At 52.1% G+C, this 282,709-nt stretch overlaps 8 protein-coding genes, 3 long non-coding RNA genes and 3 other non-coding genes across 15 annotated transcripts; 8 read left to right on the top strand and 6 right to left on the bottom strand.

Annotated features, from left to right (window-relative positions):
• Positions 1 to 20,446: 20,446 nt before the first annotated feature.
• LOC134562063 (uncharacterized) lies at positions 20,447 to 26,954 on the bottom strand. Of its 2 annotated transcripts, none has more exons than XM_063419525.1 (2): positions 25,649 to 26,954; positions 20,447 to 22,292 (listed from the first exon to the last, which is right to left on the bottom strand). In XM_063419525.1, exons 1-2 carry the CDS (start codon positions 25,791 to 25,793, stop codon positions 21,523 to 21,525), a joined length of 915 nt encoding a protein of 304 aa, XP_063275595.1. In that variant the 5' UTR covers positions 25,794 to 26,954; the 3' UTR covers positions 20,447 to 21,522. Both variants share the same exon structure in this region; 1 of them encodes a protein (XP_063275595.1).
• Positions 26,955 to 32,685: 5,731 nt separating this feature from the next.
• Positions 32,686 to 36,464, bottom strand: LOC134562075 (zinc finger protein 239-like). Its single transcript, XM_063419529.1, has one exon. It carries the CDS (start codon positions 36,403 to 36,405, stop codon positions 35,557 to 35,559), a length of 849 nt encoding a protein of 282 aa, XP_063275599.1. The 5' UTR covers positions 36,406 to 36,464; the 3' UTR covers positions 32,686 to 35,556.
• A 1,148-nt stretch (positions 36,465 to 37,612) lies between these two features.
• LOC134562104 (gastrula zinc finger protein XlCGF67.1-like) lies at positions 37,613 to 38,967 on the top strand. The gene has a single exon (XM_063419562.1). The coding sequence runs from the start codon at positions 37,773 to 37,775 to the stop codon at positions 38,451 to 38,453; it is 681 nt and encodes a 226-aa protein (XP_063275632.1). The 5' UTR covers positions 37,613 to 37,772; the 3' UTR covers positions 38,454 to 38,967.
• Positions 38,968 to 46,285: 7,318 nt separating this feature from the next.
• Positions 46,286 to 46,369, bottom strand: LOC134562257 (small nucleolar RNA SNORD45). The gene has a single exon (XR_010083127.1). It is a non-coding gene; the product is annotated as a small nucleolar RNA SNORD45 (small nucleolar RNA).
• Positions 46,370 to 61,896: 15,527 nt separating this feature from the next.
• On the bottom strand, positions 61,897 to 262,283 carry LOC134562084 (zinc finger protein 239-like). Its single transcript, XM_063419542.1, has 3 exons — positions 262,149 to 262,283; positions 64,387 to 64,468; positions 61,897 to 64,201 (listed from the first exon to the last, which is right to left on the bottom strand). The coding sequence occupies exons 2-3, from the start codon at positions 64,439 to 64,441 to the stop codon at positions 63,453 to 63,455; spliced, it is 804 nt and encodes a 267-aa protein (XP_063275612.1). The 5' UTR covers positions 64,442 to 64,468; positions 262,149 to 262,283; the 3' UTR covers positions 61,897 to 63,452.
• Positions 65,766 to 67,667, top strand: LOC134562116 (zinc finger protein 239-like). Its single transcript, XM_063419571.1, has 3 exons — positions 65,766 to 65,896; positions 66,644 to 66,725; positions 66,911 to 67,667. The coding sequence occupies exons 2-3, from the start codon at positions 66,671 to 66,673 to the stop codon at positions 67,657 to 67,659; spliced, it is 804 nt and encodes a 267-aa protein (XP_063275641.1). The 5' UTR covers positions 65,766 to 65,896; positions 66,644 to 66,670; the 3' UTR covers positions 67,660 to 67,667.
• On the top strand, positions 97,841 to 99,194 carry LOC134562136 (uncharacterized). The gene is made up of 4 exons (XR_010083089.1): positions 97,841 to 97,878; positions 98,002 to 98,040; positions 98,744 to 98,818; positions 98,957 to 99,194. It is a non-coding gene; the product is annotated as an uncharacterized LOC134562136 (long non-coding RNA).
• Positions 108,198 to 110,166, top strand: LOC134562130 (uncharacterized). Its single transcript, XR_010083083.1, has 3 exons — positions 108,198 to 108,679; positions 109,154 to 109,270; positions 109,634 to 110,166. It is a non-coding gene; the product is annotated as an uncharacterized LOC134562130 (long non-coding RNA).
• On the top strand, positions 168,888 to 168,971 carry LOC134562238 (small nucleolar RNA SNORD45). Its single transcript, XR_010083109.1, has one exon. It is a non-coding gene; the product is annotated as a small nucleolar RNA SNORD45 (small nucleolar RNA).
• LOC134562144 (uncharacterized) lies at positions 176,566 to 176,945 on the bottom strand. Its single transcript, XR_010083097.1, has 3 exons — positions 176,915 to 176,945; positions 176,764 to 176,799; positions 176,566 to 176,614 (listed from the first exon to the last, which is right to left on the bottom strand). It is a non-coding gene; the product is annotated as an uncharacterized LOC134562144 (long non-coding RNA).
• On the top strand, positions 233,315 to 239,025 carry LOC134562152 (serine/threonine-protein kinase pim-1-like). The gene is made up of 7 exons (XM_063419577.1): positions 233,315 to 233,331; positions 233,813 to 233,930; positions 236,498 to 237,115; positions 237,245 to 237,295; positions 237,500 to 237,866; positions 238,503 to 238,682; positions 238,919 to 239,025. Exons 1-7 carry the CDS (start codon positions 233,315 to 233,317, stop codon positions 239,023 to 239,025), a joined length of 1,458 nt encoding a protein of 485 aa, XP_063275647.1.
• LOC134562100 (gastrula zinc finger protein XlCGF67.1-like) lies at positions 259,774 to 262,265 on the bottom strand. The gene is made up of 2 exons (XM_063419557.1): positions 262,149 to 262,265; positions 259,774 to 261,411 (listed from the first exon to the last, which is right to left on the bottom strand). Exon 2 carries the CDS (start codon positions 261,074 to 261,076, stop codon positions 260,396 to 260,398), a length of 681 nt encoding a protein of 226 aa, XP_063275627.1. The 5' UTR covers positions 261,077 to 261,411; positions 262,149 to 262,265; the 3' UTR covers positions 259,774 to 260,395.
• Positions 262,284 to 263,580: 1,297 nt separating the features above from the next.
• On the top strand, positions 263,581 to 265,224 carry LOC134562081 (zinc finger protein 397-like). Its single transcript, XM_063419541.1, has 2 exons — positions 263,581 to 263,659; positions 263,845 to 265,224. The coding sequence occupies exons 1-2, from the start codon at positions 263,605 to 263,607 to the stop codon at positions 264,597 to 264,599; spliced, it is 810 nt and encodes a 269-aa protein (XP_063275611.1). The 5' UTR covers positions 263,581 to 263,604; the 3' UTR covers positions 264,600 to 265,224.
• Positions 265,225 to 270,534: 5,310 nt separating this feature from the next.
• Positions 270,535 to 270,618, top strand: LOC134562246 (small nucleolar RNA SNORD45). Its single transcript, XR_010083116.1, has one exon. It is a non-coding gene; the product is annotated as a small nucleolar RNA SNORD45 (small nucleolar RNA).
• Positions 270,619 to 282,709: the final 12,091 nt, after the last annotated feature.

Below are 282,709 nucleotides of genomic sequence, written 5' to 3'. Positions count from 1 at the left end.
ATGAGGACACAATTTCATGAATATGGAGAAAGAGTGAAAAAAGGACAAAGAAGTATGAAGCAATGCGCTGTCCGGCCAAAACTGTATATAACCTGACCCTGCTGGGACAGGAATTGTGAACAGGGGAGCTCTGGTGCGATAGAGGCCGGGGCTGGGTTCACCCAGGGCTGACCCTGGGCTCGACACTGACTTTGTTTGTGGCTTTTTCAGTTTTTTGCAAATTTTGTTTCCAAATTTTATTTTTGTTAATTGTTAATTAAATTGTTTATCAAATTCATTTTTATGAATTGGATTGGCTACGTATTTATAACACCAGGGCTCTTCACGCTGCCAAAGACAGGGCACGGCACGGGCACTGGAACAGCACGGTGAGAATCAGGGCAAAGCCCTCAGCACAGGAAGATTTCACAGCAAAGCCACAGCAGGACAGGGTTCCTTTCCAGGCTTCACCCTGCAGCTCACCCAGTGCTTAAGGCACAGGCAGGAAAAAGAACAATCCAAAATGCAGAGTCAGGCAATCCAAAATGCAACAAAATGAGAACTGTCTGTCTCTGGCAGTGTGTGTGTGTGAAGGTGATCTCAAGAGAAAGGATCAAAAGGACCTGGCCCAAAGGCTGCAGAGCTCTTCACTTAAGGCTGAGGCTGCAGCAGCATCTCATCCTGAGATGAAAACATCTGTTCGGGTGTGGGGCTGCAGTGCAACAGCACAGAAAGGAAAATTTTGAGCGGGAGAAATGATTGGACACAAAGAACTCAATCCCAATTTTCAGTGGCAGAAACGATTCCACCCTGTGTTGGAGGCTGCACACCAACGGGACAGGAGCACTGGGAGACGTTCCTTGAATTTCATTGCAGCATCAGTCTCATAACCAAGGCTGAGACAATTAAAGATGGCAACAGTTCACGTGCTGCCAGCAGCAGCAAAGATCTCTTTGTTCCAGGGCATCTTGAAAACATTCAAGCCCAGAGCATATTGCTAAAGCTTCCAGACAATTGTTCTAGCCACTCACTGACAGCACACGTACACCTGCTTCAAACAATGCTAACTTGGATGCTTTCTATTGACAATAAACAATATCCCATTATTCAGTTCAAAACTTTCTACTGTCTTGCTAAGCATATTTTTCTGCGGTCTTAAGATCTATCCTAGCCAAACCTAACACTCAGACTATGGTTTCATGTCCTTGCTTGCTGTACTGGTGCAACTTTTCCTTCTTTCCAGCTTTGCAGTTGCAGATAATTCTAAATTCTGCTGCTCCTTCTGTTTCTGAGGCCTCCTTTTACAGCTTCTACCTTGATAAGGCTGAAGGCACAGGCAGGAAAAGCAACAATCCAAAATGCAGAGTCAGGCAATCCAAAATGCAACCAAATGAGAACTGTCTGTCTCTGGCAGTGTGTGTGTGTGTGAAGGTGATGTCAAGAGAAAGGACCAAAAGGACCTGGCCCAAAGGCTGCAGAGCTCTTCACTTAACAGCACCTCAGCTCAGCAGCAATGGAACTGAGGAGTTCAACTGAACCATTCAGTGGTGCAATAACACCTCGGAGCTTTTCAACTTAACCAGGCTCCAGCTCCACAAGACTTCACTTAGAACTGAACTCAAACCCAGCATCCCAGAAAAGGACTCCTAAAGGAGTGACCATCTCTGCAGAGGAACTTTCCCTCCAGGCAGAACTGAGTGACAATTGGAAAGGACTCCAGACTCCAGGAGAGCAGCCCCTCTCCCACATCCCAGCCAGGACAGGCACAGCTGCACCCAGTGTTTGCCATTCAGACAAAAACAATCTTCCCAAGGCCGGGAAAATGAAAAACAAAACCAGGAGGAGATGAGGCAGCAGCCCTGGCAGGGAGCAGCCAGTGTTTGTGCTAAGCCCCAGCAGAGCTGGGCCAAGCTGCAGCTCCTCAAGGCCGAGGCCTCAGCAGCATTTCTCCCGTCCTGGTGGGGCTGAGCAAGGGGAGGCGAGGGCCCTGCAGCCCCACGAGGCAGGAGATGCCAGCTGAGCACAGCCCCTCCACGCTGGCACCCCGTGCCAGCCCAGGGCTCCTCATCCTCCAGAGCCCCCGCAGCTGGCGGGCACTGACAGCCACAGCAGAGGGGTCTCTGTGTGCCACGCAGCCCCCTGGGCTCAGGCACTCCCTGGCCTTCCAGAAAGATCTCCCAGCGCTCTCCGTGCCCCTCAGGAACACCGAGGGCAGGGTCAACGCCAGAGGCTCCACGGGGACGTGCCAGGGCTCTGCCAGCTGCCAAAGCACCCCCAGCTCCCTGCCAGGCTGGAACTGGGTGTCACTTGGCACAGCAGGGCTGTCCCCAGGCTGCTGAGGGGCCCTGATGTCCCAGCATCTGCCAGGGGCTCTGTGCTGACACCCCAGGGCCCTCCAGGCTGGCAAAGAGCTGTCCTGTCACCCATGGTCACACAGGGGCCACTGCCACACCCCAGTGCTGTCCGTGCTCCGAGGAACACTGAGCTCCCCAGCAATCCCAGGGGCTCCACGGGGACACCCCAGACCTCTCCAATGTCTTTGAGCACACTGAGCTCAGAGGCTGCAAGAGGATGAGCATCGTGACATCAGTTCTGTCTCTAAGCTACTGATATTTACAGGGAAAGGGATTGTCTGGAAGGCAGCCTTGTCCAGGGCACTTCAGCAGCTCATCTGTGAAACATTTGGGTCACTTTTGGGTCTTTGGGTCACTTTTAGGTCAGCTCTTTCATTCTGGGGCAGCAGCCATAAGGAGATGCAGAAGAAGTCAAATCTAAAAGATCACACTGTGCCCCTCTCAATACAACTGAGAGCTTTGTAAATGGGACATTTTCCTACTGCCTTGACCCCATTCCAAGGCAAAGCAGCCAGCCCAAAGCATCCTGCCCCGACCTTCCAGGGGTCTCCAGACTGCTCCAGGGCAGGGACAGTAAAGGCACTGTCAGGGCTTCCATCCTTATGCAGCAGAATTTCTTAGAGAACATGAACATGAGGTATTTTGGAATGAGATCTGAGCTATCCCAAAATGGGGCCCAGGCTCAGGCCTGTGTGGAAGTAAATAAGCCTGTGGTGCCACTAAAATTTAGATTAAGGTGGGTTTATGCATTAGACAGGATAGTTATAGTGAAATTATGGTAGCTACCTTAAATTGAGATTGTTTGCATTCCTTTTTATGCTGAATAACAATTAGAAAACACCTGTAACTGTAAATTATCTGTATTTAACCGGCCATTTCAGGAATAAGAGAACGTATCATTTCACCATAGTGGTTGTGCTCTGCGTTGCTCAGCCCAGCTTCCATGTAATTAATGGGGACCCTGTCTCCATCCTTACACCCTGGGTGGTTACAGGTTTCCTAAGATGCCTGAGCTCACCTGCGTCCGCAGGGCTCCCATGGGAACATCCCAGAGCTGTGTGGGGATGATGAAGAGCCGCTGTTCTCAGAGGCTCTCACAGCCCTTCAGTGGGCACATCCCAGGTGACTTTAGTGAGCTACGGCACTGCTGTGTCACAGCCCCTCACTGGGATTCCAGGAGCACATCCTGTAATAAACGGGGAGCTTGACTCAGCCAAGATACCAAGCAACAATCAATTTATTAATTCATTAGTTCAAATGATAAAGTGTGAGCAAAGCAGCGCGGCGCTGGGTACAGTGGATGGGGTCTCCCCTCCAGCTGCACACCCACTGTTAATTCTTGCTGGGATTTATTGAGCATGTTCATAAGCATTTCTCAGCAGGGTTTATTTTTGTGGTTTCCTCCTAGTTTCTATTTGTGACGTTGGATTTCTACACCTTAGGGTTGGAAATTTCACAATCCCAGCAGTCTCTGTGTGATGGTGATGGAAGAGACAGGACTGATTGCTTGGATGCAAAAAAATCAGTTTATTGATCACAAAGCTTTAGTATCTTTACCTTTTCAGCTGTAACTCAAAATAGCTGCTTGCTTAAGGAGTAATAACTATAGCAACCATATCTTATGTTTCTTGATAACGTGAAATGTGGGGTTGTGTTTCGTGTCAGGTAGATAAAGGTGGCCTGTGCAGTTGAATGTGGCCATGGGACAGTTATAAAAACCAGCTTTAATAAACAGCCAGAAGAGACATAGAAAGAAGCTTTTGAATAAAAGTTTTGCTTGTTTATAGATGAATAATGTAAGCTTTAAAGATTTCACAATATAAGTTTTAGGGGGTTTAGTTAATATGAGTTTTATAGGCCTTTACCATACAGGATAGAAGAATGTGGAAGTATTATGATTATTTTCTTTTGAAAATAAAATTATGATAAGCTTTAAGCTGCATTGTAATAAGAGGTTTTGAACTAGAGCTTTAGAAAATACAGAAGGATTTGTAATCACCTAAACAAAGGAGGGAAGCAAGTTTATCCCAAGCTACAATCCTGGAAAGGGAAACTGGACATCATCACCATTTATTTACAATGCTGGAAAAAGCAGCTGGACATCGCCGTCACAGGTGTATGACTGAGAAGGGAAGATGAACATGACCATGACTGATTCACAACCTTGGGGTATAGAAACTCGACATCACAAATAAGAACTGATCAGAATGGAGTACAGAAATAAGACTTATTTTCAAACCTAAAGTATAGAAATCCGACTTCACAAACAGAAACTAGGAAAAAACCACAAAAATAAAACGTGCTGAGAAATGCTAATGAACCTGCTCAATAAATCCCAGCAAGAATTAACAGTGGGTGTGCAGCTGGAGGGGAGACCCCATCCACTGTACCCAGCGCCGCGCTGCTTTGCTCACACATTTTTTCATTTGAACTAATAAATTAATAAATTGATTGTTGCTTGATGTACTGGCTGAGTCAAGCTCCCCGTTTATTACAAGGCCCTGCCGGATTTTTTTTTTTTTAAGATATTTTTGTTTTCCCTGCCGCCCCCACGGCAGCCCCGCCGCTCTCCCGCCGAGCCGCCTCCCCTCGCCCCGCCCCGCCGCCCCCCGCAGCCCCACACGCGGCCCGGCTGAGGGGATCGCGGCCCGGCGGCACCGCCCGGCCCGCAGCCACCGGCCCGGCCGAGCTCCCCCGCCCGCCGCCGCAGCGCAGGGCCCGGCGCCCTCGGCCGCCTTTCGGTTTCGGTTCCGCGCTGCGAGAGGAGGTAATTTTGCTTTTTTTGCTGGTTTATTTTTCGGTGCGGCTACGAGCAGGGAGCCGTAGAGCGGGGCTGCGCTAGCTGTTCGTTTCCCTTTCCCAGCCCGCTCTCCACGCCGCTTTTTCCTGGCGATTTCTCTTTTTCCCCGCTGTTTTCCCCTCGCTGCCCGCGCCGCCTTTCGGGGCCGGCCCGCGCTCCGCGCTGAGGGCGGGCGGTGGCGCGGGGCACCACGGGAAGGGCTTTTCCCGCCGCCCGGGCCGGGAGAGGAGGAGGCGGCGCGGGGGCAGCGAGCGCGTCGGGCGAGCGGGGCAGCGGCGCACGGGTGAGGCCGGGCACGGGCTGCGGGTGGCGGCGGGCGGTGCGTGGTGTCTCTTCGCGAGGGAGATTGCTGCGTGGGTCGCCTGGAGTCTTGTCGCTGTTCCGCGGCGTTTTTCCGACCCCTCTCCCGCTTCTTCGGCCCGCGGCGAGGGCGAGCGGGAGCGCAGCGGGGCGAGGGAGTGAAGCAGAAATGAAGGCGGGAGGCGAAGCAGGGGCAGGGCGGGTTTAGAGAGCCGCTTCCCGGGTTTAGAGATCTCACCTGCTGCCTGTCCGTGGATGGGACGGGGAAGGGAGAGAAGGGACAGTAATTGTGGCGGCTCCTAAAGGCTCGCTCCTTCCCTCCGCGGGCGCAGTGCGGCGTGGTGAGGCGCAGGGGAGGGACAGTGGCGGCGGTGAGGGTGACTGAGAGGGGAGGAAGGTTAAAGAGCCTTGGGATGTCACCGTGGCATACCTGTGACTGCTCCTGACCTCTCTTTAGCGGCCCACAGCCTTCTAGGATGTGACCATGGAGTGCCTGTCACTGCCAGTGACCTCCTGGCTGCTTAGAAGCCTCAGAGAGCTCTGCGATGTCACTGTGGAAGCCCTGTGAATGCAGGTGAGCTCAGGGTTCTTTAGAAACCTGTGTCTCTCTGGGATGAGAGGATGGAAGCCTTGGGAGGGCCTTTGACCTGACTGCCCTTCAGCAGTTCAGAGAAACCTGGGATGTCACCATGGAGCTGTTGTCAGTGCCGGTGACATCCGAGTTCTTTGGCAGGCTAGAGACAGATGGGATGTCAGCACAGAGCTGCTGTCATTGCCTGTGACCTCACTGTTCTTTAGGAGCACAGGGGCTGCAGGCATGTCACTATGGAAGCCCTCAGAGTGGCAGTAACAAAGTGGTTCTTTAGCAGCCTGGAGACCCCTGGGATGTCCCTCTGGGGTCCCTGTAACAGCGTGTGACCTCATGGTTCTTTTGCAGCCTTCGACACCCTTGGAGAATGTCGCTGTAGATCCTGTAAGTGCCTGTGACATTGCAGCTTTTTAACAGCATGGAGACTTCTAGGATGTCACCGTGGAACCCCTGTGAGTGCCAGTGACCTCACGGCTGCTTAGCAGCCTGGACACACTTGTGATGCTGCCATTGAGACCCTGTGACAGTCTGTGAGGTCAGTGTGGTTTGGCAAAGGGGAGACTCCTGGGATGTTCCCATGGAACCCCTGGGATTGCCCATGCCCTCAGTGTTCCTTAGGAGCTTGGAGACCTCTGGGATGTGACCCCAGAACCTCAGTGAGTGCCTGTGCCAAATGGGCTCCTTAACATGTAGAGACATCTCTGTTGTCCTCATGGACGCTGGTGACTGCCTGGGACCTCTCAAGTCTTTGGAAGATGAAGGAGCTGTGGCGTGTCACCATGGAGTCACTGTGCCTGTTTGTGATCTCTCTGCTTCTGAGCAGGCTGGAGACAACTGTGATGTCACTAGGGACTGGAGTGGGGGTGTGGTGGTTGAGGGAGGTGAGGGTGAGGGGAGGAACGTGTGGCAGGACTCGCTGGGAGCCCCTCAGGCACTGAGTGGGCAGGAACAGCACCAGAACCCAGGCCTGGGAAACACTCTCTCTGTAGTGTGTAATGCAGGCATTGCTAATGGTGTCATTCTCAAAGTGTGCTATTCCTCGGCCTTGGGATGCAAGCTGTTTCCAGTTTTGAAATTCTTTGTTTCTCCAGTCACATGGTTTTGGATATTTAAATTTTGGGGTTGGCCTTTTCCATTCACACAATTCCCCCCTTTCTGGTACTTGTAATGTGACTGTTGGCTTAGCAGTCCATACTGACAGGATTTGCTTTTGTGTGCTCTGGCTCTTATCCATAACTTGGCATACTTAGCTTCTACACCATCCTTTCTTAGGACCTCTTTGATTATCCCATCCAAAGGTTTTGCTGGTCTGTGCAATCTCCTAGCTTGAATGCCAGGGATGAGTCCCACCAATCTAATCAATGCTAAGCCTCTGTGTTTAGTGCTAGAGTAAAACAAGGTGTCACAAGTGTCCCCCACTGGCCAGGTCTGGTCACAGGAAGCAGGTCTGCTCTCTGCTGGGATGGGAGGCCACCTCACCCCACTGGAGCAGGGGACCAGCTGTACCCCGTGTCCCCAGCATGCCAAGCCTGGTCACAGAAGGCCAGGTCTATGCACTGGGGTCTCAGATACGGTCTGCCTGCAGCTGGCATGGGAGGCCTTCCCTCCTCTACCCTGGAGGCCAGGTCTGCTCACCAAAATGATCAGAGTATTGGTATTTTACCAACAGCTGGGACACCAGCAGGGGGTCATCCCACACTGTTGAGAGTGCACCAGGCTTGACAGGGTCTGCTTTCCTTGCTGATTCTGCCAAGGCCCTTCTCTTGTCTGTGGTTTCACTGGATAGTGGGTAGGGACTGTGGGAATCTCATTCATTCATTTGTTCATTCCTTCACACCACTAATTAGATGATGAGGCATTTGGCAATTTATTGAACATATATTTTCATCTATGTTCTTTTTCTGGGCTAAGTATAGGTGGCCCATCCACCTTGGTCCAAATCAGTAGAATCTAGTCTCAAATGTGGGTGAAATGCAACGCTACATCCTTGGAAGAAATCTGTCGTTCCCACTGTCCTTATGTACCATCCAGCTTTTAACTTTCCTTCTTTGTTTATAATTTGCATAAACAATAATGACTCTACATATCTGAGCCAGCCTTGCCTAATATAAACAGTATCAACTGAGGTAAAGAGCACTCTGGAGGCCAGGGCTGGGGAAGTTTCCCCCTGCCTTGTTTTGGAGAGACCTACGAGCTCATTGTTTCCATAGAGCTACTTTGCCAGCACTCCAATGGGAAAGCTCACAAACTTGATACCTCCTACACTGCTGAAGTTGTGAATTTGTGAAAATGTTGGTATTATCCTCGCTGTAGTGGGTTGACCTTGTCTGGGTGCCTAGTGCTCACTCAGTCACTCCATCACTCCCTTTCCCAATGGGACAGGGCAGAGAATAAGATGGAGCACAGCCAGCAGGATAAGATAAATCAATTTTATCACTTTAAAGAAATTCGTAAAAGAAAGAAATAAGCAGAGATTTGCGCGCACAAGAGCTAAAGAGAAAAAGAAGTCTGTCTCTACTTCCCATCAGCAGCCATGTTCAGATACTTCCTGGGTAGCAGGCCTTCAGCACGTTGTAAGAGTTCTTCCAGACAGCAAACACCTAAAACTCACAAATATCCCCCTTTGTCCTCTGTCTCTTAGCTTATATATCTGAGCTGATGTCATATGGTATGTGTTATAAATGCCAGGACAATTTATTTCCAAATTCAATAATTTGGTTTATTAAAAATTCAAATCACAAAATTTGGATCGGAATCAAATCACAGAATTTTAGGCAACAAAACCTCTAGAAACAGCGATACCTACTTGACAGAGTTTTTGCCGGGAAAATAGCCAAGGGTGACCTCTGAGACACAGAGCCTGGCAATCTGCTGTCTCTAGCTGGGTACACAAATTTGCCCGCTTAGGGACTCAGTTTAAATATGCTTTATTTCCCCTTTGGCAATATTCTCCCCATAGTTTCTGTTAAGCACCGGCAATTAAGAGTGTTTTCATTAGGCCCTGAAAGAGTCCCTCGCTCTGTATTCAAGTGCTAATGTCCAGATTCAGTCCTTGCTTTGAGGTGAATAATGGCCGTAGCAGCGTGGATGGCTTGCCACAGTCAGGGTGTAGGTTGGCGATGTTAATTGTCTTCTCAGGAATCTCTTCTGACAGCGTTTTTGCCTTGTATTTTTCACCTTCTATTTCTGGACCGGGAAAATCAGGAGAGGTGCTCAACGGGAATCTGTGAGGCACGCGGGTGGAGCATGTACACATCTATCATACATTTATACAGTATGTTACAGTTTCCAGTTTATAATTATCCATAAAACATGAATTAAATAACCCTATTTTTCACAAACTTAACAAGGAGAAAAAAAAGGGGGTTTGGAGAATTTGATTAAGTTCTGCGAGGCAGATCAGGCAGACCTCGCAACTGGCAGTGTTCACAGTTTGACTCACAGCATTTGTTGTTGTCTTACAAACAGAATGCTGGCTCGTTCTAAGCGTGTTTGAACAAATGAGACCAGCTTGTTTAGCAGGCACGGTCTAAAGGTGAGAGCTAAAAGCAGCATTGCCAGTGGACCTATCAGGGTGGGAATTAGGGTGGTGAGCCATGGCGATTGATTGAACCAGGACTCAAACTAGCTCTGTTGGGCTTCTTTGTCTCTCTTTTTCTGGGCTAGTCTGTCTCGGAGTTCTATCATGGAGTCTCTAGCGACTCCTGTATGATCGGCATAAAAACAACATTCTTCTTTTAAGGCGGCACACAAGCTTCTTTGTTGCATGAACAGGAGGTCTAATTCCCCCCTGTTCTGCAGGATGACTTCTGAAAGCGAGGAAACTGATTTCTCTAGGAAGGAGATGGATTTCTCGATCCTCTGCAAGTCCTTGTCGATGGTCATTTGTAATTGAGAAAGTCCTTGGTGTCGGGTCATGAGGGCTGAGACACCTGTGGCTGTGCCGGCTGCTCCCAGGCCGAGCAGCATCACGATGGTTACACCTGTTATTATTTCTCGTTTGTGGAGCCGGCCAGGTTCCTCGAAAAGTTGGTACACCTCCTCGTTTGAGTAGTACATGACCCTAGGAACAATCAGAACTTGAACACAGAAATCATCAGTCTCATTGAATTTGGCTAGAGACACACAAGGGCTCACCCTAGACTGCTGACAAACCCACATCCCGGATGCAGATGGGATCACTTATTGATCTTCTTGTCAGGTTTGACAACTTTGGTGCAAACATTTTTTTTCTGCTTGACTAAGGTGGCATTGCCAAAGCATTTTCCCTGACTTGTGACTTGACTCAGGGTGATTCCTCTGTGGGGAGTGTCCCACCTGCACTGGTGGGGGACATCAGCTGTGGAATAATGGGATGTTTAGAGCAACTCTTTCATAGAAAAGAGGTTTAACATTGTAACAGAGCCAGCATGAATCGGTTAGGTTTGCGTTGGATTCATTCAGAGATGAAAAGGTAGCTTCTAACATGCGGAAAATGGGGTTCGGGTCAGACACAGCTAAGCGGTCTATCTGAAAGACATCTGCATAGCCAGTTGGGGTATTGGTGACTTTTGTGGGCAAAGATTTGGGGCAGGTTGTGTTTTTCCTTTTTAGTGAGTCTCTAATAACTTCATTGGGTCCAACCGCTCGGGGCACTGGCGGCTGGAGCCTGATAATTTGTACATTCACCCACTCTTTTGATGACTGGAGGACTACTGTCTGCGTCTTGCTTGTGGCCCAGCTAGGGTGATCTGGCTGCAAAACGGTCATGTTATAATCAGTGCATGTCCGACGTACAGGGTCTCTATAAGGGTTTCGATAAAACCCTGTCCTGAAGAAGGGTTTGTTACAGCCGGTGGGTGCCTAGGTGAACTGTAAGAATTTATCGGGTTCTTGTGGGTCCCACCCGTATCCTGATGGTCTGGCATCTGTAACAATGGTTTCACAGCCTCAGTAGCTACAGTACTCTCACCCTGGGTAGTTGCAGTACCTTTTCCCTGGGTTGGAGGCTGGGCACCAGTAGGCCATATACATGTGCATGAGGTGTGGGGCGTGGCAGTCTATTTTTGGTCGCTCTGGGAACAGATCAGTGATGTGAAACACAAAGGATGGGGTGCCCGGTGTGGTGATTTCTTTGAGCACCTTGTCACTTGAAAGGTGTTGCATGACCCACCTGAATGGCTGATGGGGGTAATAGTCTGGGCTGGCTTGCATTCTGGCAACAAGCCTTAATAGCAAAATCATGCAAAAGCACTGTTGTTGTCTGGGTCTCACTGGTGCGTGACTCTTGGGTGCTCTCGGTTCGTCCTTTTCTTCTGGAACTGGAGTGCACACTTTACGGGGGCGTCTCACAGGCATGTCTTGTAAACAGAAACTCACAATTTTCATTAGTCTCATTTTGAAGATCAGGCTTGATTGACTTAAGTGGACACCACCTGATTTTTCTTTCCTTTTTGACAGCTGTGTACCCTCTCCCCATGAGTACTAACCTCTAGCCCTGTTCTTATTTACCTAGCTCATTTTTGATTACAACTTGCGGGCTCTCTTCTAATGCTCGGGTGGCTTAATGCTTTTGAGCGGGGCTGTTTGTTTTATCTCCCCTGGGGAATTGGTTCAGTGCTAGCAGGGCAGTTGCCAGCAGCCGTGCCTGGTCTTTTGAGGGAATGGCATTGGCGAAACCCTCTGACTTCGCCAGCACCTCTTTTCTGGTTTTGAGGGTTTGGTTGGCTCGCTCTACCATGGCTTGACTTGTAGGGTTGTATGGAATGCCCTGCACTAAAGTGATGCCCCACTTTGAGGCAAATTCTTGCAGAGGTTTGGAGGTAAAATTTGAGCTATTGTCAGTTTTAATTTGCTTGGGGATACCAAGCCATGCCATGGCGGTTAGCCAGTGCTGAATCGTGGCCTTAGAGTTAGTTTTGGAGTGCTGTGTGGCTACAATCACTCCGCTGTAAGTGTCCACTGTCACTGCCAACCATGCTCGAGGCTTCAGCAGTTGACATAAAGTGAAGTCCGACTGCCAGATTTCTGAGGCCTTGAGACCTCTTGGGTTGACCCCACTGGTCTACAGGGCTGACTTCTGGCAATGAGGGCAGGTGGTCACTACATGTTTCGTGTCTGCTGTCGAGATCCTGCACCTCTTTGCCAGTGCTTTAGCTCCGATGTGGAGCGACTCATGCAGTTGACGAGCTTCCTGCAATGTCCACACTCCCTTTGCTGCAGCGTCCGCTTTGTCGTTGCTGGTCTGGAAGAAACCCTTGACTGGGTTGTGGCTGTTGACGTGGATGACAGACACGGTGCCCTGTCGTGAGGAGAGGGCTTCTTCCAGCATTGTGGCTGCTGCAGATGTTGACACGCCTGGTCCCGACATGGCCAGGCAGAGCCTTGCCACGAATATAGAATCCGCCACGATGTTAAGGTGTTCATCTCGGAAGAGTCCGCACGCCAAGACCACAGCTGCTGCTTTCAGTTGTTGCACTGACAGTGTGGGGTCACATGCTTTGACACAATGCCATTGTTCTCCTGCCTGCCACACTGCCGCCGCGGTGGAAGTCGTGGAGGAGGTGTCTGTGAAGACCATCGGTCCTGGCAGCGGTCGGTCCATGACCTTTGGTGGCAGGTCTATGTCGACAATGGTCAGTAGCTGAGTCCAAGGTGGTCTGGTGGCGTAGCAGATTTCTCCTCCGAAGCCAGTGAGGGCAAGGGCCAGGTGCTCCGACATTGCGGTTGACTCCATGGTCAGCTGCTTGCGGAAGGGGAGGTGGATTCTTGTCAGTTCAGTTCTCAGATGTTTCAGGGCGAGTTTCCTGCCTTTCATGATGATGTTGGCGATGCATTCAACTCCCGGGGAAAATGCACGAGCTGGTCTTCTGAGGACCACCCATTGGATCGGCTGGGACTTCTCGGAAGGTCCTTGGGCCAGCGCTCCCACTCTTCCCTTCTGTGTGAAATGGACGTACAGATCGAGGGGCACGCCTGGGTTCCACCTGGCAAGTGTGCCAGTAGACATCTGATGTTCAATGAAGTTGAGGGAGCTCGCTGCTTGTGGCGTCAGCTCCTTGGGTTCCCAGGGGTGCTTTCCTTTCAGGAGGTCATATAAGGGGTCCATGACCTCGGGAGGGATCAGGATGATGTTGCGGAGCCACTGCAGAGATCACTGCATGTCATGGAGTGTCTTGATGTCTCGGCAGACCTTCACCTTGGGAGGGGTCACGTAGGAGTCTGTGATCCCCACTCCCAGGAAGGTCACGCAAGGTCCTCTTTTGATCTTTGCGCTCGCAATCTCAAAGCCGTTTGCTTGGAGAGTTTCCATGATTGTGGACACTAAGTGATCCACTTGGCTGGCTGATGGTGCAGCTATGAGGACGTCATCTATGTACTGAATAATGGTTGCAGCAGGGTAGGAGTGTCGGACTGGCATCAGTGCTCTGTCCACGGTGATTTGGCATACCGTAGGGCTGTCCACAAAACCCTGTGGTAGCATGCGCCATTGGAAATGGAGGCTGGGTCGCTCGCCATTTGGGAACACAACAGAAAAGGCAAACTGTTCTTTGTCTTTGGGGTGCAGAGGTATTGAAAAAAACAGTCTTTGATGTCCAGCACTGCGCATGGCTGGCCTTTGGGGATGGCTGAGTTCATGGGCAGCAGTGTCTGGACAGGACCCATAGGTTTGGTTGTCTTATTCACTTCTCTCAGGTCATGGATGAGGCGATAACTTTCTCCAGACCTTTTGGGGTTCACGAACACGGGGGTGTTCCATGGGCTGGTGGAGGGTTCTATGTGACTCTTTTGCAGCTCACGGTCGACCAGTTCCAGCAAGGCTGCCATTCGAGGCTTTGACAGGGGCCACTGCTCACCTTATACAGGGTCTGATGATTTTTAAGTCAGTTTGATTGGCAGTGGTGGGTGCACGGCAGTGTCCCTCAGGATAAACTTGTGATCTTGACTCTTAACATGGCAAGGACATCTCTTCTTATCAAGGTTGGTGAATTTTGCAAAATGTAGGGGTAGATTGCTACTGTCTGTTCTGGTCTTTTTTCTGTGTGGAGTGTTATAGCTACTAACTGGGTGTTTCTCCATGCCTGGGTTTGCCCTCCCACTCCTCTCAATGGGGGTACTTCTTTAAATTGCCAATGCCGGGGCCAGTATGCTTGGGGAAGTATAGAACAATCAGACCCCGTGTCTCCCCAAAACTGAAGCCCTATGATGTGGGGGTCCCGGCTGCCATAAAGGCAGCATGTTCCCCAAATCATCAGGGGCTCCTTCCCGATTTTCATGGCCAGGGCCACCCAGGGGTCCCGCTCTGGGGTGACCCCTGCTGGCCCTGTGCCACAGGTGCGGCTTGCGGCGGTGGTGGACACGAGGGCACCGCTGGTGATGTTGTGAAACTTTGCCATTGTGTCGCTGTGGGAGGTGCAAAACCGGCTGTCCCCTGTGCGGGCAGGGGGTATGAGGGTTCCCCGCCCCACTGGGGGTTGGCATAGATGGGCCGCTTTGCATTCGCAGCGGGAGGAGGCTGGGTGCGGCCCACATGCTCCCTCCCTTTCCCGTTTCCCTGAGGCTGGGACGTGCAGTCTTTGACGAGGTGCCCTTTCTTCCCACAGCCCCAGCAGGGCCCTCTCGCACGCGATTGGAGCGGGGGCACTGCAGAGGATGGCTGTGCTGGCTGGGGACAGCTCACTGCGATGTGGCCTGCCTGGCCACATTTGAAACATGCCATTGCACTGGTTAGGGTGGGAACAGCTGCTTGGATGGGTGTCAGGTGCTCCTCTTTTACTACATGTTTGATCATGTCAGCCAGGCTGGCTCCGGCCGGCAAGGAACGCAAAATGTCCTTGGTAACAGAATTGCACTGCTGCCGCAGGCAATCAGCTACTACAGGGCCCCTTGCCTCTGCAGGCAGGGTAGACAAATCCACTGCTGCTTGCAGGTGATCCACAAACTGTGTGAAGCTTTCACTCTCTGCCTGCTTTATGGTGGACCATGGAGAGGGCCTGGCCACCACACGAGAAGCAGCTCGAATGGCCTCCCGGGCAGCCTGGGTGGTGGCCCTAACTTCCTCAGCTCGCATGTTCGCAGCTTGTTGCTGAGGGGTAATCATGTCATCATGTTTTCCCATCAACCTGGATAAACTGGAGCCGTGCAGGGGCTGCCCTGCTCCAGAAGCCTGGGCTAGTAAGTTTGTGCAATTATCCTTCCATTCTTGTTTGAAAACAATCATTCCCGCTCCATCAAATATCATGCAACCTATTTGTTTAATATCAAAAGGGAGTAGATCATAGTTGCCAAAGAGGCCATCCACGAGAGTGGAAACCATGGCTGAATTCATGCCTTTCTCTGAGATGGCTTTTACAATTGTCTGTACATCTTTGGGGTTTACCGGCGTATATGTTCTTTGCTGGTTACCCTCCGGTCCGGTAACCCTTACCGGGAAGGCTTTCACTGCAGCCGCCGGTGCCCATTTGGCGCAAGCTATTTTTATTTTTCCCCAGTCAGTGAACTGGGCCGGCTCGCAATGTAAACCCCTTTCGGAGTGGCTTAGGGTTTTATTAGGTTTCGCTCTAAACCGTGTTACCTCTGCTCTTTCTGTTTCTGAGTCCCAATCAGTGTCCGACAGCTCTCCCGAACTGCTGCCGCTGGTGGTGTCCGACTGAGAGTCAGAAGCTGAATGCCAGCGCACTTCCGGGCTCCCGTGCCGTTTTGTGCGGCTCCAGCCCCGCCTCTCCCTTCGGGGGTGGTGCTGCTCCCGCCCCCTGGGCTTGCCCTGCCTCCCGGGGTGGAGGTCTCTCCCTTAAATGGAAGCAGCACTGAGCGCGGCTCCCGATTGGGCATGCGCTCTCTGCCGCTCTCCCGTGCATACGCGTTAGCGAAAGCCCGCCGCTCCGGGCTGGGCGCGCGCTGTCTGCCGCTCTCCCGTGCATACGCGCCCGTGGAGAGCCGCGGCGCCGCTTTGAGCATGCACTCTCTCCCTTCCAGCCACGCGTACGCGTCAGCAGGAGTCTGCGGTTCCTGTCCGAGCGTGCGCTCTTCTCCCTCTTCCCCGTCTTTTTCCCGCACATGCGCATCCGCAAACACCCGCCACTCCGGGCTCTCCCCGCCGAGGGTATCCAGGCCCCGCCCCTCCCTTCGGCCAGCGCCATTTTCAAACGCGTATGGCGGGGGTGCTACCTGCGTCTCCTCCTGCACCACGTTTTGGCGTCTCTGGCTTCACCCCTCAGTTCCTCCCAAAAAGCCCGCGCACGCTGCCGCGTCTCGGGCACCGAAACGCTGGCTGGCGGCAAAGAGACAAATTGGGAACCTGCGGATTTTCGGGAAGGTTCCGCGGGCGAGGGGCGACCCGACGAGTTCGGCGGAGGGGCCCGGGGGTTTTCTGACGCCACCGGGGGGTTTGAGCTCGGGATCAGGGAGCGGGGAAACGCGTCTGGCTCCTGTGGATCCCCACCCTCGGACAAATTGCGTTCAGACGCTGTTTGCATTGTGGCTCCTATCCCCAGCTTGGGGGTAGCTAGCAGACACACGTGTGCGGCGCTCCAGAACTCCTGTTCCTCAAGTGCCTTGCATAGGGTTTGCTCGACCTTTCCCTATGCTTTGAGGCTTTTGCCACTGCCCGAAGATTTTGTATCTTCGGCTAGTGCAGCCATGCATCTCCCCCCCCCACCTCCGAATGGAGGATTTCAACTGGGCACTCAATCACTCCAAGCTCTAATAATCCTGCAACAGCAACTTGAAAATCCCTGAGCTTGCACTTAATTCCCCACTGTTTATAAATCATACTCACGACCTTTGCCATGGCTTCCATTGGCTGGTCCGACAGCGTCCCGTCCGCTAGGGCTAGCTGTTTTCCAAATATAGTCGGTGAGCACTTAAATCCCTGCAGTAAAACTGACCAGGTAAGTTGACTTTTTCTTCCTATCTGAGGGTTTTCCCACTCAAAAGCAAAAAGCTCTTGGCTGTTTTTGTGCACAGGAATGCAAAAAACGGCATCCTTCAGGTCCACCACAGTAAACCACCCTAACTCGTCTGTCAGCGTAGTCAAAAGGGTATAAGGATTGGGTACTACTATGTGTATGTCCTCTGTAATTTTATTAATTGCTCTTAGATCTTGTACTAATCGGTAGCTCTTACCATCTGCTTTCCTAATAGCTAAAATGGGAGTGTTAAATTTAGACTCACATTGCACTAATAAACCACGTTCTAAGAATTTTTCAATTATAGGCATTAGTCCCTTATGGCTCTCTAATTTCAAAGGGTATTGCTTTTGCCTTACTGGTGTAGCTCCCGGTTTGAGTGTAACGCTCACTGGTTCTACTGGTTCTTTGGATCTTCCTGGGATATCACCGGCCCACACTATTGTATTTACCTCCTTCTCAACTTCAGCAGGGATTTCATTATGTTTTTCCTGTACAAAAAGTGCAGCAACTTCAACAAGTTTAGATTCAGGGATTATAACTTGTACACCTGTAACGATCCAAACAGGAATCGTGATAGGTTCGTGTGATCTCAGAGTGCAAAAAGTACTCGAGGGGACAACAGTTTAATCATACAACAAATGCACCTTTATTGAGTGCCAACAACACTTGTGATAGAGGGAATGAGAAAGGAAAAGTAGGATACAGAGCGAGGAAAGGGGGGCAGGGGGATATAGCTACCAACGGCAGAGCGACGTCCTTGTGGCGTGGCGTCCGGCCAATGGATCCATCTTCTGTCTGTGGGGAGATCTCCAAGTGTGAGTCACGGGGGGAAGCTTTTATTGTCATTTCAGAAGCGGGCAGCACCTGGCCAACACAGACAAAAGTGGGGGGCACCTGGCCAATGTGGGGGGAGCACCCAAGAGTCATTGTGAGGAGCCCCGTTGCTCTGGGAATCAGGTGCAGCCGTTCAGATCAGGCAGGTCTGGGCCAAGCAGGTCTGGGCCTGGCCGCTGGTAAGCACAGGCTGTCCAGCCGTCCATTGTCTTTGTACAAGTTCCCATGGGAACCAGCTCCAGTCCAGTGGACACACCTGCAGTTCAGTGCTTGGTACACACACACCGTGGCTCAGGCCCGAGCCCCTTGCACACAGTCCCTTCCTTGACAGAGGACCTTGACGAAGGTCGTGAGGCAAAACCAGGGACCCTCGGGCCCCGACTCTCACAACACCCTTTCCCTTCTTAAATTTAATTTCTACTTCCAATCTTTCTAGTAAGTCCCTCTTTGTCAGTGGTCTAGGGGAGGTAGGCATATAGAGGAATTGGTGGTTTACCCAATGTTTTCCCAATTTAAAGTCTATATGTTGGAAGAAAGGCCGTTTCGCTTACCCCAGTTGCTCCGATAACATGTGCAGTATCGTGACTCGGTTTCCCTTTTAAAGTATTTAACACAGAGTAGGCAGCTCCAGTATCTACCAGAAACTCAAGATCTTCATTCCCCAGCTTAGCTATAACCGAGGGCTCTGCTGGGGGTTAACCCTCGGTCCCCATCACTCAGATCCGTAGCCGCTTGAGGTTTGTACTACTGGGAGTTGGGGGACTGAGGATTTTCCTTTCAACACTGGGCAGTCCTTTTTCCAATGCCCCAAATTGCTACAATATGCACACTGGTCTTTCTCTGTAGGGGAAGCTTTCTTGGATGGCTTTTCCTGAGTTGCCTTCTTACCAGGTTGGAATTTGCCTCTTTCATTTGGACCTCTATCTTGAAACACCTTCCAGGCCACTTCTAGAAGTTTATCTAGATCTCAAACTCCCTCTATCTTTTGCAGTTTTCTTCTTATATCATTTGAAGCTTGACCCATAAACAGGAAAACCAGATGTGCTTTCCCATCACCTGATTCAGGGTCTAGATCAGTATATTTAATGGCAGTTTCTCTTCACCTGTTTAAAAAATCAGTAGGTGATTCATCATAATTTTGCCTCACTTCATAAAGTTTTGACCAATTTATAGCTTTAGGGACACCATGTTTCGACCCATATACCACAAGGTTTTGGTATCATTTTAACCTTGCCATTTGTTCTGGTACATTTGGATCCCACTCTGGGTTTTCAAGCGGAAATATCTGAGTGACAGTGCCTTGAAGCAGTCCACGATCTATGCGCCTTCCACGAAAGTGGTAATGGCCTTACTGACCATTTGTTTCTCAGTAGGATCAAGTAATGTGTCTAGCATAGAATTCAAATCAACCCAATCAGGATTTTGGGAACTGACAGCTCACTCTACTAGTTGTGCTACTTTATCTGGGTTCTCCTTATACTTCCCCACAGTGGTTTTCCACTGTTCTAACTCTATGAGGGAGTATGGGACCTTCACATATACTGGCCCTTGATTACCGACAGCTTGTCTCAGTGGAGCTTGCAGAACTGGCTCTCTTTCTTTTTCTTTTTTCCTAGTATGTCGGGCAATTGGGCTACGCTCTCTAATCGCTCTTCTTGCTATCTTTCCCCTCCTTCACCTATTTGGGGCAGCACTGATCTCATCAGTTTCGTCCTCAGTTTCTTCCCCCTCAGAGCTGTCAGACTCTGTTGTATCCGGATGTCTAGCTCGGCTAGTCCCAACTCTAGAAGGCATCACACAAGACTTGCTGCGGCAAACCTTCTGTGCTGCGTGTCTGCTGTCCTTGAAAATACCTTCCCCGGTGGCAGCTCCCTGGCCTTCGGGGTTGCTCTGGTAACTCACAGGCCTGAAGATGGGGGAGGCACCCCTCTCCCTTTGGGAAGTTCCCTCCCTGCCCTCAAGATGAAAGGCTCTATCCCTCCACCCCCCTTCCCAGGGCGGCTGCACAGCCCTACTGTCTCTTCCCCCCTTTCCCGCCCCTTGGGGCAGCGAAGGAGGTGGCGACAGGGATGGTGCCCGTTGCTGCTGGTCCGCGCCTTCCTCCTTCTTCACTGACCAGGGCCTGGCCCGAGCCGTGCTCCCCCCGCCGCCCCCCTTCGCGACGGTGACTGAGGGGACGGAGGGGAAGGGGCCACCCCCCCGCCCGAGCCCGCGCCTGCTGCAAGCGTGGCTGGGACCGGCCCCGCCCTCATGGTGGGTGCAATTAGATCTGTCTCTGCCTCTTGTGAGTTCTTATACATATTGCTAATGGTCAGCTTTTTCTTTTCACCTTCCAAGACCAATATATTTTCTTTCTTATTACCCAAGTTCCATTCACAGGCCAATACCATAAAGAGCCGAGCATACTTCAACTCCTCAAAAGCCCTGTCCCAGCGTAGGCAGCACATCAAATTTGATATCAATTTTCAGTCCACACTCTCGAATCTAGGCTGTGTTTCTCCATTATTGTCGCGGTGCCTACAAGGGTCAGCGGACCCTGTCCCCGGCAGGCCCAGACACTGGGACAAGCGTCATTGAGGGTCAGCCTGCGAGCGACACAAGCAGGGCTGACTCCTGTGGGTTCTTATCCTGTGGGACTCTTGTGAGTGATGGAGAAGCGACAGGCAGTGGAATAAAAGGAGGAGACAGTTCTGAGTGAACAGAGGGTTTATTGGAAACACCTCTTTAGACCAGAAGTGTCCGAGGAGAGGAGGGTACAGTGGGGTTTTGTCAGGGGCTAGCTGGGGGGACCAAAGGGAGTGGTCGGCTACCACTAGCCAACCAGGGCCAGTTGCTGAGGGACCCAGGGGTAGGGAAACATAACGTGGACTAATCAGAAGAGGGTAGGAGGGGATTTACAAAGGCGGGAAGGGTGACAGACACTTAACTGAAAGTCACATAACAGGTGCAGGTGCAGGCTAAAATAACTCATGTGAGGGAGACAAAGGAATATTAATTAGGGGGGGTAGGGTACATAGAACCAAACCAGTACAGAAAACATATGAAGTATAACTGATTAAATTAACACACTGCCACATCTCCCCCTTTTATTTTTACTAAAATGAACGAAACTGAGGGGGGTCTGGCAGATGCTCGGAGTCTGGGTAGCATTCGGCGAACTAAGTCTGTTGAGTTGGCCACTGATCGTATGGGAGGTTTTCGCCGTCACCTTCTTCCTCAAGCTCCTCTTCGAACTCCTCCAACTCTTCTTCAGGAGCCGTGGCCATGGCGACCCGAGCAGCAGCCGGAGAGGGGACAGATGTGGAACTTAAAACTAACTTAAACAGCAATCTCCTGATCAGTCCAAAAGCAATACAAACAATTAAAATAATAAACAAAATCAGCAGGCATGTTCTCAAAATGGACCCGACCCATCCTGAAAGGCCCCAACTCTTAAAAATGTTGCCCATCCAATCATCTGTCTCTCTTTTTATTTCACCGATCATATTTTGCATCTGCTCAATTAGTTTTCGTGTGCTCTTAGCCCGAGTTGACAGATTAAAACAACACAGACCCTCAAACTCCTCACATGTGTGACCGTGGAGAAGTAAGAGATAGTCTATGGCCGCCCGATTTTGGAGGGTGGCTTGCCTCGTTATGTCCTCGTCCTGCAGGATGTTGAATAGCGTTCTGGAAGATAAATTTGCTTGTTTCACCACCCAACATTCTAAATGTCCCAATTCCCCTATGGCCTTAGCAATGGAGACCCATGGGGCAAAAATCGTGATTGCAACCCCTTTATTTTTTGCTCCAATGAATAATTTCCGAGTCGCAATCCGGGTCCAATTTTTTAAGGTCTCTTTTGGAGACTGCCAATCCGTGTGCACCACTTTGTTTCTTTTGCTTTTTTTTCCAACCCATAATTTGCGTTTTGTTGGGTGTGAATAGCTCCACCTTTCCTAGGGTGCACGGACCTCCGGAAAGACGAGAGGGGATACCTGCCCAAGCCTGATCTCCGCAGATCAGAAAAACTCCCTTAGGTAACCTTTTGGGGTGGTTGTAAATTGGAGAGGGAAGAACTCCCTTGGCCATCCTCTCACACCACAAGTGGGCTCTGTCCAGCACATTAGATTGGACAACATGCTTGGTGCGGTGGTCTAAAGCGTTGGCCGAGTTGGTAATGTGAATGCAGGCTGGAGCTTTAGCCGCTCCGAGGAGCTCCAGCTCTCGGGGTTCCTCTCTCATATTTTCCAGGGAAAACATAAAATTCCTCCAGCTAATAAAAGGATTGACCCGGGGGATCTTACTGATACGGTGGGCATAATCGAGCAGTTTTTCGGGCATTTCTAGCTGTTTAAAAGGGATCCCCACGAGGCACGTGGACATCGGGTCTGAGGCCGATGCTTTATTGAGACAGATGTGATCTTGTCCCATGGATTTCGCGAGCAGAGCCCACACGTTGGCTCGCGGCTGTGGGACGATCCAAGCTTGACTGATTGTTAGCAGCTTGGTCAGGAAGAGCACGGTCGGGAGGCTTAGCATCCTGGGTCCGGGTCTGAAAAACAAAACTGGGGGGCCAAAGATTATTAATCTGGGTTACAAAAATAAGTAAAGGGCAGGTCATGGTCCCATTCCCACAGGATGGGAAGAGGGGGTCTGGAGGAGACTCGCCTTTGACGGCGGAATGCCGCCAAGGCCACCTGCGGCACACTGTCATCACGCTCCCTCTTCCTTTTAACAAACGGTTTCACCCATTTGGCAGGCACCCATTTGATCCCGGTAGGCGTGAGGACACAGGCGTACCCACGCCCCCACGTCACCAAGTCAAATGGGCCCTCCACCTTCCCTGACTCAGGTGATCTCACCAGCACTGGGGGTTTGGGATCGAATTTCCACTCCTTGTTGCACCCAAAGTGTGTTGTTATAGGTGGATGGGGACTTTCAAAAGAGCAATTTAAAAAGTTGATAACGTAAAGTGCTCTGGCCAATCTAATTGCCGGCGGTTCCACCTTCAATACCTGCTGTTGTTGCTTGAGGACCCTCTTGATCTCTTGGTGGGTCCTTTCTACGATTGCTTGGCCTGTGGGGGAGTGGGGGATGCCTGTCTTGTGCTCCACTCCCCATTGCTGCAGGAAGCCGGCAAATTCCCTGGACTTGTACGCAGGGCTGTTGTCTGTTTTGATCCCCTTGGGGATGCCCATGAATGAGAAGGCCTGAACAAGGTGTTGGATGGCATGTTGGGCCCTCTCGCCTGCGTGCGCAGAGGTATTGACAGCGCCAGAGAAGGTGTCGACGGAGACGTGAACGTACTTCAGTCTCCCAAATGATGGAATGTGGATGACATCCGTCTGCCAGAGTTCACAGCTCTCCAACCCGCGAGGGTTGACTCCGGCATGCAGGGTAGGCACAGCGTGGGACTGACAGGAAGGACACAAGCTGACAATCGCCTTAGCTTGTTGACGTGTGAGGTTAAAACGTCTAACCAAGCTAGGCGCGTTCTGGTGGAACAACTGATGGCTGAGCTTGGCCTGCTCAAAAACGTCAGGCAACGGGGCTATCGCTACAGGGGCAGCAAGAGCGTCAGCCCTCCTGTTACCCTCAGCAATAAACTCAGGCAAATCGGTATGCGACCTAGTATGCATCACATAAAATGGTTGCTCTCGGTGGGAGACAAGTTTAACTAATTTCGAGAGCTGCTCATACAGAGCTGTGTTAGACACCTCTTGTAAAATTGCCTGATCTGCTCTAGATACCACCCCTGCTATGTATGCGGAGTCGGTTACAATATTGAGAGGTCCAGGGAATCTCTCAAGTGCCCTGACGACAGCGGCCAACTCGGCTATTTGAGGTGAACCCTCAACCACTTTAATATCTGCCTCCCACTGCCGAGTTTCAGGGTCCTCCCAAGTCATTACCGACTTGTGACAACTCCCGGACGCGTCAGTAAAAACTGTCAGCACATCGAGAGGTCTCCTGCTCTGGACACTCTTTAAAGCCAATTTAAATGTTACTTCCAAATTAAATAATTTGTGGGCCGGCCGATGAATTGAAATTTGGCCCGTAAAGGAATCTAGAGCGAATTCAAGTGCTTCATTTTCCTGAAGCAGGTGCTCCAACATGGGTTTCGTCATCTGGCCCGTTGACAGTCCGATTGGCATATGAATACATTCAAAGTCGCATCCTGCCAAATCTTTCATCCGCGTTCTTGCTTTGCGGATGAGCTCAGCCATAAGCTCTTGTGGCTGTGTCATTCTTTTGGGCCGCTGGTGGCTGAGAAAGACCCATTCTATAATAAGAAGAGGGTCCTTTCTGCCTTGGCCCTTGGTGTTGTGTGCTGATGTTTTTGTGCCTGTGTCCCATTGAAAAATGATCCCATGTAGATGTGGCAGCTTACCCAGGATGATGAAACGAAAGGGAAGCTCGGGATCACATCTATGTGCCTGTTGCGATGTCATTGCCTGCTGGACCTTCTCCAACGCTGCTTTTGCCTCTGCGGTAAGCACCCTAGGAGAACTGAGCTCCTCTCCCCCTTTCAATAAATTGAAAAGAGGGGCTAGATCCTCGGTGGTTAGACCTAGCCAGGGTCTTACCCTATTTAAAGCACTGCAAAGCTGATGGGCGTCCGCAAGGGTACGGACATCTGTCCGAATTTCCAATTTTTGAGGCACAATGGTCCTCTTACCAATCTCCAGGCCCAGGTACTTCCAGGGTGGCATCCTTTGGATCTTATCCTGTTGCAGCTCGAACCCTTCAGCAACTAACGAATTTGTTACAAGGTCAAGCGCTCGCGTAAGTTCATCTTCGGTCGTCGCGCAAACGAGGATGTCATCCATATAGTGGTGGATGACAACCCCCTCCGTGGCTGCGCGCACAGGGGACAGCAAGGAAGAGACGTACTGTTGACACATCACCGGGGAGTTCTTCATCCCTTGAGGGAGCACCCTCCAGTGGTACCTCTTCCTTGGGGCCCCTCGGTTGATGGAAGGAACCGAAAAGGCGAAACGTGGGGCATCGTCCGGATGTAGAGGAATTTGGAAAAAACAATCTTTAATGTCAATTACAGCCAGATTCCAGTTTTGTGGCAGCATGGTTGGGGAAGGCATCCCAGGCTGGAGAGACCCCATATCTTCAATTACCTCATTAATTTGCCGGAGGTCGTGGAGGAGGCGCCATCGTTTTTTGTCACTCTTTCGAATGACAAAAACGGGCGAGTTCCATGGAGAATTGGTCTCCACGATGTGACCTTTAGCTAATTGCTCCTTCACGAGCTCCTCAAGCGCCTGTAATTTCTCTTTTGTTAGCGGCCACTGCTCGACCCAGACTGGTTTATCAGTCGTCCAATTCAGCTTCAGGGTCGGGCGCTTTTCAGCAGCCGCTGCCCAAAACTTTTGCGAGGGGTCAGGAATGTCAATTGTGACCCCCCACTGGGGGTCTCTTCCAAGCAGGGGTTCCTGGTAATCTAAACCAAAAGGACGGATGGCAGCCAATTGTCCTTTTGGCCCCTTAATTTTTACCACGCTTTTTGACTGTTTTGCCGATTGGAACCCTCCTACACCCCGAATCTGTCCGACCACATCGTTCAGGGCCCAATGCGACGGCCATTCTGCGGTCGGAATAATTGTCACATCTGCCCCTGTGTCAAAAACCAGATCTTTATCTATTGACTCATCTCCCACAGTGAGCGTACATCGCACCAAGCGCTTTCGGGTGGAAATGTGATGTACAGCATTGACAGTGAAGGTAAGATGTTGTGGGTCACCATATGGGATTGCTTGTGCGATGACCTGGCCCTTGGGTAAAAATGTGGGTGGATGAGTGCAGCGCAGCCAGAGAATGAGGGCCCTGGGGTTGTTGTGAAGTGTCCCCGGGACTACCTCAATCTCCTGCAGAGTATATTTGCAATCACCGATGACGATGAACTTACCTTCACCGGTCATTGGCCACCGATGCAACTTCCTTGGGTCTATGGTGACGAAATGAAATTCCCTATCCGTCAGGTGCAATGGTCTGGTGAGATGCAACCTGTAGGGTTCAAAAAAGGAAGAGGTGGTGAGAATTGGTTTTGCCATGTCGAGTTCAGGTGATGTCGAGTCCGGTATAAAATGTCCATCCAATTGACCCCCTTTGGAGTTCCCTGCCCGGTCCACCCAATTGGGGTTGTCACGCTGGGTGGACCCGCGCTCCCCCTTCAGTGTTTTTTGCTGTGCCTGGGAAGGCACCGGCGTTCCCGGAGGTGTAGCTGGAGAACGCTGTTTTGAAGGTCTCCTAGGGCAGTTGGCAGTCCAGTGTCCTTGCCGAAGGAGGGTCGCCGCTGAGGCAGACGATGTCGAGGCTGTTGGGATGTGTCTGCAGCACGCACTGTCTTGGGCGGAAAAGTTGCCTGGGAGGGTGGTGGTGGGTTCCGCCGGGCAAGGAAGGGCACCTTTATCTGGCACACCTGGAGCATGGACTGGAGAGTGCGGGGCGGATCTAGGGGAAGACTTAAGATTGCCTGTTTACACAGGTCGTTAGCATTAACGAAAACAAGCTCCCCTATAATACCTTCCCGTGCACTCTCTGTCTTAACCTGAATCTCCACTGCTCTGGTGAGCCGCTCTACGAAAGCAACGAAGGATTCAGAAGGTCCCTGCCTAATGGTGGTATAGGGCGGTGATGGTGCGTCTGGCTGCAAACAAAAGAAAGCCTTGCAGGCTATATCTTTTATAATGGAGAGGACTGCCGAGGGTATTAGGGCTGCCTGGGACTCAGGAGAAACATAGGTACCTTCACCAGCAAGCAACTCAAGGGAAAGGGGATTGCCCTGTTCATCGATAGCTGGGAAGGGCAACTGAGGCATTGCCTCTCGCAGGGCTTGTTTGAATGCTGCATCCCAGAGCTTAAACTCTGTGCCATTCATTAGGCAAGAGAAAAGCTGCCGGAGGTCAGCAGGAACAACATGAACACCTGCGAGATCAGCAGTGAGGAGGCCACGGAAGTAGGGACTCTCTCTGCCGTAATCTTTGTGCGCCTTGCATAAATCCCGAATGATGCTTTGGGAAAAAGCATGCCAGTTAGGTTTTGGTGTGTCACCACCACATATTCTGCAGTAGGTGACAGGTGCAGCAGAAAGAGTAACTTCCGGTTCACCCTCACTCATTTCTTCTGGTTCCCAACCTAGTTAGCGATGAAGATACAACAGGCAGTGGAACGAAAGGAGGAGACAATTCCAGACGAACAGGGGGTTTATTAGAAACACCTCCTCAGCCCGGGATTGTCCGGGGGAGGAGGGTGCAATGGGTTTTTGTCAAGGACTAGCTGGGGGGGGGCAAAGGGAGTGGTCAACCATCGCTAGCCAACCAGGGCCAGTTGCTAGGGGACCCAGGGGTAGAAGAACATAACTTGGACTAATAGGGAGAGAGTAGGAGGGAGTTTACAAAGGCAGGAAAAATAACAGACACTTAACCGAATGTCGCATAACAGGTGCAGGTGCAGACAGAAATCATGTGAGTTAGACAAAGGAATAATAATTAGGGGAAGTAGGGTACATAGAACCAGACAAGTACAAAAATATATAAAGTATAACCGATTAAATTAACACACTGCCACAATCATAGTTGCCAAAGAGGCCATCCACGAGAGTGGAAACCATGGCTGAATTCATGCCTTTCTCTGAGATGGCTTTTACAATTGTCTGTACATCTTTGGGGTTTACCGGTGTATATGTTCTTTGCTGGTTACCCTCCGCTCCAGTAACCCATACGGGGAAGGCTTTCACTGCAGCCACCGGTGCCCATTTGGCGCAAGCTATTTTTATTTTTCCCCAGTCAGTGAACTGGGCCGGCTCGCAATGTAAACCCCTTTCGGAGTGGCTTAGGGTTTTATTAGGTTTCGCTCTAAACCGTGTTAGCTCCGCTCTTTCTGTTTCTGAGTCCCAATCAGTGTCCAACAGCTCTCCCGAACTGCTGCCGCTGGTGGTGTCCGACTGAGAGTCAGAAGCTGAATGCCAGTGCAATTCCGGGCTCCTGTGCCGTTTTGTGCAGCTCCAGCCCCGCCCCTCCCTTCGGGGGTGGCGCCGCTCCCACCCCCTGGGCTTGCTTCTCCTCCCGTGGGGGGAGGTCTCTCCCTTAAATGGAAGCAGCACAGAGCGCGGCTCCCGATTGGGCATGCGCTCTCTGCTGCTCTCCTGTGCATACGTGTTAGCGAAAGCCCGCCGCTCCGTGCTGGGCGCGCGCTGTCTGCCGCTCTCCCGTGCATACGCGCCCGTGGAGAGCCGCGGCGCCGCTTTGAGCATGCACTCTCTCCCTTCCAGCCGCGCGTACGCGTCAGCAGGAGTCCGCGGTTCCTGTCTGAGCGTGCGCTCTTCTCCCTCTTCCCCGTCTTTTTCCCGCACATGCGCATCAGCAGACACCCGCCCCTCCGGGCTCTCCCCGCCAAGGGTATCCAGGCCCTGCCCCTCCCTTCGGCCAGCGCCATTTTCAAACGCGTATGGCGGGGGTGCTACCCGTGTGTCTTCTCGCGCCGCGTTTTCGGCATCTCTGGCTTCACCCGCCAATTCCTCCCAAAAAACCCGTGCGCGCTGCCACGCCTCAAGCCCCAAAACGCTGGCTGGCGGTGAAGAGACGGATGGGGAACCCGCGGATTTTCAGGAAGGTTCCGCGGACAAGGGGGGACCCGAAGAGTTCGGCGGGGGGGCCCGGGGGTTTTTTGACGGCACCGGGGGGGTTGGGCTCGGGATCAGGGAGCGGGGAAACGCGTCTGGCTCCTGTGGATCCCCACCCTCGGACAAATCGCGTTCAGACGCTGTTTGCATTGTGGCTCCTATCCCCAGCTTGGGGGTAGCTAGCAAACACACGCATGCGGCGCTCCAGAACTCTTGTTCCTCAAGTGCCTTGCATAGGGTTTGCTCGACCTTTCCCTACGCTTTGAGACTTTTGCCGCTGCCCGAGGATTTCGTATCCTCGGCTAGCGTGACCGTGCATCTCCCCCACACCTCCGAATGTAATATTTCTACTGGGCGTTCAATCACCCAATCTCTAATAATCTTGCAATAGCAAGGTGAAGATCCCTGAGCTTGCACTTAATTCCCCACTGTTTATGAATCAAACTTACGACCTTCGCCATGGCGTCCATTGGCTGGTCCGAGGGCGTCCTGTCCGCTAGGGTCAGGTTCTCTTTCCCGCCCTAGCCGCTGCTTCTGTCCAGGCGAAAACCCCGATTCCCGAGGGTTTTTTCTTCCTGGGTTTCGGCACGAAGGAGGAGAGCTGTTCTCAAAACAAACTTGGCGCTGCTTCTTTCCCTGCTTTGCTCTCAGAGCCAGCGTTAAAGGCACAGAACTCAATATACAGCACAAACAGAACAGACGGTTGGGGGATACCAGCATCATAAAGTCACCCTAGGACAGCACTTGGAGTGCATTTTCTTAAAATTAAAGCTTAAACCTCTACTTTATGTATACGTGGCTTAATATATTCTAATTTCTCTAAAGGCTTTAATTCAACGCCTGTACTTTTCTCTCTCTGTGGAGAATCCATGGAAACATGGGCTCCAACATTTGTCTACACTACTGTGGAGTTAGTAGGCAACTGTACAAGACTGATTTTTGGTAAGATTTTGAGAATTCTTCATAACTTTATTTCTCACATTTGTTTTTTGGATGATAAAGGTTTCTTTGATGGTTTTGTTTATTATCTGTTGTACACCCTGAAGTATATAAGGTACTACTACTAATACTACTATTAAAATAACTAATATATATGTAAACTTATTTTACAACATTCTTTTCATTAAGGTCTAAAGTTCTATCTTTCAAACAAATTGTCTAACTATGACTCACTGTCTTTTTTGATTAGAGTTGTTTTTGTATGTTTTGTATGAGAGTAGCTTTTGTGTGTTTTTGTGGATGGATTTGGAATGGTTAGATAGGTTTAATATAGCATAATTTTTAAATTCTTTACAAGTATGTTTAGGTGCTAGTAAAACAAAATTAATTGCTGCTTTATTTTGTAGGGTGGTATGTGTAATACTGCTGACATTTGTCAGCATATTACTGATTGTAATGGATGTGGTATGAGTTCGTAATTGTTGTGGATATTGGTCAGCTCTGGAAAGATTACTCCAACAGTGAATAATTATAATAAAAACTTGAGTTTCTATATGCAAAGTAATGGGGAGTATATTGAGGAACTGCTTTCTTGCTAATTACTAGCTGAAAACGTAAGGCAGAAATCTATTGTTAGAGAACTAAGAATTTCGAATTCTTGGGGTTTGGATATTGTTTTGGGAAGTTATTTGGTTTAAATGTCTTAGTTACTCACGGGATTGTTCTCATTAGTAACTTTGGTTTATTATTAAGCTGCTTTTTGGTTAAAGGGTCAGAATGTATAGGTATTGGTCAATCTTTTACTGGCATACCCCTTTTTTTAAGTGTAAATAGGTAATTGTAAAATCCTGACTTGCTAAGGGTAATAATCTTCTTTTGGCTCTGATTATAAATTGTGATTGCAATAAACTGTTTATAATAACTACAACTTATAATAAATAACTATATGATATATATTATAATACATTAACTCTGAATATAATAAATTTTTTTCATATTTGTAAAAGTTGTTTTGGGGACCTATAAGAAAGCATCATTGTTAAACTTTTCTATTATCTTGCTTAACATATTTTTCTACTTGCTAAGGCCTTACTCTACTCAGCACAAAAAGGACAGTCTTATTGTTCTGTGTCCTCATTCTTGTATTTTTTAACTTTATGCCTACATCTGCACTGCTATGAAAGCTTTCTGCTTTTTCTATTTCCCACACTAAGGAAGCATTAGGTGGAACACAACTTATTATTCACAGATGTGGGGAGTTCACACCACACTGATCTCTGGCATTTGTACTGAGCCCTGTAGCTACAAAACCACCAGGGCCCCTCACTCACCCATCTGCAGGGGCTGCACCTTGGGGGGTTTATTTCTTCTGTATCCTGCAGAAGAAATAAAAGGGCTGGAAGTGGAGAAGGGGGAAATGGGAATCTTTGGGGGAAAACCTCAGCACCAGGGGGATGCTGAGGAAGCAGGGAAGGTCTCAAGCTTTTGAGCAGAGACTCCTCACCACTCTGAATGCTCCACTGCTTCCAGCACTGCTCCACTGGGGACCCTTCCTGAGGCCTTCAGGGCACCCCAAGTCCCTCTGCACAAGCACCCCTGGACTGGGGGTTCCCCCTGGGCTCTGCAGTTCCAGTGGTGCTGGTCCCAGTAGCCCGAGGAGCTCTGCCTTGTGCTCTGATGGTGCTGAACAGAAAGTCTGTGCTGAACCTGGAAAACCTCGTGAAGTTTGGTGTCATTTTAAAGTGTGCTAACCATGGAGTTTCTTCATGTTTCCTGGATTTCTGAGTACACCTTGTCAGGAAAATCCACAAATGCCAGAGGTTTATATTCAAAAGGAGACAGAGGAGTCCTTCAACTTTATTCGAATAAAGGGAGAGAGCCCACTAGGTCACAAGTCCATGGGGCTTTTCATTCTCCAGCTTTCAGAGGATGCAGCCTCCTTTTATCCTAAACTCCCAGCAGCACTCTGTCCTTTTCCCATTGTCTGGAGGAAGGTACAGCCTTCCCGAGCCATCCACCACAAATTCCCGCTTGAACCTGTCCTTTTACCCCAAAGTTCAGCAGTCCAGGCTGGTGCAGACCCTTGTCTGCTTCTGTCTGGGTCTTCAACTGAACCTGCTACCCAACGTCAGTGGAGACATTAAGGTTCCAAAGACCTTAACACCCATACCTTCACCCGTCAAATTATTTTGTAAAGACACTGATGTAAAGACATTAGCACACATCTTTCCTCTCATTCCTGTGTGGCTGCTGGGGGAGTTCCTGGGGCACTTCCTGAGAAAATCTGCAGGTGGGTTCCCAGATGGGTCCCAGACAGCTCCCGGGTGGGTTCCTGGTGCTGGAGGGGCAGCAGAGACAAAAAAAGCTGGTTCCAAAGGGGCTTCACTGCTCCTTGTGAAAAACAAAGCTCACTCTTTAGAATTTTTAAGAAGTTTAGTAACAGGGTAAAAGAAGGGCAGTATTTCCAGTGCTGGGGGCTTTTGACGAACGGCCAAAGAGCAACAAAAAACCCCTTAAAATCATGTTCTCCATATACTGTTATATTGCTGGGGTTATATGCATATCCATTAGCTTATACATCATTTAAACAATCCCCAGAGCTTTGGACGTTGCAGGGGCTCTTCGTGTTCAGGTTTCCCAACCTGACTTACCTGTGTGACATCCTGAGATCAAGTGAATCAATTTGATTCCTTCCCGTGATTTCATCCTTGGTGTTTCACACTTTTCTGATCACAGGAGTTAACGAGCTCTCCCCCAGTCTCCTCCGGTGCTCTGTCTTGTGTCACTGTTATCCCTTGGGCAGGGCAGGCAGTGCATGGCCTCACACTCTTCTTCCTACTCACACAAAAGCCTTTGCACAGCTTCTGTTTTGCTAAGGTCTAGAGTACAATCCGTTCATCACAGCATTATTTGTGTAAGCAATACATAGACATTATATTTATTACACTACTATTTCTATGAGCAATACAGTTCCTACTAATACTGATCGATTATATTATAGTACATTATAGTACATTACAATATAATACACTATATTACATTACATTACATTACAGTATAGTATAGTATATTGTAGTATATTATAGTATATTATATTGTATTATCAAGGAGATAAAAAGACGTACAATTTGTACCATATTTAAATATTTAGGATTAATAACAACATGCAAAAGCTAATACATAAATGCAGATGCCAATGTTATTTTTATAAAATAATGTCATTTGTAACAGGTGGAAGTGGGGAGCACTGGGTGCTGCGGCTCTGCCCGGCAGCTGCGCAGTCCCAGCCAGAGGAATTTCTATTTCTTTTCCTCTTTGACACCTCTTTCCTATTTCTCTTCCTCACATTTCTTGTTCAGGGTTAAAAATGAAGTACACTCCTCTGAAAATTTTTAAGCGTTTTAATAAAGGATAATAAGGGATACAACAGAAAGCAAAAGACACAGGTGCCTGGCATAGCCAGTACACACCCACTTCTGCAGTCTGCAGTCTTTTATACCGTTGCAGATATATTATTTCCTCAAGTGATTTAGCAGATTTAGTTTGAGCTGGTTGACCACAATCTTAATTCACATTTTCTGCAACTTCGCACAATTCAAGAGTTGAACACTTTGGAGGTCCAGGGTGGTCTTCTGATGCCACTTTAAGGGGTTTTGCTATTTCTTCTTTTATGCTCTTCTGCTCTCCGTTTATGCTATCTTGGACATATATATTGCAATAATAATTATATCTTAAAACACATCCTTTGCAAGCCCAATTACATCTTGTGAAAGCCTCTCCCCCTTTTACATTGATCACAAGAATTTACAAATTTCTCCTACTTCAAAGCACTTTAGAAGGCACCATATTTATTTACAAGCAATTACAATTTTGCAATTAAAGCAAATAAATTATAGTGAAATCCAACTACTACAAGATTGTTTATTCAATTATTCAATAAAATAAATCTGCAATAAAATCCATAGGCTGTATTGCTATGGTCTTATTTGCACCTCACTGGGGTAGAGGCGTCTCTCCCTCCTGGCACTGCAGCCCACGGCCAGGGGCCCTTCCCACTGCAATGGTTCTGGGATTCTGTCAGGGACTCACTTTCCTTTTCTTCTTCCCTCTGCTTGGAGCTGGCAATGGGCTGGAAAATGTCCAGCAAACCAACCTTTGCTGTCTGCTTTGTCAGCCTACACAGCTTCAGGACCTTGTCACCTGCCCCTTGGGCACAGCTCCCCTGGGCAGCAGGGCAGAACCGGCACCCTGGGAGCCTTGGGAATTCCCCTCTGGGATCCACGGCACACGCTGGGATGATCTGGAATTTCAGTTTCATGACACAGCACCCCACGGCCCTCCCAAGAGCCCTCAGTTCACTCAAACCCATCATCCCCCACATTCCCTGGAAGTTCACCCCATGTCCCCACCCATGTCCGTGTGCCCTGATGTCCCCACCCATGCCCGTATCCCCACCATGCCCCCAATCTTGGCCCTCCATGTCCCCAACCGTGTCCATGTCACCCCCATGTCTCCAGCCATGTCCATGTCACCATCCATGGCCACGTCCCCTTGGGGTCCTGTTGCATCCAGGTGCCCACAGGGGGCCAGGAAGATGTGCAGACCACCAGCCAGCTCTCTTCCTGTCTTGGTTTGACAGACAGGAATCTGCTAGGGAGGGGCAGGACCTCCCTAGGGGTGGAGAATTCAAATCCTCTCCCTCCAAACGATGATGATGTAGAAAATTAGGGGGGCTTTCAGGCAGAAGGATGGGGCCAGGAAGAACAGTTCTTCACTGGTATGTTGTGGATGCATGGCTGGAAAAGCAGGGACATGTGCACAATCCTGCTCTTGGCTTAAGGGATGAGTAGAAGATGAAACGTCCTTGAACCATTCCTTAGATGGGATAAGGAGGAAGTAAAGCTTGGAACAGTAGCTGTAACAGGATGCTAGACAGGATGCATTGACCATAAGTTAGGGAAGATTTGCCGCATTTCGCCTCGTGGACAGAGCTTCTGAACCAATTATGTATACTGCAAGGACGTGTGAAAACTATGGTTTAACCAATGATGTTCAGAGTTAGGTGCATGATATGCTTAGCACAGTATAAATGTAAGCCAAATAGCTGAATAAACGAGCAAGATTTTTAACTCATATTGAGTGCTGTCTTGACTCTGGCTGATTCCCCGGCCAACTGTATGTATGACAAAGCAAACAAACAACAACTACAGAATTAATAATAAACAGAACCAGGAATCTCGAGGGCTTTCTTTCACAAAGCCCAGGGCAGTTTGATCCCGGTGGCCCAGCAGGACTCCAAGAGACCAGGCTGGAAGGGTGGAAAGTCCCGGGCTGATGGATGAGCTCAGAAGTTCTGCGCTGGTAGCTGGAGCGGCAGGGATGTCCCGGCAGGGCAGGGCAGGGCAGGGCAGGGCTACAGAGTAGCAGAAAGCCTCAAAGCAGCCCCGAATAGGCCGCGATGGCGAGACGGCGGGCCCAGCAGGGCAGGGGGAGGCGAGCTCAGAATCCCTGGGCACACGAGCACATGAGCAGATGATGGCAATTTCCCAGGGCAAGACGCAGTGATGACCGCGAGCTCTTCCCGCAGAGAGCACCAGCCCGACCATCCTCTCTCCCATGCCCAGAGCAAGAGCGAGCAGCTGCCCCCAGCTCTGTCCTTTACCTCCCCCAAAACTCCACTTATCTCCCCCCTCTGAGGGAAACTGTCAGAGACCCAAAAACAACAGGTGTAGCCCGGTGCTGCCATCTCCTTTAGACACTTCTTTCTTTAAATCAAGCACACAGTCGTTAGACTTCTAGCAACTTATGGGAAAAAAATTCTGTAAGTGAAAAAGAAACAAATGTAATCCCCAACACTTGCACACATGGATCACCAGGACCGTGGATCCCCAAGGCTCTGCCCAATGGGGCCCACTGGGGATCATCCAATGGGCTCCTCCAATGGGGGATGGAGTTGGAGCAGCGCACAAAGCTCTTCCCGCATGCGGGGCACTTGTAGGGCTTCCCTTCCTGCTGCCTCCACTGCTCATGGGTCACGGCACAGCTCTGGGACAAGCTCTTCCCACACTCAGGACACTGTTAGGGCCTCTCTCCGCTGTGCATCTGCCGGTGGACAAGCAGCTTGCAGTGCTAGATGAAGCTCTTCCCACATTCTGAGCACGTGTACGGGCATTCCCCAGTGTGCACTGTCTGCTGCATGATCAGGCCAGAGCTGTCATGGAAGCTCTTCCCGCACTGCCCCCACACACACAGGGTCATTCCCCAGTGTGGAGCATCTGGTGACTTTTGACGTGGGAGCTCTTCGTGAAGCCCTTCCCACACTCCCCACACTCATAGGGCCGTTCCCCAGGGTGGATCCTCTTGTGGCGGATCAGGTGGGAGCTGACAGTGAAGCTCTTCCCACACTCCCCACACTCATAGGGCCGTTCCCCAGTGTGGACTCTCTGGTGGATCATCAGGCCAGAGGTGTCTCTGAAGCGCTTCCCACATTTCCCACACTCACAGCGCCGTTCTCCAGTGTGGATCTTCTGGTGGATGATCAGGCTAGCGCTGGTAGTGAAGCTCTTCCCACATTCCCCACACTCATAGGGCCGTTCCCCAGTGTGGATCCTCTTGTGGGAGATCAGGCTGGACCTGTCAGCAAAGCTCTTCCCACACTCCCCACACTCATAGGGCCGTTCCCCAGTGTGGATCCTCTTGTGGGAGATCAGGCTGGACCTGTCAGCAAAGCTCTTCCCACACTCCCCACACTCATAGGGCTGTTCCCCAGTGTGGACTCTCAGGTGGATCATCAGGCCAGAGGTGTCTCTGAAGCGCTTCCCACATTTCCCACACTCACAGCGCCGTTCCCCAGTGTGGATCTTCTGGTGCCGGACCAGGCTGGACTTTGCACAGAAACTCTTCCCACATTCCGAGCACTGGTGCCGCTTCTTGCCATTGTGAAGCTGTTCATGCACCACCAGCTCAGAGCTCTGGCCACATCTCCGGCTGCCTTCCTGGCACAAGGTGGGTCCTTCCTCCTTGGAGCACCATGGCATGGGTTTGGAGCCCCTCCTCGGGCAGGATCTCCGCGGCTTTTCCTCCCCGTTGCATTCCTGTGCCATGGAGCCGCTCAAAACAGCCTCTTCCACGAGGTTCTGCTGAGGGGATTTGTCCTCCCTGGCCTCCTTGTCTGGTGAAGGAAGGACAAGGACAGGATGGGATTTGCCTCCGTGCCAGAGGGAAGGCCAAGGAGATCCCCCCAGTGCATCCCCGGCAGGACGGCGTTGGCAGCGGGGTTGTCCTGCAGCCGGGGCCAGGCTGGGCTGGGAGATGGAGCAGGAGAGAGGGGCAAATGGGCACTGACTTCCTCCTCACCTGCCTGGGGATCCGCAGGAATCCTCCTCTTCCTCACAGCTTTCTCCTCCTCTACCCAGCCAAAGTCTGGCACTGGGAATTCCTGGTGTGGGAAAGACATTCTGTGAGTGCATTGGCTTTGAAGGTCCTGCTGTCCAAATCATCTCCAGAAGTTACCGTCTGTCTGGTGTCCATAAAATCCTCCAAATCAAGAAGGACTCCAAAAACACTCTCCCAGGGCTTCCCTGTTTCCAGTGTCCTTCCTTTGGGGTTATGGGTGTCCCTCTTCTCAGAGCTGCTGGGGGGCCTGTGGGTCCTGGGCATCCCCCCTCTCCCGGACCCTGCTTCGGCTCGCTCAGGGGGTTTTGGGGCTGCCAGGGCTCATCCCCCTGAGGGGGGTCCGGGCCCCCCGAGCGTGAAAGTGTTGTCGGGGAGTGGGGGAAGAAGCGCTGAGTGGCTGGAGTGGGGGAATGCTGAGGAAGGGGACCCTGGGACAGCAGGGAGCCGAGTCAGAATCAGGGCAGGATGATCCCTGGCAGCCCCAAAACCCCCTGAGCGAGCTGAAGCAGGAGCCGGGAGAGGGGGGATCCCCAGGACCCACGGGCCCCCCAGCATCTCTGAGAAGAGGGACCCCCTTAAACCCCAGAGTAAGGACACTGGAAACAGGGAAGCCCTGCGAGAGTGTTTTTGGACTCCTTCTCGATTTTTAGAGGATTTTATGGACACCAGACATGCGGTGACTTCTGGAGAAGCAGGAACTTCAAAGCCAATGCACTCACAGAATGTCTTTCCCACACCAGGAATTCCCAGTGCCAGACTTTGGCTGGGTAGAGGAGGAGAAGGCTGTGAGGAAGAGGAGGATTCCTGCGGATCCCCAGGCAGGTGAGGAGGAAGTCAGTGCCCCTTTGCCCCTCTCTCCTGCTCCATCTCCCAGCCCAGCCTGGTCCCGGCTGCAGGACAACCCCGCTGCCAACGCCGTCCTGCCGGGGATGCACTGGGGGGATCTCCTTGGCCTTCCCTCTGGCACGGAGGCAAATCCCATCCTGTCCTTGTCCTTCCTCCCCCAGACAAGGAGGCCAGGGAGGACAAATCCCCTCAGCAGAATCTCGTGGAAGAGGCTGTTTTGAGCGGCTCCATGGCACAGGAATGCAATGGGGAGGAAAAGGTGCTGAGATCCCGCCCGAGGAGGGGCTCCAAACCCATGCCAGGGTGCTCCGAGGAGGAAGGACCCACCCTGTGCCAGGAAGGCAGCCAGAGATGTGGCCAGAGCTCTGAGCTGGTGGTGCATGAACAGCTTCACAATGGCAAGAAGCGGCACCAGTGCTCGGAATGTGGGAAGAGTTTCTGTGCAAAGTCCAGGCTGCTCCGGCACCAGAAGATCCACACTGGGGAACGGCTCTACGAGTGTGGGAAATGTGGGAAGCGCTTCAGAGACACCTCTCACCTGATGATCCACCTGAGAGTCCACACTGGGGAACGGCCCTATGAGTGTGGGCAGTGTGGGAAGAGCTTCACTCAAAGCTCCAGCCTGATCTCCCACAAGAGGATCCACACTGGGGAACGGCCCTATGAGTGTGGGGAGTGTGGCAAGAGCTTCACTACGAGCTCCAGACTGATTGTCCATCAGAGGATCCACACTGGGGAACGGCCCTATGAGTGTGGGGAATGTGGGAAGAGCTTCACTCAGAGCTCCAGCCTGATTGTCCACAAGAGGATCCACACCGGTGAATGGCCCTATAAATGTGGAGAATGTGGGAAAGGCTTCAGAAAGAGCTTTCACCTGAAAGGCCACCAGATGCTCTGCACTGGAATCTGACCCTGTGTGTGTGGGGAGAGCGGGAACAGCTTCTGTGACAGCTCTGGCCTGATCATGCAGCAGACAGTGCACACTGGGGAATGCCCCTACACGTGCTCAGAATGTGGGAAGAGCTTCATCCAGCACTGCAAGCTGCTTGTCCACCGGCAGATGCACAGCGGAGAGAGGTCCTAACAGTGCCCTGCATGCGGGAAGAGCTTTGTGCACTGCTTCAACTCCATCCCCCGTTGGAGGAGCCCATTGGATGATCCCCAGTGAGCCCCATTGGGCAGAGCCTTGGAGATCCATGGTCCTGGTGATCCATGGTGGGAAGAGAGCTGGCTGGTGGTCTCCACATCTTCCTGGGCCCCTGTGGGCACCTGGATGCAAAAGGAGCTCAAGGGGACATGGCCATGGATGGTGACATGGACATGGATGGAGACATGAGGGTGACATGGACACGGGTGGGGACATAGAGAGCCAAGACTGGGGGCATGGTGGGGATACGGGCATGGGTGGGGACATCAGGGCACACGGACATGGGTGGGGACATGGGCTGAACTTCCAGGGAATGTGGGGGATGATGGGTTTGAGTGAACTCAGGGCTCTTGGGAGGGGCATGGGGTGCTGTGTCATGAAACTGAAATTCCAGATCATCCCAGTGTGTGCCAGGGATCCCAGAGGGGAATTCCCAAGGCTCCCAGGGTGCCGGTTCTGCCCTGCTGCCCAGGGAGCTGTGCCCAGGGGGCAGGTGACAAGGTCCTGAAGCTGTGTAGGCTGACAAAGCAGACAGCAAAGGTTGGTTTGCTGGACATTTTCCAGCCCATTGCCAGCTCAGAGCAGAGGGAAGAAGAAAAGGAAAGTGAGTCCCTGACAGAATCCCAGAACCATTGCAGTGGGAAGGGCCCCTGGCCATGGGCTGCAGTGCCAGGAGGGAGAGACGCCTCTACCCCAGTGAGGTGCACATGAGACCACAGCAGCACAGCCTATGGATTTTTTTGCAGATTTATTTTATTGAATAATTGAATAAACAATCTTGTAGTAGTTGGATTTCACTATAATTTATTTGCTTTAATTGCAAAATTGTAATTGCTTGTAAATAAATATGATGCCTTCTAAAGTGCTTTGAAGTAGGAGAAATTTGTAAGTTCTTGTGATCAGTGTAAAAGGGGAAGCAAGGCTTTCACAAGAGTAAGTGGGCTTGCAAAGGATGTATTTTAAGATATAATTATTATTCCAATATATATGTCCAAGACAGCAGAAACGGAGAGCAGAAGAGCATAAAAGGAGAAATAGCAAAACCCCTTAAAGTGGCATCAGAAGACCACCCTGGACCTCCAAAGTGTTCAACTATTGAAGTGTGCAAGGTTGCAGAAAATCTGAATTAAGATTGTGGTCAACCAGCTCAAACTAAATCTGCTAAATCACTTGAGGAAATAATACATCTGCAACGGTATAAAAGACTGCAGACTGAAGCAGTGGGTGTGTACTGGCTTTGCAGGCACCTGTGTCTTTTGCTTTCTGTTTTATCTCTCATTATGCTTTATTAAAATGCTTAGAATTTTTCAGAGGAGTGTGCTTCATTTGTCACACTGAACAAGAAATGTGACGTAGAGAAATAGGAAGGAGGTGTCAGAGAGGAAAAGAAATAGAAATTCCTCTGGCTGGGACTGTGCAGCTGCTGGGCAGACCCACAGAGCCCAGTGCTCCCCACTTCCACCTTTTAAAAATGACATTATTTTATAAAAATAACATTGGGTTCTGCATTTATGTATTAGCTTTTGCATGTTATTATTGATCGTAAGTATTTAAATATGGTACAAATTGTAACTCTTTTGAACTGATTGTTAATATAATATAATCTATCAGTTTTAGTAGGAACTGTATTGCTCATAGAAATAGTAGTGTAATAAATATAATGTCTGTGTATTGCTTATAGAAATAACGGTGTGATGAACAGATTGTACTCTAGACCTTAGCAAAACAGAAGCTGTGCAAAGGCTTTTGTGTGAGTAGGAAGAAGAGTGTGAGGCCATGCACTGCCTGCCCTGCCCAAGGGATAACAGTGACACAAGACAGAGCACCGGAGGAGACTGGGGGAGAGCTCGTTAACTCCTGTGATCAGAAAAGTGTGAAACACCAAGGATGAAATAACGGGAAGGAATCAAATTGATTCACTTGATCTCAGGATGTCACACTGGTGAGTCAGCATGGGAAACCTGAACACGAAGAGTCCCTGACATATCCAAGGCTCTGGGGAATGTTTAAACAGTGTATAAGCTAATGGATATGCATGTAACCCCAGCAATATAACAGTATATGGAGAACATGATTTTAAGGGGTTTTTAGTGCCATTTGTCAAATGCCCCCCAGAGCTGGAAATACTGCCCTTCTTTTACCCTGTTATTAAACTTAAAATATTCTAAAGAGTGAGCTTTGTTTTTCACAAGGAGCAGTGAAGCCCCTTTGGAACCAGCTTTTTTTGTCTCTGCTGCCCCTCCAGCACCAGGAACCCACCCGGGAGCTGCCTGGGACCCATCTGGGAACCCTCCTGCAGATTTTACCAGGAACTGCCCCAGGAGCTCCTCCAGCAGCCACACAGCAATGAGAGGAAAGATGTGTGCTAATGTCTTTACATCGATGTCTTTACAAAATAATTTGACGGGTGAAGGTATGGGTGTTGAGGTCTTTGGAACCTTAATGTCTCCACTGACATTGGGCAGCAGGTTCAGTCGAAGAGCCCAGACAGAAGCAGACAAGGGTCTGCACCAGCCTGGACTGCTGAACTTTGGGGTAAAAGGACAGGTTCAAGGGGGAATTTGTGGTTGGTGGCTCGGGAAGGCTGTACCTTCCTTCAGACAATGGGAAAAGGAAGAGGGCAACGTGCTGCTGGCAGTTTAGGATAAAAGGAGGCTGCACCCTCTGACAGCTGGAGAATGAAAAACCCCATGGACTTGTGTCCTGGTCGACTCTCTCCCTTTATTCAAATAAAGTTGAAGGACTCCTCTGTCTCCTTTTTGAACACAAACCTCTGGCGTTTGTGGATTTTCCTGACAAGGTCTACCCAGAAATCCAGGAAACACAAAGAAACTCCACGGTTAGCACACTTTAAAATGACACCAAACTTGACGAGGTTTTCCAGGTTCAGCACAGACTTTCTGTTCAGCACCATCAGAGCACAAGGCAGAGCTCCTCGGGCTACTGGGACCAGCACCACTGGAACTGCAGAGCCCAGGGGGAACCCCCAGTCCAGGGGTGCTTGTGCAGAGGGACTTGGGGTGCCCTGAAGGCCTCAGGAAGGGTCCCCAGTGGAGCAGTGCTGGAAGCAGTGGAGCATTCAGAGTGGAGAAGGGGCTGTGGTTGTAAGAGGCTGTTCACCATCATGGTCCCAGAGCAGAAATGAGTGAAAACCAGCGAGAGGGGAATCTCCTTTGCTGGGAGCTGCCAGATCCAGAAAGGGCAAACTCAGTGGAAGAAGTTCCATTTCCTTTGTCCTCTTTTCTGCACCAGCTCTTCTGATGGTGCGAGGCAGAGAAGAGCTGAGGTGCCAACCCCAGGGATTTCTGTTAGGCTTGAGCAAATATCACCCGTGTCGTGTTGTCGGGGCTCTGCGGGGCATTGACAGGGACATCCTGGGGCACACGGGGGTGTGTGAGCACAGGGCTCTGGGGCGTGCTGGAGGGCACCAGGGACATCCCAAGGGGACAGGAGGGCAAAGGGGGCCTGGAGGTCCTTCGGGAGCACCCGTGTGCCCAGCAGTGAGCTGTCCTCATGCCCCTCAGGGACACCCAGAGCCTCCCTGCCTGGGCAGTGGTCACTGGGGAGGTTCCATGTAAACAATCGCTGGGAGCTGTTGCTGGGGACAGGGGCTGTGTCACAGTGGGGACAGGGGCTGTGTCACAGAGGAGCCCTTTGTGACACCCCACTGCAGCCCCTGTGCTCAGTGTCCAGCAGGACAGGACAGGAACACAGAGCTGGCGAGGAGTCTCTGCTCAAAAGCTTGAGACCTTCCCTGCTTCCTCAGCATCCCCCTGGTGCTGAGGTTTTTCCCCAAAGATTCCCATTTCCCCCTTCTCCACTTCCAGCCCTTTTATTTCTTCTGCAGGATACAGAAGAAATAAACCCCGCAAGGTGCAGCCCCTGCAGATGGGTGAGTGAGGGGCCCTGGTGGTTTTGTAGCTACAGGGCTCAGTACAAATGCCAGAGATCAGTGTGGTGTGAACTCCCCACATCTGTGAATAATAAGTCGTGTTCCCCCTAATGCTTCCTTGGTGTGGGAAATAGAAAAAGCAGAAAACTTTCATAGCAGTGCAGATGTAGGCATAAATTAAAAAAGATACAAGAATGAGGACATAGAACAATAAGACTGTCCTTTTTGTGCTGAGTAGAGTAAGGCCTTAGCAAGTAGAAAAATATGTTAAGCAAGATAATAGAAAAGTTTAACAATGACGCTTTCTTATAGGTCCCCAAAACAACTTGTACAAATATGAAAAAGAAATTTATTATATTCAGAGTTAATATAAGTATTATAATATATATCATATAGTTATTGACTATAAGTTATAGTTATTATAAACAGTTTATTGCAATCACAATTTATAATCAGAGCCAAAAGAAGATTATTACCCTTAGCAAGTCAGGATTTTACAATTACCTATTTACACTTAAAAAAAGGGGTAAGCCAGTAAAAGATTGACCAATACCTATACATTCTGACCCTTTAACCAAAAAGCAGCTTAATAATAAACCAAAGTTACTAATGAGAACAATCCCATGAGTAACTAAGACATTTAAACCAAATAACTTCCCAAAACAATATCCAAACCCCAAGAATTTGAAATTCTTAGTTCTCTAACAATAGATTTCTGCCTGTCGTGGTTTGAAGGGAAGTGAGGTTTTTTTGGAAGTAGTGGTCAAACCAATCAGTCCTTAGGTCTGAGTATTGGCACCTTTGTTGGCCACTAAGAGGTTGGACACGCCTCTGAGGACACCAGGGGTTAAAAGCCGGATTTCCCAGCAGGACTCTCTCTTTCCCTGCTCTGCTTTCGGAGAGGGAGCGTCTTCTCCTCTCCCCTGCCCAGGCCTGGCCAGGCCGGGTGGGGGAGGGGAGCAAGGTGGGCCTCGGGGTGGGGAACAGAGGGAGCTGGAGTGGAGCCGGTCCAGCTTCCATCTAGAATGGAGGGGTGGAGGGAGAACTTTGGAGGTGCCTTCCGTCCCCCTCCCTGTCCCATCCCGTTCCCCCCCCCTTTCCCCCCCGGTCCCGTCTCTCTCCTCCCCCCACAGAGAGAAGGTGCCGAGTTGGAGCTGCTTGTGAGAACTGCAGTGTCTGCGATCGCCTGTGCCTGACCTTGGTGGTGGGAGATAAAAGCTTTTAACTCTTTCTAAGGCAGAAGAGAGTTATCCCTGGACGCTGTATTCTCATAGTTGGTGGTTTTAGAAGAGAGAGGACAGCCTGGGACCGAGAGGGTAATGTGAGATGGAAAGAAGCCCCTTTGATTGCCGGAATGAAGAGGAGTGGCTTATGAGGCTGGACTTTTCTTGCATAATGATAGCCATAGACGGACCCTGGACCCTCCTGACTATAAATAAGACTGTGTTTGGGTGGATGTTTTTGGCTCAAACCCAGAAACGTTCTGGCCTGCTTCTTGGAGCCCCCGGCCCCAGGGGTAAATGGGGGGGACCTGAGTCCCAAAATGAGAAGATGGCTGGTTTTTGGTACTTGGCCAAAACATCCTTAAAAAGAGCCCTGTTGCAGTTCAGGTCCATGGACGGCAGTGAGAGTGCTGGACATGGAAAGGAGGGTGTCACCCTGGCAGACTCTTCGAGGCAGTGCCATGGGTGACGTGGGAACACGGGATGGTGGACCTGTGTTTCCTGTGGGGGAGGGTCTGTGGTGCGAGAGAGACTCCTCTCGTCCTGGACGGAATGTGGATTGTCTGAATTTTAAAGGATGATGATTTGGATTAGGAACCCAGGGTTGTTGAGGGATTAAGCAAGTAGATGAAGGTAATGTGCTGGAGACAACTGAGTGAGCATGTATGGAATGGAAATTGGGGGGGAGGAGAAGCAGTGTTTTTGGGAGGTTTTCTCTTCTGCTTTTGGGTGGCTGGGTTTTTCTTTCCTTGTCTATTGTCCATTGTTATGTGGTGTAATAAATTGTCTGTCTGTTTCAAGCATTAGGCCTGCTCTGCTCTGTTCTTGACCACATCTCACAGCAGTTCATTAGGTAAAATATACCCTCATGGGTGCATTGGCATTTTGTCTAATGTCAACCCATGACACTAGGAAAGGCAGAGCTGAAATTGCAGGGCCACGGGCTGAAAGGCAAAGAGGAGCAGCTGGCAAGGGCCAGGGAGGAGGCGTGGCAGGAGCTGGGGCTGCAGGAGAAGGAGCCACGCGGCTCCTGGGGCAGCAGGAGGAGGAGATGCCAAGGGTGCCCAAGGGCACTGGAGCAGCTGCACTGCAATTCCCAGCTGCAGCAGGCAGGCAGCACAGCTGGGGCTCCTCATCCCTTCCAAATCCCAATCCTGGCCCAAGAGGGGGACAAGGGGAGCCCAAAGGAGCAGCGCTGGCCCTGATCCCCCTTCCCAGTGGCTCTTGCACAGCGCTGATCCCATGGCATGGCCATTGGCAGATCCCACGGAGCAGGATCCAGGAAAGAGCAGCTCCACCTGCTTCCCTCAGCCCCTGCACCTGATGCTCTGGTGCCAGGGCCCAGCTTCCCCATGGAATGGCCAAGCTGTTTCCCCCCTGGAAGGCTCCTACTGCTCTCCTGCACCATCAGCCCTTTGCTAAGAGCCCTCCCAGCTTTCTGGCACAGCCACACAAGCTTCTGCTCCCCATTTCTCACTGGGGGCTCCTTCCCCAAGCCCCCTCTGCTTTCCTGCTGTCCCCAGCACAAGCCAGGGCACCCCAGAGCCCCTGAGGGTGCAGGTGGATAACAAAGCACCCCAAGGTGCAGGTGAAACACACAGGAAGAACAAATCCCCAAAATTAGGGGGGGCTGACTGCAAGGGAAAGCTTCCCAGGGGTGCAGGGTGGATCCAAGAGCTGCCAGGATCAGAGGGATTTGAGCCATGGCACAGCTTGTCCCTGGAGCAAGAGCAATGCCCAGTTCTGCCCTGGGGACTCATCTGGCAGCTCCCCAGCAGTGGGTGACACCCTGTGCTGTGCATTCCCAGCTCCCCAGCAGTGGGTGACACCCCGTGCTGTGCATTCCCAGCTCCCCAGCAGTGGGTGACACCCTGTGCTGTGCATTCCCAGCTCCCCAGGAAGCTGCAGACAAGGTTTATGGGGAAGCCACTTCTGTTGGGTCATGGGGTGCAGGAGGGATGCCCCGGCTTTCCAAATGCCTGAGAGGAGCCTGGCAGCAGCTGGATCCAAGGGCAGCCCCAGGCAGGATCAGGCGCTGTGTCTGGATCCCAGCTCTGGGCTGCTGGAATGTCCTGGGTTGAAGCGCAGACCTGCGAGAAGCACAAAACATTGCAGGCTCAGGGCCAGGCTGAGCAGAGGTGCAGTTCCCTCCTGCACACTCACTGCCACCTGCAGCTGCAGCAGCCCCGCTGCACACGGGGAACCTGCCCAGCTCTGCAGCACACGGGGCTCAGGGACAGCCCCGAGCCAACATTCCCACATGCACCTGGCCACCAACTCCCACAGCAGGCAACTGGGGCCACCTGAGAGCCCCTCATGGCCACAAACCCCACGCCTCGGCCACAGCTGCACCTGCCCCGCCTGGCAATGGGGCACAGCCCAACCGGGGACCCCTCTCCTCCAGCCGCCTCAAACTCGGCCATGGGGACTCGATCCCACCCTTGGGAAAAGCTCCACTGCCGCAGGGATCGGCGGCTTGCCGGGCCTCAGAGGAATTCTAGAGCTAAAGCGGTGAGAGACATCAGCTGGGCTCAGATAATACATGCCAGCGCTCATCCCGGGCCCGGCAAGCGCCTCCTCCTCCTCCTCGTGCCCGTCCCCGTCCGGCGCGGCGCTCCCAGCCCCGAGCCGCTGTTCCCAGCGCGGTTCGCTCCCTCCGGCTGCAGCTGGGCCCCGGGGCGCAGCCCTTGGCACGGCGCTGGAGCCAGCGGGACAAAACCCCCCCGGGGCCGCCCCGGCACGGTCCTTCCCGCGGCCCCGGCTCGGCGGCACCGCCATCGGCCTGAGCGGCCTCCCTGGGCCGCCCGGCCCGGCCCGGCCGCTCCGCCCTGGGCCGCGCCGTTCCGGCCTGGCCGCGCTCGGGGCAGCGCCTGCGGCACCGCGCCCTTGGAGCGGCCCCTGCCACAGCCCCGGCACCGCCACCCTCGGGGGCTCTGCCCGGGGGTTCCGTGCCCGGGGGGCTCCGTGCCCGCGGCTCCCGCCGCTCCCCGCCCGGGGCCCCTGCCGGCAACGAGACGCCCCGCGACCCTCCCGGGATCCCGTCCTGTCCCGGGGATCCCCACCTGGCCCCGGGATCCCCTCCTGTCCCCGGGATCCCCACATAGCCCCGGTGTGAAAAAGGCATATTGGGTGTGTGGCTCTACGCAGATATTTACTATATGTAATATGCTAGGTAGAAAAGTTATGCAATATTAACATTTTAAATAATGTAGCAAATGTAGTTTTTAACATTGAATCTAAGTAAGAATTGTGTGTAAGGTATTGTCCTTAGCTCAAGAGCAAAGAGAAGATAACCCAGAGGTTTCTACACAGAGAGAACAATTACAACAAGCCAGACTAAAAACCCCTCTTGGATGTTTCAGAGGGAAAGATACATATCTCCTCGAAACCACCCTGACCACTCCAGACCCTGCATATCTCCTTAAATCTACCCTGGTCAAGCGAAGACCATTGTATATCTCCTTAAATCCACAAAGCCACCTGGTTAAGCCAGACTCCAAGACGCCAGGGGTTTTGCAAAAGGCTCTTGGCAAACGGGCTTTTCTTAGATAAAGTATGCATAATCATCAAAGTTTGTCCTCAAAAATAGAGATGCTTCTCTCTAACGGGGCCCTTCTTTCTCGCAGCTTTGGTCTGAGAGGAGAGGGGACGGTAGACCCGGGCTACCTTTCTTTGCTCTTATTGCCTCATTATTTGTCCTGTCTCTGAAAACTTTTTAAACTTTTATTATTGTATTAATTTTTTTGTAACCAATTTTTATTCTTTATTAAATTTTCATAAATTTCAAAAAGCGAGTTATTGGCATATATCACAATTTGGTAGCAGAGGATGGTTAAAATACCCCACTGTGGGTGCTGTGAGAAGATTAGAGACCAAGAAGACGCGTCCCGCCTGCATTAGGCGGCCTCGGCTCTAGTCCTCGCTAAGTACCCCAGAAAGGGGTAAGATCCAAGGACAAAAGGAGACAATAAGGCAAAGAGAAGGGAAAGAATTCCCTAAAAACCGCGGTAACCAGCTCCTAACATCAAAGTGTGCACGAAGAATAAAGACCCAAGGACAACGGAGTAGTAAGAATTGCTGGGCTTGGGAGTGGCAGCGTTTTGCGCGGAACGGGGGCTGAAAGTGTGTGTCTGAGAAGCGGGCTGGGGTAAAACCCAGACCTTCCAAGCGAGAGCGGAGTCCCCTACACTGCGGTTCCGTTGTCCCGCGAGAGACGCGGCCAGCACCGGGACGAAAGTGAATGGTAAAAAGGAGTGAAAGAAACCCCCCCCGGGAAGAAGTGTGTGAAAAGGGGACCCTAAAAGCTTTTGCTGGGTTGAGGAAAATTATTCCAAGAACACCCAGGTTATTTTAATAATCGGCTGGGTTGAAGAAATATTCCAAGAACACCCAGAATTTAGCTGGGTTGAGGAAAATTCTGAGAGCACCCAGGGTTGATAACCAGCTGGATTGGAGAGAAATTCTGAGACATCCAGGGTTATGTTAAATTCTGCAGAATCTATGAAATAAACCCAAGACATCTGGGGTTGGGAAGAGAAATCCCAACATTGCCAGATTGAAGGTTTGTGAAGTACATTATCTGGCCAGGGACTCTTTAAAGAGTGTAAAAGTTGTGTAAAAAAAAAAAAAGGTACCTTGTTGTTGTCATGATTGTTGGTTGTGTGTGAGAATAAGTGGAAAATAGGGTGGAGTGAATGTGGATGAATGAAAGTATAGAAAGTGTAGATTTTTATTTTAAACTTTATTATAGTTCCTCAGAGAAAGTAAACTGTATTAAGAAATAGTGTGAGAGAAAGGAAAAAAGTAGCTTTTGTGGGGGTAAAGGGAAGTTGAACAGAGACAAGGGGGGTTGGAGTAGAGAGAATATTGAAAAATGGGACAGAAATCCAGTAAAGAGAAGATAGGGAAGAAAAGAAAAAGTAAAAAACCATCCACAGAAATTCCTCCAGACAGTCCACTGGGAATCATGTTAAATAATTGGGAAAAAAACCCTTGTACAAGGACAAAGGATAAAATAAAGATGATACAATTCTGTATGCTAGAATGGCCAAGAGAGAAAATAAGATCTGATCACGTTTATTGGCCTAGATATGGTTCCTTCGAAAAATGGATTTGTCAGGCTTTAAATGAATTTATAAATTCAAAGAAACAGAGTGATTTAGAAGAAAGAAATTATGCGGCCTGTTGGACTGGAGATTATAGGAGAATCAAGATTTTTAAAGTAGCAGAAACCCCTAGAACAAAGCAAGGGAGGAAAACAGGGAAAGGGAAGGAAGGGGAACAGGAAAAAGGGGAACAGGAGAAAAAGAGAGAAAAAGAATGGGACCCTCTGCAGTTTCTACCCCCTCCTTTTCAAAGCACGCCTGCATTACCAGAGTCAGGACCCAGCGGGAGGTCTCCCTCGGCCCCAATGTCGGAGTTCGTCCCTGCCCCCGCGTATACCACGGGTCCCGGCTTGTCGTGTGGTCTCGCCCCGGTTCCCGTCCCGGGCGTGGGTCCGCTTGGGGCGGCAGCCCCGGTAGCACCGGGCCCCCTCCCCCGCCCGCCCCCAGTAGTGGCTCCCTGTCTGCCTGGGGCAGCAGGAGCGGGCTTTCTGACCCCTTCCTCCATAGTTGTAGGTCCGCACGCCTTTTCGCCCGCCGCAGTGGCGGCGGCGGGAAGTCTCCCCTCCCTTTCTCCGCCGGTGGCGGCGGCGGGTTCGCCCGCGGCGGCGGCGGCGGGGGAGGCTTTCCCTTCCCTTTCTCCGCCAGTAATTGCAGCAGACCCTCTCCCGCTCGCGGAAGCCGCCCGTTTCTTGCCCCTTTCCCCCGCGACCCCAGGTCCCCAAGCTTTTCCGCCAGCCGCAAGAATAGTATCGCCAGAAACGGCGGCAGCAGCGGCCCGACCCTTGCACGCCTCTCCTGTGGCTATGAGATCGCCAGCCCTCCCGTCCGCCGCGGTGATGGCGCCGCAGGCATCTGCGGCTCCTAGCCCTCCTGGGACGGCGAGTCCCTCGCTGCCAGCGTGTGGCGGGTCTCCGCCGGTCCCGTCTCCGAGGACCGTGGCGACGACCCCGGCCCCGGCGATGCCGGGCGCTGCTGCCGCGGCCCCGTTTGTGCCGGAGACGGCAGGCCCAGCCGCCATGGGCCGCGTGGGCAGCCCAGCCACATGGAGTAGACAGGAAATGACTTCCCCTTCGGAAATTCCGGTAGCAGACCCCGCCCATGCCCCTCCTCTGGAGGACTCAAACTCTATAGTTACTTAGGAGGACCAAAATTCTATGGTGAGTCCTCCAGGAATTCCACTTCCTGTTAGGGGAATCGTCTCTATAGAAACCGCTGCCGCTACGGTTAAAAAGAGTTCTTTGTCTCTGCCAGATGCCCCTTACAAAAATACTAGAAATGCAGTTAGGAAGCAACTTTCTCCTGATTATTACTCACCACATGAAAACAAAACTAAAGAAAAGGAATGGGAAAAAGAAATTGAGCTATTTCCCCTAAGAGAGGTACCCATGGGAGGGGGAGGAACGGGTTTCGTGAATGCTCCCCTAACCTCCTCTGAGGTCAGGAGTTTTAAAAAGGAAATAAGAGGGATTCTGGAAGACCCCATAGGCACAGCTGAACAGCTTGACCAGTTCCTGGGACCAAATATCTATACTTGGGAGGAATTGCAATCCATAATTAAGATATTATTTTCTCATGAGGAAAGGGAGATGATTAGAGCAGCAGGAGTAAAAATATGGAATAGAGAGCATCCCCAGGGACCCTCTGGAGAAGACATAATGCCGACAGAACCTCCAAAATGGGGTCAGAATAATGAGGAAGAGAAGAAATGTATGAATGATTATCGCAATACCATAATCAAGGGGATAAAAGAGGCAGCCCCTCGAAGAGTAAATGCTAAAAAAGCTTTTGAAATACAACAGGGAAAAGAAGAAACCCCAACTGAATGGTTAGATCGACTTAAGAGAAATATAAAACAATATTCTAGAATAGATCCTGAAACTGAAGTGGGAAAAGCTTTATTGAGAGTAAATTTTGTTACAAATGCTTGGCCAGATATTAGAAAAAAATTAGAGAAGATTGAAGATTGGCATGAAAAACCCTTAGATGATTTATTGAAGGAAGCTCAAAAAGTCTATGTTCGAAGAGATGAAGAACAAACTAAGCTACAGGCAAAAATTATGGCAGTTACTATGAGGGGAAGCAATTTCCAGAAAAATCAGAGATACACAGGCACTGCTTCTAAATATGATGGTCATAAAGACAGGAGAATGGAAAAAAATCAAAACCCAACACCAACAAAGCCACAGAGGCATTCCAAAAATGTCTGTTTTTTCTGTCAAGGTAAAGGGCATTATAGAAAAGACTGCCCTAAACGGGCAAAAGATCTGAAAATCTTCAAAGAGATAAATACAGAAAGTGACTAGGGAAGTCTCAGGCTCTATTTTTTAGGAGACAAATACCATCTAGAGCCTGTGATAACCCTAAAAGTGAGTCCCCAAGGAGAGGAAGTGAAATTTGTAGCAGACACTGGCGCAGAAAAAACTTGTCTCATAGATATTCCCAAAGGTTATAAAGTAAGTAAAGAGACTGTAAAAGTAGTAGGTGCAAAAGGAGAAAGTTTTTCTGCTCCAGTCATCAAAAATGTATTAATAGAAAGAGAAACTAGATTTTGGGTAGGAGATGTTTTGCTGGTCCCGGGGGCAGGCAGTAATTTATTGGGACGAGACTTCCAAATAAAATTAAGAATAGGAGTTATACCAGAAAATGGGAAGATGACAGCTAAAATACTGAAACTAGAACAGGAGGATGAAAAGAAAATTAAAAAGGAGGTATGGGCTGCTGAAGGAAATAGAAGAGGATTGAATATTGACCCCATAAAAGTTAAAATTGAAAGAGAAGATTGTCCCATACGGGTGCGTCAGTATCCTATCTCATTAGAGGGACAGGAAGGGTTGAAGCCAGTAATAGAAAGACTGATAAGGGATGGTACACTAGAACCCTGTATGTCTCCTCATAATACCCCCATTCTTCCAGTAAAGAAACCTGATGGGAGTTACAGACTGGTACAAGACTTAAGGGAGGTGAACAAGAGAACTCGGACCAGATATCCAGTAGTTCCCAACCCGTATACTCTCCTAAGTAAGGTCCCTCCCCAGCATCAGTGGTTTAGTGTAGTGGATCTTAAAGACGCCTTTTGGGCTTGCCCATTAGCCGAGGAGAGCCAAGATATCTTTGCCTTTGAATAGGAGAACCCACAAACCGGGAGAAAGCAGCAATTAAGATAGACAAAATTGCCGCAAAGTTTTACTGAATCTCCAAACTTATTTAGACAAGCTTTAGAAACCATATTACAAACTTTCCCCACTCCCTCTGGGATACAAGTTATCCAATATGTAGATGATCTCTTGCTATCAGGAGAAGTAAAAGCTGAAGTCAGAGAGGCTACTATAAAGCTTTTAAATTTTCTTGGAGAAAAAAGATTGAGAGTATCAAAAAGGAAATTACAATTTGTGGAACCAGAGGTAAAATATCTTGGACACTTAATAAGTAAGGGCAACCGGAAGCTCAGCCCAGAAAGGATTGCAGGAATATTATCCCTTCCCTCTCCCTCTTCCAAAAGGGAAATCAGAAAACTACTCGGCTTATTGGGATATTGTAGATTATAGATTGAAGGATACACACAGGCAGTAAAATTTTTATACAAAAAGTTGACAGAGGGAGATGATATAAGATGGAACAAGGAAGATGAGGATAAATTAGGAAAACTGAAGTCAAAACTGGCTTCAATCCCAGCATTAAGTTTACCCTCACTATCAAAACCCTTCTATTTATATGTGAATACAGAAAAGGGAGTGGCTCATGGAGTTCTAGCTCAGGAGTGGGGAAGAGTAAAGAAACCAGTGGCTTATCTATCAAAAATGTTGGATCCAGTGAGCCATGGCTGGCCAGTGTGTATTCAAGCTATAGCAGCTACTGCAATCCTAGTTGAAGAAAGCCGTAAACTGACTTTTGGAGGTAAACTAATAGTGTGCACACCTCATGCAGTTCGAAATGTGTTAAACCAAAAGGCTGAAAAATAGTTGACAGACTCTCGGATGCTAAAATATGAGGCGATCTTGATAGACAGTGATGATTTGACATTAGAAGTAAATAAAAGCCTGAACCCAGCTCAATTTTTATATGGGGAACCAACAGATAACTTAATACATGATTGTCTAGAAATTATCCAATACCAGACAAAGATTCGAGAAGACCTTGAAGACCAAGCCCTTTTAGAAGGGGAAATAATTTATGTAGATGGTTCTTCCAGATGCCTACAAAGAAAAAGAATGTCCGGATATGCAGTAGTTGATGGGAAAAACATGCAAACTATTAAAAAAAGGAAATTACCCTCAAACTGGTCAGCTCAAACCTGTGAATTATATGCTCTAAAAAGGGCACTAGAACACTTAGCACATAAAAAGGGTACAGTTTACACTGACAGCATGTATTGCTTCGGAGTAGTACATACCTTTAGAAAAATTTGAGAAGAAAGAGAGTTGCTTAATTCAAGAAGAAAAGGATTAGTACATGAAGGGCTCATTTTAGAGGTCTTAGAAGCATTAAAATTACCTGAAGAGATAGCTGTAGTACATATTAGAGGTCACCAAAAGAGAGTAACTCCAGAAGTAAGGAGAAATAATTTGGCAGACCAAGAAGCAAAGGACGCAGCAGAGAATGGAGTAGAAAGAGTAATGTTAATATTAACTACAAACGAGGAGGAATTAGAAATTCCAAAATTCAGTGAAACTGAAAAAAAAGAGTTAAAGGAGATAGGAAGTGAACAAGATGAATCAGAGAAATGGAAACTTCCTGATGGAAGGCAATTACTCAATAAAATACTTACTAGAAAGATATTAGAAGACATACATCAAAAAACTCACTGGGGTACCCAAGCTTTGTGTGATCATTTCTTAAGAAACTATGGGTGCATTGAGATTTATGGAGTAGCAAAAAGGGTAACTGAAAAATGTATAACTTGTCAAAGGATAAATAAGAAAGTAATGAGGAAAACCACCCGGGGAGGTCGAGAATTAGCCCTTAGACCATTTCAAAGTATCCAAGTAGATTTTACAGAACTTCCTCAAGTTCAGCGATGGAAATATATATTAGTAATAACAGACCATTTAACTCATTGGGTAGAGGCAGTTCCCACTGCCAAGGCTACTGCTAATGTGGTAAGTAAAACCCTTTTGGAACAAATTATTCCAAGATATGGGATGGTTAATAGAATAGATTCAGACAGAGGAACACACTTTACATCAAAAGTGTTACAACAATTAATTCAAGTCTTGGAGATAAAATGGGAATTACACACCCCATGGCACCCACAAAGTTCAGGCAGAGTAGAGAAGATGAACCAAACTTTAAAAAGAACTTTAACCAAATTAATAGTTGAAACCCGAATGTCATGGGTACAATGCTTGCCTTTAGCATTACTGAGAATTCGAACACAACCCAGATCAGATCTGGGAGTGTCACCTTATGAAATGATGTTTGGGTTACCTTTTCTGACCACTAAACATGAAAATGCTACTTATGAAGTAGGGGAAAGGAGTGTTAAGGGATATATTAACACAATTGCAAAAACCCTTGAGAATTTAAGACTAAAAGGAATAATCCCTCAAACCACCCCTTTAGACTTTAAAATCCATAATATTCATCCAGGGGAGTGGGTATTAGTAAAAACATAGAAAGAACAATCTTTAACTCCACAATGGGAAGGTCCTTTTCAGGTATTGCTGACGACCGAGGCGGCGGTCCAGACCAGAGAACGAAGGTAGATCCATGCCAGCAGAATCAAAGGACCTGTGGAAAAGCCTAAGGAGTAGACAATATCATCGGAACCGGGTGAAACGAAATTAACCCTAAAACGGAAATGAGAGGTGATGAACTAGGGAGATCCGCATGATCCAGGAAACATACACAAGATCACACCAGACTGGGAAGCTAGACCGAGTTTGCACCAGTGGTTTCAAATACCACCTGAGAAAACTTTGAGACACCTCCGGTACCCTCCCTGGGGAGGAATACTTCCACCACAGACAGGAGGATCGGGATTGTTTCGGACAGAAAACCCCTGTGTTTTTGCCTTAGCCTGTGATTTATATAAAGAGGAGGAGGAATTACCTCATACATTGCCAAGCCAAATACCCTGTTTGATTCACCCAAATACTAGACATGCTAGTTGGTGTAAATGTAAGTGTTTGAGCTGTGGGAAAAATTGGTACTGTAGTTCACACAAACGACGCTCTCGTTGCATGAAGTGTAGAGTGTCACCTGAGCCCCCTATCCAAGCAGAACTTGAAGCTACTGAAATAATAACTTGGTTGTGTGGTTGGGAATTATTAGTGCCTGTTGAATGGGAGATAGCTGAAGAAGAGTGGGAGACCACGGTCAAGAAGTGTCAAAAACGATTTGCCTGGAAATTAGCTAAGAGAAAGTGACAATAGAGGAGAGGGCAAGACCAAATTGGCCTCTGTAATCGCCACCGAGAAGATCACATACACCTGCTGTGGGCTGCAACCCCATAGGCATGGGAGGTGAAAGTATAAGCCATACTGGACCTCTGCTGGTTCTGTCACTCATTTTCTGGCTCTTCCCTTTTGGGATGCCGACCAGGCCATGCTACAGGTGTTACCAAAAACTGTATATGGAAAGACACCGAAGCTCCTTCTTTATTTCTCACACTCATATCAACAGTCACTGTTATAACCCTTCCAAATTGGGAAACTGCATACACAATGAGAAAAAGTACTGGATGGCGGAAAATGTGAGGGGAAGTGAATGTGCAAAAGAAGAGAAATAGATGTGTTTCACCCACATTACTGGGAGTAAAACAAAGGATTTAGTAAAGGAAGAATTGATAAGCAAAAAAGCTAGGCCTGCACCACCACCAAAGCCTGTACCAATCTCGCTGGATGGTTTGTATAAGAAATTGGAACAACAACTAGAGAAAGAAATAGATATTTCACAGATGGGTAAAAATCTGTTTGTGGAATTAGGAGAAAGAATAAGTAAAGAACTCAACGTAACCAATTGTTGGGTCTGTGGAGGGGCTTTGATGTCAGAAGAATGGCCATAGAAAGGCAGCAGCTTAGGCCCAATCGAGCTCCTTAAGTAGAACCAAACAAGTATAAAGGGAGAAAATCGGCCAGGGGGATGGATTTTAAGTTCAGTAGTCATAGGGGAGGAATGTCTTTGGCGTGAAAGAAAAAAGTTCCTCCGTGAAGTAGGAAAAACTCCCTGTAAAAGATACAAGGTTAGTAATGGAACCTCTGTATGGTAGATCCCAGAAGAACCTACCATGTACTAGACCCAGAAAAAAGAAAAAAACGGAAATTGTGAATATAATAATAAAATCAGGCTTTTTCAATGTAATGATACAGGAAAGAATCCTTATGTTGGCATCCCAGAGATTTCTAAATTTTGAGAGAATATGGATGAGCAAAAATTAGACTATTAGAAAGCTCCAGACGGTTTGTTCTAGATATGTGAGAAAAGGGCGTATCCAAAACTCCCTCCCAAGTAGAAAAGGAGCTGTACTCTGGGTGTCATACAACCAGGATTTTTTCTTTTGCCCGGACCTGAAGGGGATCACTTAGGGATACCAGTTTATGAAGATCTAAAAAGAAGCAAGAGAGATGTAATTAGAAGATTCCAAAAATGGAGAGAGGATGAGTGGCCCCCTGCACGCATACTGGAAACATACAGACCAGCCACCTGGGCACAGGACGGGAGTTAGGGATATCGAACTCCCATTTATATGTTAAACCGTATCATAAGGCTTCAAGCAGTCGTAGAGATAATAACAAACAAAACTGGTAGTGCAATAGAATTAATATCCAGGCAACAAACTCAAATCAGAGCCGCTGTGTACCAAAACAGGTTAGCACTAGATTACCTATTAGCTGAAGAAGGGGGCGTTTGTAGAAAATTCAATACATCAGATTGTTGTTTAAAAATAGATGATAATGGAGAAGCTGTCCTGGATATAGTCAATGATATCAGAAAAATCGCCCATGTACCAGTCCAGAAGTGAGAATCCATGCTAAGTACCAGCTAGTGGGATAATGTGCTAGGAATAGAATGGTAGAAGAAACTAGGTTTTTTCCTCTTATGTGCTACAGCTAGTTTAATATTCCTCCCTTGTTTGATCCCTTGTTTTATCAGATTAATCACTAGTGTAGTTCAAGGTATGCAATTAGTGACCTTGGATCAAAAGATGAATACAACAAAAACGGTACAAAAGATAATAGTATTAAGGAAACAAAACAGAGTAGCAGACCCCCTCCAGGAAGCCAGACTGATTTATGAAGAAAATGAACATAGAAAGGATGCAAGAGAGCAGTAAATATCGCTCGAGCCAATTTTATTATAAAAAGAAAGAGGAGGGATTGTGAAAAAGGCATATTGGGTGTGTGGCTCTACGCAGATATTTACTATATGTAATATGCTAGGTAGAAAAGTTATGCAATATTAACATTTTAAATAATGTAGCAAATGTAGTTTTTAACATTGAATCTAAGTAAGAATTGTGTGTAAGGTATTGTCCTTAGCTCAAGAGCAAAGAGAAGATAACCCAGAGGTTTCTACACAGAGAGAACAATTACAACAAGCCAGACTAAAAACCCCTCTTGGATGTTTCAGAGGGAAAGATACATATCTCCTCGAAACCACCCTGACCACTCCAGACCCTGCATATCTCCTTAAATCTACCCTGGTCAAGCGAAGACCATTGTATATCTCCTTAAATCCACAAAGCCACCTGGTTAAGCCAGACTCCAAGACGCCAGGGGTTTTGCAAAAGGCTCTTGGCAAACGGGCTTTTCTTAGATAAAGTATGCATAATCATCAAAGTTTGTCCTCAAAAATAGAGATGCTTCTCTCTAACGGGGCCCTTCTTTCTCGCAGCTTTGGTCTGAGAGGAGAGGGGACGGTAGACCCGGGCTACCTTTCTTTGCTCTTATTACCTCATTATTTGTCCTGTCTCTGAAAACTTTTTAAACTTTTATTATTGTATTAATTTTTTTGTAACCAATTTTTATTCTTTATTAAATTTTCATAAATTTCAAAAAGCGAGTTATTGGCATATATCACACCCGGGATCCCCTCCCTTCCCCGGGATCCCCTCCCTTCCCCGGGATCCCCTCCCTTCCCCGGGATCCCGTCCTGTCCCCGGGATCCCCAGCTGTCTCCGGGATCCCCTCCCTTCCCCGGGATCCCCTCCCTTCCCCGGGATCCCGTCCTGTCCCCGGGATCCCCTCCCGTCCCCGGGATCCCCTCCCGTCCCCGGGATCCCCTCCCGTCCCCGGGATCCCCTCCCGTCCCCGGGATCCCCTCCCGTCCCCGGGATCCCCTCCCGTCCCCGGGATCCCCTCCCGTCCCCGGGATCCCCACCTGTCCCCGGGCCCGTCCCGCACCACGCGGCCGCTCCCGCCGCCGGTTCCGCTCCCAGGGCCATCCGCCCGCCTCCGCCTCCGCCTCCCTCCTCCCCAGCCCGTCCCATCGCTCCTCCCTCGCCCTCCATCCCTGCAGGGTGGCTCCTTCCACAGCCCCGCCATCGGCACCTGCGGGGGCCGTGCCCGCTGGGGCCGTACCCGAGCGCTCCGGGAAATGTTTCCTTCTCAGCTTTTTCTCCTCCCTGCAGCTCTCCAGGCACGGGGGATCCCCTTGGGGCAGCACCAAGGCTTTTCCACCTGCCTCCCTCACCTCGCCCTGGTCTCCCTGCCATCCCCAAACCATCGGGAAAAGCTTTCCAACCCTCTCATTCCGATATTAAAGGCAGGCCTTGCTTTGTTTTGGCGCTGGGATCACACAGCCCCAGCTATTTCACACACCAGCTCCTCTCTGTGTCACTAATACAAATCCATCCCTTTTCCCAAACTCACACGGATTTGCTGAACGTTCCCACAACTTCATGTACATATTTAATGACTTCTGAGAACTCATTTACATCAGAGGAAGGGATCTCCCAAGGGTCTCTGGGGGTTGTTTGGGGAACATCCCATTCCTCAAATGATCCTATTATGGTCATGAGCCTCCTAAACCCAGTTTGTCCCCTTTGAAGGCGTCCCAGCTCCGGGATGTGGCCAAGACACACCTTTGCCCCAGCACTGCTCAGAGCCCAGGCTGTATTTTCATGGCTCAGACACCACTTGCACAAGGAGATGGCTGAAGGCAGGAGTGAGCACTGGCTGGGAATGTTCAGGGAATTCACAGCTCTAAACACTGTTTGTCAGCGTTCCAGATGTTCCCAGCGTTTGTTGAAGATTGCCCCAGCTCTGTGCTGGTTTTCTCCCTGGAGCCCCAGCGCCGGTGGCCAACATGCCTGGATGTGGGTCAGCTCCGTGCCTGGCGGTGCCTCCAGCACTGAGCGCCCTCAGGGGCAGCCTGAGGAGCTGGGAATGCCAGGCCAGGTGGGAGAAGCTGATGCTGCCCGGTGTGTGCACAGAAATGAGGCCGTGTCTCCTTGCAGGGCATTTGCAGGGCAAGGCCCAGCTCAGCCCACACTGCCATGTCCAAACCCAGCCCATTTCCTGCACGCTTTTCCACAGGATCAGTTCATTCCCGTTCCCATTGCCCCATCCCTCTCCTTTCCTGCCAGCACATACGTAGCCTCCCTCACACACTGTCATTACCACGGACCCGTAACAAGGAATTCTGGCTCAAGGCATGAGAAATAAGGATTCACTTTAGTCTTTCTTGAGATCTGGCTGTTGAAAGGCTCCAAACCTACAGTGTTTCCTGTGGATCTTGGGAACTGGGGCCCTGGAGCCTAAGTGCCACAGCCAGCTGGGCCCTTCCACAGGAGGAAAAGTCAGGGGTTTTTAAGTTCCCTGAGGCTGATCCAGTTGCCATCACCCAAGCCCCAGGAATAATCAAAGCGAGTGGATCAGTGCCATTAAAAACATGGAAAGAGCCCAAATCCGACCATCAGGTTTGCTCATCCAGGTTTGCTGGGGAAGGGTTTTGTCTCCTTGGCTGCTGAAAGCCAAAGGGAGATTTGGAAGGAGCGCTAAGATCCCTGTGGGGTTTAGGGATGTTTGGGATGATCAGTCAGTGGGATGAGCTCAGGGCATGGATGGGGTCCCAGAGCCTGTGCTGGGTCAGGCACAAGAACAGGAGTTGGATGGAAAAGGGGTTTTCCCATGTTCTTCTGATGGAGAAATGCAGCACAATCCCTTTCCCTGGAATAGCAGGCCTGGAGCTGGGGCATCCCTCAGGCCTTGTACCTGCCCAGGTGCTCACGGGCAATGATCACTCACTGGATCTGTGCTGTGCCCTCCTAGATCTGCAGGGAAAACCAGAGACAGGTGAGCCAGCAGCTGGGAAAGGTGTTTGACCAGAGTCTGCACACCTGTGACCCCTCCCTGAGCCAAGCCAGGGGGCAGGAAGAGGCAAAGCTTGGAAAAATTAGTGTGACAATGACCCATAAGAGGCAATAAGCACATCCAGGTGTGTGTTCAGTGCAGGAGGGATCCAGGGATCCCCCAGGCAGAGCCCAGGGTGCCTCCAGGACAGCAGAATTTGGGGATTTTAGTATTTCAGCTCCCAATCCTGCCTGAAGTTGCTTTGGCAAATCACTCCCATACCTGCAAATCCACTTTCTCTGAAGTCACAAAATCAGGATAATATTCCCTGTGGTCAATATGGTGCGTGAATTCATGTTCTTATCACAGAATCACAGAATCACAGAATAATGAGGTTGGAAGAGACCTCTAAGATCATCAAGTCCAACCTATGCCTTAACTCCTCAACTAGACTATAGCACTAAGTGCCATGTCCAGTCTTTTTTTAAACACATCCAGAGATGGTGACTCCACCACCTCCCTGGGAAGACAATTCCAGTCCTTTATTATTCTTTCAGTGAAAAATTTTTTCCTAATATCTAACCTGTACCTTCCCTGACGTAGCTTGAGACTGTGTCCCCTTGTTCTGTCAGTTGCTGCCCGGTGGAATGGATATTATGGATTATAGTATGTTAAATCATAAACACAAACTGTAAATATGTCATGTGAAATGTAACCTTAGTTCCAGCCAGCCACGGAATTGACAAATTCCGAGGCAGGCAACTCCCAGAAACCACCTTTTAGGAGGAGACAATGAAATGTTGGGAACCCAGGGCACTGTCATTGGCATCAGAAAGGAGGAACATTAGAATAAGCAATCAGTTCTTCCTCCCAAAGGCAGCAGAGTCATCAGAGTTCCACCATCTCGCTGATCACTGGAGAACATCTGTCCATTCAAAATTTCGGCTCCCATTCACTCACGGGAGGACCCAAATTGACACTTCTCCCTCCCATAGGAGACCCCATTCAGCAGACCAGTGACACCGATAAATTCGAATAACTATTCCAGGGAAACAAAGAATTGTGGGGAAATCTTATGCCAGGGCAAAATAAAGTGTATAAAACCGGGACCCCAGACGGGGCCAATTGGTGAACACTGGGGGACTGCAGTGCGACAGAGGCTGCTTTCCGTTCACCCTTTGACGATCCCGGGTCATCGTCACCGTAACTCCGCTTGTTGGTTTTACTGAAATTCTGTAATTTGACTTTTTTAATAAATCAAATTATATTCCAATTGGCACAGTTAATTGGCATTCATATGATACGATAGGATATGATGATATGATATATATTACATTACATTGTGTTATGTTATATATTACATTATGTTATATATCATATATCATTATCATAACATATCTTATATAAACAAGGGAATAAAAATAGGTATAATTTGCACCATATTTAAAACATATGATAATAATACCATGCTAATACATAAATGAAGAACCCAATGTTATTTTTATAAAATAATGTCATTTTTAACACGTGGAAGTGGGGAGTGCTGGGTGCTGCGGCTCTGCCTGGCAGCTGCGGAGCCCGAGCCAGAGGAATTTCCTGTTTCATTTCCTCTCTGACATCTCTTTCCTAATTCTCTACCTCACATTCCTTGTACAGTGTGAGAAATGAAGCACGCTCCGCTGAAAATTTTTAAGAGATTTAATGAAGGATAACAAGGGATAAAACAGAAAGCAAAAGACACAGGTGCCTGCAAAGCCAGTACACACCCACTGCTTCAGTCTGCAGTCTTTTATACCGTTGCAGATGTATTATTTCCTCAAGTGACTGAGCAGATTTAGTTTGAGCTGGTTGACCACAATCTTAATTCAGATTTTCTGCAACTTCGCACACTTCAAGAGTTGAACACGTGGGAGGTCTAGGGTGGTCCTCTGATGCCACTTTAAGGGGTTTACTATTTCTCCTTTTATGCTCTTCTGCTCTCCATTTATACTATCTTGGACATACATACTGCAATAATAATTATATCTTAAAATACACCCTTTGCAAGCGCACTTACATCTTGTGAAAGCCTTGCTTCCCCTTTAAAACAGCTCACAAGAATTAACAAATATTATCCTACTTCAAAGCAGTGTGGAACTTACCATATTTATTCACAGCAAAATACTAATTTATAATTAAAGGAAATAAATTATAGAAAATCCAACTACTACATGACTGTTTATAACATTCAATTAAACACATGTTCAATAAAATCCATAGGCTGTGCTGCTGTGGTCTCATGTGCACCTCACTGGGGTAGAGGCGTCTCTCCCTCCTGGCACTGCAGCCCACGGCCAGGGGCCCTTCCCACTGCAATGGTTCTGGGATTCTGTCAGGGACTCACTTTCCTTTTCTTCTTCCCTCTGCTTGGAGCTGGCAATGGGCTGGAAAATGTCCAGCAAACCAACCTTTGCTGTCTGCTTTGTCAGCCTACACAGCTTCAGGACCTTGTCACCTGCCCCTTGGGCACAGCTCCCCTGGGCAGCAGGGCAGAACTGGCACCCTGGGAGCCTTGGGAATTCCCCTCTGGGATCCACGGCACACGCTGGGATGATCTGGAATTTCAGTGTCCATGACACAGCACCCCATGCCCCTCCCAAGAGCCCTGAGTTCACTTAAACCCATCATCCCCCACATTCCCTGGAAGTTCACCCCATGTCCCCACCCATGTCCGTGTGCCCTGATGTCCCCACCCATGCCCAGTATCCCCACCATGCCCCCAATCTTGGCCCTCCATGTCCCCAACCGTGTCCATGTCACCCCCATGTCTCCAGCCATGTCCATGTCACCATCCATGGCCACATCCCCTTGAGCTCCTTTTTTATCCAGGTGCCCACAGGGGGCCAGGAAGATGTGAAGACCACCAGCCAGCTGTCTTCCCACCATGGATCACCAGGACTGTGGATCTCCAAGGCTCTGCCCAATGGGGCTCACTGGGGATCATCCAATGGGCTCCTCCAACGGGGGATGGAGTTGGAGCAGCGCACAAAGCTCTTCCCGCACGCGGGGCACTTGTAGGGCTTCCCTTCCTGCTGCCTCCATTGCTCTTGGGTCATGGCACAGCTCTGGGACAAGCTCTTCCCACACTCAGGACATTGTTAGGACCTCTCTCCACTGTGCATCTGCCGGTGGACAAACAGCTTGGAGTGCTGGATGAAGCTCTTCCCACATTCTGAGCACGTGTAGGGGCATTCCCCAGTGTGCACTGTCTGCTGCATGATCAGGCCAGAGCTGTCACGGAAGCTCTTCCCACACTCCTCATACACACAGGGTCATACCCCAGTGTGGAGCATCTGGTGACTTTTGAGGTGGGAGCTCTTTGTGAAGCCTTTTCCACATTCTGCACATTTATAGGGCTGTTGACCAGTGTGGATCCTCTTGTGGACTATCAGGTGGGAGCTCTGAGTGAAGCTCTTCCCACATTCCCCACACTCATAGGGCCGTTCCCCAGTGTGGATCCTCTTGTGGACAATCAGGTTGGAGCTCTGAGTGAAGCTCTTCCCACATTCCCCACACTCATAGGGCCGTTCCCCAGTGTGGATCCTCTGGTGGACAATCAATTTGCAGCTCGTAGTGAAGCTCTTCCCACACTCCCCACACTCATAGGGCCGTTCCCCAGTGTGGACTCTCAGGTGGATCATCAGGCGAGAGGTGTCTCTGAAGTGCTTCCCACATTTCCCACACTCATAGTGCCGTTCCCCAGTGTGGATCTTCTGGTGCCGGAGCAGCCTGGACTTTGCACAGAAACTCTTCCCACATTCCGAGCACTGGTGCAGCTTCTTGCCATTGTGAAGCTGTTCATGCACCACCAGCTCAGAGCTCTGGCCACATCTCTGGCTGCCTTCCTGGCACAGGGTGGGTCCTTCCTCCTCGGAGCACCCTGGCATGGGTTTGGAGCCCCTCCTCGGGTGGGATCTCCGCGCCTTTTCCTCCCCGTTGCATTCCTGTGCCATGGGGCCTCTCAAAACAGCCTCTTCCACGAGGTTCTGCTGAGGGGATTTGTCCTCCCTGGGCTCCTTGTCTGGGGGAGGAAGGACAAGGACAGGTTGGGATTTGCCTCCGTGCCAGAGGGAAGGGCAAGGAGATCCCCCCAGTGCATCCCCGGCAGGACGGCGTCGGCAGCGGGGTTGTCCTGCAGCCGGGGCCAGGCTGGGCTGGGAGATGGAGCAGGAGAGAGGGGCAAAGGGGCACTGACTTCCTCCTCACCTCCCTGGGGGTCCCGTGACAACTTCCTCTTCCTCACAGCCTTCTCTTCCTCCATCCAGCCAAAGTCTGGCACTGGGAATTCCTGGTGTGGGAAAAGACATTCTGTGAGTGCATTGGCTTTGAAGGTCCTGCTGTCCCAATCATCTCCAGAAGTCACCGCCTGTCTGGTGTCCATAAAATCCTCCAAAAAATCAAGGAGTCCAAAAACACTGTCCCAGGGCTTCCCTCTTTCCACTGTCCTTCCTTTGGGGTTATGGGGGTCCCTCTTCTCAGAGCTGCTGGGGGCCCGTGGGTCCTGGGCATCCCCCCTCTCCCGCCTCCTGCTTCGGCTCGCTCAGGGGGTTTTGGGGCTGCCAGGGCTCATCCTGCCCTGATTCTGACTCGGCTCCCTGCTGTCCCAGGGTCCTCTTCCTCAGCATTCCCCCACTCCAGCCACTCAGCTCTTCTTCCCCCACTCCTCGACAACACTTTCACGCTCGAGGGGCCCGGACCCCCCTCATCTCCAGCCTCCACCACCCCTCCACAAACACTCCACTCTGCAATCTGCGAGTTCCAAACCCCACATTCCTTCCCCTCTTCCCCTCCCCCCCAAAAAATAAAAAGCCAAAACCCCCCAACCGTACCGGGGATCCCGGGATAGATTTGGGGCGAGCTTCCCCTCCCCGTCACCTGCGGGCTGCCGGGCAATGCGATGCGGTCGCGCCCAGCGGAGCTGCGGCCTCAGCGGGCTCGCCGTGGAACACCGACCCTCTCCCGCTGTCCCTCCTCTCGGCGCTCCTCGTGTTGCTGCTCCTCCCCTTCGTCTCTCCCTCCTCTTCCTCCCGCCCCTCCTCCGCCCCCAGCCCGGGCCCCCCTTTCCCGCCCGCTCTGCCCCGCGGTCGCCGCAGCGCCGCTGTTGGGTAGGGGGGAGCCCCCGGGAGCCCCCGGGGATGGGCGGGGGGCTCGGGGCTCCCCCCAGGGCAGACCCGGCCGTGCCGTCCCCCTGCCCCCCGAGCCCAAACTCCGCTCCCGGGGGTGCCTGGCTGCCAGGGGTGGCACAGGGGGGTGGGAGTGGGGAGCGCTGGGCGCTGCGGGGGCAGCTGCAAGCCAGAGGTGTTTCCCATTGCTTTTTCTCTCTGACACCGCTTTCCTATTTCTCTACCACACACTTCTTGTTCAATGAGAGAAACGAAGCACACTCCTCTTAAACTGTTAAGCGTTTTAATAAATGATAATAAGGATGCACACTGTCCCCAAGCCCCCTACCCATCCCTGGCGGGGTCTCCCCACCCAAACGCCGGTGCTGCAGCGGCCGCGCTCCGGGGAAATGGGGGGAAGGGGGGTCGTGCTGGTGGTGGAGGAGGAGGAGGAGGAAGAGGAGGGAGAAAGGAGGAGGAGGAGCCGGAACAGGAAAAGAGCGACGGAGTTCGACGAGCGGCCCGCAGAGCCCACCGCACCTCCGGCCCCCGCAGCATTGCCGGTGACCAGGGAGAGGGAGCTCACCCCAAATCTCTCCGGGGGTCCCCGAGAGGTTTGCGGGGTTTTTTTTGGAATGGCGTTGGGAGCTAAGAGATTCCAGAATCGCGCCGCAAATATCTTTGCATGTGCCTGGGAGGTTTTTTGGGGAGGAGATGGGGATATTTTCAGATCTTGCAGGAGTGCAAAGCTGAGCCGTAGTTGCCCCTGGGGGGATTTTGGGGTCCCACGAAGCGATCGCGCGGTGCCGGCGGGGCGGGACGTTGGTTTTGGGGATCCCGGGAGAGGCGGGGATGAAGGGCGGGAGGCCCGGAGTGGGGAGCGGGGCGATGGCAGAGCTGGGGCAGCTCCGGCAGCCTGGAGGGGTGGTGGAGGCTGGAGATGAGGGGGCTCCGGGTCCCCCGAGCGTGAAAGTGTTGTCGGGGAGTGGGGGAAGAAGCGCTGAGTGGCTGGAGTGGGGGAATGCTGAGGAAGGGGACCCTGGGACAGCTGGGAGCCGAGTCAGAATCAGGGCAGGATGATCCCTGGCAGCCCCAAAACCCCCTGAGCGAGCCGAAGCAGGAGGCGGGAGAGGGGGGATCCCCAGGACCCACAGGCACCCCAGCAGCTCTGAGAAGAGGGACACCCATAACCCCAAAGGAAGGACACTGGAAACAGGGAACCCCTGGGACAGTGTTTTTGGACTCCTTCTCGATTTTTGGAGGATTTTATGGACACCAGACAGGCGGTGACTTCTGGAGATGGATTTGGACAGTGGGACCTTCAAAGCCAATGCACTCACAGAATGTCTTTCCCACACCAGGAATTCCCAGTGCAAGACTTTGGCTGGATGGAGGAAGAGAAGGCTGTGAGGAGGAGGAAGTTGTCACAGGACCCCCAGGCAGGTGAGGAGGAAGTCAGTGCCCCTTTGCCCCTCTCTCTTGCTCCATCTCCCAGCCCAGCCTGGCCCCGGCTGCAGGACAACCCCGCTGCCGACGCCGTCCTGCCGGGGATGCACTGGGGGGATCTCCTTGCCCTTCCCTCTGGCACGGAGGCAAATCCCATCCTGTCCTTGTCCTTCCTCCCCCAGACAAGGAGCCCAGGGAGGACAAATCCTCTCAGCATAACCTCATAGAAGAGGCTGTTTTGAGCAGCCCCATGGCACAGGAATGCAACGGGGAGGAAAAGCCGTGGAGATCCCGCCCGAGGAGGGGCTCCAAACCCATGCCAGGGTGCTCCGAGGAGGAAGGACCCACCCTGTGCCAGGAAGGCAGCCAGAGGTGTGGCCAGAGCTCTGAGCTGGTGGTGCATGAACAGCTTCACAATGGCAAGAAGCTGCACCAGTGCTTGGAATGTGGGAAGAGTTTCTGTGCAAAGTCCAGCCTGGTCCGGCACCAGAAGATCCACACTGGGGAACGGCGCTACGAGTGTGGGAAATGTGGGAAGCGCTTCAGGGACACCTCTGACCTGATGATCCACCTGAGAGTCCACACTGGGGAACGGCCCTATGAGTGTGGGGAGTGTGGGAAGAGCTTCAGTGCCAGCTCCAGCCTGATCTCCCACAAGAGGATCCACACTGGGGAACGGCCCTATGAGTGTGGGGAGTGTGGGAAGAGCTTCACTCAAAGCTCCAGCCTGATTGCCCACAAGAGAAGCCACACTCGGGAACGGCCCTATGAGTGTGGGGAGTGTGGGAAGAGCTTCACTGCCAGCTCCAGCCTGATTGTCCACCAGAGGATACACACTGGGGAATGGCCCTATAAATGTGGAGAATGTGGGAAAGGCTTCAGAAAGAGCTTCCACCTCAAACACCACCAGATGCTCTGCACTGGGATATGACCCTGTGTGTGTGGGGAGAGGAAGATCAGCTTCCTTGACAGCTCTGGCTTGATCATGCAGCAGACAGTGCACACTGGGAAATGCCCCTACACGTGCTCAGAATGTGGGAAGAGCTTCATGCAGCACTCCAAGCTGCTTGTCCACCGGCAGATGCACAGCAGAGAGAGGCCCTAACAGTCCTGAGTGTGGGACGAGCTTGTCCCAGAGTTGTGCCGTGACCCAAGAGCAATGGAGGCACCAGGAAGAGAAGCCCTACAAGTGCCCCGCGTGCGGGAAGAGCTTTGTGCGCTGCTCCAACTCCATCCCCTGTTGGAGGAGCCCATTGGATGATCCCCAGTGAGCCGGGTTGGGCAGAGCCTTGGAGATCCATGGTCCTGGTGATCCATGTTGGGAAGTGTTGGGGGTTAGATTTGTTTCTTTTTCACTTATAGGATTTTTTTCCTATAAGCTTCCCATAGCTAGAAGACTACAGACTGTGTGCTTGATTTAAAGAAAGAAGAGTCCAAATGAGATGGCAGCACCGGGCTACACCTGTTGTTTTTGGGTCTCTGGGAGTTTCCCTCAGAGTGGGGAGATAACTGGAGTTTTGGGGGAGGTAAAGGACAGAGCTGGGGGCAGCTGCTTACTCTTGCTCTCTGCATGGGAGAGAGGACGGTCGGGCTGGTGCTCTCTGCGGGAAGAGCTCACGGTCATCACTGCGTCTTGCCCTGGGAAATTGCCGACATCTGCTCATGTGCTCGTGTGCCCAGGGATTCTGAGCTCACCTCCTCCTGCCCTGCTGGGCCCGCCGTCTCGCCATCGCGGCCTATTCGGGGCTGCTTTGAGGCTTTCTGCTACTCTGTAGCCCTGCCCTGCCCTGCCGGGACATCCCTGCCGCTCCAGCTACCAGCGGAGAGCTTCTGAGCTCATCCACCAGCCCGGGGCTTTCCACCCTTCCAGCTTGGCCTCTCGGAGTCCTGCTGGGCCACCGGGATCAAACTGCCCCAGGCTTTGTGAAAGAAAGCCCTCGAGGTTCCTGGTTCTGTTTATTATTAATGTTGTAGTTGTTGTTTGTTTGCTTTGTCATACCTACAGTTAGCCGGGGAATCAGCCAGAGTCAAGACAGCACTCAATATGAGTTAAAAATCTTGCTCGTTTATTCAGCTATTTGGCTTACATTTATACTATGCTAAGCATATCATGCACCTAACTCTGAACATCATTGGTTAAACCATAGTGTTCACGCGTCCTTGCAGTAGACATAATTGGTTCAGAAGCTCTGTCCACGAGGCTAAATGCTGCAAATCTTCCCTAACTTATGGTCAATGCATCCTGTCTAGCATCCTGTTACAGCTACTGTTCCAAGTTTTACTTCCTCCTTATCCCATCTAAGGAATGGTTCAAGGACGTTTCATCCTCTACTCATCCCTTAAGCTAAGAGCAGGATTTTGCACATGTCCCTGCTTTTCCAGCCATGCATCCACAACATACCAGTGAAGAACTGTTCTTCCTGGCCCCATCCTTCTGCCTGAAAGCCCCCCTTAATTTTCTACATCATCATCGTTTGGAGGGAGAGGATTTGAATTCTCCACCCCTAGGGAGGTCCTGCCCTTCCCTAGCAGATTCCTGTCTGTCAAACCAAGACAGGAAGAGAGCTGGCTGGTGGTCTGCACATCTTCCTGGCCACCTGTGGGCACCTGGATACAACAGGACCCCAAGGGAATGTGGCCATGGATGGTGACATGGACATGGCTGGAGACATGGGGGTGACATGGACACGAGTGGGGACATGGAGAGCCAAGACTGGGGGCATGGTGGGGATACGGGCATGGGTGGGGACATCAGGGCACACGGACATGGGTGGGGACATGGGGTGAACTTCCAGGGAATGTGGGGGATGATGGGTTTGAGTGAACTCAGGGCTCTTGGGAGGGCCGTGGGGTGCTGTGTCATGAAACTGAAATTCCAGATCATCCCAGCGTGTGCCGTGGATCCCAGAGGGGAATTCCCAAGGCTCCCAGGGTGCCGGTTCTGCCCTGCTGCCCAGGGGAGCTGTGCCCAAGGGCCAGGTGACAAGGTCCTGAAGCTGTGTAGGCTGACAAAGCAGACAGCAAAGGTTGGTTTGCTGGACATTTTCCAGCCCATTGCCAGCTCCAAGCAGAGGGAAGAAGAAAAGGAAAGTGAGTCCCTGACAGAATCCCAGAACCATTGCAGTGGGAAGGGCCCCTGGCCGTGGGCTGCAGTGCCAGGAGGGAGAGACGCCTCTACCCCAGTGAGGTGCAAATGAGACCACAGCAGCACAACCTATGGATTTTATTGCAGATTTATTTTATTGAATAATTGAATAAACAGTCTTGTAGTAGTTGGATTTCACTATAATTTATTTGCTTTAATTGCAAAATTGTAATTGCTTGTAAATAAATATGATGCCTTCTAAAGTGCTTTGAAGTAAGAGAAATTTGTAAATTCTTGTGATCAATGTAAAAGGGGAAGCAAGGCTTTCACAAGATGTAAGTGGGCTTGCAAAGGATGTATTTTAAGATACAATTATTATTGCAATATATATGTCCAAGATAGCATAAACGGAGAGCAGAAGAGCATAAAAGGAGAAATAGCAAAACCCCTTAAAGTGGCATCAGGAGACCACCCTGGAGCTCCAAAGTGTTCAACTACTGAAGTGTGCGAAGTTGCAGAAAATCTGAATTAAGATTGTGGTCAACCAGCTCAAACTAAATCTGCTAAATCATTAGAGGAAATAATACATCTGCAACGGTATAAAAGACTGCAGACTGAAGCAGTGGGTGTGTACTGGCTTTGCCAGGCCCCTGCGTCTTTTGCTTTCTGTTTTATCCCTTATTATCCTTTATTAAAATGCTTAAAAATGCTTCATTTTTAACCCTGAACAAGAAATGTGAGGTAGAGAAATAGAAAAGAGGTGTCAAAGAGGAAAAGAAATAGAAATTCCTCTGGCTGGGACTGCGCAGCTGCCGGGCAGAGCTGCAGCACCCAGTGCTCCCCACTTCCACCTGTTACAAACGACATTATTTTATAAAAATAACATTGGCATCTCATTTATGTATTAGCTTTTGCATGTTGTTATTGATCATAAGTATTTAGATATGGTACAAATTGTACGTCTTTTTATCTCCTTGATAATACAATGTAATATATCACTTTAAGTAGGAACTGTATTGCTCACAGAAATAGTAGTGTAATAAATATAATGTCTATGTATTGCTGTCGTAGTTGGGGGGGGGAGGTGAATTCCTCCAGGGGGATGTGGGCAGTCCAATCAGTGATCAGCTTTTCTGCTGGCACCTGGGTTGGTCACTCGGAGGTTTAGACACGCCTCTGAGGACACAAAGAGTTAAAAGCAGGAGTCTGAGGGGCTCGGCCTCTTTTGGGTTCCGGTTTCAGCAGTGGAAACATCTCTTCTCCCCTGCTCAGCTCTGGGCTGAGTGGGGGAGGGGGAAGCCACGTGGCCAGGCTCGAGACAACTACGCGGTAGAACTAAAGTAAGCTGGGGCCCGGGGGGGAGAAGAGAAGGGACAGAACTGGAACTGAGCTGCCCCATCCAGGATGGAGGGGTGGAAAACTGTAGAAGTGCCTGCTGTGTGTGCTCACCCCCTCCTCCCCCCCAAACTCCGGGAGAAGGTGCCCAACCACGTGGGAGTTGCTGAGCTTGGGAGTGCCTCCGCCTGCAGCACCCTGCTGAGAAGAAACTGTTAACCCTTGCTTGGCAGAAAGAAACTTTTCTTAGACATTGATTCTCATGACTAGTGGTTTTCGGAGAGAGGGAAGCGGCCTGGGACCGAGATGATAAAGCATGATTGGAAGGAACCCAATGGAAGAATGAGAGGAGTAGCCTTCTGAGCTGGAATTCTCTTGCATAATGTCAGCCATGGACTAAACTTGAGTCTCTTTTGAACATAAACTGCATTTTTGGGTAGATGCAGCTGCCCCTTGCTTTTGCTACAGTGACTGGCACTTGAAGAATTGGAGCGAGCAGAGAAAAGAGGGAGAGGGTGAGGTGGTGCCCTCTGCCCTCAGGGCAGACCTGCTCCTGAAACCCCGGCCCCTGGGTGAAAAGAAGAGAGCTCGGCATGCAGCATCCTTAAAAAGCCCTGTATGTAGTTTTAGCCTATGAGACAGCAGTGAGAGCGCTAGACATAGGAAAAAAGAGAGTGTCACCTTAGCAGACTTCTCCGAGCGGTGCTATAGGTGACATGGAAACACATAAGGGGTGGACCCGTGTTTTCTGAGGAACAGTCTGTAGTGCGAGAGAGACTCCTCTCTCCCTTGCTGAATTGAAGATTAGTTTGTTTTTTTTGAGTGGTGACTGTTTGATCTAAAACCCAGGGGTTAGTCTGTGAAGAGTGATGGGTGGAGAGGTAGAAACTGGGAGAAGAAATGTTCTAAGAAGTTTTTATTTCTGTCTCTGTGTGTGTTTAAGAGTATTTTGTCCCTGTTCTTATGTAATTAATAAAGTTTTGGTGGGTTTTTTTTTTTGTTTTCAAGATTTAAGCCTGCTCTGCTCTGTTCCTGATCACATCCCACAGGAGTTGTTAGAGAAAAAACATATATTCATGAGTGCACTAACATCTAGCCAGTGCTAACCCATGACAATTGCTTACACAAATAATGCTGTGATGAACGGCTTATACTCTAGACCTTAGCAAAACAGAAGCTGTGCAAAGGCTTTTGTGTGAGTAGGAAGAAGAGTGTGAGGCCATGCACTGCCTGCCCTGCCCAAGGGATAACAGTGACACAAGACAGAGCACCGGAGGAGACTGGGGGAGAGCTCGTTAACTCCTGTGATCAGAAAAGTGTGAAACACCAAGGATGAAATCACGGGAAGGAATCAAATTGATTCACTTGATCTCAGGATGTCACACCGGTGAGTCAGCATGGGAAACCTGAACATGAAGAGCCCCTGCAACATCCAAAGCTCTGGGGACTGTTTAAATGATGTATAAGCTAACAGATATGCATGTAAGCCCAGCTATGGTACTGTATATATAGAACATGATTTTAAGGTTTTTTTGTTGCTCTTTGGCCGTTTGTCAAAAGCCCCCCAGCGCTGGAAATACTGCTCTTCTTTTACCCTGTTACTAAACTTTTAAAAATTCTGAAGAGTGAGCTTTGTTTTCCACAAGGAGCAGTGAAGCTCCTTTGGAACAAGCTTTTTTTGTCTCTGCTGCCCCTTCGGCATCAGGAACCCACCCGGGAGCTGCCTGGGATCCATCTGGGAACCCTCCTGCAGATTTTCCCAGGAAGTGCCCCAGGAACTCCCCCAGCAGCCACACAGGAATGAGAGGAAAGATGTGTGCTAATGTCTTTACATCAGTGTCTTTACAAAATAATTTGACAGGTGAAGGTATGGGTGTTAAGGTCTTTGGAACCTTAATGTCTCCACTGACTTCGGGCAGCAGGTTCAGTTGAAGAGCCCAGACAGAAGCAGACAAGGGTCTGCACCAGCCTGGACTGCTGAACTTTGGGGTAAAAGGACAGGTTCAAGGAGGAATTTGTGGTTGGTGGCTTGGGAAGGCTGTACCTTCCTCCAGACAATGGGAAAAGGAAGAGGGCAACGTGCTGCTGGCAGTTTAGGATAAAAGGAGGCTGCGTCCTCTGAAAGCTGGAGAATGAAAAACCCCATGGACTTGTGCCCTGGTGGGCTCTCTCCCTTTATTCGAATAAAGTTGAAGGACTCCTCTGTCTCCTTTTTGAACACAAACCTCTGGCATTTGTGGATTTTCCTGACAAGGTCTACCCAGAAATCCAGGAAACACGAAGAAACTCCATGGTTAGCACACTTTAAAATGACACCAAACTTGACGAGGTTTTTCAGATTGAGCACAGACTTTCTGTTCAGCACTATCAGAGCACAAGGCAGAGCTCCTCGGGCTACTGGGACCAGCACCACTGGAACTGCAGAGCCCAGGGGGAACCCCCTGTCCAGGGCTGCTTCTGCAGAGGGACTTGGGGTGCCCTGAAGGCCTCAGGAAGGGTCCCCAGTGGAGCAGTGCTGGAAGCAGTGGAGCATTCAGAGTGGAGAAGGGGCTGTGGTTGTAAGAGGCTGTTCACCATCATGGTCCCAGAGCAGAAATGAGTGAAAACCAGCGAGAGGGGAATCTCCCCTGCTGGGAGCTGCCAGATCCAGAAAGGGCAAACTCAGTGGAAGAAGTTCCATTTCCTTTGTCCTCTTTTCTGCACCAGCTCTTCTGATGGTGCGAGGCAGAGAAGAGCTGAGGTGCCAACCCCGGGGATTTCTGTTAGGCTTGAGCAAATCTCACCCGGGTCGTGTTGTCAGGGCTCTGCGGGGCACTGACAGGGACATCCTGGGGCACACGGGGGTGTGTGAGCACAGGGCTCTGGGGCGTGCTGGAGGGCACCAGGGACATCCCAAGGGGACAGGAGGGCAAAGGGGGCCTGGAGGTCCTTCGTGAGCACCCGTGTGCTCAGCAGTGAGCTGTCCCCATGCCCCTCAGGGACACCCAGAGCCTCTGTGCCCAGGCAGTGGTCACTGGGGAGGTTCCACGTAAACAATCGCTGGGAGCTGTTGCTGGGGACAGTGGCTGTGTCACAGTGGGGACAGGGGCTGTGTCACAGAGGAGCCCTTTGTGACACCCCACTGCAGCCCCTGTGCTCAGTGTCCAGCAGGACAGGACAGGAACACAGAGCTGGTGAGGAGTCTCTGCTCAAAAGCTTGAGACCTTCCCTGCTTTCTCAGCATCCCCCTGGTGCTGAGGTTTTTCCCCAAAGATTCCCATTTCCCCCTTCTCCACTTCCAGCCCTTTTATTTCTTCTGCAGGATACAGAAAAAATAAACCCCCCAAGGTGCAGCCCCTGCAGATGGGTAAGTGAGGGGCCCTGGTGGTTTTGTAGCTACAGGGCTCAGTAAAAATGCCAGAGATCAGTGTGGTGTGAACTCCCCACATCTGTGAATAATAAGTCGTGTTCCACCTAATGCTTCCTTGGTGTGGGAAACAGAAAAAGCAGAAAGTCTTCATAGCAGTGCAGATGTAGGCATAAATTTAAAAAGATACAAGAATGAGGACATAGAACAATAAGACTGTCCTTTTTGTGCTGAGTAGAGTAAGGCCTTAGCAAGTAGAAAAATATGTTAAGCAAGATAATAGAAAAGTTTAACAATGATGCTTTCTTATAGGTCCCCAAAACAACTTTTACAAATATGAAAAAGAAATTTATTATATTCAGAGTTAATATAAGTATTATAATATATATCATATAGTTATTTATTATAAGTTGTAGTTATTATAAACAGTTTATTGCAATCACAATTTATAATCAGAGCCAAAAGAAGATTATTACCCTTAGCAAGTCAGGATTTTACAATTACCTATTTACACTTAAAAAAAGGGGTATGCCAGTAAAAGATTGACCAATACCTATACATTCTGACCCTTTAACCAAAAAGCAGCTTAATAATAAACCAAAGTTACTAATGAGAACAATCCCGTGAGTAACTAAGACATTTAAACCAAATAACTTCCCAATACAATATCCAAACCCCAAGAATTCGAAATTCTTAGTTCTCTAACAATAGATTTCTGCCTTATGTTTTCAGCTAGTAATTAGCAAGAAAGCAGTTCCTCAATATATTCCCCATTACTTTGCATAAAAAACCTCAAGTTTTTATTATAATTATTCACTGTTGGAGTAATCTTTCCAGAGCTGACCAATATCCACAACAATTACCAACTAATGCCACATCCATTACAATCAGTAATATGCTGACAAATGTCAGCAGTATTACACATACCACCCTACAAAATAAAGCAGCAATTAATTTTGTTTTACTAGCACCTAAACATACTTGTAAAGAATTTAAAGAATTGTGCTATATAAACCTATCTAACCATTCCAAATCCATCCAAAAAAACATACAAAAGCTAAAAGATTTAACAACTCAAATCAAAGAAGACAATGAGTCAGAGTTAGACAATTTGTTTGAAAGATAGAACTTTAGACCTTAATTAAAAGAATGCTGTAAAATAAGTTTACATATATATTAGTTATTTTAATAGTAGTATTAGTAGTAGTACCTGATATACTTCAGGGTGTACAACAGATAATAAACAAAACCATCAAAGAAACCTTTATCATCCAAAAAACAAATGTGAGAAATAAAGTTATGAAGAATTCTCAAAATCTTACCAAAAATCAGTCTTGTACAGTTGCCTACTAACTCCACAGTAGTGTAGACAAATGTTGGAGCCCATGTTTCCATGGATTCTCAACAGAGAGAGAAAAGTACAGGCGCTGAATTAAAGCCTTTAGAGAAATTAGAATATATTAAGCCACGTATACATAAAGTAGAGGTTTTAGCTTTAATTTTAAGAAAATACACTCCAAGTGCTGTCCTAGGGTGACTTTTTGATGCTGGTATCCCCGCTCATCTGTTCTGTTTGTGCTGTATATTGAGTTCTGTGCCTTTAACGCTGGCTCTGAGAGCAAAGCAGGGAAAGAAGCACCGCCAAGTTTATTTTGAGAACAGCTCTCCTCCTTCATGCTGAAACCCAGGAAGAAAAAACCCTCAGGAATCGGGGTTTTCGCCTGGACAGAAGCAGCGGCCAGGGCGGGAAAGAGAACCTGACCCTAGCGGACGGGAAGCCGTCGGACCAGCCAATGGATGCCATGGCGAAGGTCGTGAGTTTGATTCATAAACAGTGGGGAATTAAGTGCAAGCTCAGGGATTTTCACCTTGCTATTGCAAGATTATTAGCGATTGGGGTGATTGAATGCCCAGTAGAAATATTACATTCGGAGGTGGGGGGGAGATGCATGGTCGCGCTAGCCGAAGATACAAAATCCTCGGGCAGCGGCAAAAGTCTCAAAGCATAGGGAAAGGTCGAGCAAGCCCTACGCAAGGCGCATGAGGAACAGGAGTTCTGGAGCGCCGCATGCGTGTGTTTGCTAGCTACCCCAAGCTGGGGATAGGAGCCACAATGCAAACAGCGTCTGAACGCGATTTGTCCGAGGGTGGGGATCCACAGGAGCCAGACGCATTTCCCCGCTCCCTGATCCCGAGCCCAAAGCCCCCGGTGCCGTCAGAAAACCCCCGGACCCCTCCGCCAAACTCGTCGGGTCCCCCCTCGCCCGCGGAACCTTCCTGAAAATCCAGAGGTTCCCCATCCGTCTCTTCGCCACCAGCCAGCGTTTCGGTGCCCGAGGCGCGGCAGCGTGCGTGGGTTTTTTGGGAGGAACTGAGGGGTGAAGCCAGAGACGCCAAAACGTGGCACGGGAGGAGACGCAGGTAGCACCCCCGCCATACGCGTTTGAAAATGGCGCTGGCCGAAGGGAGGGGCAGGGCCTGGATACCCTCGGCGAGGAGAGCCTGGTGTGGCGGGTGTCTGCTGATGCGCATGTGCGGGAAAAAGACGGGGAAGAGGGAGAAGAGCGCATGCTCGGACAGGAGCCGCGGATTCCTGCTGACGCGTACGCGCGGCTGGAAGGGAGAGAGTGCATGCTCAAAGCGGCGCCGCGGCTCTCCACGGGCGCGTATGCACGGGAGAGCGGCAGACAGCGCGCGCCCAGCCCGGAGCGGCGGGCTTTCGCTAACACGTATGCACGGGAGAGCGGCAGAGAGCGCATGCCCAATCGGGAGCCACGCTCAGTGCTGCTTCCATTTAAGGGAGAGACCTCCCCCCACGGGAGGCAGGGCAAGCCCAGGGGGCGGGAGCAGCGCCACCCCCGAAGGGAGGGGCAGGGCCGGAGCTGCACAAAACAGCACGGGAGCCCGGAAGTGCGCTGGCAGTCCACTTCCGACTCTCAGTCGGACACCACCAGCGGCAGCAGTTCAGGAGAGCTGTCGGACACTGATTGGGACTCAGAAACAGAAAGAGCGGAGCTAACACGGTTTAGAGAGAAACCTAATAAAACCCTAAGCCACTCCGAAAGGGGTTTACAATGCGAGCTGGCCCGGTTCACTGACTGGGGAAAGATAAAAATAGCTTGCGCCAAATGGGCACCGGCGGCTGCAGTGAAAGCCTTCCCAGTAAGGGTTACCGGACCGGAGGGTAACCAGCAAAGAACATATACGCCGGTAAACCCCAAAGATGTACAGACAATTGTAAAAGCCATCTCAGAGAAAGGCATGAATTCAGCCATGGTTTCCACTCTCGTGGATGGCCTTTTTGGCAATTATGATTGTGGCAGTGTGTTAATTTAATCAGTTATACTTTATATATTTTTGTACCTGTCTGGTTCTATGTACCCTACCTCCTCTAATTATTATTCCTTTGTCTAACTCACATGATTTCTGTCTGCACCTGCACCTGTTATGCGACATTCGGTTAAGTGTCTGTTATTTTTCCCGCCTTTGTAAACTCCCTCCTACTCTCTCCTGATTAGTCCAAGTTATGTTCTTCTACCCCCGGGTCCCCTAGCAACTAGGCCTGGTTGGCTAGCGATGGTTGACCACTCCCTTTGCCCCCCCCAGCTAGTCCTTGACAAAAACCCATTGCACCCTCCTCCCCCTGGACAATCCCGGGCTGAGGAGGTGTTTCTAATAAACCCTCTGTTCATCTGGAATAGTCTCCTCCTTTCGTTCCACTGCCTGTTGTATCTCCATCGCTCACTAGAGCCCTTTTAGGGAAAGAACCCACAGGAGTCAGCTCTGCTTGCGCTGCTTGCAGACTGACCCTTGCCGACACCTGTCGCTGTGTCTGGGCTAGTCGGTGACAGAGTCCGTCGACTCTTAGTGAGCACCACGACAGCGTCTCGGCGCCCACCGTGCGGCCCTAAAAAGGGGCTCTCGGCGCCTCTAAGGACCCCACGGAGAGGATTGGTGGACATCAGCGAAGAGTTGAGCCCATCTGATATAATCCCTGGACGTCGCGCTGCCTCGGGTCCGAGCAGCCTCCGCGGAGGAGCGCTCCCCAGGGAGGGGAGGGTAGCTGTCTCCGCCGCGCTCCGAAGACGGTCCTCCTCCTGGCAGTGGATTTCTGGAGCAGTTCTGCAGCACCCACGCCAGGGGTCTTTACGTAAGTAGACCCCCCTTGACCGCGGGGCGGGTTGGTGAGGACGGAGTTCCCCTTGTGGCAGCCTGTGTGGGAAAGACCCCCAGGCTGCGGTCGCGCGACCCCCGAGGATCGGGTTTTTTGGCCCCCTGCCCCAGTTTCGTTCCCCCTGGTGTTTTTTCGTTCCCTCGGTTGTTTTAAAATTTTTATTTGTGTGCGAGCGCTGGCTCGCGGGACTGCCGGCTGGTGTGAGTTTTTGCTGGCCAGTCCGCTTCGTTTAAGCGCCGCGCGCCGGCTTTTTACAGCGGCGGTCGAGAGCGTGGTTCCACCAGTTTAAAAGCGCGCGGCGGCATTTTTTTTTCTTCGTTGTGATTTTACGTTCGCTGGCTCCAGAAACGATACAGGCAGGATGGGTGCCTCCCTGTCTGCTTCCCAGAAAGGGGTTTATTACGTTTGTGCTGAATTGCTAGAAGCTAGTAAGGTTAGGTTTATTAAGGATTGTTTAAAAAGGCTGATCAGATGGGTTTTCCTGCACTACCCAAGGGTGTCCCAGGCAATGGTCCACAGCTCCCAATTTTGGGAGCTGGTGGAAAAGAAACTATTACAATTAGGAAACGCCGGGGACCAGGACACACAGAAATTAGCTTTTTTAGTTTTACAATTAAAGATGACAGCAACGAATAAGGGAGTGCAGAAAAGCTCTCTGGAAACTCAGCCTGCCCTGGTTTCCCCTCACCCCAGTCCCAGTCCCTCTGCCCCGAGAAGGGGAATTTTAAAGAGAGCAGCGACCCAGAGGGTTGCTAGCCCAAGCTCTCTGAAAAACTCCCGGTCCCCCAGCCTCAGTAGTCTTGGACGGACTGCTGAGGACTCCTCGAGAAGCCCTGGCCAGGCAGATCGAGGACCTCACCTCCCCCCTGCTTCCCCGAGTTGCAAACCCAAGGTTCAGTTTAATTTAAGTGCGTCACACCAACCACCAAATGGCGGCTGTGATAAACCTAATGGCGTCCACTCCACCACGTGGCCGTCACCCTTCCCCCCTCCCCAGAACCCTTTCCTTTTCTCCAACCCCTTCCTTCCCTCAGCTCCTCCCCCAGCCCCTCCCATAACCCCTCCCCAGTCCCCTCCCTCCTCCCCAAAGGTCCCGCCCACTCGCCCTGCCCCTCAACACGCCCCTAAGGAAGAGCCGAGTCCCTCTCCCCGCCCCAGAAGGACACCATCTTGCCAGCAATTTTCCCACGCCCTCTCTTCTGATTCCCACGGCTGGGAACCAGAAGAAATGAGCGAGGGTGAACCGGAAGTTACTCTTTCTGCTGCACCTGTCACCTACCGCAGAATACGTGGTGGTGACACACCAAAACCTAACTGGCATGCTTTTTCCCAAAGCATCATTCGGGATTTATGCAAGGCGCACAAAGATTATGGCAGAGAGTCCCTACTTCTGTGGCCTCCTCACTGCTGATCTCGCAGGTGTTCGTGTTGTTCCTGCTGACCTCCGGCAGCTTTTCTCTTGCCTAATGAATGGCACAGAGTTTAAGCTCTGGGACACAGCATTCAAACAAGCCCTGCGAGAGGCAATGCCTCAGTTGCCCTTCCCAGCTATCGATGAACAGGGCAATCCCCTTTACCTTGAGTTGCTTGCTGGTGAAGGTACCTATGTTTCTCCTGAGTCCCAGGCAGCCCTAATACCCTCGGCAGTCCTCTCCATTATAAAAGATATAGCCTGCAAGGCTTTCTTTTGTTTGCAGCCAGACGCACCATCACTGCCCTATACCACCATTAGGCAGAGACCTTCTGAATCCTTCGTTGCTTTTGTAGAGCAGCTCACCAGAGCAGTGGAGATTCAGGTTAAGACAGAGAGTGCACGGGAAGGTATTATAGGGGAGCTTGTTTTCGTTAATGCTAACGACCTGTGTAAACAGGCAATCTTAAGTCTTCCCCTAGATCCGCCCCGCACTCTCCAGTCCATGCTCCAGGTGTGCCAAATGAAGGTGCCCTTCCTTGCCCGGCGGAACCCACCACCACCCTCCCAGGTAACTTTTCCGCCCAAGACAGTGCGTGCTGCAGACACATCCCAACAGCCTCGACATTGTCTGCCTCAGCGGCGACCCTCCTTTGGCAAGGACACTGGACTGCCAACTGCCCTAGGAGACCTTCAAAACAGCGTTCTCCAGCTACACCTCCGGGAACGCCGGTGCCTTCCCAGGCACAGCAAAAAACACTGAAGGGGGAGCGCGGGTCCACCCAGCGTGACAACCCCAATCGGGTGGACCGGGCAGGGAACTCCAAAGGGGGTCAATTGGATGGACATTTTATACCGGACTCGACATCACCTGAACTCGACATGGCAAAACCAATTCTCACCACCTCTTCCTTTTTTGAACCCTACAGGTTGCATCTCACCAGACCATTGCACCTGACGGATAGGGAATTTCATTTCGTCACCATAGACCCAAGGAAGTTGCATCGGTGGCCAATGACCGGTGAAGGTAAGTTCATCGTCATCGGTGATTGCAAATATACTCTGCAGGAGATTGAGGTAGTCCCGGGGACACTTCACAACAACCCCAGGGCCCTCATTCTCTGGCTGCGCTGCACTCATCCGCCCACATTTTTACCCAAGGGCCAGGTCATCGCACAAGCAAGCCCATATGGTGACCCACAACATCTTACCTTCACTGTCAATGCTGTACATCACATTTCCACCCAAAAGCCCTTGGTGCGATGTACGCTCACTGTGGGAGATGAGTCAATAGATAAAGATCTGGTTTTTGACACAAGGGCAGATGTGACAATTATTCCGACCGCGGATCGGCCGTCTCATTGGGCCCTGAACGATGTGATCGGACAGATTCGGGGTGTAGGAGGGTTCCAATCGGCAAAACAGTCAAAAAGCGTGGTAAAAATTAAGGGGCCAAAAGGACAATTGGCTGCCATCCGTCCTTTTGGTTTAGATTACCAGGAACCCCTGCTTGGAAGAGATCTCATGGCCCAGTGGGGGGTCACAATTGACATTCCCGACCCCTCGCAAAATTTTTGGGCAGCAGCTGCTGAAAAGCGCCCGACCCTGAAGCTGAATTGGACGACAGATAAACCAGTCTGGGTCGAGCAGTGGCCGCTAACAAAAGAGAAATTACAGGCGCTTGAGGAGCTCGTGGAGGAGCAATTAGCTAAAGGTCACATCGTGGAGACAAATTCTCCATGGAACTCGCCCGTTTTTGTCATTCGAAAGAGTGACAAGAAACGATGGCGCCTCCTCCACGACCTCCGGCAAATTAATGAGGTAATTGAAGATATGGGGTCTCTCCAGCCTGGGATGCCTTCCCCAACCATGCTGCCACGAAACTGGAATCTGGCTGTAATTGACATTAAAGATTGTTTTTTCCAAATTCCTCTACATCCGGACACAGCCCCACGTTTCGCCTTTTCGGTTCCTTCCATCAACCGAGCGGCCCCAAGGAAGAGGTACCACTGGAGGGTGCTCTCTCAAGGGATGAAGAACTCCCCGGTGATGTGTCAACAGTACGTCTCTTCCTTGCTGTCCCCTGTGCGCGCAGCCACGGAGGGGGTTGTCATCCACCACTATATGGATGACATCCTCGTTTGCGCGACGACCGAAGATGAACTTACGCGAGCACTTGACCTTGTAACAAATTCGTTAGTTGCTGCAGGGTTCTAGCTGCAACAGGATAAGATCCAAAGGATGCCACCCTGGAAGTACCTGGGCCTGGAGATTGGTAAGAGGACCATTGTGCCTCAAAAATTGGAAATTTCGACAGATGTCCGTACCCTTGCGGACGCCCATCAGCTTTGCGGTGCTTTAAATAGGGTAAGGCCCTTGCTAGGTCTAACCACCGAGGATCTAGCCCCTCTTTTCAATTTATTGAAAGGGGGAGAGGAGCTCAGTTCTCCTAGGGTGCTTACCGCAGAGGCAAAAGCAGCATTGGAGAAGGTCCAGCAGGCAATGACATCGCAACAGGCACACAGATGTGATCCCGAGCTTCCCTTTCGTTTCATCATCCTGGGTAAGCTGCCACATCTACATGGGATCATTTTTCAATGGGACACAGGCACAATACGTCAGTACACAACACCAAGGGCCAAGGCAGAAAGGACCCTCTTCTTATTATAGAATGGGTCTTTCTCAGCCACCAGCGGCCCAAAAGAATGACACAGCCACAAGAGCTTATGGCTGAGCTCATCCGCAAAGCAAGAACGCGGATGAAAGATTTGGCAGGATGCGACTTTGAATGTATTCACATGCCAATCGGACTGTCAACGGGCCAGATGACGAAACCCATGTTGGAGCACCTGCTTCAGGAAAATGAAGCACTTGAATTCGCTCTAGATTCCTTTACGGGCCAAATTTCAATTCATCGGCCGGCCCACAAATTATTTAATTTGGAAGTAACATTTAAATTGGCTTTAAAGAGTGTCCAGAGCAGGAGACCTCTCGATGCGCTGACAGTTTTTACTGACGCGTCCGGGAGTTGTCACAAGTCGGTAATGACTTGGGAGGACCCTGAAACTCGGCAGTGGGAGGCAGATATTAAAGTGGTTGAGGGTTCACCTCAAATAGCCGAGTTGGCCGCTGTCGTCAGGGCACTTGAGAGATTCCCTGGACCTCTCAATATTGTAACCGACTCCGCATACGTAGCAGGGGTGGTATCTAGAGCAGATCAGGCAATTTTACAAGAGGTGTCTAACACAGCTCTGTATGAGCAGCTCTCGAAATTAGTTAAACTTGTCTCCCACCGAGAGCAATCATTTTATGTGATGCATACTAGGTCGCATACCAATTTGCCTGGGTTTATTGCTGAGGGTAACAGGAGGGCTGACGCTCTTGCTGCCCCTGTAGCGATAGCCCCGTTGCCTGACGTTTTTGAACAGGCCAAGCTCAGCCATCAGTTGTTCCACCAGAACGCGCCTAGCTTGGTTAGACGTTTTAACCTCACACGTCAACAAGCTAAGGCGATTGTCAGCTCGTGTCCTTCCTGTCAGTCCCACGCTGTGCCTACCCTGCATGCCGGAGTCAACCCTCGCGGGTTGGAGAACTGTGAACTCTGGCAGATGGATGTCACCCACATTCCATCATTTGGGAGACTGAAGTACGTTCACGTCTCCGTCGACACCTTCTCTGGCGCTGTCAATGCCTCTGCGCACGCAGGCGAGAGGGCCCAACATGCCATCCAACACCTTGTTCAGGCCTTCTCATTCATGGGCATCCCCAAGGGGATCAAAACAGACAACGGCCCTGCGTACAAGTCCAGGGAATTTGCCAGCTTCCTGCAGCAATGGGGAGTGGAGCACAAGACAGGCATCCCCCACTCCCCCACAGGCCAAGCAATCGTAGAAAGGACCCACCAAGAGATCAAGAGGGTCCTCAAGCAACAACAGCAGGTATTGAAGGTGGAACCGCCGGCAATTAGATTGGCCAGAGCACTTTACGTTATCAACTTTTTAAATTGCTCTTTTGAAAGTCCCCATCCACCTATAACAACACACTTTGGGTGCAACAAGGAGTGGAAATTCGATCCCAAACCCCCAGTGCTGGTGAGATCACCTGAGTCAGGGAAGGTGGAGGGCCCATTTGACTTGGTGACGTGGGGGCGTGGGTACGCCTGTGTCCTCACGCCTACCGGGATCAAATGGGTGCCTGCCAAATGGGTGAAACCGTTTGTTAAAAGGAAGAGGGAGCATGATGACAGTGTGCCGCAGGTGGCCTCGGCGGCATTCCGCCGTCGAAGGCGAGTCTCCTCCAGACCCCCTCTTCCCATCCTGTGGGAATGGGACCATGACCTGCCCTTTACTTGTTTTTGTAACCCAGATTAATAATCTTTGGCCCCCCAGTTTTGTTTTTCAGACCCGGACCCAGGATGCTAAGCCTCCCGACCGTGCTCTTCCTGACCAAGCTGCTAACAATCAGTCAAGCTTGGATCGTCCCACAGCCGTGAGCCAACGTGTGGGCTCTGCTCGCGAAATCCATGGGACAAGATCACATCTGTCTCAATAAAGCATCGGCCTCAGACCCGATGTCCACGTGCCTCGTGGGGATCCCTTTTAAACAGCTAGAAATGCCCGAAAAACTGCTCAATTATGCCCGCCGTATCAGTAAGATCCCCCGGGTCAATCCTTTTATTAGCTGGAGGAATTTTATGTTTTCCCTGGAAAATATGAGAGAGGAACCCCGAGAACTGGAGCTCCTCGGAGCGGCTAAAGCTCCAGCCTGCATTCACATTACCAACTCGGCCAACGCTTTAGACCACCGCACCAAGCATGTTGTCCAATCTAATGTGCTGGACAGAGCCCACTTGTGGTGCGAGAGGATGGCCAAGGGAGTTCTTCCCTCTCCAATTTACAACCACCCCAAAAGGTTACCTAAGGGAGTTTTTCTGATCTGCGGAGATCAGGCTTGGGCAGGTATCCCCTCTTGTCTTTCCGGAGGTCCATGCACCCTAGGAAAGGTGGGGCTATTCACACCCAACAAAACGCAAATTATGAGTTGGAAAGAAAAGCAAAAGAAACAAAGTGGTGCACACGGATTGGCAGTCTCCAAAAGAGACCTTAAAAAATTGGACCCGGATTGCGACTCGGAAATTATTCATTGGAGCAAAACTAAAGGGGTTGCAATCATGATTTTTGCCCCATGGGTCTCCATTGCTAAGGCCATAGGGGAATTGGGACATTTAGAATGTTGGGTGGCGAAACAAGCAAATTTAACTTCCAGAACGCTATTCAACCTCCTGCAGGACGAGGACATAACGAGGCAAGCCACCCTCCAAAATCGGGCGGCCATAGACTATCTCTTACTTCTCCACGGTCACACGTGTGAGGAGTTTGAGGGTCTGTGTTGTTTTAATCTGTCAACTCGGGCTAAGAGCACACGAAAACTAATTGAGCAGATGCAAAATATGATCGGTGACATAAAAAGAGAGACAGATGATTGGATGGGCAACATTTTTAAGAGTTGGGGCCTTTCAGGATGGGTCGGGTCCATTTTGAGAACATGCCTGCTGATTTTGTTTATTATTTTGTTTGTATTGCTTTTGGACTGATCAGGAGATTGTTGTTTTAGTTAAAGTTCCACATCTGTCCCCTCTCCGGCTGCTGCTCGGGTCGCCATGGCCACGGCTCCTGAAGAAGAGTTGGAGGAGTTCGAAGAGGAGCTTGAGGAAGAAGGCGACGGCGAAAACCTCCCATATGATCAGTGGCCAACTCAACAGACTTAGTTCACCGAATGCTACCCAGACTCCGAGCATCTGCCGGACCCCCCTCAGTTTTGTTCATTTTAGTAAAAAGAAAAGGGGGAGATGTGGCAGTGTGTTAATTTAATCAGTTATACTTCATATGTTTTCTGTACTGGTTTGGTTCTATGTACCCTACCCCCCCTAATTAATATTCCTTTGTCTCCCTCACATGAGTTATTTTAGCCTGCACCTGCACCTGTTATGTGACTTTCAGTTAAGTGTCTGTCACCCTTCCCGCCTTTGTAAATCCCCTCCTACCCTCTCCGGATTAGTCCACATTATGTTTCCCTACCCCTGGGTCCCTCAGCAACTGGCCCTGGTTGGCTAGTGGTAGCCAACCACTCCCTTTGCTCCCCCCAGCTAGCCCCTGACAAAACCCCACTGTACCCTCCTCTCCTCGGACACTTCTGGTCTAAAGAGGTGTTTCCAATAAACCCTCTGTTCACTCAGAACTGTCTCCTCCTTTCGTTCCGCTGCCTGTCGCTTCTCCATCACTCACAAGAGTCCCACAGGATATGAACCCACAGGAGTCAGCCCTGCTTGCGTCGCTCGCAGGCTGACCCTCAATGACGCTTGTCCCAGTGTCTGGGCTCGCCGGGGACAGGGTCCGCTGACCCTTGTAGGCACCGCGACAATAATGGAGAAACACGGCCTAGATTCGAGAGTGTGGACTGAAAATTGATATCAAATTTGATGTGCTGCCTACGCTGGGACAGGGCTTTTGAGGAATTGAAGTATGCTCGGCTCTTTATGGTATTGGCCTGTGAATGGAACTTGGGTAATAAGAAAGAAAATATATTGGTCTTGGAAGGTGAAAAGAAAAAGCTGACCATTAGCAATATGTATAAGAACTCAGAAGAGGCAGAGACAGATCTAATTGCACCCGCCATGAGGGCGGGGCCGGTCCCAGCCACGCTTGCAGCAGGCGCGGGCTCGGGCGGGGGGGTGGCCCCTTCCCCTCCGTCCCCTCAGTCACTGTCGTGAAGGGGGGCGGCGGGGGGAGCGCGGCTCGGGCCAGGCCCCAGTCAGTGAAGAAGGAGGAAGGCGCGGACCAGCAGCAACGGGCACCGTCCCTGTCGCCACCTCCTTCGCCGCCCCAAGGGGCGGGAAAGGGGGGAAGAGACAGTAGGGCTGTGCAGCCGCCCTGCGAAGGGGGGTGGAGGGATAGAGCCTTTCACCGAGAGGGCAGGGAGGGAACTTCCCAAAGGGAGAGGGGTGCCTCCCCCGTCTTCAGGCCTGTGAGTTACCATAGCAACCCCAAAGGCCAGGGAGCTGCCACCGGGGAAGGTATTTTCAAGGACAGCAGACACGCAGCACAGAAGGTTTGCCGCAGCAAGTCTTGTGTGATGCTTTCTAGAGTTGGGACTAGCCGAGCTAGACATCCGGCTACAACGGAGTCTGACAGCTCTGAGGGGGAAGAAACTGAGGACGAAAGTGATGAGATCAGTGCTGCCCCAAATAGGTGAAGGAGGGGAAAGATAGCAAGAAGAGCGATTAGAGAGCATAGCCCAATTGCCCGACGTACTAGGAAAAAAGAAAGAGAGCCAGTTCTGCAAGCTCCCCTGAGACAAGCTGTCGGTAATCAAGGGCCAGTATATGTGAAGGTCCCATACTCCCTCATAGAGTTAGAACAGTGGAAAATCACTGTGGGGAAGTATAAGGAAAACCCAGATAAAGTAGCACAACTAGTAGAGTGAGCTGTCAATTCCCAAAATCCTGATTGGGTTGATTTGAATTCTATGCTAGACACATTACTTGATCCTATTGAGAAACGAATGGTCAATAAGGCCATTACCACTTTCGTGGAAGGCGCATAGCTAGTGGACTGCTTCAAGGCACTGGCACTCAGATATTTCCGCTTGAAAACTCAGAGTGGGATCCAAATGTACCAGAACAAATGGCAAGGTTAAAATGATACCAAAACCTTGTGGTATATGGGTCGAAACATGGTGTCCCTAAAGCTATAAATTGGTCAAAACTTTATGAAGTGAGGCAAAATTATGATGAATCACCTACTGATTTTTTAAACAGGTGAAGAGAAACTGCCATCAAATATACTGATCTAGACCCTGAATCAGGTGATGGGAAAGCACATCTGGTTTTGCTGTTTATGGGTCAAGCTTCAAATGATCTAAGAAGAAAACTGCAAAAGATAGAGGGAGTTTGAGATCTAGATAAACTTCTAGAAGTGGCCTGGAAGGTGTTTCAAAATAGAGGTCCAAATGAAAGAGGCAAATTCCAACCTGGTAAGAAGGCAACTCAGGAAAAGACATCCAAGAAAGCTTCCCCTACAGAGAAAGACCAGTGTGCATTTAGGAATTTGGGGCATTGGAAAAAGGACTGCCCAGTGTTGAAAGGAAAATCCTCAGTCCCCCAACTCCCAGTAGTACAAACCTCAAGCGGCTATGGATCTGAGTGATGGGGACCGAGGGTTAACCCCCAGCAGAGCCCTCGGTTATAGCTAAGCTGGCGAATGAAGATCTTGAGTTTCTGGTAGATACTGGAGCGGCCTACTCTGCGTTAAATACTTTAAAAGGGAAACCGAGTCACGATACTGCACATGTTATCGGAGCAACTGGGGTAAGCGAAACACGGCCTTTCTTCCAACCTTTAGACTTTAAATTGGGAAAGCATTGGGTAAACCACCAATTCCTCTATATGCCTACCTCCCCTAGACCACTGACGGAGAGGGACTTACTAGAAAGATTGGAAGTAGAAATTAAATTTAAAAAGGGAAAGGGTGTTGTGAGAGTCGGGGCCCGAGGGTCCCTGGTTTTGCCTCACGACCTTCGTCAAGGTCCTCTGTCAAGGAAGGGACTGTGTGCAAGGGGCTCGGGCCTGAGCCACGGTGTGTGTGTACCAAGCACTGAACTGCAGGTGTGTCCACTGGACTGGAGCTGGCTCCCATGGGAACTTGTACAAAGACAATGGACAGCTGGACAGCCTGTGCTTACCAGCGGCCAGGCCCAGACCTGCTTGGCCCAGACCTGCTTGGCCCAGACCTGCCTGATCTGAATGGTTGCACCTGATTCCCAGAGCAACGGGGCTCCTCACAATGACTCTCGGGTGCTCCCCCTGTGTTGGCCAGGTGCCCCCTGCTTTTGCCTGTGTTGGCCAGGTGCCCCCTGCTTCAGCAATGACAATAAAAGCTTCCCCCTGTGACTCACACTTGGAGATCTCCCCATGGACAGAAGACGGATCCATTGGCCGGACGCCACGCCACGAGGACGTCGCTCTGCCATTGGTAGCTATATCCCCCTGGCCCCCTTTCCTCGCTCTGTATCCTACTTTTCCTTTCTCATTCCCTCTATCACAAGTGTTGTTGGCACTCAATAAAGGTGCATTTGTTGTATGATTAAATCGTTGTCCCCTCGAGTACTTTTTGCACTCTGAGATCACACGAACCTATCACGATTCCTGCTTGGATCGTGACACAGGGCCACCCTCTGCGGCCGGCCGGACATGGGCACCCAGGAAGGCCCCGGTCAGGGAGAGCGGGCACCGTCCTTCCAGCCCAGAGCCAGGGACAGCCACAGCCCCGTTCCACCACGGGGCCGGGGACACGCAGCAGCCCCTCCCAGCCCAGGAACCAGATTGCAGCACCAACAGATACTGGTGACACAAAGAGACCGGTTTATAAAAAATAGCTGCTGGTTTCTTATCTCCTTTTCTTCGTGTTAGAGCCGGGATTAATGCACAGGATTAATACAGGCAGTTCTGTGATCAGACTCAGAGTTTATTAATTCTTACCTGGAATTCAGTCTCACAAGGCACGAGCTCGAGCCAGAAAATCAGAAAATGGAGGTGCCTCTAACTCTTCCCATGGTTAATTAAACACTAATGACCCAATACCGAGATGACACCTGTATTATTTATACTTTTAACCGAATAATTGTCCAACCCAGGCCCGCAATGCGGACCTTTTTCATCCATTTACAAAAAACCACCCAAAATCATGAGGAAGAAGGTGAAGAAGAAGGACTTAGACAACACCCTAAATCCTCCCTATTGCCCCATGGACATCACCATCCACTAAAATCCCAAACCCTGAGTTTTTCACCCTCTGAGATCACACAATGGCCTTCAAACTGCACACCCACAACCCCAGTGCCTCTGTGTCCCTCGGGCGAGGGGAGCCCTGCCGAGGGTCCAGGGGGCAGGGGGGCTGCCGGGGCTGTCGGCAGGGCTGCGCTGGCCCGTGCTGGCACACGCCGGCACGGCCTGGCCGCGGTGGCCGCGCAGGGCGAGGCTCTGGCGGCGGCGCAGCTCCTGGTACCCACCACGGTCGGCTCCGGGATCTCGACCTTGCCCAAGTCCAGCTGCAGAGAGAGCAGGAGACCCGGCCGGTCACTGGGGAGTCCCCGGTGCCAGCAGGGCAGGGGGGACACGGGCGCCCCCCGAGCCCCACAGGGGACGCCCTCCAACCCCAGCCCCTCACTCACCTCCCTCAGATCATCCTGGGTTCCTTCCAGGAGTGCCTGGGAAGGAGAACAAAGGCTGGGGCTGCGCTGGGCCTGGGGGGCCGGGGGGGACAGGAGACAGGGGGCAGGGCGGGGGCAGAGGGAGGGGAACTCAGGGCCCCCAGGGAGATCTGCTGGAGCTGGGGGAGAGCCAGAGACACCGAGCTGGGGAAAAGGGAGAGCCCGAGGGGCTGGGCTGGGGCTGTGGAACAGGCACGGGGGGGGGAGGCACGGGGCAGGAGAAAGGAATTGGGGTGTGGGGACATGGGAGAGGCAGGGAGGGGCTGGGTGGGGACAGAAGGACCAGGCCAGGTAGGGACAGAAGGGACAGGACTGAGAGCAGGTCTGTGAGGCATGGGGTGGATCAGGGAATGGGACAGGGGGACCCCGCTGCAGTGGCCAGGATGAAAGGCAAAGGACGGAGGGGGGACAAGGAAGGAAAGGCCTCGGGAATGGGGGGTGGGAGGGGGTTTGGGGGCCTGGACAGGACACAGGGGAGGGAGCAGGGAGGAAATGAGTGAAGGGACCAAAAGGGTGGGCTGGGAGGGCAGAGAGGGCAGGATGTGGGGCCAGCATTGGGCTGGTGCCTCACCTTGGCCTGTGCCGGGGTGCACAGCAGCATGGAGAAGAGCAGGGCCACGCCGAGCACAGCCACCTTCATCTTCCTCTGGCACTGGGCAGCGCTGCCTGAGGCTGCAGCAGGGCACCGGCACCTTTATCCCTGCCAGGACTCCTCCCTGCACCCTCCCCAACAGCCCCCAGGCCAAAGCCCAGCTTGGCACAGCCCCCAGCCCTGGCCACAAGCCCAGCCCTGCCCAGAGTCCATCCCAGCTGCGGCACGGATCCAGTCCCCCTGCCCGCATCTCTGCAGCTTCCCGCACGGGGCAGCTGCCCTGCAAGGGCCCAGGAAACCCGGGGGGGCCAAGGGGGTCAAGGGGATCCAAAGGCAGCTGGGGACCCTGTGGGGACAAGCCCCGCTCCAACACCATCCATCCTCCAGCAGCCCCCAGTGCCACATCCCCCATCTCCCGTTGTCCCTGCCCTGCCAGAGCGTTCCTTGTAGCACAGCCCGGAGCTGAGCCCGGCCCCAAACCCCACATGTGAGAGAACAGGGGGAGCCAGGGCCGAGTGCTCAGGGCAGGGACTGGGATCTGCACTCCCTGTGGGCACTGGGAGCACTGGGCAGTGCGGGTCCCCTGCAGACAGGGCTGAGGGCTGGGCAATGCCTCAGCTGTGCCAAATCCCAGCGTCACAACACCCCACAGGTCCCCAGTGAGTTCAATTTGCAGCCCCATGGCAGAGCCCAGAGGGGAATGTCCCCTGCCCCGACCCCTGCCCTGTCCCCCCACAGCCACCGTGCCCACCCACAGCCCCTGGGCCCCGCTCTGTGCAGCTGCCCCACGCGCAGGGGCCCAGGGACCCCAGCCCCAACCAGGCTCCCACCCCAGCCCTGCCCCTGCCTGGGCCGTGCCCACAGCCCCCCATGGCCCTTGTCCCCACAGAGGGGCTCTGCAGTGCCCTGGCCCCGGCCCAGCCCAGCGCTGGCCCTGGCACCGATGCTGGGCCCAGGGTGTGCCCGTCCCCAGGGACGTGGACAAGGGGACTTTTGTCCCCAGGCAGCCACGGGGAGCTGATTGGGCAAACAGAGGAGCCCAGGGAGCAGGGGGGGCCTGGGTGCCCTGCCAGCAGCTCTGATGAGCCCTGTCTGCCCAGCGCCCCAGGCACCAGCAATGCCTTCATCAACCAGGGACTTCCCCAGGGCTGCGGCTCCTTGGGGAGGCTCCAGAGCAAACAATCAAGGCAGTGACCTGAAAGGTTTTCCCAGCTGGGCCAAGATTTCTGCAGGATCCCCGGGGAAAGAGAGGAGCAGAACCCTTCACTAATGCCCTGGAATGTCAAACAGGAATCTCAGCCAGGGACAGCTTCCAGCAACCACTGCTCGGTGCATTTTTCCTTCTTGGAAGCGCACCTGGATCCACCTGGGAACTAAACCTGGGGCCCCTGGGATTCTCTGAGGCTCAGGAAAACCTCCCATGGGCCTCGGACCCCAAACCAGGTTTTCAGCCCTTTGATGCCCAGCTTGGATCTCCTCCAAAGACTTCTCCTCCCTCCCCTGCAGGCAGAGCAGCAAAGCAGAGCAGGATTTTCCTGGGTGGATTTGGGAATGGAGGGGTTTGGGAAGCACAGCTGGGGCCCTGGACCGGGGGTTGTCTCCTGCTACCCTTCCATGGACACAGACACTCTCCAATGCCTCACTGCAGGGTCCCAAATCTCCAGGGAGGGGAAGGAAACCCAAAGACCGAGAGATTCTGTGTGGCTGTGCGACCCTTGGGTGGCTCAGAGCGATCAGAGGGATGGCTCCATGCTTGGAGAGCAGTTGGGAATTCTCAGGGTTGATTTTCCCTGAGATACCTGAGTTTTGGTTTTTTCTTCCCAAAAACCCTGCGCCCAAACCAGAAAAGAAGGACGGAGTCTGCGAGCTGAGGTTTCTAACTTTGTTTATTCTTCCTGATCCCTCTGTTCTCTCTCTGCCCTGCTCAGTGTCCTCCTGCAGAGCAGAGCATCAGCAGACTCCCCCAGGGCAGGAGGTCCCAGACCTTTTCCTATCACTTCTCTGACCCAACCACCTTCCACAACGTATTTTTATTTACAATTGTATACCAATTAATTCATTTCACTATTCTAAACACGTCAGTGCCACCTAAACCAATCTTGTGTGCCCTGTCACAGCCCAAGATTGAGTCTGAGGAAGAGGAAGAAGAGGAAGAAGAGGAAGAAGAGGAAGAAGAAGAAGAAGAAGAATAACAAGAAGAAGAAGAAGAAGAAGAAGAAGAAGAAGAAGAAGAAGAAGAAGAAGAAGAAGAAGAAGAATAACAAGAAGAAGAAGAAGAAGAAGAAGAAGAAGAAGAAGAAGAAGAAGAAGAACGAGAACGAGGACAAGAACAAGAACAAGAACAAGAACAAGAACAAGAACAAGAACAAGAACAAGAACAAGAACAAGAACAAGAACAAGAACAAGAATTCCCCAAGGTGCCTGAGTTTTGGGTTTTTCTCCCTGAAAACCTCGTGCAGCCATGGGGAGCTGATTGGGCAAACAGAGGTGCCCAGGGGGCAGGGGGTCCCTGCCTGCAGCTCTGATGAGCCCTGTCTGCCCAGCGCCCCAGGCTCCAGGAGGATGCTCAGCCCTCCTGTTCCTGCTGGCAGTGCCTGCCGTGGGGCAGAGGGAGCTTCGGGCAGGGCTGGGGGCGCTGGCTGGGGGCTCCCCACACCCTTGGTGCCCCCCTGCTGCCACCAGCAGAGGCTGCAGCCCCGAGCTGGGGGTGGTGGGCAAAGCCTGCCCAGCTCCAGGCTCGGAAATTCCGCTCCCTTCATCCATGCCAGGCGCTGTCGGATCAGGGAAGGAACTCCTGGTGGCCAACAATCCTTTGGTCAGCCCGTGCTGACCGCTGCTGGCCACCTGCCTGGTGTCCCTGTGGCCAGGTGGGCTCCAGGATGAGCCCAGGGCAGGGGGGGAGGGGACCCTGCCTGGCCTGGGGTGCCTTGGGATCACAGGAGGCCATTATTTTTATATTTAGTATATATATTTATTATAGTGTAATGTAATGTAATGTAATGTAATGTAATGTAATGTAATATAATATAAATGTGTAGCCATATAATAATATATATTACATTTAATTATTATCTTTATTATATACCTGTGTATACGTTGGGGTTTCTTTTTATTTTATTATATTATTGTATTTTTCTATATTATATATTTAGCTTTTTTTCTTTTTTTCATATATTTGTAAGCCACTTTTTAGCGTCTAACTCTAAACTCCACACACAGTGTTAGCTACTCTCTTCTTATTTTGGTCAGACAAAACAATTCCTCTCCAGGCCTGGGATCAGAGCAAACCACACTGTCCCAGGGAGCGAGGAATGAAAACAAAAATCAGTCATGAGGGAGCAAACTGGGGGGAAATTACTTCATTACCTGAAGCTGTAATTAGAAAATTAACCCCCAATATATAAACGAACCAAAATTATAGAAGTATGAAAACCCGTGACCTGTCGTCCATTTTGGGTGCAGCCCACCTGCCCTAAATGTACCTGAGGGCTGCTCAATAGACACACCTGCTTTTTATTCCCTTGATTCTTCTGGCCTCTGTTCTCAGGTGAGCCTGAGCAGGCGTCACCTGCCCCTCCCCGCCTCTTTGGGAGCACTGGGGTGGCCCTGGCTGCCTCCTGCCCCTCTCCTGGCAGCCACAGCCTGGCACAGATTGTCACAGGGGGCCTGGCTGGGTGTCCCCGGCTCCCCCAGCGCTCCCCAACGCCTCTGCCAGTGCCCTGGGAGTTTGGGATGCTGAGTTTGCCCGGGGATCTCTGACCAAACCCACAAGGGGTGAGGGAAGGTCCTTTTCCCCCCCATTCCTTGTTGCTGCTCTCCTGAGGCAAACGTTGCTGAGGGCTGCTCTTGTCCTACAGAAAGGACAACTCCACCACTGCCTTATCTGTCCTGCTTTTTCCAAAACCCCTGGAGCCATTCCCTGTTGGAGTCCGGGGCATCTTCCTGCCTGCCCTGAGGGGTCCGGGACCCTGGCACACAGCCCAAAACGACACTGTCTAGGATCTCAGCCCATGGGAAAGATTATCAATGTTGCACGAAGAATTAAAAGCCACAAGAGTTTGATATAAATTGTTGTTTAGTTTGTCACAGGGTGAAAATGTAGAATTTGGGATTTTTAGAATGGAGGTTGGGAGGCCAAGATGGAGGAATCAGGGCATTGTCCTCTTCTTCCTCTTCTTCCTCAGACTTGATCTTGGGCTGTGACAGGGCACACAAGATTGGTTTAGGTGGCACTGACGTGTTTAGAATAGTGAAATGAATTAATTGGTATACAATTGTAAATAAAAATACATTGTGGAAGGTGGTTGGATCAGAGAAGTGATAGGAAAAGGTCTGGGACCTCCTGCCCTGGGGAGTCTGCTGATGCTCTGCTCTGCAGCAGGACACTGAGCAGGGCAGAGAGAGAACAGAGGGATCAGGAAGAATAAACAAAGTTAGAAACCTCAGCTCGCAGACTCCGTTCTTCTTTTCTGGTTTGGGCGCGGGGTTTTTGGGAAGAAAAAACCAAACCTCAGGTATCTCGGGGAAAATCAACCCCGAGAATTCCCAACTGCTCTCCAAGCATGGAGCCATCCCTCTGATCGCTCTGGGCCACCCAAGGGTCGCACAGTTGCACAGAATCTCTCGGTCTTTGGGTTTCCTTCCCCTCCCTGGAGATTTGGGACCCTGCAGTGAGGCATTGGAGAGTGTCTGTGTCCATGGAAGGGTGCCAGGAGACACTCCCCAGTCCAGGGCCCCAGCTGTGCTTCCCAAACCCCTCCACTCCCAAATCCACCCAGGAAAATCCTGCTCTGCTTTGCTGCTCTGCCTGCAGGGGAGGGAGGAGAATCTTTGGAGGAGATCCAAGCTGGGCATCAAAGGGCTGAAAACCTGGTTTGGGGTCCGAGGCCCACGGGACGTTTTCCTGAGCCTCAGAGAATCCCAGGGGCCCCGGATTTAGTTCCCAGGTGGATCCAGGTGCGCTTCCAAGAAGGAAAAATGCACCGAGCAGTGGTTGCTGGAAGCTGTCCCTGGCTGAGATTCCTGTTTGACATTCCAGGGCATTAGTGAAGGGTCCTGCTCCTCTCTTTCCCTGGGGATCCAGCAGAAATCTTGGCCCAGCTGGGAAAACCTTTCAGGTCACTGCCTTGATTGTTTGCTCTGGAGCCTCCCCAAGGAGCCGCAGGCCTGGGGAAGTCCCTGGTTGATGAAGGCATTGCTGGTGCCTGGGGCGCTGGGCAGACAGGGCTCATCAGAGCTGCTGGCAGGGCACCCACACCCCCCCTGCTCCCTGGGCACCTCTGTTTGCCCAATCAGCTCCCCGTGGCTGCCTGGGGACAAAAGTCCCCTTGTCCACGTCCCTGGGGACGGGCACACCCTGGGCCCAGCATCGGCGCCGGGGCCAGCGCTGGGCTGGGCCGGGGCCAGGGCACTGCAGAGCCCCTCTGTGGGGACAAGGGCCATGGGGGGCTGCGGGCAGGGCCCAGGCAGGGGCAGGGCTGGATTGGGAGCCTGGTTGGGGCTGGGGTCCCTGGGCCCCTGCGCGTGGGGCAGCTGCACAGAGCGAGGCCCAGGGGCTGTGGGTGGGCACGGTGGCTGTGGGGGGACAGGGCAGGGGTCGGGGCAGGGGACATTCCCCTCTGGGCTCTGCCATGGGGCTGCAAATTGAACTCACTGGGGACCTGTGGGGTGTTGTGGAGCTGGGATTTGGCACAGCTGAGGCATTGCCCAGCCCTCAGCCCTGTCTGCAGGGGACCCGCACTGCCCAGTGCTCCCAGTGCCCACAGGGAGTGCAGATCCCAGTCCCTGCCCTGAGCACTCGGCCCTGGCTCCCCCTGTTCTCTCACATGTGGGGTTTGGGGCCGGGCTCAGCTCCGGGCTGTGCTGCAAGGAACGCTCTGGCAGGGCAGGGACAACGGGAGATGGGGGCTGTGGCACTGGGGGCTGCTGGAGGATGGATGGTGTTGGAGCAGGGCTTGTCTCCACAGGGTCCCCAGCTGCCTTTGGATCCCCTTGGCCCCCCTTGGCCCCCCCGGGTTTCCCGGGCCCTTGCAGGGGCAGCTGCCCCGTGCGGGAAGCTGCAGGGATGCGGGCAGGGGGACTGGATCCGTGCCACAGCTGGGATGGACTCTGGGCAGGGCTGGGCTTGTGGCCAGGGCTGGGGGCTGTGCCAAGCCGGGCTTTGGCCTGGGGGCTGTTGGGGAGGGCGCAGGGAGGAGTCCCGGCAGGGATAAAGGTGCCGGTGCCCTGCTGCAGCCTCAGGCAGCGCTGCCCAGTGCCAGAGGAAGATGAAGGTGGCTGTGCTCGGCGTGGCCCTGCTCTTCTCCGTGCTGCTGTGCACCCCGGCACAGGCCAAGGTGAGGCACCAGCCCAATGCTGGCCCCACAACTTGCCCTCTCTGCCCTCCCAGCCCACCCTTTTGGTCCCTTCACTCATTTCCTCCCTGCTCCCTCCCCTGTGTCCTGTCCAGGCCCCCAAACCCCTCCCACCCCCCATTCCCGAGGCCTTTCCTTCCGTGTCCCCCCTTTGTCCTTTGCCTTTCATCCTGGCCACTGCAGCGGGGTCCCCCTGTCCCATTCCCTGATCCACCCCGTGCCTCACAGACCTGCTCTCAGTCCTGTCCCTTCTGTCCTCACCCGGTCTGCTCCTTCTGCCCCCACCCAGCCCCTCCCTGGCTCTCCCGTGTCCCCATACCCCAATTCCTTTCTCCTGCCCCGTGCCTCCCCCCGTGCCTGTTCCACAGCCCCAGCCCAGCCCCTCGGGCTCTCCCTTTTCCCCAGCTCGGTGTCTCTGGCTCTCCCCCAGCTCCAGCAGATCTCCCTGGGGGCCCTGAGTTCCCCTCCCTCTGCCCCCGCCCTGCCCCCTGTCCCCTGTCCCCCCCAGCCCCCCAGGCCCAGCGCAGCCCCAGCCTTTGTTCTCCTTCCCAGGCACTCCTGGAAGGAACCCAGGATGATCTGAGGGAGGTGAGTGAGGGGCTGGGGCTGGAGGGCCTCCCCTGTGGGGATTGGGGGGCACCCGTGTCCCCCCTGCCCTGCTGGCACCGGGGACACCCCAGTGACCGGCCGGGTCTCCTGCTCTCTCCGCAGCTGGACTTGGGCAAGGTCGAGATCCCGGAGCCGACCGTGGTGGGTACCAGGAGCTGCGCCGCCGCCAGAGCCTCGCCCTGCGCGGCCACCGCGGCCAGGCTGTGCCGGCGTGTGCCAGCACGGGCCAGCGCAGCCCTGCCGACAGCCCCGGCAGCACCCCTGCCCCCCGGACCCTCGGCAGGGCTCCCCTCACCCGGGGACACAGAGGCACTGGGGTTGTGGGTGTGCAGTTTTAAGGGCATTGCGTGGTCTCACAGGACGAAAAAATCGGGGTTTGGGATTTTAGTGGATGGTGATGTCCGTGGGGCAATAGGGAGGATTTAGGGTGTTGTCTAAGTCCTTCTTCTTCACCTTCTTCCTCATGATTTTGGGTGTTTTTTTTGTAATTGGGTGGAAAAGGTCTGCATTGTGGGCCTTGGGTGACCAATTATTCGGTTAAAAGTATAAATAATACAGGTGTCATCTCGGTACTGGGTGATTAGTGTTTAATTAACCATGGGAAGAGTTAGAGGCACCTCCATTTTCTGATTTTCTGGCTAGAGCTCACACCTCGTGAGACTGAATTACAGATAAGAATTAATAAACCCTTGGCCAGGACCCCACGCCTCAGGGCAGGAGTGCAGCAGCTCCTGTACCCCACTACTGCCGCGGGGCCCTTCCCCATGGGCCCCCCTCCTTTCCCCTGTCCCCCCAGTCCATCCCAGTGCCCCCAGCGTGTCCCTGACGCTGTCCTTGTTCCTAGGTCGCGCTTGGTCAAAACCTGCGGGTGCGCCAGCTCCTGCGGCAGAAGCGCCTGGCGGCCTCTCTGGATGCCTAGGTGAGCAGAGCCTGCAGGGACAGGGCTGGGGACAGGCCCCCCCGGTGTCCCAGTGCCAGCAGGGACAGGGCTGGGGACAGGGCCCCTCCGGTGTCCCAGTGCCAGCAGGGCGGTGACGTTCCGGCCTTGGTGTTTTAGGGTCGGCAGCATCGGTGCCGTCCGTGTCCTGTCCACCTCCGGCGGCACGAGGAGATGATCGTCCCTGGAGGAGCCCCCCGATCCCCTTTGAGCCCGGGGCCGTTTCCCCTCAATAATCAATAAACCCTTTCAGCAGAGCTGCCCTCTCTGTCTGTCTGTCCCTCTGGGTGAGTCTGTCCGTGTGTCCGGGTTTCCGCTCTGCCGCTGTGCAGGGCAGCTCGCCCGGGGCTCTGCTCCCTTCCTGCCGGGCTCTGCCGCCCCCACGGCGCGCCCCACACCGCGGCTGTGGGCTGTGGGTGCTGTGGGGTGCACTGGGGGCAGTTTGGGGGGGTGGGTGGGTGCGCAGGGAGAGCCAGGAGCAGGTGCTGGCTGTGATCACCATGGGGCTGTTGTGGCTCCAATATAGAAACAGTTTAAAAAATACAGTTTATTTCCAAATGAGTTTCTTTCTTCAACAAAAAAATACACCTCTTTTTTGGAATTCTGGAAGCTGAAAATGTCAGGGTTTCTGTGCTAAGAGGCGCTGACCCTCAGGCAGGCTCTGCATTTGACCCGAGGCGGTGGAACTGGCCTCCTAAGTTGAGCGGTGGCACTGGGGTTCTGGGTGTGCAGTTTGAAGGGCATTGCGAGGTCTCACAGGATGAAAAACTTGGGGTTCGGGATTTTAGTGAATGGTGATGTCCATGGGGCAATAGGGAGGATTTAGGGCGTGGTCTAAGTCCTTCTTCTTCACCTTCTTCCTCATGATTTTGGGTGGTTTTTTGTAAATGGATGAAAAAGGTCTGCATTGCGGGCCTGGGGTGGCCAATTATTCGGTTAAAAGTATAAATAATACAGGTGTCATCTTGGTATTGGGTGATTAGTGTTTAATTAACCCTGGGAAGAGTTAGAGGCACCTCCATTTTCTGATTTTCTGGCTCAAGCTTGTGCCTTGTGAGACTGAATTCCAGGTAAGAATTAATAAACTCTGAGTCTGATCACGGAATTGCCTGTATTAATCCCGTGCATTAATCCCGGCTCTAACATGAAGAAAAGGAGATAAGAAACCAGCAGCTATTTTTTATAAACCGGTCTCTTTGTGTCACCAGTATCTGTTGGTGCTGCAATCTGGTTCCTGGGCTGGGAGGGGCTGCTGCGTGTCCCCGGCCCCGTGGTGGAACGGGGCTGTGGCTGTCCCCGGCTCTGGGCTGGAAGGACGGTGCCCGCTCTCCCTGACCGGGGCCTTCCTGGGTGCCCATGTCCGGCCGGCCGCAGAGGGTGGCCCTGTGTCACGATCCAAGCAGGAATCGTGATAGGTTCGTGTGATCTCAGAGTGCAAAGAGTACTCGAGGGTACAAGAGTTTAATCATACAACAAATGCACCTTTATTGAATGCCAACAACACTTGCGATAGAGGGAATGAGAAAGGAAAAATAGGATACAGAGCGAGGAAAGGGGGCCAGGGGGATATAGCTGCCAACACCAGAGGCGTCCTTGTGGCGTGGTGTCCGGCCAATGGATCCATCTTGTGTCCATGGGGAGATCTCCAAGTGTGAGTCACAGGGGGAAGCTTTTATTGTCATTTCAGAAGCGGGCAGCACCTGGCCAACACAGGGGGAGCCCCCAAGAGTCATTGTGAGGAGCCCCGTTGCTCTGGGAATCAGGTGCAGCCGTTCAGATCAGGCAGGTCTGGGACAAGCAGGTCTGGGCCAAGCAGGTCTGGGCCTGGCCGCTGGTAAGCACAGGCTGTCCAGCCGTCCATTGTCTTCGTACAAGTTCCCATGGGAGCCAGCTCCGGTCCGGTGGACACACCTGCAGTTCAGTGCTTGGTACACACACACCGTGGCTCAGGCCCCAGCCCCTTGCACACAGTCCCTTCCTTGACGGAGGGCCTTGACGAGGGTCGTGAGGCAAAACCAGGGACCCTCGGGCCCCGACTCTCACACCCTGGCCAGCTGTGGGGTTTCCCTGGGGCCCTGGGAAGGCCCCAGCACTGCCCAGAGATGTCGGGGCTGCCCCGGCGCGGCGCGGGGAGAAAATGAGAACGGGCGAGCGCGGCCGCGGCACCGGGACCATCCCAGGGTGGACGGGGAGAGCGGGGGGGCGGGCGCTGCCGACACTCCCCGAGGGCTCGCTGGATCTCTCTGGGTGAAAAACGAGGGTCGTTCTCCTGGTACAGTTTATAGGTTTGATAAAAAGACAATTTGGAGGTGGAAATAAAGCAAATATTTAATCAAAAATTATGGCTGTGTGACTTGGCATTCAGACGCGCCAAGGGAAAGGCTCATTCCTTCAAAGCACCAGCTCGTTGCGTATTCATAACTGCACATGCATCTGCCCTCTTCCCACCCTAGAGTTACAAGAGATAAAGAACAATATCTCCCAACCAGTTTCATCAGATGAAAATAGAATATGCATTTGTAGTTCCATTTTTCAACCCAAGACACCTGGCTGTGAGCAGCAGAGCAGAGAGAAAGGCGCTGGCCCGGGCAGCTGCTGCCCTGCAGGCACCGGCTCTGCTGCCCAGCAGGGTCCCGGAGTGACCACAGGGGTTTGCAGATGGACACGGAGCGGCCACAGCACACGATGGGCAGGAGGCAATGACCTGTCCCAAGGAAAAAAGAGAGAAAAACGACCTGTGCAGTGTTGCCCTGGTTTTTCTGAGGTTTCTTAAAGCCTTCTACTTGTTCATAAGATGGAGTCAGTTCTTTAGTTTCTGTACAATATTAAGGGTCAGCTTTTCACTTTCTTATGCTTTAGACCATAGATAACCTTTCTTGGTTTTGTTCACTGTCCTTTGTTTCCATATTTCTAGCCTGAAAATAATGTTGGTTGACAGCTGGTCTGGCCAGTGGGGTGAAGGGGTAGTAACCCCAGAAGCCAATCCACAACCAGACCCACAAATGCATAAAAATGAAAGAAATAAACAGGCTCGTTCTCTTTTTGGGGAGCAGCTTTTCCCTGCAGACCTCCTGCCTCCGTGTCGCTGTTTGCGTGCCGCTCTCACAGTGCAGCACATCCCCCTCAGGAGATGTCCCCGGTGGCCCAGAGGGGACTGGCCGTGGCTTTAGGGACAGGGATGGAGCCCTGGCGGAGCAGGGGGGGCTGAGCAGGAAGAAGCCCCTGGGGTGTGCAGGGGGTGGCCGCAGGCTGTGGGGGGATGTTGAGGCTGTGGCCCAGGGGGGCAGCCAGGGATGCACCCGGGGAGAGCCACAAGTGCAGGGGCTGCAGCTCTGGAGAGGCCAGGGGGAGGAACGGGGTGCTGGAGCTGCTGGGGGACACCTGGAGCCTCTGGGCACAGGGGTGTGTGAGACACACAGTGAGAGGTGAGGCTGGGCTCTGCAGAGGGAAACCTGGTTTGTTTTTGGTGAGCTGCCTGCCCTGGCTGTGCGCCCTTGGCTCCCTCTGCCCGGAGCTGTGCCTGGCACGGGCTGAGGCTGCCAGCAGAGCCAAGGGGGATGCACTGGGACAGCCCCGAGGGACTGACGGGCAGGCAGAGCCCCCAGCTCACCTGAGCAGCTCCTCTGCCCAACTGGGAGCACCAGCAGCGCCTTCGCTCAGGGCCAGCAGGCACCGGGAGTTCCAGCACAATCCAACACCCAAACAACACAGGCTGGGCATGGCAAAGGCAACTGCAGACATTTGCGAGTTGGACATTGTCTAATGCAGCAAAATGGGGATGAACTGTGTCTCTGTGTGTGTGTGTGTGTGTGTGTGGGTTCGTGTGGGTTTGTGAAGATGATGGGCAGAAATGAATAATTATTCTAAAATACTCCAGACTCCAGGAGAGCAGCCCCTCTCCCATATCCCAGCCAGGACAGGCACAGCTGCACCCCGTGTTTGCCACTCAGACAAAAACAATCTTCCCAAGCCTTGGAAAATGAAAAAAAAACAACAGGTAGAGATGAGGCAGCAGCCCTGGCAGGGAGCAGCCAGTGTTTGTGATAAGCCCCAGCAGAGCTGGGCCCAGCTGCAGCTCCTCAAGGCCGAGGCCTCAGCAGCATTTCTCCCAAGCAAGGCATGCCTTGGGATGGAAATGCCAGGCACCCAGATTTGTGTAACTTTTGCTTTTTTAAATGTCTCTAATAGTCTATTTTTTTTAAAATTTATTATATTTATTTATTCATGAAGTTTTTTGTTAAACTTTAAACACCTTAACAAAAGTGAGCTGTGCTTTTCACCCAGGCCCCTCCGTGCTCTGAAAGACCCCTCAGGGCACACCCAGCCTGGAACAGGCTCTCCCTGCTGACATCCCCGGGGCTCCGGGCTGCCCAGGGCTCTGCGGGTGCCCCGCGCTGTCACAGGAGCTCCGTGGGGACACGCCAGAGCTCTCCCTGTCCCCAAAGAACACAGACACTGTCCCCACTCTCCCTGTCCCCAAAGGACACGCCAGAGCTCTGCCTGTCCCCAAAGAACACAGACACTGTCCCCACTCTCCCTGTCCCCAGAGGACATGCCAGAGCTCTCCCTGTCCCCAAAGAACACAGACACTGTCCCCACTCTCCCTGTCCCCAAAGGACATGCCAGAGCTCTCCCTGTCCCCAAAGAACACCGAGCCCCCCCTGGGGGCTCCCAGCAGAGTCGTGGGCACATCTCAGGGGGCTGCAGCTGCTGAGGAGCCCTGGGGGCACAGGCACTGCCAGGGCCTCAGGGCTGGCAGCCCAGTGGAATATATGATGTAATTCGTGTTCATGCAATATAAATGTATAATCATCCATGTTCATGAAATATCGATGATATAAATACAGCTGCATTTAGGGGGAATACAGCAGCAGTCACCCGTGATTGGAAATAAAGTAAAAGGATTAAGAATTGAAAAACGCCCTTGCTGGAAACTTGGGTAAGGACCATGATTTACAGCAGAAAGGAGGGTGGCCATGAGAAGAGATGGATCTTGACTTCATCATCCGGGGTGTGCATCCCAATACAAGATTCCCTGCAATCGAATCAAATGTTCATCTCTCCATGGAAATCCAATCAACCATCCTGTAATGAGGACACAATTTCATTAATATGGAGAAAGAGTGAAAAAAGGACAAAGAAGTATGAAGCAATGCCCTCTCCGGCAAAAACTGTATATAACCTGACCCTGCAGGGATAGAAATTGTGAACAGGGGAGCTCCTGTGCGATAGAGGCCGGGGCTGGATTCACCAAGGCTGAGACAATTAAATATGGCAACAGTTCACGTGCTGCCAGCAGCAGGCAAAGATCTCTTTGTTCCAGGGCATCTTGAAAACATTCAAGCCCAGAGCATATTGCTAAAGCTTCCAGACAATTGTTCTAGCCACTCACTGACAGCACACGTACACCTGCTTCAAACAATGCTAACTTGGATGCTTTCTATTGACAATAAACAATATCCCATTATTCAGTTCAAAACTTTCTACTGTCTTGCTAAGCATATTTTTCTGCGGTCTTAAGATCTGTCCTAGCCAAACCTAACACTCAGACTATGGTTTCATGTCCTTGCTTGCTGTACTGGTGCAACTTTTCCTTCTTTCCAGCTTTGCAGTTGCAGATAATTCTAAATTCTGCTGCTCCTTCTGTTTCTGAGGCCTCCTTTTACAGCTTCTACCTTGATAAGGCTGAAGGCACAGGCAGGAAAAGCAACAATCCAAAATGCAGAGTCAGGCAATCCAAAATGCAACCAAATGAGAACTGTCTGTCTCTGGCAGTGTGTGTGTCTGTGTGAAGGTGATGTCAAGAGAAAGGATCAAAAGGACCTGGCCCAAAGGCTGCAGAGCTCTTCACTTAACAGCACTTCAGCTCAGCAGCAATGGAACTGAGGAGTTCAACTGAACCATTCAGTGGTGCAATAACACCTCGGAGCTTTTCAACTTAACCAGGCTCCAGCTCCACAAGACTTCACTTAGAACTGAACTCAAACCCAGCATCCCAGAAAAGGACTCCTAAAGGAGTGACCACCTCTGCAGAGGAACTTTCCCTCCAGGCAGAACTGAGTGACAATTGGAAAGGACTCCAGACTCCAGGAGAGCAGCCCCTCTCCCACATCCCAGCCAGGACAGGCACAGCTGCACCCAGTGTTTGCCATTCAGACATAAACAATCTTCCCAAGGCTGGGAAAATGAAAAACAAAACCAGCAGGAGATGAGGCAGCAGCCCTGGCAGGGAGCAGCCAGTGTTTGTGCTAAGCCCCAGCAGAGCTGGGCCCAGCTGCAGCTCCTCAAGACCGAGGCCTCAGCAGCATTTCTCCCATCCCGGTGGGGCTGAGCGAGGGGAGGCGAGGGCCCTGCAGCCCCACGAGGCAGGAGATGCCAGCTGAGCACAGCCCCTCCACGCTGGCACCCCGTGCCAGCCCAGGGCTCCTCATCCTCCAGAGCCCCTGCAGCTGGCGGGCACTGACAGCCACAGCAGAGGGGTCTCTGTGTGCCACGCAGCCCCCTGGGCTCAGGCACTCCCTGCCCTTCCAGAAAGATCTCCCAGCACTCTCCGTGCCCCTCAGGAACACCGAGGGCAGGGGCAACGCCAGAGGCTCCACGGGGACGTGCCAGGGCTCTGCCAGCTGCCAAAGCACCCCCAGCTCCCTGCCAGGCTGGAACTGGGTGTCACTTGTCACAGCAGGGCTGTCCCCAGGCTGCTGAGGGGCCCTGATGTCCCAGCATCTGCCAGGGGCTCCGTGCTGACACCCCAGGGCCCTCCAGGCTGGCAAAGAGCTGTCCTGTCACCCATGGTCACACAGGGGCCACTGCCACACCCCAGTGCTGTCCGTGCTCCGAGGAACACTGAGCTCCCCAGCAATCCCAGGGGCTCCACGGGGACACCCCAGGGCTCTCCAATGTCTTTGAGCACACTGAGCTCAGAGGCTGCAAGAGGATGAGCATCGTGACATCAGTTCTGTCTCTAAGCTACTGATATTTACAGGGAAAGGGATTGTCTGGAAGGCAGCCTTGTCCAGGGCACTTCAGCAGCTCATCTGTGAAACCTTTGGGTCAATTTTGGGTCTTTGGGTCACTTTTAGGTCAGCTCTTTCATTCCGGGGCAGCAGCCATAAGGAGATGCACAAGAAGTCAAATCTAAAAGATCACACTGTGCCCCTCTCAATACAACTGAGAGCTTTGTAAATGGGACATTTTCCTACTGCCTTGACCCCATTCCAAGGCAAAGCAGCCAGCCCAAAGCATCCTGCCCCGACCTTCCAGGGGTCTCCAGACTGCTCCAGGGCAGGGACAGCAAAGGCACGGTCAGGGCTTCCATCCTTATGTAACAGAATTTCTTAGAGAACATGAACATGAGGTATTTTGGAATGAGATCTGAGCTATCCCAAAATGGGGCCCAGGCTCAGGCCTGTGTGGAAGTAAATAAGCCTGTGGTGCCGTTAAAATTTAGATTAAGGTGGGTTTATGCATTAGACAGGATAGTTATAGTGAAATTATGGTAGCTACCTTAAATTGAGATTGTTTGCATTCCTTTTTATGCTGAATAACAATTAGAAAACACCTGTAACTGTAAATTATCTGTATTTAACCAGCCATTTCAGGAATAAGAGAACGTATCATTTCACCATAGTGGTTGTGCTCTGCGTTGCTCAGCCCAGCTTCCATGTAATTAATGGGGACCCTGTCTCCATCCTTACACCCTGGGTGGTTACAGGTTTCCTAAGATGCCTGAGCTCACCTGCGTCCGCAGGGCTCCCATGGGAACATCCCAGAGCTGTGTGGGGATGATGAAGAGCCGCTGTTCTCAGAGGCTCTCACAGCCCTTCAGTGGGCACATCCCAGGTGACTTTAGTGAGCTACGGCACTGCTGTGTCACAGCCCCTCACTGGGATTCCAGGAGCACATCCTGTAATAAACGGGGAGCTTGACTGAGCCAAGATACCAAGCAACAATCAATTTATTAATTTATTAGTTCAAATGATAAAGTGTGAGCAAAGCAGCGCGGTGCTGGGTACAGTGGATGGGGTCTCCCCTCCAGCTGCACACCCACTGTTAATTCTTGCTGGGATTTATTGAGCGTGTTCATAAGCATTTCTCAGCAGGGTTTATTTTTGTGGTTTCCTCCTAGTTTCTATTTGTGACGTCGGATTTCTACACCTTAGGGTTGGAAATTTCACAATCCCAGCAGTCTCTGTGTGATGGTGATGGAAGAGACAGGACTGATTGCTTGGATGCAAAAAAATCAGTTTATTGATCACAAAGCTTTAGTATCTTTACCTTTTCAGCTGTAACTCAAAATAGCTGCTTGCTTAAGGAGTAATAACTATAGCAACCACATCTTATGTTTCTTGATAACGTGAAATGTGGGGTTGTGTTTCGTGTCAGGTAGATAAAGGTGGCCTGTGCAGTTGAATGTGGCCATGGGACAGTTATAAAAACCAGCTTTAATAAACAGCCAGAAGAGACATAGAAAGAAGCTTTTGAATAAAAGTTTTGCGTGTTTATAGATGAATAATGTAAGCTTTAAAGATTTCACAATATAAGTTTTAGGGGGTTTAGTTAATATGAGTTTTATAGGCCTTTACCATACAGGATAGAAGAATGTGAAAGTATTATGATTATTTTCTTTTGAAAATAAAATTATGATAAGCTTTAAGCTGCATTGTAATAAGAGGTTTTGAACTAGAGCTTTAGAAAATACAGAAGGATTTGTAATCACCTAAAGAAAGGAGGGAAGCAAGTTTATCCCAAGCTACAATCCTGGAAAGGGAAGCTGGACATCAGCATCACTGATTTATGGTCCTGCAAAAGGAAGCTGGATATCATCATCACTGATTTACAATGCTGGAAAAGGAAGCTGGACATCGCCGTCACAGGTGTATGACTGAGAAGGGAAGATGAACATGACCATGACTGATTCACAACCCCGGGGTATAGAAACTCGACATCACAAATAAGAACTGATCAGAATGGAGTACAGAAATAAGACTTATTTTCAAACCTAAAGTATAGAAATCCGACTTCACAAATAGAAACTAGGAGGAAACCACAAAAATAAACCCTGCTGAGAAATGCTTATGAACACGCTCAATAAATCCCAGCAAGAATTAACAGTGGGTGTGCAGCTGGAGGGGAGACCCCATCCACTGTACCCAGCGCCGCGCTGCTTTGCTCACACATTTTTTCATTTGAACTAATAAATTAATAAATTGATTGTTGCTTGATATACTGGGTGAGTCAAGCTCCCCGTTTATTACAAGGCCCTGTCGGATTTTTTTTTTTTTTAAGATATTTTTGTTTTCCCTGCCGCCCCCACGGCAGCCCCGCCGCTCTCCCGCCGAGCCGCCTCCCCTCGCCCCGCCCCGCCGCCCCCCGCAGCCCCACACGCGGCCCGGCTGAGGGGATCGCGGCCCGGCGGCACCGCCCGGCCCGCAGCCACCGGCCCGGCCGAGCTCCCCCGCCCGCCGCCGCAGCGCAGGGCCCGGCGCCCTCGGCCGCCTTTCGGTTTCGGTTCCGCGCTGCGAGAGGAGGTAATTTTGCTTTTCTTCGCTGGTTTATTTTTCGGCGCGGCTACGAGCAGGAGCCGTAGGGCGGGGCTGCGGTAGCTGTTCGTTTCCCTTTCCCAGCCCGCTCTCCACGCCGCTTTTTCCTGGCGATTTCTCTTTTTCCCCGCTGTTTTCCCCTCGCTGCCCGCGCCGCCTTTCGGGGCCGGCCCGCGCTCCGCGCTGAGGGCGGGCGGTGGCGCGGGGCACCACGGGAAGGGCTTTTCCCGCCGCCCGGGCCGGGAGAGGAGGAGGCGGCGCGGGGGCAGCGAGCGCGTCGGGCGAGCGGGGCAGCGGCGCACGGGTGAGGCCGGGCACGGGCTGCGGGTGGCGGCGGGCGGTGCGTGGTGTCTCTTCGCGAGGGAGATTGCTGCGTGGGCCGGTTGGACTCTTGCCGCTGTTCCGCGGCGTTTTTCCGACGCCTCTCCCGCTCCTTCGGCCCGAGGCGGGGGCGAGCGGGAGCGCAGCGGGGCGAGGGAGTGAAGCAGAAATGAAGGCGGGAGGCGAGGCAGGGGCAGGGCGGGTTTAGAGAGCCGCTTCCCGGGTTTAGAGATCTCACCTGCTGCCTGCCCGTGGATGGGACGGGGAAGGGAGAGAGGGGACAGTAATTGTGGCGGCTCCTAAAGGCTCGCTCCTTCCCTCCGCGGGCGCAGTGCGGCGTGGTGAGGCGCAGGGGAGGGACAGTGGCGGCGGTGAGGGTGACTGAGAGGGGAGGAAGGTTAAAGAGCCTTGGGATGTCACCGTGGCATACCTGTGACTGCTCCTGACCTCTCTTTAGCGGCCCAGAGCCTTCTAGGATGTGACCATGGAGTGCCTGTCACTGCCAGTGACCTCCTGGCTGCTTAGAAGCCCCAGAGAGCTCTGCGATGTCACCGTGGAAGCCCTGTGAGTGCAGGTGAGCTCAGGGTTCTTTAGAAACCTGTGTCCCTCTGGGATGAGAGGATGGAAGCTTTGGGAGGGCCTTTGACCTGACTGCCCTTCAGCAGTTCAGAGAAACCTGGGATGTCACCATGGAGCTGTTGTCAGTGCCGGTGACATCTGAGTTCTTTGGCAGCCTAGAGACAGATGGGATGTCAGCACAGAGCTGCTGTCATTGCCTGTGACCTCACAGTTCTTTAGGAGCACAGGGGCTGCTGGCATGTCACGATGGAAGCCCTCAGGGTGGCAGTGACAAAGTGGTTCTTCAGCAGCCTGGAGAGCCCTGGGATGTCCCTCTGGGGTCCCTGTAACAGCGTGTGACCTCATGGTTCTTTTGCAGCCTTTGACACCCTTGGAGAATGTCGCTGTAGATCCTGTGAGTGCCTGTGACATTGCAGCTTTTTAACAGCATGGAGACTTCTAGGATGTCACCGTGGAACCCCTGTGAGTGCCAGTGACCTCACGGCTGCTTAGCAGCCTGGACACACTTGTGATGCTGCTGTTGAGACCCTGTGACAGTCTGTGAAGTCAGTGTGGTTTGGCAAAGGGGAGACTCCTGGGATGTCCCCATGGAACCCCTGGGATTGCCCATGCCCTCAGTGTTCCTTAGGAGCTTGGAGACCTCTGGGATGTGACCACAGAACCTCAGTGAGTGCCTGTGCCAAATGGGCTCCTTAACATGTAGAGACATCTCTGTTGTCCTCATGGACGCTGGTGACTGCCTGGGACCTCGCAAGTCTTTGGAAGATGAAGGAGCTGTGGCGTGTCACCATGGAGTCACTGTGCCTGTTTGTGATCTCTCTGCTTCTGAGCAGGCTGGAGACAACTGTGATGTGACCAGGGACTGGAGTGGGGGTGTGGTGGTTGAGGGAGGTGAGGGGAGGAACGTGTGGCAGGACTCGCCGGGAGCTGCTCAGGCACTGCGTGAGCAGGGATGGCACCAGAACCCAGGCCTGGGAAACACTCTCTCTGTAGTGTGTAATGCAGGCATTGCTAATGGTGTCATTCTCAAAGTGTGCTATTGGGCCTTGGGATACAAGGTGTTTCCAGTTTTAAAATTCTTTGTTTCTCCAGTCACATGGTTTTGGATATTTAAATTTTGGGGTTGGCCTTTTCCATTCAGACAATTCCTCCCTTGCTGGTACTTGTAAAGTGACTTTTGGCTTAGCAGTCCATATTGAGAGGATTTGCTTTTGTCTGCTCTGGCTGTTATCCATAACTTGACATACTTAGCTTCTACACCACTCTTTCTTAGGAACTCTTTGATTATCCCCTCCAAAGGTTTTGCTGGTCTGTGCAATCTCCTAGCTTGAATGCCAGGGATGAGTCCCACCAATCTAATCAATGCTAAGCCTCTGTGTTTAGTGCTAGAGTAAAATAAGGTGTCCCAAGTGTCCCCCACTGGCCAGGTCTGGTCACAGGAAGCAGGTCTGCTCTCTGCTGGGATGGGAGGCCACCTCACCCCACTGGAGCAGGGGACCAGCTGTACCCCGTGTCCCCAGCATGCCAAGCCTGGTCACAGAAGGCCAGGTCTATGCACTGGGGTCTCAGACATGGTCTGGCTGCTGCTGGCATGGGAGGCCTTCCCTCCTCTACTCTGGAGGCCAGGTCTGCTCACCAAAATGATCAGAGTAGTGGTATTTTACCGACGGCTGGGACACCAGCAGGGGGTCATCCCACACTGTTGAGAGTGCACCAGGCTTGACAGGGTCTGCTTTCCCTGCTGATTCTGCCAAGGCCTTGCCCTTGTCTGTGGTTTCACTGGATAGTGGGTAGGGACTGTGGGAATCTCATTCATTCATTGATTCATTCCTTCACACCACTAATTAGATGATGAGGCATTTGGCAATTTATTGAACATATATTTTCATCTATGTTCCTGTTCTGGGCTAAGTATAGGTGGCCCATCCACCTTGGTCCAAATCAGTAGAATTTAGTCTCAAATGTGGGTGAAATGCAACGCTACATCCTTGGAAGAAATCTGTCATTCCCACTGTCCTTATGTACCCATCCAGCTTTTAACTTTCCTTCTTTGTTTTTAATTTGCATAAACAATAATAACTCTACATATCTGAGCCAGCCTTGCTTGATATGAACAGTATCAACTGAGGTAAAGAGCGCTCTGGAGGCCAGGGCTGGGGCAGTTTCCCCCTGCCTTGTGTTGGAGAGACCTATGAGCTCATTGTTTCTGTAGAACTACTTGGCCCGCACTTGGCTTTTATATCTGAGCTTATGTCATATGGTATGGAATATTCTTTTGGCTAATTTGGGTCAGCTGACCTGGTTGTTTCCCCTCCCAGGATCTTGCCCACTCCCATGGCCTTTGATGTGGAGAGGAATGTCAGAGGAGCAGTGCTGCTCGGTAGTAGTCAAAAGACTGGTCTGTTATCAACACCCGTCCAGCTACCAATGCAAAGCACAGCACTGTAAAGAGTATGAACTTTACCTTGGTCAGACCCAGTACAATCTCCACCCCTTATTCCATACCATTTGTGTCATGCTGGGATCCCATATAGTCTATATACTCTCATTACTAGAATCCTTAAGCCTTCTCTAGACCAATCATACTTTTTATTAACTACTATCGCCTGTCCTTTCACATCCCTCTGGGTGATCTCCATTCCAGCAGGAGGTGGGGTCAGGACAGGAGAAATAGTACACTTGATGGTTGGGCAGTGGCGTCATCCCTGTTCAACATTGCCTTTTTCTTGCTCCTTGCCAGAATTCATTCTTTGTCAGTTCGTGTCCCTCCTGCTACTTTACCTCCTGTAACATACAACTTACACTATAAGTTATTCTTACCTCAAGGTTAAATCTCCTTGAGGTACACACCGGGTCTCCCCATCCTCCCGAATCACACACCAAGCACCCCCAGGTCCTTGAGCAAAGACAATCCCATGAATGGGTTTGCCTTTTCCCATGGGGGAAGAAATCCACACTGACTTCCCCACCCACTTCCCTATGTGTAATGCAGAAACCCTGTTTCCTTCCATGGTGTCTAAGGGCTTAGTTTGGGTGGGACCAGGGCAGTTAGAGATTCCCTAGTATTGACTAGCCAAGCGGCTTCTGCCAAGTTTGCATCCCAGTGCTTCCATGTCCCATTACCTAATGCCCTGAACATAGTTTTTAGCAGCCCATTATATCTTTTAATCTTCCCAGGGGCTTGTGGATGGTAGGGAATGGGATATATCTATAGCCAGGGTGCTATTAATGGGGGCTGGACAGAGCAACGCACAGTACAACCAATATGGCCAGATCATACATTCTCCTCTTTATTCTCGAAAATGGCTGGTTTTATACAGTGTGAAATAATTTACAATTGCAGGTGCAGTCTACTTGGCATTCAGCGTGAACAAAAATGTAAACAATCTTAGTTTAAAGCAGCTACCGTGATTCTACTCTTAAGTGTCCTATCTAATGCATGCACACACCTTAACCTAATTTCTAGCTGTGCCACAAGCTTATCTACTTCTACACAGGCCCAAATCTGAGGCCCAGTTTGGGATAGCTCAAATCTCTTCCCACAGCACATCATGCCCGTGATCTCGAAGAAATCCAGTTACAATTCCCTCTTTTTTTTTTTTGAGCTATCCAAACTGCCCTTAAGGAACGGCTGACTAATTTTTGCATACATCATAACAAGCAAGGCACGATAATTAAGATGACTATAATAGCAATGAGAATCACTATAGCAAAACTGATCAAATCTTTGATCCACCTGGTAAAACCCCATGATGCGAGCCATTTGTCAAACGGAGTGTCTACCACTACAAGTTTTCTCATATTATCTTTCAGCTGTGACAGCTGCTTGTAAATCGATTGAGAATAAATTCATGCAGCACATGCCCTCAAATTCTTCACTTCCATGCCCTTGTGCTACAAGGAGGAAGTCGATTCCTGCTCTGTTTTGGAGGACTGCATGACAAATGTCATGAACATCTTTGGCAAGCTCACTTAGTAGATTAGATGTTATATTAATTTGTTTTCCTGTCCAGCTGGCTAAGTTTTTCAATTGCGTGAGAGCTTGTGCTGAAGCAACTCCTGGGGCAAAGAATGATGCCGATATTACAGCTGCAGGTTGCCATAAGTCAACTCGATCTTTACAGTTGGGGCTTAATTGAGACATACTGCGTTTGACTTGTCGGGTCTTTCTAGACAACCCTAAAACTTGATGAATGCTAGGAGCAAACAATGGTAATTTACCAAAATAACATGGACCTCCTATAGCTTCTTGAGGCACTGCAGACCAGGCTCTATCTCCACAAATGAGAAAAATCCCTGGCGGTCATTTTCTTGCAACACCTTTCAGTGGCATCACAGACTCAGTCCAATTATTGCAGTACTCGGTATAATTATAGTACAATGCGGACTGGCGGGACAACCAAGTGTTGCCATTTTTCAGTTGCCATTTGTCTACAATTAACAAACTTGAATTCATGATAAGATGTGCAAAGATCAAACAGTAATTCCCTGGCACAGAACCCAATAGATTGAGTTCTTGGGGCTCAGTACTAGCAACTTTAAGATTCTGTGCAATGGCAACAGCTTGCATTCCCAAAACACTCTTTGGATTAATTTTGATTTGAGACCAGGTTCTGAACTCTGTCATGGAGTCTACTGGGACTCCAGTCAAGCAAGTCTGAAAAGGATTTGATGGTGTAAAATGCAAAATGAATCTTGTTTGCACCGATTGGCCCCAGTGACCCACATATTTTTTCTTGGGTCAATCTCAAGCATTCCTGATCCTCTTTCTATTAAGGCACTAACTAAAACAAACATTTCAATACTTAACATTCTATTCATAGTTTTGATTGTCTCTCATAGAAAAGCAAAACAAACAGCACCTGCTTATTACTTAATCTTAAATACTAAAAATGACTTATCACTAAACTTAATCTTATAACTGTAACTGTATAACTATCTTTTCTAATTCAAAAGTCAATTTTCAACAGTCTCAGGGTCTTCACATCGTGCTCCAGGTAAGACACTGCTGTCACTGTGGTTATCACTGTTAGCTGATATCTCTGACTGTGGACATGCATGGGTAAATTGGCTCGGCACCCAAACAGGTCCTGCTTCTCCTGTGGAAACACACAGATAACCACAGCCATTAAACAACACAGGACTCCGTCCCTGCCATTCGCCTGTTGGCATATTTTTGTGATATACATAAAGCCCTGGAATCGCTTGTGGTCTTCCTTCTTTCACTGCATGGTCATGTGTGACAACTGCAGGCTCTTCTCTTCTGCTAGGCACAAATAGTTTAAAGTGAACAGTACCTTGGATAATCAACTAGTTACGTCAGACTCATCATTCTGTTTTTTCTTTGCTAGATATTCTTTCAGCATCCGATTAGCTCTTTCTACAATGGCTTGACCAGTGGGAGAGTGAGGGATTCTGGTGGTACGCTTGACTCCCCACTTTTGCATAAATCTAGCAACTTGCTGACCAACATAGGCTGGCCCATTGTCGGTCTTAATTTCTACAGGCACTCCCATCACTGCAAAACAGTCAGGTGTCTTTCAGCAAAGACACTCAAAGCTCTCTCGCCGGACTGCGCTGTGGCCCAGATAAATTTAGAATAGGTATCAGCAGTGACATGGACATATTTCAGTCTTCCAAATTCTGGAACATGAGTTACATCCATCTGCCACAATTCTAAAGCTTTCATTCCCCTTGGGTTGGGGGCCCAGGCCAAGGCCAGGCCCATGATGACTACATTGAAGGCAGGTAAGCACAATCCCTTGTGCATCATTCAGGGAAATCTGGAATTGTCAGCGCAAAGCTCTAGCATTTTGATGAAAATTCTCATAATTGTCACAAGCCCTCACAAATTTGTTTTCTGGAGGGATATGGGCAATGTAACTGACTGCAGCATCTGCTCGTGCATTGCCTTCTCCTAAACCGCTGTCGCACTGATGGCTGCGAATGTGCATGACACAAAAGGCATGCTGATGCTGTTTCAGTACACTTCTTAATTGCAAAAGCAGTTCTCCACGGCGCTGATTCTGGGTGGTCCTGATGAGTGCATCCTCAATTCTTTGCACGACTCCAACCACATATAAAGAGTCCGAAACAACATTGAGTGGATTTTTGTTCCAGGTTTGCAAAGCTCAACACACTGGCCTCAGTTGAAGGGTTTGCAGACTGTCTCCTGCTTCACTCTTAAGTAAATGTTGCATCCCTTCTCCTTGCTGTTGGCACACACACAGAGCCCTTCTTGTTTTTCGGCCAGCATCAGTAACAACTGTTCTTCCTTTAACTGGTGTCAAGGAACACAAAGGACTCTCTAGCCACTGGTAGTGCGTGACTAGAGTCCACATTGGGCTTTTTGGCTGCTGATTGTGAACCACACCTGTAAAACCCAACAATGCTTTTTGCATTGCGACAGAATGTCTCAGCTTCCACTCTAAATCTTCACTTCTCACAGGAACGCTGGTATCTGCTGGTTCCTTTCCATTTATCTCTACAATTCCACCTCTGCCCTTTTTTATCAATGCAGCAAGAGCATCTGTTCTGGTCATGACACGGCTCTTTGGTTGCACAGGTAAAAACACCCATTCCAGCACGCTTGCTGTTGAACCAAACCTAGATTGGTGTTGCCCCTTTTTCTTTTGCCATTGAAAGACAATGGCAAATGGACAGGCATCAGCGTTGGAAAGTGAAAGTGATAGTGGAAGATGCTCTATATGGTGACAACTCCAACCACGTTGTAACTTTTCTGATACCTGAACCAAAGCTCTTTGCTGTTCGGGGGTGCACTTTCTGGGGCTGCTGGCATCACCACCATGAAGCCACAGTAAAAATGGTTGTAAGTCATCATTGGTGATTCCTACAATGGTATGAACCCACTGCAGGTCTCCAAAAAGTCTCTGGGCATCATGCAGGGTGGCAATGCTGGTGTGTAAAGTGATGTTCTGTGGGTGAATTTGTGCATTTGTGATCAGCCAGCCTAAATATTTCCAAGGATCTGACCGATGTATTTTTTCTGGGGCTACAGTCAGTCTACGATGTTTCAATTGTGCAATCAACCAGTTTAAATCTGTTTCTGCCAATGGTTGTTTGGTGGCAATAAGAATGTCATCGACATAATGATAAATCATTCACTGGAAAAATGCTGGCGAATTGGTTGCAAGGCCAAATCAACAAACAACTGACACACGGTCGGTGATTTTCTCCCTGCCTGGGGCAATACGGTCCATTCATATCGTTGTGCTGGGGCTGCTCTGTTGACAGATGGCACGGTGAAGGCAAAACGTTGAGTGTCTTGCGGATGAAGCGGGATGGTGAAGAAGCAGTCTTTTAAATTGATGATAAGATGTTCCACCCTTGAGGTATCATGGTTGGTGCTGGCAGGCCAGGCTGCAAAGCGCCCATTGCCTGACTTTGTTCATTGACTTTGCGGAGATAATGTAACAATCTCAGTTTTCCTGATTTTTTAGGGATAACAAAAATTGGTGTGTTCCACGGACTCACTGAGGGTCGAATGTGAGCAGCTTCAAGTTGGTCTTGTACCAATTGTTTAGTAATTTGCAGCCTTTCTTCTGTCATTGGCCACTGCTCGACCCATACAGAAGTTTCAGTCAACCAGGTGATTTTCAGAATGAGTGGCTGCTCTGCAGTGGCCATCAAAGAAAATGCTGGTCAGTGGTTAGAACCATGTCCAGTTGAGAAAGCACGTCTCTGCCTAGCAATCCTCGATGTTTTTTGGGCAAAAGCATAACGTGGAGTTGAGTTACGATGACTTGATTGTCTTTAAAGATAATGCTGATAGGGTCTGCGCTCATTGAGGGAACACTCATTCCACCCACTCCTACAACATGGATGTAGAGAGATTGCAAAGGCAAATTTGATGGCCAGTACATTTGATTGATGATGGAAATGTCTGCCTGTGTTGAGAATTGGTGATAGAGTGATGATCTGGTTACCGTGATGTAACTTCACTGTGATGCGCGGGTGATCTTTCAGGCTTATTGTAAGAAGGACATCGTGGCCAGTTGATTCAAAGCTTCCATCTCCTCTCTCTTTTTCAGCTGGTTCTCTTGGCTGTTGACAATGTGGCAAAATGTTTTCAGATGGGATAATTTGAGCAATTCTGCTCCCTTTTGGAATGGTCACAGGTGGCTGCAAGGCATAAGCCATTATTTTCACTTGTCTGTTGTAATCTGCATCGATGTCTCCTGGAATCACAATCACACCCTGTTTGCCTGTGGAGGATCTTCCCAGCAACAAACCTCCAGCTAAAGAGATTGTGCTGTACGTTAGTCCATATACATTGGTGGGAATCAGGGTTACTTCTTTGTCTTGTAAGGTAACTTTTCCTGCTGTTGTTACATGCACACCAAGACTTCCTATGTGGCAGGCCTGTTCTTAACTCGGAAACCACTTTCGGGGTCTTGTGAGTCAAGGCGTTGATTTGTGTCTTGGTGCGCTGCCTTAGCGCGCTGGTTTTGAAGTTTCCCTGCTTCCTACAAGCTTCAGTGGCATGAGTGTCTGCATTACATTTGTGACACCACACAGTCTTTTGACAGGCTCGTTTGAAATGGCCTGTATCACCACAGCGGAAGCAAACAACGCCAGATGCTGGTCTTCTGTTGTTGCTGGAATGGCTGATATTTCTTCCGGTCAATGCAGCTGCAATGATATGTCCCTGTTGCTGCATTGCATTCTGCACAGCTGCTGTGAATGCTGCTGTTTGGTTGTTCTGTTCCGCTCTGGTTGCTCTTACTAACATCTCATCAACTGCACAGCCTTGAGGAAGGGAAGCTAACACAGTCCTGGTGCGTGCGTTGGCATTTTCAAAAGCAAGGGAACGAAATAGATGTTCCTGCACTTCTGCGGGTAAATCTTGGGCATCTTTTAAAGCTGCAGACAAGCGATCGATGAACTGACCGTATGCCTCGGTGACTCCTTGCTTAACATTTGCATATGATGCAGGTTTTTTCTTGTCTGGAACCAGTAGCAAAGCCTTGTGGGCCAATGCCTGAGACAGCTGGTGGATTTCAATTGGAAATGTCAGTTGTACATTGGTTGTAGCGTATGGTCCTTGCCCTGTTAACATAGCTGGTTGGATTCCATAAAATGGATCTTCCAGTATTTGATGTCTGTTTGCTTCTTTGGTGGCTAAATATCTCCATTCCCTCTCAAAAATAAGAAACTGAGGGTGTCAATAGTAAAGATGCAATGCTGGAACAGTGTGCTGGCCAAAGGAGATCGGCAGTAAAAATGTATTGTATTATAGTCTTGGCTGCTTCGGACCTAATACCTGTTTGCTTGGCTGAATTTAACACTTTCCACTCGTGGGGTTCCCACCTAGCCTGGTTTTGTTTGATGGTGACTGGGCAAACAATGGAATTGGCAGCTTTAAAATCACCATCTAAAACAGCTTCTTGTAGAACACCAGGCCAGCACTTTTGAGTCGGATCTTGTTGGGTGGCAGGCAGCGCCATCTGCTGTGCAGCAGGTGGCAATGCCTGGTCAGGTTGTCAGGAAGACAAAGCTGATAGATTTTGCATTTTTTGCGGAGAAATTCTGGATGCCACAACTGCTTGCTGCTCAAGCTGGCTCTGGTGATTAGAAAGCTCGGCGAGTTTAGTTATTTTTGTTGTAATTCATCTGAATGCCGTACTTTTTCTTGCGGCTGTGGTGCACGATGAACATCAGGTTCAGAACTCTCTCCGTCTGAGTCAGATTCTGGCAGGGGGCTGCCTGTGTATGGGTGGCGGGCTGCACCGTTGCCAGCTGTGACAGTGTGGGAACGTCGGACTGGACCGGGTCCAAGTTTCCAGAAGTGGCAGTGGAAGTTGCCATGTGGCCGGTTTGGATATTCCGTCCAAACTTTGCACACGGTGCAGACACAAGTGCAGAGTTTTCACCATATTCAAGCAAAATCCGTATTTAAATGAAAAATAAAAATTCAAAACTCTGCATCTAAGCAAAAAACCCCAAACAATCTGTATTCAAGCGTAATAAAATTCTGCATCTAAGCAAATGGCATCTAAGCAAAACAAGAGAGTCCCTGGATCCGGGCGCCATGGTATTGCCAGGGCTCTATTAATGGAGGCTGGACACAGCAACGCAGAGTACAACCAATATGGTCAGATCATATATTCTCTTTATTCTTGAAATGCCCGATTATATACGGTTTGAAATAATTTACAATTGCAGGTGCATTCTACTTGGCATTCAGCGTGAACAAAAACGTGAACGATCTCAGCTTAAGGTAGCTCCCATACTTCTGCTCTAACTGTCCTATCTAATGCATGCACACACCTTAACCTAAATTCTAACTGTGCCACAAGCTCATCTGCTTCAACACAGGCCTGGAACTGAGGCCCAGCAGGCCCAAACCTTAGGCCCAGTTTGGGATAGCTCAGACTTCATTCCATAATACGTTATCCTGCTACACCTGTCCTTCTGGTTTTTAAAGTCCTCAAACTCCTTCTTGAGTGGACAGTCAGACATCCAGTGTCCGGACTGTCCACACAGCATGCAGGGTTTGTCTGGAGGACGCCAAAAGGATGTCCGGCAAGGCAACGGAACGTTGGCAGGCCAAGAAGATAAATCTGTGGTGATGGTGTTAGCAGCTGCAGCCTTCAGGGGATGATTCTGGGGCATTTGTCTCAGATGATGTCTTGGCGGAGGGGCCATGAAAGGAACCTTCACTTGGCAGACCTGTAACATACTCCTTTAAGGTCCAAGGGGGGTCTAGAGGGAGACTGAGGATTGCAGCACGGCAGGAATCATTTGCATTAATAAAGGCAATCTCCTCTAGTATGCCCTCCCTGGCATGTTCTAACTTGAGTTTCAATGAAGCTTGTGTGAGCCTCTCTACAAAGTCTACGAAGGATTCCAAAGGCCCTTGTTGAATTTGTGTGGAAGGTGGAAGGGGGCCATGTGGCTGCAGACTGAAAAAAGCCTTGCCTGCTAATTCTTTAAGGATTCCTAGGGCTGGGACAGGAATGGCAGAAGCCTGCACTGGTACCCATTGTCCCTCACCACAGAGAATGTTCTAGGGTCAGGGCATAGCCCTGTTCATCCACTGCTGTGTCAGGGTTCAGGAGCAGATCTCAGTCAACTGGGAAAACTTAGGGTCTATTTTAGTAAGATAACCCAAACTAATCCCATCTGGCCCCGGAGCGGAGGTTTTACGTCTCTCACTCATGTTCTTACCACTCTATTTATCCGTAATCAGGTCTTGAAACCTGGTGTTATTCTCATCCCTATACACAGGGAAGGTTTCAAGACCCTTAAACGATGTTTCCCATCTCACTTTAAACGCACTGTGGACAATGCCAGATGGTATTTGGCATTGCAGGGCTTCCGTGTTATCCAAGATGACATGTGCCAACCGTCCTCTCTGTAATTGAAACAGACTCTGATAATGATGATATATCCCACGTTTTCTAGCCCGTTTTTGCATCCAGTTAGTTATTGCTCTGGATGCGTCTCAGCCACTGGGAATTTTAAGGCCAAGCCTATTCAGGCTCTCTCAAAACTTCTCATATACCTCGTTCACCACCGCCTGTGGATCTTGCCCATCTCATATTCTCATGAAGGCCTCCTGGCAACTGGTGAATCTGCCAGCTGATAGCCTCTGTCTGATGGCATCAGAATACTGGAGCTGTAAGCGTCCCTCCCTTGGCCCTTCAGCAGACTGGGGAGGGTCTTTTCTCCCTGTTTCTTCGCCTTCTACTAGCTGGACTTTCTTGGAGGGGCCTTTTCCCAGAAGGCATCTGTTATATCACTAATCTGCTTGGCATTTTTGATGGTATATGCTCCATAATTAACTGGTTGATGTTCCTGCTGCTAGCAAACCTCACCACCAGTTGACTCAGGAAAGCCTCTTCCTCTTCAGTTCACACTTTTTTGTGGGTCCCTCTCAAAGATGACCCTGTAGGGCAGGAGTCCTAAATCCATTCCTCATTGCGCGCAAGAGGATGTTTCAGTTTCTTGTGCTGGCCCAGGCCCACCTTGGATGTAAAACCACGAGAGCATACCTCACAGACCCACTCGCCTGTGGAACCACACACACCTGACCTTTGCACCGAGGGACATGACAGGCAATACTGTGGTATTTAAGATTTTGCTTACCACACTTAGAGCATCTAAAAAAGATCTTTCTTTGCCCATGGGCTCTCTTTAGATGATCAGTCAACTGCAGCATCCTAGTAAACGGGGTCAAATAGGGTGGACAAGTGAAGCTGAGCTCTGGTAAGACCGGGGACTAGAGCTACGTGAGACCAACCAGTATGGTTTCCAGCACGTACTCTGGTTTATTCCGCGAGATGGCGGGTTAAATACAGAGCGAGTCGTTTACATTTAGCAGGTGCACTGATAGGCAGTGGACATACAGAAGTATGTAAACAATCCAGGGTTAAGGTAGCTACGGAGACTTAGTGCCATTACCTCTATGCTGCGAGTGTCCATACCTTAACACATTCCTAGTAGCAGATAAGTTTATCTGCTACTACGTATGCTGAACGTTCTGCGGCCTACTAGACCCAGGCCTGAGGCCTAGTTTGGCCTAGTTTGGAATAGCTCAAACCGTATCCATGAGCATATCATGCCCACGATACCTGAGAAACTCGGCCACAGTTCCCCCTTTTTCTTTTTGGGCTATCCAAACCGACGTTAAGGCACGGTGGGCTAATTTGCGCATACATTGTATTAAGCAAGGCACTATTATTAAAACCACTATGACAGCAATAAAAATCATTATACCAAAACGAATCAAGTCCACAATCCACCCGGTGAGATTCCAAGATTTCAGCCAATTGTCAAACGGAGTGTTTTCAACTACAAGGTGTTTCATGTTGTCCCTCAACTGCGCTAACTGCTGATGTATCGACCGTGAGTGGTCTGATAAATTCATGCAGCACATGCCTTCAAACTCTTCGCATCCATGCCCCTGAGCCAAAAGAAGGAAGTCAATCGCAGCTCGGTTTTGGAGCACCGAATGGCGAATGCCACTAACATCTTCAGCAAGCTCGCTCAACAACTTCGTCGTTATATTAATCTGTTTTCCTGTCCAGCAGGCTAAATGTTTCAATTCTGTGAGGGCTTGTGCTGAAGCAACTCCTGGGGCAAAAATGGATGCTGAGATCACGGCTGCAGGCTGCCATAACTTAGCTTGATCTCTGCAGTTGGGACCTAGTTGAGACATACCGCGTTTGACTCGTCGAGCCTTTTGCGGCAAGCCTAGAACCTGATGAATACTAGGTGCGAACAGGGTTAGTTTACCAAAATAACACGGTCCTCCTACACTGTTTGGAGGTACTGTGGACCATGCTCTGTCTCCACAAACTAGAAAGATTCCTGGTGGCAATCTCTTAGCAGCTGTTGTCAATTGTGTGACAGATCTGACCCAATTATTACAATACTCAGTGTAATTGTAATACAGTGGTGAATGAGGGGATAGCCACGTAGCGTGGCCTTTCAATTGCTGCTCGTCTATGATTAATAGACTTGAGTTTACTGTAAAACGCCCAAAGACAAGACAATAGTTTCCTGGCACAGAACCTAAAAGATCAAACTCCTGAGGCTCTGGACCAGCAGTTCTAAGGTTTCGCGCTATGGCAGCAGCTTGTGGCCCTAAAGCACCTTTTGGGTCAATGCTGACAGGGGTCAAAAACTTGAACTCTACCATGGAGGTCAGTGGAACTCCAATCAAGCAAGTTCTAAAAGGATTGGATGGCGAAGATAGAGATAAACAGAAGGAATCCTGTTTAGTTTGCTTGGCCCAAGTAACCCACATGTTCTCCCTTGTGTCAATGTTAAACATCCCTGTTCTTGTTTCTACTACCACGCTGATTAAAACAAACACCCTCATGCTTAACATTTCACCCATTGTGAAAAGCAAACAGTGTAGCAAACAAGCTATTAACTTAAAACCTTAACCAATAACTTATCGTGTCTCTAAGTATGAAGCTATAGCAGTGCAATGATATAGTATTATTAAAACAGTCAATTTTCAGCACTCTCTGCGTCTTCTTGAGGTGCTTCAGGTAAGTCACTGCTGTCTCTGTGAGTGTCACTGTGACTGTCACCGCCGGTTGGTATTTTTTCTTGCGGACACGCATGGGTAAAGTGACTCGGCACCCAGACAGGTCCTGCTTCTCCTGCGGAAACACACATATAACCGCGACCATTAAACAATACTGGACTGGGTCCCTGCCATTCACCCGTTCGCATGTCCTTATAATATACGTAAAGCCCTGGGATTGCTTGAGGTCTTCCTTCTTTTACAGCCTGGTGGTGGATGATAACTGCAGGCTCTTCTCGTCCTTCTGCTAAACATAAATAATTTAAGGTGAATAGTACTTTTGACAGACGACTAGCCACATCTAGGTCATTATTTTGTTTCTGCTTTGCCAGATACTCTTTCAGCGTCCGATGAGCCCGTTCCACAATGGCTTGGCCAGTAGGAGAGTGAGGAATTCCGGTGGTATGCTTAACTCCCCACTTCTGCAGAAACCTAGTGACTTGTTGACCGGCATAAGCTGGACCATTGTCGGTCTTAATTTCTGCAGGCACTCCCATCACTGAAAAGCAAACAGTTAAATGTCTTTCAACATGCAGAGCTCTTTCCCCTGATTGTGCTGCGGCCCAGATGAACTTAGAGTAAGTGTCAATAGTAACATGAACATATTTCAACCTTCCAAACTCTGGGACGTGCATTACATCCATCTGCCACAGTTCTAGGGCTTTAATTCCCCGTGGATTCGTGCCTAGACCAAGGCCTGGCCCATGATGACTACATTGAGGGCAGGCACGCACGATCCCCTGTGCATCATTCATAGATATTTGAAATTGACGATGCAAAGCTCTAGCATTCTGATGGAAATTCTCGTGGCTGTTGCGAGCTCTTATAAATTTACTTTCAGGAGGGACATGAGCAACACAACTGACTGCAGCATCTGCCCGTGCATTGCCTTCTCCTAAACCATTGCTGCACTGATGACTACGAATGTGCATCATGCAAAAGGCATGTTGACGCTGTCTCAGTATACTTCTCAGTTGTAGAAATAATTCTCCAAGGCGCTGATTTTGGGTTGTCTTGATGAGTGCATCTTCGATCCTTTGTACCACTCCAACCACATATAAAGAGTCTGAAACCACATTGAGAGGCTCCTTATTCCAGGTTTGCAGAGCCCAGCACACTGCTCCCAGTTCCAGGGTTTGCAAGGTGTCTCCTGATTCGCTGTGGATTAAATGCTGCTTCCATTCTCCTTGTTGTTTCCACACACACACAGCTCTTTGTGTCTTTCGACCAGCATCTGTAAAAACTGTTCTATCTTCCACAGGTGTCATGGAACACAGAGGCTTCTCCAGCCACTGATGGCGTACAATCAGAGTCCACATCGGACCTTTTGGCTGTTGACTATGAACCACACCTGTAAAACCTAACAATGCTTCTTGCAGTTCTACAGAATGTCTCAGCTTCCAGTCCAGATCTTCATTTTTAATAGGAACGCTGATATCTGCTGGTTCTTCCCCATCTATCTCTAAAATCCTGTCTCTCCCCTTTCTGATGAGCACGGCAAGGGCTTCTGTTCTTGCCATGACACGACTCTTCGGCTGCACAGGTAAGAACACCCATTCAATCACACCTGCTTCGACTTTAACTTAGACTGGCGTTCCCCCTTTTTCTTTTGCCATTGAAAAATGATGGCAAACGGACAGGCATCTGCGTTGGAGAGGAAGAGTGACAGTGGGAGGTGTTCTATACGACGAACACTCCAACCACGTTGTAGTTTCTCTGATACCTTGATTAAGGCTTTTCGTTGTTCAGGGGTGCATTGTCGAGGACTGTTGGCGTCAGCACCATGCAGCCATGGTAGAAATGGTTGCAAGTCATCATTGGTAATTCCTACAATGGTACGAACCCATTGCAGGTCTCCAAAAAGTCTCTGAGCATCATATAAGGTAGAGATGTTGGTATGTAAGGTAATTTTCTGCGGGCGAATCTGTGCACTTGTGATCAACCATCCTAAGTATTTCCACTGAGCTGATCGTTGTCTTTTTTCTGGGGCTACAGTCAGTCCACGGTGTTTTAATTGTGTGACTAGTCAGTTTAATTCTTCTTTGGGCAATGGCTCTTTGGTGGCAACAAGGATGTCATCAACATAGTGATAAATTATTGTGTGGGAAAAATGTTGACGAATTGGCTGCAAGGCCCAACTGACGAATATTTGGCACATAGTAGGTGAGGTGCGACTTCCCTGGGGAAGGGTCACCCATTCATATCGTTGTGCTGGAGCTGCTCTGTTGATGGAATGTACAGTGAAAGCGAAGCGTTGAGTGTCCTGAGGATGGAGTGGGATAGTGAAAAAACAGTCTTTCAAATCGATGATCACAATGTCCCATCCTTGAGGAATCATAGTTGGTGCTGGCAAGCCTGGTTGTAGGGCACCCATTGCTTGCATTTGCTCATTGACCTTGGCTCCTTGCTTGATGTTAGCATATGATGGAGGCTTCTTCTTGTCTGGCACCAACAGCAAAGCCTTTTGGGCCAGTGCCTGGGACAACTGATGAATTTCAATGGGAAAAGTTAGCTGTACATTTGTTGTAGCATAGGCTCCTTGGCCCGTCAGCATATCTGGTTGGATCCCATAAAGTGGATCTCCTACTGTTTGATGCTTGTTGGCTTCCTCGGTTGCCAGGCATCTCCATTCTCTCTCGAAGATGAGAAATTGAGACTGCGTGAGCAGAAGCGCTGCGATATTTGAACTATCAGCCGGGCACAAGAGGTCGGCTGTAAAGATGTATTGTATAATATTTTTTGCAGCTTCTGAACGAATTCCGTGTTGGGAGACCGTCTGTTTGGCTGACTGTAATACCTTCGATTTGTGCGGTTGCCATTTAGCGACGTTCTGTTCAATTACCACAGGGCAAGCTATAAGATTTGCTGCTTCAAAATTCTGATCCAGGACGGCGTTCTTCTTTGCTTCAGACCAGCGATTCAGAAGTGGATCAGTTTGGTTGGCAGGCAGCGCCATCTGCTGGGCAGTGGACGGCAGTGTCTGCTTGTTGTGCATAGTTGACAGAGTTTGCAAGTCATGTGTTTTTTGTGGGAAAGTTTTAGATAATTTGATTGTTCTTTGCTCTAATTGATTTTGTCGGTTCGATAGCTTAGCAAGTTCGGCTATAATTTGCTGTAATTCCGTTGATCTCTGCAGCTTTCTCAGTGATCGAGCCGCACAACGGCCGTCAGGTTCTAAAACTTCTTCATCGGAATCAGATTTTGGCAGGGGACAGTGGGACGATTGTGAATGCGTGGCGGGTCCCACTGATGCAGACTGCAGGAATGCGGGGGTCTCGGATGAATTTAAGTCCGTGGCATCAGAGCCGGGCATAGGCACTGCCATGTTTGTTTTGGTCAGGTGATCTGATGAACTCAATTCCTGTTCCGGCCAGGGGGGTGTCAACGCTGCTCTGCTGGTGGAACTGCCCTGGAGTCCGCCTCCTTGCTGCGTCACCCGCGCCCGCTCCGCTCCGCCTGCCTCCTCATCTTTCACCACGCCCCTGGGGTCTGGCGGCTGACCCGTCACCTCCCCCGCGTCTCTCGCCGAACCGTGGCAAGGACATTTCCGGTTTCTCGACCGCATGATCGGCCACATCTACTACATCACGGAGGGACGAACAAAGAGGGGCCGCATTCCCTTTCACAGGATGCGTGGAATTGATTCCAAAAAATCTCACTACCTTAGATACTTTTTTCTGTTCTTTTGTTTGGGGAGGAACGACTCCCGAATCAGGAGAACAAGGAGTCGTTCTCTCCAGTGCGGAAATCCCAGCCTGGGCGGCTCTGCGTTCGGCAGCAAAAGTTTGCAAGGTATTTATAATTTTCTTCTAAATTACACCTAATTCCGAACAGATTCTCGCGTCTTTACCTTGCGAAACCACAGAGTCCCAAAGTAAGTCACCAATTTCCTTCTACTCTGTTTTGCTAAACAAAAGTGAGGGCTGATGTAATTTCCCTTTCTTCTGAGCCCATTGGGTCAACTGATTTATATCAGAGTCTTTGATTTTTTCGCCTCGTTTCGAGGCAATGGACGCCAAGAGCTGCACGGCAGCTATAAAATCTCGGTCCATTTGTTTGTAAACTTGTGTATCCATCCGCGTCCGCCATTCTTACCTTCTCGGTGCTGACAGTGGGTGGCACTGTATCCTTTCCGAACAATCTAATCGGCAGACGCTCCCCGGCCTGCCGCGCGAATTTCAGGATAGGGGCCCGCAAACAACGCACTCATATCCTAAAACCAAACGAGGGCTTCCCGCATTTAAGCTAGTCGCATTTAAGCTGATCGCATTTAAGCTAGTAAACCAGGCTCAGTCCCTGTTTGGGCGCCATATGATGCTGAGGCCTGGTAGACCAGGGGCTAGAGTAACAAGAGTCCGACCACTATGGTTGTAAGCACGCACTCCGGTTTATTTCCCGAGATGGCGGGTTATATACAGAGAGAGTAGTTTACAGTTAGCAGGTGCAAGCTATTGGCAGAGCGTGTCATAAAATATGCAAGCAATTCTGAATAAAAGCGGCCATAGTAGTGTCAGTGCAATCGCTCCATTCTCCAAATGCCTGTGTTTTAACACATTCCTAACATGAGATAACGTTATCTGCTGCTGCGTACGTGGAACATTTGAGGCCTACTAGGCCCAGCCCTGAGGCCTACTTCAGCCTAGTTTGGAATAGCTCAAATCCCATCTTCCAGCATATCATGCCCACGGCTTCTGAGAAACTCAGCTACAGGTAGCGATGTCTTTCCATTCTTCAGCAGCCCAAATTGGTTTTCCTCTGTGCTGCCAGTTCACCTCCTTCCATCTCTTCAGCCATCCCCACAGAGCATTGGCTACCATCCAGGAATCAGTATAAAGGTAAAGTTTTGGCCACTTCTCTGCTTCAGCAATGTTCAGGGCCAATTGAACGGCTTTGAGCTCCGCGAGTTGACTCGATCCACCTTCTCCTTCGATAGCTTGTGCAACTTGTCGTGTGGGGCTCCATACGGCTGCTTTCCATTCTGGTTCATCCCCACAAGGCGACAGGAACCATCAGTAAAAAGAGCGTAGCGTGTGTCTTCTGCCGGCAGTTGGTTATATGGTGGAGCTTCTTCAGCACGGGTCACTTGCTCTTCTCCCTCTTCACCAGTGAGACTGAAACTTTCACCCTCAGGCCAATTTGTAATTACCTCCAAAATCCCAGGACGATTTAGTTTCCCAATTTGGGCGTGCTGTGTAATGAGGGCAATCCACTTGCTCCATGTAGCATTGGTGGCATGGTGGGTGGAGGGAACCTTTCCTCTAAACATCCACCCCAGCACGAGTAGTTGAGGTGCCAGGAAGAGTTGTACCTCGGTACCAATCACTTCTGAAGCGGCTTGGACTCCTTCATATGCGGCCGAGATTTCTTTCTCTGTTGGGGTGTAGTTGGCTTCAGACCCTCTGTAGCTCCGACTCCAGAATTCCAGTGGTTGGCCTTGGGTCTCACCAGGCACCTTCTGCCAAAGGCTCCAGGACAGGCCATGGTTCCCGGCTGCAGAGTAGAGCACGTTCTTCACCTCTGGTCCTGTCCTGACTGGGCCAAGGGCTACCACATGAGCGATCTCCTGCTTCATCTGGGCAAAGGCTTGCTGCTGTTCAGGGCCCCAATAGAAATCATTCTTCTTACGGGTAACCAAGTAAAGAGGGCTCACAATCTGACTATATTCAGGAATGTGCATCCTCCAGAAACCTATAGCACCTAAGAAAGCTTGTGTTTCCTTCTTGTTGGTTGGTGGGGACATAGCTGTGATTTTGTTGATGACATCAGTAGGAATCTGGCGCCGTCCATCTTGCCACTTCACTCGCAGGAACTGGATCTCCCAAGCAGGTCCCTTAACTTTACTTTTCCTAATGGCAAAGCCAGCTTCCAGGAGAATTTGGATGATTTTCTCTCCTTTCTCAAACACTTCTGCTGCTGTGTTTCCCCACACAATGATATCATCAATGTATTGTAAATGTGCTGGAGCCTCACCCTTTTCTAGCGTAGTCTGGATCAGTCCATGACAGATGGTGGGACTGTGCTTCCACCCCTGGGGCAGTCGGTTCCAGGTGTACTGCACGCCCCTCCAGGTGAAAGCAAACTGAGGCCTGCATTCTGCAGCCAGAGGAATGGAGAAAAATGCATTAGCGATGTCGATTGTGGCGTACCACTTTGCTGCCTTGGACTCCAGCTTGTACTGGAGTTCCAGCATGTCCGGCACAGCGGCGCTCAGTGGTGGAGTCACTTCATTCAAAGCACGGTAATCCACGGTCAATCTCCATTCTCCTTCAGATTTACGCACAGGCCAGATGGGACTGTTGAAGGGTGAGTGGGTTTTACTAACCACCCCTTGGCTCTCTAACTTTCGAATCATCTTGTGGATGGGGATCACAGCATCTCGATTCATTCGATACTGCCAGCGATGCACTATCGAGGTGGCAACAGGTACTTGTTGCTCTTCTACCTTCAGGAGTCCTACTGCAGATGGGTTCTCTGACAGTCCAGGCAAGGTGTTCAATTTCTTAATGCCCTCTGCCTCCACGGCAACTATTCCAAAAGCCCACCTGAGTCCCTTAGGGTCTTTGTAATAGCCATTCCTGAGATAATCTATGCCCAGAATACACGGAGCCTCTGGACCAGTCAAAATCGGATGTTTCTGCCACTCCTTCCCAGTCAGGCTCACCTTGGCTTCTAACTGAGTCAATTCTTGTGATCCCTCTGTCACCCCGGCAATGGAAATAGGTTCTGTTCCCTCATGTTCTGATGGCATTAGGGTACACTGAGAACCGGTATCAACCAAAGCTTTATATTTCTGTGGCTCTGATGTGCCAGGCCATAGAACCCACACTGTCCAAAAAACTCGGTTTTCCCTAACCTCTACCTGGCTAGAGGCAGGGCCCCTCTAAGCCTGGTTATCCTTCTTTCCTGAGACATATGTCTTGGAGGTTCCTTCAAGGGGATCGGACAAGTCATCGTCATCATTATGCCTGGCAGTTCGAGTACGGGCAACTGGAGCTGCTTCCCTTTTCTTACCTTCCTTCAATTCATGCACCCGTTGTGCCAGAGCAGCAGTAGGCTTCCCATCCCATCTCCTCATGTTTTCTCCAGACTCATGTAGGAAGAACCACAACTCAGCTCGTGGGGTGTACCTTCTCTCCCCAACAAGGGAACGTCTGCGTTGGATAGCAGGGCCTCTAATTTGTACAGCTGAGATTTGGAGGAGGTCCTCCTTAATCTCTTCTTTGAGTTTCTTGCGACTTTCCTCTATTTTGTCTTCTAATTTCTGCAGTCGTGTTTCCACAGCTGCAATTCTGGCATGAGTTGGGCCATGTACAGCATCTGCATATGCCCGAAGCTTCTTTGCCATATCAAGCACAGTCTCATATACCTCATCCCGCTTCATTATTGCTAGAGCAGAAGCGTATTCAGGTGGCCCAAGTTGCACAAGTTTCCTCCACATTACAGGTGTACATGGTATGAAGTCCTGATTCCTAGTTGTTGTGTCATCTGAAAAAATTATCTCTACCACTGCCATCTTCCTCAGGCGTTGGATCCCCTGTTCTATGGTCTTCCACCGTGTCTGCTGAATATAGAGGTCATCTGTACACAGGTATCTTTGTACTACGCTGTCCAGGATCCATTCCCAGAGTCTGTGAGGGCTAGCCCTCCTCATCATGCCTTGGTCGATGACAGGATCATGTGACAGGGATCCTAAATGCCTCGCTTCAGTGCCATCCAAAATTGTAGCCTCGCCTGCAGCATCCCAAAGGTGGACTAGCCAACTAATTATAGATTCATCGGGCTGTCGCCTATAATCCTTCCTAAGGCCTCGAAGGTCCTTCAGGGAGGAGGAATCGATATTGGCTTCGGAATCTGTGCCACTTGGTGTGGTCTCTGATGTTGGTGATGGTCCTTCTCTTGGATCATCATCATCCTCCACCCTTCGGTCAGTCTTGCTTTTACACTTTCCACCTCTTGTATTAGCAGCAACAGCCATTGGTTGGGGCTTACTCTCTGATTTACCGACTGGCCTGGAGCCTTGGATGTTGGCTGCAGCCTGAGTGACTGGGACAGTGACTAATTTATCTCCCTGTTCCCTTTCCTCTATCTGCTGCCCTACAGTGTTTAGCAGGGTGCGATAAGCATGTGCCAGGGCTCAGCTCACTGCAATGATCCTTTTCTCCTTAGTGTTACCATGGCACGTCTCTTTCAGATACTTTACCACCTCAGCTGGGTTCTGAATTTGTTCAGATGGAAAGTCCCAGACTATAGGATCAGAAAATTCCTTTAAAATTCGGCCCATATCCTCCCATTTCCCACACCACTCAGAATTCCTCACCCTTGGTTTTACTCCTAAATCAGGAGTCTCACCAGCCCCTCTAGAAATCTCAGCCTTCATCTTACATAAACTGCAGACAGTATAAAGAAAGCTTACTAAATTAAATGCCAGAAAGATGGTGTCCTTGGCAGTCAGGGAGAACCGAACATTTTCTAATAGAGATGTAAACAATTCAGAGGAGAAGAAGGAAAGCAAAGGCTGAAAAGCCTCCTCCCCTGCTTCTCCCCTAACAAACTGATTACACAGCCACAACCACAAACTATACATTCCTGGAACTTATCACCGTGGAGGCCTAACCAGGAAAACAGACTGGAGACACAGATCTGGGTGCAACAACAGCAGCAGGGCAGAAGACCCGGTTTATTTACAAAAACCTACTCTTATACTTTTACTATGAGGCCTGTGGATTGGAGGAAGGAATTCCCACCTCCACATCACATTGGTGAAGGGGACTGTCACACAGTCTTGTTTGTCCTGGCAAGGAATGTAAAAACAATGGCTATGTTTATAGAACATAGCCGATGTTTACATTAAAAGAGCGTGAGAAGGTACGAACTTCTCCTTTAATATGAACGCTCAACAAAACCGGGAAAAACTCATGGCAACAGGAACTGATAACAACATTTTTATAAACCTCTTGCAAATCATCACAACCAAGCCCAGCCTGAAGAATATTCTGGTTAGTGCCCCTCTGCTACAAAAGCTACGCATTAGGGACAATACCGGAGCTATTTCTGGATAAGAAAATAAACCTAGGGACCACAAAGGTATTAAAACTTCAAAGAACCCTAATGACCAGAAATACAGGCAGGCTTTCACTCCAAATGACATTATAACTTCAAAAAGAGACATACCAATATGCCCACAAAACAATTGAGACCAAAATATTAGAATAAAATTTTTTCCACTTTGTATGGTCAACTTCCCCGTACGGGCCACCAAAAATAATTGTCCTGGTTTAGGACAAATTAAGGGAAAAATCTCCAAAGAAGCTCCTTAAAGGAAACAAACCTCCACAACTCCTCCCCGCCCCTGACACCGGGTTAGGGAGAAATTTCCTCGGAGGAAAAGTGGAAAAAACTTGTTTATTAAGAAACCACAAAAAACACTCCCCAACACAAGAAAAACAGCCCAAGATGACAACAAAAGTTTTCACCAGTCCAAGAGAGGCTGAATGGCTTGGGCAGTCTGCTGGGGAGGGTGCCAAAGCTTCTGTCAGATGCAAACTCCGGGGGAGTCCTTTGACATTCCTGAATCAAGGTCCGAAGCAGGTCCGATGTCTTCAGGGAAGGGGAGGAAGGAAAGAAGGGGAAAAACAAAAAGAGAAAAATAGCAAAAAGCAAGAGAGCAAAGCCAGCAAAGTGAGCCTAAAGCTAGCAGTAAGTAAGCCACAGCAAGCAGCTGGGGGAGGGGCACGGCTATAGACAAAATAAACTGAGAGCACGGGAATAGAAAAAACCACGATTGGGATACAAAGTATGAAAATGCCCTGTCACCCCAGGACAGTTTCCAAGGTTGTTTATTCTTTCATTATCTCTCAGTTCTTTCCCAGCTCTGCAAGGCGTCCCCAACAGAGCGGGACACGCGGCCGATGGGGGCGGATCAGAGGGTCCCAGACCTTATGTGCAGTCCCTTGACCCAACCACCATCCAAAACGTACTTTTTATGTACAAAATTTTACCAATACCTACTCCCTATGTTAACATGTCATTTCTACTCTAAACCAATCCTTGAAATCCAACTCAGTAGAAGATGGGGGACGAGAGCAAGAACAAGGAGGACAGGGGCCACTTCCCAGTTCCTCCATCTTGTCTCCTCAGACCCATATACTAAAAATCCTAGCTTCTACATTTAAATTCTATGATAAACTAGCTACTACTTATTTTGAATTCTTTCGGCTTGTGATTCTTCATACAATGTGACTATTTACTCCCATGGCCAGGGATCAAGAGCAGTGTCCTGCAGGGCTCTGTGTGAGGCTGGCTGACCCCCTTGTACAGATCCCAAATCCACCTGTCCAGTCTCCAAACCCTTCAGAGTGGCCAGAGGGATGTCCTGAACTCTGACATCTTCCCCTCCTGTTTGCACTAAAAACACTTCTCTGGCAACTCTTCTCATGGCCCACCGTATGCCTTGAAGCAAGCACGACACAAACATCAGAAGAATCACAAGCCGTAACAAAAAATATATCAAAACTTTCAAAAGTTCCCTCCACCATGATGAAAAATGAAACCAATTGAACAACCCATCCAGCCATGATCCAGTGACCTCTCCAAGTTTGTTAACAGTTTCTCGCAATTGCTTTATGTTCTCATGGATGGATTTGGAATGGTCTGACAAATTCATACATTCCCTCAAATTCCTCACACCCGTGTCCATATGTCAGCAATAGATAATCAATCGCTGCTCTGTTTTGAAGAGTTGTTCGTCTCACACTGTCAGTGTCAGTTAACATCTCATTCAGTGCGAGAGAGATGGATCGGACATTTTTGCTCAAGCAACAGCCCATCTGATCCAATCGTTTCAGGGTGGCTGCTGCTGCTGCATGCACTGAAAATATAGGTACCAAAACTCTTTGAGCCTTTTTCCAGGTGTGAACATTGTCATCACAATTTGGATCATATTGTTTGATGCCTCTTTTTCCTCTATATTTTTGCTCTCTCAACCACGTCATGTTGGGTGTTAACAATGAAAGTCTCCCAATACTGCATGGACCACCTGTCACCTGTGCAGGGATCGCGGGCCAAATCCTGTCCCCGCAAATTAAAAAGATCCCTTTTGGCAATTGCGCTGGACCAGCATGGCTGAATGGTTTGTTCCGCACCCTTGTGTAATTGCACCAAGAGGATGCATTCTTATACATTATTTGATTTGGTTTGACATTTATTGCTTTGTTTTCTGTCACCCCAAAAGGACCGAATTTTACACAAAATCCCATTCTGACCGATCCAAGAATTTCCAGTTCCTGAGGTTCAAAGGGGGCCTAAGGAAGGGATTCTACCCAAGCATCCCATTCATCTGCTGTTGGGATCGGCCATTCATTCACTGGCAAGCCCACTAAACATGTTGAGAAGGGTTTCTTTGGCTTTAAGTGTGTCAAACAGATGGTGTCCAACCCTGACGCATTGGCCAGAGTTTCCCAAACATTTTCTCCTGGTTGTATCATTGGCAGATCTGCCACACTGCCTAAGGCAATCGGTGAGAGAATGAGGCACAGGAATAACACCTGATCAAACTCCATATTTAAAAACCTCATTCTTCCTGGGAATTTTTGAGATCCAACACCACCCAAGTCCCAAAAGAGCCCCAAGTCCCAAAGTCTTTTGCACACCAGGCGAGGAGATGTTCACAGCTTTGTCACCAGCTCACGTCTTGCTTGCTTCTCCATTTCCAGGACTCGCATCTGCTTGCTTCTGGACCCGATAGGGTTTCACGTGTCTTGCCGACATCCACTTTGGTCCAGCTCCTGTGGAGACACAAGCATAACCCTTGCCCCAAGTTATTAATTTGAACGGACCTTCAATTTTTCCTGACTCTGGGTTTTTGACCAGGACCAGAGGATTCTCTTTCAATTTCACCTGAGAGCTTTTTGAAAAGTGTCTAATGATTGGTGGAGTGGGCTCTGTAAAAGAGCTGTTCAGGAAATTCAACACACATAAAGCTTTGTTCAAGCGCATGTGAGGTGTTGCGTCCCCCTCCCCCATTTTTTGTTTGTCCAAAAGGGACTTCAACGTATGATGTGTTCTTTCAATGATTGCCTGACCTGTTGGAGAATGTGGGATGCCAAAGGTGTGACGGACACCCCATCTTTTCAAAAATTTGTCAAGCACCTTTCCTGTATATGTTGGACTGTTGTCTGTTTTAATTTCCTGCGGTACACCTAGTGATGCGAATGCTTGTAAAAAATGTCTGCATGTGTGTTGTGCTGTTTCACCTGTGTGCAGAGATGCAAAAATTTTGCCTGAAAATGTGTCGATTGAAACATGAGTATTTTTAAGTTTTCCAAAAGATGGGTATTTTGTTACATCAGTCTGCCACAACTGCAGACTCTGCAATCCTCTTGGATTGACTGCTCCCATGGATGTGGGGGGTTGCACAAGCTGACAATCCGGACATGCACTTTTGATTTCCTTAGCCTCATTTTTAGAGATGCGAAAGTTTTCCATCAGTGCTTGTGCATTCTGATGAAAAAATGCATGACTCAGCCTTGCCTGTTCAAAGATATTTGGCAGAGTCTTTGAAATTGGCATTGTCAGTTTGTCTGCGTGTGCATTCCCTTCTCCTAAAAATCCTGGAAGAGAGGAGTGTGCCCTGATATGTGAAACAAAATATTCATGTTTCCTTTCCTGCAACAGTGACCTCATGCAAAGTAAGAATGTGTATAAATCTCATTGTCGACTGTCACGGTGCCGCTTGAGACCTCTGCGTCTCTGCACCTCGGACTAGCCCAGACACCGTGTACAGTGACGGAAGATCAGCCAGCAAGCAACGCAGGCTGGGCTGATTCTTGTAGGGGGTTCTTGGTTTCCGAGAGAATCTTCTCAGCAGCGATGGATAAAGTGACGCAGACAGAGACAGGGAGGGAGGAGACCGTTGAGGTAGTGACAGGATTTATTGCACCTGGTCACTGACTCCCAATTCTGGCGGGAGAACTCGGCGACCCGGGATTTTATCCGGATAGGAGAAAGGGAGTGGTGAAGTTACAGCAACCAATGGAAAGTGTCTTCGGGGCGGTTACACAGGTGGGAAAATCAAATTGGACCAACTAGGGATAACTGGGATGAGTTTCACAACAGCGGGAAAAATGATGGACAAATAACGGACTGTTACATAACAGCAGCAGGTGCATGCATTAACACAACTGAGGGAGACAAAGGAATGCCCATGAGGCTGAACAGGGTATATAAAACTAACTATTACAATAAACTTAATAAACTTAATTTGCTCACTGCCACAGTCGACTTCTCTCAAAAGTGACCCCTCAATTCTCCTGACCACATTTGCAACATATGCTGAATCTGTGATCATATTGAAGGGTTGTTGGAACAATTCAAAAGTCCTCACTACTGCTGCCAATTCTACAATTTGGGGCGAGCCCTGCACTGTTTATACATTTGATTCCCACTTTCCTGTGGTTTCATTCTGCCACGTGATTACTGATTTGTGAGTTTTTACTGACCTGTCAGTAAACACCGTTATGGTGTCCAATGGCACCTCACTTATTTTTGGTTTTTCCCTTAGACTTATTTTTACTTTCAGCAATCTGTGGCTTGGAAAGTGAATTGCACAATTACCTGGATAATCTAACAATGCAATTTGTAAATCTTCTGATTTCTGCAATGCCCAATCGAGATACTCTTTTTTCAGAGGCAGGTAAATTGTTGCAAATTCTTTGCCTGCCATGGACAACAGTCTCGCCTAGCTTTCATTATAATTTGAGCTATCTTTTCTAAATTCGTGAGGATTGTTTTGGAGGATCTGTGGGGTAAGAAAGTCCATTCGATGATCAACAACGGGTCTTTTTGTGACACGTCCCACTGGAAAATCAGCCCATACAACTGTATTTCTTCTCCTAATATTGCAAGAAAGAATGGTAATGATGTAACGATACGATGTGCTTGTCTTTGTTCGAGAATCTTCGCCATTTTCTCAAGGGCTTCTTGAGCTTCAAGTGTGAGAGCTCTGGGAGATTTGATGCTGCAGTCCCCTCTCAAAAGATTGAACAATGGTGCAAGTTCATCATTCGTGATTCCCAAGATTGGCCTCATCCAGCTGATTTTTCCTAAAAGTTGTTGCAGATCTTGTAGAGTGTGGATTTCTGTTCTGATCTGTATCTTCTGCTGCCTGATTGTTTGCTCTGGATGGATCTTCCATCCTAAATATTTCCATGGCGCAATCTCCTGAATTTTTGAGGTGGAGATTTCCAATCCTGCGCCTTGCACTTCTGCAATCACTCTGTCACGAGCTTTTTGCAGTTCTTGTTGTGTTTGTGCTGTGATGAGCAGATCATCCATGTAATGAACAATCCTTGCTTCTGGATGTTTCTCTCGCACTGGGGACAAGGCTCGCACCACAAACCATTGGCATATTGTTGGTGAGTTCTTGAGGCCTTGCAGAAGGACCACCCAATGATATCTTTGCAGGGGCTCCTCCCTGTTGATGCTCGGGATGGAAAATGCGAATCGAGGAGCATCATCTGGATGAAGTGGGATATTAAAAAAGCAGTCCTTGAGATCAGTGATCACAAGTGGCCAATCTCTCGGGATCATTGAGTTGAGAGTCCGAGTTGCAATGGACCCATTTTTTCAATGACCTCGTTGATTTTTAAGAGATCATGAAGCAGTCTCCATGAGCCTGAGGTTTTCTTGCAAATCACGAACACTGGAGAGTTCTAGGGGCTGTTCATTGGCTTGAGGTGTCCTTTTTCCAGCTGTTCTTGAACTAAGTTTTTCAGTGCACTCAGTGTTTTCCGTTCAAGGGGCCACTGATCCACCCAGACAGGGTTGTCTGTTTTCCAGTTCAGTTTCAAAGTGGCGAGTGCCACAGTGACCCCTACTGAAAATCCATTTCTAACTTCACGCCCCATTGTTCCAAAACATCTCTCCCCCACACCGTGATGGGCTTTTGCACAATGAATGGGCGGATAATTGCAGTCCTTCCACCAGGTCCTGAAACAACAATTGCGTTCTCACTCTGCAGACACAGGGAGCTTCCCCCTATGCCTGAGTGAGAACTCAGAGGTGCAATCAAATTCCATTCTCTGAGCCAAAAGATGTACGATATAACTGAAACATCGGCCCCTGTGTCAAGCATTCCACCGACTGTGATCGTCTTCCCACCATAGGACAACTCACAGGTGATGATGGGTCGATCCCGACCTATGTGCTTCACCCATGAAGCATGAATTTCCACACGCTCCACAGATGGAAAGTCTTGTTGGCCGAATACTGGCATGACCTGTTTTGCATCATGGAATGGTAGAGCAATGGCTTTGGCTATTGAGGTGTTTTCTGGAATGACCAGTGGTGTTCGAAGAGGTGTGGCCAAAACTGTCAATTCTTCATTACGATTTGCTGAGACAATGGAAGGATAAATGATGAGTCCTAGGATGCTGCTCCTATCTTTACCTACGATTAAAAGGACTTGTCTTTTGTAAGATGTTCCAGTGACTTCCGTGGAGATCACTGCATGATTCCCATCGAAAAAACATGTTAGTTTGGAAGCTGCCAAGTCGCATTGTGCCACTGGCGGCAGCAATTCTGGGTCACTGTGGATCCTGCAGGTTGCCCAATTTGAGGGCATCTGATTGACGTTCCTCAAGAATGGTGTGTTTTGCAGAACCTGGTTTGGAGTCATCACCATCACTTGTGTCGTTGCGCATTGGCGGCTCGCGCTCTTCTTCAAGTTTCCCTAAACTGGTAAAGGTGTTCTGTCTATTGTCTTGGAGCGACACTTCTTAGCAAGATGTCTTCCCCTTTGACATCTCGGACAAAGGCCTATCTGTTTCATGGCTTTTGCGAGCTCTGGACAATGTATCTTGAGATGTCCTTGTTTGCCGCAATTATAGCATGTTGCTTTTGAAAATTTCGTCACCGGTGTTTCTGAAGGATTAGATTGATCAAGCGCTGCAAGAGCTTCCTTAAAGTTCTCGTTCTTGGCTTTGAGGATTTTGTCAATCTGCTCTCCCAAAAGGCTCGCTTGAATTGATGCGACATGTTGAGGTGTGCCCACTTTGCTGCATGCTTCCACCATATCTGTCAGAGAGGGCTGACCTGGCATGGCGCTGATGATGCGCTTGCATTCTTCATTGGCATTTGCAAAAGCAAGACTTCGAAGTAGGTACGGTTTTGCCCCTTCATCATTTACTTGTCTGTCCACTGCCTGCGTGAGGCGATCGACGAATGAAGTGAAGGGTTCCGAAGGACCTTGTTTGATGTCAGTGTAAATGCTCTCGGGAACTCCCGCTGGTGGGATTTGCACGATTGCCTTACGTGCTGCGTCTTTGATATCTGTCAACACCCCTTGTGGTAAGTTTCTGGCTTGCTGCTGTGGGTTGTCATTTGGTGGGTCTCCTGTCATTTCTGCCACAGTGAGAGCTGCATTTGGCCCTCCTTGATACTTGTTTCTGAGATCTCCAAGGGCTCTTCTCCATTTTGCATCCCATATCAGGATTTGTGAGTCTGTAAGAGTCATTGAAGCAATGGATCTAAGATTATACAGTGTTAAGTCGTATGTGTTGAATGTACCTTTCAAGAGCTGCTTGAAGTAGGGTGATCCAATACCATTCTCACGCATTGCTCTCATTAAGTCTCTTACTACATCATGATTTAGTCGTTCCCATCTTGGGTTTTGACCCTGTGCATCAGAAGTCACTGGCATTGCTATACTTCCTGTGTCTGTCATATCAAATTCTTTTTCCTTTAATGCTTTCTTTTTAATTTCATTCCAATCCGTTGCTTCATATGCTTGTGGATCTATATAAATATACTGATGATATGGAGTCAGTTGCTGTGCGTGTTGCCACGATATGACATCTTCCTCCCCCTCTTCTTGCTGAGGATAGAAAAAGTGCTGTCCTTGTGCAGCACACTTGGGAAAGGCTCTTCTTTGTCGACTAGATTGCTTTGGCTTTGCTGTGTAGCTGCCTTTTGCCGGAGGAAAAGATTGAAAAAATTCTGCAGGAGAATCTTGAGAGAACTCCTGAGCACAATCTCTGAGCTGAAGGAAGAATTACTTTATAAAATCTTTTGAAAGTAGATTTGCTTGAGAAGCAAGTGGAATTCCTTGTGAAGCTGTGATTCTGATGATGTCATCATCATCATCACTATCTATTTCTTCTTCTTCCATGTCTTCTTCTTCTTCTATTTCTTTTTCTTCTTCCTCCTCTTCTTCTTCTTCTTCAGGTTGTGGGATATAAAAATCTGTATCTTCTTTAAAAGGTGGTAAAAATTCTTCTTGTTGCTTTGGAGGTTGTTGTTTTTGCTTAGGAGTCGTTTTTCTTACAGAAATCTTTCTTTTGTATGAAATCGGGAAAACATGGTGTAATTTTGGGGTTCCGCCACTAGGTGGCGCTGTTGCTGCACTGGCTGGGTGCAGTTTTAGAATTTCACCACCAGGTGGCACTGTCGCTGCACCGGCTGGGTGCAGTGAGTCTTTCTAGAGTTTTGATTGGATCTCTGCAGCGTGACCGTGTTGCTGCATACTTGCTTTTAATTTTGGTTGTGCGCCAAGGTGGGATGTTGATTTTGTGTGATGTTTGGTGGCAGGAGGTGGGCATGGTGCTGCTTGCGCCTGCTGCGAAAGAACGGCGCCCAGGGGGCAATCCCCTCCCTGCTCTGGCCTCGTTCCTGCCTCCCTTTGCACAATGACGTTCTGCAACCCCGCCTCCCTTTGCTCGCGCGTGGTGATGTGGCCTGACACTGTTCCCATCCCCCCACGCGCACTGACACGGTGCGGCCCCGCTTCCGCTTCCTGGATCATGGTGACAATGGCTCCCGCTCCCGGCTGCATGGCGAGAGCAGCGGGCTCCGCGGACGTTTGCGTGACGCGATCCAATTCAGCCTCTCCTGGTTTCGCAGCGTGCAGAGGCGACCCCTCCCATTCATGCCCCTTGACGACCTCCCCCAGCACAACGGCAGTGCCTGTGTCCGCTTTTGCCTCCAGCTTGAGCTGTGCAGGCACGGGCAACTGCTGAGTCTGCCCTGTGTTTTTTGGAGTAAGTTTTATTTCACGAAAACCGCACAGAAGTGATTCATCCTCATTTTCTTGGTGTGATGGTTTCAAAGGCTATCACTGCGAGGCCTAGCAGGAAATGAGACTCGGGGAAGACAGGTCTGGGTAGACAGAGGATGCAGGGCAGAAGACTCGCCCTTTGTTTATTATACCTAATATATACCTGTAGCAGGGTGACCATGGATTGGAGAGTGGTATCCCCACCTCTCTACCACATTGGTCAAGGAGACTGTCACACAGTCTTGTTTGTCCCAGCATGGAATGTGAAAACAATGGCTATGTTTATAGAACATAGCTGGTGTTTACATGAAAAGAGCGTGAGAAGGTACAAACCTTCTGCTTAATATGAAACGCTCACTAGCTAGGAAAAACTCATGGCAACAAAAGGCGACTGTGAAAGTTCGCCTTCCCCCCATTCGATTTCTTCCTCCTCTGTTTCGAACCCCTCCTCCTCCCCGTTGATGTTTCCCTCCCCGTATCGGGAGTCTGCGGACTGCTCCTGCCCGCATTGTGTGCTCCCCCCCGGCCCTGGCGGTGCGGCTGGTGTTCCTTCCCCCGCCCTTCCCCCTCCCTCCCTTGTTTTGCAGTGGGGGATGGGGAGGGCAGCGCAGAAGGACGGCGGGCAGGCTGCCTCGCTTTCCTTGCCGGGGGGCGGGGTGGGGCATTGAATGGGCGATGGAGTTTGGGCTCTGGAGCACTTACATGTCTCTCTCTAGGTTTATACTCGTGGTCAGAGGAACCAAGTTCATAAAATATCATATCAAGGTGCTTCTGCCAAGCAGGATGAATGAGGAGTTGTAATTTACCTGGAAGTGGTGATGAAGTTTGGGGCAGACTTATAGATTGTGGTGGAGTTAGGGGAAGTGCTAGAGACTGAACTTCAGCATTCTCTCCACCTTCTGGGGTTATGGTCGAGGTTTGGGGTGGCTGCTGCTCAGAGGCCTGAGAATCTGGTTCCTCTTTGCCTCTCTGCTGCTGTAGGAGGTTTGATTTCTCCCTGGTATGTTGTGTTATTATTTCCAGCAGTGCTCGTGCTGGTGCCAATAATTTGAGAGCTATCTTATCTCTCTTTGTGGCTTTTTGGTATAATTTTTGTTCACCTCTTTCCAAAATTCCGTTTGGAACAGTAGTTCCGTTTTACATTGTGGAATTTCAAGGCGAATCCATTTCAAGAGAGCTCGTAGCTCCTTATTAGATAGAGCCGCAGGCTGTGCGCCAATGATGCTCTGCAGAGATGATAAAATATGTAACTGCTCTTGGGATACATTCCCTCCCATGATCTGGGTTTTTGACCGGTCTCACCTAGATTCAGTCTTTCCTCCCTCTGGAACTGGAACCGGTGTTGTCCCCTGCTGTCCTGCAGCTGTGCGATGACGCAGCCCGGGGCCCCTGGGTTCACGTCAGTCCGGCTGAAGTTCCAAGGTCAGCAACCTGCTGAGTCTGTTCTTATCTTCTAGTGATGAAGTTTTGTCTTGTTCTGAGGGTCTGTGGCTGCTGAGATGTTTTTGGGCGCCACTCTCTCAGGGTTGCTGTTCCCTGAGATTCTCCTCGGGGTTGCTGTTCCCTGAGTTAATAAGGTTTTCTGTCTTCTCTTCACCCTAAGTGTTTCACACCGGATCCAGAGACGACAAACTGAGTCCACCAGTCCGTGTTATCAAGGCTGTTTATTCTTAATTATCTATCAGTTCTTTCCCAGCTTTGCAAGGTGTCCCTGGCAAAGCAGGACACGCGGCAGGACTGGGGCGGATCAGAGAGCCCCACACCTTATGTACTGTACCCTTGACCCAACCACCGTCCAAAAAGTACTTTTTATTTATAAGATTTTACCAATGTCTTCTACCTATGCTAACATGTCATTTCTACTCTAAACCAGTCTCTAAAACCCAACTCAGCACAAAATGGGGGACGAGAGCAAGAACAAGGAGCACGGGGGCCACTCCCCAATTCCTCCATCTTGTCTCCTCAGCCCCATATACTAAAAATCCTAGCTTCTATATTTACATTCTATAATAAACTAGCTACTACTTATTTTAAATTCTTTCGGCTTGTGATTCTTCATACAATGTGACTATCCACTCCCATGGACAGGAATCAGAGGCAGTGTCCTCCTGGGCTCTGTGTGAGGCTGGCTGACAGCCCTTGTACAGATCCCAGACCCCCCTGTCCAGTTTCCAAACTCTCCAGGGCGGCCAGAGGGATATCCTGGACTCCAACACCCGATAATGGACCGAAGGTAAAAGACAAAGGAGCTCTTTTTCTTCCTCAGGACCATGGTCCCACAGCTTTATTGTAGAACCCAAACTCCAAGAGAAAGGAAAAGAGACAGAAATCCATATGGCAGGGGGTTTTAAGCCCCAGGAAAAAGGGTGGGGAGAGGGAGAGGAACCACAACCAATGGGAAACTACCCAGGGAGGGGGAGGGGGCATAAGGAGGAATCAAATAGAGGATACCAAAACCCAGAGGGAGAACAGAATATACCATGTGCAAAATATAATGAAACTATTTTTGTGTGCAAATATGACAAACCACCCAGTGCAATATAATAACAAAAATAAACTAACTATTTAGTGCACTTCAACACCTCACCTTTTTGTTAAAACAAAGCTAACAGAAAAGCGTTGGGCCTATTTTGATGCAGAATATGAATCTGTCCACCACTTGTGATCTGCGGGCAAGTCAGGCTGCTCTTGGTCTGCAAACTCTGCATGATTGACTTCTGAGGTAGTAGGGATTAAACTGTTGAGGATTTTTAAAATAAGGCAACGTGGAACTCCCAACACTAACACAATTAAGAGTGAAACAATAAAAAAAACCAGAATTATTTTAGCTATTGAAGTCCACTACCCCGAGAGTCCCCAGCCTTTGAACATCCCGCTTAACCAGTCTTCAAATTCTTGCTTTACTCGTCCAACTAAGCCTTTTAGTTCTTTGAGGACAGTGTGGACGTTTGATGCTTTCGATGTTAAATTCAGGCAATGGGGTCCTTCAGATTCCTGGCACTCATGTCCATGCAGCAGCAGGAGGAAGTCTATGGCTGCACGATTTTGGAGTGTGGCCTGCCTGGGAATCTCCTCGTCTTCTAGGACAGTGGATGTCAAGTTTGCCGGTTTGACTGAGACTGTGCCTTCTGATCACCCTGATCGGGGAGCCCGGCTAGCAGGCACAGCAGTCAGCTGGGGACACTCCTCAGTGCCCTGGGGTGCCGAGGGGCGGCTACGGGCGTTACCCTGTGCATGGGAGGGCTGTGGTCAGGAAAAAGCAAAGGCTGAAAGAGGACTCTGCACACTGGTATCAATCCAGGTCTTTATTGGTGACTCCAGAGAGCCCCTAGACACAGAGGGTACAGACTATGCAAAGGCTGTGCAGAGAGGCTCTGACTCCAGGCTTGGAGCCAACAGCCCCTTTTACAGGGAGGAGGGTACAAGGGGGAAAACCACTCATCAGCCAATGGGGGAAGGCTGGGGAGGGAACGGGGTACATAACAGATGATGAGGATAACCACTGAGGGTAGATTAGGGAAGGGACTCTTGCTTTCCAGCCTATCACTCAGCACCCTTCTTAGAGCCTTCTAGAATAAGGGAAGAGTACATCAAGTGATGGAGAAGGGATCAGGGAGGGGGTATGAGGATTGGCATATAAAGATGATGATACAAACTCTTGATGATTACATGATAGAAAAAAAACCTTAGCAAGCCAGAACAAAGGTAAACAAACTCTCAGGTTTAACCCCCTGAGATTAGGGTGATAAATCATCTCTGCCCTTTGATGAGTCGCGAGCTGGGTGCAAAGAAACACACGGAGTCTTCAGGTTTCTTGTGTTCAAGGTCTCACTCTCTGTCTATTATTTCTTATCTCACAAGCTGTTCTTGTGCCCTGCAGAGCTCCGTGCAGCAGCAGGGGCAACGAGCCTCTCCCCTCCTCCGGGAGGGTCTTGGCCTCTTATACTACATATTACGTTTCTATTATTTACAATTAATCACCAATACCCAACACCTATGCTAGACAGGTCATATCTGCTTTGACCCTATCCAAACATGCCACCTTCACAGCAGAAATGTCGGACCAGAAGAAGAAGAAGGAGGACAGGACCATGGCCCGAACCCTCTGTCTTGTCCTCTCGAATCCACACACCCAAAACACATGCACCCCCAGTGATAAACTGGTTACTATCTATTTCACACTTTGGTGACTTGTAACTCCTCCTGCAGTGTAGGTAGTCTCTCCCATGGACTGAAGTCAAAGCCTGCATCTCCCTGGGCTGTGTGCCAAGGCTTACAACCCCCCTGTACAGATCCCAGACCCCCCTGTACACGTTCCAAAGCCCCCTGCCCAGGTCGCAGACCCCTTTGACCGGGTCCTTGACCCTCCAGGGCGACCAGAGGGATGCCCTCGACTCCAACAAAAATGCATGGGGCCTCTGGGCCAGTCACAATAGGGTGTTTCTTTCACTCATTTCCAGTCAGGCTCACATCAGCTTCCACCAAAGTAAAATCCTGTGATCCCTCTGTTGTGACAGCAATAGAGACAGATTCTGCCCCACCATGTCTTGATGGGATTAATGTGCACTCTGCACTAGTGTCAACCAAGGCCTCATATTCTTGTGGTTCAGATGTGCCATGCCAACGAATCCACATAGTCCAAAAAACACGATTTTCCCTAGCCTCTAACCTGGCTAGAGGCAGGGCCCCTCTAAGCCTGGTTCTTTCCTTGGGCATATGTCTTGGAAGTTGCTTCAAGGGGATCAGACAAGTCTTAATCATCATACCTGGCAGTTTGGCTACAGGCAACTGGAGCTGCTTCCCTTTTGGTGGAACTTCCTCTCAGAGTCTTGTCTTCCTTCAGTTCATGCACCCGTTGTGTCAGAGCAGCAGTAGATTTTCTGTCCCATCTCCTCATATTTTCTCCGCAATCGCGCAGGAAGAACCACAGCTCAGCTCATGGGGTGTGCCTCCCTTTCCTACATCTTGGGCAACCATAAGGTGGTTTTTGGTGAAAACCTCGGGACAGTATTTTGATATATGTCCAGGTTTCCTGCATCGAAAGCACGGTCTCTTGTCATTCTTGTTGTCCTGTGATGTTTTGTTTTGCTGGAGTGCTGAGCTGAGGCCTTCAAGGGCTTTAGCAAGTTTATCCTCCCTTGTTTGTGCTTGAAATGTGAGAGCTTTTTCAAGTTTTTCTCCCAGAGCTTCTGCCTGGATCGCAGCTATATGTTCGGGGGTTTCAATTTTGTACAAGCCTCTAATATTTGAGGCACAGTAGGTTCAGCTTGATTTTGGATGACCTTTTTGCATTCCCCATTTGCATTTGCATAAGCAAGATTACGAAGGAGGATTGGATGGGCCACATTGTCCTCACATTGTCTCTCCAAAGCTTGCATCAAGCAAACAATAAATGCTGCATAGGGTTCAGCTGCTCCTTGCTTTACTCCTGTATAAGTTCCCTCAGGGATCCCAACTGGTTGGGTGAGTAGCAAAGCTTTGCGAGCAGCATTTTTAATGTCCCTTAACACAGCTCTGTCTAGATCTAGTTGATCCTCTGGCCTGTCATGTGGTGATCTCTGGCCATATCTGCCAACATTACTGCAGTGTGAGGACCACCGGCATAACTCTCATGTAGCTGAATCAAAAATCTTCTCCATTTTGATTCCCATAACATGTTTTATGACTCGGTCAGTATTAAATTGGCAATGGAACGACAGTCATGTGGTGTTTAGTCCACATTTTGAAATACTCCTTTTAATAATTGCTTGAAATAAGGCAAACCCAGTCCACTGTCTTTAATAGCTTTCCTCAAATCTTTAATATCATCATGGCTCACTGGTTCCCACCTTGGATTGACCCCTCCTCTGCCATATCTAACTGGCATAACAAAAAGTGGTTTCTCAGCCATCTTAAGATATCCTTCCCTAAGTGCTTGATGTCTGAGCACAGCCCAATCTGTCAGGGACTCACGCTGAATTCTTCTTGAAGGATGCCTTGATTCAGGCAGAGGTGAGTGGTGTTCCGAATCTGAGGAAGATAAGTCTCTCTGCTGATTTAAGTCTGGTGGGTCTGAAGTTGATGTTATAAATACCAAGCCAATTTATACTTGGTATAAATACCAAGCCAATTCCAATTAATAAAATAAAATTTTATTAATTAAAGAATTACAGGACAAAAATTTGGGCAAACCAGCAATCGGAAGCACAGTGCTGATGCCTGGGATCAACACTGGGTGAACCTCAGTTACGGCCTCTATCGCACCGTAACTCCCCTCATTCACGAATTGGCCCTTTTTGGGGTCCCTGTTTTATACAGTTTATTTGGCCGGCAGCAGAGGATTTCCCCACAATTCTTTTGTCTTTGGGTTGGTTTCTTCGTATTCATCTCTGCCGTCCGGTGTGCTGAATGGATTTTCCCGCGGAAAGATGAATGTTAAGTTCGTTCCTCCGGTGTATGAATGGGAGGTGAAGTTCTGAATGAGAGGTGTTCTCCTAATCATATCTCCTGCAATGGCCAGGTACTTCACAGTTCCAGCGCCCCCAGAGGACTGATTCCAGTCTTGATTTATTCTTTATTCTGGTGTCAATGGTGGGCTTCCCGATTCCCAGCAGGGTATTGTCTTTCCCAGAATAGCAGCCTCTGGCTGTTGCCCATCCTGAAACTAGTCGGTTTCGTGCCTGACCACCTTGTGTATTTTGTTTCACAAAATATATTCACATTTTATAGACACCAAAAAACACAAATTAATATACAATATTTATTACAGTTGATGAATCCGATCTGTTCCGTGAAGCAATATCATTTATGTCTCTGCTTTGGTGCATTACAATCCTGTGGTGTCTCTCATTAATGTCCTGTGTAGTTGCTTCTTTTTGGTGTGTGCCCGCCCTGTTCCCCCCTCTTGTTGAAGTGTTGGTATTGTCCAAGTCCTGTGTAGGCTCGGGGGTTTGAAGCATGCGCAGAGAGCATGATGAAGCAGTCCACAAAATGCTGTGAGCGAGCAGGCAGCGGCGTAGGCGCTGAGGGCAGGACGGTGTGATTTGGTGCAGGCATGGCGTCATTCCCCTGCACAGGTTCTTTTCCACCAGTGGTAGAATCCGCGTGGTTGCGTGATGGCGGCATGGGTGCTAGCAAAGGCCTTCTCGATCGCGCTCCTGGGTGACCGTCCCCGGTAGCTGGTGGCAAGTTGGGTGCTCAGTTTCTTGTGTTGTCATCAGCCAGCGGCAGCGGTGGCTCTGGTAGGAGGGGAGCCACGCTTGCCGTTAGACAGTGCAGTGTTTATTGTACATATTCACTGGTTCGCCTTGCAAGCCATAAATTTTTGCATGGAAACAGAGTTGACTCTAAAAACTTCTGATCTGTACTGCTGAGATTTGGAGACGGTCCTCTTTAATCTCCTCCCTGAGTTTCTTGTGGTTCTCCTCCATCTTATCTCCTGGTTTCTGTAGACGCGTTTCCACAGCTGCGATTCTGCCATGTGTTGGGCCATGCATGACATCTGCATATGCTCAGAGCTCCTTCACCATATTCTGCACGGTCTCCTCAGTGTCATCCTGCTTCATTACTGCTAAAGCAGAAGTGGGTTCTCGTGGCCCAAGTCGTACAAGTTTTCGCCACATCACATGGCACCATGTACATGAGTTCTAGTGTTGATGTCATCTGAGAAGACAATCACTGCCACTGCCATTTCCCTCAAGAGTTGAATCCCTTGTTCTATGGTCTTCCACTGGGTTTGCTGCATCTAGACATCATCTGCACACCGATATCTTTATGCCCCACTTCCTAGGACCAATACCCAGAGACTGTGAGGATGAGCCCCCTCATCATTCCCTGGTTGATAACTGGATCAAGTGACAGGGATCCCAAATGTCTCATTTCAGTGCTGTCCAGAATTGTAGCCTCGCCTGCAGCATCCCAAAGACAGGCTAACCAACTAATTCTAGATTCCTCAGGTTGTCGCCTGTAATCCTTTCTTAGGCCCCGAAGGTCCTTCAGGGAGAAGGAATCAATACTGGCTTCTGATCCTGTGCCAGTTGCATTGGCTTCTGATTTTGGTGAAGGTCCTTCTCCTGGATCGTCGTGGTCTGCTGGTCAATGGGTTTTGTGTGTGTGCTTCTTTGCTGGAGCAACTACCAGGGGCTTAGGCTTACTGTCTGGTTTAGCTGCCAACTCAGGCTCAAGTTCTGGTTTAGCTGCTGGCTTCATAACTGGGGTTTTGGCTGCGGTAGGCGTTGATTTGTATCCCTGCCCCCCGCCTCTGCTGCCCTACAGTATCTAGCAGTGTGCCACAAGCATATGCCAGGGCCCAGCTTATTGCAATGAGTTTTTTCTCCTTAGAGTCATCATGGCAGTACTCCTCCAGATATTTCCCCACCTCATCTGGGTTCTGAATTTGTTCACTTGAAAATTCCCAGGCTGGGGGATCAGAAAATTCCTTCAAGGTTCGGCCCATTCTGTCCCTTTCTGCACACCACTCAGGATTTTCCAAGCCTGGGTCTACTTCTGGGTCTATTTCTGGGTCAGGGGTCTCATCAGCCACTCTGGAAATCTCAGACCTCACCCTAGAGAAGCTACAAACCATATAGAGGAAGCTCACCAGATGAAATACCAGGAAGGTGGTATCTTTAACATTCAGGTGACGCTGAACATTCTCAAGAAGTGATGTAACAGATTCAAAAGAGAAGAGGGAAAGGAAAGGCTGCAAAGGTTCATCCCCTACTCCTTCTCTAACAAACTGGGTACAATTATTAATAAATCCCCAAAACATGGTGCTGGAACTAGGACGTAGGGTAGGACAAAGGAACCACAAACCAAACATAGCTGGCACAAACTCCAGTACCTTTATAAACTTCCTATAAATCATGATTGCGGAGCCTAACAAAATAGCAATCTTAATTCGTGCACCTCTAGTGTAAAAGCTATGGGTTAGAGACAACGCTGGAGCTATTTCCAGATGAGAAAACAAACCTAGGGACCAGAGAGGTATTAAAACCTCAAAAAAGCCTAGGGAACAGAAACACAGGAAGGACTCCATTCCTACAGACATTATGAATTCAAGCTGCAACATGGCTACTGACAGTTTTATCCCCACACAAAGTACAATCGAAATGCAATCCATAATCAATACAAGTTTTTTCCACTCTCTCCAGCCCCACGCGGGGCACCAATAACATAATGAATTGTCCTGGTTTAGGGCAATTTGGGAGGAAACCTCTGAATAGGGTCCCTCTGGAAAGCAAACCCAAAAGGCCCTTCCCCCCAGCTGGTCTGGGAAAAGAACTTCCTTGGAGAAAAGTGAAAAAATCTATTTATTTAACAACAAAATGCCCACAAGCATAAAGAATGAATAATATGAAACAATAAAACCTCTCACTCCTCTGAACAGAGATGGTAAACCTGAGAAAATCCTTGCTGTGGGTGGCTCAGCTCACTCAGTTTTTATCAGTCCCAGTCCCTCTGGAGGTCCAGGCCCGCTGGGCCGCAGATAGCAGCCCTTGGTGCTCCTCTGGGGTTTTCATTCAGGAGCAGATTGAAAGAGTCCCAAGAAAAAGGAAAAAAAAAAAAAAACAGTCCAGGGAACTTCTCTGCCCTAGCTAGCTAAAACTAACTAAAAAGCAGAAAAAGGATCTCTGTCACAGGCACTGGTCTGTGCTTCAGATGAACACAGTCTGGAGAGAGGAATGTGCAGGAGGAGAGCTGTTCTCAAAACAAACTTGGCGCTTCTTCTTTCCCTGCTTTGCTCTCACAGCCAGCGTTAAAGGCACAGAACTCAATATACAGCACAAACAGAACAGATGGTTGGGGATACCAGCATCATAAAGTCACCCTAGGACAGCACTTGGAGTGTATTTTCTTAAAATTAAAGCTAAAACCTCTACTTTATGTATACGTGGCTTAATATATTCTAATTTCTCTAAAGGCTTTAATTCAACCCCTGTACTTTTCTCTCTCTGTGGAGAATCCATGGAAACATGGGCTCCAACATTTGTCTACACTACTGTGGAGTTAGTAGGCAACTGTACAAGACTGATTTTTGGTAAGATTTTGAGAATTCTTCATAACTTTATTTCTCACATTTGTTTTATAGATGATAAAGGTTTCTTTGATGGTTTTATTTATTATCTGTTGTACACCCTGAAGTATATAAGGTACTACTTCTAATACTACTATTTAAATAACTAATATATATGTAAACTTATTTTACAACATTCTTTTGATTAAGGTCTAAAGTTCTATCTTTCAAACAAATTGTCTAACTATGACTCATTGTCTTCTTTGATTAGAGTTGTTTTTGTATGTTTTGTATGTTTTGTATGTTTTGTATGTTTTGTATGAGAGTAGCTTTTGTATGTTTTTGTGGATGGATTTGGAATGGTTAGATAGGTTTATATAGCATAATTCTTTAAATTCTTTACAAGCATGTTTAGGTGTTAGTAAAACAAAATTAATCGCTGCTTTGTTTTGTAGGGTGGTATGTTTAATACTGCTGACATTTGTCAGCATATTACTGATTGTAATGGATGTGGCATTAGTTGGTAATTGTTGTGGATATTGGTCAGCTCTGGAAAGATTACTCCAACAGTGAATAATTATAATAAAAACTTGAGTTTCTACATGCAAAGTAATGGGGAGTATATTGAGGAACTGCTTTCTTGCTAATTACTAGCTGAAAACGTAAGGCAGAAATCTATTGTTAGAGAACTGAGAATTTCAAATTCTTGGGGTTTGGATATTGTTTTGGGAAGTTATTTGGTTTAAATGTCTTAGTTACTCATGGGATTGTTCTCATTAGTAACTTTGGTTTATTATTAAGCTGCTTTTTGGTTAAAGGGTCAGAATGTATAGGTATTGGTCAATCTTTTACTGGCATCCCCCTTTTTTTAAGTGTAAATAGGTAATTGTAAAATCCTGACTTGCTAAGTGTAATAATCTTCTTTTGGCTCTGATTATAAATTGTGATTGCAATAAACTGTTTATAATAACTATAACTTATAGTAAATAACTATATGATATATATTATAATACCTTATATTAACTCTGAATATAATAAATTTCTTTTTCATATTTGCAAAAGTTGTTTTGGGGACCTATAAGAAAGCGTCATTGTTAAACTTTTCTATTATCTTGCTTAACATATTTTTCTACTTGCTAAGGCCTTACTCTACTCAGCACAAAAAGGACAGTCTTATTGTTCTATGTCCTCATTCTTGTATCTTTTTAAATTTATGCCTACATCTGCACTGCTATGAAAGCTTTCTGCTTTTTCTATTTCCCACACCAAGGAAGCATTAGGTGGAACACGACTTATTATTCACAGATGTGGGGAGTTCACACCACACTGATCTCTGGCATTTGTACTGAGCCCTGTAGCTACAAAACCACCAGGGCCCCTCACTCACCCATCTGCAGGGGCTGCACCTTGGGGGGTTTATTTCTTCTGTATCCTGCAGAAGAAATAAAAGGGCTGGAAGTGGAGAAGGAGGAAATTGGAATCTTTGGGGAAAAACCTCAGCACCACAGGCAGCTGAGGAAGCAGGGAAGGTCTCAAGCTTTTGAGCAGAGACTCCTCACCAGCTCTGTGTTCCTGTCCTGTCCTGCTGGACACTGAGCACAGGGGCTGCAGTGGGTTGCCACAAAGGGCTCCTCTGTGACACAGCCCCTGTCCCCACTGTGACACAGCCCCTGTCCCCACTGTGACACAGCCCCTGTCCCCAGCACAGCTCCCAGCGATTGTTTACATGGAACCTGCCCCAGTGACCACTGCCTGGGCACAGAGGCTCTGGGTGTCCCTGAGGGGCATGGGGACAGCTCACTGCTGGGCACACGGGTGCTCCCAAAGGACCTCCAGGCCCCCTTTGCCCTCCTGTCCCCTTGGGATGTCCCTGGTGCCCTCCAGCACGCCCCAGAGCCCTGTGCTCACACACCCCCGTGTGCCCCAGGATGTCCCTGTCAGTGCCCCGCAGAGCCCCGACAACACGACCCGGGTGAGATTTGCTCAAGCTTAACAGAAATCCCCGGGGTTGGCACCTCAGCTCTTCTCTGCCTCGCACCATCAGAAGAGCTGGTGCAGAAAAGAGGACAAAGGAAATGGAACTTCTTCCACTGAGTTTGCCCTTTCTGGATCTGGCAGCTCCCAGCAAGGGAGATTCCCCTCTCGCTGGTTTTCACTCATTTCTGCTCTGGGACCATGATGGTGAACAGCCTCTTACAACCACAGCCCCTTCTCCACTCTGAATGCTCCACTGCTTCCAGCACTGCTCCACTGGGGACCCTTCCTGAGGCCTTCAGGGCACCCCAAGTCCCTCTGCAGAAGCACCCCTGGACTGGGGGTTCCCCCTGGGCTCTGCAGTTCCAGTGGTGCTGGTCCCAGTAGCCCGAGGAGCTCTGCCTTGTGCTCTGATAGTGCTGAACAGAAAGTCTGTGCTGAACCTGGAAAACCTCGTCAAGTTTGGTGTCATTTTAAAGTGTGCTAACCATGGAGTTTCTTTGTGTTTCCTGGATTTCTGGGTAGACCTTGTCAGGAAAATCCACAAACGCCAGAGGTTTGTGTTCAAAAAGGACACAGAGGAGTCCTTCAACTTTATTTGAATAAAGGGAGAGAGTCGACCAGGGCACAAGTCCATGGGGTTTTTCATTCTCCAGCTGTCAGAGGGTGCAGCCTCCTTTTATCCTAAACTGCCAGCAGCACGTTGCCCTCTTCCTTTTCCCATGGTCTGAAGGAAGGTACAGCCTTCCCGAGCCACCCACCACAAATTCCCCCTTGAACCTGTCCTTTTACCCCAAAGTTCAGCAGTCCAGGCTGGTGCAGACCCTTGTCTGCTTCTGTCTGGGCTCTTCGACTGAACCTGCTGCCCGAAGTCAGTGGAGACATTAAGGTTCCAAGGACCTTAACACCCATACCTTCACCCGTCAAATTATTTTGTAAAGACATTGATGTAAAGACATTAGCACACATCTTTCCTCTCATTCCTGTGTGGCTGCTGCGGGAGTTCCTGGGGCAGTTCCTGGGAAAATCTGCAGGAGGGCTCCAAGATGGGTCCCAGGCAGCTCCCGGGTGGGTTCCTGGTGCCAGAGGGGCAGTAGAGACAAAAAAAGCTGGTTCCAAAGGGGCTTCACTGCTCCTTGTGAAAAACAAAGCTCACTCTTTAGAATTTTTAAAAAGTTTAATAACAGGGTAAAAGAAGGGCAGTATTTCCAGCGCTGGGGGCTTTTGACGAACGGCCAAAGAGCAACAAAGAACCCCTTAAAATCATGTTCTCCATATACTGTTATATTGCTGGGGTTACATCCATATCCATTAGCTTATACACTGTTTAAACATTCCCCAGAGCCTTGGATGTTGCAGAGGCTCTTCGTGTTCAGGTTTCCCATCCTGACTCACCCGTGTGACATCCTGAGATCAAGTGAATCAATTTGATTCCTTCCCGTGATTTCATCCTTGGTGTTTCACACTTTTCTGATCACAGGAGTTAACGAGCTCTCTCCCAGTCTCCTCCAGTGCTCTGTCTTGTGTCACTGTTATCCCTTGGGCAGGGCAGGCAGTGCATGGCCTCACACTCTACTTCTACTCACACAAAAGCCTTTGCACAGCTTCTGTTTTGCTAAGGTCTAGAGTACAATCCGTTCATCACAGCATTATTTGTGTAAGCAATACATAGACATTATATTTATTACACTACTATTTCTATGAGCAATACAGTTCCTACTTAAAGTGATATATTACACTGTATTATCAAGGAGATAAAAAGACGTACAATTTGTACCATATCTAAATACTTATGATCAATAACAACATGCAAAAGCCAATACATAAATGAGATGCCAATGTTATTTTTATAAAATAATGTCATTTGTAACAGGTGGAAGTGGGGAGCACTGGGTGCTGCAGCTCTGCCCCGCAGCTGAGCAGTCCCAGCCAGAGGAATTTCTATTTCTTTTCCTCTTTGACACCTCTTTCCTATTTCTCTACCTCACATTTCTTGTTCAGGGTTAAAAATGAAGCATTTTAAAGCATTTTAATAAAGGATAATAAGGGATAAAACAGAAAGCAAAAGACGCAGGGGCCTGGCAAAGCCAGTACACATCCACTGCTTCAGTCTGCAGTCTTTTATACCGTTGAAGATGTATTATTTCCTCAAGTGATTTAGCAGATTTAGTTTGAGCTGGTTGACCACAATCTTAATTCAGATTTTCTGCAACCTTGCACACTTCAAGAGTTGAACACTTTGGAGGTCCAGGGTGGTCTTCTGATGCCACTTTAAGGGGTTTTGCTATTTCTCCTTTTATGCTCTTCTGCTCTCCGTTTCTGCTATCTTGGACATACATATTGCAATAATAATTATATCTTAAAATACATCCTTTGCAAGCCCACTTACTCTTGTGAAAGCCTTGCTTCCCCTTTTACATTGATCACAAGAACTTACAAATTTCTCCTACTTCAAAGCACTTTAGAAGGCATCATATTTATTTACAAGCAATTACAATTTTGCAATTAAAGCAAATAAATTATAGTGAAATCCAACTACTACAAGATTGTTTATTCAATTATTCAATAAAATAAATCTGCAAAAAAATCCATAGGCTCTGCTGCTATGGTCTCATTTGCACCTCACTGGGGTAGAGGCATCTCTCCCTCCTGGCACTGCAGCCCACGGCCAGGGGCCCTTCCCACTGCAATGGTTCTGGGATTCTGTCAGGGACTCACTTTCCTTTTCTTCTTCCCTCTGCTTGGAGCTGGCAATGGGCTGGAAAATGTCCAGCAAACCAACCTTTGCTGTCTGCTTTGTCAGCCTACACAGCTTCAGGACCTTGTCACCTGCCCCTTGGGCACAGCTCCCCTGGGCAGCAGGGCAGAACCGGCACCCTGGGAGCCTTGGGAATTCCCCTCTGGGATCCATGGCACACGCTGGGATGATCTGGAATTTCAGTTTCATGACACAGCACCCAACACCACTCCCAAGAGCCCTGAGTTCACTCAAACCCACCATGCCCCACATTCCCTGGAAGTTCAGCCCATGTCCCCACCCATGTCCGTGTGCCCTGATGTCCCCACCCATGCCCGTATCCCCACCATGCCCCCATTCTTGGCTCTCCATGTCCCCACTCGTGTCCATGTCACCCCCATGTCTCCATCCATGTCCATGTCACCATTCATGGCCACATCCCCTTGGGGTCCTGTTGCATCCAGGTGCCCACAGGGGGCCAGGAAGATGTGCAGACCACCAGCCAGCTCTCTTCCTGTCTTGGTTTGACAGACAGGAATCTGCTAGGGAAGGACAGGACCTCCCTAGGGGTGGAGAATTCAAATCTTCTCCCTCCAAACAATGATGATGTAGAAAATGAAGGGGGGCTTTCAGGCAGAAGGATGGGGCCAGGAAGAACAGTTCTTCACTGGTATGTTGTGGATGCATGGCTGGAAAAGCAGGGACATGTGCACAATCCTGCTCTTAGCTTAAGGGATGAGTAGAAGATGAAACGTCCTTGAACCATTCCTTAGATGGGATAAGGAGGAAGTAAAGCTTGGAACAGTAGCTGTAACAGGATGCTAGACAGGATGCATTGACCATAAGTTAGGGAAGATTTGCAGCATTTAGCCTCGTGGACAGAGCTTCTGAACCAATTATGTCTACTGCAAGGACGCATGAACACTATGGTTTAACCAATGATGTTCAGAGTTAGGTGCATGATATGCTTAGCACAGTATAAATGTAAGCCAAATAGCTGAATAAACGAGCAGGATTTTTAACTTATATTTATGAGTGCTGTCCTGACTCTGGCTGATTCCCCGGCCAACTGTAGGTATGACAAAGCAAACAAACAACAACTACAGCATTAATAATAAACAGAACCAGGAACCTCGAGGGCTTTCTTTCACAAAGCCTGGGGCAGTTTGATCCCGGTGGCCCAGCAGGACTCCGAGAGGCCAAGCTGGAAGGGTGGAAAGCCCCGGGCTGATGGATGAGCTCAGAAGCTCTGCGCTGGTAGCTGGAGCAGCAGGGATGTCCCGGCACGGCAGGGCACGGCAGGGCTACAGAGTAGCAGAAAGCCTCAAAGCAGCCCCGAATAGGCCGCGATGGCGAGACGGCGGGCCCAGCAGGGCAGGGGGAGGCAAGCTCAGAATCCCTGGGCACACGAGCACATGAGCAGATGTCGGCAATTTCCCAGGGCAAGATGCAGTGATGACCGCGAGCTCTTCCCGCAGCGAGCACCAGCCCGACCGTCCTCTCTCCCATGCCGAGAGCAAGAGCAAGCAGCTGCCCCCAGCTCTGTCCTTTACATCTCCCAAAACTCCACTTATCTCCCTCCTCTGACGGAAACTCTCAGAGATCCAAAAACAACAGGTGTAGCCCGGTGCTGCCATCTCCTTTAGACACTTCTTTCTTTAAATCAAGCACACAGTTGCTAGACTTCTAGCAACTTATGGGAAAAAAATTCTGTAAGTGAAAAAGAAACAAATGTAATCCCCAACACTTGCACACATGGATCACCAGGACCATGGATCCCCAAGGCTCTGCGCAACCCAGCTCACTGGGGATCATCCAATGGGCTCCTCCAATGGGGGATGGAGTTGGAGCAGCGCACAAAGCTCTTCCCGCACGCGGGGCACTTGTAGGGCTTCCCTTCCTGCTGCCTCCATTGCTCTTGGGTCACGGCACAGCTCTGGGAGAAGCTCTTCCCACACTCAGGACACTGTTAGGGCCTCTCTCCGCTGTGCATCTGCCGGTGGATAAGCAGCTTGGAGTGCTGGATGAAGCTCTTCCCACATTCTGATCACGTGTAGGGGCATTCCCCAGTGTGCACTGTCTGCTGCATGATCAGGCCAGAGCTGTCACGGAAGCTCTTCCTGCTCTGCCCACACACACAGGGTCATTCCCCAGTGTGGAGCATCTGGTGACTTTTGAGGTGGGAGCTCTTCGTGAAGCCTTTTCCACATTCTGCACATTTATAGGGCTGTTGACCAGTGTGGATCCTCTTGTGGACTATCAGGTGGGAGCTCATAGTGAAGCTCTTCCCACACTCCCCACACTCATAGGGCCGTTCCCCAGTGTGGACTCTCTGGTGGATCATCAGGCCAGAGGTGTTTCTGAAGCGCTTCCCACATTTCCCACACTCGTAGCACCGTTCTCCAGTGTGGATCTTCTGGTGCCAGAGCAGCCTGGACTTTGTGCAGAAACTCTTCCCACATTCCGAGCATTGGCGCAGCTTCTTGCCATTGTGAAGCTGTTCTTGCACCACCAGCTCAGAGCTCTGGCCACATCTCTGGCTGCCTTCCTGGCACAGGGTGGGTCCTTCCTCCTCGGAGCACCCTGGCATGGGTTTGGAGCCCCTCCTCGGGGGCTCCAAAGAGCAGGATTGTGCTCATGTCCCTGCTTTTCCAGCCATGCATCCACAACATACCAGTGAAGAACTGTTCTTCCTGGCCCCATCCTTCTGCCTGAAAGCCCCCCTTAATTTTCTACATCATCATCGTTTGGAGGGAGAGTGTTGCCCTGGTTTTTCTGAGATTTTTTTAAAGCCTTCTACTTGCTTATAAGATAGAGTCAGTTCTTTAGCTACTGTTGCAATATTAAGAGTCAGTTTTTCACTTTCTCACGCTTTAGAACATAAACAACCTTTCTTGTTTTTGTTCACTGTCCTTTGCTTACATATTTCCAGCCTAAAAACAATGTTGGTTGACAGCTGGTCTTGCCAGTGAGGTGAAGGAGTAGTAACCCCAGGAGCCAATGTGCTTCCAGACCCACAAAATTATAAAAGGAAAAGAAATAAACAAGCTAGCCCCTTTTTTCGGTGGGGAGCAGCTTTCACTAAAGACCTCTGCCTCCGTGTCGTTGATTTTTGCTTTCCGGGCAACAGGAGAGGATTTGAATTCTCCACCCCTAGGGAGGTCCTGCCCTTCCCTAGCAGATTCCTGTCTGTCAAACCAAGACAGGGAGAGAGCTGGCTGGTGGTCTGCACATCTTCCTGGCCCCCTGTGGGCACCTGGATACAACAGGACCCCAAGGGGATGTGGCCATGAATGGTGACATGGACATGGATGGAGACATGGGGGTGACATGGACACGAGTGGGGACATGGAGAGCCAAGAATGGGGGCATGGTGGGGATACGGGCATGGGTGGGGACATGGGCTGAACTTCCAGGGAATGTGGGGCATGGTGGGTTTGAGTGAACTCAGGGCTCTTGAGAGGGTTGTGGGGTGCTGTGTCGTGGACACTGAAATTCCAGATCATCCCAGTGTGTGCCATGGATCCCAGAGGGGAATTCCCAAGGCTCCCAGGGTGCCGGTTCTGCCCTGCTGCCCAGGGGAGCTGTGCCCAAGGGGCAGGTGACAAGGTCCTGAAGCTGTGTAGGCTGACAAAGCAGACAGCAAAGGTTGGTTTGCTGGACATTTTCCAGCCCATTGCCAGCTCCAAGCAGAGGGAAGAAGAAAAGGAAAGTGAGTCCCTGACAGAATCCCAGAACCATTGCAGTGGGAAGGGCCCCTGGCCGTGAGCTGCAGTGCCAGGAGGGAGAGATGCCTCTACCCCAGTGAGGTGCAAATGAGACCACAGCACCAGAACCTCTGGATTTTATTGAAGATGTGTTTAATTGAATGTTATAAACAGTCATGTAGTAGCTGCATTTAGCTATAGTTTATTTACTTTAATTATAAAACGGTATTTTCTTGTAAATAAATATGGTAAGTTCCAAACTGCTTTGATGTAGGATAATATTTCTAAATTCTTGTAAGCAGTGTAAAAGAGGGAAGCGAGGTTTTCATAAGATGTAAGTGCGCTTGCAAAGGATGTATTTTAAGGTATAATTATTATTGCAATGTATATGTCCAAGATAGCAGAAACGGAGAGCAGAAGAGCATAAAAGGAGAAATAGCAAAACCCCTTAAAGTGGCATCAGAGGACCACCCTAGACCTCCGACGTGTTCAACTCTTGAAGTGTGCAAGGTTGCAGAAAATCTGAATTAAGATTGTGGTCAACAAGCTCAAACTAAATCTGCTAAATCACTTGAGGAAATAATACATCTGCAACAGTATAAAAGACTGCAGACTGAAGCAGTGGGTGTGTACTGGATTTGGCAGCACCTGTGTCTTTTGCTTTCTGTTTTATCCCTTATTATCCTTTATTAAAACTCTTAAAAATTTTCAGAGGAGTGTGCTTCATTTTTAACCCTGAACAAGAAATGTGAAGTAGGGAAATAGGAAAGAGGTGTCAGAGAGGAAAAGAAACAGGAAATTCCTCTGGCTCGGGCTCCACAGCTGCTGGGCAGACCTGCAGTGCCCACTGCTCCCCACTTCCACTTGTTAAAAATGACATTATTTTATAAAAATAACATTGGGTTCTGCATTTATGTATTAACATGTTATTATTATCATGGTGCAAATTATACCTCTTTTTATTGCCTTGTTGATATAAGATATGATAATGATATATGATATGATATATAACATAATGTAATATAATATATAACATAACACAATGTAATGTAGTATAACATATATCATATCATCATATCCTATCGTATCATTGTCACGAGCCAATGGATGGTCGTGATGGTTCGTTTTGATTTCAGAGTGCAAAAAGAGGCAGTGATAACTTAATTCAAATGAAATCAATTGTATCTTTATTGATACACACAGTTATGCGATAGAAAAGAAGGGGAAAGAAGAGAGGGAGAGAGAGAGGGAGAGAAAAGGGGGGTAAAGAAAGGGTATAGCTACCAACTGACAGACGGGGGTCCTCGTGACGTCGTTGCCAATAGACCACCTTCGCAGTCCTCGTGGCACGTAGGTCAATAGAGCCGTCGTCCGTTGGGGAGATCTCAAAAGCCTGCTCTCCTGGTGGGGTTGTTATAGTTCTTTTTCGAAGCGAGAGGCAAGATGCCAAGAAGGGGGGTCGGTCTCGTGGGCATCGCAGGTGTTCTTTCACAATAGGGGGAGCGGTGCAGCTCAGGTCTTACCAAGTACGGTCAGTGTAGGAACATCTCTTTGCAAACATGGCCAGAAACCGTAACAGTCCCCATTGTTTCATGCATGGGTCCCTGAGGAGGGCGTCTTGGTCCGGTGACAGCAGGTGCAGGGAAAACTTGGCCTGTGCTGTGGCTCAGAGTCCATGGGGGTCTCAGCCTCTGACAGTCGTGAGGCAAGTGAGGGATTTTCGGACCGACTCTTACACCACCCCGTGACTCATGACTGGTCGGCAGGAGAGCTCCATCAGTCGCGTTCGTTGCGTTGTTCTGAAGTCTTCAGGACTCATTGTCAGTGTCAGTGGTATACCCCGGAAAATAGAGTCGAGAGAAAGAGAGAGGGGAAAAAAAAAAAGAAACAGAGAAGGAAAAGGAAAAACAAGAGACATCATAATGATTAATATTAATTGTTAATATCTCAAAACAAATCATTATGACAAAACAAATCCAATGACATTAAAATTTCAAAACAAATAATTGTTGTTGATTAATAAAACTCTTAAACGAATCATGATGATAAATGATTCACAAAACCAAATAATCAAGACAAAATCTTAACAATATTAATTAAAATAATATTATTAATTAAAACAATTTTTTTTTAAGTATTCAAAGCAAAAAGTCTTAAAACAATTTTTAAGAGGATTATAGCAGTATTAATTAAAACAATTTTCAATCAAGGCAAAAAATTATTGTAAAACAATTTTCATGTAGCATAAACAAACTTAAAAATGATTAACACAAATCACAAGAATCAAAATACATAATTTTCTTAAAATATATGTATTACTTAGGCAAAATCCATTTCACAGTCCGCGGCCATGGCCTACTTGTATATTTTGTCCTGTGTCAACATCTCTAGATACGTGTATTATCTCTGAGTATATCTATCGGGGGAGGTATGTACACCAGATTGTGTGCATACATTACAGAGTCTAGTCGTTTCAGCTCTTTCATCACTCTCCAATTCAGAAAGAATGAGAATGCTGACAAAACAAAACCAATCAAAATTAAAATCAAAAGAACAACAATTGGATGAGACAATCTATTCAGGACACTCGTAGCTGTGGGTGACCACCCAAAAAGTGTATCCATCCACCTGTGCTCAGTATCCTTTCTTACCCTTTCCAGAACACGATGGATTTCTTCCACATTGTGATGGACAGTTATCAGAGTCTTTTGTCCGTTTTTCTTAATTTTCCTTAAAATCCTAATTAGATCTTGGTGGAGCAAGAATTGTTTTGTTAAAGTAAGATTCATACCAATCGGAGTAGGCCATAGCTTGTGGATCAGTGTGTAGTTAGATTGCAGAAGCTGGTAAGATGTAACTGGAGCTGAGTATGAGAAATCACAGGCTGTTATTTTGGTAAAGTTACAAGCACAAAAATTCGAATGATTTTTAGTTTCTAGAATAACATTCTCTATGGTTACTACATCACAAGCAGTCCTAAAGCATGCACATCCATTGCCTATATACACAAGAACTGTTTCAGAAGTTTCATTAGGGTGTACCTCAAAGTGACAGATATTCTGCTCTGTATCTAAGCAAATGTCCCGTGCTGCGATTGCGTTACTTTCACAGATAAAGCCTTGTTGTTCTCGGACAATGCAGGATTCTAAGTTAACAGTTTGCCATTTTTTATCGACTTGACGGGCCCACTCCCTATGTTCAAGAGGGTAGAGAGTAGCTCCGTCATGGTTCAGTCCTAATGCAATGATGGGGAAAATAGTGTACACTGAAGCATTGCTAATAGTTAACACAAAAGCTGTAGCTGTATTTGTTACTGAATTGTAAGTGAAGTTTACTAAGTTCCACCAGGACTGGAAATCTTTTTCAAAATCATTGGCATTATCCCAAATTATTTTCCGAATTTCAGTGGGGAAAATGCCTTCTTCGCCCTCTCTTATGATCGAGGCGGCGACCGACTGCATCCACAATTGAGCTTGGACACAGCTGAGAGCCAGAGAGACATTGTTTTGAGTAACATTAAGTGCATCAATTATCAAATTGTGATCGTCTGTGTTTACGTTCTCCCAATTAGGCAATATGTTGGACAAAAGCCATTGAGTCGTTCCTAAAGCCAATAAGGACGACCGTAGAGGGTGCTGTAATTTAGCCAAATCTCTGGCTGAGGCAGCTAATTTGTTCATTAATACCTCTGAGTCAATGCTGTTCAAGATTCCCAATCCTGTTCCTATGGCACCGGTGACGTCTCTTGGCACGCGCCTTTCAGGGGGGCTGCGCCTTCTTAACCATGTCGTCCATCCTTCAAAAGAAGTTTGCAGGAAAGGTGAACAAGCAGGCTGAATTTCAGAGACGTTAGTTTGCACCAATAACTTAACTTGTTTAAGAGACCATGTCGGATTGAACAATAATTGTTGTTGGCCTGTTTTCCTGATTATATATGGTCCAATTTTGAAGATTTTTGGGCTTAGTGCAACTGGTGGTTTTGCTTGAGTACTAGGGCTGACAGTAACAGGTTGAGCTACAGCATTTATTTTAAACTTTACAGAGAGTCCATCATCATCGTTGGCCCAAAGACAAACTACTTCTACAGTTTGTGTTAAGAAAAAATCATACCAACAATCCTGTATTCTAGGGGACGTGCAAACCTTGCCGTACCTTGCCTGGTCTGTTGTAACAGTAATTTGATTTGCTTTGTGTTGAACAGTTCCATTAATCATCCGACAGCCTATACTAATTCTCTCTCCTATCCTCCCTTGTAGTTGCCAAATCCTATCTCGATGTTCCCACTCCCACCCAGTGTACACTTGATTATCATGCATAACAACAGTTAACAGGTTCAAACCTTTCACATTTCCCATGGATCCAGTAAAGTGAGTAAAAGCTTGGGACCATGGCCATTCAATGTTAATTAGGTTTTGTGAGTTGGGAGTGACAGAATAGTTGAAGGTAGTTATCTCTGTCTTTTGAGATGTTGTTGCTACCTTTTGCGGTGTAATTGTGTGTACTATTTGTGGTGTGGTGGAGTGGTTGGAAGTGCTTTCTACTGTTTTTACCATTCGGGATGTGATAGGAGTGCTCTGAGTTGTTTCTACGATCCGGGATGTAATGGGTGTGCTCTCTGTTACTTCTATGACAGATGGTGCTGTTGTTTTCAGTATGGGCCTAGCCATGGCATTTATTCTAAATTTATGTGCTAAGCCTCTCAGACCTAACCTGTTTGCCGAATTATTGAACCAACTACATGATACGTCCATTGTTTGAGTTAGGGTAAAATTATACCAGCAGTCGGCAGGTTCAGTTTTGCACTCTTTTGTAATTACTGCATTGTCAACCTTAGGATCCTGTCCGTGACGCCAATTTAATGTCACGAGCCAATGGATGGTCGTGATGGTTCGTTTTGATTTCAGAGTGCAAAAAGAGGCAGTGATAACTTAATTCAAATGAAATCAATTGTATCTTTATTGATACACACAGTTATGCGATAGAAAAGAAGGGGAAAGAAGAGAGGGAGAGAGAGAGGGAGAGAAAAGGGGGGTAAAGAAAGGGTATAGCTACCAACTGACAGACGGGGGTCCTCGTGACGTCGTTGCCAATAGACCACCTTCGCAGTCCTCGTGGCACGTAGGTCAATAGAGCCGTCGTCCGTTGGGGAGATCTCAAAAGCCTGCTCTCCTGGTGGGGTTGTTATAGTTCTTTTTCGAAGCGAGAGGCAAGATGCCAAGAAGGGGGGTCGGTCTCGTGGGCATCGCAGGTGTTCTTTCACAATAGGGGGAGCGGTGCAGCTCAGGTCTTACCAAGTACGGTCAGTGTAGGAACATCTCTTTGCAAACATGGCCAGAAACCGTAACAGTCCCCATTGTTTCATGCATGGGTCCCTGAGGAGGGCGTCTTGGTCCGGTGACAGCAGGTGCAGGGAAAACTTGGCCTGTGCTGTGGCTCAGAGTCCATGGGGGTCTCAGCCTCTGACAGTCGTGAGGTAAGTGAGGGATTTTCGGACCGACTCTTACAATCATATAAATGCCAATTAACTGTGGCAATTGGAATATAATTTGATTTATTAAAAAAGTCAAATTACAGAATTTCGGTAAAACCAACAAGCGGAGTTACGGTGACGATGACCCGGGATCGTCAAAGGGTGAACGGAAAGCAGCCTCTGTCGCACTGCAGTCCCCCAGTGTTCACGAATTGGCCCCGTCTGGGGTCCAGGTTTTATACACTTTATTTTGCCCCTGGCATAAGATTTCCCCACAGTTCTTTGTTTCCCTGGAATAGTTATTCGAATTTATCGGTGTCACTGGTCTGCTAATGGGGTCTCCTGTGGGAGGGAGAAGTGTCAATTTGGGTCCTCCCGTGGGTGAATGGGAGCCGAAATTTTGAATGGACAGATGTTCTTCTCCAGTGATCAGCGAGATGGTGGAGCTCTGATGACTCTGCTGCCTCTAGAGGAAGAACTGATTGCTTATTTTAATGTTCCTCGTTTCTGATGCCAATGACGGTGCCCCAGGTTCCCAACATTTCATTGTCTCCTCCTAAAAGGTGGTTTCTGGGTGTTGCCTGCCTCGGAATTTGTCAATTCCGTGGCTGGCTGGAACTAAGGTTACATTTCACATGACATAGTTACAGTTTGTATTTATGATTTAACATACTATAATCCATAAGAACATGAATTCACGCACCATATTGACCACAGGGAATATTATCCTGATTTTGTGACTTCAGAGAAAGTGGATTTGCAGGTATGGGAGTGATTTGCCAAAGCAGCTTCAGGCAGGATTGGGAGCTGAAATACTAAAATCCCAAAATTCTGCTGTCCTGGAGGCAACCTGGGCTCTGCCTGGGGGATCCCTGGATCCCTCCTGCACTGAACACACACCTGGATGTGCTTATTGCCTCTTATGGGTCATTGTCACACTAATTTTTCCAAGTTTTGCCTCTTCCTGCCCCCTGGCTTGGCTCAGGGAGGGGTCACAGGTGTGCAGACTCTGGTCAAACACCTTTCCCAGCTGCTGGCTCACCTGTCTCTGGTTTTCCCTGCAGATATAGGAGGGCACAGCACAGATCCAGTGAGTGATCATTGCCCCTGAGCACCTGGGCAGGTACAAGGCCTGAGGGATGCACCAGCTCCAGGCCTGCTATTCCAGGGAAAGGGATTGTGCTGCATTTCTCCATCAGAAGAACATGGGAAAACCCCTTTTCCATCCAACTCCTGTTCTTGTGCCTGACCCAGCACAGGCTCTGGGACCCCATCCATGCCCTGAGCTCATCCCACTGACTGATCATCCCAAACATCCCTAAACCCCACAGGGATCTTAGCGCTCTTTCCAAATCTCCCTTTGGCTTTCAGCAGCAAAGGAGACAAAACCCTTCCCCAGCAAACCTGGATGAGCAAACCTGATGGTCGGATTTGGGCTGTTTCCATGTTTTTAATGGCACTGATCCACTCGCTTTGATTATTCCTGGGGCTTGGGTGATGGCAACTGGATCAGCCTCAGGGAACTTAAAAAACCCCTGACTTTTCCTCCTGTGGAAGGGCCCAGCTGGCTGTGGCACTTAGGCTCCAGGGCCCCAGTTCCCGACATCCACAGGAAACACTGTAGGTTTGGAGCCTTCCAACAGCCAGATCTCAAGAAAGACTAAAGTGAATCCTTATTTCTCATGCCTTGAGCCAGAATTCCTTGTTACGGGTCTGTGGTAATGACGGTGTGTGAGGGAGGCTCGTATGTGCTGGGAGGAAAGGAGAGGGATGGGGCAATGGGAACGGGAATGAACTGATCCTGTGGAAAAGCGTGCAGGAAATGGGCTGGGTTTGGGCATGGCAGTGTGGGCTGAGCTGGGCCTTGCCCTGCAAATGCCCTGCAAGGAGACACGGCCTCATTCCTGTGCACACACCGGGCAGCATCAGCCTCTCCCACCTGGCCTGGCATTCCCAGCTCCTCAGGCTGCCCCTGAGGGCGCTCAGTGCTGGAGGCACCGCCAGGCACGGAGCTGACCCACATCCAGGCATGTTGGCCACTGGCGCTGGGGCTCCAGGGAGAAAACCAGCACAGAGCTGGGGCAATCTTCTACAAACGCTGGGAACATCTGGAATGCTGACAAACAGTGTTTAGAGCTGTGAATTCCCTGAACATTCCCAGCCAGTGCTCACTCCTGCCTTCAGCCATCTCCTTGTGCAAGTGGTGTCTGAGCCATGAAAATACAGCCTGGGCTCTGAGCAGTGCTGGGGCAAAGGTGTGTCTTGGCCACATCCCGGAGCTGGGACGCCTTCAAAGGTGACAAACTGGGTTTAGGAGGCTCATGACCATAACAGGATCATTTGAGGAATGGGATGTTCCCCAAACAACCCCCCAGAGACCCTTGGGAGATCCCTTCCTCTGATGTAAATGAGTTCTCAGAAGTCATTAAATATGTACATGAAGTTGTGGGAACGTTCAGCAAATCCATATGAGTTTTTGAAAAGGGATGGATTTGTATTAGTGACATAGAGAGGAGCTGGTGTGTGAAATAGCTGGGGCTGTGTGATCCCAGCGCCAAAACAAAGCAAGGCCTGCCTTTAATATCGCAAAGAGAGAGTTGGAAAGCTTTTCCCGATGGTTTGGGGACAGCAGGGAGACCAGGGCGAGGTGAGGGAGGCAGGTGGAAAAGCCTTGGTGCTGCCCCAAGGGGATCCCCCGTGCCTGGAGAGCTGCAGGGCTAAGAAAAAGCTGAGAAGGAAACATTTCCCGGAGCGCTCGGGTACGGCCCCAGCGGGCACGGCCCCCGCAGGTGCCGATGGCGGCGCTGTGGAAGGGGCCACCCTGCAGGGATGGAGGGCGAGGGAGGAGCGATGGGACGGGCTGGGGAGGAGGGAGGCGGAGGCGCAGGCGGGCGGATCCCGGCGGCAGCTCCTCCTGCGGGAGGATGGCCCTGGGAGCGGAACCGGCGGCGGGAGCGGCCGCGTGGTGCGGGACGGGCCCGGGGACAGGTGGGGATCCCGGGGACGGGAGGGGATCCCGGGGACGGGAGGGGATCCCGGGGACGGGAGGGGATCTCGGGGACGGGAGGGGATCCCGGGGACGGGAGGGGATCCCGGAGACGGGAGAGGATCCCGGGGACAGGACGGGATCCCGGGGACAGGAGGGGATCCCGGGAGGGTCGCGGGGCGTCTCGTTGCCGGCAGGGGCCCCGGGCGGGGAGCGGCGGGAGCCGCGGGCACGGAGCCCCGCGGGCACGGAACCCCCGGGCAGAGCCCCCGAGGGTGGCGGTGCCGGGGCTGTGGCAGGGGCCGCTCCAAGGGCGCGGTGCCGCAGGCGCTGCCCCGAGCGCGGCCAGGCCGGAACGGCGCGGCCCAGGGCGGAGCGGCCGGGCCGGGCCGGGCGGCCCAGGGAGGCCGCTCAGGCCGATGGCGGTGCCGCCGAGCCGGGGCCGCGGGAAGGGCCGTGCCGGGGCGGCCCCGGGGGGGTTTTGTCCCGCTGGCTCCAGCGCCGTGCCAAGGGCTGCGCCCCGGGGCCCAGCTGCAGCCGGAGGGAGCGAACCGCGCTGGGAACAGCGGCTCGGGGCTGGGAGCGCCGCGCCGGACGGGGACGGGCACCCGGAGGAGGAGGAGGCGCTTGCCGGGCCCGGGATGAGCGCTGGCATGTATTAGCTGAGCCCAGCTGATGTCTCTCACCGCTTTAGCTCTAGAATTACTCTGAGGCCCGGCAAGCCGCCGATCCCTGCGGCAGTGGAGCTTTTCCCAAGGCTGGGATCGAGTCCCCATGGCCGAGTTTGAGGCGGCTGGAGGAGAGGGGTCCCCGGTTGGGCTGTGCCCCATTGCCAGGCGGGGCAGGTGCAGCTGTGGCCGAGGCGTGGGGTTTGTGGCCACGAGGGGCTCTCAGGTGGCCCCAGTTGCCTGCTTTGGGAGTTGGTGGCCAGGTGCATGTGGGAATGTTGGCTCGGGGCTGTCCCTGAGCCCCGTGTGCTGCAGAGCTGGGCAGGTTCCCCGTGTGCAGCGGGGCTGCTGCAGCTGCAGGTGGCAGTGAGTGTGCAGGAGGGAACTGCACCTCTGCTCAGCCTGGCCCTGAGCCTGCAATGTTTTGTGCTTCCCGCAGGTCTGCGCTTCAACCCAGGACATTCCAGCAGCCCAGAGCTGGGATCCAGACACAGCGCCTGATCCTGCCTGGGGCTGCCCTTGGATCCAGCTGCTGCCAGGCTCCTCTCAGGCATTTGGAAAGCTGGGGCATCCCTCCTGCACCCCATGACCCAACAGAAGTGGCTTCCCCATAAACCTTGTCTGCAGCTTCCTGGGGAGCTGGGAATGCACAGCACAGGCTGTCACCCACTGCTGGGGAGCTGGGAATGCACAGCACAGGGTGTCACCCACTGCTGGGGAGCTGGGAATGCACAGCACAGGGTGTCACCCACTGCTGGGGAGCTGGGAATGCACAGCACAGGGTGTCACCCACTGCTGGGGAGCTGGGAATGCACAGCACAGGGTGTCACCCACCGCTGGGGAGCTGGGAATGCACAGCACAGGGTGTCACCCGCTGTTGGGGAGCTGGGAATGCACAGCACAAGGTGTCACCCACTGCTGGGGAGCTGCCAGATGAGTCCCCAGGGCAGAACTGGGCATTGCTCTTGCTCCAGGGACAAGCTGTGCCATGGCTCAAATCCATCTGATCCTGGCAGCTCTTGGATCCACCCTGCACCCCTGGGAAGCTTTCCCTTGCAGTCAGCCCCCCCTAATTTTGGGGATTTGTTCTTCCTGTGTGTTTCACCTGCACCTTGGGGTGCTTTGTTATCCACCTCCACCCTCAGGGGCTCTGGGGTGCCCTGGCTTGTGCTGGGGACAGCAGGAAAGCAGAGGGGGCTTGGGGAAGGAGCCCCCAGTGAGAAATGGGGAGCAGGAGCTTGTGTGGCTGTGCCAGAAAGCTGGGAGGGCTCTTGGCAAAGGGCTGATGGTGCAGGAGAGCAGTAGGAGCCTTCCAGGGGGGAAACAGCTTGGCCATTCCATGGGGAAGCTGGGCCCTGGCACCAGAGCATCAGGTGCAGGGGCTGAGGGAAGCAGGTGGAGCTGCTCTTTCCTGGATCCTGCTCTGTGGGATCTGCCAATGGCCATGCCATGGGATCAGCGCTGTGCAAGAGCCACTGGGAAGGGGGGGCAGGGCCAGTGCTGCCCTTTGGGCTCCCCTTGTCCCCCTCTTGGGCCAGGATGAGGATTTGGAAGGGATGAGGAGCCCCAGCTGTGCTGCCTGCCTGCTGCAGCTGGGAATTGCAGTGCAGCTGCTCCAGTGCCCTTGGGCACCCTTGGCATCTCCTCCTCCTGCCCCATGAGCCGCGTGGCTCCTTCTCCTGCAGCCCCAGCTCCTGCCACGCCTCCTCCCTGTCCCTTGCCATTGGGGACATTGGCTCCTCTTTGCTTTCAGTCCTTGGCCCTGCAGTTTCAGCTCTGCCTTTCCCCGGGATGGGCTGGCAAACCCAAAATGTGCCCTGGCCTGTCCTGGACACTGATGCCATCCCAGGGTTTGAGATGCTCCAGCTCACATCTTGGCCCCCCCCAGCTGGGGTTTGGGCCTCTCAGACTGGACTTTGGGATCCTCAGACCAGGGTTGGCACCCTTGAACTCTTGTTGCACCTGAGGGTTCATTCCCTGGCTGCCACTTTCCACCCCAACGCGAGGCATTTCCTATTTTTCATTGCAGTTTCTCAGGGAGGAGCTGGGGGTGTCTGCAAAAGGCCGATCCCAGTGCTGAGCAGCAGGACTGACGCTGGTTTGGAGTCGGGGGTCAGTGGGTCAGTGGCCATGACCCCCCGTTTAGTTGGTTCTGAAGTGGCTGGTTTTGCACTGGCTGGTGGATTTTGGGGGTGACACCCCAATCAAACTGGGGGAATGTGTAGGGGAGGGGTTTATTTGGGGGTACAGAGAGAAAAGGGGTGCAGAGGGACCCCAGGGTGGGTTTAGGCTCTCCCTTAGGTGGGGAGGGGGTTGGAGGGAGCCCAGGTGCAGTTTTGGGGTCTTTGGGGTGTTTTGGCCTCTTAGGCATTGGTGCTGCCTGGTAACCGTTGTCTCTGCAAAATTGGGAGTCCCGTAAATCAGAAACCTCCCAAAATCTGCCCAATGGAGACTCCTCACCACCAAAGGACCTACAGAAAGGCCTGAGCACCAGGAACAGCTCCAAATTTCAGTTCTCCAACCCACTGACCATCAAAATTGGGTTCTTTCCACCTTGCACCCTCTAATCCAGGGTGCATATCCTCCATAAATGCCCCAAATCAGAATCCTTTCAACCCAAACTCCCCTAAAGCTTCAGTTCCCCCACCCAATCGCTCCAATCCAGGCATTTCCCACACACCGTTGCCCAAAATTGCTGTCCTCCCACCAAAAATACCCCCCAAATTGGGGTTTTCCAACATTTTGACCCCCAAAGATTGGGTTCTCTGCCTTACCTTTGAGGCTGCTCCACATTTACAGCAGATTCCCTCCAGTTTAGTGGTGCAGCTTCACACCTGAGAGCCCCATTTTTGCCACACCCTTGATTTTAGGGTCTCCTGGGGGGCTGGGCAGATCCTGGATCTATGTGGTGACCCCCCACATTCTGGAGCTTTTCCCTCCATTCTTCAGGTCTATCTCCCGTTTTCACAATTCAGCCTTCGTTTTTGGGGTCCAGCCCACAGTTGGGGCCCCACCGTTGTTGGCCCCCCTCGGATTTTGGGGCTCACCTGTGGGGCCAGGTTGTCCAGCAGGACGATGTCAGCCCCTGCCCCTGCAGCTGCCAGAGCCTCATCTGCACTCGAGCACTCGACCCCCAACCAGCGGGTGAAGCCCCCGGCCCGGCGCACCCCCAAAATCATCTGGGGAAGAGAGGGGGGTCAGGGGGACCTCAGAGCGATACCCAATCCCTCAGGCCCAAGATGGGGTGTGGAAAATGGGGAGGTGCCCCCAGTCATTGACTTAAAATTAGGGTTTCACATCACACACAGCACTGATCCCCACAAATTTGGGTCCTCTCCCCAGATTCCCCCAATTCAAGGGTGTCCACTGACCTCAATGTTGGGGTTCCCCCTCCTATGATCCCCAACAATTCAGGAGTTATCCCCCAAACTGGGACCTCACTGTCTCCCCAGTCCAGGGGTCCTCCCACATCAGTCCACACCCAGAATGCCCCAATCCAGGAGTCTGTCCCAAAATTTGTACTCCCCTCAAATATTGGTTCTTCACCACCCTTGAAATTCGGGGTACCCCAAACCATCCCTCCCCTCACAATGGAGCCCCCTTGCACCAATACCCCCCCATTTCCTCCAAACCTCATGTTCCCCCCATGCAACACCCCCAAAATTGGGGTTGTCACACCCACGACCCTGAACCCACCAATTCAAGGGTCCCTGCACCCATCTCCTGCCCAACTGGGGTTCCTGCCAACCCCATCTTGGGGATCCTCACCTAGCACCCCACAATCCAGGGGTTTGGGTCCTTCCCATCAGGCAGATGTTCACCCAGGGTGGCATCCAGGCCAGCAGCTGGTTCTCTGGCAGGCTGTGGGGGACATGGGGACATTGGGGGATCACCATGGCGGGAGAGATTGGGAGGTCATCATGGGGAGGGACATGGGGGGCACATGGTGGGAACAGAGGATGGATGGAGCCCATCAGGCAGATGTTTACCCAGGGCAGCATCTGGTTCTCCAACAGGCTGGGAGGGACCTTGAGCCATGAAGGGGTCACCCTGGGGGGACAGGGGGATGAGGGACACCACGAAGACACAGGGGGACATGGTGGTGGGAGACATTTGGGCCAGGGATTGTTCTTCAAGAGCCTGAGGGGTCCATCAGGAACATCTGGGGGTCACCATGGGGGTGGGGCACACAGCAGGACATGGACAGGGGATGGAAGGTGGGGGAGGGGATGGGTTGCCATGGAGGAGGACATGGGGGAACGCATAAAAGGGACACGGGGACATCATGAAGGGCATGGTGTTGATGGTCGTGTGATGATTATGATGGAGTTGGGTGATGAAGATGGTGGCCATGGTGATGGTGGTGATGATGATGATGTGTTCAGTGATGGTGGTGATGATTGTTGGAAGCCTGGAAACTGAGAATTTTAGGCTTTCTGTGCTAACAGGCCCTGACCCTCAGGCAAGCACTACATTTGACCTGAGGCCATGGAAAAGGCTTCCAAAATTGAGTGATAGCACTGGGATTATGGGTGTGCAGTTTGAATAGAAGTGTGTGATGTCACAGGGTGGAAAACTTGGATTTTAAGGTTTAAGAATATAGTAATATATAGAGAGCAAGATGGAGGATTTAGGGCATAGGCTAAGTTCTTTCATCTTCTTCATGGGTTTGGGTGGTATATTGTAATTGGGTAAGGAAATCCACATTGTGGACTACGGGTGTTTGGTTATTGGGTGAAAAGTAAAAATAATCTAGGTCTCATTTCATAATTGGAGAATTTGTGCTTAAAAGACCTTGGAAAGAGTTAGAGACAGAGCCACTTTTCACTTGTTAGCTAGAACTCACAACTTGTGAGACTGTACTAAAGATAAGAATTAATAAACATCTGAGTCCAAACACGAACTGCGTCCCTCGAGCAATTAATCCCGGCTCTAACAACAGAAGAGAAGGAGATACCAAACCCACAGATGATTATGATGATGATGTTCTCAATGTCACGGTGATGGTGTTGGTTGTATTGGAGTTGATTGGTGATGATGCTGGTAGTGATGAAGATGAAGGTGTGGGTGGTGTGGTGGTAATGGTGTCCATGGTGGTGTGTAATGATGATGGTGTTTGTTGGTGTTGATTTGGGTTGGTGGTGAAGATGATGGTGTGGGTGATGAAGATGGTGATGACAAAGATGATGCTGATGATGGTATTGAGGATGAAAGTGAAGGTGTGGGTGATGAAGACAGAGGTGTCACTGATGAAGATGATGGTGTGGGTGATGAAGATGATAAAGGTGATGATGGTGTTACGGGTGCCATGGTGACGGTGTCAGAGGTATTGGATGATGAGGATATTGGTGATGGAGTTAGCACAGTGTGGATGATGGCAGGAGTGAGGAAGATGAGGTACGTGGTGATGATGATGATGATGGTGATGATAGTGTCAGTAGTGTAATGGTGATGATGTCAATGGTGTGGGTGATGAAGATGAAGGTGATGAAGAAGATGAGAGTGATGATGGTGCTGTTGGTGCTGTGGTGGCGAGGATGGAGGTTGATGGTATTGGGTGATGATGATGGAGGTGTTGGTGATGAAGATGATGGGATGAGGTTGATGGTGTGGGTGGTTGTGGTGATGAAGATGATGGTGACGATGAAGGCCACCCCCACTACTTGTTGAAGGCATTTCACATCTCCATGGGCACCAGCACTGACAGCGCCGTCGGCACTGGAGCCCCAAAGATGTCACAGTGCAGAGCCTCAAAGAGCTCGTTGTGCTCTGGGACCTGCATGGAGAGGGGCTGGGGGGTCACCAGGGCATCACCGGGCTGGAACATTTGGGGGACACCTTGGGGACACCCAGGGAGGACTCCTGGGGGCTGGGGAGGCTCCACTGGGGTTGGGATTGAGGAACAGCAGTTGCCCGTCCCAAACACTGTCACCACAGGAGGACTTTGCCATGAGACAGGCGCAGAATGGAGCACCCGAAGATAAGATCAAGGTGGGACAATTGTGCGGGGCTTATCCCAGACCCTGGGGGAGGTAAACAAAGCTGGGGGAGCAGAATGGATCCCTGGTGCTGGACAGGGAAATCCAACCCAGCCCCCGAGCTGGAATCAGCTCCGACTGGGTCAAAGGCCACTGCAGAGGGGCAGATGGCGACCACCAACTCACGGCCACCGACCCCAGAAAGCTCCGGCTGAAGAGAAGAGACAGCCTGAGCCGGGACTGATCAGCACCAAGGCCAGGGAATTGTTGAAGCAGTGGCATTAGAGAGCTGGGTAGCCCATGAGCACTAATTCCTTGGTTTGCTCAAAGGGATAAACAGGGAAAAGTTCAGAATGACCTCAGGACCCCCCACCACTGAGAAGCTCAAGGGAAGAAGGACCAACAGGACACTGCTGGATCCATGGGTGGTGCTGCCCTTCTGACTGATCTCCCTCCCTCCCTTCTCCCGCTCTTCCTGCCCTTGCTCCTTTCTCCCCCTCACATTGGATTGTTCACTGAATTCCGTACTATTGACTTTGGCTCCTGGTCCCGTTTGCCCCTGAATTTGGGCAGAGGCACCTCAAGGATGGCATCTGAAAAGCCGGGGGTCCTTTCAGTGCCCTTAAGGCCCTCCCTGCCCACAGGCATGAGCCCAGCAGTGCTGATCCCTGGGCAGGGAAGCGCTGTGGCTCCCAGCGGCAGCAGAGGAGCCAGGGCTCCAGGCTCCTGGCCGTGCTCCACTGCTGCCGCCAGCCCAAGCTCTGCTCCCTGGGCATGGGGCTCCCCGAGCCCTGGGCACAACCTGCTGCCCTCTGTGCCCCAAAGCCTGCGCGCTCCAGAGGCTGCTCTGGGTGCCCCTGGGCCCTGCCAGCTGTGGGGGGACATTCCAGGCTGTCCCAACCTGCCCTGCCCAGGGCACCAGGCAGGGGGGAAGGGACAGAGAGCCCTGGCAGCCCCCAGAGTCGCTCTGCTCATAGGGGGGGAGGAAGCGCAGCCTGGCAGGGCTGAGAGAGGGACAAGGAACACACAGGGACAGGGAACATGGAACACACACAGGGACATGAGAACAAGGCCACACGGAGAGCCAGAGCTGCTTTGCTGAAGCCATTTATTGATTCTTGCAGGGACATTCCCAGGGCTCCCGGGGGATCAGGGCCCTCTCCAGGGATGATCATCTGTTCATGCTGCTGCAGGGGGACAGGACACGAGTGTCACCACCAATTCCAGACCTGAAAGGATGAACCCAAATTAGGACCCTGCTGTCCACTGGGACATGAGAGGGCCCTTGTCCCCAGCCCTCTCTGCAGGGCCCTGCAGCAGAAGAAGGGATTTGGAGCCCTGCATACACCTGGCACTGCACTTGGCTCTTGAGCTCCATGTGGCTCCCAGAGCCCTTCAGCCTGGAATATGCCAAAAGCTCCTGTAGCCCTCCCTGCTCCCACAGGGACATTGGGTGTCCCCAGAGCCCCCCAGTGCAAGGAAAGCCTTGGGGACAGCTCTGTCCACCTCAGCCCAGCACATGCATCAGGGACAGTCCCCTGCATGTCTCTCTGCCATCACCAAGGTCTGCACAGCCCAGAGGGCTCAGGGATGTGCCCTGGCCCCCGAGGATCTTTGGTGGGGCTGGAGAGCCCTGAGGATTTCTCACCGGGGCATCCAGAGGGGCAGCCGGGCATCACTCCCGCAGAAGCTTCACCTGTTCAGCCACAGGGGACTGGGGAGAAAGGCAGGGTTAGAGCCACACTGGAGGGTACTGGGGCACATTGGAAGATACTGGCGTATACTGGGGTATACTGGGGTACCCTGGAGGGCCATGACCAGGACAGGGGAAGCTCTGGGCCCAGCAGAACTCCAGGTACCCACCTTAGACCTCTTTACTCGTTGGACACCCTTCTTTTTCTGTAGAGAGATGGGCAGATGCCACTATTCACTGGGGTGTCCCCAGCCCAGCAAGGCACAGGGGGGACCGAACTGGTTTCCACACTCAATTCCTTGCCTCAGTTCCAAGACTTACCCAACTGCATGGACCTAGTGCAGATTGCTGTGGTAGGAGAGCAAAGGATTAATCTGGAAATGCCCTTGTGGGACTCAGGGGATCACAGGTGTCCCCAAGCCCCGTGGCTGGCCCCGGTCTGAGGGGGAAAATCCCTTCTGCTTTCCCCAGTCCCACTCCAGACAGTTTCCCCTGATCCCTGTTCCTGCAGGGACCATGGTGGGGATGGAGACAAGGAGAGCGAGGGGAATTTGGGGCCTCCAAGGAGGAGGGGAAGGAGTGGGATGTGGGGAACCCAAAGACAGTGAAGTGGGGGGAGCTGGGGGTCCCAAGGGATGGGGCTGGGGGTGTTGAAGGGATGGGAATTGGGGAATGTGGGTGGGGAGGCAGGAATTCCAGTGGGGGGGCCATGGAGGCTGAAGTGGGGAGTGGGTGGGGGCAGGGGAAATCCTGGGCAGAGGAGCAAAATTGCTGGGTTTGGGAGGGGCTTTGGGAGTGGCAGTCAAGGAGGGGGACTGGGGGACACCACTGCCATGGGCAAAGAGAAAGGGAAAGGACTGGAGGGCAAGAGGAGGGGGAATGGAGTGGCCATGATGCTCTTTGGGGGTGACTGGGGTGCACTGGGCTTGGGGGGAATGCAATGGGGAGCCTGGGGGAAGGGGCAGCCTTGGGAAGCTCTGCGGTGCACTGGCATGCACTGGGGTTTACTGGGATGGCCTGGAGGGTGATGGCCACGAGAGGGGAGGGTGTGGGCTCAGCAGAAGAACTCGGGGTACCCACCTTATCATTCCCAATGCCACCAGCTTGCTGTGGAGAGAGCATGAGGTGTCAGTGGTCACTGGGGTGTCCCCAGTCCTGGGAAAGGTTGGGGGTGACCAAAGTGCCCCCCAGTTCCCACACTGGTGCACCCAGCTCCAGGACTTACAAGGACACATACAACAAAAGCAAAGTCATCCACGGGAGCCTGGAGAGGGAGAGCAAAATGTTGGTGAGGATTGGCCCTGGTGGGGCCGAGGTGCACACAGGTGTCCTCAGCCCCCCCGGCCCATGGCTGTCTTCTGCTCTGGGCAGGGCTGCCAGGGCATTTGGGGACACCAGTGCAGAGGGAAAGGCAATGGGGTGAGGGGAAAGAGTGGAAAGAAGAGCCTGGGAATCATGCCGGGGGAGGCATTTCCCACTTTGTGCGACTCCAGCCTGAGTGGCAAACAGAGGAGATGCTGGGGAGATGCCCGAGGGCACCAAGAGGGTGGGATGGGGAGGCCCCAAAGGCAGGGATTTGGGGGGAGCAGGACAGGAAAGCACTGGGGCCCTGGCAGGGAGGAGCCGGGTGCGAGCATCCATGCGGAAGCCGGGCTCTGGCTCCGAGAGTTTCCCTGCGGGAAGGGCAAGGCCAGAGGCAATGGTGGCAAGGAGAAAGCGGCACCTCCTGGGGCCGGGGAGCACAGCAGAACCCCTGCCTTGGGAAGAGCCCCCAGCGCCGAGCCCAGCCCGTGGCCCTGCAGCCGCACCTGGCTCTGTGCTGGGAGGCACAGCAGCATGGAGAAGAGCAGGGCCACGCCGAGCACAGCCACCTTCATCTTCCTCTGGCACTGGGCAGCGCTGCCTGAGGCTGCAGCAGGGCACCGGCACCTTTATCCCTGCCGGGACTCCTCCCTGCGCCCTCCCCGACAGCCCCCAGGCTAAAGCCCGGCTTGGCACAGCCCCCAGCCCTGGCCACAAGCCCAGCCCTGCCCAGAGTCCATCCCAGCTGCGGCACGGATCCAGTCCCCCTGCCCGCATCCCTGCAGCTTCCCGCACGGGGCAGCTGCCCCTGCAAGGGCCCAGGAAACCCGGGGGGGCCAAGGGGGGCCAAGGGGATCCAAAGGCAGCTGGGGACCCTGTGGGGACAAGCCCCGCTCCAACACCATCCATCCTCCAGCAGCCCCCAGTGCCACATCCCCCATCTCCCGCTGGCCCTGCCCTGCCAGAGCCTTCCTGGCAGGACAGCCCGGAGCTGAGCCCAGCCCCAACCCTGGTGTGTCACAGCAGAATTGTCCCTGTTGCCACTGCAGCCTCTGGCCTGAACGGGGAGCTGCCCTGAGCCCTCTTCTCGGGGCCCCAGGAGCCCGGGATCAGGGAGAACAGGGAGCTGGGAGCACAGCGGGGTCCTGGGCCATGGCAACAGCTGGGAGACTGGGATCTGCAGGCTCTGCAGGCACTGGGGAGCGCTGGGCAATGCTGGCACTGGCACACAGCTCCCGCAGCGCCCCTGGCCCCAGGGATGGCCCTGCCCTGCCCTGCTGCCAGCGCTGGCCCTGAGCAGGGCTCACCTCCCCAGCCGAGGCTCCCGCGCTCCTGGCCCAGCTCAGAGCCCCTGGCAGGGGGAGCCCCGAGGGCACAGATCAATGACAGCCCCTGCCCAGGGCTCCCACCAGCTGCCAGCGCCTCCATTCTCCACTGACAGGCCCTGACATTTCCAGCAGATCTTCCCTCCTCACGGCACACTGACCACACAGAAGGCACCTCTTGTGGCACAGGTGGCAAAACCCTGCAGGCACCTGACTTGACTGTTTGCCTTGGATTTTCCCCAGGAGCCAGCAGGAAGATTTTCCTTTGGCCTCTTGGTGCTTTGTGCCTCCTTTGTTGGAGGATTGAGGAGCGCTGACCCAGGAGGGGCCCAGGGACATTTCCAGCCCCTGCACACCTGAGGGGCCATTCCAGGTGAGCCCAGCTGGGGCTTCATGGGCTCTGCACAGACGTGCTCCTGTTTGCACATCAGCAGCTCAGTGGAACATGGAAATGTTCCCCCTTTGGTGCCTGATGCAGGGAGGGGTTAGAGAATTCACCAGGGGGATCTGAGGTGCAGCTGATCTGTCCTGGGCTGTGTCCCTTCCTCTCCCTGAGCAGGACTCTGAGCAACTTGGGACATTTCTGATTTTCCTCTTATCCTTTCTGTCGGATGTTTTCCACACTCGGGTTCCAAATCAATTTCTGCCCCAGCCATTCTCCACAGGCTGTGACTCCAGGGAGGTGTTGTGGGCGATCACAGGGGGAAAAGAGGAGCCCGTTGTGCCCACATTTCCATCTCCCTTCCAAATTTCCCAGAGCCCTCCCGTTACCAGACTCCCTCAGTGGCAGCGGTGTGGGGGAGAGGGGGGCAGACAGGGCAGGAGCAGGGGCTCTCAGGGCTGCTGGAGTGCTCTGGCTGGGATAAGTGGCTGCTCAGCAGTTGCTGGCCAGAGCAGAGCCGTGCCGGGTGTCCCCATCAGTTCCTGCGGCTGTGCCCTGCTCCTGTTCCTGCTGCAATTGGGACAGGTGGGGTTGGGCTGCAGTCGCTGGGCTCCCTGGGGGCTTTCTGGGAAGGGCTGCAAAATCCTGCCCTTGATCTTGGGCAGGCATTGCAGCTCTGTGCTGGGCCCTCCCTCTGCTCTGGGCATGGAGACAATTGCCCATTTCCCTTCTTGCCTTTTGTCCTGCCTGGTGTTTTCAGCAGAGGACACACAGAATGGCCCCTGCCCCACCTGGGCCTCCATCGTGGCTCTGCTGTCCTTTATTCCAACAATTCTTCAGTGTCTGGAACATCCTGGTGAAACTACAATCCTCCTGGTGCTCTTTCTCAGGAAGAGTTTCCCAGCTTTTCCTGAGGCTCACCAGCTCTTTAGGAAGATCCCCAGGGATTTGCCCCACCCCAAAGCAGTGTAGCCATGGCTGACACGGAGGGGAAACACAGGCAGGTCCCTCTGAAGGTTGTCCCCTCCAACAGGCTGGGCCTTCAACCCAAGCAAGTTCAGGAGGGAGGGAGAGCCATGAGGTTTGAACCCAGGAAGCCCCAGCACCAACTCTGTGTGGCACAGCTGGGCCCTTCCAGCCCCTGCTCCGATTCCAGGGAGGGGAACAGGGCAGGTTTGCATCTCCAGACACACAAACACCAGGCCATGGCCTTGGCTGCACTGGCTGCCCTGCAGCCAGGAAGGATGCATGGAAACAGAGGCTGACTTGGGAGAGATGCAAAAAGAATCCAGCCACTCTCTGGGAGAGCAAATCATCAGCTGCTTCCTCCAGTGCCAGGTACCAGGGCCAAGAGTAAGGAATTGGAGGATACAGAGCCCAGCTGGGGAGTCCTTGCAGGAGATGTGGGCACTGACAGTGGCATTGGGGCAGCAGTCCTTCTGCAGTCCTTCTTCCCCATCCCCATCCAATTCCAAACCCCTCCAGCAGCCCATGGGACAGACAAAGAGTGCTCTGGTTTCATGTTCTGCCTACAACAGTTTGTGGTGAAGGATTTTCATGAGACCCAAGCTGGGGATCGCAGGCTGGTGGTGAGAACTTGCTTTGGGTTCTGAAGGCAGTGGGAGGTTTGGCTGAGCCCCAGTGAATCCCAGGGGTCCCTGGTTTTGTTTGCAGGATGATCCTGTCCCAGCTCAGAGCCCCTGGCAGGGGGAGCCCCGAGGGCACAGATCAATGACAGCCCCTGCCCAGGGCTCCCACCAGCTGCCAGCGCCTCCATTCTCCACTGACAGGCCCTGACATTTCCAGCAAATGTTCCCTCCTCACGGCACACTGACCACACAGAAGGCACCTCTTGTGGCACAGGTGGCAAAACCCTGCAGACACCTGACTTGACTGTTTGCCTTGGATTTTCCCCAGGAGCCAGCAGGAAGATTTTCCTTTGGCCTCTTGGTGCTTTGTGCCTCCTTTGTTGGAGGATTGAGGAGCGCTGACCCAGGAGGGGCCCAGGGGAGGTGAAGCTGCTCAGCAGAGGAATTTCCAGCCCCTGCACACCTGAGGGGCCATTCCAGGTGCCCCCAGCTGGAGGTTGATGGGCTCCTTTTGGAGATCAGCACTTCACTGAACAGGCCTCAGGGCTGATTGAGTCTGACAGCACCAAATTCATGGAAAACACCAAGCTGGGTGGGCCTGTGGATCTGCTGCTGGGCATCAAGGCTCTGCAGAGGGATCTGGGCAGGCTGGATCGATGGGCTGAGGCCAAAGGTGTGGGGGTCAATAAGGCCAAGACCTGGGTCCCAGCCTGGGCTCACAAGAACCCCATGGAATGCTGCAGGCTGGAGGAGACTGTCTGGAGAACTGGGAAAGGTCCTGGGGGTGCTGGTGCCAGTGTCTGAAGATGAGCACAGGTGTGCCCAGGTGTGTCAGAGGCCAAGGGCTGCTGTGCTGTGCCAGCCATGGGGTGGCAGCAGGAGCAGGGCAGTGACAGTCCCTGTGCTGGGGCTGCTGAGGCCCCTGGAGGGCTGTGTCCAGTTCTGGCTCCGCATGGCCAGAGACACCCTGAGGGGCTGGAGCATGTCCAGGGAAGGGAACGGAGCTGTGCAAGGTGCTGGAGCACCAGGAGCGTCTGATGGAGCCAGAGGGGCTCAGCCTGGAGAAAAGGAGGCTCAGGGGGGAACCTTCTCACTCTGCACAACTCCCTGACAGGAGGGGCAGCCCGGTGGGGTTGGGCTCTGCTGCCAGGGAACAGGGACAGCATGAGAGGGAACAGCCTCAGGCTGTGCCAGGGGAGTTTTAGCTTGGACATCTGGATGAATTTTTTCCCTTTCCTGGAAAGGGTTGTCAGGCCTTGGAAGGGGCTGCTCAGTGAGATGATGGAGTCCCCATCCCAGAGGTGTCCAAGGAACGCCTGGACGTGGCACTCAGGGCTCTGCTCTGGTGACAAGGTGGGGATCACCCACAGGGTGGCCTTGATGGTCCTGGTTGGCATTTCCAACCTCAGTGATCCCAGGATTCTGGGATTGTCCTGGAGAAATGCTTTTTGTCTTTTTTTTCCCCTTCCAAGTTCTGGACTCGAGCTTCTAGTCTCCAGGGAGGTTCCCCATCCCACTTCCTCCTGTGCAAGCCCCTGTCCCACAGACAGAACCATGGGGTGACACATGGGCTGTGGCACCAGTGCCCCTCCCTAGAGCAGAAATTCTGCGTGGCTGAGACTGTGGTCAGTAGGAGCAGGAAAAACATCCTTCATTAAAAGCTGGGGTAAGTGTGGGGCCAGTCTCTGCACAGCTGAGACACATTCCCGAGGGAGGCAGGGACATTCCCAGTTCCTGGAGCTGGGTGGCCTGTCCAGCTCATTATCCCCGGCTCTTGGTGAACAACATCAGTGCACTTTGCACAAACTCTCTCTGCATGGACAGCGTGTTCTGGATTCCATCCAGGGATTGGGATGGCTGCTTGTTCTCTAGGGTGCTGTGAACTGCCTCCCCCAGAGGTGATTCCCTCAGATCCTGGGTACATCCCTAAGCAGGAGCTCCCAAGATCTTGCTCCAAGGGATTCCTGTCCTTCCCAGTGAGCAGGAGCATCTTCCACAGGCTGAGGACTGCTGCCCTATTCCCAATGCCACTGGCAGTGCCCCTATCTCCATCAGGGAATGCCCAGCTGGGTTCTGTATCCTCAAATTCCTTTACCCTTGGCCCTGGTATCTGGCACTGGAGTACCCAGCTGAGGGATTGCTCTGCTAGAGAGGGGCTGGAATCAGAGAGAGCAGAGCCACGATGGAGGCCCAGGTGGGGCAGGTGCCATTCTGTGTGACCTCTGCTGAAAGCACCTGGGAGGACAAAAGGCAAGAAGGAAAATGGGGAATTGATTTGGAACCCGAGTGTGGAAAACATCCCACAGAGAGTATGATAGGAAAATCAGAAATGTCCCAAGTTGCTCAGAGTCCTGCTCAGGGAGAGGAAGGGACAGAGCCCAGGACAGATCAGCTGCACCTCAGATCCCCCTGGTCAATTCTCTAACCCCTCCCTGCATCAGGCACCAAAGGGGGAACATTTCCATGTTCCACTGAGCTGCTGATGTGCAAACAGGAGCACGTCTGTGCAGAGCCCATGAAGCCCCAGCTGGGCTCACCCGCAATGGCCCCTCAGGTGTGCAGGGGCTGGAAATGTCCCTGGGCCCCTCCTGGGTCAGCGCTCCTCAATCCTCCAACAAAGGAGGCACAAAGCACCAAGAGGCCAAAGGAAAATCTTCCTGCTGGCTCCTGGGGAAAATCCAAGGCAAACAGTCAAGTCAGGTGTCTGCAGGGTTTTGCCACCTGTGCCACAAGAGGTGCCTTCTGTGTGGTCAGTGTGCCGTGAGGAGGGAAGATCTGCTGGAAATGTCAGGGCCTGTCAGTGGAGAATGGAGGCGCTGGCAGCTGGTGGGAGCCTTGGGCAGGGGCTGTCATTGATCTGTGCCCTCGGGGCTCCCCCTGCCAGGGGCTCTGAGCTGGGCCAGGAGCACGGGAGCCTCGGCTGGGGAGGTGAGCCCTGCTCAGGGCCAGCGCTGGCAGCAGGGCAGGGCAGGGCCATCCCTGGGGCCAGGGGCGCTGCGGGAGCTGTGTGCCAGTGCCAGCATTGCCCAGCGCTCCCCAGTGCCTGCAGAGCCTGCAGATCCCAGTCTCCCAGCTGTTGCCATGGCCCAGGACCCCGCTGTGCTCCCAGCTCCCCGTTCTCCCTGATCCCGGGCTCCTGGGGCCCCGAGAAGAGGGCTCAGGGCAGCTCCCCGTTCAGGCCAGAGGCTGCAGTGGCAACAGGGACAATTCTGCTGTGACACACCAGGGTTGGGGCCGGGCTCAGCTCCGGGCTGTCCTGCAAGGAAGGCTCTGGCAGGGCAGGGACAACAGGAGATGGGGGATGTGGCACTGGGGGCTGCTGGAGGATGGATGGTGTTGGAGCGGGGCTTGTCCCCACAGGGTCCCCAGCTGCCTTTGGATCCCCTTGGCCCCCCTTGGCCCCCCCGGGTTTCCTGGGCCCTTGCAGGGGCAGCTGCCCCGTGCGGGAAGCTGCAGGGATGCGGGCAGGGGGACTGGACCCGTGCCACAGCTGGGATGGACTCTGGGCAGGGCTGGGCTTGTGGCCAGGGCTGGGGGCTGTGCCAAGACGGGGTTTGGCCTGGGGGCTGTCGGGGAGGGCGAAGGGAGGAGTCCCGGCAGGGATAAAGGTGCCGGTGCCCTGCTGCAGCCTCAGGCAGCGCTGCCCAGTGCCAGAGGAAGATGAAGGTGGCTGTGCTCGGCGTGGCCCTGCTCTTCTCCATGCTGCTGTGCCTCCCAGCACAGAGCCAGGTGAGGCTGCAGGGCCACGGGCTGGGCTCGGCGCTGGGGGCTCTTCCCAAGGCAGGGGCTCTGCCGGGCTCTGCCTGGCAGCCCTGCCCAGAGCAGGGGACAGCCCTGGGCCGGGGGGCTGAGGACACCTGTGTGCCCCCAGCCCCACCAGGGCCAATCCTCACCAACCTTTTGCTCTCCTTCCCCAGGCCCACATGGATGGCAGTGGTGAAACTGTGTGTGCTGGGGTAAGTCCTGGAGCTGGGGGCACCAGTGTGGGAACTGGGGGGCACTTTGGTCACCCCCAACCTTTCCCAGGACTGGGGACACCCCAGTGACCACTGACACCTCATGCTCTCTCCACAGGAAGCTGGTGGCATTGGGAATGATAAGGTGGGTACCCCGAGTTCTTCTGCTGTGCCCATACTCTCCCCTCTCGTGGCCATCACCCTCCAGGCCATCCCAGTGCACCCCAGTGCATGCCAGTGCACCCCAGAGCTTCCCAAGGCTGCCCCTTCCCCAGGCTCCCCATTGCATTCCCACCCAGCCCAGTGCACCCCAGTCACCCCCAAAGAGCATCATGGCCACTCCATTCCCTCTCCTCTTGCCCTCCAGTCCTTTCCCTTTCTCATTGCCCATGGCAGTGGTGTCCCCCAATCCCCCTCCTTGACTGCCACTCCCAAAGCCCCTCCCAAACCCAGCAATTTTGCTCCTCTGCCCAGGATTTCCCCTGCCCCCACCCACTCCCCACTTCAGCCTCCATGGCCCCCCCACTGGAATTCCTGCCTCCCCACCCACATTCCCCAATTCCCATCCCTTCAACACCCCCAGCCCCATCCCTTGGGACCCCCAGCTCCCCCAGTTCACTGTCTTTGGGTTCCCCACATCCCACTCCTTTCCCTCCTCCTTGGAGGCCCCAAATTCCCCTCGCTCTCCTTGTCTCCATCCCCACCATGGTCCCTGCAGGAACAGGGATCAGGGGAAACTGTCTGGAGTGAGACTGGGGGGAGCAGAAGGGATTTTTCCCCTCAGACCGGGGCCAGCCACGGGGCTTGGGGACGCCTGTGATCCCCTGAGCCCCACAAGGGCCATTCCAGACTAATCCTTTGCTCTGCTTCCACAGGGAGGTGTAGTAGCAGGTTGGGGTGGATGCATTGAGGTAAGTCCTGGAATTGGGGCACCAGTGTGGGAACTGGAGCCATTTGGGTCCCCCTGTGCCTTGCTGGGACTGGGGACACCCCAGCGACCAGGGACATCTGCCCATGTCTCTGAAAAAACCGATTGGCTTCCCATAAGTTAAGAGCTTTGAGATGGGTACCTGGAGTTCTGCTGGGCCCAGAGCTTCCCCTGTCCTGGTCATGACCCTCCAGGGCACCCCAGTACATCCCAGTGCACCCCAGCATGCCCCACTATGTCCCAACGTGCCCCAGTACCCTCCAGTGTTGCTCTAACCCTGCTTTCCCCCTCAGCGCCCTGTGGCTGAGCAGGTGAAGCTTCTGCGGGAGTGATGCCCGGCTGCCCCTCTGGATGCCCCGGTGAGAAATCCTCAGGGCTCTCCAGCCCCACCAAAGATCCTTGGGGGCCAGGGCACATCCCTGAGCCCTCTGGGCTGTGCAGACCTTGGCGATGGCAGAGGGACATGCAGGGGACTGTCCCTGATCCATGTGCTGGGCTGGGGTGGACAGAGCTGTCCCCAAGGCTTTCCTTGCACTGGGGGGCTCTGGGGACACCCAGTGTCCCTGTGGGAGCAGGGAGGGCTGTGGGAGCTTTTGGGATATTCCAGGCTGAGGGGCTCTGGGAGCCACATGGAGCTCAAGAGCCAAGTGCAGTGCCAGGTGTATGCAGGGCTCCAAATCCCTTCTCCTGCTGCAGGGCCCTGCAGAGAGGGCTGGGGACAAGGGCCCTCTCATGTCCCAGTGGACAGTAGGGTCCCAATTTGGGTTCTGCCTTTCAGGCCTGGAATTGGTGGTGACACTCGTGTCCTGTCCCCCTGCAGCAGCATGAACAGATGATCATCCCTGGAGAAGGCCCTGATCCCCTGGGAGTCCTGGGAATGTCCCTGCAAGAATCAATAAATGGCTTCAGCAAAGCAGCTCTGGCTCTCCGTGTGGCCTTGTTCTCATGTCCCTGTGTGTGTTCCACGTTCCCTGTCCCTGTGTGTTCCTTGTCCCTCTCTCAGCCCTGCCAGGCTGCGCTTCCTCCCCCACCATGAGCAGAGCGACTCTGGGGGCTGCCAGGGCTCTCTGTCCCTTCCCCCCTGCCTGGTGCCCTGGGCAGGGCAGGTTGGGACAGCCTGGAATGTCCCCCCACAGCTGGCAGGGCCCAGGGGCACCCAGAGCAGCCTCTGGAGCGTGCAGGCTTTGGGGCACAGAGGGCAGCAGGTTGTGCCCAGGGCTCGGGGAGCCCCATGCCCAGGGAGCAGAGCTTGGGCTGGCGGCAGCAGTGGAGCACGTCCAGGAGCCTGGAGCCCTGGCTCCTCTGCTGCCGCTGGGAGCCACAGCGCTTCCCTGCCCAGGGATCAGTCAGAAGGGCAGCACCACCCATGGATCCAGCAGTGTCCTGGTGTTCCTTCTTCCCCTGGAGCTTCTCAGTGGTGGGGGTCCTGAGGTCATTCTGAACTTTTCCCTGTTTATCCCTATGAGCAAACCAAGGAATTAGTGCTCATGGGCTACCCAGCTCTCTCATGCCACTGCTTCAACAATTCCCTGGCCTTGGGTGCTGATCAGTTCCAGCTCAGGCTGTCTCTTCTCTTCAGCCGGAGCTTTCTGGGGTCGGTGGCCGTGAGTTGGTGGTCGCCATCTGCCCCTCTGCAGTGGCCTTTGACCCAGTCGGAGCTGTTTCCAGCTCGGGAGCTGGGTTGGATTTCCCTATCCAGCACCAGGGATCCATTCTGCTCCCCCAGCTTTGTTTACCTCCCCCAGGGTCTGGGATAAGCCCCGGACAATTGTCCCACCTTGATCTTATCTTCGGGTGCTCCATTCTGCGCTTGTCTCACGGCAAAGTCCTCCTGTGGTGACAGTGTTTGGGACGGGCAACTGCTGCTCCTCAATCCCAACCCCAGTGGAGCCCCCCCAGCCCCCAGGAGTTGTCCCTGGGTGTCCCCAAGGTGTCCCCTAAGTGTTCCAGCCCGGTGATGCCCTTGTGACCCCCCAGCCCCCCTTCATGCAGGTCCCAGAGCACAACGAGCTCTTTGAGGCTCTGCACTGTGACATCTTTGGGGCTCCAGTGCCGAAGGTGTTGTCAGCGCTGGCTCCCATGTGTAGGAGAATGGCTGATAAGGTAGAGCTATCCACAAACTGGGCCTCAGACCAGGCCTCAGACCAGGCCTCAGGCCAACCCCATCTTGGGGATCCTCACCTAGCACCCCACAATCCAGGGGTTTGGCTCCTTCCCATCAGGCAGATGTTCACCCAGGGTGGCATCCAGGCCAGCAGCTGGTTCTCTGGCAGGCTGTGGGTGACATGGGGACATTGGGGGATCACCATGGGGGGAGAGATTGGGAGGTCATCATGGGGAGGGACATGGGGGGCACATGGTGGGAACAGAGGATGGATGGAGCCCATCAGGCAGATGTTTACCCAGGGCAGCATCTGGTTCTCCAACAGGCTGGGAGGGACATTTAGCCATGAAGGGGTCACCCTGGCAGGGACAGGGGGATGAGGGACACCACGAAGACATAGGGGGACATGGTGGGAGACATTTGGGCCAGGGATTGTTCTTCAAGAGCCTGAGGGGTCCATCAGGAACATCTGGGGGTCACCATGGGGGTGGGGCACATGGCGGGACATGGACAGGGGATGGAAGGTGGGGGAGGGGATGGGTTGCCATGGAGGAGGACATGGGGGGACACATAAAAGGGACACGGGGACATCATGAAGGGCATGGTGGTGATGGTCGTGTGATGATTATGATGGAGTTGGGTGATGAAGATGGTGGCCATGGTGATGGTGGTGATGATGATGATGTGTTCAGTGATGGTGGTGATGACTGTTGGAAGCCTGGAAACTGAGAATTTTAGGCTTTCTGTGCTAACAGGCCCTGACCCTCAGGCAAGCACTACATTTGACCTGAGGCCATGGAAAAGGCTTCCAAAATCGAGTGATAGCACTGGGATTATGGGTGTGCAGTTTGAATAGAAGTGTGTGATGTCACAGGGTGGAAAACTTGGATTATAAAGTTAAAGTATATAGTAATATATAGAGAGCAAGATGGAGGATTTAGGGCATAGGCTGTTCTTTCATCTTCTTCATGGTTTTGGGTGGTATACTGTAATTGGGTAAGGAAATCCACATTGTGGACTACGGGTGTTTGGTTATTGGGTGAAAAGTAAAAATAGTCTAGGTGTCATTTCATAATTGGAGAATTTGTGCTTAAAAGACCTTGGAAAGAGTTAGAGACAGAGCCACTTTTCACTTGTTAGCTAGAACTCACAACTTGTGAGACTGTACTAAAGATAAGAATTAATAAACATCTGAGTCCAAACATGAACTGCGTCCCTCGAGCAATTAATCCCGGCTGTAACAATTGAAGAAAAGGAGATATCAAACCCATCGATGATGATGATGATGATGATGATGCTATCAGTGTCACAGTGACGGTATTGGTTGTGTTGGAGTTGACTGGTGATGATGCTGGTAGTGATGAAGATGAAGCTGTGGGTGATGAGGATGAAGGTGTGGGTGGTGTGGTGGTAACGGTGTCCATGGTGGTGTGTAATGGTGATGGTGTTTGTTGGTGTTGATTGGGGTTGGTGGTGAAGATGATGGTGTGGGTGATGAAGATGGTGATGACAAAGATGATGCTGATGATGGTATTGAGGATGAAAGTGAAGGTGTGGGTGATGAAGACAGAGGTGTCACTGATGAAGATGATGGTGTGGGTGATGAAGATGATAAAGGTGATGATGGTGTTACTGGTGCCATGGTGACGGTGTCAGCGGTGTTGGATGATGAGGATATTGGTGATGGAGTTCAGCACAGTGTGGGTGATGGCAGGAGTGAGGAAGATGAGGTACGTGGTGATAAAGATGATGATGATGATGATGATGGTGATGATAGTGTCAGTAGTGTCATGGTGATGATATCAATGGTGTGGGTGATGAAGATGAAGGTGATGAAGAAGATGAGAGTGATGATGGTGCTGTTGGTGCTGTGGTGACGAGGATGGAGATTGATGGTATTGGGTGATGATGATGGAGGTGTGGGTGATGACGATGATGGTGGGGTGGGATTGATGGTGTGGGTGGTTGTGGTGATGAAGATGATGGTGACGATGAAGGCCACCCCCACTACTTGTTCAGGGCATTTCACATCTCCATGGGCACCAGCACTGAAAGCGCCATCGGCACTGGAGCCCCAAAGATGTCACAGTGCAGAGCCTCAAAGAGCTCGTTGTGCTCTGGGACCTGCATGAAGAGGGGCTGGGGGGTCACCAGGGGATCACCGGGCTGGAACACTTAGGGGACACCTTGGGGACACCCAGGGAGGACTCCTGGGGGCTGGGGAGGCTCCACTGGGGTTGGGATTGAGGAGCAGCAGTTGCCCGTCCCAAACACTGTCACCACAGGAGGACTTTGCCGTGAGACAAGCACAGAATGGAGCACCCGAAGATAAGATCAAGGTGGGACAATTGTCCGGGGCTTATCCCAGACCCTGGGGGAGGTAAACAAAGCTGGGGGAGCAGAATGGATCCCTGGTGCTGGATAGGGAAATCCAACCCAGCCCCCGAGCTGGAATCAGCTCTGACTGGGTCAAAGGCCACTGCAGAGGGGCAGATGGCGACCACCAACTCACGGCCACCGACCCCAGAAAGCTCCGGCTGAAGAGAAGAGACAGCCTGAGCTGGGACTGATCAGCACCCAAGGCCAGGGAATTGTTGAAGCAGTGGCATGAGAGAGCTGGGTAGCCCATGAGCACTAATTCCTTGGTTTGCTCATAGGGATAAACAGGGAAAAGTTCAGAATGACCTCAGGACCCCCCACCACTGAGAAGCTCCAGGGGAAGAAGGAACACCAGGACACTGCTGGATCCATGGGTGGTGCTGCCCTTCTGACTGATCCCTGGGCAGGGAAGCGCTGTGGCTCCCAGCGGCAGCAGAGGAGCCAGGGCTCCAGGCTCCTGGCCGTGCTCCACTGCTGCTGCCAGCCCAAGCTGTGCTCCCTGGGCATGGGGCTCCCCGAGCCCTGGGCACAACCTGCTGCCCTCTGTGCCCCAAAGCCTGCGCGCTCCAGAGGCTGCTCTGGGTGCCCCTGGGCCCTGCCAGCTGTGGGGGGACATTCCAGGCTGTCCCAACCTGCCCTGCCCAGGGCACCAGGCAGGGGGGAAGGGACAGAGAGCCCTGGCAGCCCCCAGAGTCGCTCTGCTCATGGTGGGGGAGGAAGCGCAGCCTGGCAGGGCTGAGAGAGGGACAAGGAACACACAGGGACAGGGAACGTGGAACACACACAGGGACATGAGAACAAGGCCACACGGAGAGCCAGAGCTGCTTTGCTGAAGCCATTTATTGATTCTTGCAGGGACATTCCCAGGGCTCCCGGGGGATCAGGGCCCTCTCCAGGGATGATCATCTCTTCATGCTGCTGCAGGGGGACAGGACACGAGTGTCACCACCAATTCCAGACCTGAAAGGCAGAACCCAAATTGGGACCCTGCTGTCCACTGGGACATGAGAGGGCCCTTGTCCCCAGCCCTCTCTGCAGGGCCCTGCAGCAGGAGAAGGGATTTGGAGCCCTGCATACACCTGGCACTGCACTTGGCTCTTGAGCTCCATGTGGCTCCCAGAGCCCCCCAGCCTGGAATATGCCAAAAGCTCCCACAGCCCTCCCTGCTCCCACAGGGACACTGGGTGTCCCCAGAGCCCCCCAGTGCAAGGAAAGCCTTGGGGACAGCTCTGTCCACCTCAGCCCAGCACATGCATCAGGGACAGTCCCCTGCATGTCCCTCTGCCATCGCCAAGGTCTGCACAGCCCAGAGGGCTCAGGGATGTGCCCTGGCCCCCGAGGATCTTTGGTGGGGCTGGAGAGCCCTGAGGATTTCTCACCGGGGCATCCAGAGGGGCAGCCGGGCATCACTCCCGCAGAAGCTTCACCTGCTCAGCCACAGGGGACTGGGGAGAAAGGCAGGGTTAGAGCCACACTGCACGGTACTGGGGAACATTGGGAAATACTGGGGTATGCTGGGGTGTACTGGGGTGCCCTGGAGGGTCATGACCAGGAGAGGGGAAGCTCTGAGCCCAGCAGAACTCCAGGTACTCACCTCAGACCTCTTCCCTCGCCGGAGGTGTTCCGGTATCTGTAGAGACATGGGCAGATGTCACTGGTCGCTGGGGTGTCCCCAGTCCCAGCAAGGCACAGGGGGACCCAAATGGCTCCAGTTCCCACACTGGTGCCCCAGTTCCAGGACTTACCTTAACGCATATACCCCAACCTGCTACTGCACCTCCCTGTGGAAGCAGAGCAAAGGATTAGTCTGGAATGGCCCTTGTGGGGCTCAGGGGATCACAGGTGTCCCCAGGCCCCGTGGCTGGCCCCGGTCTGAGGGGGAAAATCCCTTCTGCTGCCCCCAGTCCCACTCCAGACAGTTTCCCCTGATCCCTGTTCCTGCAGGGACCATGGTGGGGATGGAGACAAGAAGAGCGAGGGGAATTTGGGGCCTCCAGGGCAGAGGGGAAGGAGTGGGGTGTGGGGACCCCAAAGACAGTGAACTGGGGGGAGCTGGGGGTCCCAAGGGATGGGGCTGGGGGTGTTGAAGGGATGGGAATTGGGGAATGTGGGTGGGGAGGCAGGAATTCCAGTGGGGGGGGCCATGGGGGCTGAAGTGGGGAGTGGGTGGGGGCAGGGGAAATCCGGGGCAGAGGAGCAAAATTGCTGGGTTTGGGAGGGGCTTTGGGAGTGGCAGTCAAGGAGAGGGATTGGGGGACACCACTGCCATGGGCAAAGAGAAAGGGAAAGGACTGGAGGGCAAGAGGAGAGGGAATGGATTGGCCATGATGCTCTTTGGGGGTGACTGGGGTGCACTGGGCTGGGTGGGAATGCAATGGGGAGCCTGGGGAAGGGGCAGCCTTGGGAAGCTTTGGGGTGCACTGGCATGCACTGGGGTGCACTGGGATGGCCTGGAGGGTGATGGCCACAAGAGGGGAGGGTCTGGGCTCAGCAGAAGAACTCGGGGTACCCACCTTATCATTCCAATGCCACCAACTTGCTGTGGAGAGAGCATGAGGTGTCAGTGGTCACTGGGGTGTCCCCAGTCCTGGGAAAGGTTGGGGGTGACCAGAGTGCCCCCTGGTGCCCCCAGCTCCTGGACTTACCCCAGCACACACAGGTTCACCACTGCCATCCATGTCGGCCTGGGGAAGGAGAGCAAAAGGTTGGTGAGGATTGGCCCTGGTGGGGCTGGGGGCACACAGGTGTCCTCAGCCCCCCAGCCCATGGCTCTTCTCAGCTGACAGTCCCTGACATTTCCAGCAAATGTTCCCTCCTCACGGCACACTGACCACACAGAAGGCACCTCTTGTGACACAGGTGGCAAAACCCTGCAGACACCTGACTTGACTGTTTGCCTTGGATTTTCCCCAGGAGCCAGCAGGAAGATTTTCCTTTGGCCTCTTGGTGCTTTGTGCCTCCTTTGTTGAAGGATTGAGGAGTGCTGACCCAGGAGGGGCCCAGGGACATTTCCAGCCCCTGCACACCTGAGGGGCCATTGCGGGTGAGCCCAGCTGGGGCTTCATGGGCTCTGCACAGACGTGCTCCTGTTTGCACATCAGCAGCTCAGTGGAACATGGAAATGTTCCCCCTTTGGTGCCTGAAGCAGGGAGGGGTTAGAGAATTGACCAGGGGGATCTGAGGTGCAGCTGATCTGTCCTGGGCTGTGTCCCTTCCTCTCCCTGAGCAGGACTCTGAGCAACTTGGGACATTTCTGATTTTCCTCTTATCCTTTCTGTGGGATGTTTTCCACACTCGGGTTCCAAATCAATTTCTGGCCCAGCCATTCTCCACAGGCTGTGACTCCACGGAGGTGTTGTGGGGGGTGACAGGGGGAAAAGAGGAGCCCGTTGTGCCCACATTTCCATCTCCCTTCCAAGTTTCCCAGAGCCCTCCCGTTGCCAGACTCCCTCAGTGGCTGCGGTGTGGTGGAGAGGGGGGCAGACAGGGCAGGAGCAGGGGCTCTCAGTGCTGCTGGAGTGCTCTGGCTGGGATAAGCGGCTGCTCAGCAGTTGCTGGCCAGAGCAGAGCCGTGCCGGGTGTCCCCATCAGTTCCTGTGGCTGTGCCCTGCTCCTGTTCCTGCTGCAATTGGGACAGGTGGGGTTGGGCTGCAGTCGCTGGGCTCCCTGTGGGCTTTCTGGGAAGGGCTGCAAAATCCTGCCCTTGATCTTGGGCAGGCATTGCAGCTCTGTGCTGGGCCCTCCCTCTGCTCTGGGCATGGAGACAATTGCCCATTTCCCTTCTTGCCTTTTGTCCTCCCAGGTGTTTTCAGCAGAGGACACACAGAATGGCCCCTGCCCCACCTGGGCCTCCATCGTGGCTCTGCTGTCCTTTATTCCAACAATTCTTCAGTGTCTGGAACATCCTGGTGAAACTACAATCCTCCTGGTGCTCTTTCTCAGGAAGAGTTTCCCAGCTTTTCCTGAGGCTCACCAGCTCTTTAGGAAGATCCCCAGGGATTTGCCCCACCCCAAAGCAGTGTAGCCATGGCTGACACGGAGGGGAAACACAGGCAGGTCCCTCTGAAGGTTGTCCCCTCCAACAGGCTGGGCCTTCAACCCAAGCAAGTTCAGGAGGGAGGGAGAGCCATGAGGTTTGAACCCAGGAAGCCCCAGCACCAACTCTGTGTGACACAGCTGGGCCCTTCCAGCCCCTGCTCCGATTCCAGGGAGGGGAACAGGGCAGGTTTGCATCTCCAGACATACAAACAGCAGGCCATGGCCTTGGCTGCACTGGCTGCCCTGCAGCCAGGAAGGATGCATGGAAACAGAGGCTGACTTGGGAGAGATGCAAAAAGAATCCAGCCACTCTCTTGGAGAGCAAATCATCAGCTGCTTCCTCCAGTGCCAGACACCAGGGCCAAGAGCAAGGAATCTGAGGATACAGAGCCCAGCTGGGGAGTCCTTGCAGGAGATGTGGGCACTGACAGTGGCATTGGGGCAGCAGTCCTTCTGCAGTCCTTCTTCCCCATCCCCATCCAATTCCAAACCCCTCCAGCAGCCCATGGGACAGGAAAAGAGTGCTCTGGTTTCATGTTCTGCCTACAACAGTTTGTGGTGAAGGATTTTCATGAGACCCAAGCTGGGGATCACAGACTGGTGGTGAAAACTTGCTTTGGGTTCTGAAGGCAGTGGGAGGTTTGGCTGAGCCCCAGTGAATCCCAGGGGTCCCTGGTTTTGTTTGCAGGATGATCCTGTCCCAGCTCAGAGCCCCTGGCAGGGGGAGCCCCGAGGGCACAGATCAATGACAGCCCCTGCCCAGGGCTCCCACCAGCTGCCAGCGCCTCCATTCTCCACTGACAGGCCCTGACATTTCCAGCAGATCTTCCCTCCTCACGGCACACTGACCACACAGAAGGCACCTCTTGTGGCACAGGTGGCAAAACCCTGCAGACACCTGACTTGACTGTTTGCCTTGGATTTTCCCCAGGAGCCAGCAGGAAGATTTTCCTTTGGCCTCTTGGTGCTTTGTGCCTCCTTTGTTGGAGGATTGAGGAGCGCTGACCCAGGAGGGGCCCAGGGGAAGTGAAGCTGCTCAGCAGAGGAATTTCCAGCCCCTGCACACCTGAGGGGCCATTCCAGGTGCCCCCAGCTGGAGGTTGATGGGCTCCTTTTGCAGATCAGCACTTCACTGAACAGGGCTCAGGGCTGATTGAGTCTGACAGCACCAAATTCATGGAAAACACCAAGCTGGGTGGGCCTGTGGATTTGCTGCTGGGCATCAAGGCTCTGCAGAGGGATCTGGGCAGGCTGGATCGATGGGCTGAGGCCAAAGGTGTGGGGGTCAATAAGGCCAAGAGCTGGGTCCCAGCCTGGGCTCACAAGAACCCCATGGAATGCTGCAGGCTGGAGGAGACTGTCTGGAGAACTGGGAAAGGTCCTGGGGGTGCTGGTGCCAGTGTCTGAAGATGAGCACAGGTGTGCCCAGGTGTGTCAGAGGCCAAGGGCTGCTGTGCTGTGCCAGCCATGGGGTGGCAGCAGGAGCAGGGCAGTGACAGTCCCTGTGCTGGGGCTGCTGAGGCCCCTGCAGGGCTGTGTCCAGTTCTGGCTCCACATGGCCAGAGACACCCTGAGGGGCTGGAGCATGTCCAGGGAAGGGAACGGAGCTGTGCAAGGTGCTGGAGCACCAGGAGCGTCTGATGGAGCCAGAGGGGCTCAGCCTGGAGAAAAGGAGGCTCAGGGGGGAACCTTCTCACTCTGCACAACTCCCTGACAGGAGGGGCAGCACGGTGGGGTTGGGCTCTGCTGCCAGGGAACAGGGACAGCATGAGAGGGAACAGCCTCAGGCTGTGCCAGGGGAGTTTCAGCTTGGACATCTGGATGAATTTTTTCCCTTTCCTGGAAAGGGTTGTCAGGCCTTGGAAGGGGCTGCTCAGTCACATGATGGAGTCCCCATCCCAGAGGTGTCCAAGGAACGCCTGGACGTGGCACTCAGGGCTCTGTTCTGGTGACAAGGTGGGGATCACTCACAGGGTGGCCTTGATGGTCCTGGTTGGCATTTCCAACCTCAGTGATCCCAGGATTATGGGATTGTCCTGGAGAAATGCTTTTTGTCTTTTTTTTCCCCTTCCAAGTCCTGGACTCGAGCTTCTAGTCTCCAGGGAGGTTCCCCATCCCACTTCCCCCTGTGCAAGCCCCTGTCCCACAGACAGAACCATGGGGTGACACATGGGCTGTGGCACCAGTGCCCCTCCCTGCAGCAGAAATTCTGCATGGCTGAGACTGTGGTCAGTAGGAGCAGGAAAAACATCCTTCATTAAAAGCTGGGGTAAGTGTGGGGCCAGTCTCTGCACAGCTGAGACACATTCCCGAGGGAGGCAGGGACATTCCCAGTTCCTGGAGCTGGGTGGCCTGTCCAGCTCATTATCCCCCTGCTCTTGGTGAACAACATCAGTGCACTTTGCACAAACTCTCTCTGCATGGACAGCGTGTTCTGGATTCCATCCAGGATTGGGATGGCTGCTTGTTCTCCAGGGTGCTGTGAACTGCCTCCGCCAGAGGTGATTCCCTCAGATCCTGGGTACATCCCTAAGCAAGAGCTCCCAAGATCTTGCTCCAAGGGATTCCTGTCGTTCCCAGTGAGCAGGAGCATCTTCCAGAGGCTGAGGACTGCTGCCCTATTCCCAGTGCCACTGGCAGTGCCCATATCTCCATCAGGGAATGCCCAGCTGGGTTCTGTATCCTCAAATTCTTTTACCCTTGGCCCTGGTATCTGGCACTGGAGTACCCAGCTGAGGGATTGCTCTGCTAGAGAGGGGCTGGAATCAGAGAGAGCAGAGCCACGATGGAGGCCCAGGTGGGGCAGGTGCCATTCTGTGTGACCTCTGCTGAAAGCACCGGGGAGGACAAAAGGCAAGAAGGAAAATGGGGAATTGATTTGGAACCCAGGTGTGCAAAACATCCCACAGAGAGTATGATGGGAAAATCAGAAATGTCCCAAGTTGCTCAGAGTCCTGCTCAGGGAAAGGAATGGACATAGCCCAGGACAGATCAGCTGCACCTCAGATCCCCCTGGTGAATTCTCTAACCCCTCCCTGCATCAGGCACCAAAGGGGGAACATTTCCATGTTCCACTGAGCTGCTGATGTGCAAACAGGAGCACGTCTGTGCAGAGCCCATGAAGCCCCAGCTGGGCTCACCCGCAATGGCCCCTCAGGTGTGCAGGGGCTGGAAATGTCCCTGGGCCCCTCCTGGGTCAGCGCTCCTCAATCCTCCAACAAAGGAGGCACAAAGCACCAAGAGGCCAGAGGAAAATCTTCCTGCTGGCTCCTGGGGAAAATCCAAGGCCAACAGTCAAGTCAGGTGTCTGCAGGGTTTTGCCACCTGTGCCACAAGAGGTGCCTTCTGTGTGGTCAGTGTGCCGTGAGGAGGGAAGATCTGCTGGAAATGTCAGGGCCTGTCAGTGGAGAATGGAGGCGCTGGCAGCTGGTGGGAGCCCTGGGCAGGGGCTGTCATTGATCTGTGCCCTCGGGGCTCCCCCTGCCAGGGGCTCTGAGCTGGGCCAGGAGCGCGGGAGCCTTGGCTGGGGAGGTGAGCCCTGCTCAGGGCCAGCGCTGGCAGCAGGGCAGGGCAGGGCCATCCCTGGGGCCAGGGGCGCTGCGGGAGCTGTGTGCCAGTGCCAGCATTGCCCAGCGCTCCCCAGTGCCTGCAGAGCCTGCAGATCCCAGTCTCCCAGCTGTTGCCATGGCCCAGGACCCCGCTGTGCTCCCAGCTCCCCGTTCTCCCTGATGCCGGGCTCCTGGGGCCCCGAGAAGAGGGCTCAGGGCAGCTCCCCGTTCAGGCCAGAGGCTGCAGTGGCAACAGGGACAATTCTGCTGTGACACACCAGGGTTGGGGCCGGGCTCAGCTCCGGGCTGTCCTGCAAGGAACGCTCTGGCAGGGCAGGAACAGCGGGAGATGGGGGATGTGGCACTGGGGGCTGCTGGAGGATGGATGGTGTTGGAGCGGGGCTTGTCCCCACAGGGTCCCACGCTGCCCTTGGATCCCCTTGGCCCCCCTTGGCCCCCCCATGTTCCCGGGCCCTTGCAGGGGCAGCTGCCCCGTGCGGGAAGCTGCAGGGATGCGGGCAGGGGGACTGGATCCGTGCCGCAGCTGGGATGGACTCTGGGCAGGGCTGGGCTTGTGGCCAGGGCTGGGGGCTGTGCCAAGCCGGGCTTTGGCCTGGGGGCTGTCGGGGAGGGCGCAGGGAGGAGTCCCGGCAGGGATAAAGGTGCCGGTGCCCTGCTGCAGCCTCAGGCAGCGCTGCCCAGTGCCAGAGGAAGATGAAGGTGGCTGTGCTCGGCGTGGCCCTGCTCTTCTCCATGCTGCTGTGCCTCCCAGCACAGAGCCAGGTGCGGCTGCAGGGCCACGGGCTGGGCTCGGCACTGGGGGCTCTTCCCAAGGCAGGGGCTCTGCCGGGCTCTGCCCGGCAGCCCTGCCCAGAGCAGGGGACAGCCCTGGGCCGGGGGGCTGAGGACACCTGTGTGCCCCCAGCCCCACCAGGGCCAATCCTCACCAACCTTTTGCTCTCCTTCCCCAGGCCCACATGGATGGCAGTGGTGAAACTGTGTGTGCTGGGGTAAGTCGTGGAGCTGGGGGCACCAGTGTGGGAACTGGGGGGCACTTTGGTCACCCCCAACCTTTCCCAGGACTGGGGACACCCCAGTGACCACTGACACCTCATGCTCTCTCCACAGCAAGCTGGTGGCATTGAGAATGATAAGGTGGGTACCCCGAGTTCTTCTGCTGAGCCCACACCCTCCCCTCTCGTGGCCATCACCCTCCAGGCCATCCCAGTAAACCCCAGTGCATGCCAGTGCACCCCAGAGCTTCCCAAGGCTGCCCCTTCCCCCAGGCTCCCCATTGCATTCCCCCCAAGCCCAGTGCACCCCAGTCACCCCCAAAGAGCATCATGGCCACTCCATTCCCCCTCCTCTTGCCCTCCAGTCCTTTCCCTTTCTCATTGCCCATGGCAGTGGTGTCCCCCAATCCCCCTCCTTGACTGTCACTCCCAAAGCCCCTCCCAAACCCAGCAATTTTGCTCCTCTGCCCAGGATTTCCCCTGCCCCCACCCACCCCCCACTTCAGCCTCCATGGCCCCCCCACTGGAATTCCTGCCTCCCCACCCACATTCCCCAATTCCCATCCCTTCAACACCCCCAGCCCCATCCCTTGGGACCCCCAGCTCCCCCCACTTCACTGTCTTTGGGTTCCCCACATCCCACTCCTTCCCTTCCTCCTTGGAGGCCCCAAATTCCCCTCGCTCTCCTTGTCTCCATCCCCACCATGGTCCCTGCAGGAACAGGGATCAGGGGAAACTGTCTGGAGTGGGACTGGGGGCAGCAGAAGGGATTTTCCCCTCAGACCGGGGCCAGCCACGGGGCTTGGGGACACCTGTGATCCCCTGAGCCCCACAAGGGCCATTCCAGACTAATCCTTTGCTCTGCTTCCACAGGGAGGTGTAGTAGGAGGCTGGGGTGCATGTTTTAAGGTAAGTCCTGGAACTGGGGCACCAGTGTGGGAACTGGAGCCATTTGGGTCCCCCTGTGCCTTTCTGGTACTGGGGACACCCCAGTGACCAGGGACATCTGCCCATGTCTCTGAAAAAAACGATTGGCTTCCCATAAGTTAAGAGGTCTGAGTTGGGTACCTGGAGTTCTGCTGGGCCCAGAGCTTCCCCTCTCCTGGTCATGACCCTCCAGTGCACCCCAGTACATCCCAGTGCACCCCAGCATGCCCCACTATGTCCCAACGTGCCCCAGTACCCTCCAGTGTGGCTCTAACCCTGCTTTCCCCCTCAGCGCCCTGTGGCTGAACAGGTGAAGCTTCTGCGGGAGTGATGCCCGGCTGCCCCTCTGGATGCCCTGGTGAGAAATCCTCAGGGCTCTCCAGCCCCACCAAAGATCCTCGGGGGCCAGGGCACATCCCTGAGCCCTCTGGGCTGTGCAGACCTTGGCGCTGGCAGAGGGACATGCAGGGGACTGTCCCTGATCCATGTGCTGGGCTGAGGTGGACAGAGCTGTCCCCAAGGCTTTCCTTGCACCGGGGGGCTCTGGGGACACCCAGTGTCCCTGTGGGAGCAGGGAGGGCTGCGGGAGCTTTTGGGATATTCCAGGCTGAGGGGCTCTGGGAGCCACATGGAGCTCAAGAGCCAAGTGCAGTGCCAGGTGTATGCAGGGCTCCAAATCCCTTCTCCTGCTGCAGGGCCCTGCAGAGAGGGCTGGGGACAAGGGCCCTCTCATGTCCCAGTGGACAGCAGGGTCCCAATTTGGGTTCTGCCTTTCAGGCCTGCAACTGGTAGAGACACTCGTGTCCTGTCCCCCTGCAGCAGCATGAACAGATGATCATCCCTGGAGAAGGCCCTGACCCCCTGGGAGCCCTGGGAATGTCCCTGCAAGAATCAATAAATGGCTTCAGCAAAGCAGCTCTGGCTCTCCGTGTGGCCTTGTTCTCATGTCCCTGTGTGTGTTCCACGTTCCCTGTCCCTGTGTGTTCCTTGTCCCTCTCTCAGCCCTGCCAGGCTCCGCTTCCTCCCCCACCATGAGCAGAGCGACTCTGGGGGCTGCCAGGGCTCTCTGTCCCTTCCCCCCTGCCTGGTGCCCTGGGCAGGGCAGGTTGGGACAGCCTGGAATGTCCCCCCACAGCTGGCAGGGCCCAGGGGCACCCAGAGCAGCCTCTGGAGCGCGCAGGCTTTGGGGCACAGAGGGCAGCAGGTTGTGCCCAGGGCTCGGGGAGCCCCATGCCCAGGGAGCACAGCTTGGGCTGGCGGCAGCAGTGGAGCACGGCCAGGAGCCTGGAGCCCTGGCTCCTCTGCTGCCGCTGGGAGCCACAGCGCTTCCCTGCCCAGGGATCAGTCAGAAGGGCAGCACCACCCATGGATCCAGCAGTGTCCTGTTGGTCCTTCTTGCCTTGAGCTTCTCAGTGGTGGGGGGTCCTGAGGTCATTCTGAACTTTTCCCTGTTTATCCCTTTGAGCAAACCAAGGAATTAGTGCTCATGGGCTACCCAGCTCTCTAATGCCACTGCTTCAACAATTCCCTGGCCTTGAGTGCTGATCAGTCCCAGCTCAGGCTGTGTCTTCTCTTCAGCCGGAGCTTTCTGGGGTCGGTGGCCGTGAGTTGGTGGTCGCCATCTGCCCCTCTGCAGTGGCCTTTGACCCAGTCGGAGCTGATTCCAGCTCGGGAGCTGGGTTGGATTTCCCTATCCAGCACCAGGGATCCATTCTGCTCCCCCAGCTTTGTTTACCTCCCCCAGGGTCTGGGATAAGCCCCGGACAATTGTCCCACCTTGATCTTATCTTCGGGTGCTCCATTCTGCGCTTGTCTCACGGCAAAGTCCTCCTGTGGTGACAGTGTTTGGGACGGGCAACTGCTGCTCCTCAATCCCAACCCCAGTGGAGCCCCCCCAGCCCCCAGGAGTTGTCCCTGGGTGTCCCCAAGGTGTCCCCTAAGTGTTCCAGCCCGGTGATGCCCTGGTGACCCCCCAGCCCCTCTTCATGCAGGTCCCAGAGCACAACGAGCTCTTTGAGGCTCTGCACTGTGACATCTTTGAGGCTCCAGTGCCGAAGGTGTTGTCAGCGCTGGCTCCCATGTGTAGGAGAATGGCTGATAAGGTAGAGCTATCCACAAACTGGGCCTCAGACCAGGCCTCAGACCAGGTTTCAGGCCAACCCCATCTTGGGGATCCTCACCTAGCACCCCACAATCCAGGGGTTTGGGTCCTTCCCATCAGGCAGATGTTCACCCAGGGTGGCATCCAGGCCAGCAGCTGGTTCTCTGGCAGGCTGTGGGGGACATGGGGACATTGGGGGATCACCATGGGGGGAGAGATTGGGAGGTCATCGTGGGGAGGGACATGGGGGGCACATGGTGGGAACAGAGGATGGATGGAGCCCATCAGGCAGATGTTTACCCAGGGCAGCATCTGGTTCTCCAACAGGCTGGGAGGGACATTGAGCCATGAAGGGGTCACCTTGGGGGGCACAGGGGGATGAGGGACACCACGAGGACACAGGGGGACATGGTGGGAGACATTTGGGCCAGGGATTGTTCTTCAAGAGCCGGAGGGGTCCATCAGGAACATCTGGGGGTCACCATGGGGGTGGGGCACATGGCGGGACATGGACAGGGGATGGAAGGTGGGGGAGGGGATGGGTTGCCATGGAGGAGGACATGGGGGGATGCATAAAAGGGACACGGGGACATCATGAAGGGCATGGTGTTGATGGTCGTGTGATGATTATGATGGAGTTGGGTGATGAAGATGGTGGCCATGGTGATGGTGGTGATGATGATGATGTGTTCAGTGATGGTGGTGATGATTGTTGCAAGCCTGGAAACTGAGAATTTTAGGCTTTCTGTGCTAACAGGCCCTGACCCTCAGGCAAGCACTACATTTGACCTGAGGCCATGGAAAAGGCTTCCAAAATTGAGTGATAGCACTGGGATTATGGGTGTGCAGTTTGAATAGAAGTGTGTGATGTCACAGGGTGGAAAACTTGGATTATAAAGTTAAAGTATATAGTAATATATAGAGAGCAAGATGGAGGATTTACGGCATAGGCTAAGTTCTTTCATCTTCATGGTTTTGGGTGGTATACTGTAATTGGGTAAGAAAATTCGCATTGTGGACTACGGGTGTTTGGTTATTGGGTGAAAAGTAAAAATAGTCTAGGTGTCATTTCATAATTGGAGGATTTGTGCTTAAAAGACCTTGGAAAGAGTTAGAGACAGAGCCACTTTTCACTTGTTAGTTAGAACTCACAACTTGTGAGACTGTACTAAAGATAAGAATTAATAAACATCTGAGTCCAAACATGAACTGCGTCCCTCGAGCAATTAATCCCGGCTCTAACAATTGAAGAAAAGGAGATATCAAACCCATCGATGATGATGATGCTATCAGTGTCACAGTGACGGTGTTGGTTGTGTTGGAGATGACTGGTGATGATGCTGGTAGTGATGAAGATGAAGCTGTGGGTGATGAGGATGAAGGTGTGGGTGGTGTGGTGGTAACGGTGTCCATGGTGGTGTGTAATGGTGATGGTGTTTGTTGGTGTTGATTGGGGTTGGTGGTGAAGATGATGGTGTGGGTGATGAAGATGGTGATGACAAAGATGATGCTGATGATGGTACTGAGGATGAAAGTGAAGGTGTGGGTGATGAAGACAGAGGTGTCACGGATGAAGATGATGGTGTGGGTGATGAAGATGATAAAGGTGATGATGGTGTTACTGGTGCCATGGTGACGGTGTCAGCGGTGTTGGATGATGAGGATATTGGTGATGGAGTTCAGCACAGTGTGGGTGATGGCAGGAGTGAGGAAGATGAGGTACGTGGTGATAAAGATGATGATGATGATGGTGATGATAGTGTTAGTAGTGTAATGGTGATGATGTCAATGGTGTGGGTGATGAAGATGAAGGTGATGAAGAAGATGAGAGTGATGATGGTGCTGTTGGTGCTGTGGTGACGAGGATGGAGATTGATGGTATTGGGTGATGATGATGGAGGTGTGGGTGATGACGATGATGATGGTGGGGTGGGGTTGATGGTGTGGGTGGTTGTGGTGATGAAGATGATGGTGACGATGAAGGCCACCCCCACTACTTGTTGAAGGCATTTCACATCTCCATGGGCACCAGCACTGACAGCGCCGTCGGCACTGGAGCCCCAAAGATGTCACAGTGCAGAGCCTCAAAGAGCTCGTTGTGCTCTGGGACCTGCATGAAGAGGGGCTGGGGGGTCACCAGGGCATCACCGGGCTGGAACACTTAGGGGACACCTTGGGGACACCCAGGGAGGACTTCTGGGGGCTGGGGAGGCTCCACTGGGGTTGGGATTGAGGAGCAGCAGTTGCCCGTCCCAAACACTGTCACCACAGGAGGACTTTGCCGTGAGACAAGCACAGAATGGAGCACCCGAAGATAAGATCAAGGTGGGACAATTGTCCGGGGCTTATCCCAGACCCTGGGGGAGGTAAACAAAGCTGGGGGAGCAGAATGGATCCCTGGTGCTGGATAGGGAAATCCAACCCAGCCCCCGAGCTGGAATCAGCTCCGACTGGGTCAAAGGCCACTGCAGAGGGGCAGATGGCGACCACCAACTCACGGCCACCGACCCCAGAAAGCTCTGGCTGAAGAAAAGAGACAGCCTGAGCTGGGACTGATCAGCATCCAAGGGCAGGGAATTGTTGAAGCAGTGGCATGAGAGAGCTGGGTAGCCCATGAGCACTAATTCCTTGGTTTGCTCATAGGGATAAACAGGGAAAAGTTCAGAATGACCTCAGGACCCCCCACCACTGAGAAGCTCCAGGGGAAGAAGGAACACCAGGACACTGCTGGATCCATGGGTGGTGCTGCCCTTCTGACTGATCCCTGGGCAGGGAAGCGCTGTGGCTCCCAGCGGCAGCAGAGGAGCCAGGGCTCCAGGCTCCTGGCCGTGCTCCACTGCTGCCGCCAGCCCAAGCTGTGCTCCCTGGGCATGGGGCTCCCCGAGCCCTGGGCACAACCTGCTGCCCTCTGTGCCCCAAAGCCTGCACGCTCCAGAGGCTGCTCTGGGTGCCCCTGGGCCCTGCCAGCTGTGGGGGGACATTCCAGGCTGTCCCAACCTGCCCTGCCCAGGGCACCAGGCAGGGGGGAAGGGACAGAGAGCCCTGGCAGCCCCCAGAGTCGCTCTGCTCATGGTGGGGGAGGAAGCGGAGCCTGGCAGGGCTGAGAGAGGGACAAGGAACACACAGGGACAGGGAACGTGGAACACACACAGGGACATGAGAACAAGGCCACACGGAGAGCCAGAGCTGCTTTGCTGAAGCCATTTATTGATTCTTGCAGGGACATTCCCAGGGCTCCCAGGGGATCAGGGCCTTCTCCAGGGATGATCATCTCTTCATGCAGCTGCAGGGGGACAGGACACGAGTGTCTCTACCAGTTGCAGGCCTGAAAGGATGAACCCAAATTGGGACCCTGCTGTCCACTGGGACATGAGAGGGCCCTTGTCCCCAGCCCTCTCTGCAGGGCCCTGCAGCAGGAGAAGGGATTTGGAGCCCTGCATACACCTGGCACTGCACTTGGCTCTTGAGCTCCATGTGGCTCCCAGAGCCCCTCAGCCTGGAATATCCCAAAAGCTCCCACAGCCCTCCCTGCTCCCTCAGGGACACTGGGTGTCCCCAGAGCCCCCCAGTGCAAGGAAAGCCTTGGGGACAGCTCTGTCCACCTCAGCCCAGCACATGCATCAGGGACAGTCCCCTGCATGTCCCTCTGCCATTGCCAAGGTCTGCACAGCCCGGAGGGCTCAGGGATGTGCCCTGGCCCCCGAGGATCTTTGGTGGGGCTGGAGAGCCCTGAGGATTTCTCACCGGGGCATCCAGAGGGGCAGCCGGGCATCACTCCCGCAGAAGCTTCACCTGCTCAGCCATAGCGGGGCTGGGGAGAAAGGCAGGGTTAGAGCCACACTGGAGGGTACTGGGGCACGTTGGGAGATACTGGGGCATGCTGGGGTGCACTGGGATGTACTGGGGTACCCTGGAGGGTCATGACCAGGAGAGGGGAAGCTCTGGGCCCAGCAGAACTCCAGGTACTCACCCTAGACCTCTTCCCTCGCCGGAGGTGTTCCGGTATCTGTAGAGACATGGGCAGATGTCCCTGGTCACTGGGGTGTCCCCAGTCCCAGCAAGGCACAGGGGGACCCAAATGGCTCCAGTTCCCACACTGGTGCCCCAATTCCAGGACTTACCTTAAAACATCCACCTCCTAATATACCTCCCTGTGGAAGCAGAGCAAAGGATTAGTCTGGAATGGCCCTTGTGGGGCTCAGGGGATCACAGGTGTCCCCAGGCCCCGTGGCTGGCCTCGGTCTGAGGGGGAAAATCCCTTCTCCCCCCAGTCCCACTCCAGACAGTTTCCCCTGATCCCTGTTCCTGCAGGGACCATGGTGGGGATGGAGACAAGGAGAGCGAGGGGAATTTGGGGCCTCCAAGGAGGAGGGGAAGGAGTGGGATGTGGGGACCCCAAAGAGAGTGAAGTGGGGGGAGCTGGGGGTCCCAAGGGATGGGGCTGGGGGTGTTGAAGGGATGGGAATTGGGGAATGTGGGTGGGGAGGCAGGAATTCCAGTGGGGGGGCCATGGGGGCTGAAGTGGGGGGTGGGTGGGGGCAGGGGAAATCCGGGGCAGAGGAGCAAAATTGCTGGGTTTGGGAGGGGCTTTGGGAGTGGCAGTCAAGGAGGGGGATTGGGGGACACCACTGCCATGGGCAATGAGAAAGGGAAAGGACTGGAGGGCAAGAGGAGGGGGAATGGAGTGGCCATGATGCTCTTTGGGGGTGACTGGGGTGCACTGGGCTGGGTGGGAATGCAATGGGGAGCCTGGGGGAAGGGGCAGCCTTGGGAAGCTTTGGGGTGCACTAGCATGCACTGGGGTGCACTGGGATGCCCTGGAGGATGATGGCCACGAGAGGGGAGAGTATGGGCACAACAGGAGAACTCAGGGTACTCACCTTCCTATTTCCAATGCCACCAACTTGCTGTGGAGAGATCATGAGATGTCAGTGTTCACTGGGGTGTCCCCAGTCCTGGGAAAGGTTGGGGGTGACCAAAGTGCCCCCCAGTTCCCACACTGGTTCCCCCAGCTCCAGAACTTACCCCAGCACACACAGGTTCACCACTGCCATCCATGTTGGCTGGGGAAGAAGAGCAAAAGGTTGGTGAGGATTGGCCCTGGTGGGGCTGGGGGCACACAGGTGTCCTCAGCCCCCCCGGCCCATGGCTCTTCTCCACTGACAGTCCCTGACATTTCCAGCAAATGTTCCCTCCTCACGGCACACTGACCACACAGAAGGCACCTCTTGTGGCACAGGTGGCAAAACCCTGCAGGCACCTGACTTGACTGTTTGCCTTGGATTTTCCCCAGAAGCCAGCAGGAAGATTTTCCTTTGGCCTCTTGGTGCTTTGTGCCTCCTTTGTTGGAGGATTGAGGAGCGCTGACCCAGGAGGGGCCCAGGGACATTTCCAGCCCCTGCACACCTGAGGGGCCATTGCGGGTGAGCCCAGCTGGGGCTTCATGGGCTCTGCACAGACGTGCTCCTGTTTGCACATCAGCAACTCAGTGGAACATGGAAATGTTCCCACTTTGGTGCCTGATGCAGGGAGGGGTTAGAGAATTGACCAGGGGGATCTGAGGTGCAGCTGATCTGTCCTGGGCTGTGTCCCTTCCTCTCCCTGAGCAGGACTCTGAGCAACTTGGGACATTTCTGATTTTCCTCTTATCCTTTCTGTGGGATGTTTTCCACACTCGGGTTCCAAATCAATTTCTGGCCCAGCCATTCTCCACAGGCTGCGACTCCACGGAGGTGTTGTGGGGGATCACAGGGGGAAAAGAGGAGCCTGTTGTGCCCACATTTCCATCTCCCTTCCAAGTTTCCCAGAGCCCTCCCGTTGCCAGACTCCCTCAGTGGCTGCAGTGTGGGGGAGAGGGGGGCAGACAGGGCAGGAGCAGGGGCTCTCAGTGCTGCTGGAGTGCTCTGGCTGGGATAAGTGGCTGCTCAGCAGTTGCTGGCCAGAGCAGAGCCGTGCCGGGTGTCCCCATCATTTCCTGCGGCTGTGCCCTGCTCCTGTTCCTGCTGCAATTGGGACAGGTGGGGTTGGGCTGCAGTCGCTGGGCTCCCTGGGGGCTTTCTGGGAAGGGCTGCAAAATCCTGCCCTTGATCTTGGGCAGGCATTGCAGCTCTGTGCTGGGCCCTCCCTCTGCTCTGGGCATGGAGACAATTGCCCATTTCCCTTCTTGCCTTTTGTCCTCCCAGGTGTTTTCAGCAGAGGACACACAGAATGGCACCTGCCCCACCTGGGCCTCCATCGTGGCTCTGCTGTCCTTTATTCCAACAATGCTTCAGTGTCTGGAACATCCTGGTGAATCTACAATCCTCCTGGTGCTCTTTCTCAGGAAGAGTTTCCCTGCTTTTCCTGAGGCTCACCAGCTCTTTAGGAAGATCCCCAGGGATTTGCCCCACCCCAAAGCAGTGTAGCCATGGCTGACACGGAGGGGAAACACAGGCAGGTCCCTCTGAAGGTTGTCCCCTCCAACAGGCTGGGCCTTCAACCCAAGCAAGTTCAGGAGGGAGGGAGAGCCATGAGGTTTGAACCCAGGGAGCCCCAGCACCAACTCTGTGTGACACAGCTGGGCCCTTCCAGCCCCTGCTCCACATCCAGGGAGGGGAACAGGGCAGGTTTGCATCTCCAGACATACAAACAGCAGGCCATGGCCTTGGCTGCACTGGCTGCCCTGCAGCCAGGAAGGATGCATGGAAACAGAGGCTGACTTGGGAGAGATGCAAAAAGAATCCAGCCACTCTCTGGGAGAGCAAATCATCAGCTGCTTCCTCCAGTGCCAGGTACCAGGGCCAAGAATAAGGAATCTGAGGATACAGAGCCCAGCTGGGGAGTCCTTGCAGGAGATGTGGGCACTGACAGTGGCATTGGGGCAGCAGTCCTTCTGCAGTCCTTCTTCCCCATCCCCATCCAATTCCAAACCCCTCCAGCAGCCCATGGGACAGACAAAGAGTGCTCTGCTTTCATGTTCTGCCTACAATGGTTTGTGGAGCAGGATTTTCATGAGACCCAAGCTGGGGATCACAGACTGGTGGTGAAAACTTGCTTTGGGTTCTGAAGGCAGTGGGAGGTTTGGCTGAACCCCAGTGAATCCCAGGGGTCCCTGGTTTTGTTTGCAGGATGATCCTGTCCCAGCTCAGAGCCCCTGGCAGGGGGAGCCCCGAGGGCACAGATCAATGACAGCCCCTGCCTAGGGCTCCCACCAGCTGCCAGCGCCTCCATTCTCCACTGACAGGCCCTGACATTTCCAGCAAATGTTCCCTCCTCACGGCACACTGACCACACAGAAGGCACCTCTTGTGGCACAGGTGGCAAAACCCTGCAGGCACCTGACTTGACTGTTTGCCTTGGATTTTCCCCAGGAGCCAGCAGGAAGATTTTCCTCTGGCCTCTTGGTGCTTTGTGCCTCCTTTGTTGGAGGATTGAGGAGCGCTGACCCAGGAGGGGCCCAGGGACATTTCCAGCCCCTGCACACCTGAGGGGCCATTGCGGGTGAGCCCAGCTGGGGCTTCATGGGCTCTGCACAGACGTGCTGCTGTTTGCACATCAGCAGCTCAGTGGAACATGGAAATGTTCCCCCTTTGGTGCCTGATGCAGAGAGGGGTTAGAGAATTGACCAGGGGGATCTGAGGTGCAGCTGATCTGTCCTGGGCTGTGTCCCTTCCTTTCCCTGAGCAGGACTCTGAGCAACTTGGGACATTTCTGATTTTCCCATCATACTCTCTGTGGGATGTTTTGCACACCTGGGTTCCAAATCAATTCCCCATTTTCCTTCTTGCCTTTTGTCCTCCCAGGTGCTTTCAGCAGAGGTCACACAGAATGGCACCTGCCCCACCTGGGCCTCCATCGTGGCTCTGCTCTCTCTGATTCCAGCCCCTCTCTAGCAGAGCAATCCTTCAGCTGGGTACTCCAGTGCCAGATACCAGGGCCAAGGGTAAAGGAATTTGAGGATACAGAACCCAGCTGGGCATTCCCTGATGGAGATTTGGGCACTGCCAGTGGCATTGGGAATAGGGCAGCAGTCCTCAGCCTCTGGAAGATGCTCCTGCTCACTGGGAAGGACAGGAATCCCTTGGAGCAAGATCTTGGGAGCTCCTGCTTAGGGATGTACCCAGGATCTGAGGGAATCACCTCTGGGAGAGGCAGTTCACAGCACCCTGGAGAACAAGCAGCCATCCCAATCCTGGATGGAATCCAGAACACGCTGTCCATGCAGAGAGAGTTTGTGCAAAGTGCACTGATGTTGTTCACCAAGAGCCGGGGATAATGAGCTGGACAGGCCACCCAGCTCCAGGAACTGGGAATGTCCCTGCCTCCCTCGGGAATGTGTCTCAGCTGTGCAGAAACTGGCCCCACACTTACCCCAGCTTTCAAGGAAGGATGTTTTTCCTGCTCCTACTGACCACAGTCTCAGCCACGCAGAATTTCTGCTCTAGGGAGGGGCACTGGTGCCACAGCCCATGTGTCACCCCGTGGTTCTGTCTGTGGGACAGGGGCTTGCACAGGGGGAAGTGGGATGGGGAACCTCCCTGGAGACTAGAAGCTCGAGTCCAGAACTTGGAAGGGGAAAAAAAAGACAAAAAGCATTTCTCCAGGACAATCCCAGAATCCTGGGATCACTGAGGTTGGAAATGCCAACCAGGACCATCAAGGCCACCCTGTGAGTGATCCCCACCTTGTCACCAGAGCACAGCCCTGAGTGCCACATCCAGGCCTTCCTTGGACACCTCTGGGATGGGGACTCCATCATCTCACTGAGCAGCCCCTTCCAAGGCCTGACAACCCTTTCCAGGAAAGGGAAAAAATTCATCCAGATGTCCAAGCTAAAACTACCCTGGCACAGCCTGAGGCTGTTCCCTCTCATGCTGTCCCTGTTCCCTGGCAGCAGAGCCCGACCACACCGTGCTGCCCCTCCTGTCAGGGAGTTGTGCAGAGTGAGAAGGTTCCCCCCAGCCTCCTTTTCTCCAGGCTGAGCCCCTCTGGCTCCATCAGACACTCCTGGTGCTCCAGCACCTTGCACAGCTCCGTTCCCTTCCCTGGACATGCTCCAGCCCCTCAGGGTGTCTCTGGCCATGTGGAGCCAGAACTGGACACAGCCCTGCAGGGGCCTCAGCAGCCCCAGCACAGGGACTGTCACTGCCCTGCTCCTGCTGCCACCCCATGGCTGGCACAGCGCAGCAGCCCTTGGCCTCTGACACACCTGGGCACACCTGTGCTCATCTTCAGACACTGGCACCAGCACCCCCAGGACCTTTCCCAGTTCTCCAGACAGTCTCCTCCAGCCTGCAGCATTCCATGGGGTTCTTGTGAGCCCAGGCTGGGACCCAGCTCTTGGCCTTATTGACCCCCACACCTTTGGCCTCAGCCCATCGATCCAGCCTGCCCAGATCCTTCTGCAGAGCCTTGATGCCCAGCAGCAGATCCACAGGCCCACCCAGCTTGGTGTTTTCCATGAATTTGGTGCTGTCAGACTCAATCAGCCCTGAGCCCTGTTCAGTGAAGTGCTGATCTCCAAAAGGAGCCCATCAACCTCCAGCTGGGGGCACCTGGAATGGCCCCTCAGGTGTGCAGGGGCTGGAAATTCCTCTGCTGAGCAGCTTCACCTCCCCTGGGCCCCTCCTGGGTCAGCGCTCCTCAATCCTCCAACAAAGGAGGCACAAAGCACCAAGAGGCCAAAGGAAAATCTTCCTGCTGGCTCCTGGGGAAAATCCAAGGCAAACAGTCAAGTCAGGTGCCTGCAGGGTTTTGCCACCTGTGCCACAAGAGGTGCCTTCTGTGTGGTCAGTGTGCCGTGAGGAGGGAAGATCTGCTGGAAATGTCAGGGCCTGTCAGTGGAGAATGGAGGCGCTGGCAGCTGGTGGGAGCCCTGGGCAGGGGCTGTCATTGATCTGTGCCCTCGGGGCTCCCCCTGCCAGGGGCTCTGAGCTGGGACAGGATCATCCTGCAAACAAAACCAGGGACCCCTGGGATTCACTGGGGCTCAGCCAAACCTCCCACTGCCCTCAGAACCCAAAGCAAGTTTTCACCACCAGCCTGTGATCCCCAGCTTGGGTCTCATGAAAATCCTTCACCACAAACTGTTGTAGGCAGAACATGAAAGCAGAGCACTCTTTGTCTGTCCCATGGGCTGCTGGAGGGGTTTGGAATTGGATGGGGATGGGGAAGAAGGACTGCAGAAGGACTGCTGCCCCAATGCCACTGTCAGTGCCCACATCTCCTGCAAGGACTCCCCAGCTGGGCTCTGTATCCTCCAATTCCTTACTCTTGGCCCTGGTGTCTGGCACTGGAGGAAGCAGCTGACGATTTGCTCTCCCAGAGAGTGGCTGGATTCTTTTTGCATCTCTCCCAAGTCAGCCTCTGTTTCCATGCATCCTTCCTGGCTGCAGGGCAGCCAGTGCAGCCAAGGCCATGGCCTGCTGTTTGTCTGTCTGGAGATGCAAACCTGCCCTGTTCCCCTCCCTGGAATCGGAGCAGGGGCTGGAAGGGCCCAGCTGTGTCACACAGAGTTGGTGCTGGGGCTCCCTGGGTTCAAACCTCATGGCTCTCCCTCCCTCCTGAACTTGCTTGGGTTGAAGGCCCAGCCTGTTGGAGGGGACAACCTTCAGAGGGACCTGCCTGTGTTTCCCCTCCGTGTCAGCCATGGCTACACTGCTTTGGGGTGGGGCAAATCCCTGGGGATCTTCCTAAAGAGCTGGTGAGCCTCAGGAAAAGCTGGGCAACTCTTCCTGAGAAAGAGCACCAGGAGGATTGTAGTTTCACCAGGATGTTCCAGACACTGAAGCATTGTTGGAATAAAGGACAGCAGAGCCACGATGGAGGCCCAGGTGGGGCAGGGGCCATTCTGTGTGTCCTCTGCTGAAAACATCTGGGAGGACAAAAGGCAAGAAGGGAAATGGGCAATTGTCTCCATGCCCAGAGCAGAGGGAGGGCCCAGCACAGAGCTGCAATGCCTGCCCAAGATCAAGGGCAGGATTTTGCAGCCCTTCCCAGAAAGCCCCCAGGGAGCCCAGCGACTGCAGCCCAACCCCACCTGTCCCAATTGCAGCAGGAACAGGAGCAGGGCACAGCCGCAGGAAATGATGGGGACACCTGGCACGGCTCTGCTCTGGCCAGCAACTGCTGAGCAGCCGCTTATCCCAGCCAGAGCACTCCAGCAGCACTGAGAGCCCCTGCTCCTGCCCTGTCTGCCCCCCTCTCCCCCACACTGCAGCCACTGAGGGAGTCTGGCAACGGGAGGGCTCTGGGAAATTTGGAAGGGAGATGGAAATGTGGGCACAACAGGCTCCTCTTTTCCCCCCTGTCACCCCCCACAACACCTCCCTGGAGTCACAGCCTGGAGAGAATGGCTGGGCCAGAAATTGATTTGGAACCCGAGTGTGGAAAACATCCCACAGAAAGGATAAGAGGAAAATCAGAAATGTCCCAAGTTGCTCAGAGTCCTGCTCAGGGAGAGGAAGGGACACAGCCCAGGACAGATCAGCTGCACCTCAGATCCTCCTGGTTAATTCTCTAACCCCTCCCTGCATCAGGCACCAAAGGGGGAACATTTCCATGTTCCACTGAGCTGCTGATGTGCAAACAGGAGCACGTCTGTGCAGAGCCCATGGAGCCCCAGCTGGGCTCACCCGCAATGGCCCCTCAGGTGTGCAGGGGCTGGAAATGTCCCTGGGCCCCTCCTGGGTCAGCGCTCCTCAATCCTCCAACAAAGGAGGCAAAAAGCACCAAGAGGCCAAAGGAAAATCTTCCTGCTGGCTCCTGGGGAAAATCCAAGGCAAACAGTCAAGTCAGGTGTCTGCAGGGTTTTGCCACCTGTGCCACAAGAGGTGCCTTCTGTGTGGTCAGTGTGCCGTGAGGAGAGAAGATCTGCTGGAAATGTCAGGGCCTGTCAGTGGAGAATGGAGGCGCTGGCAGCTGGTGGGAGCCCTGGGCAGGGGCTGTCATTGATCTGTGCCCTCGGGGCTCCCCCTGCCAGGGGCTCTGAGCTGGGCCAGGAGCGCGGGAGCCTCAGCTGGGGAGGTGAGCCCTGCTCAGGGCCAGCGCTGGCAGCAGGGCAGGGCAGGGCCATCCCTGGGGCCAGGGGCGCTGCGGGAGCTGTGTGCCAGTGCCAGCATTGCCCAGCGCTCCCCAGTGCCTGCAGAGCCTGCAGATCCCAGTCTCCCAGCTGTTGCCATGGCCCAGGACCCTGCTGTGCTCCCAGCTCCCCGTTCTCCCTGATCCCGGGCTCCTGGGGCCCCGAGAAGAGGGCTCAGGGCAGCTCCCCGTTCAGTCCAGAGGCTGCAGTGGCAACAGGGACAATTCTGCTGTGACACACCAGGGTTGGGGCCGGCCTCAGCTCCGGGCTGTCCTGCAAGGAAGGCTCTGGCAGGGCAGGGCCAGCGGGAGATGGGGGATGTGGCACTGGGGGCTGCTGGAGGATGGATGGTGTTGGAGCGGGGCTTGTCCCCACAGGGTCCCCAGCTGCCTTTGGATCCCCTTGGCCCCCCTTGGCCCCCCCGGGTGCCTGGGCCCTTGCAGGGGCAGCTGCCCCGTGTGGGAAGCTGCAGGGATGCGGGCAGGGGGACTGGATCCGTGCCACAGCTGGGATGGACTCTGGGCAGGGCTGGGCTTGTGGCCAGGGCTGGGGGCTGTGCCAAGCCGGGCTTTGGCCTGGGGGCTGTCGGGGAGGGCGCAGGGAGGAGTCCCGGCAGGGATAAAGGTGCCGGTGCCCTGCTGCAGCTTCAGGCAGCGCTGCCCAGTGCCAGAGGAAGATGAAGGTGGCTGTGCTCGGCGTGGCCCTGCTCTTCTCCATGCTGCTGTGCCTCCCAGCACAGAGCCAGGTGCGGCTGCAGGGCCACGGGCTGGGCTCGGCGCTGGGGGCTCTTCCCAAGGCAGGGGCTCTGCCGGGCTCTGCCTGGCAGCCCTGCCCAGAGCAGGGGACAGCCATGGGCCGGGGGGCTGAGGACACCTGTGTGCCCCCAGCCCCACCAGGGCCAATCCTCACCAACCTTTTGCTCTCCTTCCCCAGGCCGACATGGATGGCAGTGGTGAAACTGTGTGTGCTGGGGTAAGTCCTGGAGCTGGGGGCACCAGTGTGGGAACTGGGGGGCGCTCTGGTCACCCCCAACCTTTCCCAGGACTGGAGACACCCCAGTGACCACTGACACCTCATGCTCTCTCCACAGGAAGCTGGTGGCATTGGGAATAGTCAGGTGGGTACCCCGAGTTCTTCTGCTGAGCCCAGACCCTCCCCTCTCGTGGCCATCACCCTCCAGGCCATCCCAGTGCACCCCAGTGCATGCCAGTGCACCCCAGAGCTTCCCAAGGCTGCCCCTTCCCCCAGGCTCCCCATTGCATTCCCCCCAGCCCAGTGCACCCCAGTCACCCCCAAAGAGCATCATGGCCAATCCCTTTCCTCTCCTCTTGCCCTCCAGTCCTTTCCCTTTCTCATTGCCCATGGCAGTGGTGTCCCCCAATCCCCCTCCTTGACTGCCACTCCCAAAGCCCCTCCCAAACCCAGCAATTTTGCTCCTCTGCCCAGGATTTCCCCTGCCCCCACCCACCCCCCACTTCAGCCCCCATGGCCCCCCCACTGGAATTCCTGCCTCCCCACCCACATTCCCCAATTCCCATCCCTTCAACACCCCCAGCCCCATCCCTTGGGACCCCCAGCTCCCCCCACTTCACTCTCTTTGGGGTCCCCACATCCCACTCCTTCCCCTCCTCCTTGGAGGCCCCAAATTCCCCTCGCTCTCCTTGTCTCCATCCCCACCATGGTCCCTGCAGGAACAGGGATCAGGGGAAACTGTCTGGAGTGAGACTGGGGGCAGCAGAAGGGATTTTCCCCCTCAGACCGGGGGCAGCCACGGGGCTTGGGGACACCTGTGATCCCCTGAGCCCCACAAGGGCCATTCCAGACTAATCCTTTGCTCTGCTTCCACAGGGAGGTGTAGTAGGAGGCTGGGGTGCATGTTTTAAGGTAAGTCCTGGAACTGGGGCACCAGTGTGGGAACTGGAGCCATTTGGGTCCCCCTGTGCCTTTCTGGTACTGGGGACACCCCAGTGACCAGGGACATCTGCCCATGTCTCTGAAAAAAACGATTGGCTTCCCATAAGTTAAGAGGTCTGAGTTGGGTACCTGGAGTTCTGCTGGGCCAAGAGCTTCCCCTCTCCTGGTCATGACCCTCCAGTGCACCCCAGTACATCCCAGTGCACCCCAGCATGCCCCACTATGTCCCAACGTGCCCCAGTACCCTCCAGTGTGGCTCTAACCCTGCTTTCCCCCTCAGCGCCCTGTGGCTGAACAGGTGAAGCTTCTGCGGGAGTGATGCCCGGCTGCCCCTCTGGATGCCCCGGTGAGAAATCCTCAGGGCTCTCCAGCCCCACCAAAGATCCTCGGGGGCCAGGGCACATCCCTGAGCCCTCTGGGCTGTGCAGACCTTGGCGATGGCAGAGGGACATGCAGGGGACTGTCCCTGATCCATGTGCTGGGCTGAGGTGGACAGAGCTGTCCCCAAGGCTTTCCTTGCACTGGGGGGCTCTGGGGACACCCAGTGTCCCTGTGGGAGCAGGGAGGGCTGTGGGAGCTTTTGGGATATTCCAGGCTGAAGGGCTCTGGGAGCCACATGGAGCTCAAGAGCCAAGTGCAGTGCCAGGTGTATGCAGGGCTCCAAATCCCTTCTCCTGCTGCAGGGCCCTGCAGAGAGGACTGGGGACAAGGGCCCTCTCATGTCCCAGTGGACACCGGGGTCCCAATTTGGGTTCTGCCTTTCAGGCCTGGAACTGGTGGTGACACTCGTGTCCTGTCCCCCTGCAGCAGCATGAGGAGATGATCATCCCTGGAGAAGCCCCTGATCCCCTGGGAGCCCTGGGAATGTCCCTGCAAAAATCAATAAATGGCTTCAGCAAAGCAGCTCTGGCTATCCGTGTGGCCTTGTTCTCATGTCCCTGTGTGTGTCCCACGTTCCCTGTCCCTGTGTGTTCCTTGTCCCTCTCTCAGCCCTGCCAGGCTCCGCTTCCTCCCCCCCCATGAGCAGAGCGACTCTGGGGGCTGCCAGGGCTCTCTGTCCCTTCCCCCCTGCCTGGTGCCCTGGGCAGGGCAGGTTGGGACAGCCTGGAATGTCCCCCCACAGCTGGCAGGGCCCAGGGGCACCCAGAGCAGCCTCTGGAGCGCGCAGGCTTTGGGGCACAGAGGGCAGCAGGTTGTGCCCAGGGCTCGGGGAGCCCCATGCCCAGGGAGCACAGCTTGGGCTGGCGGCAGCAGTGGAGCACGGCCAGGAGCCTGGAGCCCTGGCTCCTCTGCTGCCGCTGGGAGCCACAGCGCTTCCCTGCCCAGGGATCAGCACTGCTGGGCTCATGCCTGTGGGCAGGGAGGGCCTTAAGGGCACCGAAAGGGTCCCCGGCTGTTCAGATGCCATCCTTGAGGTGCCTCTGCCCAAATTCAGGGGCAAACGGGACCAGGAGCCCAAGTCAATAGTATGAAATTCAGTGAACAATCCAATGTGAGGGGGAGAAAGGAGCAAGGGCAGGAAGAGAGCGAGAGGAAGGGACGGAGATTGTCGCTGTCAGCCTCGCCTGAAAGACACACGTAGTCCAGAGTTTGTGGAGATGAGAGCATCAGGGGAGAATCCCCTGCTTTGTTTATTACTTCCTATTATATACTTTTAGCAAGGTGTCTATGGATTGGACAGTGGCATTCCCACCTCTCAACTGCATTGGTCAAGGAGGCTGTCATTCAACCTCCCCTTCTCTTGGAGAAGGAATTCAAAACAATGACAGTATTTACAAAACACAGTCTCCTTTTTTACGTGAATGAGTGTGAGAAGGTGCACACTTCTACTTTAATATGAACGCTCAGCAAAGTAGGAAAATCGCATGGTGACATCTCACCCTTTTAACTGTTGCAAAAAAGAAAACAAAAAAAGAAAAATGAGCATATGTACAACGGGAAAAAAGAAAACAAAAAAAAAAACCCGTACAAAGTTCACCGACCTTCATTTTGGTCATGGTGTGAGGGTTGCTCGTTGGCCTGATTCTGCCTTTGCTGTGCAGGGCTTTACCCTGAATCCCCTTGCAGTTACCTGCTCAAAGTACCCTGAGCATGTTCTACAATGGTTCAACCAGACAACCCTCATTTTTCAAATTTCTATATGATGCAAAGGCAATATTATGCAAAGGCAATATGATGCAAAGGCAGGAGCATTCCAAGAAAAAAAAAATCACTCAAATCAAAGTTCTGTCCCAAACCACACCCCCAAACCTCGTGCACATTCCCCACAAAGGGCACAGTGGCTACAGTACATAAAACTGAACCATCGCAAACAGTTCCTCTGAGTCCTCGATTAACACAGCCTGCTGGCTCCCACAGCATCACGCTGCACCACCCCATCCTGCAACAGGCAGCTCCACAGGATCCAAAACCACTATGGAGGCCATACAGGAAAGGAGAGGATGGCCAAATCCGTGTCCATGTCAATCAGATCTCGAAGAGCCATCTCTGATGGGTGGCACCGGGGTGGCACAGAGTACACAAGGTTTCAGGATCAGACAGGATCAGTCCAGTGCACCTGAGGCAGCTCAGCAGACTTGAGCGGCCGCCTTCATGACACCGATCCCCAAACCTGAGGACAGAAAACTTAAAAAACACAAACTGAGCAATTAAATTTTCTCAAAGAATGCGACATGGGAGGTGGGTTTGGGAACCACTGCACAAGTGTGCACTTCTCAAGAGTCCAAAAATGACCATTGCTACTGTGGTGACATCAACACCTCCTGAACTGCAGGTGCTGGCTGCAAGCCAGCCAAACAAACTTGCTCTTGCTCCAGGGCTTAGGAAACTGTTTTGTTCCCCAGACGTCTTTGGCGCTTTCTCCGCTTCCGACTTTTCAGGCTTGGCAAGGGCTGGCCTTCAACATGAACCACTGCTTTACATATGTCTGCAGTATGGTCTGGCCCGCCACACCGTGTGCAGAAGAACAAGGGAGTCACTTTCTGTGCCTCCTTTCCCTGTTTTCCACTGGCCTGAACATTTGCCTGGGTCTGCTGCTCACTCTTCAGCCCCTTATGGGACGGCTGTGGGGCAGCAGCCGGGGCAGACACCTTAAGGTCAGAGGTGTCCAAAACTGCACAGACCTGGATCATTTCCAGGACATCAGAAGTCTCAGGAAGGCTTCCAAGGAGCCTCTGGCAAGCCGCGTTAGCATTGCTCCTTGCAAATTGTTCTAGCAAAATTACTTTCAAAGTGCTATCCTCAACTTGCTTCTCCAAAGAATGCATCAGACACCTTACAAATTGAACAAAGGTCTCATCTGGCTTCTGGACTATACCCAAGAAGTCTTGCTTTAGAGAGGAGGATAACATAGTTTTTGCCAGTGCAGATATACCTATGTGTCTGCACAGATTCAGAACAGTCTGAGAAAAGCCAACTGCACATCGGGGTGAGCATATTCGCTTCTCCCGGTAAGCAAATCAGCTCTGACCCCAAACCAGGGATCTTCTTGAGACAATTGACTATTTTGGACAGCCACTTCTGTGGCCAGTCGTTCCCAGTTGTCTTCAAAGCTAGAAACCTGAACAGGTCCAAATAACGCCAAAGCCAGGCATCTAATTTCATATGGAAAGGTCAAATCCATACATTTTACACTGATCAGCTGTATGACATCAGAAAAACTGAGATCACACTTGACTACCTCCCCTCGGAAGGGAGGCAGATTTGCCCAGGACAGGGCAGCATGGCTGTGAGGCTGTGAAACCACAGCCCACAGCTCTCGGGACAGGCTGGGGCAGTGCTGCACATTCAGACAGCGGCTCCGTCAGCTCAGCAACCGGGCTCGGCTGCAATGCAGGACCAGAAATTGCATCCCAATTCAGGGCAGGGCAAGCGTGCACATCTGACAACGCTTCAGCCTCTCTCGCCCCTCTGACAGCTGGCTTGGGCCGGCCAGGGGAGCGGGGGTGGTGCAGAGACGCCGCCTCAGTCTCCGCTGTGTGCGGGGGCGTGTACATTGAACTGGCCAGGGGAGCGTGGCAGATTCGCCACGGCTTTCCGCCCCCTGCCAGTTCGGGGGGGCCCGGGACCGGGCAGAGAAGTCCCGGCCGGGGGGCGATGGCAGCGGCACGGCTGCCGCCCCTGCTCCCCGCTCAGCCTGCAAGTGCTGGCCGGGGGAGCAGGGGGGCAGTGGCATGGTTGCTCAGCCGCCCCAGCTCTGTGCGGGGAGGAATTCGCCACACGGGGCAGGGAGGAGCAGCAGATCCGCAACAGCGCTCAGCCCCCTGCCGGTTTGGGGGGGGCCGGGACCAGTTGGGCAGGTCCCGGCCTGGCAGGGAGGCGGTGGCACGGCCGCCGCGGCACCCAGCCCGCTTTCGGTGGGTTGTGTGGGGAGGGGGCGGGCTGCAGGGCCGGGCTGGCACTGCATGCACGGGGCAGGGCATGGAGGGTTTTCCTCCGCAGGGTCGCTCCTCGCGGGCACGGCCGCCAATGGCGCAGGCGGCGCCCCTGTCCCCACTCCAGGGCCAAGGGGGAGGGATGCCTCTGCACCCAGCACCCTTGCAGAAGGCACCACCGATCCAGGGGCTGGGATTCCTTACTCCCATGGCCCACCGGCCGCCCCAGCGCACGCTGACCCAGCAAAGGGACTTGAAAAAACTTCGCAGCCCTCCCAAAATTCGCGCTGGCCACACTCAACCCCTGACATGGGGGTCGGGACCTCCCGCGGTGGCTCGAACCCTGCTTCAGAGCATTCATCGTTGAAAGGGACAGAGCTGCTGGCAGGGGAACCGATCTGCTGTCTATCTCAATACCCGAATCCGAATCCCAATCTTGAACAGTCTGTCTTAGAAACAGAAAGATTGTGCCCCAAGACCCCAAGAGCATGCCCGCATTGGAATCTCCATCAAGGACGGATGGAAAAAGGCTTTTCCCTAGGGTTTTCCATGGGGTGATTGAAAGTGCTTTCTCAGCACTATAAAAAATTCCACGTGTCTTTCCCCAAGTGTACAGTACTCTTACGTGTCCATTGGGTAGCTCGGCTTCACAGGACACCAAAAATGATCAGAGAAGTTCTATTAGGAGTTGATCTTCCGAGAACATCGTGAGTTTCTGATTGCAGCCATGGAAGACGGGGTTTTTTCTTCTTTTTTCTTTTTTCTCGTCTCACAGCTTGCAAGTTGACCACGTGGGCTCCAGATGTCGCTGGAAGCCTCGCCCGAAAAGACACATGGAGCCACGAATTTGGGGAGATCAGAGCAGCAGGGAGAATCTCCTGCTTTGTTTGTTACTTCCTATTATATACTTCTAGCAAGGTGACCATGGATTGGAGAGTGGCATTCCCACCTCTCACCACATTGGTCAAAGGGACTGTCACACAGTCTTGTCTGTTCCAGCAAGGAATGTGAAAACAGTGGCAATGTTTACAGAATACAACTGGTGTTTACATGAAAGGAGCATGAAGGTGCAAACCTTCTACTTTAATATGAACGCTCAGCAAACTAGGAAAATCTCATGGCAACAGAGGTGGAGAGAAAAAAAATGAGAATTGGCAGAAACAATGACTTTAATTTCTGGATAAGATTTAATAAGTAAAACAAATAAAAAGAACCTCAAAAATGAAACCAAGAAGTACTATGAAATATCAATTCTATTACAAGTGGTTTGCAAGAAATTGGCCAGCAGTTAAGTGTTTCTGAAATCGTCTAGTCATCAGTCTCCACACTGCAGCCTGGAGCTCCTGGTTCCTCAGGCTGTAGATGAGGGGATTCAGAGCCAGAGGCACCACCAAGTACAGACCTGATACGGCCAGATCCAGGGATGGGGAGGAGATGGAGGGGGGCTTCAGGTAGGCAAAAAATGAGGTGCTGACAAACAGGGAGCCCACGGCCAGGTGAGGAGGCAGGTGGAAAAGGCTTTGTGCCATCCCTGCTTAAGGGGATCCTCAGCATGGCCCTGAAAATCTGCACATATGAGAAAACAATGAACATTAAACAACCAAAATATAGGAAAGCACTTGGCACAGTGAGCCCAAGTTCCCTGAGGTTGGAGTGTGAGCAGGAGACCTTGAGGATCTGTGGGATTTCGCAGAAGAACTGGCCCAGGGCATTGCTCTGGCACAGGGGCAGGGAAAATGTATTGGCCATGTGCAGAAGAGACGTGAGAAAGGCACTGGCCCAGGCAGCTGCTGCCATGTGGGCACAAGCTCTGCTGCCCAGGAGGGTCCCGTAGTGCAGGGGTTTGCAGATGGACACGCAGCGGTCGTAGCACATGATGGTGAGAAGGGAGTATTCTGCTGAAATGAGAAATACAAACAGAAATAGCTGTGCAGCACATCCTGAGTAGGAGATGGTCCTGGTGTCCCAGAGGGAATTGTGCATGGCTTTGGGGACAGTGGTGAGGATTGAGCCCAGGTCGCTGAGGGCCAGGTTGAGCAGGAAGAAGAACATGGGGCTGTGCAGGAGGTGGCCGCAGGCTGCGGCACTGATGATGAGGCCGTTGGCCAGGAGGGCAGCCAGGGAGATGGCCAGGAAGAGGCAGAAGTGCAGGAGCTGCAGCTGCCGCGTGTCTGCCAATGGCAGCAGGAGGAAGTGGCTGATGGAGGTGCTGTTGGACATTTCTTCACTCTGGGCATTGTGGGCTGTTGAAAAAAGACACTGACAAAGTGGTATCATATTCCTTCTGTCAATCCTATATATTGTATTTGTAATCCCCTCAAAATTACTTATCGCAAGGGAATTTTTCTATCTTTTTTTGTGTTCGGGTTTGTTCTCCTGAGTTCCTGCCTCATCTTCAGCACCACATTCAGCCTGAACACTGGGGAGCCCAGAGGGAAAACAGGGCTCCCTGTGCCTCAGTGCAGTCAGAACTGCTGGCCCCACACAGGTGCCCTTTGTTCATTACACCTCTCTCTATTTCAGAGTGATAATACTTAAAATGTGCTTGAAAAAAAGTGGAACTTCTGAAAGCTCCAAAGTCAAAAAAAATTTCCCTAAACTCTTCCCTCCTTTTTTTTTCCTCTTTGTTGTTGTTGTTGTGGTTGTTGTTGTGGTTGTTGTTGTGGTTGTTGTTGTTGTTGTTTTTGTGTTGCTACACAGGAAAGGCTATCCAGGGTTGGTCCACCTCTATGCTGCCTGGAATTGCACCTGCTGGGAACTGAGAGACTTTCTCTCTATCCAAGCCTTGTCCCTGCCAGTGCTCCCAGAGCCCAGCCCTGCCCTGGGGGCTCAGCTCTGCCCTGCACACCCCTCCCAGCACAGGGCACTGCCCAGGGGCATCTCCCTGGCACCAGGGCCTTAAGGGCTGCTCAGACAAACAGAGATGCTGCAAGCCAAAGTGCTGCTGCTACTGTCTGTAGCTAGAGCAAGGTGAGGAGGCACTTTCTGAGGGAAATCTGAGGCAGATCTGCTGATCCCCAGGGTGACAGTGCAGGAGTGTCAGTGGCACAGACAACCCTGACAGCCCCTTTCCCTTTCCTTTATGAGAAAGCTGAGAGCAGCCCTGGCCATGCAGCACCATCTCCACAGCAGCAGGAATCTGCCCTGATGGGGGTGGCTCCTTCCACCTCCAACTTCTCTCCACAGTCCATGGGAGCTCCCAGGCATGCTGAGATGCCCCTGGCAGGTGGCAGATGCCCTGGCCTGGCCAAGAGCCCTCAGGGCTGCAGGAGCTGCTCTGCACCACAGCCCTGGGCAGCCCTGGCTGCAGCCCCAGCTCCTGCCCTGTCCCTCTGACGGTGCCCAGGGCAGCCCCGCTCTGGAGCACATCCTCCCCCAAAGCAGCAAGGGCAGCAGAGCCATCCTTACAGTCACCTCAGTGCTGTCCTGGGTCAGCTTGAGGAGATCCCTGCAGCCACAGACTTACTGTGTCACAAGTGCTGAAGATTTCTCCATGAATGACCTCATAATTGTCCTTCCAGTTTCTTTAATCCTCTGTCTGCTTCACTGCTCTGAAGTGCCTGCAGACAGCACCCTTAGCCCTGCTGGGCTGGGAGAGGAGCTGCTCCTCAGGAGAAATGGCTTTTGGAAGGTCTTCGTGATTGCCAGGAGCTGCCTCTGTGCCAGGAGCCCAGCCCAGCTCAGCAGCACAGACACAGCTTAAGGACTTCAATTAGTCTCTTGAGGTTTGGTGTTGTTTACATGAGACTCAGTCCCTGAGAGAGTGTTCAAGCAACCTGTCAAGAATTCAAAATTATATTGAAATTCTGAAGTTTCTTCAAGTTTTAATGGGTCCCACTAAGAGACATGACTGAGAAAGTGTCCCCAGGTTCCAGTCAGAGCAGAACACTGCGGGCAGTGATGACAGGTGGGGACAAACAAGGCAAAGGTGTCTCTGATGCTGAGCAAACCTGGATGTGTTTCAGGAATGCACAGGGCCAAGGCCTGAGCCCCAGCCCCTGGCAAGGCAGATCCTGTCCCTCCCTCACAGCTCAGGGCTCTTCCCGGGCCACTGGGATGTGGGGATGTGCAATGCCAAGGGCAGCACCATGGGGCGGCCCCTGCCAGGCTGCTGAGAAGGGACAAGGAGGCAATGAGGGCCCAGGCCTGCAAGGGTCACTTGTCCCCTCCTGATGGCTCACGCCCAGGGCCAGCAGCCATGGCTCAAGTGCTGCAGGAGTTGGCTCTCAGGGTTGTTGTTTCCCTGAGATTCTCCTTGGGGTTGCTGGTCCCCAAGGTACTAAGGGTCCCCCAAGGTTGCTGTTCCCTGGGAGTTTCCTCTGGGTTGCTGTTCCCCGAGGTAATAAGGTTTTCAGTCTTCTCTTCGCCCTCGGTGTTTCACACCGAAGCCAGAGACGACAAGTTGAGTCCAGCAGTTCGTGTTATCAAGCTGTTTATTCTTAATTACCTATCAGTTCTTGTCCAGCTTTGCAAGGCATCCCCAGCAGAGCAGGACACGCGGCAGACTGGGCGGATCAGAGAGCCCCGCACCTTATGTACAGTCCCCTTGACCCAACCACTGTCCGAGATGTATTTTTTATTTACGAAATTGTACCAATACCTACTACCTATACTAACATGTCAGTTCTACTCTAAGCCAATCTCTAAAACCCAACTCAGCACAAAATGGGGGACAAGAGCAAGAACAAGGAGGACAGGGGCCACTCCCCAATTCCTCCATCTTGTCTCTTCAGCCCCATATGCTAAGAATCCTAATTTCTATATTTATATTCTATAATAAACCATCCACTACTTATTTTAAATTCTTAGGATTTGTGATTCTTCCTGCATGTGCGTGTTCACTCCCATGGACAGGAATCAGAGTCAGTGTCCTCCTGGGACCTGTGTGGGTCTAACTGACCCCCCTGTACAGATCCCAGACCCCCCTGTACAGTCTCCAAACCCTCCAGGGTGGCCAGAGGGATGTTATAGACTCCAACACCCCAGAGGTCCAGGGGCAGATAAGAAGCGACCCTCGACATTCCATGGTCAGCTGGAGCTGTCAGGCAGTCCGCCCGCTAAGCACAAATGATCCTGGGAGACTCCATCCCTGATCCACCCCCAGGACAGGTTTGAGGACAAAGCCTTGCGGGAGCCCACCAGGTGCAGAGGACTTTTCCTCTCTCAAGCAGTAGAGGAGCAGAGAAGCAAGCTGGCAAGCCGCAGTAACAGTGTTGAAGGAGAAAAAAAACAAGAGGAAAAAAGCAATAGACCAAAACCACAGGGCAACAAGACCTCAAATCAGATGTGCTGTGCCACGTGGCCACTGAGTCAATCCCCCCAACCAGAAGGAAGAGCAGCCCCCGTCCCCCAACCCCTGCAGGACCCCGGGCTGCCCCTCCACCCATTGCAGCACTCCCAGAGGCAGGGAGGGGAGGCAGTGACCATTCCTGGTACAAAACAAAAAACAACCCAAAATGGTGATGGGTTATGAACCATCCCCAGGACAGTTCCATGAGGCTGCCCTGTGTCACAAGGGGCACTGGGTTATACAAGAGCTGGCAATGCCCCAGTGGCACCTGTGTCCCAGGAGACCCCACTCTGCCCAAGTAGAGCCTTGCATCCCTGCGATTCCACGTTGTCACAGTGGTCTGCTGAGCTCATGGGGCTGTGCTGTGTCACAGCGGGCACTGAGTCCCACGTGCCCTGGCACTCTCCAAGTGGCTCCTGGCTTCCATCAGGCCCCGCTGTGTTTGCAGCTGGCACTTGGCTCCCCAAGATGTCATTGTGTCACTGTGGTCTCCTGGGTGCCATGAGGCCCCGCTGTGTTGATGCCTTTTAGAACCCAGAAATAAAGTAACACCCTTTGGAGATAATATTATAGAGGAGGTAACAGAAAGGTTGATCTTTATTGGAGGCCTCCAAGGGGCAGATACAGATAATGTCCACAAAACGCCCAACCCCCCCATGAAGTCAATACAGTTTTATAAGTTTAGCAGATTAGCATATTTGACAGAAGTCACCAATTAGGAGCACAGGTGGTGAGGCATGACCAAGTTCCTTGGCAAGAGTCACTCTACCCCTGACTGGACACTTTGGGCACACCAAGGAAGGAAAGCATCAACACAGCCAAACCAAATCCAGCAATCAAACCACAAACAAACCGAGAACTGTCCCTCTGTGTGTGTGTGACAAGAGGACAGTGAGGGCAAGGATAAAAGGAACACGGCCTAAAAGCTGAACAGAGCTCAAACTAACAGGACTTAGCTTCTACCTTAACCTTAACTTACACCTTACACAATTTAACAAAAGAACAGCACTGAACAGTATTTTTCCTAAGTTATAACCTATGATGTAAACATTTACACAGAAATAGTACTTAGCTTATAAATTATATTAAACCTGGAATTATAGTAAGGCACTTTACAAAGCACTGACTCAGAAAACACTAAACCCTACAACTTCAACTTATCCATATTTTGAGAAGAGGAAGTCAGGAGAAGAGAGAGAGAGACATCCACAGCCAGGGCCTTGGATCCAGCCCATCTCAGCTGCTGTGAGCTCCGGGGCCGTGGGACGTGTCAGTGTCACAGCCGTGTCACAGCCTCACCTGCTCTGGTCCCTCTCACAGGTGGGGTTTTGGGGGTGCCAGGGGCTTGGCAGCCACTTTGGGGCTGGCCCAGAGGCTGCAGTGGCTGGGGCTGGGGCAGTGACTGTCCCACCTATGCAGAACTTGTCCTGGGCCCCCAAACACACCCTGCAGATGTCGGGGGCCTTTCATCATTTCTCTGCTCTCCAGCACCGAGGCAATGGACTCTGGCTGCAGCTGTGAGCTCGTGCCCAAAGCAACCACCCCTGGCAATGGGGCTCCATGGAGCTGCTCTCAGGAACCCCCTGCCAAGAATTGGGGAGTGCCCCCAAACCGCCTCAGAAACCTGGGATGCACCAAAATGCCTTCAGGAATGTGGAATACCCAAAAACTCCCTCAGGAATGGGTTCCCTCTCCCTTCATCATTCCCAGCCTTCGGCTTTCTCATTCCAGATTTCACCACACCCTCCCAATCCCCAACCAAAGCCATCCCACCTCTCCTGGACATCAGGATCCCCTTCCCAAGACATATTTCCCCCATCCCACCCCTCCCAAACCCCATCCCACCCATCCTGCTCCACCCAATGCCCATCTCACCCCTCCTGATTTGCAGCACACTTCACCAAAGTCCTTCCAACCCCATTCCACCCTGAGGGGCTGTTGAAATCAAGTAATTTTGGGGTGGGATTGAATAGTTTTCAGTGGCATTGAGTGGTTTTGAGGTAACAGATCAAACCTTCTCATCTCTTTGAGTGCCAAGAAATGGAGAAAATGACATCAAATACCCCCAAACCCCTAAATCCTACCAAGTATCCCCCTGAATCCCAGATCCCCTCGAAAAACTAGCAAAAAGTGAGGCTTTAGATGCCTTTGATGAATTTGTTCATTTTTATCCCAATTTTGTCTGTTTTAAAGGGATGAAGAGGAATCAAAAGAATATTAGGGACCACCAAACAAAAGGACCACCAGCCCAGTGTCTCCCCAGTGCAGATCACAGGGAATGTGGGTCATCAGGGCTCTGCCCAACGTGATCCCCTGATGCAGGATAGAGTTGGAGCAGCACACAAAGCTCTCCCCACAGTCGGGTCCCTCACAGGGCTTCCCTTACCAGTGCCTCTGTCGGTGCCTGGTCAAGGGAGAGCTGTGGGTGAAGCTCTTCCTGCACTGGGGACACTCACAGGGCCTCTCTCCAGTGTGGATGCGCTGGTGGGTGACGAGGTGGGAGTTGTTCTTGAAGCCCTTCCTGCAGACAGGACAGCAGAAGTGCTTCTCCTCTATGTGAATCCACTGGTTCTTGAGGAGATGTGAGCTGGTCTGAAACCTCTTCCCACACTCAGGACACTCATGGGGCCTCTCCCTGGTGTGGATCATCTGGTGCTGGATCAGGGTGTTGCTCCAGCTGAAGCTCTTCCCACACTCCAAGAACTTGTGGGGCTTCTCCCCATCATGAAGCTGCTCATGCACCACCAGCTCAGAGCCCTGGCTGAAGCTCTGTCCACCTTCCTGGCACTGCGTGGGTCTTTCCTCCTCTGAGTACTCTGAGATGGGTTTGGAGCCGCTCCTCCTGCGGGATCTCTGTGACTTTTCTTCCCCGTTGCATTCCTGCACCATGGAGCCGCTCAAAACAGCCTCTTCCATGAGGTTCTGCCGTGGGGATTTGTCCTCCCTTGTCTCTGTCCTCAGCTCTTTGTCCAGGGGAGGAAGGACAAGGACAGGATGGGATTTGCCTCCGTGCCAGAGGGAAGACCAAGGAGATCCCCCCAGTGCATCCCCGGCAGGACGGCGTCGGCAGCGGGGTTGTCCTGCAGCCGGGGCCAGGCTGGGCTGGGAGATGGAGCAGGAGAGAGGGGCAAAGGGGCACTGACTTCCTCCTCACCTGCCTGGCTGTCCCTGGCCATCTTCCTCTTCCTTGCAGCTGCCTTCTCCATCTGGTCAAGGTCTGGGAGTGGGAAATTCTGCTTTGGGGAAAAATACAGTATATGAGCACATTGGGTTGGGGGGTTCCTCCTGCCCAAGTCCATCTCTAGAAGTCACTGGGCTTCTGGTGCCCATATAAACCTCCAAAACACAAAGATTCATTTCTCCAAAATAACCAAGTGACCAAGGTTCAGCAAAAACACCCAACCATGAGTTTCTTCTCTCTCATCTCTCCACTTTGGGGTCCTGGAGGCCCCCCTGTCAGTGTTGCCCCGGGTCAAGTTTGTATTGGTGTTGGCCCTCTCTGGGCTGCTGTGGCTCCTGAGAACCCACGAGGTTCCCCTTCTCTGGGCTCACCACTTAGGGATCACAGGTGTCCCTGGGCTCAGCACTATCCAGGGTCCCTCTTTCAGAGTCCTGGGGTATCCATGGGTCCCCCTTGTCCTTGTTCCCAACCTGTCCAGGCTTCTGGAACAGCCCCAGCTCTCGCACTGCCCGTTTCTGCTCCTCCCATTCCCGGGTTTGCCTCCCAGCGCTGCTGGTACCGGGCGATCCCCACGTGTCTCTGGGCTGACAATGCAGCCCCTGAGCCGGGCAGAGCAAGCCCCACCACGGGGGGACCCTGCATGCCCCGCTCCCTGGGCAGCCGCGCCCAGCCCCGGGCACAGAGCTCCGCCAGCCCCCGCCGCCCCCTCCCCAGGGCCCCGGGGACCCCCGCAGCCGGGGCCGGGTCTGAGCGAGGCGGCCCCCGAGCCCGGCTGCGTGGCCAGGGGGGCACGGGGAGCCCGGGGCCTCTGTGCCATCGCTTCCCCCGCTCTCCCTCAGCCTTTGCCCGGCCCAGCCCGGCCCCCCGAGCCCCAACAGGCCCCGCACGGCCACGGCCGGGCCGCTCCGCTCCCCTGCGAGCCCGGCCACACGGACCCACCTGCGCCGGGGCCCACGGGCCACCGAGAGCTCCCCGGGCCGCCCGGGCCTGGGCCCCGAGCACAGAGCTCTGCCCGGGGGGCTCCCGGCCCAAGGCGGCGGCTCCGGGCCCGGGCGGCCGCTCCCGGCTCCCACAGCCCGCCCGGGGCCGCCCCGCCCGTGCCGGGGCTGCGCCAGCGCTCCCCGCACCCAAGGGGGTTCAAACTGCCGGGGGCATCTCACAAAAAACATTGCCCGTATCCCCTCCCAAAACAATAAAATCCCAACCAGCCATCAACCCCCACAAAAAATAATCCAAAAACAAACCCACAAACTAACCCCTTCCACCCTGTCCTCCTGCGCCTTCGCAGGGACCCCGACCCCGCGGGAATGCCCCCGGGCCGGGACAAAAAGCTGCTCCCCTGGAGGCGCTTTGAACACCCACCCGCGGCCCGGCCCTGGCACACGGCTCCCGGCAGCTGCCCCGCTGTCCCAGCCGGGCCTTTGCAGCAGGGAGGCTCTGCGGGACCCCCGGGCTGTGCCCCCTCCCAGGCCCTGCCCGCCCCGGGGCTGACCTTCAGCCCGGGCTCTCTCGCTGTCCCGGCTCCTGCAGAGTCCCCGCTCGCAGCTCCTTGGGCCCCTGGGCTCTCCTCTGGGGGTTGGGGAACAGCCGGCAATGGACCCTTGCCCTGAAAAGGAATCATTTTGGTGCTCCCTAGAGAGGCCAAAACTGAAACTTTGTTCCTTTTGCCTGGGTGCAGAGACCATCAGGGCATTTTCTGCACAGAGTTCCAGCCCCCAGCTTTAGTTGAAGGAGCTGCCTACCAATGTCACGCTGCCAGGAGCCTGTCCTTGCTGTCACCTGCTGTGGCTGGGCATGAACAGAGCTCCTGCACTTGCATTTCCAGCTGCTGTGCAACCAAAGCGGAGGGATCTGCAGCTGCCTGAATGCAAAAACTGCAATATGAGCCACTCTCAAGGGGGAAATCTCCCCCTGCTGTGCCAGCCCGTGGCAATGCTGCCATTCTCTGCTGTTGCTGGGGCACTCTTGGGTCTGGCTGAGCAGGAAAGGTGACCCTGAGCCAGGAGATTTCTTTGGCTGCAGCAAAGCCTTGGAATGCAAAGACCTTCCTGATGCTGTGCCCTGGGCCAGGAGGCAATGAACCACCAGAGCTGACCCTAAATTTCTTAGAGAATTCACAGAATGACTGGGTAGGAAGAGACCTTCAAGAGCATCAAATCCAACCCATGCTCCAACACCTCAACTAAACCATGGCTCTGAGTGCCTCATCCAATCTTTTTTTAAACACATCCAGGGAAGGTGACTTCACCACTTCTCCAGACAGACCATTCCAGTACTTTATCACTCTCTCTGGGAAAAACTTCTTCCTAATATCCATCCTGTATTTCCCTTGGGGCAGCTGAAGACTATGTCCTTTTGTTGTGTCAGCTGCTGTCTGGAGAAAGAGACCAAACCCCACCTGACTACAGCTACCCTTCAGGGAATTGTAGAGAGCGATTAGGTCACCTCTGAGTCTCCTTTTCTCCAGGCGAAACAACCACAGCTCCCTCAGCCGTTCTTAACAGGGGTTTTTGTTCCAAGCCCCTCACCAGCCTTGTTGCCCTCTCCTGGACGTGCTCAAGCGTCTCAATGTCCTTCCTAAATTGGGGGCCCAGAACTGGGCACGGCACTCGAGGTGCAGCCTCACCAGTGCCGAGTACAGGAGAAGAAACACTGCCCTGCTCCTGCTGGCCACACCATTCCTGATCCAGGCCAGGAGCCATTGGCCTTCTTGCCCACCTGCCCACACTGCTGCCTCATGTCCAGCCTGCTGTCCAGCAGTGCCCCAGGTCCCCTTCCCTGGCTGCTGTCCAGCCACTCTGTCCCCAGCCTGGAGTGCTGCAGGAAGTTTTTGTGGCCAAAATGCAGGACTCAGCACTTGCACTTATTAAACTTCATCCTATTGGACTCTGCCCATCCATCCAGTCATTCCAGGTCTCTCTGCAGAGCCCTCCTACCCTCCAATAGATGGACACACGGTCCAAGCTTAGTGCCAGCTGCAAATTTACTAATGAAAGACTCAATCCCCTCATCCATGTCGTCAATAAAAATATTGAACAGAACTGGCCCCAGCACAGACCCCGGAGGAACACCACTGGTGCCAGCAGCTGGATGCAGAACCTTCACCACCACTCTCTGGGCCCAGCCATGCAGGCAGTTCTTAACCCAGCACAGAGTGCTCCTGTCCAAGCTGTGGGCTGCCAGCTTTTCCAGGAGGGTGCTGTGGGAGACAGTGTCCAAGGCCTTGCTGAAATCCAGGTACACAACATCCACTGCCTTTCCCGCACCCACCTGGCGGGTCACCTGGTCATAAACGGAGACCAGGTTGGTCAAACACAACCTTCTGTTCTTAAACCCGTGCCGGCCGGGTCTGATAGCCTGGCCATCCTGTAGGTGCTGTGTGATGACACTCAGTATAAGCTGCTGCAGTACCCTACTGGGTACTGAGTTCAGGCTGACTTGAGTTGTGGGATAAGGATTTAACAATTCAAACTGTAAAGCAGGTATGTTTTATTTCCATCTGGGACACAAGGGGGATTTTCCACCATACCTGCGTACCTGGTTGAGACAGGTTTAAGGTTTAAATACACTCAGATCCCACAAAACAACCCCTCCCTCCCCGCCCATTCTCTGCCCACTCTCCGCCTCCTTGCACTTCTTATTATAATTAGCTTTCTCTGGTGCCACATCTCCTGGTGGTTGCAGGCTGGGGTCTTCTGATGAAGTAAGAGGTCTTCCTCAGTTGTTCACTGTTTGACCTCTTCCTCTGGGCAGGTGCAGTGAAGGTTTGGCTAACTCCCAGGTCACTTTGTCCTGGCCAAAACCACGAGCCTGGTTCTTTCTGATTTCTTAAGCCACAGGTTCTGCTTTATGGGGTTTTCACAATACCTAAGTCTTGCTTTACTGAGTTTTCACAATACACACAATATACATCTTATCTCTGTGGCCTTTAGCTAGCAACTAAATCCTCATGTGTTCTGCTACAAGTTGTTTTTCTGCTTTTACAGGATTGCTAAATAAGCTGTATATTTCTGCTTCCCCTCCATCTGCTTAAGCACATTAAATGCTTCTAAAATTCTGAATTTTAGATATGTTTCCCATATCAAACTGGCCTATAATTACCAGGATCCTCCTTTCTACCCTTATGGTGTAGGGGTCACACAACACATTGGCCAACCTCCAGTCCTCTGGAACCTCACCAGTGAGCCAGGACTGTTGGGAAATGATGGAGAGTGGCTTCACAAGCTCATCTGCCAGCTCCCTCAACACCCTGGGCTGGATCCCATCTGGGCCCATGGATTTTGAACATCCAAGTGGCTCAGCAGTGTAGCAGGATGGCTTCTATCATAAGGTAGAGCTATCCACAACTGGGCCTAAGACCAGGCCTCAGGCCTGGGCCTAGTAGGCCTCGTATGTCCAACATACGTAGTACCAGATAAGGTTATCTGGTATTGGGAATGTGTTAAGGTAGGAGTGCTAATAGCATAGAACAGTTACTGAGAAGACACGGTGGCTGCCTTAAACTGCAATAGCTTACATACTTCTGTACTCTCACTGCCTATCAGAATGCACCTGCTAACTGTAAACGACTCTCTCTGTATATGACGCGCCATCTCGGGAAATAAACCGGAGTACGTGCTTATAACCATAGTGGTCGGACTCACGTTGCTCTAGCCCCCGGTCTACCAGGCCTCAGCTTATAAATGGTGCCCGAACAGGGACTGAGCCTGGTTTATTAGCTTGAATGTGATCAGCTTAAATGCGATTAGATTGAATGCGATTAGCTTGAATGCGACTAGCTTAAATGAGAGAAGCCCCCGTTTTGGTTTTAGGAGGCGAGTGCGTCGCTTGCGGGCCCCTATCCTGAAATTCGCGGGGCAGGCCGGGGAGCGTCTGCCGATTGGACTGTTCGGAAAGGATACAGTGCCACCCACTGTCAGCGGAGAGAAGGTAAGAGCGGCGGACGCGGATGGATACACAAGTTTACAAACAAATGGACCGAGATTTTATAGCTGCCGTGCAGCTCTTGGCGTCCATTGTCTCGAAAAGAGGCGAAAAACTTAAAGACTCTGATATAAATCAGTCGACCCAATGGGCTCAGAAGAAAGGGAAATTACATCAGCCCTCACTTTTATTTAGTGAAGCAGGATGGAAGGAAAAAGGAAGATTAATATGAGACGCTGTAGTTTTACAAGGAAAAAGAGCAAAGAATCGTTCAGAATTAGGTGTAATTTGGAAAAAAGCAATAAATACCTTGCAAACATTCACTGCGAACTGTAAAACTGCAATTTTAGGCACAGAAAAGATGTCTCTCTGTCTTTCTGTTTCAAAATCATCCCTCTCCGAGCCAAAAGAGATAAAAAGGCTGTCTAAAATAATGTGGTTCTTTGGTCTGCATTCCGCGCATTCCGAGAGTGAGAACACAGCTTCCCTTTGTTCGTCCCTGGCCGGCCATGCGGGCAGAGGGCAGGAAATGCCTTCTCCAGCTCCCAAGCAGAATGAAAGCAACCAGGAAGTGCCTCAGCTGCCAGACCCAAGGGGCATGGCAATAGACGAGAAGGCAGGCGGGGCCGAAGGCGGAGCAGGGAGGGTGCAAGTGATGCAGCAAGGAGGCGGATCTCAGGGCGGCGCTGGAAGCAGGGCCGTGTTAGATTCCTCCTCACAGGAAAAGGAGCTGACATCATCACATATCCTGAGGACAAGCCGTCTTCCCACTAAAGACTGAGCCAAAGAAGGCATTAAGCACTTCTGTCTCCTCCTCATCTGCAGTTCCTAACTTCCCTCCCACATCCAATAAAGAAAAAAGATTTGTATTTCCCTTTCTTTTGCCATTAATATATTTGTAAAAACATATTTTATTATCCTTTACAAAAGGTGCCAAAATGACTTCAAACTGAGCTTTGGCCTCCCTAATATTTTTTTTCCTACATGATCCTTTAAATACTTCCTGAAAGGCCTGACTCTCCTTCCAAAAATGATACATCCTCTTTTTGTTCCTAAGTTCCTCTGAAATCTCCTTGCCCATCCAGGCTGGACGTTTGCCTTGTCAGCTCATCTTTCAGCACACAGGGACAGTCTGTTCCTGTGCCCTCAAGATCTCTGCACTGAAGCACACCCACCTTTCCTGGACTCCTCTGTTTTTAAGGGCTCCTTCCCAAGGAACTCTCGGAATAAGTCTCCTAAAATGGCCAAAGTCTGCCCTCCAGAAGTCCAATGTAAAAATCTTTTTGATATCCCTCCTGAATTCACCACATATTGAGAACTCTGTAATTTCATGATCCCTGTGCCCCAAGCAGCCTCCAAGCACCACATCTCCCACCAGCCCTTCTCTATTTGCAAACAACAGGTCGAACATAGTCCCTCCCCTGCTGGCCTCACTCACCCGCTGTCACAAAAAGTTCTCCTCCATCCACTCCAAAACCTTCCTGCACTGCCTCTTTGCTGCTGTACTGAGTTCCCAGCAGATGTCTGGTAGGTTAAAGTCACCTACGAGAACAAGGGCTGGTGATCCTGAAACATTCTCCAGCTTCTTAGAGAAGAAGTTGTCCACCTCTTCTTCCTGCTTGGGTGGACGATAACAGACTCCCAGTAGGTACCCCTGGGAGCCCGTCCTGTTTGCTTCGGGTAGAACAGGAACAATGAAAACCTTCCCAATGGCACAACTCCCCAGTCCACAAGGGGAAAGGAAAGAAAAAGTTGTCAAGTTCTCAAAACCTTTCTCCTGCTTTGCTGCAAGACTCCTGCTTCACACATGTTGGGGAAAGTCAAGAGAAGCTGCATGGGTGGGCTATCTTGTGACCGATGATGCAACTCGTTCTCCAGGAAAAGTTCTTGGAAAGAGCAGACAGGACTGTGGAGAAGATTCTGGGAAAACGGAAACAGCTTTTAGGAAATGAAATGAAAGTGGAAAGAAACAACCCAAGATATTTTCCTCTGTTTATTTCTCTGTCCCACTTTCCATCTTAAACTACTTCTCCATCTCATTAATTCTAAATGGGTCTCACCTCTGACATCCAAGACTTGGTAAGATTTAGACACTGTAAAATACCATGAGCTACATCCAGTTTGCCTTCCCGTTTTTCTTGGAAAGCAATGCCAGAGACACAAGTGCAGTGCTTGGGTCAGGTTCAAATTCTGCATTCAGGGAACGTGCTGTGACAGTGTCTGACCCTCAGCAGGGACAATGCACAGCAACAGCCAAGGGGATTCCTCTGTCACTGTGCAGGAGTCAAGACTGGGCCTTGACTGAAAACGGCGAAGTTCCCGTGTTTGGACAGGCTCAGGGGCTGCCCCGGGGAGTGCAGGGCTCGGTGCGAGGCAGAGGGGGCAACGGAAAAAACTGACAAGGGGACAAACGGCCCTGGAGCTTCAGTTGCAGCAGCAGCAGCGGCAGCAGCGGCAGCAGCGGCAGCGGCAGAGAAGAAAAAAGCGGCTTTGTTGACCAACCCGTGCTTCCCCTCTCCCTCTCCCACAGTCCCGCAGCCTCTCCCTTTCCCAGTGTCCCCCTCCCAACCCAGTCTCCCTCTCCCCTGCTGGGCCGGGCCATGCCTCGGGCCCACCCCCGGCCCCGGGCGGGGCTGCCCCGTCCCTGCCCCCGGGCGTCCCGCCGCGGTCTCGCCTTCGCCCGGCTCTGGCAGTGCTGGCGATGGCGCTGCTGGGCGGGCATCAGTGCCTGGGGCTGGGGCAGCATTGCTGGCCTTTGGCTGCGCCTTTACCGAGCCCAGCCCAGGCCCCGGCACCAGCCCCAGCCCCGGCCCCGGCCCCGGCCCCGGCCCCGGCCCCGGCCCCGGCCCCAGCTCGTCCCTGGGCCCGCAGAGGACACAGGCGGCGCGGCCGCTCCCGCCACCTCCACTGTGGCTTCACCAGCCCAAGCTCCTCCGCTTGGCAGCGCGGCCGCTGGCCCTGAGCCGCTGCTGTCCCGTTGCCAGGAGCAAATGCCTGGGGATGCCCAGCCCGGGCCGCTCGAGGGGCGCTCGGGGGCCGTTCCTGGCCCCGGGCCGAGCGCTGACAGCCGCGTCTCGCCGGCAGGGAAGGCGCAGCAGGCCCTCCAGGAGCAGTACCGCCTGGGTTCGCTGCTGGGCCACGGCGGCTTCGGCAGCGTCTGGGCGGCCACACGGCTCTCGGACCGTGCCCCGGTGAGCGGCAGGGCCGGTGGTGGGTGCACGAGGAAGGGGCGCAGGAGGAGGAGGAGGGCGAAGGAGAAGGAGGCTGGGGCTGGGCAGGGCAGGCAGTGAGCTCAGCCTGCTGCTCCCCTTGGCTTGCAGGTGGCCATCAAAAGGGTGCCACGGAACCGTGTCCGGCATTGGGGTGAGCTGGTGAGTGAGCGGGGCCAGCAGGAGAAGCTGGGCCATGCCGGGCAGGGATGAGCTGAGGCCTGGCAGGGTGGAAGCCGCCAGAACACCTGGAGGGAGAGCGGGCGTGGGGCCAGCAAAGGGTGCAGAGCATCCCGGGCTGGCTGAGGGGTCCCTGACCCCTGGCACGGCCTCAGCCTCACTGACAACATTGTGCTCCTCCCACAGCCCAACGGCACCAGCGCACCACTGGAGATCGTGCTGCTGCACAAGGTCTCCACTGGCTTCCCTGGTGTCGTCCAGCTGCTGGAGTGGCTGGAGCTCCCCAAAGACATCATTATCATCATGGAGCGCCCGGAGCGTTCTCAGGACCTCCAGCATTTCATTCGGGCACGGCGGTTCCTGTGCGAGGAGGTGGCGCGGGAGCTGTTCCGCCAGGTGCTGGAGGCCGTGCGGCACTGCACCAGCTGCGGGGTCCTGCACCGCGACCTCAAGCCAGGGAACATCCTGCTTGACCTGGCCACCGGGCAGGCCAAATTGATTGATTTTGGCTGTGGCACCTTCCTACAAGACACAGCCTATACTCACTTTGCAGGTGAGCCCTCGCAGGGGTGTGCTCCCCATTCCAGACATCTCCTGGCCCAACATCTCACAGCCCAGCCTGGGTGTGGCCCTGGGGTTCCCTGCCACTCATGGCACTGAGTCTTCAGCCCAGTTGCTTTTGAACACAAGTGGGTGGGGGGACCAGCTTCCAGCCCTGCTGGCAGCCTTTGCCAGCCACTCTGCCTGGGACTGGGACTGGGGCTGGGGCAGCCAGCCCAACAGAAGCACCCGTGGGTGGGGGTGGCTGAGAGGGGAGCCAGAACATGTGCACCAGCCAGTTTGGTGTGCAGGTGAGAAAGGGTTTGGACTGCTGTGATTGCCTGGTTTGCTTTGGGTTCATAATGGTTTTTGGGGCAATGCAGGCAGGGACGAGTAAGGCATGGTTTTTCCCCAGCACTGAGTGGGTTTTGCTTGTCATGGTTGGGCCTTGCCAGGGCTTCCACTGCCACCTTCCGACACCAGTGGCTTCTTTTCCAACCGTAAGTTTGTACACAAGTCCCAGGTGCTGGCCAGAGGGCAGCAGGTCACACCACGTGCCACTGGGGCAGCCCCTGCACGCCCAGGGATGCTGGGGCCAGGCTCTGGGAGCAGCAGCATCCCCCTGATGAACTCCATCTGTATTCCATAGGAACACCGTCATACAGTCCCCCGGAATGGAACCAGTTTGGCTGGTACTATGGACAGCCAGCTACCGTCTGGTCCCTGGGCATCCTGCTGCACCAGATGGTGTGTGGGGAGCACCCTTTCAAGAGGGGCCACAAGATCAGCTGGGACCATCAGCTCTCGCTGCCACCACGGCTCTCTCAAGGTGAATCCTCATGTCTGGGCACGGGGGAAATGCCAGTGCTGGGAGACAGCAGTGGGCTGTGGCAGCTGCTGAGGAGGTGGCACGTGTCCTGCTGTCCTGCTTTCCTCCAAAACAGGGAATTCCTGGGAAAGTTTAGGCCCAGCTCTGAGCAAATGCAGCATGGCCTGAGAATGGGAACAGTGGGGCAGACAGGAGCCTTCTCCAACTGACCGGCGGTTTCTGGTTTCTCTCGCCAGAGTGCCAAGATGTCATCCGGCGGTGTTTATCCATGCTGGATGTGGACCGGCCTTCAGTAGAAGACCTGTTGTGTCATCCCTGGATGCAGGATAGTCATCTGCCATAGAAGAAGGGAGAGAGCCACAGAAACAGCGATGCAGGGCCCTGGTAAGTTCCAGCTCCACACATGCCTTGGCAATCCGAAGCAAAGAACCCAGACTTTTTTGTCCTGCCTGTGTCACTGCACAGGGGTCATCAGATGGGAACACACAGCCCCTGTGCTGGAGCTGAGCTGCTCTGCCCAGCACTGCTGGCTGCCATCCCAGCTGCTTTGGCTTGTCCTGGGTCACTGCCAGCTGGGGCCCTGGGCAGAACACTGACAGCCTGGTCTCACTCCCAGGGAAAGAGAAGCAGCCCCTGGAGAAGCTGTGCCAGGTGGGGCTGCTGCTGCTGGAGACAGCCAGGACAACATCAAGGATGAAAACCTCTTCCTCGACCAGGCCACCACAAAGCTGAAGATGATGGACTTTGATTCTGGCACCTTCTTCAAAGCCAGGCTCCACAGTGAATTTGCAGATGAGTGCACACACAGGGGGATGCTCCCAGATTTGGGCATTGCACAGGCTGGCCGGAAAACAAAGGTTCCCCCTTTTGCTGGGGTGGAAGCAACTGATTTTTCAGTGGGCTGCCAAGCTGCATTTTGGCAGGGCTGGGGGGCATGGGCTGGGGTGGGTGTGAAATGGGAGTGGGGTCTTGACCCTGCCAACAACCCCCAGTATCCACTGTGCCTTTTCCCTCATTTTCCCTTTTTGTCTGTAGTCTATTTTCGTTAATTTGCTGTTTGTTTCTCTAAAGGAAGCGTTCTAGGTGGTGTCCAGTCTGGATGGGGAAGTGCTTGGCACCAGCTGTGCCGTGGATGGGCCGTGCCCTTGGAGAAGGCTGAGGACATCGTTTGGGAGCAGCTTATCTTCCAGCGGTGGATGGCGTCAGGTGGGTCCCGTCTTCTTGGCCTGGGTGGGATCAGAGCTTTTGGGAGATGGCAGCCAGCACAGGAGCATCCTGCTGTGGGCAGCTGCTGAGGAGGTGGATGTGCCACGGCTGGCTGCAGGCTGGGCACATGTCCTGCCCTCCTGCTCTGCTGCCAAGGGCAGCAATGATGGGCAGCTCTGGGCACCACTCTGGGCACGGCCAGCATGGCCAGGGCACGGCGGGCACTGGGACAAGGGGGACAGGAGCCTTCAGCTGACGGGCGGGTTCTGGTTTCTCTCCTTGCAGCTGGGCTCTGCGGATGCTGAGGCTGCTCTGGGCTCTGCCAGGGCTCTGCTGGAGCTCAGCCCCAGGCCAGAATCAGCCAAAGAAGAAATGGTGTGACCTGCAGCAGAGACTTGCTTGAGCACTTGGGCAATGCAGCTCAAGTTTGCAGAGTGTACATCTCCGAGGGAAAACATCACACCCTCCAAAATTAAACTTGATCAAGAACTTCTGAAATGCAATCAATCTGGGATGACCTCAAATGACATTTATCAACTTGCCCAAGGTGTAGCTCAGCCCTTCCCTGAAGATTTCTCTCCCCCAACCTACTTTTAAATTTCACAACTGCTCCCTCCTTTCCCCCAGTGTGTTCCCAGCCCATCACAGTCTCTGTCACACTGTTGCCTTTCTTGATGGCCTTCACCACAAGGAAGACCAAACCCCAGGTTTAGGGCCTCATCCTGTCACTGGCTGAAGAGCAGCAATATCTCCGAGGTCCTGTGGCATTTTAGTGTCAGTGAGAGCTGCTGTCCAGCCCTCATCTCTCCTCAGTGCTGAGTTCCCCCTCCCTTTTCCTTGTCCTTCCAGCAGGATGAGCTCTGTGAATCCCCTTAAGCCTCCCCACTCTCCCAGCCCACCCATCCACCTCACTAAGGTTAAGCTGAAGCTTCGTCTCCTCTGGCACACCAGTGCAAGTCCCCTCTGCGGGGAGCCCCAGCCCCAGGGCACAGCACACAGCAGTGCAGTGAGGGCTGGAGCAGCTGCCCTGCACCCCTGGCTTGGCTGTTTGTGGCAAGGAAATGCTCCCTGTTTGCAGCTCTCCCTGCAGGATGGCCCCAGGGCAGAGCCCAGCCGGGCTCCCACTGCATCCCCTGAAGCTTGGGGCAGACAGTGGTGCCAGGGCTGAGGTTCATGGGCTGTCACTGGGAGCCTCGCCTGAAAAGACACACAGAGCCACGAATCTGGGGAGATCAGAGCAGCAGGGAGAATCTCCTGCTTTGTTTATTACTTCCTATTATATACTTTTAGCAAGGTGACCATGGATTGGAGAGTGGCATTCCCACTGCTCAACCACATTGGTCAGAGGGACTGTCATTCAACCTCCCCTTCTCTTGGAGAAGGAATTCAAAACAATAGCAATATTTACAAAACACAATCTCCTTGTTTACATGAATGAGCGTGAGAAGGTGCACACTTCTACTTTAGTATGAATGCTCAGAAAACTGGGAGAATCTCATGGTGACAATGGGGAGCACCCAGAGCTGTGGCTTCCAGGCAGTGTTTGCCAGTGTTGTGTTCTCATCTCCTGCAGCCTGTGGGGAAAACAAGCTGTGCTGCCAGGCCAGCAGTGCTCCTGTGGGCAGGGACAAGGCTGAAGGGCTTTCCCATTGCAGAGGAGCTGGCACTGATCCTTGTCAGGGCCTGGCAGGGCTGGAGCCGGGTCTGGCCTGCTGTGAGGGACTCGCTGCCACCAACCAGCCCCACCGGCCGCGCTGCGTCCTCCAGGGACAGAGGGGTCTGTGTGTGCCAGGGGCTCTGGGATGTCTCTGCCTGCATGGAGAGAAGGGTCTGTGTGTGCCAGGGGCTCTGGGATGTCTCTGTCTGCAGGGACAGAAGGGTCTGTGTGTGCCAGGGGCTCTGGGATGTCTCTGTGTGCATGGACAGAAGGGTCTGTGTGTGCCAGGGGCTCTGGGGTGTCTCTGCCTGCATGGACAGAAGGGTCTGTGTGTGCCAGGGGCTCTGGGATGTCTCTGTCTGCAGGGACAGAAGGGTCTGTGTGTGCCAGGGGCTCTGGGATGTCTCTGTACCCATGGACAGAAGGGTCTGTGTGTGCCAGGGTTTCCATAATGTCTTTGTACCCATGGGTATGGAATGAACACAGAGTGAAAGTGTCAGTCACGTTGCTTGCACACTCCTTCCTCTTTGCACAAGACACATCCATATATCCATGTATGGATATACTAAAAGGACAGGGATAGATAGAGATTTCCCACAGAGTTCTAAGTTTGGAATAACTCACTTGTAAGCCAGTGGCCAGGGCAATTTTTCCCAGCTCAGTGTGAGTAGGTGTTCAAGAGCTGAAGGGAGCATCATTCAGAAGCAGTTTCAGGATTTCTAGGCAGGAAGTTACACCATCCGTGTAACTCACTGTATTTATCGGGATGGACTCTGCTGGTTCTTTAGGAATATGGAGCAATTGAGACACGAGACTTGGGAAACTCCCAGCTCTCTGGATTTGTGTCAAGGGGGTAGCAGCAGAAACACTTTGTGTCTGCTTTGGGGGATACAGGGTCCAAGGAGCTGGGGTGGCAGAACGTGACCTGGCATGTTGGCAGGTGAAGTCCTGTTTCATGACATCCCAGAGTGGAACAGGACAAAGCTCCAAGCACCCCCAAGCCCACTGATGAAGTCTTTGTGATGCTGCAAATTCTCAAGGAAAGGCTGCTGCCACACAATCCACTGGGATTTACAACTTTCAGTTGCAACTCTAGGTCGAAGTGTCAAACTGTAATATTTTTTACCCTCAAGACACAGTCATGCACAATCCATCTGTCAGTTTCTTAATGCTTCAACAACAATTTCAAATAACTTAATATTGGAAAGAAAACCCATAATGTTTTAAAAAAGGATACTGAGGTCAGTGAGATGGATCCATGCCATCAAAACATTCACAAATTAAGTAATTTAGTTGTCTTTTTAAGAAGATCAGCTACCTCTTAATCTAAAGTTACAGAAGATTTTTCACTCCATGTTTGTTTTTTGTTCTCCCTTTCTTTTTTCCCTGTTTTTTCCTTTTTTCTTTTCCTTGTTAAGCAGATAACACATCCTAAAAGAGGAATGTACAGCAAAATGAGAGACATTTTGGATAAACAATGAAAATGTAGGCTCCTCCTCTGTTTGCTTTTGTCTGGAAACCCTGAAGAAAAAGATCTAGCAGAGACCAGCACAGGTGTAAAGTGGTTGCTTTGGGCTAAACTGGAGTTCAGCACTGGTGACATCCTGATCCAGTCAAGAGTTGCAGAATTCCTTTGCACATCTCGAGCCATGTGTTTGCAGGCACAGCACCTGCAGTGCTGACGCACCAATGCACGTGAATAACTCTGTTATTCCCTCCCAGAATTTGGGCTGTGGCCAAGAACGAGGTGCTCCAGTGCTTTGCTGCTGGTTCCCGTGTGGAGCAGCTCCCTTCCCGCTGGCTGAGCTGCTCAGGCACAGCCCGGCAGCTCCTGGCCCAGCAGGGCTGAGGCTTTTCCCCATTGCTGGGCACAGACTGATGCAGCAGCACTGCTGGACACGGGCACACACAGAGGGAGCAGAAGCAGCTGCTTTTGCCCACCTGCAGCTCCAAGGCCCAAACTCTGAGCAGACAGGGCTGCAGGAGTCTGGCAGGCTCCCTGTTTGCTGTGCTGCCCCACTTGTGCCCAGCCCAGCTCTGCAGGGCAGAGGAGAACAAGGGGCAGCTCCCTGCCAGCTCCAGCCCAGGGACCCCTGCGGCCCCGGGGCTTGGGGCACTGTCAGCACCCGCTGCTGCAGCCACCGCCTCTGCTGGCACTGCCAGCAACAACCAACCTGGGGCTGAGCCCAGGGAGCAGCAGCAGGGCCTGGAGCTGATCCCTCCCTCTGGGCAGGGCTGCACAAATGACCCCCACAGCAGCAGCAGCAGCACATGGAGCTGACTTTGAGCACAGCCCTGCCACTCTTCCCTCTGTGTGCAGGGGTGTCACAGCAGCCTGAGGCACTGTCTTGGTTTGAAAGACAGATATCTGTTAGGAAGGGGCAGGACTTCCCTAGAGATGGAGAATTTAAATCTCTTCTCTCTAAATTATTCCAATTAAAAGGAAAATTAAAGGAGCTTTCAGGCAGAGGTATGGGGGTAGGAATAACAGTTCTTTACTAGTATATATGACAAAACGATGTGAAAAAGGCATATTGAGTGTGTGGCTCTACGCAGATATTTACTATATGTAATATGCTAGGTAGAAAAGTTATGCAATATTAACATTTTAAATAATGTAGTAAATGTAGTTTTTAACATTGAATCTAAGTAAGAATTGTGTGTAAGGTATTGTCCTTAGCTCAAGAGCAAAGAGAAGATAACCCAGAGGTTTCTACACAGAGAGAACAATTACAACAAGCCAGACTAAAAACCCCTCTTGGATGTTTCAGAGGGAAAGATACATATCTCCTTGAAACCACCCTGACCACTCCAGACCATGCATATCTCCTTAAATCTACCCTGGTCAAGCGAGACCATTGTATATCTCCTTGAATCCACAAAGCCACCTGGTTAAGCCAGACTCCAAGACGCCAGGGGTTTTACAAAAGGCTCTTGGCAAACGGGCTTTTCTTAGATAAAGTATGCATAATCATCAAAGTTTGTCCTCAAAAATAGAGATGCTTCTCTCTAACGGGGCCCTTCTTTCTCGCAGCTTTTGTCTGAGAGGAGAGGGGACGGTAGACCCGGGCTACCTTTCTTTGCTCTTATTGCCTCATTATTTGTCCTGTCTCTGAAAACTTTTTAAACTTTTATTATTGTATTAATTTTTTTGTAACCAATTTTTATTCTTTATTAAATTTTCATAAATTTCAAAAAGCGAGTTATTGGCATATATCACAATTTTGGTAGCAGAGTACGGTTAAAATACCCCACTGTGGGTGCTGTGAGAGGATTAGAGACCAGGAAGACGCGTCCCGCCTGCATTAGGCGGCCTCGGCTCTGGTCCTCGCTAAGTACCCCAGAAAGGGGTAAGATCCAAGGACAAAAGGAGACAATAAGGCAAAGAGAAGGGAAAGAATTCCCTAAAAACCGCAGTAACCAGCTCCTAACATCAAAGTGTGCACAAAGAATAAAGACCCAAGGACAACGGAGTGGTAAGAATTGCTAGGATTGGGGGTGGCAGCGTTTGGCGCGGAACGGGGGCTAAAAGTGTGTGACTGAAAGGCGGGCTGGGGTAACACCCGGACCTTCCAAGCGAGAGCGGAGTCCCCTACGCTGCGGTTCCGTTGTCCCGCGAAGGACGCGGCCAGCACCGAGACGAAAGTGAATAGTAAAAAGGAGTGAAAGAAACCCCCCCCCGGGAAGAAGTGTGTGAAAAGGGGACCCTAAAAGCTTTTGCTGGGTTGAGGAAAATTATTCCAAGAACACCCAGGTTATTTTAATAATCGGCTAGGTTGAAGAAATATTCCAAGAACACCCAGAATTTAGCTGGGTTGAAGAAAATTCTGAGAGCACCCAGGGTTGATAACCAGCTGGATTGGAGAGAAATTCTGAGACATCCAGAGTTATGTTAAATTCTGCAGAATCTATGAAATAAACCCAAGACATCTGGGGTTGGGAAGAGAAATCCCAACATTGCCAGATTGAAGGTTTGTGAAATACATTATCTAGCCAGGGACTCTTTAAAGAGTGTAAAAGTTGTGTAAAAAAAAAAAGGTACCTTGTTGTTGTCATGATTGTTGGTTGTGTGTAAGAATAAGTAGAAAATAGGGTGGAGTGAATGTAGATGAATGAAAGTATAGAAAGTGTAGATTTTTATTTTAAACTTTATTATAGTTCCTCAGAGAAAGTAAACTGTATTAAGAAATAGTGTGAGAGAAAGGAAAAAGTAGCTTTTGTGAGGGTAAAGGGAAGTTAAACAGAGACAAGGGGGGTTAGAGTAGAGAGAATATTGAAAAATGAGACAAAAATCCAGTAAAGAGAAGATAGGGAAGAAAAAAAAAAGTAAAAAACCATCCACAGAAATTCCTCCAGACAGTCCACTGGGAATCATGTTAAATAATTGGGAAAAAAACCCTTGTACAAGGACAAAGGATAAAATAAAGATGATACAATTCTGTATGCTAAAATGGCCAAGAGAGAAAATAAGATCTGATCACGTTTATTAGCCTAGATATAGTTCCTTCGAAAAATAGATTTGTCAGGCTTTAAATGAATTTATAAATTCAAAAGAACAGAGTGATTTAGAAGAAAGAAATTATGCGGCCTGTTGGACTGGAGATTATAAGAGAATCAAGATTTTTAAAGTAGCAGAAACCCCTGGAAAAAAGCAAGAGAAGAAAACAGGGAAAGGGAAGGAAAGGGAACAGGAAAAAGGGGAACAAGAGAAAAAGAGAGAAAAGGAATGGGACCCTCTGCAGTTTCTACCCCCTCCTTTTCAAAGCACGCCTGCATTGCCAGAGTCAGGACCCAGCGAGAGGTCTCCCTCAGCCCCAATGTCGGAGTTCGTCCCTGCCCCCGCGTACACCACGGGTCCCGGCTTGTCGTGTAGTCTCGCCCCAGTTCCCGTCCCGGGCGTGGGTCCGCTTGGGGCGGCAGCCCCGGTGGCACCGGGCCCCCTCCCCCGCCCGCCCCCAGTAGTGGCTCCCTGTCTGCCTGGGGCAGCAGGAGCGGGCTTTCTGACCCCTTCCTCCATAGTTGTAGGTCCGCACGCCTTTTCGCCCGCCGCAGTGGCGGCGGCGGGAAGTCTCCCCTCCCTTTCTCCGCCGGTGGCGGCGGCGGGTTCGCCCGCAGCGGCGGCGGCGGGGGAGGCTTTCCCTTCCCTTTCTCCGCCAGTAATTACAGCAGACCCTCTCCCGCTCGCGGAGGCCGCCCGTTTCTTGCCCCTTTCCCCCGCAACCCCAAGTCCCCAAGCTTTTCCGCCAGCCGCAGGAATAGTATCGCCAGAAACGGCGGCAGCAGCGGCCCGACCCTTGCACGCCTCTCCTGTGGCTATGAGATCGCCAGCCCTCCCGTCCGCCGCGGTGATGGCGCCGCAGGCAGCTGCGGCTCCTGGCCCTCCTGGGACGGCGAGTCCCTCGCTGCCAGTGTGTGGCGGGTCTCCGCCGGTCCCGTCTCCGAGGACCGTAGCGACGACCCCAGCCCCGGCGATGCCGGGCGCTGCTGCCGCGGCCCCGTTTGTGCCGAAGACGGCAGACCCGACTGCCATGGGCCGCGTGGGCAGCCCAGCCACATGGAGGAGACAGGAAATGACTTCCCCTTCGGAAATTCCGGTGGCAGACCCCGCCCATGCCCCTCCTTTGGAGGACTCAAACTCTATAGTTACTTGAGAAGACCAAAATTCTATGCTGAGTCCTCCAGGAATTCCACTTCCTGTTAGGGGAATCGTCTCTATAGAAACCGCTGCCGCTACGGTTAAAAAGAGTTCTTTGTCTCTGCCAGATGCCCCTTACAAAAATACTAAAAATGCAGTTAGGAAGCAACTTTCTCCTGATTATTACTCACCACATGAAAACAAAACTAAAGAAAAGGAATGGGAAAAAGAAATTAGGCTATTTCCCCTAAGAGAGGTACCCATGGGAGGGGGAAGAACGGGTTTCGTGAATGCTCCCCTGACCTCCTCTGAGGTCAGGAGTTTTAAAAAGGAAATAAGAGGGATTCTGGAAGACCCCATAGGCACAGCTGAACAGCTTGACCAGTTCCTGGGACCAAATATCTATACTTGGGAGGAACTGCAATCCATAATTAAGATATTATTTTCTCATGAGGAAAGGGAGATGATTAGAGCAGCAGGAGTAAAAATATAGAATAAAGAGCATCCCCAGGGACCCTCTAAAGAAGACATAATGCCGACAGAACCTCCAGAATGGGGTCAGAATAATGAGGAAGGGAGGAAATGTATGAATGATTATCGCAATACCATAATCAAGGGGATAAAAGAGGCAGCCCCTCGAGGAGTAAATGCTAAAAAGGCTTTTGAAATACAACAGGGAAAAGAAGAAACCCCAACTGAATAGTTAAATCAACTTAAAAAAAATATAAAACAATATTCTGGAATAGATCCTGAAACTGAAGTGGGAAAAGCTTTATTGAGAGTAAATTTTGTTACAAATGCTTGGCCAGATATTAAAAAAAAATTAGAGAAGATTGAAGATTGGCATAGAAAACCCTTAGATGATTTATTGAAAGAAGCTCAAAAAGTCTATGTTCGAAGAGATGAAGAACAAACTAAGCTACAGGCAAAAATTATAGCAGTTACTATGAGAGGAAGCAATTTCCAGAAAAATCAGAGATACACAGGCACTGCTTCTAAATATAATAGTCATAAAGACAGGAGAATGGAAAAAAATCAAAACCCAACACCAACAAAGCCACAGAGGCATTCCAAAAATGTCTGTTTTTTCTGTCAAGGTGAAGGGCATTATAGAAGAGACTGCCCTAAACGGGCAAAAGATCTGAAAATCTTCAAAGAGATAAATACAGAAAGTGACTAGGGAAGTCTCAAGCTCTATTTTTTAGGAGACAAATACCATCTAGAGCCTGTGATAACCCTAAAAGTGGGTCCCCAAGGAGAGGAAGTGAAATTTGTAACAGACACTGGTGCAGAAAAAACTTGTCTCATAGATATTCCCAAAAGTTATAAAGTAAGTAAAGAGACTGTAAAGGTAGTAGGTGCAAAAAGAGAAAGTTTTTCTGCTCCAGTCATCAAAAATGTATTAATAGAGAGAGAAACTAGATTTTAAGTAAGAGATGTTTTGCTAGTCCCGGGGGCAGGCAGTAATTTATTGAGACGAAACTTCCAAATAAAATTAAGAATAAAAGTTATACCAGAAAATGGGAAGATGACAGCTAAAATACTGAAACTAGAACAGGAGGATGAAAAAAAAATTAAAAAGGAGGTATGGGCTGCTGAAAGAAATAGAGAAAAGTTGAATATTGACCCCATAAAAGTTAAAATTGAAAGAGAAGATTGTCCCATACGGTGCGTCAGTATCCTATCTCATTAGAGAGACGAGAAGGGTTGAAGCCAGTAATAGAAGGACTGATAAGGGATAGTACACTAGAACCCTGTATGTCTCCTCATAATACCCCCATTCTTCCAGTAAAGAAACCTGATGGGAGTTACAGACTGGTACAAGACTTAAGGGAGGTGAACAAGAGAACTCAGACCAGATATCCAGTAGTTCCCAACCCGTATACTCTCCTAAGTAAAGTCCCTCCCCAGCATCAGTGGTTTAGTGTAGTAGATCTTAAAGACGCCTTTTGGGCTTGCCCATTAGCCGAGGAGAGCCGAGATATCTTTGCCTTTGAATGGGAGAACCCACAAACCGGGAGAAAGCAGCAATTAAGATAGACAAAATTGCCGCAGAGTTTTACTGAATCTCCAAACTTATTTAGACAAGCTTTAGAAACCATATTACAAACTTTCCCCACTCCCTCTGGGATACAAGTTATCCAATATGTAGATGATCTCTTGCTATCAAGAGAAGTAAAAGCTAAAGTCAGAGAGGCTACTATAAAGCTTTTAAATTTTCTTGGAGAAAAAGGATTGAGAGTATCAAAAAAGAAATTACAATTTGTAGAACCAGAGGTAAAATATCTTAGACACTTAATAAGTAAAGGCAACCGGAAGCTCAGCCCAGAAAAGATTACAGGAATATTATCCCTTCCCTCTCCCTCTTCCAAAAGGGAAATCAGAAAACTACTCAGCTTATTAGGATATTGTAGATTATAAATTGAAGGATACACACAGGCAGTAAAATTTTTATACAAAAAGTTAACAGAGGGAGATGATATAAGATAGAACAAAGAAGATGAAGATAAATTAAGAAAACTGAAGTCAAAACTAGCTTCAATCCCAGCATTAAGTTTACCCTCACTATCAAAACCCTTCTATTTATATGTGAATACAGAAAAGGGAGTGGCTCATAAAGTTCTAGCTCAGGAGTGGGGAGGAGTAAAGAAACCAGTGGCTTATCTATCAAAAATGTTAGATCCAGTGAGCCATGGCTGGCCAGTGTGTATTCAAGCTATAGCAGCTACTGCAATCCTAGTTGAAGAAAGCCGTAAACTGACTTTTAGAAGTAAACTAATTGTGTGCACACCTCATGCAGTTCGAAATGTGTTAAACCAAAAGGCTGAAAAATAGTTGACAGACTCTCAGATGCTAAAATATGAGGCGATCTTAATAGACAGTGATGATTTGACATTAGAAGTAAATAAAAGCCTAAACCCAGCTCAATTTTTATATGGAGAACCAACAGATAACTTAATACATGATTGTCTAGAAATTATCCAATACCAGACAAAGATTCGAAAAGACCTTGAAGACCAAGCCCTTTTAGAAAGAGAAATAATTTATGTAGATAGTTCTTCCAGATACCTACAAGGAAAAAGAATGTCCAGATATGCAGTAGTTAATAAGAAAAACATGCAAACTATTGAAAAAGAGAAATTACCCTCAAACTGGTCAGCTCAAACCTGTGAATTATATGCTCTAAAAAGGGCACTAGAACACTTAACACATAAAAAAGGTACAGTTTACACTAACAGCATGTATTGCTTCAGAGTAGTACATACCTTTAGAAAAATTTGAGAAGAAAGAGGATTGCTTAATTCAAGAGGAAAAGGATTAGTACATAAAGGGCTCATTTTAGAGGTCTTAGAAGCATTAAAATTACCTGAAGAGATAGCTGTAGTACATATTAGAAGTCACCAAAAGAGAGTAACTCCAGAAGTAAGGAGAAATAATTTAGCAGACCAAGAAGCAAAAGACGCAGCAGAGAATGGAGTGGAAAGAGTAATGTTAATATTAACTACAAACGAGGAGGAATTAAAAATTCCAAAATTCAGTGAAACTGAAGAAAAAGAGTTAAAAGAGATAGGAGGTGAACAAGATGAATCAGAGAAATAGAAACTTCCTGATGGAAGGCAATTACTCAATAAAATACTTACTAAAAAGATATTAAAAGACATGCATCAAAAAACTCACTGGGGTACCCAGGCTTTGTGTGATCATTTCTTAAGAAACTATGGGTGCATTGAGATTTATGGGGTAGCAAAAAAGGTAACTGAAAAATGTATAACTTGTCAAAAGATAAATAAAAAAGTAATGAAGAAAACCACCCGGGGAGGTCGAGAATTAGCCCTTAGACCATTTCAAAGTATCCAAGTAGATTTTACAGAACTTCCTCAAGTTCAGCGATAGAAATATATATTAGTAATAACAGACCATTTAACTCATTGAGTAGAGGCAGTTCCCACTGCCAAGGCTACTGCTAATGTAGTAAGTAAAACCCTTTTAGAACAAATTATTCCAAAATATAGGATAGTTAATAGAATAGATTCAGACAAAAGAACACACTTTACATCAAAAGTGTTACAACAATTAATTCAAGCCTTGGGGATAAAATGAGAATTACACACCCCATAGCACCCACAAAGTTCAGGCAGAGTAGAGAAGATGAACCAAACTTTAAAAAGAACTTTAACCAAATTAATAGTTGAAACCCGAATGTCATGGGTACAATGCTTGCCTTTAGCATTACTGAGAATTCGAACACAACCCAGATCAGATCTGGGAGTGTCACCTTATGAAATGATGTTTGAGTTACCTTTTCTGACCACTAAACATGAAAATGCTACTTATGAAGTAGAAGAAAAGAGTGTTAAGAGATATATTAACACAATTGCAAAAACCCTTGAGAATTTAAGACTAAAAAGAATAATCCCTCAAACCACCCCTTTAGACTTTAAAATCCATAATATTCATCCAGGGGAGTGGGTATTAGTAAAAACATAGAAAGAACAATCTTTAACTCCACAATGGGAAGGTCCTTTTCAAGTATTGCTGACGACCGAAGCAGCAGTCCAGACCAGAGAACGAAGGTAGATCCACGCCAGCAAAATCAAAAGACCTGTAGAAAAGCCTAAGGAGTAGACAATATCATCGGAACCGGGTGAAACGAAATTAACCCTAAAACGGAAATGAGAAGTGATGAACTGGGGAGATCCGCATGATCCAAGAAACATACACAGGATCACACCAGACTGGGAAGCTAGACCGAGTTTGCACCAGTGGTTTCAAATACCACCTGAGAAAACTTTAAGACACCTCCAGTACCCTCCCTGGGGAGGAATACTTCCACCACAGACAGGAGGATCGAGATTGTTTCAGACAGAAAACCCCTGTGTTTTTGCCTTAGCCTGTGATTTATATAAAGAGGAGGGAGAATTACCTCATACATTGCCAAGCCAAATACCCTGTTTGATTCCCCCAAATACTGGACATGCTGGTTAGTGTAAATGTAAGTGTTTGAGCTGTGGGAAAAATTGGTACTGTAGTTCACACAAACGACGCTCTCGTTACATGAAGTGTAGAGTGTCACCTGAGCCCCCTATCCAAGCAAAACTTGAAGCTACTGAAATAATAACTTAGTTGTGTAGTTGAGAATTATTAGTGCCTGTTGAATGGGAGATAGCTAAAGAAGAGTGGGAGACCACAGTCAAGAAGTGTCAAAAACGATTTGCCTAGAAATTAGCTAAGAGAAAGTGACAATAGAGGAGAGGGCAAGACCAGATTGGCCTCTGTAATCGCCACCGAGAAGATCACATACACCTGCTGTGGGCTGCAACCCCATAGGCATGGGAGGTGAGAGTATAAGCCATACTGGACCTCTGCTGGTTCTGTCACTCATTTTCTAGCTCTTCCCTTTTGAGATGCCGACCAGGCCATGCTACAAGTGTTACCAAAAACTGTATATAAAAAGACACCGAGGCTCCTTCTTTATTTCTCACACTCATATCAACAGTCACTGTTATAACCCTTCCAAATTGGGAAACTGCATACACAATAGGAAAAAGTACTAGATAGCAGAAAATGTGAGGGGAAGTAAATGTGCAAAAGGGGAGAAATGGATGTGTTTCACCCACATTACTGAGAGTAAAACAAAAGATTTAGTAAAAGAAGAATTGATAAGCAAAAAAGCTAGGCCTGCACCACCACCAAAGCCTGTACCAATCTCGCTAGATAGTTTGTATAAGAAATTAGAACAACAACTAGAGAAAGAAATAGATATTTCACAGATAGGTAAAAATCTGTTTGTAGAATTAAGAGAAAGAATAAGTAAAGAACTCAACGTAACCAATTGTTGAGTCTGTGGAAGGGCTTTGATGTCAGAAGAATAGCCATGGAAAGGCAGCAGCTTAAGCCCAATCGAGCTCCTTAAGTAGAACCAAACAAGTATAAAAAGAGAAAATCGGCCAGGGGGATAAATTTTAAGTTCAGTAGTCATAAAGAAAGAATGTCTTTGGCGTGAAAGAAAAAAGTTCCTCCGTGAAGTAGGAAAAACTCCCTGTAAAAGATACAAAGTTAGTAATAGAACCTCTGTATGGTAGATCCCAGAAGAACCTACCATGTACTAGACCCAGAAAAAAGAAAAAAACGGAAATTGTGAATATAATAATAAAATCAAGCTTTTTCAATGTAATGATACAGGAAAAAATCCTTATGTTGGCATCCCAGAGATTTCTAAATTTTGGGAGAATATAAATGAGCAAAAATTAGACTATTAAAAAGCTCCAGACGGTTTGTTCTAGATATGTGAGAAAAGGGCGTATCCAAAACTCCCTCCCAAGTGGAAAGGGAGCTGTACTCTGAGTGTCATACAACCAAGATTTTTTCTTTTGCCCAGACCTGAAGGGGATCACTTAGAGATACCAGTTTATGAAAATCTAAAAAGAAGCAAGAGAGATGTAATTAGAAGATTCCAAAAATGGGGAGAGGATAAGTAACCCCCTACACGCATACTAGAAACATACAGACCAGCCACCTGGGCACAAGACGGGAGTTAGAAATATCAAACTCCCATTTATATATTAAACCGTATCATAAAGCTTCAAGCAGTCGTAGAGATAATAACAAACAAAACTGGTAGGGCAATAGAATTAATATCCAGGCAACAAACTCAAATCAGAGCCGCTGTGTACCAAAACAGGTTAGCACTAGATTACCTATTAGCTAAAGAAGGGGGCGTTTGTAGAAAATTCAATACATCAGATTGTTGTTTAAAAATAGATGATAATAGAGAAGCTGTCCTAGATATAGTCAATGATATCAGAAAAATCGCCCATGTACCAGTCCAGAAGTAGAAATCCATGCTAAGTACCAGCTGGTAGGATAATGTGCTAGAAATAGAATGGTAGAAGAAACTAAGTTTTTTCCTCTTATGTGCTACAGCTAGTTTAATATTCCTCCCTTGTTTAATCCCTTGTTTTATCAGATTAATCACTAGTGTAGTTCAAGGTATGCAATTAGTAACCTTAGATCAAAAGATAGATACAACAAAAACAGTACAAAAGATAATAGTATTAAAGAAACAAAACAGAGTAGCAGACCCCCTCCAAGAAGCCAGACTGATTTATAAAGAAAATGAACATAGAAGGGATGCAAGAGAGCAGTAAATATCGCTCGAGCCAATTTTATTATAAAAAGAAAGAGGAGGGATTGTGAAAAAGGCATATTGAGTGTGTGGCTCTACGCAGATATTTACTATATGTAATATGCTAGGTAGAAAAGTTATGCAATATTAACATTTTAAATAATGTAGTAAATGTAGTTTTTAACATTGAATCTAAGTAAGAATTGTGTGTAAGGTATTGTCCTTAGCTCAAGAGCAAAGAGAAGATAACCCAGAGGTTTCTACACAGAGAGAACAATTACAACAAGCCAGACTAAAAACCCCTCTTGGATGTTTCAGAGGGAAAGATACATATCTCCTTGAAACCACCCTGACCACTCCAGACCATGCATATCTCCTTAAATCTACCCTGGTCAAGCGAGACCATTGTATATCTCCTTGAATCCACAAAGCCACCTGGTTAAGCCAGACTCCAAGACGCCAGGGGTTTTACAAAAAGCTCTTGGCAAACGGGCTTTTCTTAGATAAAGTATGCATAATCATCAAAGTTTGTCCTCAAAAATAGAGATGCTTCTCTCTAACGGGGCCCTTCTTTCTCGCAGCTTTTGTCTGAGAGGAGAGGGGACGGTAGACCCGGGCTACCTTTCTTTGCTCTTATTGCCTCATTATTTGTCCTGTCTCTGAAAACTTTTTAAACTTTTATTATTGTATTAATTTTTTTGTAACCAATTTTTATTCTTTATTAAATTTTCATAAATTTCAAAAAGCGAGTTATTAGCATATATCACAACGACAAAACAAACAACAACTACAGCATCAATAATGAACAGAACCAAGAACCTTGAGGGCTTTCTTTTACAAAAGCCCAGAGCAGTTTGATCTCGGCGCCCATGCAGGACTCCGAGAGGCCGAACTGGAAGGAAGGAAAAGTCCCGGGCTGGTGGATGAGATGAGGAGCTCTGCGCTGGCAGCTGGAGCAGCAGGGGTGTCCCGGCAGGGCTGGGCAGTGCAGGGCTACAGAGTAGCAGGAGAGCCTCAAAGGTCCGAAGAAGCAGCGGCGGTGGTGGGAGAGGCTGGAGAAAGCGAGCTCAGGATTCCCGGGTACAGGAGCAGATGACGATAGATTTCCCAGGACGAGGCAGAGGCAGAGGGCAGCCTGACCGTCCTCCTCGGCGCTGAGAGCAAGAGTGCCTCCCCCTCCCCCAGATCTGTCTTTTTTGCCTTCCCCAAGGCTCATCATCTCTCCCCTCTGAAGGACACTCCCAGGGACTCAAAAACAATAGGTGTAGCTTCGTGCTGCCATATCCCTCAAGCACTCTTTTTGTTCTGACTAAGTAGTCATTAAGGCTTCTTGGAAACTTATGGGAAAAAATTCTGTGAGAAGAAAAAAAAACCAAATCTAACCCCCAACACTGTCCTGTCCTGCTGGACACTGAGCACAGGGGCTGCAGTGGGTTGCCACAAAGGGCTCCTCTGTGACACAGCCCCTGTCCCCACTGTGACACAGCCCCTGTCCCCACTGTGACACAGCCCCTGTCCCCAAAACCAGCTCCCAGCGATTGTTTACATGGAACCTGCCCAGTGACCACTGCCCGGGCAGGGAGGCTCTGGGTGTCCCTGAGGGGCATGGGGACAGCTCACTGCTGGGCACACGGGTGCTCATGAAGGACCTCCAGGCCCCCTTTGCCCTCCTGTCCCCTTGGGATGTCCCTGGTGCCCTCCAGCTTGCCCCAGAGCCCTGTGCGCACACACCCCCGTGTGCCCCAGGATGTCCCTGTCAGTGCCCCGCAGAGCCCCAACAACACGACCCGGGTGAGATTTGCTCAAGCCTAACAGAAATCCCCGGGGTTGGCACCTCAGCTCTTCTCTGCCTCGCACCATCAGAAGAGCTGGTGCAGAAAAGAGGACAAAGGAAATGGAACTTCTTCCACTGAGTTTGCCCTTTCTGGATCTGGCAGCTCCCAGCAAGGGAGACTCCCCTCTCGCTGGTTTTCACTCATTTCTGCTCTGGGACCATGATGGTGAACACCCTCTTACAACCACAGCCCCTTCTCCACTCTGAATGCTCCACTGCTTCCAGCACTGCTCCACTGGGACCCTTCCTGAGGCCTTCAGGGCACCCCAAGTCCCTCTGCAGAAGCAGCCCTGGACTGGGGGTTCCCCCTGGGCTCTGCAGTTCCAGTGGTGCTGGTCCCAGTAGCCCGAGGAGCTCTGCCTTGTGCTGTGATGGTGCTGAACAGAAAGTCTGTGCTGAACCTGGAAAACCTCGTCAAGTTTGGTGTCATTTTAAAGTGTGCTAACCATGGAGTTTCTTTGTGTTTCCTGGATTTCTGGGTAGACCTTGTCAGGAAAATCCACAAATGCCAGAGGTTTGTGTTCAAAAAGGAGACAGAGGAGTCCTTGAACTTTATTCGAATAAAGGAGAGAGTCGACCAGGGCACAAGCCCGTGGGGTTTTTCATTCTCCAGCTTTCAGAGGGTGCAGCCTCCTTTTATCCTAAACTGCCAGCAGCACGTTGCCCTCTTCCTTTTCCCGTTGTCTGAAGGAAGGTACAGCCTTCCTGAGCCACCCACCACAAATTCCCTATTGAACCTGTCCTTTTACCCCAAAGTTCAGCTGTCCAGGCTGGTGCAGACCCTTGTCTGTTTCTGTCTGCTCTCTTCAACTGAAACTGCTGCCCGACATCAGTGGAGACATTAAGGTTCTAAAGACCTTAACACCCATAACCTTCACCTGTCAAATTATTTTGTAAAGACATTGATGTAAAGACATTAGCACGCATCTTTCCTCTCTTTCCTGTGTGGCTGCTGGGGGAGTTCCTGGGGCACTTCCTGCGAAAATCTGCGGGTGGGTTCCCAGATGGGTCCCAGGCAGCTCCCGGGTGGGTTCCTGGTGCCGAAGGGGCAGCAGAGACAAAAAAAGCTGGTTCCAAAGGGGCTTCACTGCTCCTTGTGAAAAACAAAGCTCACTCTTTAGAATTTTTAAAAAGTTTAATAATAGGGTAAAAGAGGGGCAGTATTTCCAGCTCTGGGGGGCATTTGACAAATGGCACTAAAAAAACCTTAAAATCATGTTCTCCATATACTGTTATATTGCTGGGGTTACATCCATATCCATTAGCTTATACACTATTTAAACATTCCCCAGAGCCTTGGATGTTGCAGGGGCTCTTCGTGTTCAGGTTTCCCATCCTGACTCACCTGTGTGACATCCTGAGATCAAGTTAATCAATTTGATTCCTTCCTGTGATTTCATCCTTGGTGTTTCACACTTTTCTGATCACAGGAGTTAACGAGCTCTCCCCCAGTCTCCTCCGGTGCTCTGTCTTGTGTCACTGTTGTCCCTTGGGCAGGGCAGGCAGTGCATGGCCTCACACTCTTCTTCCTACTCACACAAAAGCCTTTGCACAGCTTCTGTTTTGCTAAGGTCTAGAGTACAATCTGCTCATCACACCGTTATTTCTATAAGCAATACACAGACATTATATTTATTACACTACTATTTCTATGAGCAATACAGTTCCTACTAAAACTGATAGATTATATTATATTAACAAGCAGTTCAAAAGAGTTACAATTTGTACCATATTTAAATACTTATGATCAATAATAACATGCAAAAGCTAATACATAAATGCAGAACCCAATGTTATTTTTATAAAATAATGTCATTTTTAAAAGGTGGAAGTGGGGAGTGCTGGGCTGTGTGGGTCTGCCCAGCAGCTGTGCAGTCGCAGCCAGAGGAATTTCTATTTCTTTTCCTCTCTGACACCTCCTTCCTATTTCTCTACGTCACATTTCTTGTTCAGTGTGACAAATGAAGCACACTCCTCTGAAAAATTCTAAGCATTTTAATAAAGCATAATGAGAGATAAAACAGAAAGCAAAAGACACAGGTGCCCGCAAAGCCAGTACACACCCACTGCTTCAGTGTGCAGTCTTTTATACCATTGCAGATGTATTATTTCCTCAAGTGATTGAGCAGATTTAGTTTGAGCTGGTTGACCACAATCTTAATTCAGATTTTCTGCAACCTTGCACACTTCAAGAGTTGAACACGTTGGAGGTCTAGGGTGGTCTTCAGATGCCACTTTAAGGGGTTTTGCAATTTCTCCTTTTATGCTCTTTTGCATTCCATTTATACTATTTGGACATATATACTGCAATAATAATTATATCTTAAAATACATCCTTTGCAAGCGCACTTACATCTTGTGAAAGCCTTGCTTCCCCTTTAAAACAGCTCACAAGAATTTACAAATATTATCCTACTTCAAAGCAGTGTGGAATTTACCATATTTATTCACAGGAAAATACTAATTTATAATTAAAGGAAATAAATTACAGTGAAATCCAGCTACTACATGACTGTTTATAACATTCAATTAAACACATCTTCAATAAAATCCAGAGGTTCTGGTGCTGTGGTCTCATTTGCACCTCACTGGGGTAGAGGCGTCTCTCCCTCCTGCCACTGCAGCCCACGGCCAGGGGCCCTTCCCACTGCAATGGTTCTGGGATTCTGTCAGGGACTCACTTTCCTTTTCTTCTTCCCTCTGCTTGGAGCTGGCAATGGGCTGGAAAATGTCCAGCAAACCAACCTTTGCTGTCTGCTTTGTCAGCCTACACAGCTTCAGGACCTTGTCACCTGCCCCTTGGGCACAGCTGCCCTGGGCAGCAGGGCAGAACCGGCACCCTGGGAGCCTTGGGAATTCCCCTCTGGGATCCATGGCACACGCTGGGATGATCTGGAATTTCAGTTTCATGACACAGCACCCCACGACCCTCCCAAGAGCCCTGAGTTCACTCAAACCCACCATGCCCCACATTCCCTGGAAGTTCAGCCCATGTCCCCACCCATGTCCATGTGCCCTGATGTCTCCACACATACCCGTATCCCCACCATGCCCCCAATCTTGGCTGTCCATGTCCCCACTTGTGTCCATGTCACCCTCATGTCTTCACCCATCTGTAAGAGTCGGTCCAAAAATCCCTCATCTGCCTCACAACTGTCAGAGGCTGAGACCCCCATGGACCCTGGGCCACCGCACAGGAGAGATCCAAGTTTCTCCCTGCAGCTGCTGTCACTGGACCAAGACGCCCTCCTCAGGGACCCGTGCATGAAACAATGGGGGACGGTTATGGGTTTTGGGCCCTGTTTGAGAAGGGATGTTTCTGTACTGACCGTACTTGGTGAGGCCTGAGCTGCATCGCTCCCTCTATTGTGAGAGAACACCTGCGATGCCCACGAGACCTCCCCCCCTTCCTGGCATCTTGCCTCTCGCTTCGAAAAGAACTATAACAACCCCACCAAGAGAGCAGGCTTCTGAGGCCTCCCGGGCGGACACGACGACGGATCTATTGGCCTGCGCCACGAGGACTGCGAAGGTGGTCTATTGGTACCAGCGTCACGAGGACTCACGTCGGTTCAGTCGGTAGCTATTTCCCTTCCTTCACCCCCTTTTCTATCTCTTTCTATCTCTCCCCTTCTATCGCATAATTGTGTGTGTCAATAAAGATACAATTGATTTTACTTGGATTAAGTTATCACTGCTTCTTTTTGCACTCTGAAATCAAAACGAACCATCACGACCATCCTTTGGCTCGTGACACCCATGTCCATGTCACCATCCATGGCCACGTCTCCTTGAGCTCTTTTTGTATCCAGGTGCCCACAGGAGGCCAGGAAGATGTGGAGACCACCAGCCAGCTGTCTTCCCACCATGGATCACCAGGACCATGGATCTCCAAGGCTCTGCCCAACAGGGCTCACTGGGGATCATCCAGTGGGCTCCTCCAACGGGGGATGGAGTTGGAGCAGCGCACAAAGCTCTTCCCGCACGCGGGGCACTTGCAGGGCTTCCCCTCCTGCTGCCTCCATTGCGCTTGGGTCATGCCACACCTCTGGGACAAGCTCTTCCCACACTCAGGACACTGTTAGGGCCTCTCTCCGCTGTGCATCTGCCAGTGGACAAGCAGCTTGGAGTGCTGGATGAAGCTCTTCCCACATTCTGAGCACGTGTAGGGGCATTCCCCAGTGTGCACTGTCTGCTGCATGATCAAGCCAGAGCTGTCACAGAAGCTGTTCCCGCTCTCCCCACACACACAGGGTCATATCCCAGTGCAGAGCATCTCATGGCCTTCCAAGTCGGAGCTCTTCGTGAAGCCTTTCCCACATTCTCCACGCTTATAGGGCTGTTGACCAGTGTGGATCCTCTTGTGGACCTTCAGGTGGGTGCTGGCAGTGAAGCTCTTCCCAAATTCTCCACATTTATAGGGCCGTTCCCCAGTGTGTATCCTCTGGTGGACAATCAGGCTGGAGCTGGCAGTGAAGCTCTTCCCACACTCCCCACACTCATAGGGCCGTTCCCCAGTGTGTATCCTCTGGTGGACAATCAGGCTGGAGCTCTGAGTGAAGCTCTTCCCACACTCCCCACACTCATAGGGCCGTTCCCCAGTGTGGACTCTCAGGTGGATCATCAGGTGAGAGGTGTCCCTGAAGCGCTTCCCACATTTCCCACACTCGTAGCGCCGTTCCCCAGTGTGGATCTTCTGGTGCTGGAGCAGGCTGGACTTTGCACAGAAACTCTTCCCACATTCCGAGCACTGGTGCAGCTTCTTGCCATTGTGAAGCTGTTCATGCACCACCAGCTCAGAGCTCGGGCCACATCTCTGGCTGCCTTCCTGGCACAGGGTGGGTCCTTCCTCCTCGGAGCACCCTGGCATGGGTTTGGAGCCCCTCCTCGGGCGGGATCTCCGCGGCTTTTCCTCCCCGTTGCATTCCTGTGCCATGGAGCCGCTCAAAACAGCCTCTTCCACGAGGTTCTGCTGAGGGGATTTGTCCTCCCTGGCCTCCTTGTCTGGGGGAGGAAGGACAAGGACAGGATGGGATTTGCCTCCGTGCCAGAGGGAAGGCCAAGGAGATCCCCCCAGTGTATCCCCGGCAGGACGGCGTCGGCAGCGGGGTTGTCCTGCAGCCGGGGCCAGGCTGGGCTGGGAGATGGAGCAGGAGAGAGGGGCAAAGGGGCACTGACTTCCTCCTCACCTGCCTGGGGATCCGCAGGAATCCTCCTCTTCCTCACAGCCTTCTCCTCCTCTACCCAGCCAAAGTCTGGCACTGGGAATTCCTGGTGTGGGAAAGACATTCTGTGAGTGCATTGGCTTTGAAGGTCCTGCTGTCCATCTCCAGAAGTCACCACATGTCTGGTGTCCATAAAATCCTCTAAAAATCAAGGAGTCCAAAAACACTCTCCCAGGGCTTCCCTCTTTCCAGTGTCCTTCCTTTGGGGTTATGGGGGTCCCTCTTCTCAGAGCTGCTGTGGGGCCTGTGGGTCCTGGGGATCCCCCCTCTCTCGCCTCCTGCTATGGCTCGCTCAGGGGGTTTTGGGGCTGCCAGGGCTCATCCTGCCCTGATTCTGACTCGGCTCCCAGCTGTCCCAGGGTCCCCTTCCTCAGCATTCCCCCACTCCAGCCACTCAGCGCTTCTTCCCCCACTCCCCGACAACACTTTCACGCTCGGTGGGCCCGGACCCCCCTCATCTCCAGCCTCCACCACCCCTCCAGGCTGCCGGAGGTGCCCCAGCTCTGCCATCGCCCCGCTCCCCCCTCTGGGCCTCCCGCCCTTCATCCCCGCCTCTCCCGGGATCCCCAAAACCAACGTCCCGCCCCGCCGGCACCGCGCGATCGCTGCGTGGGACCCCAAAATCCCCCCAGGGGCAACTACGGCTCAGCTTTGCACTCCTGCAAGATCTGAAAATATCCCCATCTCCTCCCCGAAAAACCTCCCAGGCACATGCAAAGATATTTGCGGCGCGATTCTGGAATCTCTTAGCTCCCAACTCCATTCCAAAAAAAAACCCCCAACCTCTCGGGGACCCCCGGACAGATTTGGGGTGAGCTCCCTCTCCCTGGTCACCGGCAATGCTGCGGGGGCCGGAGGTGCGGTGGGCTCTGCGGGCCGCTGGTCGAACTCCGTCGCTCTTTTCCTGTTCCGGCTCCTCCTCCTCCTTTCTCCCTCCTCTTCCTCCTCCTCCTCCTCCACCACCAGCACGACCCCCCTTCCCCCCCATTTCCCCGGACCGCGGCCGCTGCAGCACCGGCGTTTGGGTGGGGAGACCCCGCCAGGGATGGGTAGGGGGCTTGGGGACACTGTGCATCCTTATTATCATTTATTAAAACGCTTAACAGTTTAAGAGGAGTGTGCTTCGTTTCTTCCATTGAACAAGAAGTGTGTGGTAGAGAAATAGGAAAGCGGTGTCAGAGAGAAAAAGCAATGGGAAACACCTCTGGCTTGCAGCTGCCCCCGCAGCGCCCAGCGCTCCCCACTCCCACCCCCCTGTGCCACCCCTGGTAGCCAGGCACCCCCGGGAGCGGAGTTTGGGCTCGGGGGGCAGGGGGACGGCACGGCCGGGTCTGCCCTGGGGGGAGCCCCGAGCCCCCCGCCCATCCCCGGGGGCTCCCGGGGGCTCCCCCCTACCCAACAGCGGCGCTGCGGCGGCCGCGGGGCAGAGCGGGCGGGAAAGGGGGGCCCGGGCTGGGGGCGGAGGAGGGGCGGGAGGAAGAGGAGGAGAGACGAAGGGGAGGAGCAGCAACACGAGGAGCACCGCGAGGACCGGCAGCAGGAGAGGGTCGGTGTTCCACGGCGAGCCCGTTGAGGCCGCAGCTCCGCTGGGCGCGACCGCATCGCATTGCCCGGCAGCCCGCAGGTGACGGGGAGGGGAATCTCGCCCCAAATCTATCCCGGGATCCCCGGTACGGTTGGGGGGTTTTGGCTTTTTATTTTTGGGGGGATGTGGGGTGTGGGAGGGGAAGGAATGTGGGGTTTGGAACTCGCAGATTGCAGAGTGGAGTGTTTGTGGAGGGGTGGTGGAGGCTGGAGATGAGGGGGGTCCGGGCCCCCCGAGCGTGACAGTGTTGTCGGGGAGTGGGGGAAGAAGCGCTGAGTGGCTGGAGTGGGGGAATGCTGAGGAAGAGGACCCTGGGACAGCTGGGAGCCGAGTCAGAATCAGGGCAGGATGAGCCCTGGCAGCCCCAAAACCCCCTGAGTGAGCCGAAGCAGGAAGCGGGAGAGGGGGGATGCCCAGGACCCACGGGCCCCCCAGCAGCTCTGAGAAGAGGGACCCCCATAACCCCAAAGGAAGGACACTGGAAACAGGGAAGCCCTGGGAGGGTGTTTTTGGACTCCTTGATTTGGAGGATTTTATGGACACCAGACAGGCGGTGACTTCTGGAGATGATTTGGACAGCAGGACCTTCAAAGCCAATGCACTCACAGAATGTCTTTCCCACACCAGGAATTCCCAGTGCAAGACTTTGGCTGGATGGAGGAAGAGAAGGCTGTGAGGAAGAGGAGGATGCCCCAGGACCCCCAGGCAGGTGAGGAGGAAGTCAGTGCCCCTTTGCCCCTCTCTCCTGCTCCATCTCCCAGCCCAGCCTGGCCCCGGCTGCAGGACAACCCCGCTGCCGACGCCGTCCTGCCGGGGATGCACTGGGGGGATCTCCTTGCCCTTCCCTCTGGCACGGAGGCAAATCCCATCCTGTCCTTGTCCTTCCTCCCCCAGACAAGGAGCCTAGGGAGGACAAATCCCCTCAGCAGAACCTCGTGGAAGAGGCTGTTTTGAGCGGCTCCATGGCACAGGAATGCAACGGGGAGGAAAAGCCGCGGAGATCCCGCCCGAGGAGGGGCTCCAAACCCATGCCAGGGTGCTCCAAGGAGGAAGGACCCACCCTGTGCCAGGAAGGCAGCCAGAGATGTGGCCAGAGCTCTGAGCTGGTGGTGCATGAACAGCTTCACAATGGCAAGAAGCTGCACCAGTGCTTGGAATGTGGGAAGAGTTTCTGTGCAAAGTCCAGCCTGGTCCGGCACCAGAAGATCCACACTGGGGAGCAGCGCTACGAGTGTGGGAAATGTGGGAAGCGCTTCAGAGATACCTCTAACCTGATGATCCACCTGAGAGTCCACACTGGGGAACGGCCCTATGAGTGTGGGGAGTGTGGGAAGAGCTTCACTCGGAGCTCTAAATTGATTGTCCACCAGAGGATCCACACTGGGGAACGGCCCTATGAGTGTGGGGAGTGTGGGAAGTGCTTCACTACGAGCTCCAACCTGATTGTCCACCAGAGGATCCACACTGGGGAACGGCCCTATGAGTGTGGGGAGTGTGGGAAGTGCTTCACTACGAGCTCCAACCTGATTGTCCACCTGAGAGTCCACACTGGGGAACGGCCATATGAGTGTGGGGAATGTGGGAAGAGCTTCACTGAGAACTCCACTTTATCCAAGCACAGGAGGATCCACACTGTTGAACGGCACTAGAAATGTGGAGAATGTGGGAAAGGCTTTATGAAGAGCTCCCACCTCAAACACCACCAGATGCTGTGCACTGGAATCTGACCCTGTGTGTGTGGGGAGAGCGGGAACAGCTTCTGTGACAGCTCTGGCCTGATCATGCAGCAGACAGTGCACACTGGGGAATGCCCCTACACGTGCTCAGAATGTGGGAAGAGCTTCATCCAGCACTGCAAGCTGTTTGTCCACCGGCAGATGCACAGTGGAGAGAGGTCCTAACAATGTCCTGAGTGTGGGAAGATCTTGTCCCAGAGGTGTGGCGTGACCCATGAGCAGTGGAGGCAGCAGGAAGGGAAGCCCTGCAAGTGCCCCGCGTGCGGGAAGAGCTTTGTGCGCTGCTCCAACTCCATCCCCCGTTGGAGGAGCCCATTGGATGATCCCCAGTGAGCCGTGTTGTGCAGAGCCTTGGGGATCCACGGTCCTGGTGATCCATGGTGGGAAGACAGCTGGCTGGTGGTCTGCACATCTTCCTGGCCCCCTGTGGGCACCTGGATGCAAAAGGAGCTCAAGGGGACATGGCCATGGATGGTGACATGGACATGGATGGAGACATGGGGGTGACATGGACACGGGTGGGGACATGGAAGGCCAAGACTGGGGGCATGGTGGGGATACGGGCATGGGTGGGGACATCAGGGCACACGGACATGGGTGGGGACATGGGGTGAACTTCCAGGGAATGTGGGGGATGATGGGTTTGAGTGAACTCAGGGCTCTTGGGAGGGCCGTGGGGTGCTGTGTCATGAAACTGAAATTCCAGATCATCCCAGCGTGTGCCGTGGATCCCAGAGGGGAATTCCCAAGGCTCCCAGGGTGCCGGTTCTGCCCTGCTGCCCAGGGGAGCTGTGCCCAAGGGGCAGGTGACAAGGTCCTGAAGCTGTGTAGGCTGACAAAGCAGACAGCAAAGGTTGGTTTGCTGGACATTTTCCAGCCCATTGCCAGCTCCAAGCAGAGGGAAGAAGAAAAGGAAAGTGAGTCCCTGACAGAATCCCAGAACCATTGCAGTGGGAAGGGCCCCTGGCCGTGGGCTGCAGTGCCAGGAGGGAGAGACGCCTCTACCCCAGTGAGGTGCAAATGAGACCACAGCACCAGCACCTATGGATTTATTTAAGATTTATTTTATTGAAGGTTCTAAACAATCTTGTAGTAGCTGGATTTCACTGTAATTTATTTACTTTAATTATAAAATTGTAATTGCTTGTAAATAGTTATGGTAAGTTTTTAACCGCTTTAACGTAGGATAAAATTTGTAAACGCTTTGAGCAGTGTAAAAGGGGAAGAGAGGCTTTCACAAGATGTAATTGGGCTTGGAAAAGATGAATTTTAAGATATGATTATTATTGCAATGTATATGTCCAAGATAGCATAAACGGAGAGCAGAAGAGCATAAAAGGAGAAATAGCAAAACTCCTTAAAGTGGCATCAGAGGACCACCCTAGACCTGCGACGTGTTCAACTCTTGAAGTGTGCAAGGTTGCAGAAAATCTGAATTAAGATTGTGGTCAACAAGCTTAAACTAAATCTGCTAAATCACTTGAGGAAATAATACATCTGCAACGGTATAAAAGACTGCAGACTGAAGCAGTGGGTGTGTACTGGCTTTGCCAGGCCCCTGTATATTTTGCCTTCTGTTTTATCCCTTATTATCCTTCATTAAATCTCTTAAAAATTTTTCAGCGGAGTGTGCTTCATTTTTAACACTGTACAAGGAATGTGAGGTAGAGAATTAAGAAAAGAAGTGTCAGAGAGGAAAAGAAACAGGAAATTCCTCTGGCTCAGGCTCCGCAGCTGCCGGGCAGACCCGCAGCACCTAGTGCTCCCCACTTCCACATGTTAAAAATGACATTATTTTATAAAAATAACATTGGGTTCTGCATTTATGTATTAACATGTTATTATTATCATGGTGCAAATTATACCTCTTTTTATTGCCTTGTTGATATAAGATATGATAATGATATATGATATGATATATAACATAATGTAATATAATATATAACATAACACAATGTAATGTAGTATAACATATATCATATCATCATATCCTATCGTATCATATAAATGCCAATTAACTGTGCCAATTGGAATATAATTTGATTTATTAAAAAAATCAAATTACAGAATTTCAGTAAAACCAACAAGCGGAGTTACGGTGACGATAACCCGGGATCGTCAAAGGGTGAACGGAAAGCAGCCTCTGTTGTACTGCAGTCCCCCAGTGTTCACCAATTGGCCTCGCCTGGGGTCCAGGTTTTATACACTTTATTTTGCCCCTGGCATAAGATTTCCCCACAGTTCTTTGTTTCCCTGGAATAGTTATTCGAATTTATCGGAGTCACTGGTCTGCTGAATGGGGTCTCCTATGGGAGGGAGAAGTGTCAATTTGGGTCCTCCCGTGGGTGAATGGGAGCCGAAATTTTGAATGGACAGATGTTCTCCTCCAGTGATCAGCGAGATGGTGGAGCTCTGATGACTCTGCTGCCTCTAGAGGAAGAACTGATTGCTTATTTTAATGTTCCTCCTTTCTGATGCCAATGACGGTGCCCCAGGTTCCCAACATTTCATTGTCTCCTCCTAAAAGGTGGTTTCTGGGTGTTGCCTGCCTTGGAATTTGTCAATTCCGTGGCTGGCTGGAACTAAGGTTACATTTCATGTGACATATTTACAGTTTGTGTTTATGATTTAACATACTATAATCCATAATATCCATTCCACCGAGCAGCAACTGACAGAACAAGGGGACACAGTCTCAAGCTACATCAGGGAAGGTACAGGTTAGATATTAGGAAAAAATTCTTCACTGAAAGAATAATAAAGCACTGGAATTGTCTTCCCAGGGAGGTGGTGGAGTCACCATCTCTGGATGTGTTTAAAAAAAGACTGGACATGGCACTTAGTGCTATAGTCTAGTTGAGGTGTTAAGGCATAGGTTGGACTTGATGATCTTAGAGGTCTCTTCCAACCTCATTATTCTGTGATTCTGTGATAAGAACACGAATTAACACACCATATTGACCACAGGGAATATTATCCTGATTTTGTGACTTCAGAGAAAGTGGATTTGCAGGTATGGGAGTGATTTGCCAAAGCAACTTCAGGCAGGATTGGGAGCTGAAATACTAAAATCCCCAAATTCTGCTGTCCTGGAGTCACCCTGGGCTCTGCCTGGGGGATCCCTGGATCCCTCCTGCACTGAACACACACCTGGATGTGCTTGTTGCCTCTTATGGGTCATTGTCACACTAATTTTTCCAAGTTTTGCCTCTTCCTGCCCCCTGGCTTGGTGCAGGGAGGGGTCACAGGTGTGCAGACCCTGGTCAAACACCTTTCCCAGCTGCTGGCTCACCTGTCTCTGGTTTTCCCTGCAGATCTACCAGGGCACAGCACAGATCCAGCGAGTGATCATTGCCCGTGAGCACCTGGGCAGGTACAAGGCCTGAGGGATGCACCAGCTCCAGGCCTGCTATTCCAGGGAAAGGGATTGTGCTGCATTTCTCCATCAGAAGAACATGGGAAAACCCCTTTTCCATCCAACTCCTGTTCTTGTGCCTGACCCAGCACAGGCTCTGGGACCCCATCCATGCCCTGAGCTCATCCCACTGACTGATCATCCCAAACATCCCTAAACCCCACAGGTATATTAGCACTCTTTCCAAATCTCCCTTTGGCTTTCAGCAGCAAAAGAGACAAAACCCTTCCCCAGCAAACCTGGATGAGCAAACCTGATGGTCAGATTTGGGCTGTTTCCATGTTTTTAATGACACTGATCCACTCGCTTTGTTTATTCCTGGGGCTTGGGTGATGGCAACTGGATCAGCCTCAGGGAACTTAAAAAAACCCCTGACTTTTCCTCCTGTGGAAGGGCCCAGCTGGCTGTGGCACTTAGGCTCCAGGGCCCCAGTTCCCAAGATCCACAGGAAACACTGTAGGTTTGGAGCCTTCCAACAGCCAGATCTCAAGAAAGACTAAAGTGAATCCTTATTTCTCATGCCTTGAGCCAGAATTCCTTGTTACGGGTCTGTGGTAATGACGGTGTGTGAGGGAGGCTACGTATGTGCTGGGAGGAAAGGAGAGGGATGGGGCAATGGGAACGGGAATGAACTGATCCTGTGGAAAAGCGTGCAGGAAATGGGCTGGGTTTGGGCACGGCAGTGTGGGCTGAGCTGGGCCTTGCCCTGCAAATGCCCTGCAAGGAGACACGGCCTCATTCCTGTGCACACACCGGGCAGCATCAGCTTCTCCCACCTGGCCTGGCATTCCCAGCTCCTCAGGCTGCCCCTGAGGGCGCTCAGTGCTGGAGGCACCGCCAGGCACGGAGCTGACCCACATCCAGGCATGTTGGCCACCAACGCTGGGGCTCCAGGGAGAAAACCAGCACAGAGCTGGGGCAATCTCCAACAAACGCTGGGAACATCTGGAACATCTGACAAACAGTGTTTAGAGCTGTGAATTCCCCGAACTTTCCCAGCCAGTGCTCACTCCTGCATTCAGCCATCTCCTTGTGCAAGTGGTGTCTGAGCCATGAAAATACAGCCTGGGCTCTGAGCAGTGCTGGGGCAAAGGTGTGTCTTGGCCACATCCCGGAGCTGGGACGCCTTCAAAGGGGACAAAGTGGGTTTAGGAGGCTCATGACCATAACAGGATCATTTGACGAATGGGATGTTCCCCAAACAACCCCCAGAGACCCTTGGGAGATCCCTTCCTCTGATGTAAATGAGTTCTCAGAAGTCATTAAATATGTACATGAAGTTGTGGGAACGTTCAGCAAATCCGTGTGAGTTTTGGAAAAGGGATGGATTTGTATTAGTGACACAGAGAGGAGCTGGTGTGTGAAATAGTTGGGGCTGTGTGATCCCAGCGCCAAAACAAAGCAAGGCCTGCCTTTAATATCGCAAAGAGAGGGTTGGAAAGCTTTTCCCGATGGTTTGGGGACAGCAGGGAGACCAGGGCGAGGTGAGGGAGGCAGGTGGAAAAGCCTTGGTGCTGCCCCAAGGGGATCCCCCGTGCCTGGAGAGCTGCAGGGCTGAGAAAAAGCTGAGAAGGAAACATTTCCCGGAGCGCTCGGGTACGGCCCCAGCGGGCACGGCCCCCGCAGGTGCCGATGGCGGGGCTGTGGAAGGGGCCACCCTGCAGGGATGGAGGGCGAGGGAGGAGCGACGGGACGGGCTGGGGAGGAGGGAGGCGGAGGCGGAGGCGGGCGGATCCCGGCGGCAGCTCCTCCTGCGGGAGGATGGCCCTGGGAGCGGAACCGGCGGCGGGAGCGGCCTCGTGGTGCGGGACGGGCCCGGGGACAGGTGGGGATCCCGGGGACGGGAGAGGATCCCGGGGAGAGGAGGGAATCCCGGGGACGGGAGGGGATCCCGGGGACGGGAGGGGATCCCGGGGACAGGAGGGGATCCCGGGCAAAGGACGGGATCCCGGGAGGGTCGCGGGGCGTTTCGTTGCCGGCAGGGGCCCCGGGCGGGGAGCGGCGGGAGCCGCGGGCACGGAGCCCCCCGGGCACGGAACCCCCGGGCACGGAGCCCCCGGGCAGAACCCCCGAGGGTGGCGGTGCCGGGGCTGTGGCAGGGGCCGCTCCAAGGGCGCGGTGCCGCAGGCGCTGCCCCGAGCGCGGCCAGGCCGGAACGGCGCGGCCCAGGGCGGAGCGGCCGGGCCGGGCCGGGCGGCCCAGGGAGGCCGCTCAGGCCGATGGCGGTGCCGCCGAGCCGGGGCCGCGGGAAGGGCCGTGCCGGGGCGGCCCCGGGGGGGTTTTGTCCCGCTGGCTCCAGCGCCGTGCCAAGGGCTGCGCCCCGGGGCCCAGCTGCAGCCGGAGGGAGCGAACCGCGCTGGGAACAGCGGCTCGGGGCTGGGAGCGCCGCGCCGGACGGGGACGGGCACGAGGAGGAGGAGGAGGCGCTTGCCGGGCCCGGGATGAGCGCTGGCATGTATTATCTGAGCCCAGCTGATGTCTCTCACCGCTTTAGCTCTAGAATTACTCTGAGGCCCGGCAAGCCGCCGATCCCTGCGGCAGTGGAGCTTTTCCCAGGCTGGCATCGAGTCCCCATGGCCGAGTTTGAGGCGGCTGGAGGAGAGGGGGCCCCGGTTGGGCTGTGCCCCATTGCCGGGCGGGGCAGGTGCAGCTGTGGCCGAGGCGTGGGGTTTGTGGCCACGAGGGGCTCTCAGGTGGCCCCAGTTGCCTGCTTTGGGAGTTGGTGGCCAGGTGCATGTGGGAATGTTGGCTCGGGGCTGTCCCTGAGCCCCGTGTGCTGCAGAGCTGGGCAGGTTCCCCGTGTGCAGCGGGGCTGCTGCAGCTGCAGGTGGCAGTGAGTGTGCAGGAGGGAACTGCACCTCTGCTCAGCCTGGCCCTGAGCCTGCAATGTTTTGTGCTTCTCGCAGGTCTGCGCCTCAACCCAGGACATTCCAGCAGCCCAGAGCTGGGATCCAGACACAGCGCCTGATCCTGCCTGGGGCTGCCCTTGGATCCAGCTGCTGCCAGGCTCCTCTCAGGCATTTGGAAAGCCGGGGCATCCCTCCTGCACCCCATGACCCAACAGAAGTGGCTTCCCCATAAACCTTGTCTGCAGCTTCCTGGGGAGCTGGGAATGCACAGCACAGGGTGTCACCCACTGCTGGGGAGCTGGGAATGCACAGCACAGGGTGTCACCCACTGCTGGGGAGCTGGGAATGCACAGCACAGGGTGTTACCCACCGCTGGGGAGCTGCCAGATGAGTCCCCAGGGCAGAACTGGGCATTGCTCTTGCTCCAGGGACAAGCTGTGCCATGGCTCAAATCCCTCTGATCCTGGCAGTTCTTGGATCCACCCTGCACCCCTGGGAAGCTTTCCCTTGCAGTCAGCCCCCCCTAATTTTGGGGATTTGTTCTTCCTGTGTGTTTCACCTGCATCTTGGGGTGCTTTGTTATCCACCTCCACCCTCAGGGGCTCTGGAGTGCCCTGGCTTGTGCTGGGGACAGCAGGAAAGCAGAGGGGGCTTGGGGAAGGAGCCCCCAGTGAGAAATGGGGAGCAGGAGCTTGTGTGGCTGTGCCAGAAAGCTGGGAGGGCTCTTGGCAAAGGGCTGATGGTGCAGGAGAGCAGCAGGAGCCTGCCAGGGGGGAAACAGCTTGGCCATTCCATGGGGAAGCTGGGCCCTGGCACCAGAGCATCAGGTGCAGGGGCTGAGGGAAGCAGCTGGAGCTGCTCTTTCCTGGATCCTGCTCCGTGGGATCTGCCAATGGCCATGCCATGGGATCAGCGCTGTGCAAGAGCCACTGGGAAGGGGGGTCAGGGCCAGCGCTGCCCTTTGGGCTCCCCTTGTCCCCCTCTTGGGCCAGGATTGGGATTTGGAAGGGATGAGGAGCCCCAGCTGTGCTGCCTGCCTGCTGCAGCTGGGAATTGCAGTGCAGCTGCTCCAGTGCCCTTGGGCACCCTTGGCATCTCCTCCTCCTGCTGCCCCAGGAGCCGCGTGGCTCCTTCTCCTGCAGCCCCAGCTCCTGCCACGCCTCCTCCCTGGCCCTTGCCATTGGGGACATTGGCTCCTCTTTGCTTTCAGCCCGTGGCCCTGCAGTTTCAGCTCTGCCTGTCCCCGGGATGGGCTGGCAAACCCAAAATATGCCCTGGCCTGTCCTGGACACTCTGATGCCTTCCCAGGGTTTGAGATGCTCCAGCTCACATCTTGGCCCCCCTAGCTGAGGTTTGGGCCTCTCAGACTGGACTTTGGGAGCCTCAGACCAGGGTTGGCACCCTTGAACTCTTGTTGCACCTGAGGGTTCATTCCCTGGCTACCACTTTCCACCCCAACCCGAGGCATTTCCTATTTTTCATTGCAGTTTCTCAGGGAGGAGCTGGGGGTGTCTGCAAAAGGCCGATCCCAGTGCTGAGCAGCAGGACTGACGCTGGTTTGGAGTCGGGGCTCAGTGGGTCAGTGACCATGACCCCCCGTTTAGTTGGTTCTGAAGTGGCTGGTTTTGCACTGGCTGGTGGATTTTGGGGGTGACACCCCAATCAAACTGGGGGAATGTGTAGAGGAGGGGTTTATTTGGGGGTACAGAGAGAAAAGGGGCGCAGAGGGACCCCAGGGTGGGTTTTGGGCTCTCCCTTAGGTGGGGAGGGGGTTGGAAGGAGCCCAGGTGGAGCTTTGGGGTCTTTGGGGTGTTTTGTCCTCTTAGGCATTGGCACCACCTGGTAACCGTTGTCTCTGCAAAATTGGGAGTCCCCTAAACCAGAAACCTCCCAAAATCTGCCCAATGGGGACTCCTCACCACCAAAGGACCTACAAAAAGGCCTGAGCACCAGGAACAGCTCCAAATTTCAGTTCTCCAACCCACTGACCATCAAAATCGGGTTCTTTCCACCTTGCACCCTCTAATCCAGGGTGCAAATCCTCCATAAATGCCCCAAATCAGAATCCTTTCAACCCAAACTCCTCAAAGCTTCAGTTCCCCCACCCAATCGCTCCAATCCAGGCATTTCCCACACACCGTTGCCCAAAATTGCTGTCCCCCCACCAAAAATACCCCCAAAATTGGGGTTTTCCAACACTTTGACCCCCCAAAGATTGGGTTCTGTGCCTTACCTTTGAGGCTGCTCCACATTTACAGCAGATTCCCTCCAGTTTAGTGGTGCAGTCTCATACCTGAGAGCCCCATTTTTGCCACACTCTTGATTTTGGGGTCACACCTGGGGGGCTGGGCAGATCCTGGATCTATGTGGTGACCCCCCACTTTCTGGAGCTTTTCCCTCCATTCTCCAGGTCTATCTCCCGTTTTCACAATTCAGCCTTCGTTTTTGGGGTCCACCCCACAGTTGGGGCCCCACCATTGTTGGCCCCCCTCGGATTTTGGGGCTCACCTGTGGGGCCAGGTTGTCCAGCAGGACGATGTCAGCCCCTGCCCCTGCAGCTGCCAGAGCCTCATCTGCACTCGAGCACTGCAACCCCAACCAGCGGGTGAAGCCCCCGGCCTGGCGCAGCCCCAAAATCATCTGGGGAAGAGAGGGGGGTCGGGGGAACCCCAGAGCGATGCCCAATCCCTCAGACCCAAGATGGGGTGGGGAAAATGGGGAGGTTCCCCCAGTCATTGACGTAAAATTAGGGTTTCACATCACACCCAGCACTGATCCCCACAAATTGGGGTCCTCTCCCCAGATTCCCCCAATTCAAGGGTGTCCACTGACCCCAATGTTGGGGTTCCCCCTCCTATGATCCCCAACAATTCAGGAGTTATCCCCCAAACTGGGACCTCACTGTCTCTCCAGTCCACGGGTCCTCCCACATCACTCCACACCTAGAATGCCCCAATCCAGGAGTCTGTCCCAAAATTTGTACTCCCCTCAAATATTGGTGTTTCTCCACCACCCTTGAAATTCAGGGTACCCCAAACCATCCCTCCCCTCACAATGGAGCCCCCTTGCACCAATACCCCCCCCATTTCCTCCAAACGTCATGTTCCCCCCATGCAACACCCCCAAAATTGGGGTTGTCACACCCACGACCCTGAACCCACCAGTTCAAGGGTCCCTGCACCCATCTCCTGCCAAACTGGGGTTCCTGCCAACCCCATCTTGGGGATCCTCACCTAGCACCCCACAGTCCAGGGGTTTGGGTCCTTCCCATCAGGCAGATGTTCACCCAGGGTGGCATCCAGGCCAGCAGCTGGTTCTCTGGCAGGCTGTGGGGGACATGGGGACATTGGGGGATCACCATGGGGGGAGAGATTGGGAGGTCATCATGGGGAGGGACATGGGGGGGACATGGTGGGAACAGAGGATGGATGGAGCCCATCAGGCAGATGTTTACCCAGGGCAGCATCTGGTTCTCCAACAGGCTGGGAGGGACACTGAGCCATGAAGGGGTCACCGTGGGGGGGACAGGGGGATGAGGGACACCACGAAGACACGGGGGGACCTGGTGGGAGACATTTGGGCCAGGGATTGTTCTTCAAGAGCCTGAGGGGTCCATCAGGGACATTTGGGGGTCACCATGGGGGTGGGGCACATGGCGGGACATGGACAGGGGATAGAAGGTGGGGGAGGGGATGGGTTGCCATGGAGGAGGACATGGGGGGATGCATAAAAGGGACACGGGGACATCATGGAGGGCATGGTGGTGATGGTGATGATGGTGATGGTTGGGTGATGATGATGATGGCATTGGGTGGTGATGGTGGTGATGATGATGGTTGGGTGTTGATGATGATGGCATTGGGTGGTGATGGTGGTGATGATGATGATGGTGTTCAGTGATGAATTGGGGATGCTGTTGCTGAAGATGGTGATGGTGTCAGTGGTGTTGGGTGATGGTAATGGAGGTGATGGAGTTCACTGTGGTGTTGCTGATGAAGACCAAGGTGTGGATGAGAGTGACTATGATGGGGACAGTGATGGTGGTGATGACTGTTGGAAGCCTGGAAACTGAGAATTTTAGGCTTTCTGTGCTAACAGGCCCTGACCCTCAGGCAAGCACTACATTTGACCTGAGGCCATGGAAAAGGCTTCCAAAATCGAGTGATAGCACTGGGATTATGGGTGTGCAGTTTGAATAGAAGTGTGTGATGTCACAGGGTGGAAAACTTGGATTTTAAGGTTTAAGAATATAGTAATATATAGAGAGCAAGATGGAGGATTTAGGGCATAGGCTACGTTCTTTCAGCTTCTTCTTCATGGTTTTGGGTGGTATACTGTAATTGGGTAAGAAAATCTGCATTGTGGACTACGGGTGTTTGGTTATTGGGTGAAAAGTAAAAATAGTCTAGGTGTCATTTCATAATTGGAGAATTTGTGCTTAAAAGACCTTGGAAAGAGTTAGAGACAGAGCCACTTTTCACTTGTTAGCTAGAACTCACAACTTGTGAGACTGTACTACAGATAAGAATTAATAAACATCTGAGTCCAAACATGAACTGCGTCCCTCAAGCAATTAATCCCGGCTGTAACAATTGAAGAAAAGGAGATATCAAACCCATAGATGATGATGATGATGCTATCAGTGTCACAGTGACGGTATTGGTTGTGTTGGAGATGACTGGTGATGATGCTGGTAGTGATGAAGATGAAGCTGTGGGTGATGAGGATGAAGGTGTGGGTGGTGTGGTGGTAACGGTGTCCATGGTGGTGTGTAATGGTGATGGTGTTTGTTGGTGTTGATTGGGGTTGGTGGTGAAGATGATGGTGTGGGTGATGAAGATGGTGATGACAAAGATGATGCCGATGATGGTATTGAGGATGAAAAGGAAGGTGTGGGTGATGAAGACAGAGGTGTCACGGATGAAGATGATGGTGTGGGTGATGAAGATGCTAAGGGTGATGGTGGTGTTATTGGTGCCATGGTGACGGTGTCAGCGGTGTTGGATGATGAGGATATTGGTGATGGAGTTCAGCACAGTGTGGATGATGGCAGGAGTGAGGAAGATGAGGTACGTGGTGATAAAGATGATGGTGATGGTGATGGTGATGATAAGGATGGTGTGAATAGTGTAATGGTGATGATGTCAACAGTGTGGGTGATGAAGACGAAGGCGATGATGAAAAAGATGAGAGTGATGATGGTGCTGTTGGTGGTGGTGACGAGGATGGAGATTGATGGTATTGGGTGATGATGATGGAGGTGTGGGTGATGACGATGATGATGGTGGGGTGGGGTTGATGGTGTGGGTGGTTGTGGTGATGAAGATGATGGTGACGATGAAGGCCACCCCCACTACTTGTTCAGGGCACTTCACATCTCCATGGGCACCAGCACTGACAGCGCCGTCGGCACTGGAGCCCCAAAGATGTCACAGTGCAGAGCCTCAAAGAGCTCGTTGTGCTCTGGGACCTGCATGAAGAGGGGCTGGGGGGTCACCAGGGCATCACCGGGCTGGAACACTTAGGGGACACCTTGGGGACACCCAGGGAGGACTCCTGGGGGCTGGGGAGGCTCCACTGGGGTTGGGATTGAGGAGCCGCAGTTGCCCGTCACAAACACTGTCACCACAGGAGGACTTTGCCGTGAGACAAGCACAGAATGGAGCACCCGAAGATAAGATCAAGGTGGGACAATTGTCCGGGGCTTATCCCAGACCCTGGGGGAGGTAAACAAAGCTGGGGGAGCAGAATGGATCCCTGGTGCTGGATAGGGAAATCCAACCCAGCTCCCGAGCTGGAATCAGCTCCGACTGGGTCAAAGGCCACTGCAGAGGGGCAGATGGCGACCACCAACTCACGGCCACCGACCCCAGAAAGCTCCGGCTGAAGAGAAGAGACAGCCTGAGCTGGGACTGATCAGCACCCAAGGCCAGGGAATTGTTGAAGCAGTGGCATGAGAGAGCTGGGTAGCCCATGAGAACTAATTCCTTGGTTTGCTCATAGGGATAAACGGAAAAGTTCAGAATGACCTCAGGACCCCCCACCACTGAGAAGCTCCAGGGGAAGAAGGAACACCAGGACACTGCTGGATCCATGGGTGGTGCTGCCCTTCTGACTGATCCCTGGGCAGGGAAGCGCTGTGGCTCCCAGCGGCAGCAGAGGAGCCAGGGCTCCAGGCTCCTGGCCGTGCTCCACTGCTGCCGCCAGCCCAAGCTGTGCTCCCTGGGCATGGGGCTCCCCGAGCCCTGGGCACAACCTGCTGCCCTCTGTGCCCCAAAGCCTGCGCGCTCCAGAGGCTGCTCTGGGTGCCCCTGGGCCCTGCCAGCTGTGGGGGGACATTCCAGGCTGTCCCAACCTGCCCTGCCCAGGGCACCAGGCAGGGGGGAAGGGACACAGAGCCCTGGCAGCCCCCAGAGTCGCTCTGCTCATGGTGGGGGAGGAAGCGGAGCCTGGCAGGGCTGAGAGAGGGACAAGGAACACACAGGGACAGGGAACGTGGAACACACACAGGGACATGAGAACAAGGCCACACGGAGAGCCAGAGCTGCTTTGCTGAAGCCATTTATTGATTCTTGCAGGGACATTCCCAGGGCTCCCAGGGGATCAGGGTCTTCTCCAGGGATGATCATCTCTTCATGCTGCTGCAGGGGGACAGGACACGAGTGTCACCACCAATTCCAGACCTGAAAGGAAGAACCCAAATTGGGACCCTGCTGTCCACTGGGACATGAGAGGGCCCTTGTCCCCAGCCCTCTCTGCAAGGCCCTGCAGCAGGAGAAGGGATTTGGAGCCCTGCATACACCTGGCACTGCACTTGGCTCTTGAGCTCCATGTGGCTCCCAGAGCCCCTCAGCCTGGAATATCCCAAAAGCTCCCGCAGCCCTCCCTGCTCCCACAGGGACGCTGGGTGTCCCCAGAGCCCCCCAGCGCAAGGAAAGCCTTGGGGACAGCTCTGTCCACCTCAGCCCAGCACATGCATCAGGGACAGTCCCCTGCATGTCCCTCTGCCATCGCCAAGGTCTGCACAGCCCGGAGGGCTCAGGGATGTGCCCTGGCCCCCGAGGATCTTTGGTGGGGCTGGAGAGCCCTGAGGATTTCTCACCAGGGCATCCAGAGGGGCAGCCGGGCATCACTCCCGCAGAAGCTTCACCTGCTCAGCCACAGGGGACTGGGGAGAAAGGCAGGGTTAGAGCCACACTGCACGGTACTGGGGAACATTGGGAAATACTGGGGTATGCTGGGGTGTACTGGGGTGCCCTGGAGGGTCATGACCAGGAGAGGGGAAGGTCTGAGCCCAGCAGAACTCCAGGTACTCACCTCAGACCTCTTCCCTCGCCGGAGGTGTTCCGGTATCTGTAGAGACATGGGCAGATGTCCCTGGTCACTGGGGTGTCCCCAGTCCCAGCAAGGCACAGGGGGACCCAATGGCTCCAGTTCCCACACTGGTGCCCCAGTTCCAGGACTTACCTTAAAACATCCACCTCCTAATATACCTCCCTGTGGAAGCAGAGCAAAGGATTAGTCTGGAATGGCCCTTGTGGGGCTCAGGGGATCACAGGCGTCCCCAGACCCCGTGGCTGGCCCCGGTCTGAGGGGGAAAATCCCTTCTGCTGCCCCCAGTCTCACTCCAGACAGTTTCCCCTGATCCCTGTTCCTGCAGGGACCATGGTGGGGATGGAGACAAGGAGAGCGAGGGGAATTTGGGGCCTCCAGGGCAGAGGGGAAGGAGTGGGATGTGGGGACCCCAAAGACAGTGAATTCGGGGGAGCTGGGGGTCCCAAGGGATGGGGCTGGGGGTGTTGAAGGGATGGGAATTGGGGAATGTGGGTGGGGAGGCAGGAATTCCAGTGGGGGAGCCATGGGGCTGAAGTGGGGAGTGGGTGGGGGCAGGGGAAATCCGGGGCAGAGGAGCAAAATTGCTGGGTTTGGGAGGGGCTTTGGGAGTGGCAGTCAAGGAGGGGGATTGGGGGACACCACTGCCATGGGCAAAGAGAAAGGGAAAGGACTGGAGGGCAAGAGGAGGGGGAATGGAGTGGCCATGATGCTCTTTGGGGGTGACTGGGGTGCACTGGGCTGGGTGGGAATGCAATGGGGAGCCTGGGGAAGGGGCAGCCTTGGGAAGCTTTGGGGTGCACTGGCATGCACTGGGGTGCACTGGGATGCCCTGGAGGATGATGGCCACGAGAGGGGAGAGTATGGGCACAGCAGGAGAACTCAGGGTACTCACCTTCCTATTTCCAATGCCACCAACTTGCTGTGGAGAGATCATGAGATGTCAGTGTTCACTGGGGTGTCCCCAGTCCTGGGAAAGGTTGGGGGTGACCAAAGTGCCCCCCAGTTCCCACACTGGTTCCCCCAGCTCCAGGACTTACCCCAGCACACACAGTTTCACCACTGCCATCCGTGTTTGCTGGGGAAGAAGAGCAAAAGGTTGGTGAGGATTGGCCCTTGTGGGGCTGGGGGCACACAGGTGTCCTCAGCCCCCCGACCCATGGCTCTTCTCAGCTGACAGTCCCTGACATTTCCAGCAAATGTTCCCTCCTCACGGCACACTGACCACACAGAAGGCACCTCTTGTGGCACAGGTGGCAAAACCCTGCAGACACCTGACTTGACTGTTTGCCTTGGATTTTCCCCAGGAGCCAGCAGCAAGATTTTCCTTTGGCCTCTTGGTGCTTTGTGCCTCCTTTGTTGGAGGATTGAGGAGCGCTGACCCAGGAGGGGCCCAGGGACATTTCCAGCCCCTGCACACCTGAGGGGCCATTGCGGGTGAGCCCAGCTGGGGCTTCATGGGCTCTGCACAGACGTGCTCCTGTTTGCACATCAGCAGCTCAGTGGAACATGGAAATGTTCCCCCTTTGGTGCCTGATGCAGGGAGGGGTTAGAGAATTGACCAGGGGGATCTGAGGTGCAGCTGATCTGTCCTGGGCTGTGTCCCTTCCTCTCCCTGAGCAGGACTCTGAGCAACTTGGGACATTTCTGATTTTCCTCTTATCCTTTCTGTGGGATGTTTTCCACACTCGGGTTCCAAATCAATTTCATGCCCAGCCATTCTCCCCAGGCTGTGACTCCAGGGAGATGTTGTGGGGGGTGACAGGGGGGAAAAGAGGAGCCTGTTGTGCCCACATTTCCATCTCCCTTCCAAATTTCCCAGAGCCCTCCCGTTGCCAGACTCCCTCAGTCGCTGCGGTGTGCGGGAGAGGGGGGCAGACAGGGCAGGAGCAGGGGCTCTCAGTGCTGCTGGAGTGCTCTGGCTGGGATACGTGGCTGCTCAGCAGTTGCTGGCCAGAGCAGAGCCGTGCCGGGTGTCCCCATCAGTTCCTGTGGCTGTGCCCTGCTCCTGTTCCTGCTGCAATTGGGACAGGTGGGGTTGGGCTGCAGTCGCTGGGCTCCCTGGGGGCTTTCTGGGAAGGGCTGCAAAATCCTGCCCTTGATCTTGGGCAGGCATTGCAGCTCTGTGCTGGGCCCTCCCTCTGCTCTGGGCATGGAGACAATTGCTCATTTCCCTTCTTGCCTTTTGTCCTGCCTGGTGTTTTCAGCAGAGGACACACAGAATGGCCCCTGCCCCACCTGGGCCTCCATCGTGGTTCTGCTGTCCTTTATTCCAACAATTCTTCAGTGTCTGGAACATCCTGGTGAATCTACAATCGTCCTGGTGCTCTTTCTCAGGAAGAGTTTCCCTGCTTTTCCTGAGGCTCACCAGCTCTTTAGGAAGATCCCCAGGGATTTGCCCCACCCCAAAGCAGTGTAGCCATGGCTGACACGGAGGGGAAACACAGGCAGGTCCCTCTGAAGGTTGTCCCCTCCAACAGGCTGGGCCTTCAACCCAAGCAAGTTCAGGAGGGAGGGAGAGCCATGAGGTTTGAACCCAGGGAGCCCCAGCACCAACTCTGTGTGACACAGCTGGGCCCTTCCAGCCCCTGCTCCACATCCAGGGAGGGGAACAGGGCAGGTTTGCATCTCCAGACACACAAACACCAAGCCATGGCCTTGGCTGCACTGGCTGCCCTGGAGCCAGGAAGGATGCATGGAAACAGAGGCTGACTTGGGAGAGATGCAAAAAGAATCCAGCCACTCTCTGGGAGAGCAAATCGTCAGCTGCTTCCTCCAGTGCCAGGTACCAGGGCCAAGAGTAAGGAATCTGAGGATACAGAGCCCAGCTGGGGAGTCCTTGCAGGAGATGTGGGCACTGACAGTGGCATTGGGGCAGCAGTCCTTCTGCAGTCCTTCTTCCCCATCTCCATCCAATTCCAAACCCCTCCAGCAGCCCATGGGACAGACAAAGAGTGCTCTGGTTTCATGTTCTGCCTACAACAGTTTGTGGTGAAGGATTTTCATGAGACCCAAGCTGGGGATCACAGACTGGTGGTGAAAACTTGCTTTGAGTTCTGAAGGCAGTGGGAGGTTTGGCTGAGCCCCAGTGAATCCCAGGGGTCCCTGGTTTTGTTTGCAGGATGATCCTGTCCCAGCTCAGAGCCCCTGGCAGGGGGAGCCCCGAGGGCACAGATCAATGACAGCCCCTGCCCAGGGCTCCCACCAGCTGCCAGTGCCTCCATTCTCCACTGACAGGCCCTGACATTTCCAGCAGATCTTCCCTCCTCACGGCACACTGACCACACAGAAGGCACCTCTTGTGGCACAGGTGGCAAAACCCTGCAGACACCTGACTTGACTGTTTGCCTTGGATTTTCCCCAGGAGCCAGCAGGAAGATTTTCCTTTGGCCTCTTGGTGCTTTGTGCCTCCTTTGTTGGAGGATTGAGGAGCGCTGACCCAGGAGGGGCCCAGGGGAGGTGAAGCTGCTCAGCTGAGGAATTTCCAGCCCCTGCACACCTGAGGGGCCATTCCAGGTGCCCCCAGGTGGGGGTTGATGGGCTCCTTTTGGACATCAGCACTTCACTGAACAGGCCTCAGGGCTGATTGAGTCTGACAGCACCAAATTCATGGAAAACACCAAGCTGGGTGGGCCTGTGGATCTGCTGCTGGGCATCAAGGCTCTGCAGAAGGATCTGGGCAGGCTGGATCGATGGGCTGAGGTCAAAGGTGTGGGGGTCAATAAGGCCAAGAGCTGGGTCCCAGCCTGGGCTCACGAAGACACCATGGAATGCTGCAGGCTGGAGGAGACTGGCTGGAGAACTGGGAAAGGTCCTGGGGGTGCTGGTGCCAGTGTCTGAAGATGAGCACAGGTGTGCCCAGGTGTGTCAGAGGCCAAGGGCTGCTGTGCTGTGCCAGCCATGGGGTGGCAGCAGGAGCAGGCAGTGACAGTCCCTGTGCTGGGGCTGCTGAGGCCCCTGGAGGGCTGTGTCCAGTTCTGGCTCCGCATGGCCAGAGAGACCCTGAGGGGCTGGAGCATGTCCAGGGAAGGGAACAGAGCTGTGCAAGGTGCTGGAGCACCAGGAGCGTCTGATGGAGCCAGAGGGGCTCAGCCTGGAGAAAAGGAGGCTCAGGGGGGAACCTTCTCACTCTGCACAACTCCCTGACAGGAGGGGCAGCACGGTGGGGTTGGGCTCTGCTGCCAGGGAACAGGGACAGGATGAGAGGGAACAGCCTCAGGCTGTGCCAGGGGAGTTTTAGCTTGGACATCTGGATGAATTTTTTCCCTTTCCTGGAAAGGGTTGTCAGGCCTTGGAAGGGGCTGCTCAGTCAGATGATGGAGTCCCCATCCCAGAGGTGTCCAAGGAATGCCTGGATGTGGCACTCAGGGCTCTGCTCTGGTGACAAGGTGGGGATCACCCACAGGGTGGCCTTGATGGTCCTGGTT

This window comes from Prinia subflava, chromosome 26 (genome assembly GCF_021018805.1).
Source record: "Prinia subflava isolate CZ2003 ecotype Zambia chromosome 26, Cam_Psub_1.2, whole genome shotgun sequence".
NCBI lineage: Eukaryota > Metazoa > Chordata > Aves > Passeriformes > Cisticolidae > Prinia > Prinia subflava.
This window is presented reverse-complemented; position numbering and strand designations above follow the sequence as displayed.

Coding starts and splice junctions, on each gene's coding strand:
- LOC134562063 (XM_063419525.1), bottom strand. CDS start 25,793: ATGGCAAAACCAATTCTCACCACCTCTTCCTTTTTTGAACCCTACAGG. Junction 22,293..25,648: donor GTGGCCAATGACCGGTGAAG/GTAAGTTCATCG, acceptor TTGGCCCCCCAG/TTTTGTTTTTCAGACCCGGA.
- LOC134562075 (XM_063419529.1), bottom strand. CDS start 36,405: ATGGCACAGGAATGCAACGGGGAGGAAAAGCCGCGGAGATCCTGCCCG.
- LOC134562104 (XM_063419562.1), top strand. CDS start 37,773: ATGGCACAGGAATGCAATGGGGAGGAAAAGGTGCTGAGATCCCGCCCG.
- LOC134562084 (XM_063419542.1), bottom strand. CDS start 64,441: ATGGAGGAAGAGAAGGCTGTGAGGAAGAGGAAGTTGTCACGGGACCCC. Junction 64,202..64,386: donor GTCACGGGACCCCCAGGGAG/GTGAGGAGGAAG, acceptor TTCCTCCCCCAG/ACAAGGAGCCCAGGGAGGAC.
- LOC134562116 (XM_063419571.1), top strand. CDS start 66,671: ATGGAGGAAGAGAAGGCTGTGAGGAGGAGGAAGTTGTCACAGGACCCC. Junction 66,726..66,910: donor GTCACAGGACCCCCAGGCAG/GTGAGGAGGAAG, acceptor TTCCTCCCCCAG/ACAAGGAGCCCAGGGAGGAC.
- LOC134562152 (XM_063419577.1), top strand. Junction 233,931..236,497: donor CCACTGTCAGCGGAGAGAAG/GTAAGAGCGGCG, acceptor CTCCCAACCCAG/TCTCCCTCTCCCCTGCTGGG. Junction 237,296..237,499: donor TCCGGCATTGGGGTGAGCTG/GTGAGTGAGCGG, acceptor CTCCTCCCACAG/CCCAACGGCACCAGCGCACC.
- LOC134562100 (XM_063419557.1), bottom strand. CDS start 261,076: ATGGCACAGGAATGCAACGGGGAGGAAAAGCCGCGGAGATCCCGCCCG.
- LOC134562081 (XM_063419541.1), top strand. CDS start 263,605: ATGGAGGAAGAGAAGGCTGTGAGGAAGAGGAGGATGCCCCAGGACCCC. Junction 263,660..263,844: donor GCCCCAGGACCCCCAGGCAG/GTGAGGAGGAAG, acceptor TTCCTCCCCCAG/ACAAGGAGCCTAGGGAGGAC.